The sequence below is a fragment of the Leptidea sinapis genome, chromosome 5 (assembly GCF_905404315.1).
Source record: "Leptidea sinapis chromosome 5, ilLepSina1.1, whole genome shotgun sequence".
In the NCBI taxonomy this organism is placed as follows: domain Eukaryota; kingdom Metazoa; phylum Arthropoda; class Insecta; order Lepidoptera; family Pieridae; genus Leptidea; species Leptidea sinapis.
This window is the reverse complement of record NC_066269.1, coordinates 13,366,682-13,629,713: the sequence shown is the minus strand read 5'-3', so window position 1 is coordinate 13,629,713 and position 263,032 is coordinate 13,366,682. Positions and strand designations below refer to the sequence as shown.

The following is a 263,032-nucleotide window of genomic DNA, read 5'->3' as shown; positions in this document are numbered from 1 at the left end:
TTTTCAAGAATCCTGAGGGGCACTGTATTGTGGTGTGCAGGACGTATCAATTATCATCAGCTGAACTTCCTGCTCGTCTCGCCCCTTATTCTTCCATTTGAAGAAAACCCAAATTTCAAATAAGTGACCACTTGAAGATGTTATCGTCGAGTTTGATTCTTTCAATGTAGTGACATTTTCACATTTATATTTGCAAGCTAATTTTAAAACATGTAGAATTAAGTTACAGAAGCGAATAATATGTGATTTTTTTTTAATGAAAATAAGGGACAAGACGAGCAGGACGTTCATCTGATGGTAATTGATACGCCCTGACCAGTACAATGCAGTGCCGCTCAGGATTATTGAGACCCCCAAAAATTCTGAAAGGCACTACAACTGCGCTCGTCACCTTGAGACAAGATGTTAAGTCTCATTTGCCCAGTAATTTCACTAGCTACGGCGCCCTTCAGACTTAAACACAGTAATGCTTACACATTACTGCTTCACGGCAAAAATAGGCGCCGTTGTGGCACCCATAATCTAGCCGGCATCCTGTGCAAAGGAGCCTCCCACTGGTAAACTGTGATGGGCGAACCTTCTTCTAACCAGTAAATGAGCCAATTACACAAAAGTGTAAAGAAATTTTTGTCCAATTTTCCCAAATATTTATTTTTTTCCCAGTAATGCTTGTTATTTTAATAGCTTTAGTTTTTTTTTGTTTCGTATAGTAGTTTACGCATTCCGAATTGTGATATATGGTTAATAATGAAGATAAAATGTATTTACTACCACAATATCTGCTGAATTGCGACGCGGCATCGCTTCGATGTGAATAACATGTAATTTATTGATGTCTTTCCGTACAGGCGTTTAATTTCGTATATTCACATTTCTTGCACTGTGTTTGATGATATAATTACGTACTTCTTTTATAGTGCCTGCTACATATCATTTTAAATTATAAATTAATTTTTAACAATATTTTTCTACAATCGGTTTATAGTTAAGATTAAAATGTTTTATTCTTAGGTCCTAACGTTAATATTTATGTATAGCTTACATTACTTAGCTAGCTTACTTAGCTTAATAATACTTCAAGCCGGCCCACATTCTAGCGCTCTACAAAGCGCAGGTCCGGCCACACATGGAATAATGCTGTCATCTGTGGTCTGGCGCACCCCAGTATCAGCTCATTTGACCGCGTGCAAAGTAAACCATCTCAAAATGTCGGTGACCTAGCGAAGAGTCTGTGAACGGCTGGATCACTTGGCATTGCGTAGAGACTTCGCTTTATTGTGTGTCTTCTACCGCATTTATCACGGGGAGTGTTCCGAAGAGCTGTTTCACCTGATTCTCGCCACCGAATTTCATCTTCGCACGACACGCCACAATTTAGGATATCATCTCCACCATCTGGATGTGTGGCGGTCCTCCAAAGTGCGGTTTTCAAGGAACTTTCTTCCACTTACTACAAAGCTGTGGAATGAGCTTCCTTGTGCGGTTTTTCCGGGACGATACGACATGAGTACCTTTAAAAAAAAAGGCGTACACCTTCCTTAAAGGCCGGCAACGCTCTTGTGACTCCTCTGGTGTTGCAAGAGAGCGGCGGTGATCACTTAACACCAGGTAACCTATGGGTTACCGAGCGATATGGGGTAACGGGCGTATGGGCTCGTTTGTCCTCATTTTCTATACAATAAAAAATAGCTAAAATGTAAGGTAGGTAGGCCTGCCCATTACAATGCAGTGCCGCTCAGGATTCTTGAAAAACCCCATAAATTCTGAGCGGCTCCACAACTGCGATGGTCACCTTGAGATATAAGATGTTAAGTCTCATTTGCCCATTAATTTCACCTTCAGACCGGTCCCTTCAGACCGAAACACAGTAATGTTTACACATTACTGCTTCACGGCAGAAATAGGCGCCGTTGTGGTACCCTTAATCTAGGCGGCATCCTGCGCAAAGGAGCCTATGAAAATTCTAAACAAATGTTATGTTTTTAAAGTGATAACCCTCACTTCTAGGATTAATACACAAATAAAATTTGAAAAACAAAACTTTATGAACAATGTGGGATTCGAACCCACGACCTCCGGCGTTCCGTGCTGGTGCTCTAACCAACTGAGAGAGCCACAACCTGAGAGTTGAACAAAGCAAACAGAATTTTATAACGAGGCGGTACTCGAACGGTTAGCTCAGTTGGTTAGAGCATCGGCACGGAACGCCGGAGGTCGTGGGTTCGAATCCCGCATCGTTCATAAAGTTTTGTTTTTCAAATTTTATTTGTGTATATCAATTTCATTTTTCGCATATCTAAAGATTAGTTTTAGAGCGATCACTTATCCGATGCCACAATAGTATATTATACAAAACTACCCCTTGTATGAAGCCACATGGAATATTTCATAACCGGCTGTTGTACGCAGAAGCTGTCACAAACAGACGTCACGGCCGTCATAAAATGAATTCGTCATTAAAAGTGAACAATAAACTTAAAATAAATCCACGCTGTAATTGTCGTGCCTATCTGCAGCAATAAAAGGGTTATTTCACGCACCAAGAAACCAACGTAGAAGATAATAGTTAACGATATTATAACTGTAGATAGGTATGTACTTTTTAAATAGTTTGCTAAAAGTAGAATAGAGGGCGCTTATTTAAATATTTATTACTATTATAATATTATTTTTATTATTATAATATTAATCCTGAAATATCTATAGGAATAAAAAGAAAAGTCTACAACACGTATATATTCCTATGTCTAACATATGGATGTCAAACTTGGGCTCTAACAGACCAAATGTGCCAAAACTCCATGGAAAGGAGCGTAATTGGAGTTAGGAGATGAGACAAAGTAAAGTTAAAAAATATTAACAGTTAGACAAAATTCAAAAACGCACACAAGATGTGTCAAAGGCAAAAGTAGAAATGGACTGGACACATTCTGAGGGAAAAGAAAGAGAAATGGACAAAAACCTTAACAGAATGGTATCCAAGAGACGGGAAACGAAGGAAAGGTAGACGGATTAGAAGGTGGGAGGATGATTTTAAAAGGATAGCAGGACCGGACTGGATGAGAGTAGCCAGAGACCGAATAAAGTGGAAATCCTTAGAGGAGGCCTTTGTCGAGAGACATATTACTAGTTAAGCTAATTTAAGTTTTATTTATAAGAAAAATTAAGTAACTAGTAATAATAAAGGCTATTTTATTTTTATTATTATTATACTAGCTGACCCGACAGACTCTGTTCTGTCAATAGACAAAAAAGCTGAAATGGATATAGTTAGTCATCCTTTATAGATAGTCATATGCCATCGCAGAGTTTTATGTAAACCTGTATAATACATAATTTCACCATACATTATTTTGTTATATCTCAAAGGGTGTCGACAGCGCAGAAAACGTCGAAAAAAATTGACTTTAGAACTAACCTCTATTTTAAGCAAATAACGCAACGCACACAAACAGAAATCGCGAGTGTAAGACGTACCTTATCACGTACACTTAACTAAAACTCCTGGCCTGTTTTTATCGGTTGTCTAACAGCAAGAGACTCTATCTAGTCGTATAAATTATATACGGGGATATACATGCAAAAAAATTAACACCTTCGGTGTTAGAAATCGATTGAAAAGAGCGATCAAGCGAGGGCGCTGTCAAATTTTCAGCTGTATATTGTTCTTTATGAGACATATTGGATATGACGGTCATAAAAAGCGTCGCTACTCGTAGATATTTCAAAATGTCATTTTGATGTTTTAAATAAAATGTTCCCTGAAAGCATTTCTAATAACTGAATCAAACAAAACAAAGAAACCACAGAACTCAGTTATGGCGTTGGCGCTTAGCATAAACAAGTTATGTACATGACGATCGATTTCCACCGTATATAAAGCTTTGCAACCACTGCAAGCAATTGCTGTCTTTAAAATCAAGCTATATTTTTAAAGACGTAATAATTACAATGAAAATAAAACTGGTGTATAAACTAAGATGAGATTGAGAAATTAAAATAAAATAAAAATTAAATAAACTTATGCTATTAGCAGTGGTGTGGGCTTAGATAATTAATACGTCTAGATAGAGCCTCTTGCTGCTAGACAACCGATGAAACCAGGCCAGGTTTATTACTTTAGTGTGCCTGACCAGCTAAGTGTGACACTCGCGATTTGTATGTCACCTGTGTTAGCGTGCGTGCTTTGCTCAAAATAGAGTTATCTTAGTATTTTTCCATCAGTAAACATTATTATAAAGGAGTTGTGACTCTTGTAATTTTAATAAGTTTGTTAAAAATGATTTTTCTAAAACTAGACTGTCAGCAGAAGATATTATAATATAAGGAATAGACAAAAATAAAATGGCATTTTCAGGGTAGGTAGTGATTATGGCCAATTTAATATAGAAGAGTTATCAAGGAAGCCATCTTCATGGAAAAAAACATGTAAATTTTTTCCATTCTAGCTGGAGTTCACTTTGATCTTACGCATCCACTTACGGAATGTTAATATCTTTATGCGAAGAAAAGTTTGTAGTTAGGAGGTTTAACATAGTGAAAGCCTACATAGAAAGTGCAGAAAGCTAAAACAAATTATTAGATTAAATAATTCAGTAATGTCCAATGAACAGCAGATAGTGAAATTCAATATCAATAGATTAAAATTGTAATTTTCGTCTACTATTGTCTAATGCTCGAATAAGTTGAAATGGACTAGAACTAATAAAGGAAGCAACGTGAAGTTCCAATATCCTTTAACTGTGACGTAATCGATTATCGTTAAGATGCGATGGTTTTAATAAAAATAAAAAAAAGGCAAACACTGTTCACCACACAACCTCTTCATTGGAAACTATGAAACATCGCATATGTCTGTTACCTTGTTTGAATTTTTACACGCCATGTAATATCTAAAATCAAGAAAGAAATATTTTTTTGATAGATATGACATAATATATTATGGATTGGCGCGGACGTTTTGGAAAGATTTGGCATTAGTCCTTTTCCAATCTAATATTATGTTATTTTTTAAAGTGATAACCCTCACTTCTGGGATTAAATTTGAAAACAAAATTTATGAACGGTGTGGGACTCGAACCCGCGACCTCTCGTGTTCAGTTACAGATAACCTGTAAGGTAGATCCTGTAGATGAAGCCACAGCCTTACCTCACTCGAACGTTTGGCTCAGAGGAAGAGCGCTCGCACGCAATGCAAGAAGTCGCGGATCGCTCATATATTTTGTTTGAAAATTTAATTTTCGTAATCTAATAATTCTAATATTACTATGAGTTCTATCTTATAGCTTGCAGTGGCGAACCTTCTTTACCGCATTGAAAAGGACATCAAAGTAGAAAGGCAAATACAAACAGAAAATATGTAAATTTTAATGCAACGATGGTAAGATCAAAGTCCGCGCCCGCCTTATGTTTCTCGCCCCAGAGTTGTTCTCATATTTCTCTTTGAGATCTGCTCGATAATGTACAATTATAATATCTTATCATGTAATATATTACCAGCATCCTTTTATGGTGTGAAATGCTAAAACTGTTCTCAATCCAGTTCTTTATTGCAGGGTCTGATCGAAACTCTCTGAAGCGTTTTAATTGTTTGAATAATATTTCGAAATCTAAAATTCTCGTGTCACAGTGTTTGTCACCAAACTCCTCAGAAGGGGCTTTACCGATCTTTACGATTTTTATGAAAATTTATTGAAGTAGGCGTTTACTTTGCGGAAATCCATAATTATACAAATTTTTGAGTTTTCTTTAGTGTTAATTCCGCCAATATTTGTCTTAAAACAATTCGACACGTGTTTCGCCTTTACACGAGGCATCCTCAGGACGTGTTGTCTCGTGTAGAGGCGAAACACGTGTCAAATTGTTTAAAGACAAATATTGACGGAATTAACACTAAAGAAAACACAAATCATTTGATATTTTTATGAATAATCGCTTAAATTTTATTGCTTGTGGTGGCGACGTGGAACGGGTCGTTCCCTTCCATAAAATATGGTTTAAGGAGGCGATGGCTAGCCCATGCGTCATGCTCGTGAACGGGCGGCTCTCATGATTTTAAAATTAAAGTAATTATATTTTTATAATTATTCGCAAAATACCTTTATTTATTTGCGGTGTGTGTGTATTGAAGTATCTACTGTACTCAATAACTCTTGTTTTTACTTATTAATTTACATTTTTTTTACTTAGTCGTGTTAGGCGTTGAGTATTTGACGTTTGACTATTTTTTGTTGCATCACTTTACATATTACACTGTAACTGAAATGATTTGTAAAATTGTAATGAGTTTCTTGTCACCTCTTCTTCTTATTAAAGCTCAACCCTTTCCGAAGTGGCGGTGGATTTAAAAAGAAAAAGAAAACTTTCAACATTCATAAGTGTCATTTCCGTGACCTAAATAAAGTGATTTTTATTTTAGCTATAAGTTACTATATGGCAATACATCGTTTGCCGTATCAACTTGTAATAATAATATAAAACTCGCTGGACAGCGAAGTGAAACCAAGGAAAGATTGGTGGGGTTTGGTGATGTGTTGGATGTAAGAAAGTATATACATATATATTGAAATTAAAGAAACTGTAATATACTTATTAATAAGGCAAGTGTGGAAGAATTGGGAAAGGACATACCAGGATTAGATAAGAGAGGAATGGAAGCGATGCTGTTTCAAGAGTACTCAGGATAATAGAGAGAGTTTTCACGCGAGTGACTTCTTGCAAGGGAAGTATATCTGGTCCGTCTCGAATGCCCCATAAGACAGGCGTGGTTGTACCTAGTATGTACTACTATATTATATGTATATAAGTAAAATCTTGATGATTCGCTTGGTTTACTTATTATAATTAGAAATCTGCCCTGTTAAGCCATATTTTCACTTGTAAACAAGGGAGGCTTTCTTGCATAGGATGCGCGGCTACATTACCTACCACGACGGCGCCTTTTTTTGCCATGAAGCATTAATGTGTAGGCATTATTGTATTTTGGTCTGAAGGGTGCCCTACAAGTGAAATTACTGGGAAAATGAGACTTAACATCACCTCGAGCGATATCTGTCCTATATATGTTGTCCTATAGAAGTACCTACTTATGAATTACAATATTTTTGCGTAAAGGTATAAACAGGTGCTTAAAATTTTAAACCAAATCCTCAACACAAATATACATAATCAGAGATAATATAATTGAAATTTACCTGACAAAATCACAGACCTTCGCCTTAACTAACCAAGCTATATAGATTTCGAATCGGGTAAAATTCATTTAAACAAGACAAGCCTTAACATAAAAATATATAGAAAACTTGAAATAAAGCCGATTATAAAATAAATTACAGTGTAATTTAATGATAACCATAAGATATACGCTTTAAGTATTACTTAATGATTATAAATCTTCCGTATCTGTAAACTATTTTTGACTTGCGAAAATAAGTACACCCAAGCGTAATTTATTCGTTTTTAACTTTATTTATAGTCTTTCCAGTTCAGATTGTATCAAGGAATTCATCATGAGCTCAGTGTCAACGCGTTTTTATTATAGTACAATACAAAGAATATAAAATAAATTTGAACAACTTGTATAATTTGTCGTGCACTTTTTTATCAGTTAATGTGAGCATATATGTATATGTCGCAGGTGTATTGTCAATGTCGACATTACAACTTCACTATTGATGTAATAATTTGACAGTAGATTGTCAATCAATGGCGATGAATAGCATGAGAAATGACAAAAAAATTTTTAGACATGTTTTAAGGAAAGGCAGAACAAAACTTTGAGATTTAACTATTAATATGCCAAACTTGAAGCATTCTTATAATTTATCGACACACTCATGATTGTGGTCATCAATAATTATAATTAGGTCACAGCACTATCGCATTCTTGAAACTCGCGCATTATCTGTACGATGGTTTCCTATGGAACCTTCCTGTCGTGCACTTAACCAGTTTTCTTCGAGTTTTTTTGCGTTTTACGTCTTTTGATATTCATCAGACTGAGCTCAATAATTAACAAGAACATAATATTCAAGGATCGCGTGCTATATGAACATGCAAGAAAATGTAAATTTGCTCATAACACTACATTTTTTAATTTAAAAGTTTACGAAAGTTATAATATAATGTTATAAAGATTTAAAAAAAATATGATGGGCCAATTATTGATTCAATTAGGTTGAAAACAACACTTTTTAATATTAGAGATATATCATGTCTTTAATAAATGCTCTATCACATCCTAAAAGGAAAATTTTGGTGAAAAAAGATGCCAAGAAAATTACCACTCTTTTAAATATTTTTGAAGTTATACTCTTTAGGCGCGTTATGAAAAAATGATGAGAGTGAAATTTTAAGATGCGCGCAAGTGACGCAATGTAAAATTTTGTGACGTTTGCGACATTCGTTATTTTTGACGTGACAACGTCTTATAATTCGATAGAGCCGGCTGCACGCACGAAAAAACATGACTCATGCGGCGTTACCTCGCTCTGAGGCGTTCCATGTAAGGCTTGAAGTGCAAGCGAGAGCGCGGAACGAGCGACAAAGAAGCACAATCGGCCTTTGCGTTCGGCAGCGTTCGACATCGGAATAACACAGATTGTAAGAAATTAAATATTACACATGTTTAAAAGTTGTAAAACAATTGCTCAACGCACATTTATACTTGTAAAAACTATTAAATAGTAAAAAAAATTGACATAATTGTATTTATGCGTACAAATAAATCTAACTTGATCAATTTCATTGTGATTTCCAATTACCTCCTTCTCTATATACATACAAATCTATTAAACAAATGAAATTAAAATTTTCTTTTGAAAAATGCTACCATTCCATCAGTATTTTCTTAAGACGTTGTCACGTTCAACTATCGTCAGTAAACCGACTTTACAGACAACCAATTTTTTTTTAGGTTTATTATTTGGACAGGAAAAGGGTTAAGGCTCATACAGCCGTATTCGTTATTTAATAATCAATTGTCAAAGCATTTTGATCTTTGTAAGGTTTTAACAATATTGTTCGGTCTACAAACGTAGAATAGCACGAGGAATAAATAATTTTAAAGATTTTTGCTTTGTTACGCTAAAGAAGTATAACTTCTTGCGTGCATACATAAGTACCTACACACACATTTTTTTATAACTTTCAACATTTGACATTTTATTTATACAACGTTTACAAAATGATACAAAAAAAATACTAAAAACGTTTCGACTTATAAGAAAACAGTTTTCCAAATCTATAGGTAAATCTGACCGTTTATTTCGGCTCATCTCCAAAATGGCTATTTCGATTTTGACAGCAATTTAACTGGCTTATAAATCTAACTTATACTATAAGGAGAAACACAGCCTACTTTTTTGAGAATAATTTAGAGTTTGGCGATGATGCGGAAGAAATTGTTAACAAAATTCGATTCAACAGTAAATAAAGCAACAAAACAAAAGCGACTGAATTCGCGTGCAGCTTGTAAGCAATAATCAAACATCAAATACATCATACAAAGTTACAATCAACTAACTGCTACCACAAAGTTCACGACTTGTAGGGCCCTTTTCAATCACTGCTTCAGAGCACAAGTTTGTTACAAACTTTGCTTATACCGGCGAAAGTAATTGCGTTGTAACTACCTTAGTATAATCTATGGATAGTTGAGATTAAGTATCCCAAATTTAACTAGCTATAATATTAAGATTATTTACTTAGAGTTAGAATGGAGTAAGAGTTTTTGTTGTGTCTGAGCTGATATCATATCTAGATAGTCCGTTACCAACACGAAATTGGCTGCTAGAAAGAGACAAAGCTACTTAAAGAATACAGGCCGGCCATATGTGCCAATTTTTAACCGTCCGCGTCTTTAAGTGTCCAGGTGGCGGACAACGCTCCTGTGATTCCTCTGGTGCCACAGAGTGTGAGTGGGAGTGGTTGCCTTACCATCAGGTCACCGGAAAGCTTGAATAATTATTATTTAAATTATGTCAAATGTATATTATTCTATATAAATTATCAAATATATCGACATGTATATCATATAATGCTGGGTCCACATAGACCGAACGAAGGCGAAGGAAAGGCAACGTAACAGAAAGGGGAAATATAGAGTAGGTCTAAGGTGGTTCCGAGGTTTTTAAATAATTATTTTAATGCTGCAATACCAAAACGAACTGTAGGTACATAATATTTTTAAAAGATAATGTAAAATATTACCATTTTACTTTTCTAAGTATTAACTCTAATCGGCTATCCATATTTAGGTAGGATATTGAAGATAGCCTGAACTAATTCTCAGTTCAGTGGTGAACCAAAAGTAACCAAGAAGCCTCGAAAGCATTTTTACCGGCTATTGTATTCTTTTTGTATCTTTTTCTTGAGGTTAATGTTTGATATCTGCTACCATAACTATTATCTTTCCCAAAACCGATTTATCACTCATAAACCGTACAAAATTATAAAGAATTCATATATATTATGAGAGTATTATAAAAATTTGATTGTTAAGTTTACGACCAGTAAATCAAGTGGGGGAGCCACAAACTTGGTTGTATATGGTCCACCGTTTTTAATGACCAATAAACGTCGGTTCCGTTCAAAGATGTTGCAATAATTCGGCGTTGTATTTTATTAGAATGCAAAATTAAGTGTGAAGGACGATAAACTGACAGGAGGCAGAAAACGAAATCAATTTTAGCGTAACACTAATTAACTAATAACTCAAACAACCGTATTCTAAAATTTGTGGCTTGTCCCAACTTTATCTGGTTGAAATTTTAACAGTAAAAAAACCTACTATGATTGCCAACTGTTAAGAGAACTCTGAAACTACTGTAAAGTGTCCTGTGAAGCGTGAGTCGGTCGTGCTCAGGATTATGTACAGGATATATTATATTTTGATAGATTTTTTGAAGTAATAACTACATAAGGGAGGGTAAACTGCTTCGTTACGTAACGCGATACTTCCGTCAGAAAAAATCAATTGAAACAATTTTTAAACGTTATAATTTAATGGGTTTAAAAAAATTTTTCAAATTGCTCAGTAATATTTTTTGAAAATCTCCTAGTAGATTTATTTATTACATTTTTGTAATAAGTAATAAATAAAAGATTTTAGAAATTTTCTGACGTTTGCGACATTCGTTATTTTTTTTTTGGTTTCTACGTCCATTATTAGGACCGGCAAAGGGTTCAAGCCCATACAGCCATATTCCTTAATATTCAATAATTAATTATTGTCAAAGCCATATTTGCAAGATGGCTTTGACAATGACATGAAATGACATACGATGTAAAAATTTTGTTGCTTATTATAAGCTACCATAAGCCAATTGTTACTGTTATAGGATTTAATAATGATACTTATAATGTAGATACTAACACAAAATTCTAGTGTATGTATTCAAGAATTGTACTCCATAAACAAACATATCATAAACTTTCTCCGAAACACGCTGCATCTTATGGTAGTGTTGTTCCGATCGACCGAAGATAAAAAAAGCGCCCATTTATTAGTATAAGATTTAAATTCGTCGAGAGTATGTTTAATTAATTTCAATCGATAATAGACAGGTTGTATGTTAGGGTAGAGTTGGCAACATTGCTGGGGCGCAGGGCGACTGGGGTCCCGATGTCATCACAGCGATTAATTAGTGTAAAATGAGCACCACGCCGATGCTCATTTTCAATTACAGCAATCCAAAATGAAACTTCATTACTGAGCGGCCGAAGGGTAAATCTATTCGGTAATTACTTTATACCTGGTGGTCGAGTCATATACGTGGCTATGTGCGGTGAAAGAAAACATTGTGATAAAGCTTACACCACACCTGCGAAGAAAACCAAAATGAGTTTCTTGCTACTTCTGCTCATTAGCTCAACTAAAAAAAATAAATTGATTTTGATTTCATTTGAAAAGCTGTGTGTGAAGTTCAAAAGGGCTTAACTTAAGCACCATTTTTACGCAAAATAGTTCCCAAGCCTAAGCTGCTAAAACCAGCCCGTAAATAGTTTCCTAGTTGTTTATCGATCAACGGTTTGCGGATTCGGATTCGGATTCGATGCCCCATGCTCGACGGTTATTGATTGAATGAAATTATAATCGTTCAGCTGTTTTTTTTATGGAAGAGGAGTACAATCAAGCGTAGGGTCATCTAATGCTAAGTGATCACCGCTGCGCACATTCTCTTGCATACATACATACATATAATCACGCCTCTTTCCCGTAGGGGTAGGCAGAGACGACTTCTTCCCACTTGCTACGATCCTTACATGCTTATTTCGCTTTGTCCACTTTCATTATTCCCTTCATACATTCTCTTCGGATTAGGGTACTCTCGACCTGGCCTTTTTTCAAGACGTCCCTGATTTGGTCTCGAAACGTCCGCCTAGCTCTACCCCTTCCAACAGTTTCATTCACTTTATACACTTATTTCGTCAATCGTTCTTCATTATTCGCTCGACATGGCCAAACCATCTCAGCATATCTCCATGTCTTGCAACACCAGAGAAATCACAGGAGTGTTGCCGGACTTATAGAACGGTGTAGATCCCTACGCGTTTTTTTTAAATAAGTAATAGGTAAGTAGGTGATCACCGCCGCCCACATTCTCTTGCAACACCAAAGATTTCCTTGATACCGCACTGGCACCCAGGCTGGAGCCTGGCGTTCCTAAACATCCAGGCCATCTGGAGATGGAGGGGATGATATCCTAAGTTTTGGCGTGTCGTGTGAAGTTTTAAGCTGTGGGAGGATCCTTTGCACAGGATGCCGGCTAGACTATGGGTACCACAACGGCGCCTATTTCTGCCGTGAAGCAGTAATGTGTAAGCATTACTGTGTTTCGGTCTGAAGGGCGCCGTATCTAGTGAAATTATTGAGCAAGTGAGACTAGACAACTTATGTCTCAAGGTGACGAGTGTAGTTGTAGTGCCGCTCAGAATTATTGGGTTTTTCAATAATCCTGTGCGGCACTGCATTGTAATGGACAGGGCGTATCAATTACCAACAGCTGAACGTCCTGCCCGTCTCCTCCTTTATTTTCATTAAAAAAAGCTGTTCCGAACACTTTCCGTGATACATGCGGTAGTTACAATGCGGTACAATTATCTATTGTACTTTAACTGAGAGATTGCTTTCAAAACAACACCATCGTAAAAGCTCGTAACACCAACCCAAGAGGCCAACCACGCTTAGTTTGTGATTTCTCCGGCGTGGCAGGAAAGTATGGGGTGCCGTGATCATTTACCATTAGATGAGCCGTACGGTCGTTTGTCCTTCTGTGTGTGTGTTTACAAAATTCAAGTACTGATTTAAAATAATTTCGTAATATTTAAAACTCCACCACCCATTCCACTCTTAGGGTTGGTACTCTTACATTATATTTTTTCAAATGACAACCCTTGAAAAATACTCTTGATAAGTATATAAATATAGTAATATCTCACAAGATCGCAGAAAATGTTCAAAACAAATGTATTACGAAATTCAAAAGAGTTTCTAAAAAAACGTTTGTGTGGTACAGTTTACATAACATAAATGACTTGCTTAATAAGCAAATTAAAAATTTACTGTACGATATTACATTGTATCCATATTTTTATGAGAAAAGAAAGAAATCAGCTTAGTTCCTTGCGCCCGTTCTTCTCAGGTCTGCTCTCAGGCATACTTTTTTCGAATAGGTGGTAATTTTTACCTTAACTGAACTTCAAATAAGTGATATAATTTCTATTTTGTATAAAAATGTTTAATTTTAATAATAAAGTAACCGTGATTTGAGTATAAACTTAGTTTCACCGATATTTTAACATACCTATAAGATAAAATTATATTAAGAAGAATATTGCTTCGAATACAACTTGAACAAATCATCAATTCTCTAATGATATTTAGATTTTCTGTGGACTTATTTTTTCATCTCGCTTAAAACTGTTAGGGAAGTAATAAATCTTATTTTAATTGAACTTCAAGTTTCAACGGATCTGATATATTAGACGATAGTGTCAATAGCCCAATAGGATGTTTTATATTAGGATTTAAACGAGTCACGAAGATTATTAGTCATACAATCTTGGACACAAAAAAATTGTAACTTCATAGTGAATGTTTAGAATACAATTAAGTAGTTATTTATATTGTTTTTTAGTATTATGAATAGCATCAAATGACTTCAAACTTCTTCAGCCGCGTTGGGCACATTTTGGTAGGGGAAAATCATATGGATTCGCGTCAACGACATGCTCATGACTGGCGCAAGAGATAACTAAAAAATTTGATAGTAAATATATATAGTTCTAGACACTATTTGGATGGGTGAAATCTCGCGAGTTCGCGTCACCGAAAAGCTTATATCTGTAGCTATACAACTGACGTATTGTGCAACATTAGTGCTGTGTATATCTTATAAGTGAAATTTAATTGATTTAGTGAAAAGTTCAATGTGTACATACTGTAATGTTTGATTAGTATATTATTTAAAATAAATTGTAATTGATAATTTAATTGTTTTTAAGCATTATGAATTTTCAAATTAGAATTTTGAAATTTGATGATAGTACTTTGTACATTCTCCGCGCCTTTGGGCCCCATGGGGCAAGTGTCTCGACACCAAACGGTACAAAGATGTTAGACTCACTGAGACCGACATATTTGCGATGTTTGCTGTCTTCGTTTTTCTTTACTGTTTTCTTTTCTTCTTCTTTTCTTTAATATTAATAAAAAATAATGCATTATCTATTTATTAATATTATGCGTACCTATACATTAAAAAAATAAATCTAATTCGTGTCTTAACTGTATTTACGCTGCAGAATACTCAATTCAAGTCATCAGAGGAAAACAATAACGCACTAGGCCGTTTTGTTAAGCACGCATGGAAAAGTCTTCTTTGTAGAGCAATATATTAAAATAGTTATAGAAGTCGTCCCAATACATAATCTGCGATCAAGTATGCTTTGTCACTGTCTTAGTTGCTGTGAAAAGAGACAAAATAAACTTCACCATTTATTACGTATTAAAATGCTTTCCAGATTAAAGCGCTTATTACACTTCACTGAATTCAGTCGTCAGAATTCAGTCGCTACTGAATTTAGACACGTATAATCGCATTGAGCAATCTAGCATCCTAAATTTAGAAATGAGGATGGTTTCTGACTGACTGAATCATTTAAAAATTAGAAACGCATTTAGGAAGGTGTAATAGCATTAAGTTACTGATTTTTGTCGCTCGTCACTCTTCGTTCGTGGATGACGTAATTATGTTTAGTTTGCCCGAATAATAGTAATAGTCCAACAAGTTTCAGGGATAATTTTTGTCAGCAGGCGTTGGTATATTGATATGAATTTTCTTTTGCAATAAATCTTGGTTTTACGACAAATTGTAGCTGATTCAGTAACTAAATTTAGGACAGAGTGATCAGAAGCTTCTAATTGATATGTTGCATCTGAAATTAGATGACTAAATTCAGTAAAGTGTAATAAGTGCTTAAGGCCTTAAGAACGACACTAGAGAAACGCCACACATCCAGATGACAGGGTTTGTAATTGATTTTATTTCTTTCTTGCACACATTCACCGATCAATCAATGTTCTCAATACAAAACAAATAAAAATCTCGTTACGGTCGTCTAGCCGAGCGCAGTCTGTGTACATCTGGCACCGCATTAGTATGTTGATGAGCCAATCACGATCGCTATCAGGAAAACTGATTTATGTTCACACCCTGTCGCACCAGGGCTGTCAACAATACGTTTTTTAATATTCTATTAGCGAGGAAGTCCACTACTTAATGCTTCGACAGTTTTCCTTTAAACGAGCAATTCTTGTATACATGTATAATCTGAATCTAGGAAACTGCTCCAACGATTTTCATAAAATTTAGTATACAGGGGATTTCGGGGGCGGTTAATCGATCTAGCTTGTAAAATATATTTTTATCCGTGTTTTACGACCCCGGTTCGAATCCAGATATCCTATTAGTTATTTTTTGTTCCAGTTTTGTACATTCTTAAAAATCCGAGCAAGGCTCGGTCGTCCTTCTTTAACGTGCTACCGTCTGTGATGAAGCGAAGGTGTTTTGGCAGGTTCTTAGTTTTTGTTTTAACGTTTTTGGATGGGTCTTGAATGGTTGCTAGTTACTGGATTTTATCGAATTTTATCAATATTTTAGTGAGTCTACCTTGGTCTAACTTCTATTTTCTTTATTCAGGTGATTAGAACTGTTAATAAAAACATTGATACGTTATTGAGGTAGGTACACCCAATCCTCGCTACTGAAGAAGAATAGGCCACACACTGATCTTAGTTATTTATATGTGATTTACGAGCAGAGGCATACCGCTACTACCGCCGTTTTTGCCGTATCAATTACACGGGGCTCCCGGGCTACGGGGGCCCCCGACGTTAGTAAGCAAAAATTAATAAAATAAAAAATAAAAGCCGAAAAAAGGCAAGAAGTATAAAAGGAAGTATGTAAAGGAATGTATATTTAATTTGATTGTTTGTAAACATTTTGGAAAAAGTGACACATAGATAATTATGATGATTAGATATTTCTTTTAATTTAATTGCAAACATTTTTTTTCTTTTCTTTACCCTTCAAAAGGGGCCCAAGCAAATTTTTATACGGGGCCCCACCAAGGCACAAGCTCAATCGATATTGTACGATTGGTTCTATTTAATTACGAAAGTCTGAATTATTTGTCATCACGACACGGCTACTGTGATCAAACTTGGCTCCTAACTAGGAAACTCCTCAACGGTAAACAGCGCAAACATTTCAATAAGCCACAAAGATATATCCCCAAAAATTATATAAAAGTAATTGAAAAAATAATATTTTATTAGACAATTTATAAAAGCTTGTAACTTAGAAGGTCCTAATATTATTATTTAAGGCGTTACAAGGATGAAATACTTTTTTTTAATAAAAGTCTGTTATTATTTTATTTATTTTTATACAGTCGTCTAAAAGAGAGAATAATTGGTCATATAATATAATAATATCATTGTTTTGGCCTTGGAGCAGATTCTATACCAAGCTTAAATAATCCCTAAAATAATGAGATGATACTTGTATGTATGATACTTATGAGATTATACTATAAAAGCCTACAGACTACTAATAAGAGGACAAATACAGAGCATACGAGTCACCTATGCTATCCTACTAATATCATCCCTTTCGTGGCGTGCGTCCGTGCAGAATCGGATATCACTATGCCAACTTAATGTCTGACAGGCTTGCCCTGCATGTTTCAGTATGACAACTCGATGATAATTGAATTAGCAGACGCCTCTGTTTATGACATGATTATTCTCATATTAAAAATTTTATTGAGATAAAACCTTTTGTTGCGAATACAACGGGCAAACGGCAATGACTGTATTGAACAACCCTGAATTATGCAAAAATACCTAGAGTTGTAAATTTGACAGTGCGCCGAAAGGTAAGCCTGTCGGCAATGCAGCTGCGGTCACCACGTCGATGTAATTGATAGGACAGATGATATTAATGACCCGTAGGGCAACGCGTGCTCGGTATTTATGGTATGATCCCACAAAATATGCATACATTTCAAACGTTGAAATTGTTTTCATTGCTCTATTAAGATAACTTCCCAAGCGAATTTCGGCGTAAAGTTCGTAGATTTATCATATGCATTAACGGCCGTTTTCAATAAACTATCTACCCATAGTTTAACTTACGGATACATTGCTGTCACAATTTAATGACATGATCTATCCATAGTTATGTCCAATACTATCTGTTAATAGGTTATTGAAATGTAAGTAAGCGTAAAGGGGTGATTTGTTTACCTCTAGTAAGTTAAACTAAGTTTAGATAGGTTATTGAAAACGGCCGTTAATGATGCTGAACTTAGATCATTTATGCGTCTAGATAGACTATGACAGCCAATGACAGCTGTGAAAACGTCGAAAAAGTTGAGTTTAGAGCCAACCTCTATTTTGAGCAATGCACGCACACTAGCACAAAGTGTCATACAAATCGCGAGTGAAAGACGTAGCTTGTCACGCACACTCAACTAATATTCCTGGCCTATTTTTAACGGTTGTCTAACAGCAAGAGACTCTATCTAGACGTATAAATTATCAGCTAAAATGCTGAATATAAAAAGTGTCACCCGCAAGAGAAATCCAATAATTCATGATTATGTTGTTGATGGCGATGTTCTAGATCGTGTGAATGCGATAAGAGACTTGGGCGTCATCTCTCATTCGGATTTATGCTCCAAAAACCGTTATGGTTATTTTTGTTCTAAGGAAAATAAGATGTTATACTTTGTTGGCATTTATAAAGGAATACTCCCGGATATTATTATACACTAGCGTAGTTAGCAGTATCCTATAAATTATTTATAAAATAAACTAGTTTACATTCCATTATTTTATTTTGTTTAACTTAAATTTGCGCAGTTGACATGTCTACTGCTGGTGAATGTTCAATGCTGTGTAGTGCACTTTTAAATGGATCTCCGGAACACTATAAGTATTTTATAATTAGTTTTATCCTGTTTTCTGTTATTGAACTCGACATTTTTTAAATAAATGTTTTTCATTACATTCAGTATCTGAATTCTGAAATTAAAAATCCACATAATAATGCGCTACGTTCAGAATATTTGATGAGCAAATTATTAAAGTATGACGTAGGTATGTATTGTATGTTTGTAAACAAATTATTATTATTGTAGTTTCATATTTCAGAACAAGTTATTGTAAATAACAGTTCATATAAATAGAAAAATGGAGAGGATTTAAACGCGCACAAAGCACATTTAATCTAAAATCTAAATAATCTAAACTTCTGACAACAAATTGAAAATGATTATTATAGCGTATCAGCGCCATCTCTTGCATCGCTTGCAATTTACTTGAACGTCTTTACTCAACTTATACCAGAAAGTCATTTTCTTTGAAACAGCTATTCTCCACTAGATGGAGCTACTTTTAAATTGTAATGTAAAACATTAGGTACGCTTCCGTCATAAAATACAGGTAAATACTTACGTAACTTCCGTAAGTTATAATATTATGATTAACATGTCTTATTATGTATTAGAACTAATAAAAAATGATTTTTCTCATATCGTTAACACTTAAGTGGTTCTGTCGCATTGGTTCATTTAATAAAAGTTGCAAAGTTATTACTTTCATTCTTCAAAAAATTATTCAATGTACTTACAGTTTTTACCGCAGGATAGATAATGTCTTTTACCTATTCTGTGGTTTTTGTACTAGGTTTATTCGCAGGTATAACTTTATACCAAGTCTATTTGTTAGGCCGTGGGTATCAAAGGCCGTTGGTATTAATAAAGTTACAACATTTTTATTTATTAGATTTCTTCGGTTACCCGATACATGAAGAATATTGCTATCAGCAATAATATATTATAAACATCTGATAGATTTTAGTGTTGAAAATGAAGATGTCACACATTTCAATGCAAATATGGGCTCAAAGAAAATACTTATATTATTATGTTATTTTATTACATAATTTATATCTCTACATAGAGTCTCTTGCTGCTAGACCACCGATGAAAGGCCAGGTTTATATTTTTGCATTTTGCAGGCAATTTGCATATCAATCATCAATTTGTGTGAGTGTGAGAGACTTGCTCAAAATAGAGGTTAACAGTCCACCTAAATTTTTTTCGGCTTTTTCACAGCTGTGACATTATCTATCTAGACGTATTAATGATCTCAGGTTATAACACGTATTCAAATAAAGTTTTAAGTGTAATTTAAATTTAATACAACACGTTATTATTGAAGTGAAGTGGAGACCGAAATGATGGTGGTAAAAGTAACTAAGGTACTAACACTTTGTAAGTTATAGCGACCTGCCACGTCAATTGCGAAACTTCTCAAAAGTTGTTGCGAGTCGAGCGGTTTATAAGGAAGCTCTTTGTGAACAAGATGGCTCATCTAGATAAGTGGGGACGGCTTTCACGCTGAATTTCCACACAATGCGACAACACTTTTTTGAAATATGACCAACATGAATATTGCCAGGTACATTTTATACGGAAAGAGATATTGACAAAATAGTTTTAACATGTTTCAAATAGGTTTGGCTTCATTTCCTTTTCTCATGGCCTACCATGGAAGGAAATGAACTTTGACTTAACTATAATTTAACTACAACAACTTCATTAATGCAACTGCAGTCTGCAAAGAGGATGTAAATACAACGTAATAAGAGGCGGGACTGCCTAAGTAAAAATGTAAATTTAGTTTAGTATGAAACGTGCAGTCATTTGACATATGTTTGAAATATGTAGTAGTACCTAATTATAGTACGGCGATTGGCGACGAAGTATAATCCGGCGAAGTTTGAAAGCGAACAGTTGCCAACGTAGTAGATTTCGGCTGTCTCCTTTTGTTACATGATTAAAGCCATCATCTGTCAATGACTGCCCGTTTCATACAATCGAGTGAATCGTTTTTTTCTTAGAGAGTTTCGCTAACCTGACAGTCTGCAAAAAAATTCACGGATGTTCGTGGACAAATAGCTACCGAATTAAGCCAGAAACATTTTTTTATTTGTCCAATTAAGACTCTATATTAAACTTGTTGACCATTTTAACCCATAATCTTTCAAAATTCTTTAATTTTAGAAGTAGCCATTTTAATTTTATTTATTTAAAAGGCATTATAATTTAATATAAAGTTTTAATCCTTTAAATTTGTAATGTGGAAAACTCGCGTTATTCAAAGAAAAAACATTATGATATTAAATAAAATACATTTAGATTTTTTGATGTTTATGGCTACCGGTAATAGTAGGTACCTTTGACAACAATCTACAATGATCATTTTAAATTAGCCATCTTGTTATTTGAGATACAGCTGAAGACGGAAGTAATATCGTATTTGAGTAAACAGCATTTACATAACCGTTTCATAATTGCCATTTTTTTTTATGGAATAGGAGGACAAACTAGCGTACGGGTCACCTGGTGTTAAGTGATCACCGCCGCCCACATTCTCTTGCAACACCAGAGGAATCATAAGAGCGTTGCCGGCCTTTAAGGAAGGTGTACTCGCTTTTTTTGAAGGTACCCATGTCGTATCGTCCCGGAAACACCGCACAAGGAAGCTCATTCCACAACTTTGTAGTACGAGAGAGAAAGCTCCTCCTCCCGCACTGTGGAGGACCACCACACATCCAGATGGTAGGGATGATATCCTAACTTGTGGCGTGTCGTGCGAAGGTAGAATTCGGCGGCAGGAATCAGGTTAAACAGCTCTTCGGAACATTCCCCGTGATAAATGCGGTAGAAGACACACAATGAAGCGACGCCAAGAGATCCAGCCGTTCACAGAGCACTGAGTCTCCGACAATTCGAGCTACTCTACGTTGCACGTGGTCAAATGGATCGAGCAGATACTGGGGTGCGCCAGACCAGAGATGACAGCAATACTCCATGTGTGGCCAGACCTGCGCTTTGTAGAGCGCTAGAATGTGGGCCGGCTTGAAGTATTGCCGTGCTCTATTGATGACGCCCAGCTTCTTCGAAGCCAATTTGGCTTTGCCCTCCAGATGGCCACGGAATTGGCAATCGCTCGAGATTTCGAGACCCAGTATTCCGATACTAGGCGCGGCTTTAAGAGAAGTGTTCTCGAAGAGCGGTAATACGACTTAGGTAAACTTGAGTCTTCTGGGAGTTAAATTGGACAAGGTTCAATTTACTCCATTCCGCGATCTTCTCGAGAGAGGACTCGATAAAAGACACAAGTTTCTCCCGACACTGGTCGACGATTTCCCGAGAGAGACCTGCATGGCCCGTGTATACGGCATCACCAGTGCTGTCGTCTGCATAACAATGTATGTTGGAGGTGTTCAACATATCATTGATATGCAGAAGAAACAGCGTAGGAGATAGCACACAGCCTTGGGGCACTCCAGCATTCACGGGCTTCGGGTTCGAGCAATATCCGTCGACAACAACCTGTATGCTACGCCCAGTGAGGAAGCTGGAGGTCCACTTGCACAAGCTCTCGGGAAGCCCAAATGATGGAAGTTTTGAGAGGAGCGCCTTGTGCCATACACGATCAAAGGCCTTCGCTATATCCAGACTAACTGCCAGGCCTTCCCCCTTGCTTTCAATAGCCGCTGCCCATCTATGTGTTAGGTATACCAGAAGATCACCTGCCGACCGACCATGGCGAAAGACGTACTGTCGGTTGTTGACTTCGCACGGGCGATTTGCCGCTTAAAAAATCTGGAGGCACGGTTATATTTCTTCTTACGAACTTTGCAGTTCGGATCCTTTGTGGCCAGCGCCGCAACCCAAGTTCGATACGCCTGTTTTTTGCAGTCAGATGCTGCTTTAACTGACGCATTGAACCAGGGCTGTGATCTGCCACCGATTGGTACTACAGAGCTTGGTATAAAAATCTCCATGCCCTGCAGTATCACATCGGCTACTGCAACAGTGCAGGCACTAGGATCATCCGAAGGGAAACAAACCTTGCCCCAAGGGTAGGATGCAAAAAAGGAACGCATCCTATCCCAATCTGCTGACTTGTAGTGCCAAACGCGGCGGGTCGCTGGTGGTCTGCGACGTTGGCGTCGGATAGGCACTACTCTCCTGACCAGGCAATGGTCCGACCATTGCCTGAGAGGGGCGTCGACAAAGACCTGGTAACCATCGGGATGTGAAGTCAGCAGAAGATCTAATAAGGACGGCATGTGGCTATCCACATCCGGGAGCCGCGTTGGCGACTCAACCAATTGGGACAGACCATACGCCAATGCAAAATTATGCACAGATCGCCCTGTGTAGTCTGTGGTACGTGATCCAAGCCATTCGGCATTGTGCCCGTTGAAATCACCCAAGACTACGATTTCAGCGGAGGGGATCTGTGCAAGCACATCGTCAATTGCCGCTTGAACGCAGCCCATGAGATGATCGGTTTCTGCGTTACCACTATGGGACCTGTAGACACACGCATAGATACGGACGCGGTCCTCTAAATCTACGCTGAGCCAGAGAGTAGACAGGTCCCTACCCTCAAAATTGCCGAGACGGCGACAGCAGATATCCTCCCTAACGTACACACATACCCCGATATGAGGCAAAAAATTGTGCTCAATTTTGTACCAAGGGGTTCGTTTAATATGACGTATCGCTAGGTCGAGATATCTGCGTCTCCGTAAGGAAACAAGGCCAGCTGCACCGTCTCAATGTGGTGGTGGACGGCGTTTAAATAGGAGTGAATTCCCCTGATATTGCAAAAGTCCACGTTGATCGTGGAGCGGGGTGCCGTGGTGTTACTGCCTCGTTTGTCCTCGGTCATGCGCGGTTCTGTGCCCACCCCAGAATACGAAAGGCAGCCCGAGCGATAGTACTCGGGGAGGGATTCTCCGGCTCTGGTAGAGCCGGTACCGTCCTGGGGTAATATCTTTTTACGGACACTTGTCTAATTTTATAAGTATTAAAATGGATATAGTATGTTATCCTTAAGAGATATAGATGGCATATAGACATGTGCCATCGCGAACTTTTCTGTAGAACTATAAAAGATACACAATTCCATCGTACATTATTCTGTTATATTTCAAAGGCTTTAGACGGTGTTTTCGTTGAAAGCTACATAGCGGCCAATTTTTTTCCAATATCTTCAACAAATATCGTTAGTGTATAAAAAAATTATTCAAAAACTTAACAATTTACATACTAAAACCTTCCTCCAGAACTACGCTATCTATTACTGAAAACAGCATGAAAATCGGTGCATTAGTTTTTGAGTTTATCGCGAACAGACAGACAGACAGACGCGGCGGAGGACTTTGTTTTATAATTTATACAATACAATATTAATATACCAATGGAATAAGGTTACCTGTGTTACCAAGCATGAAATGTTGTTTTTTCATTCTTCCTAAAGAGGAGCTATGAAAACTGCGTAACACTATCATGGATTATGACAATGTTATTACGTAGACAGAACTTAAGTATAATGACTTAAGGCATTTTCTGACTTATTCATTAACTAAGGGTTTACTGTCACATTTGTCGAAGAAACCCATGACTGACAAAATTTTAACAGTGCAATAGGATGCTTCCTGCATTATAAATACGATTTATGCTTTATTGTCGAATACATGGTAAGTATCAGCAAACTCTACTCCCAATCTGGTGATGTCTGTATTTGATGATGTACCTATTGCAAGCAATAGTATTCTGTTTTATCTGTCAGATAATTCTAGCACTTTTTCACGCATTTCAACTGTCTTAGGAACACTCATAAAATGTTTATAATATTATGTGTGCTTGAATAATTGAATCAATTATACATCGCGATGCAACAACTAGGTATTGCTTCATTGTTAGTAAATGATAATTTATGTTGTTATAATGGATTAAAACTAACTTCTCATTTTATTTATAACCAAAATTTTTGGATGATAGATTTAAAAATATACTCCCGAAAATGACACCTTCAGCGCTCTTATGACTCATGCCAGAATTTGTCGAGTCAACATCTCCTGAGGACACCTCGTATAGAAGTGAAACTCCTGTCAAATTTACACTCAGTAAAAATCTCACCATTTGGATGATTATAGATTTCCGCAAAATAACGCCTAATTGAATAAAAAGCAAATTAATAATATTTGTTTATAACTCCATTAGAGAGGAAACTCATTTTTAAATTTCAAATTGTTCAGATAATCATCTCAAACATTTATTATATATAAACCCTTTGGCATTTATCCAATTTTAGGTTTACCTGTGAGCTAGTGGTGAACTCGTCAGTCGGAGGCTCTCGAGCAAACCTCTCGAACTTGAAGCTGTTGGAGCGGTAGAGTTCGTTGTCGTCGCGAGAGCGCCGACCCCGGCAAAACCGCCGCGCAAGTGAAGTGTGCCTGTCGAATTTATCATTGCAGTTTATGTCTGACAAGCGACGCCATCTTATGTTCCTAATCATTTTTAACATTTTAATGACCTTTCATTATTGCATAAATACACCAAACCGAGAATTGCCTCAGAATTTTGTAGGATTATTCTATCGCGATTATTACTTATTTGTTTTACTCGTATTTAATTGTATTACACAATTACGAATTTATCATTGCACTTTATGTCCGATCTGTCTAACGACGCCATTTTATGTTCTTAATCATTCTTAAAATTTTAATAACCTGTTATTATTGTATAATTACACCAAACCGAGAATTTTGTTGTATTATTCTATTGCGATTATTATTTGTTTGTTATTGGTATAAAAATTAGTACGAAATCTTTTTTAAAAGTTAATAAAGCACGAATCGTCAGCAAATCTTATTATATGCCAGATTTTTAAATATATCTATTCTACCTTATACCTATTAGTGGTTTGTGTTAAATAGTTTTATATTAAAATTGTTATTGTAGTCATTATTATTACATTTTGGTATAAATACCAAAATCTAACTATTAGTTAACCATTATGCAAATTTTCCAAATATTAACTCTGTACATGTTAAGACGTTTTTCTGGGGTGAGACAGCGGCAGAAATCTGTCGAACTATTCCATTAAACTACTGAAAACATAACCTATAAATAAGCCCCGTCTTTACCCGCATCGATTTTGGTTAGGTTAAGATTGGTAATTGAGAGCTGAAATCAATATTTTTAGCTTTTGATTTTTTTCTTGGAACCCTACCAAAAAAAATACTCCTTATAAATAAATCTATCTGTAGTGAAAATACCATCAAAATCGGTTCAGCAATTTCAGTGATGAGTCGGAAATAATAGCATAATATCAGATGGATAAAAAAAACATTCAATCATGGTCTTATAAACTAGAGTTAACGATGATTTCAGCTAATTCGAACGAAGCACGTTTATTGTAGATAAACTGTTCACTGGCGCGTATTATTAAAATTAACGTTAGTCTTTATTGTGAATCAGTTTTAAGAAACAACTATTACGAGGATTTATCACAGTAATCACTGAAAATCTTATTCAAAACCGGTTAAGGCATTTTTGAGATTATACTGCAAAAACGTACAGTCAAATAGACACAAATCCTATAGCCTTTATTTTCGACTTGCTTACGTATGTAGCAAGTGTATATATTTTTAAAGCAATATTTAATGTACAGGACGGCACGCACGTTTTTATTATTATAATTATTATTGTGTACATAATATAAATTGATTATTGAAACGTACATTATACGTGAATATAATATTCCTACTCTGTAATCCAGTCCAGAATAAAAGTTCCGACATGTCCTTTCTATAAATGTATCCACTCCCCAATAGATGGCGTAATGTGTATAAATATGAGTATTTCATTCATCGAGCTAAAGTATATAAAATGTATATGAAAAGTCCCATAAAATATTCTGAAAGTTGATATTTGTGATTGCTATAAATATTTCATATTTATTTGTTTATTATAGTAAGATCCTGAAAACCAAGATTATTGTATGCAACAAGTATATAATAGGAAAAAATATTCTGTACACTTCAGCTGTAAAATATAATACCTAGTAACTGCTAATACCTTTATCTGTTAACTGTAGTGATCATTACGATTTTTATCAATTAATTGGTCTTATTATTTGCATGATGACAAAAATCCAAGCCATTCTATCTATACTTAATTTCAGTTTACTTGCACTTTTTCGATGAAAATAGGTATGCTACCTGGCTTATATTATTACAGTACAAGATTTCGCGAACTGTTCCTAACTACAAAAAATGTATTGGTTAAAATTTAATTTATAATAACAGCTATCCATTGTCGGTTGGGAAATGACCCAAAATAATTCACGGTGACAACATCCCCTTGTCTTGTATTCTTCCTTGACATTAATTGTGAAAGTTTTGATCACGACGATCTAAATCATAAAATCTCTTTAACACATCTTGTGTTTGAATTATTATTATGTGTTTTATGCAAACCAATAAGTGTTATGGAATGAGAAGTAAGCTCCTACTTTTGGAATGCAGTTGCTTGTAATTCTACTGTGATTTTCTTACACGTTAAGCCTATGGGGCTCCTGTGTAATCACATAATTTATGATGCTGTCGACCTCCTACGTTTTATCTGGATGGGGCCTTACACTTTACAGTATTCAGTAAGTATAATGATCGTACTACATACGTACTATATGATCATGATACTCATATGAACAAAGACTTATTTGTGGTGGATATTTAACGATATTCCAATGTAATGGGATGTTATTCCTTCTTCTATTAGCTCAGTAGATCATAAGACGAGTATTATTTGTATTGTTATGGTTTCCAGAAATGGATGTGAAAGTTTTTTACCCAAGTAAAGAGTTAGATACATAGTTAGTAATCTAAAGAAAGGAAGTACTAATTACCGTGAATCACTAGAATGTAATGGCCATTGAATACCGAATATCTTCAACTTTGAGGGCGGTCGCCGTTTCTGTTCTGTGCGAGTGTTCTCTTCAAGCGGTGGAGTCTGGTGACGACCACCGGAAGAGGCCCTGGTGCCACTTCGTCGACGACGTCGACGTCGCCTCTCGACGAGGATAAAATTATCGCCGTTTCGTATTATGTACGACGAACGGAGCGTTGACTTTTCCTCCCCTTGTCGCTGACGAATCAAATCAGCTGTTCGCAGCGTATGGATATTCTGGTACTCGGCTTCAGGCGGCCCCGCAGGCGTCACTTCCTGTCTACTAGTCCCACTTCCATCCCTTTTCTTTCGGGAGGAATGGAGACCGACCCGACGCCAAACTTTTTCCATGAATTCGTATTTCCTGTCATCCCATTATATTTGGTCACAGCCACACAGCTCAACACAAAATGAAGACATAAACAATTGGTGACACTGAAACGTGACAAAGTTCATGAATGAACTGGCTATCAAACCGTCTGAAACGATCACATGAACATCATTCACCACACAATTACACAGTTCAATGTATCGTTAGGCACACATTTTCATTGTTCCACACATACGAAACTTCACCAGATCAATCGTTGATTGACAGAGCATCTTTTTGCCGAGTCACAAGTATCAGGGCGTTATTTATTAATCATTTTAACAGAACGTACTAGGTTAGTGGTATGAGGGGAGAGAATAACTTGTGTTTTTTGACATCGCAGTCGCTAAGGTCCCGTCCTTAGACAGGGCGCGGGTGCATGATTCACGCATGCGCGAACCCTTACACTTCACCCCTCGCTCTAACAAAGTTCCAAAATGGCGGATTTCAAATCCCCCTTTCCGTTATTGAATATCTAATTTTATGCTACTTATATTCATACCGGTTGTGCTAGTATTATTAAATCTTGAAGGGACGAACTGGGACTATTTATTTCGAGTGCCCATTGTTTTGATATCGCTGCAACATCAATTTTTTGTCTTTTTTTAACCCTCATTAATTCCGTATCGAGTTTCCTTTCTCCGTATTTATTCATATTGAACGATCCGTTTTTACCTTGTTCAGCCTAAACTATAATAGGTAGTTGACTTTATAATGCTTTCGTTGAGATATTAATGGTTGTAATAAATAACTATAGTGAGCAACTAAATGTCATTGGTAGTATTATTGCAGGTTTTATTTTGTAAGGAAATATTTTATGACAAAGTATCCTTGAATTGAGAAAGTTATTGAAAATATAGGCTGTTAGTAGCCATATACCAAAGAATATTGATCACTTCCGTACGTAGCCAATCAATGCAATACACCCAGAGTTGCAACATTATCATTGTGCGGAAAGGTGCAGATCACGAATCATCAATTGAACTCATCAACAAATGAGCGTGGGTGTCACCTAAACGTGGTGCATTTTTTTCTTTTTGTATCTAAAAAACATCAAAACTGATTGAGTATAACATTTTGTTTTATCCTGGTGAACCTGATTAGGATAAGAGCCTAAGGGAAGGAGGCTCCCTTGCATAGGATGCCGGCTAGATTATGGGTACCACAACGGCGCCTATTTCTGCTGTGAAGCAATAACATGTAAACATTACTGTGTTTCGGTCTGAATGGAGGAGTAGCTAGTGTAATTACTGGGCAAATGAGACTTAACATCTTATGTCTAAAGGTGACGAGCGCAATTGTAGTGCCACTCATGATTTTTGGCGATTTTCAAGAAACCTGAGCAGCACTGCATTGTAATGGGCAGGGCATATATTACCATTAGCTGACCATCCTGCTCGTCTCGTCCCTTATTTTCATAAAAAAATGACACCAGTCCTTGATACGTATTCAAATAAGTTAGAAATTTTGAAGGTTGTGAAGATTACTTAGGTACGTTGTAAGATTCCGTTTCATAGACTGATTTGGGCGAACATATATATATTTATATATAACAATTTTTCAATTTGTGCTCGGTGAGTGTGTGTATATATATGTGAATTGTAAAAATGAATACTAAGACCTAAGAAGGAGCTTTTAACCCTCAAAGCTAAACTATTACACGGCACATAGAGTTTATTCGTTCATCTTGAATTGAATAAAATCAAATCAAATTTTTTCATGAAATCAGTAATGTTTCTTCTAGCATATATACTACTACTAATATTATGAATGTGAATGCTTGTTACGGTTTTACGCAGGATTTTATACCGGAAAATTCCATGGTTCCCGAGGGATTTATGAAAAACAGAAATTCACGTTAATGAGCTATAACTAAACTTAGTATGTTCAGTTTGTCATAGCAATCTTCCTCGAAATAAGTTTCACATAATATGTTGAGAACGGGAGCGAAAACAGGAACTGCACCTGGAACCTATTCCTTCATGTCCTAACATGAGATAATCTTCAATAGCAAACTTGCTTATTATTTTTAAAAACCCCTTATCTACGCAGACGAAGTCGTGGGCATCAGCTAGTAATTAATATATTGTATGTATTGTGAGGGAAGGGTTAGGATTTTATTTATTTGTACTTGTATTTAATAAAGTAAAGTAGATTATTGAATGAATGTCTGCAGCATATACGTCATGGATGCTTGTATATCGTTTGTTGTCTACAATCCCTAAGCCTTCACTTAAACGTGCGTATGCATAATTCACTCATCCTTTGTACTTCTGGTGTTTTATATTACTTGAGGCTTTACAGGAATGTCCTTCTATCGTATTGTATTAGTATAGATAAATACACGTATGTGTTCATTAATCTATATCGTGTGGCAGTTTGGGGATTAAAATAATTATAAAGCAAAATTTAAAAAAAACAACCGACTTCAAAAAAGCTATTCCAACACAATAGATAGTATAATATGTACTAAAAAGTATAAAAGTAATTGCGTATTTTTATACAATGTAATTAGTTAATCTAATTCTAGTTACGATTATTGTAATTTTTGGAATCGATGTCCACTGCAAACAGAACCACACGGGAAGCACCAGCTTTCAAACAAAAAAATGGTATGTGCGTGTAATCTTTACGTGCGATTGAAGTAAAGCTTAATAATAATTAACTTTAGGATAACAGATACATAAATATATTATATTAAATTTACATTAATTTAAGCCTTGACTGGTCCGTTACTTAGCACTAACGTATTACTGAATAGCTAGGAGCATTGTTAGAGCAATTCTCTTTTTGGAATCGATGACGATTTAACTTCATCTTTTGAGCAAAGTTGGCATTTTCTCTAACTAAAATAAAAAAAAATGCCTTTTTTAATATAATTAGGCCATTCGTTTTTTCTTATTTATTGACGAAAGAGTAAAATCCTAGGATTTCACCATTTTATTTTACTGACATATTTTCACTCATAATTAGTGAGATTATATTAATTTTACAAAGAACGATATAGAGTTAATTATATTGATATTATTCATTAAAAAATAAACACTTAGGTATACATTTTACAGATCAAGTCATTGTCAGGTTCTTGATTTTCTCTATTATTCTTAGTTATTGATGAAAGAGTAAAATTTTCCTGGGATTCCGCCATTTATTATATTGTTTTTTTATATTTTATTTATATTCATTAATACCATTTGAACGTTTTAAAATTTTCACTCATCAAATAAAGTACTTAATTGAAAATAAGAAATTGAAGGTTAGACCCATACAACGATCTATCCTGCGCGGCCCTCAATCCTCATCCAATTTATTCCGACAACCTTGACCAGATCAGCGGTACATCGTTTCGGGGGCTACCAACAGTCAACACTGGGTCTTCCGGTACGTGGTCGCTTTTCGAGGACTTTGCTGAAACCTGCTTTAAAAAGTAGAAAATATTTATTAAATATGTTGGTTTATTATAATTTAAATAATTATAACTTTATTATTTCATGTGCATTAAACACTACGACTTCCGGTAAGTGGTCGCTCTTCGTGGACTTTGCTGAAACACGCTTAAAAAGTAGAAATATTAAATACCTATGTTTTATTTTATTATAATTTAAATAATCATATGCTTATCATTTATAGCTTGTGTAATGAAAATATTGTTTTGTCATAGATGCGTAGGTATTCAAGTAGGTAGGTATCTCGAAGTTATTGAAGTGGATGAATATCACTTTCAAAGATTCCGTTGCTATTTTGCTTCGTCTGTATGTTTAGATACAAAACATTCGAAGATATTTTATTAAAGGCGTTATAAATAAAACACAAAAAGACCATTTATTATGTAGGTAGTATCTATAAGACTGCGTTTCGTTGGTTAGTCTACTCGACACAAGATGGCTCTAGTAGTATTTAATCAAATCTATCATGGTGTAAATAACGTAGCTAGTACCTATGTATATATATAAGATTTATTTAAATATACTTTTTACGTTTACTTTCTTTTTTACGAATGAACTTACAGCACTAAATAACTATAAAAAACAAATAACTAGAGACCAATTACAAGTTCATACAAATATTCAAATATAGAAGTTTTTTTTTATGGAATAGGAGGACAAACGGGCGTACGGGTCACCTGTTGTTAAGTGATCACCGCCGCCCACAATCTCTTGCAACACCAGAGGAATCACAGGAGCGTTGCCGGCCTTTAAGGAAGGTGTACGCGCTTTTTTTGAAGGTACCCATGTCGTATCGTCCCGGAAACACCGCACAAGGAAGCTCATTCCACAGCTTTGTAGTACGAGAGAGAAAGCTCCTTGAAAACCGCACTGTGAAGGACCACCACACATCCAGATTGTGGGGATGATATCCTAACTTGTGGCGTGTCGTGCGAAGGTGGAATTCGGCGGCAGGAATCAGGTTAAACAGCTCTTCGGAACACTCCCCGTGATAAATGCGGTAGAAGACACACAATGAAGCGACGTCTCTACCCAACGCCATGTGATCCAGCCGTTCACAGAGCACTGGGACCCCGACAATTCGAGCTGCTCTGCGTTGCACGCGGATCAAATGGATCGAGCTGATACTGGGGTGCGCCAGACCAGAGATGACAGCAATACTCCATGTGTGGCCGGACCTGCGCTTTGTAGAGCGCTAGTATGTGGGCCGGCTTGAAGTATTGCCGTGCTCTATTAATGACGCCCAGTTTCTTTGAAGCCAATTTGGCTTTGCCTTCCAGATGACCACGAAATTGGCAATCGCTCGAGATTTCGAGACCCAGTATTCCTATACTAGGCGAGGCTTTGAGGGAAGTGTTGTCGAAGAGCGGTGATACGACAAATGAGGTTTTTTTAGTGGTAAACGCGCAAACTTCAGTCTTCTGGGGGTTAAATTGGACAATTTTCCCCATTCCGCGACCGTCTCAAGAGAGGACTCGATAGAAGACACAAGTTTCTCCCGGCACTGGTCGACGATTTCCCGAGAGAGACCTGCATGGCCCGTGTATACGGCATCACCAGTGCTGTCATCCGCATAGCAATTAATGTTGGAGGTGTCCAACATATCATTGATATGCAGAAGAAACAGCGTGGGAGACAGCACACAGCCATGGGGCACTCCAGCATTCACGGGCTTCGGGTTCGAGCAATATCCGTCGACAACGACCTGTATGCTGTGCCCAGTGAGGAAGCTGGAGGTTCTCTTGCACAAGCTCTCGAGAAGCCCAAATTATGGAAGTTTGGAGAGGAGCGTCTTGTGCCATACACGATCAAAGGCCTTCGCTATATCCAGGCTAACTGCCAGGCCTTCCCCCTTGCTTTCAATAGCCGCAGCCCATCTATGTGTTAGGTATACCAGAAGATCACCTGCCGACCGACCATGGCGAAACCCGTATTGTCGGTCGTTGATCAACTGGTGACCCTCTAGGTATACCAAGAGCTGACGGCTAATTATGCTCTCCATGATTTTGGAGAGCAGGGAGGTAATAGCAATAGGCCTGTAGTTTGCCGGATCCGAACTGTCTCCTTTTTTTTGGATCGGATGGACAAGGGCTGACTTCTATGAGTCAGGGACTACGCCTTTAGAATTAGAGTGCCGGAATAAACGCGTTAGCACCGGCGTCAACTCAGGGGCACACGTTCTAAGCACGATTGGAGAAATGCCATCCGGCCCGCTCGACTTCCTGACGTCCAACGAAAACTGAGCTCGCCTAACAGTTTTCTGTCTGAACTGTACTTCAGGCATAGAGCTCTGACACCGCGGGATGGTCGGCGGTGTTTTTCCGTTGTCGTCAAGAGTCGAGTTGGAGGCGAAAAGAGTGCACAAGAGATCGGCTTTCTGTTTTACCGTATGGGCCAGGGTGTCAGTCCTCATGCGCAACGGCGGCATGGACGGCTGGCTGAAGTTACCAAGAGCAGCTTTCGACAACGACCAGAACTTGCGTGTTCCGGTCGGGTAACTGGAAAGCTGCTCGCCGATTTTGACGACGTGTTCTGACTTTGTACGGGCGATTTGCCGCTTAAAAAATCTGGAGGCACGGTTGTATTTCCTCTAAAGAACTATGGAGTTCGGATCCTTTGTGCCCAGCGCCGCAACCCAAGCTCGATACGTCTGTTTTTTGCAGTCAGATGCTGCTGTAACTTACGAATCGAACCAGGGCTGTGATCTGCCACCGATGGGTACTACAGAGTTTGATATAAAAATATCCATACCCTGTAGTATTACATCGGCTACTGCAACGGCGCAGGCACTAGGATCATCCGAAGGGAAACAAACCCTGCCCCAAGGGTAGGATGCAAAAAAGGAACGCATCCTATCCCAATCTGCTGACTTGTAGTGCTATACGCGGCGGGTCGCTGGTGGTCTGCGACGTTGGCGTCGGATAGGCACTACACTCCTGACCAGGCAATGGTCGGACGTTCTGAGCGGGGCGTCGACAAAGACCTAGTAACCATCGGGATGTGTAGTCAGCAGAAGATCCAATAAGGACGGCATGTGGCTATCCACATCCGGGAGCCGCGTTGGCGACTCAACCAATTGGGACAGACCATACGCCAATGCAAAATTATGCACAGATCGCCCTGCGTCTGTGGTACGTGATCCAAGCCATTCGGCATTGTGCCCGTTCAAATCACCCAAGACTACGATTTCAGCGGAAGGGATCTGCGCAAGCACGTCGTCAATTGCCGCTTGAACGCAGCCCATGAGATGATCGGTTTCTGCGTTACCACTATGGGACCTGTAGACACACGCATAGATACGGACGCGGTCCTCTAAATCTACGCGGAGCCACAGAGTGGACAGGTCCCTACCCTCAAAATTGCCGAGACGGCGACAGCAGATATCCTCCCTAACGTACACACATACCCCGGCATCAGGCAAAAAATTCTGCTCAATTTTGTACCCGGGGTACGTTAAATATGACGTATCGCTAGGTCAAGATATCTGCGTCTCCGTAAGGAAACACAAGGCCGGCTGCGCCGTCTCAAGGTGGTGGTGGACGGCGTTTAAGTTGGAGTGAATTCCCCTGATGTTACAAAAGTCCACATTAAATGTGGAGCGGGGTGCCGTGGTGTTACTGCCTCGTTTGTCCTTGGTCATGCGCGGTACTGTGCCCTCCCCAGAATACGAGGGGCAGCCCGAGCGCGAATGCTTGGGGAGGGATTCTCCGGCTTTTCAGGAGCCGGTACCCTCCTGGGGTAATTTATCTTTATATACCGCTCTCATATTTTTTGTTAGGGGGAAGGGGGGGGGGGGAATTGGCCTCCGGTCCTCGACACTAACCTATGCGAAACATAGCGGCACTAGGACGCTACTTCACGCCGGTATTCTGTGCGACTGTGGTAATTAACCCGTACGAGTCTGGCCCGATTGAGCTGACGTCAAAAGACGGCAGCGTGACTCTCCCACTTCTAAAAAGCCCTTAGTCGCCTCTTACGACACCCATGGGCCTGGGACTCCCCTATTCTTTTTAAATTGGTAAATCAAAGAATAATAGTTATAAGATTATGTAATCTAGAACAGACAGCAGCTCCAAATCGCCATGATACAAAACTTATTACCTAAGTGAACTACCTACTTACTTATGTACCTACTCTAGAAAATAATTAATTTTGGTGATAATATGTGTTTGGAAGGAAAAGGTTGTACCTAGTTGTGGTAAGGCGCCGTGGGTGCCGTTGATGATTGATTGATTAGGTATTAAAAAAACTAATTGAGCTAATAGTTCGACTATGACGTTACTATTATGAATTGCAACTAGGTAGGAAATATTAGCTACTTCTTTTCTTAGTTGCAAGGGCTGTAAGTGTGGTCACCAGCAAGTGCAATCTTATGATTCATATTGGAGATCGATTTAAATTTTTCCTTTATCAGCCCAGCCGCGAAATGTACCTAAATATTTATTATTATTTAATTTCATGAGTTATTGGGTACGCAACAATATATTAGAAATTCATTTTACAGGTGAAACTTCTTTAGGCGTTCAAAGCACTTTATTTTATTTATTTATATAAGCAAAGCTTTTTATTAATATTGAAATATGTATTGGAACTTTCTTCAAAAATTAAAAATTTTTTTTGGAATGACGCTCATGGATCTTAAAAATTACTTATGTTAATAAAAGTCGTTTGGAAAAGGTTGAGCTTGAGAAGAAGCCGCATGTAACTGATTGCCTCTTTTAAAATCAACATTTACAACTTCAGCATAGTGTAGTGAGGTAATAAACTTAATTAAACCTACACTTCAGATTTTAAGTATTACCCTTAGATATTTTATACTTCTAGATAGACTGTGACAGCTGTAAACATGTCGAAAGATAGCAGAGACCTGTTAGCCTCTATTTTTAGCAAACACACGCACACTACAACAGTAACTGGCGTATCGCGAGTGTAAGATGTAGCTGTCACACTAATTTAGAGTTATACCTTAAGTAATAAACCTGGACTGTTATCATGTGTTGACTGAGGCTCTATCTAGACTCCAGAGGTATAATGTATCTAAGAATAACTATGTACCTCACAGCTTTGACTGAGATTTTTATGAGATAAAATCCTCACACAATTAGAAGTCCATGTCAAATTTCATGCCTTATTCATTCCCAACATTGATTTCCGGCTTTCTACTCCTACTCAATGCATACACATTTTTGGCGTTTGTCAACATAAGTGATTATAAGGCTTTTAAGAAGGACTTAAATTGTTTATAAGCTCTTTCCTTTTTGATCACCAAGTCACATAATAAATATGAAAATAAAAATCCTATTAATTTGTATACTCCCTGTAATAAGCAAATATATTTCCAACAATAATAAATATACATTGTAACGTTAATTTCCACATTAGACATGTTAAATATTTATAAATGGAATAGCAGTGTTATTTTGTTAAAATAGTAAATCACTGAAGCAGTCAATAATTCACAAAAATTGTAATCTAAATCCGAGAGAGACATACTTTGCTATGATCAACATTTTGTTTATTGTTACTATTCATTTCATCAAACAGAATGACACTGAGGAATTTTATTACATCACAACATAACAATGATTCTCCTTCCTTACAAACATTGTATTACAAATTATTATAACTTTTGTTTTCTGTATTTTATAATATTAAATGACAAAATAATTCAGGCCATTTTCAATAAATCTCTAGTTACGGATACATTTCTGTCACCATTTAATGACAAGATCTTATCTATCCATAGTTATGTCCAGTATAGTTATAGTCCAATGCTTTATGTCAATAGGTTATTGAAATGTAAGTAAGTGTAAAAAGATAGATTTGTCTCACCTTTATTAAGTTAAAGTAAGGATAGATAGATTATTGAAAACGGCCGTTAATGATTATCGATTCTGACAGAATAATAATGTCCTTATTTCATTAATGACAAGCTGCAATAAAAATAAAATACTTGATGACTAAAATGCTTAACATTATTTATATTGTAAATAACTATGTATGCTGAGCTTTTATAGACAATATCTTATTTTTTCATAATCTAGAACAATGACAGATACGTGTGTGTTAACACTGTACCTTGATATAATCTTATAGGGTGGGTCTACAACAGAATCCGCAGTAGGAAGAATAGAATAGAAGTTATGACCTATGTACCTGCATCTCGTGCCATTAAATAAATTAAAAAATAAATGTATAATCATGTAATGGCATATTTGTAACCTAAAACTATTTAATGGGAGCATTTTTCATAGATTTTGTAACAACTGGGTTCCCTGTTACTTTGCTTACAAGCTTATTGCTTTGCCATACAGCAAATAAAACATCATTTGTTTTCAAATCTACCTGTAACTTCTCCCACACTTTCTTTTTGGGATTGAGTACCTCATCAGGATCTCCAGTCTCGTAACCTTCAATTACTATCCTTTCCCCTGGCTGGCTGTCTTTTGGTGGTAATAACGGTTCAACTTGTTTAGGGTCATCAATAGATGCACATAAGACCATGCCTTTAGATTCTATTCCCCGCATCTTTGCTGCTTTTAAATTGCACAAAACAACCACATCTCTATTCTGCATTTCTTCAATTGGAACAAAGTTAACTAAACCTGAGACAATTGTTCTAGGTTCCCCTTCACCTAAATCTATTTTCTCTACATACAGAGAATCTGCATCTGGGTGTCTAGACACTTCAATAATCTTACCCACTCTTATGTCTAATCTGGATGGTACTGCTTCATCAGAGCTGGCAGCATTACTCTTCACTTTAGAAGGTAATGGATAAGCTTTCTTAGCAAGCTCTTGTAGCTTAGGGTCTTTAAATATTTCCTGAATGGGTGCTAATAATTTGTTAATAGCTTGTTCAACTGATGCCTTGAGGTCTCCAGGATGTATTTCTTCTTTCGCAAAAGCATTTTCTAGATCTTCAAATTTCGTGAATTCAACATTTCCACCGTGATCATCTGCTCTAATAATCTTAAATGTTTCACCTTCCTTCATTAATGAAAATATTACATGTTTTGTAAATGAGAGGACTCCATTATCAGTGATATTTCCGGGCTCGCAGAATGCTTTTTTCAGTTTCTTCTTAACATTGCTGGGATTGTCAAGCAAATCAATTTTACTGTCTTCTTCAGAGGCTGACATCTTCCCCCCTGTCAAACCAGGAACCATAGGATTCATCAAATGAATCCTCTTAGCATAATTCAATTGCGGTAAATATTTTTCAGACATAGTGAAAATTTTTCTCTGATCAACACCACCAAATTGTGCATCTACTTTCAAATATTCCTCATCCAAGGCTTGAAGACATGGATACAGTAGACCACTAAGCAATGGGTGATCTACCTGTTTGACTACTTCAGCTCCAGCTTTTTTTGCATCATGCTCTGTGATAACAGATGACATACGGTAGACATCTAATGTATACTCTTTGCTTAATTGATACTCAGTACCTCTAACAAATTTAAGTTTCTCTAATGGTACTCCAATTGAAGTCAGCATAGCTTTGATAGCAGATTCATAATATTGTGTGCGTAGTGCAAGAAGCTCCCATGGGGCTTTCATATTATCTAAATACGCATGTAAATCAGCAAATAATATTGTTACTTCACAGCCTGCTTTCAAGAAATCAGCTATTTTAGACATGGGTACGAAATATGCTACATGGGGTCTACCAGTTGTTGCTGTTCCCCAATAAATCTTTAAATCTCTTTGCTTCAAAATTTCTGTCAATTTTTCGTCACCTAAAACTTCTTGCAGGTTACGAGTTACCAAGTATTTTTTCTCTTCCCAACTCATCCTGTCTTTAATAGTACTAACCTAGCCCTGTAAATTAGAAAGTAAGAATGAGGTTATGCCTTAGGTTATAATACAAAACAAATGATATTTGTATAAAGAAGCTCACTTGAGTATCCCGGAATAAATATAAATTGTTTTATAGTTTTGAATACGAATCTAATTTAAAAGTACACGTAAAATTGGTATTTTTAACTGGTAAAATACAAAATCCCGAAATTTTAAATCTATCTACAACTTGTACTGTAATCTTTAATAAATTGACACGTCCAAACTTCAAGTAGTCAAAAATCTGACAGTGACACATGACACGTAAACAGTAAACATGTACGATACGGAGGATTTAATTTTTTTTGTGCCATAAAATATAAATCTAAAAAATTAAATTATTAAAATATTTTATATTTTTTTATTATATAAATATATAATAATGTAATATTACTTTATTGTTGGATATTTTCGACCAATATGATTGTGTAACGTTAAAAAAATTATTGCTTTTGTCGTTATACATTGTAGTTTTCGTCCTTTTAGTAGTTAGGTAAGGTACGGTAGTAAAATATTTGCAAAATTAAATAAGAAGGAACCCATAAATCAAAATTCAAGTAATTAGTGCGAGCCCTCCGGCTATCAACAAACCGTTGATTTTTACTTATCAACTTGCACATTATCATTTAATATTGATAATTCGTTTAAAACCACAAGTAAAAGTTACTAACTATTTTATTCTAGATAAAAAAGCCATAATTTAACTAAGTGATAGTCAGAAAATGTTTCTTTATTTAGGAATTATATGTCCTAAAATCAATAATATCGCAGAAATAGTTTGAACTAAAGTCAGTGTAAACCTATGGTGTTCACTATTATTTGAAAAAAATAACATTCGAACGATATTTAAATTTGCCGCTACTTCATAGTGAATGCTCAAGTTTCTTGTCAAAAGCGCCATTGCGCATGACAGTCAGTGCGGCCTTGCAGACTGAAGAGCGCTGCCAACAAAGGCCGAGTCGATGGGGTTACAAAAAATTGTTAATTTGACCATATAAAACCCTTTTGTTATTGTATTTATAATTTTAAATAGGTTGTGAATCTGTGATTACGTTAAGAAATGAGTGAATGATATGAATCGTGGCGGCTAGCAAAGGAGTCAGCTGGTCCATAGTGCGAATAGTGAATAAGAAATGGCGGCCTTGCCAGCAGGTGTTCAGTATGCATTATCATCAGAGTCTAGTTATAAAGAAAACAAGGAACTAGTGTTTGTGAAATTAACGGATTCAGCACTAAAGGCTATAGAAGACTTCATTAGAAATAATAGGGTAAGTACCTTCGCCATATTGTTACTACCAAAACAGGCCAACAATGTCAGAGGCGCCATACTTATATTACAAGTAATCAAAATGAAAGTGTAAAAGATAATATTTTTGCAGTGAAACTATTGCTTTATATTATAAACTATACATTACTTTGAAAATGAATAAAGTTAGCTCCGCGACTAATATGTTCTCTACTATGTCACGCCACGTCAACATGTAGAAATTTTGCTCTGTTATTTTCACAGATTTACATTTTCACATCTATATTTAGAGACTTCTAAATTAAAATTGTTATAGAAATTTGTCTTACTAACACATTTTTATGACTAGGTATGAATTGATACTAGTTTTGAAGAAATTTATTGTGTCATTCCTGCGAAAATGATTGGTTATTTGATTTGATATGTTGCCTACGAAATTTAACAATTATTACAAAATTATACTATAATAATGTAATTCACTAGGATTTTACTGATTTACCCTGAGAATATAATCATTATCAAAAACTTTGTGGCAAAATATCAGGCTTCACACCACAGTATTGATAAAGATAAAATTAAACTAAAACTTACTATTATTAATTGTGGTCAGTACACCATTGTTTAGTTCATAATTACATAACATACTATATTTTACATTAAATTAAATACATTTTTCTGTAGAATGCAGACATATTTTCTGATAAATCAAATCCTGATCTTATATTATAGTGGGCCTGTGATTATGCTTGAGGTATTTCACCATTACCGTTAAGTATGTATAATTTTTAAGAAAATAATTTTTTATCAATTTTTAATGCAATAATAAGTAATATGATATACAGGGTTATTGGTAATTCAACATATTCCAGTGAGGTGATAGGGGTGGCAATTCGAAATAATTTCACCCCATATGCATTATGCAAAGGTGAATCAATTTTGAGTTAACATAAAAATGTATTTAAAAAAAATGTATCCATTAAATATTTGTTCAGATTTTTAAAAACTATTGAACACTGTTTTTTTTTAATATTATAAAACAATAATCAGTCCAAATTTATAAACATGATGATAAATAATATTATTTAAGAGATTTATTGTACAATAAAATGTTAAAACATAGCTGTTTTCTTAGCTCTCCAACAATGCATAACAACTAGGAACTTATTTCAAAGAAACTGAAAAAAAAAATACAAAAGAAGCAGCAATTTGTTTTCGAAGTAAACTTAAGGTGCAATACCCAATATAAATTAAAAAAAACATTACAAATTTAAAATAAAATTGAGAACATGTAACAGTTTATTAGTAATAATAAATACCTAACAATTTAGACATTTTGTAAGTTAGCCTTAATTAAAGTTCTTGCTTCTTGAAGAGACTTCTCCTATTGCATACACAAGGTCACATTCTTTTTCATAGTTGTGACTTAACTACCAACTGTCAATGTAAATTCAAAAAGCCTTTATAACTGCCAATAATAACACATGTACATCATGCAAATATCAAAAACATACCTAAGTCTTGATACTTTAGATGTAATGGGCACATCTTTTGTATTATATAAGCGTTATGATTGCAGAGTAGTCTATCTAATAATAATGAGATTGATGAACCGATAATATACAATTCAATATATAGTTTTAATTTACATATTTGCTGAACCCTGGTGCTAAAAAATTCATTATTTTTATCGATAGGGTGTTAGCAATTAGGAGTTGACAAAGTTATTGCTCTAAAAGTTGATGGCGATTTGCCCAAAGTGCTGAGAATGTATAATAATTTTTTACTAGAGTTGACTCTGGTGCTAACATATTAATACTCACATTCAAAAGGTTTAGTCCCAGTCTCATGGAAATTGACCTGTGTCCTTTTAATCACTTCTACCAAAAAGTGACAACTTGGATCCAGCTTATTGCAGACCTAATGCTTGATATATCTCCTATTAACAGCTTAGTGCTATGTCCTCATTTTTCATAAAAACATCACCGAGGATGACCCATGAAACATTTGGCAAAACATACAATGTATGAATTGAAAAGTAAGACAAAATTGTAATCTGTAAGTTATTGAAAGATGCACATTATATTATCTAGGTAGTTGTTATTACATAATTTCCATCATTTTTTGACTATCAATATGAAATTGTTTTATGAGGTTCATGTAACATCCTTAATCATGCTTAGAAATAAACAGTAGGTAAAAAAAAATCAGATGGTTAAACTATGCTGTCTTTTCATGAGCTTTATGTAGTAGGGTATTGTAATTATAATGATATAAATATATAATTTATATAACAATCATATGTCTACATTAAAACACTAGTGAAAAATAAAGAACTATAGTAGCAGTTTCTGTATTGAAATATTTTCTTTTTCTACATTTTAACTAATGTGTATAAAAATAAACAGTAATTAAACATCTAATAATCTTTATATTAATATCAGGATTTATAGTGACTCGTTTGTGGTTAACTATGTGTTAATCTCAGAAATACTGCACATATTCTGAAAATTTTTCAACTTTCCATTTTTCCCATTTCTACCACATTTATTGATAGGCTGAGGCAGCTAGAATTAAGAAAATGAGTGCCCAATACCAGAAAAGTGTTAAACTCATGTGTAACATATATAATGTCTGCAAAATCTGGTCTGACTAGTAACATTATTAAAAGATTAAAGATCTTGCGAAAGGACAATAATTAAGTGTGGTAAAATTCTGAGTAGTACACCAAAAAAGTTCAGGTGAAATTATACTCAGAATCATAGTGGAGAACATTTTACAGCAGAAATGGATTCACGATGAGAGACAACAGTAAAAAAATTGTCAAAAATCTTGACAGGATAGCATCCATAAGATAGATAATGAAAAGGATAGACATGTCATGAGATAAGAAAACTAGTGCTTTTTGGACAATAACAGAAAAAGAGATAAGAATACGGAACATGCTAGAGGATGCCTGAAAAACATTTTATAATTGACTGTACTGTTCTGCAAGTTTAATTTGAAACCATTTTCTTCATCATCACCATCCCATCATCTGCACTCAGATTTGTTGACCCGTTATATATTATCACTTATTGGTCCTAAAGAATTCTTAAGAGAAAATTTAAAGATATAAACATTTTGACTGTTGCATCTCAATATATTCTTGATAATGTTCTAAATGTTCATAAGCACTTTAAAGAATTTACTTGAAACTGTGACAATCATAATGTTAACATGAGGAACAAACATAAACTTGTTAAGTGAATACTCTCTCGTCTTTTGATGGGTGATGTATATGCTTTTACATGATCCTAGAAAATGTACAAAACAAATGTGTTGCGAAAATAAATGATTAGTGTACAATATTTAATTGTGGTCCATGTTTTTGTTTAAAAAAAAGCCCGCAGAGTTTCTTGCACCCGTTCTTCTCAGGTCTGAGGCAGTCTATTTTAAATTGGTGTTAGTTTTTGATGTTCAATACGTGATTTTAAATCCTATTTTGAATGGAAACATTTGAATTGCATCAGGGCATAATTCTTCTTATTCAACATTGTCAGTTTGAGTCCTTGATGCCCTTACAAACTCTGTTGGGCCTTCATAGCCAAGAAAGGTGCCACACCTTTTCTAGCGGAGCACACTGCATTCCATCAGGATGTAGCATGGTGTTTCATCACTTTCGCGTGAAAAATATGTCGACGACGACTAATAAAAAGACGAACAGGATGTTCGGCTGATGGTAATTGATACGCCCTACCTATCAGTGGCGCTCAAGATTCTTGAAAAACCCAAAAATTCTGAGTGGCACAAGAATTGCGCTCGTCACCTTGATACATAAGATGTTAAGTCTCATTTGCCCAGTAATTTCACTAGCTACTGCGCCCTTCAGACCGAAACACAGTAATGTTTAAACATTACTACTTTACGGCAGAAATAGGCGCCGTTGTGGTACCCATAATCTAAACGGTTTCCTGTGCAAAGGAGCCTCCCACTGGTAAAATGGTGTATTTCAAGTATTAAACATTATATACATGTCTTTGGTATAGGTAAATCGAGGCATTCTTAGATAAATATTCTCAGAGACACAGACGTTCTATAAAACGTAAATGTCGGCACGTGTTCAACGAACAGTTTCGCAAAGCCTGGTATATTAGGTAAGCGAATCTGGCACACCATCGAAATAATAATTATTGTTCTGAATTGGTGAAAGTATTTGACGTGGCAATAAAAAGAAGTACTAATAACAAATTGCCTATTACTTAATTACTATGTTTTTAAAGCCACATTTTACTAATAGCGCATAATTATTACGTTGTATATTTTTAAATGACCTTAAAATGATGTCTAAGTCATATTAATTATCGTTTTGATTTCCTTACGTCTAAGGGCGTTTATTTCCAGAATTATTTGACAGATAATATTATGTCTCAACTAACTTGGAACCGGTTTTAAATTTAACCGTTATTACCGGTTAAAATAGGTTTCTATCTATTATTTCGTTCTGAGTGTAAACTTTATGGCAGTTGTTTTACGGTCTCCAGGCTTTGGTCCCAACATTAATTGCTATACTTCTTAGTGGTTTATCCTAATTTTTACGATAAAACTAACAACAGATATTATTGCGATAAAGAAAATTAACAATATAAATAGGTACGGTTTCGATGGTCATGTCAACTGTTCGCAGCCAAGACATGGCAATGGATGCCAGAGGAGATGGGGATAATATCAATCTAAACTTGACAGCAGAAGGAATCTGTGTGGGCTTTTAACCATTTTGCTTTTACCGTTGTTACAAATGCTTGCTCTTCATTAGTCTTGTTCATTGTAATGAAATTACTTAGCAAAATACTCATTTGTACCATAGTATTGGAAACTATATAATAATTATATATGAAAGGATTGGTATGGTACAGCATTTTTAATACTTGGGCTATTTTGTTTCTCCTAATGGGTAGCAAGTATACCGTAAAAATTGTACGTAGAAATGATATTTAATTATAATGAAAAATATTAAGGTTAATGTTCAGCTTTGATTTTCGATATCTCTGCAGTCGCTAGTTTTGAACAAAATGATGAAGATCTTATTTTTAAATTTGACTAAGTAGTTACTTTTATCGAAAACGACAAAATAATCAAAAGGATTATTAAGAAAATAGAAAATAGTCTTATTAAATACCTTGAAGCAGGGTTTGATAAAATTTAAATGTTTAACCCAGTAGTTTGAGAGGTGATAGCTCTTATTCTACCTTATGGACGGTTTTTTGCTGAAAGTCTAAAAATGGGTTCACACGAAGCGATTTTAGCTGATCCAACTGCTAAATCGCGCCTGAACAGACAATCTGAACATGAAACCATGAAACCTTTATCGCCTAAACTAACTTGTCAATTTCAATTTAGGTATTTCTTTTAGTATTTTATATATTAGAAAAACTCAATCCTCTGATAAGCTTATTCCCTCAGAAGCAAAATAGATGCTCCCAATGTTCGATTCTCTTAAAACTTTTGTTCCTTAAGGCGATACTAAATGCCGGCGACCTTGAGCGATATGAGTTCACGGCTCCTATGTAACAAAGCCAATATTTTCAAAATTCTTGGGTCGAAAATGTAACCTTTTAACAGGCGCAAACTGCTTAATTGCTTACAATCCTCATTATTGACTACTAATCTGAATAAATGTACCTACATAAAAAAGTAAAATCTATAAGAACAACTTTTATGATAGTAGTATACTAAACAAATGCATGATGCCGAGAAAAAACTTGTTTTACTGCAAAGAAAACTGGTAGTTCATAAAAGCTCTGGCGTTCTAACTTTAACCAACAATAAGCATTAGCAACCTACAAGTAAGACTTAAGGGAATGTGTAACAGGATAAAGCTGTGTTCATAGTTCCAAATCCTATATTTTCACCACAAAACTTGTCTAAAAACACCTTGTTTGCATGTTTTCTGTTTACCCTTCGCCTTAACTAAAATAGCTCCTTGTGAACTCGTTATAAAATCCGTGCAGTCGTATAGGTATGGTAGATAATGTAACGTCTGTAATCATCATTACAAAATCGAGTAGCAACTTAACCCAAAAGTTTGCAAATAAGGTGCGGAAGTTGGGATTTATGTACTTAAAAATCACCTTGTCATAAAACCTTTAAAATAACCCAAGCAAGAACATATACGGCGACGGCAGATGTGACAATCGTTGTTGGCCAAATAAAATCAATCCGCGGGATTTGTGTAAAAAAATTACCAACACAAGTCTCTCCGAGCTGGTTCACCACCTGACATTTCTTGTCCAGTGCACGTGTTGTAACGATATGCCGTACCGTGTTGCGTTAGGGGTTGGCTTGGACCGTATGAAACTATTCCTTATTGTTCAAGCATTAAAAGTGAAAGTCCTACATTCTATGCCTCTAAGCTCGAACGGTTCGAAGCCCGGATTTTTTTGTTACCGTTTTGTGTACGTGCCACCTGGACTTTTTTCCTGCCCATAACGTCCATTCAAAATTATTGTGAATCACTTATGTTGCCTCGCTGTTCTATGTGCTGCCCTTTCTGCATTCAATTTTTGAGCTGTTACTTCAATTATATCACATTTAAGTTTAAGAGTATATTTAGTGATTACATTAGTCAGATTAAATATTGAGAGAGTGCTAGGGAGTGATACCAGTGGGAGGCTCCTTTGCACAGGATGCCGGCTAGATTATGGGTACCACAACGGCGCCTATTTTTGCCGTGAAGCAGTAATGTGTAAGCATTATTGTGTTTCGGTCTGAAGGGCGCCGTAGCTAGTGAAATTACTGGGCAAATGAGACTTAACATCTTATGTAAGGTGACGAGCGCAGTTTTAGTACCGCTCAGAATTTTTGGGATTTTTCAAGAATCCTGAGCGTCACTGCATTGTAATGGGCAGGGCATCAATTACCATGAGCTGAACGTCCTGCTCGTCTCGTCCCTTATTTTCATAAACAAAAAATGAGGCAACCTTTTTTCGTGTTGCATCTAATACAACGAAAATAAATAAAATAGTATAAGATTTTAAATAATTTTAGTGAATTTTCACTATGACACTGAGGAAAATATGTACCAATTGCAACCTCTTCCTTAAAAATAGAAATGCGAGTGTTTAGTGTGCTTAGACTTTACTTATTGAATTCTTAGATAATTTATACGTCTATATATCGTGCCTCTTGCGGCTAGACAACCTATGAAAACAGGCCAGGTTTATTACTTTAGTGTGCGTGACAAGCTACGTCTTACACTCGCGATTTGTATGTAACTTTGTGTAAGTGTGCATTGCTCAAAATAGGGTTTAACTGTCAACCTCAATTCTTTTCGACGTTTTCACAGCTGTCACAGTTTATCTAGACGTATAAATGATATAAGATTGCAATGTATTTAATTTAAAACTGAGTGATTCCATAGAATAAATCTAAAGCTTTTAGTAATAAAAGAACTGAATAACCTAGTTTAGAGTAACATAAATATCTACCCCATATTCTTTTATATTACTTAGAATCAAATCCAAATTCATCATTAAATGTGTTTTAATTTAAACTCAATAATTTGACTGTAATTATTCTTTATGCAGATGAGTTTTTTATTTGTATATTGATGACTTTTTTTTAGTATAATTCTTACCCTGAGTACCCAATTGGTAGAATTTTTCCGTCACGTAAAAAAATTTTATTTTAATCGTATTGGTTGTAAAAATTAAAATAAATTCAATAGAACGAATTGTTCGTGCTTTAATTAAATTTAACTAAAATAATGAGTTATAGTAGTAATTTGATTTCAACTGTAAATTTAAGGGATATGTGATGTTTTATACAAAATGTAAACTTTAAATCGACTATAGTCACTATACCTTCATATGTATTTGTACAGTCAAACTTAAAAAATTCGTTATGTATCATATAGGTATACCTACTAGTTGACCCGACAGACGTTGTTCTGTATATAATGAATAAAATTATGTTTTTTTTTATTAATTTGTCAATATCATAACATCAAGAATTATTTCGTAAAATATGCTCCCTGTTGTTGTAATGAAATTGTTTCACTGCAGAACTGTCAAACCGTGCGTCAATAAATTCTCTCATAGAAATTATGTATGGACACATCAAAGGAAAAACAAATTTGTTGTTTTTATTTAATTTAGCAGCATTTTTCACTATTTCCACAAATAATTCAAGACCAAAATTAGCCAAATCGGTCCAGCCGTTCTCGAGTTTTAGCGAGACTAACGAACAGCATTTCATTTTTATATATATAGATATAATAGGGACTTAAATTACTAACAAAACTCATTCAAAAAGGGATTCATTGCAATTAGAGATTAATATGAAGTATAAAACCAAAAGCAAATAAAAACATTTGTAAAAATATTGGAATCAACTTTCTGACCTGCATGTAGCAGTTTAGAATTAGTTGTGAAGAGAAAACTACAAAAAAATATTGAAGTTTGTAATGTATCGTTCTCTAGTTTCACAGTAGCAGAAAGAACGTTAACAATGAATTAATTGTATTTTAATTAAATCCATTTGTGGCATGAGCTTCAAAAAAAATGCGTACACCTTTCTAAGGCTAAAATATATATTTTTTTATTATTATAATAAGGGGCTAACGAGTGTTGAACGTTCTGTTCAGCTGATGGGAATTGATACGGTAATTGATACTCCAGGATTCTTGAAAAAACCCAAAAATTCTGAGCGTCACTACAATTGCGCTCGTCACCTTGCAGACATAAGATGTTAAGTCTCATTTGTCCAATTCACTAGCTACGGCGCCCTTCAGACCGATACACAGTAATGCTTATACATTACTGCTTTACGGCAGAAATAGGCGCCGTTGTGGTACCCATAATCTAGCCGACATCCTGTCCAAAGGAGCCTCCCTGGTAAAGTATAAAGCGTAGGTATTTCGACATTGCTCAGACTTTACTTACTTAAAACTTAAGTAAGTGACTTGAGTGTACATTTAGCATAACTTTTGATTTCGTTTTTATAGTCATTTGGCAGGTGAAAATATGCTGAGCTTAAGCTAAGACAGCGGTTTATCACCTAAATTTTACGTTAGCCTACCAACCTACGCTTTATATATCTCAGCCAAAAAGGCCGGCAACACTCCTGTGATTCCTCTAGTGTTGCAAGATAATGCTCGCTCGCTTTAACTCCTTTACCATGAATAAAAAAAATATAGCTATATTATGACTTTTAGGTTTCTGCACTTATTCATTTAAACAGATATAAGTTTAGCCATTGAATAACTAATAATTTCCTATTTGCCATATATATATAATTTAGTATATTTTATTAAAAAGAGCGCAAAAAAAGAATGCTGGGAGAGTTTCTTGAGCCGCTTCTTCCCTCTCGGAGCGCCATTGCACATGTATATTTCGCACATATTAGAAATGACATCAAAATGAATTCTAAAGGAATCAATTTTGAGAAAATAAATGCCTTTTGTGCCTTTTAATTATATATATGTAAGATGTAACCATAAGGTTTATAATGTTTAACAGTCAGCATGTGGGATAAAATGGGGGACATCCGTGAAGGAATCGTAATAGTTTATATTACTTGCGTATACGTTTAGTCAGGCAAGGGTCGCGCGGGGTCGTCGCACCCTCCTCGTTTACCAAATCTTACCACCTGGTTCGACGCCTTAGCAGATGTTCATAAATTATACATTGTTTTTAAAATAGCACTCATTGTCATTTGTCGTGAGGCGACATCCCGTCTTTAACCAGGTTGTAGGACTCGAACCCGTGACCTCTCGCGTTCGTGTGAGTGCTTTTCCACTGAGCCAACCGTTCGAGTTACGTATTGTTGATAAATCTTGTATGTCTTGTTCAACTCTCAGGTTGTAGCTTCATCTATAGGATCTACTTTACAGTTGATAACCTGCTCAACTCCATTATTTGCATATCAGGTAATTGACTTGAGATGTCGCTCTTGAAAAATCTAAACAATATGTTATTTTAAATAAAATTAAATTAAAATAGGTTATCAACTGTTGTTGATCCTGTAGATGAAGCCACAACCTGAGAGTTGAATACGACATATACAAGATTTATCAACGATACGTCACTCAAACAGTAGGCATAGTGGGAGAGCACTCGCAGAGAACGCGAAAAGTCACGGGTTCGAGTCCCGTCCCTTTTATAAATTTTGTTTATAAAATTAATTTGTGTTATTAATCCCAGAAGTGATGGTTATCACTTAAAATAAATAACAAATTGTTAATATAGGTTGTTGCAATAAATAATAATATGTCCCTACATAAAATATGTAAATGCCCTGAAATGCAAATTACTATTGCAAATCGAAATGCAAATCTACATTACTATTTCTGTGACATACCCCAAGTTCGTACATGGCTAAAAGTTTATTTAAAGAATATTTTGAATTGTTGGGCCGCGAAAGTGTAATATGCAAACAAACATTCACAATCAATGCCTATTCTTGTATAATTAACGGTATTTATCATTTTGACCCAAAACTATTTTTAAATGTCATATTAATTCGTGTGTGTGTCATTCAATATCGATATTGAGATACTTATATGCTTACATAGTTTGATACCACCTGGCTTGATAAGCTTAATCAAACTCTGAAGAAAACACTTTGTTGGTCTCTTCCAATGCTGTAAGCGGAAAGATACTGTCAAAGCTTCCGAATTATTCTTATTTAATCAAATCACTTATAAAGTATTAAAGACATGTTTCTAGACAGTGTGTATGATTACATATATATTGGGCCAGTCAAATCAAGCTCAGGATACCTGCATTTTTCCTTGCCTGACTAATGGCTGGTGATGGTGATACTTGGACTCTAATCAAGGCATTGAGAAAAAACTTGCCATAACACAAACAGTAATGGAGAGGAATATGACCGGTTATAAAGTACAGGATAAGATTAGAAACACTGACCTAAGGAAAATTAGAAGATAAGTGGAGATGGCAGGACACAGGTGCGAGATGTAGGCAAATGGAGCAAAAGAGTCACAGAATGTATACCAACTAAAGAAAGAAGAGTTACCGAAAACAGACAAGAGTGAAAATCATTGGAGGCTGCCTTTGCGAACCAGCACACCAAACTAAGCAGACATTTTATAGCTAATAGCTTTACATTCTTAGTTATTCAAATATTATTTTTTTTTTTTTTAATATGGAATCAGAATCAAATTATATTTCGGTTGTTAACAAACATAACCATATTAATTTAAAAATTTACTTTAAAAATAACCTTCTTCCTGCAACTGCATACAGTAAGGCCGCAATATGCTGTGATACACTACACTGTTTAAGAATTATGATGGTGGAAAACAAAAAAAAGAAACACTAGATAAGAATCAGCAATAAACTGGTGTGTTGGTTATTATTTTGATCATTTTTGATACATATTATTTGAAAATATAGAAGATTATTACTGAAGAATATAATATTAGAAGGAAGCCTTAACAAACATTTTCTTGACGGGAATGATAAATGATTTATTGATGGATGATACTAAGGTTGCTTACTTTTATTTGATTTCATAGGAGGTTAATAAGGTCATTTATTTTATACTTTTAAAAAGGTATTTCTTTGTACTTTTTGTTAATATATTCACAGTAACTAGTTGACTTTTTTGGTTATGATAATGGGTTTGCATAATATTACATGACTATTTTAGCATACTCTATTAGTGTTATAGATTTTGGAGTATGACTACATGATCTAGAGTATAATAATCTATTTTAAAGTATGATTGCCAACCCTAGATGATACCTACCTCTGTCACGGCTGAACTCTCCAAGAGGACGGATGATGTACATAAGACAATGTGCACATAACACAATAGAAAATTAAAATAACAATTATTTTACTACAACTAAAGTTAAGATATTCATTCGATTTCCAAGTAGTCTGAATAACTATCTAGAATTCAAAGATAAATAATGCTTGTTGATTGTAATATTGGAGGAATTTGGAATTGGAATTTACCAGTGGGATCCTATATCTGTCGTTAAGCAGTAATGTGTAAGTATTATTGTCGTTCGGTCTGAATGGCGCCGTAGCTAGTGAAATTACTAGGCAAACGAGACCTGACATCTTATGTCTCAAGGAGACGAGCGCAATTGTGTTGCCGATGAGTATTTTTGGGATTTTCAAAAATCCTGAGTAGTCATCCATCAGATGAACAGATGTACGTCCTGTTCTTTTGTTGTGTGCAAAAGGTTACTATAACATAAATGACCTTCTTAATGATACCACAGATTGGGAATGGAGCGACCGCTCTCAGGCTTTTATAATAAGTTTAATTGTACAATGTTACTTTGTAAATGTAATTTTTGATGGAAAAAAAAACCCGGTGAGTTTGTTGCGCCCATTCTTCTCAGGCCTGAGGCATTCATTTTGGAATTGGTTTTTTGACTTTCAATAAGTAATTTCACATCCTATTTTGAATAAAAATATTTGAATTTGAGTTCGTCTCGTCACTTATTGCCATAAAAAAATACAAAGATGATTATGAAAGATACCTTTAGGAACCTTTTGTTTTGTCTTAGTCTCGATTCTTTAGTTGAATTTTCAAAAGTTAAAGACATTCTAACTGAATACGTTACATTGATAAGAAGAATAAATAACTAGATTAAACAATCGACATTGAATTTGATTAAAAATTTAATAAGTGGCACAATAATATGCTAGAGGCGAGGACGACGGCTTTTAATATGTACCGTGCTGCGTATGGTACCGTTTGCAGGCAGATAGATATGCCGACGTTTTTGACAATATTCTACATTCCTTACCGCCGGCCTCTATGGTAGCACATTAAAGTGTTGGTCTCATTGCCGTTATCTCCGCGCCTTAAACGGTCGACAGAAAAAACGCTTGAATGGTTGAATCACTTCCAGCCTCACAATGTCTATTAGCTAGAGACTCTTTTGTACCTGATCTGTGTTACTAATAAACGCGCAGTAATTCCAAATTTAAAACTTTTTGGCTTTATCTTACCTTTGTTACTACAGAATTACATGACAGGGAGAAGTAATTTTAAACTGAATATGTTTAAACTTTACATATTAGAGTTAAACTGTCTCTAAACTCTTATTTATCGCCTCGCGTATTTTCTTGTTCAAAATTTCAATAAGTAAATATTATATTTACTCATAAAAAATATCAGTACAGAATTAAATGTAAAGAGAATGAATGACTTTAGATGTACTACACAATTTATTGACCGAATGAGAATGATACTGATGGGAGTGGTTGAGCTAGTAGTAATTACATGTCACGAACAGATCGGGCATGTACTGTGTATAAATAAGAAGGCTTGTATGAAATAAATGACTTACAATGTAGAAGCGCATAGAAAAAGTAAGAAAAAGCGTGCGAGAGAGTAGAACATCTCTTACGGAGAAACAGCAAGTTACTGAAACTGATTGATAAATCGTAATTAATCAGCGATGCTTGGTAGTAGTTTCTTACCCCCTTATTCATAATAGTCTGCTAACTTAAAGCATTGCTAATTCTCACTCTGTCTTCTTCTATTGACCTAAGTCAGAATGAGAAAAAACACTCCTTAGCGGCTGTTTTAAGTTAGCGGACCATTATGAATAAGGGGGTTAGTATTTTGAATATTACAGCACTAGCTAACGTACACATTTACGAGACAAAATTGGTTACTCATTAACGTCCTGTCTAACCTAGTCTCTCTACTAAGTCTATGGTAGATTAAGTAGCCCTTCCATAAATAATAAGAATTTGTGTCCGTTATTTATGCTGATATTTGATGTTAATATGGGAAAATATGCGAAATTGAAATGGTAGTGAGCTGGCCATGTCGCCCGCAAGCATGGCTCGTGGTGCAATGCAGTGATTGAATGGAGACCGTGGGGTGAGAAACGCCCGAGAGGAAGACCGTAGATGCGTTGGTACGACGCGTCGCGACGATATCAAAAGACTGGCGAGAACAAAGACGTGGTTGGAAACTGCTCAAGACCAGAAGAGTTGGTATAAGCTGAAGGAGAGGCCTACACCTTAGAGATTGAAAACGGCTAAAGAAGAAAGAAGAAGTGAAAATAAAATAATGGGAACCTTATTAAATTGCTTAAAATGTAAAAAAGTGTAGAAGCTTAACGAAATATATAATTCCAAATTATAGAGCTTCCGTTTGGTATTGCGTATTGTAGTGCTCATTTTCAATAAAACCTTGTTACTAATAGTGTAAATCTGTTTTCGTCGTCTTCTATACGATCATGTGAATGTGTGTCGACTTTGGGCTGTTACGAACAACGGTTTCGGGTGCCGCCTTCTCGATTTAACACTGTTATCTTATTGAACTACCTTACGGATAGCTGACCCCTCTGACAACTATTTGTTGATTTATGACAAATCGTATGCTGGGTTTTGGCGTAGCAGGTTTGCTTCCCTAAGACCCACCTACCTTAGATCCCTAAAATTATTTTGGCGCAAAAAGTCGCGAATAAAATAAATTTCGAATGTATGTTTATATACAGTCGTGAAAAATCGAGTGTATCTTATATATTGACACACTTTTACACAAATTATCTTGCCCCAAACTAGGCAGTCTGTACTATGGAATCAAGACAACGATATATTTAATACAATATACTTACTTAAACATACATAAATACTTATAAACATCCATGACTCAGAAACAAACATTCATATTCATCATATAAATGATTGCACCTACCGGTATTCGAACCCGGGACCTCTAGCTCAGTAGGCAGGGTCACTAACCACTGGGCTGTAGGGGTCGTCGTTGACTTTCATAACATTGAGTGTGATTAAAGTAGTGATTTTTAATCGGCTTTTCAGATCTATCGCATTTGTTAATATATGAAAAAAAATTCAAATTTCAACTCAAGCGAGATCGGTCAGTTCTTACGAAAGCTTTCTCTCCTGCTCAGAAGCGAGATTTGTACCTGCGATAAAACATTGATTTCACGGAAGACCCTCGAACCATTTGACCACCCCCAACTAGCCATTTATCACCATTAGTTTGATGCATGGATAGTAATCCTTACTTCTCTAATAATTATTATGAAAAAGTTTTCTATGCTGTTGTCTATGCTGCTTGCTGATAGTCTTATCCATCAAATTATTATAATAATTGATGACAGATGAAACTCCATTTTTATGAAAATCAGGGACGAGACGAGCAGGCCGTCAGCTCATGGTAATTAATACGCCCTGCCCATTATTGTAATGCTGTGCCGCTCAGGATTATAGAAAAATCCAATAATTCTGAGAGGCACTACAACAGCGCTCGTTACCTTGAGACATAAGATGTCAAGTCTCATTTGCCCAGTAATTTCACTAGCTACGGCGCCACAGTAATGCTTACAAATTACTTCACGGGAGAAATAGGCGCCTCTGTGGTACTCATAATCTAGCCGGCATCCTGTGCAAAGGAGCCTCCCACTGGTATATATATATACACTGTTTATTTAGTACGTTAAGTTACAAAAATCACATTTACAAGTCATTCGAATAGATTTAGGTAAGACATTATATTACAGTCATCTTAAATATTGCATGGCCGCAGATGCATGGAAAAAATTCTCTTCCGAATTTATTATTTTTCTAAATTATCCAATTTTTTTTTATTCATTAATGCTTTCTCGTTTTTGATCTTAATGGTCGCCTGATGCTCAAAATGGCCAACGTCGATTGTAATTTTCGCCTGTTTCACTCTCATTTGATATCGATTTGTTACATTTTACGATTATATCAGGGTCAAAGTAAACACTCTTTCTGCGGACATTGAAAGGTTACCAGCAGCCACTTAGTAGGTATTCCCGATAAGGTCATTTGATCGTGTATTTTATTAATATTGCCTCACTTATAAATCGTAGCACTACAAAATGAAGGTTGCAACATTGTATTTTTTACTGATAAATATTAACAGACTGTATCTATCTGGTGTTTTGAAATTATATTAATAATAAAATATTTTTTAAGAACAAGTAGAGGTTTACTTGACAACACTTAAGACTTAACACACATACGACTCTTTTGATTTGAAATTTTAGATTAGAATTTGCAAATTCCTATTCTGAATATATGTATTCTAGGATGGCAGTAATGCATCAATGTTATTAAACAATTTTGTTTTGGCATATACCATTTTTATTTATTTTACCACAAGGTTCTCTTAAATAGTTGTCTGCTTAAAAAGTAAGTACTTATGTGATTTTACGGCCGTTCCCAATATACTATCTAAAAATAGGGATAATTTACTACCTTCTGTCAGCAATTAGCTGTCAATAATCTGAAGCTGTCCCAATATACCCGATAAGTTATTCTTATCGCCTTATATTGGGACGCGTGAATTGCAATTTCCATACAAACTTCTATCGCTGGTAAGCTATACGTCATCCCATCCGTCGATAAATTTATTGGGACAGAAAAGTCAACGATAGTTACGATTTTTATCTCAAGTAAAAGATAGACTGAATATTGGGAACGGCCGTTAGCAGATTCTATTACAAACAATAATTCTTATTTAACCCACAACACACAGTTAATTCTTGCAACTTTTCAAAATTTTTTTTACTCTGCCACATTATTAAAATTAATTACGGATGAGGTAATTGGCAGTTGTTAATCACTAACGATATACTTATTTATTATATTGAATTAGTTTTCATTATAATTGAAATTGCTTTATAAACTACTTACGACCTTGCCAAGCCGACCGGTTTGGCATTCGCGACTGGTTTCTTGTGAATTGTTTTTAAGTTCAACATATTTTCATATATAATATACCTACATACAGGCAAAATCCATTCTCTGACATTTTCGAGATAACGTTAAACGAGACTGGGCACAAGCCAGTAGCTATTGATTATCTTGCACTATCCTTAGCCAAGTTCACAGCTTGTTTATTGGTCTATTTTAGATTTTATTATGTAATACATTTAACTAGGTTCTTCTATTCTTCGATGCCTTTGTACTACCGATACTGTTAGCTAAGTAATACATATTATTTATCGATATCTGACGACCTGTATAGCCGAGTGGTTAGCGATCCTACCTACTAAGCTAGAGGTCCCGGGTTCGAATCCCGGTTAGGTACAAGCATTTATATGATGAATATAGATGTTTGTTTCCGAGTAATGGATGTTTAAATGTATTTATGTATGTTTATATGTATTTATGTATGTTTAAGTAAGTATATTGTATTAAATATATGATTGTCTTGTAACCCATAACACAGGTTATATACGCTCAACTTGGGGCAAGATAATTTGTGTAAAAAGTGTGTCAATATTATATTATTATATTATATCTTTACTCTATTGTGTTTTTTTATGACAATAAGGGACGATACGACCAGGACGTTCACAATTGTGCTCGTCTCCTTGAGACATAAGATTTTAAGTATCATTTGCCCAGTAATTTCACTAGCTACGACACCCTTCGCACCGAAACACGGTAATGCTTACACATTATTGCTTCACGGTAGAAATAGGCGCCGTTGTGGTACCCATAGTCTAGCCGGCATCCTGTGCAAAAGAGCCTCTCACTGGTGTGTGCATTCAACTCCATTTTTAATCTTTTTCGGGGAGCGAATGTGTCGCTATTTTGTCTCTTCCTCTCCTGACTACTAAGCTTCGGGTGCCAGTCATCAAACGATTACCGAAAATCAAGATCACAAACCATATTAGGGAGGAGGGGATGGCTGAAAAACAGCGCTACATGGAAACATAAATCCATGATTCCATGTGAGGTGAAGCTGAGCCTTCACCTTTACCTCACAAACGTTTTTTAACAATTCTTTTGAATAACGTAATACTTTTGTTTTGAACATTTTCTGGGATCTTGTTGTAAAAGCATATACATCGCCCCACAAAAGACTTACTAACTCGACTAAGCCGAGTAGTAGGCATCATCAGTTTATGTCTGTTCCTGGTGTTAACATTATGGTTATGACAGTTTCTGGCAAATTCACTTATGTGCCTATGAACATACATTACATTATCAAGAATATATTGAGAAGCAACAGTCAAGATGTTAATTTCTTTGAATTTTGCTCTCAATGATTCTCTAGGTTATAAATAGCGCGAATAGCCCTCTTCTGCAGCACAAATATTGTATTAATATCGGCAGCGTTGCCCCATAGCAATATACCATAGAACATAATACTATGGAAATAACTAAAGTATACTAGTCTAATATATATAGAATAGATATGTATTATTATTGCCATTGTAACAATAAATAAACCAAGATGGCGAATTCCAATATGGCCGCCATCAAAATTAAAACACAACTTTTTTTTTACAAAACATTTAAAAAGTACAAAGTGTTCGATGTAACAGAACCTTTAGTGTGGATAGGAATCGTTCTTTCTTTTAGAGCTAGAACACAATCCACGTTGAATTATTTGCATGACATACAATAAATAATTTATTATTATTATATTCCGGGTCATCCCCACCGCAAGTCGAACATCTAGCTCGGTTAAGCAAGTAAAGCAATTTTTAAGTTTTACATCATCGCCGCGGTGCAGCCTAGTTATGTTTCTGGCGTTCGACCATCGTCCGTTGTGCAATTCCTACTTGCCGACACTTACTCGTACATTGTGGCCAATCAGACTTGTTTTACAACTTGTTTGACTTCTAAGTCTTTTAGCTGTAGCGCTGTTTTTTGATGTTATTGTTTGCGCATCGTTAAAATTCTTTCCAATGGCCACAATTATGTAATTGTTTGTTTACAGTAGGAACAGCTTATGGCTCTTTCATGCAAGCCCTTGTTCTTGGTACTGTTATTCTGTCCCCTTTTTTAGGGATGTACCTAACCTAACTGACCGATCGTAGAATGTTCGCCTAGGTGCGATTTTTCTTAACATTGTTGTTCTATATACGAGGGCTGCACTAAAAGTATCGGGAATGGAATATTTCCACTGTTGCTGTCATATTAAAATCTTTTTAATTCAAATCATCACCTGAAGAAGCTGTGGACGCCTACAAAGCGGCCATTTTGGAGACCGCAACTTCCGAATGGTTGCTTCAATGATTGGTTCGTATGGAAAAACGTGTCAAATTTCGCGGAGAATACTTCGAAAAGCAATAAATACATTTTTAAATAGGAATGTTGTGTAACTTGCTTGATTCCCGAAATTTTCAGTGCCCCCATAAATTATAATACGCCTCCTCTCCATTTTTATCAGTATTAGAAACCTTAGTAATTTGAAAAGTGTGTATATTTAAACCGATCCCATTTAGCTAATTCGTGATATGTATTGTTAGACATAATATCAGTCATAAAGCTGAATTATTTATTATATTAAGGAGTTTAGTTGACAACCTGTATAGCCGAGTGGTTAACGATCCTACCTGCTAAGCTAGAGGTCCCGGGTTCGAATCCCGGTAGGTGCAAGCATTTATATGATGAATATAGATGTTTGTTTCCGAGTCATGGATGTTTAAATGTATTTATGTATGTTTAAGTAAATATATCATTGTCTTGTAACCCATAACACAGGCTATATATGCTTAACTTGGGGCAAGATAATTTGTGTAAAAAGTGTGTCAATATTATTATTACTATTATAAGGGTCAATATATAATTATAATATTATATAAGTGCATATTTCGCTGAAATAAAAAGATGCTTACATTACCAATTACTTTAATCATTTAATCTTCAGGCAAGTAAAACTATTCTAGTCTGAAAGTCATACTTTCTACCGGATAGAATGCCTATGATTAGACATGTTTTCATACCGCGGCTATTAAAGTAAAAAGGCTAAATACAGTTAACGGACGATAATAAAATTCTTTACTAGTGGGATACTTATTGCACAGAATGCCGAATAGATACCCATACAGTACTCCATAGCCACGCCTTTTTTTCTGCCTTCAAGCAGTACCTAGTGTGCAGGCACTATTGTATCGGTTTGAATGGCAAAGCTAAACTAGTGAAACTTATGAGCTTATAAAACTTAACATTATGTTTCTCAAAGAACATTAGGAGCAGTTATTGCTGTTATCGTCATATTTTTCTCATAAAAATATGAAAAAAAAAAAAACAACTCCATCCGGCTAATCAGCAAATATTCATCCATCATATTAATTGACCTGACTCCTGTCGCCGTATTCCAACTTCGTACGACAGGCCACAAATCTGGATGTAGGATGTAAAGGAACTTTCTTTAAAGGGCCTTCAAAAACAGCGCGTATACCTTTGTAAAAGGCTGGCAACGCGTCTGTGATTCTTCTGGTGTTTCAAGATAATGTAGGTGGCTGTGATCACAACATCAGGTGACCCGTACGCTCGTTTGCCCTGCTCTTCCGTGAAAAATAACCCCTAATACTAAATTTAATTGACTTAAAATTGTATAGATAAACAATTTGCTTTGGTAATTCCGTATTGTAGTCTTACATAAGACGAATACTCTTTCAATCGTGAGTGTCGACTACTAAAAGGATGTCAATACAAAATATTATGATTCACGTTTCATGCAGAAGCGCACTCCGTAAATGTGGAGTCAATTTATCGTAAATTACTTATCAGTTTGAGAAAATTCTATGACGCAATGTTACGTCATTGTGTGTTTACTGGTTGGGTTTTCAGACGTAGCTTATATTGGCAATGCCTTGTTGCGTTTGTATATTGTTTAATTACATAGAAATGCATGCAATAATAATAATATTTTCCTAATGGATGATAAAATTCCCCCGAGGGTTTTTACTATTCGTTCTCTTTATAAACTAAGCCATTGATTTCTGTGTTGTGTTTCCTTTATTGAGATTATGTTTGTTTGTTCCAGGACAAATTGGCAAAACCTAAAATACAGTTCCTACCCGGAAATGAGGGGGTAAGTTTTTTTCTTTCAGAGTATATTTTTTATTTCGGACTCACTCTTGCCTAAAGTGAGCAGCAATTTCATTATAAGTACAACACGGACTGAATTACATTTTACCTAAAAATTATACTTTTAATATTAAATACTACGGTATTTAGTCGTTTCGAATATAATTTATTGATATTATTGTAGCTATTAACATCACGTACATATCCGACAGGCTTACATAATTTAATGACCTTATCAAATAAGTTGTTTGGAAATTTGTTATTGGGAAACAAATACAATTACGAATGACGTGACTTCAAATATTTCTATTGGAGATGTTGCCGTACTCTTTGTAATCTAAATGTTGCCGCAACGTAGGCGGAGTTACGTACACTATGGTTCGCTAAGTAAACGTTATTTATTTGTATGTTCGCACTAAGCCGTAACAAACTCATATTCTGAAATGATGTGTCATCATTTGGCCAAATTCCCCATTTCTCTCCTAAATTTTCTCCTTTTTGAATCACCTATAGAATCGTAGTCTCACCTGTTCGAAAAAGTAGTTGAAAACAAGTAAAGCTCTATTAATTAGGCTATGAATATGCTGGAATGATACCCTATATTGATTTGTGCAAATCTTTGATTTCGTAGTTACTGGTAATTTGATAGAATAGCTATGGACGTCCGCGTTGTGGGCCTTGACTCGCCTCTGGCGTACCAGTTAATGCTTGCGGCACTCGATACGCTTGCGAAATTATATGATGACCCACTTTACCGATTTCGTTTTGCTGCCTGTCGCTGCAACCGCTCATAGTCTGCAGATACTTTTTTGTCTAGGATTTCGATAACTCAATTAGCTTCAACTTGTACCAAATGAAATTTGCGAGGATATTATAGCATAAGTAGTTCTTTAGCGACTTCACTGGTTTCGACCTCTTGTGTTTCTCAATGTGTTAACGAAAAACTATCTAATTCTGTATTGTTAGCAAGGTATAATAAGGCGATAATCCCAAAGCAATGTTACGTCTGGCTCTCGGCGCCGTCGACCGGTTTAGTTGCCACCGTCGCTCGCTCTCCGGTTTGACGTGATCCTCTCTTGTTGCTTCTCGCTACTTGTCCACTGTCCATATCTTAATAACATGCAAATGACCACCGACAAACCGTTCAATTGAAAACATTATATTATATTTCAATCGGACAATACAACACGCTCGTTACAATGCAATTCGGCACATCTGAGCAACATCCTTGACTTTGTTACGTGCGAAAAAGTCCCGAGAACGTATGTGAGATAATATTTCCGCGAACCACTTTACCATCATATTATCGTTCCTCGAATATCTTAGTATCGCGCGTTGGGTCCGCGCTGCTGGCATATATCCAACTTGCACATAATAACCACAATTCAATGAGTCGCGAGGACCAGAATAGTAAATAAGATACGAGTGGAAAGTGTAAAAATAGCAACGATTCCAGTCGCTAGCGGCGTGCGATTGCACCTCCCAGGTGCGTTGGTCGTTGTCCCCACTGAACGACCTGGGATCCTGCTGTCCTTATAAAGTTAACACCCCGTTCACCTGAGTTCCTTGCACTTGAGATTTTTAGGTCATCAATGTTTTCAGTTATTCCAGATCGGATGGATTTTTTCTTTTATGCATAACGTTTCAGCTACTTTGCAAATGTCTCGATTAATTTCAGAATAAGAATGATTTTAATGAATGCGTGTTGTCACAATCGGTTATTGGCTCCCGATGTACAACAACAAAGTTTATTGTTTTCGTTTTACAATCGTATACGATGCGCGCAGGCGATTATGTCCCGTTTTGCATTATCCGGCACATTGATTGTGCATTTTTAGTTCTTGCAGCCGTTATGAATCACAACGATCTTGTAGTCCAGTGAACCCGACGGTGCTGAGTGCGGTCCTGTACTAGGTGTAATTGGTATTAGTTTGAATACAATTTGATCCACTCGGGTCGATGTCCTGCGTTCTCGCTTTATTTACACCAATACTTTGCGGACCCGTTATTGTGAACCTTGAGAACAGGATCCGTTTTCGTGATACACGCGAAACGTGGTTACACAAGTTAACAGTAAGCCGCATTATTTTTCGGCTTTCTTATCTAATTGCTCGTTAGAACACAAGATAACATTGCATTTGGACTGTTTTGTTTGTTGGATATTCAAGAGAGTTAGTTGCTTGCTTGGTAGTCAGTATTTAGAATATGAAAGATATACTAAATATTGTAGTTTATCTACCTACGTATTATTGATGCAGAATCACTATTAAATATTGAACTCTGCTTCAAGGTAGGTAGCAAAACTACGTCGCGTTTTCGATATGAACAAAGGTGGCTTGAGTAAGTATATCTGATTATAATGGGCACCGAAACAGCCACGTGATCAAACAATGGTGTTTACATTTGCCACAAGGACAACCATTGACTGACCAGCCATAGCAGACCCTTTGTTGTATGATTCTACTTAGGTTAGGCATGTCAAGATATTTTAAACGGCTGAGTTTTTATTAGCGGAAGCTAATTGCGGCTTTCGTTAACCTTAACATTTAACAAATCAGTAATCAGCCAATCTCAAACACTATGAAGTGAAATACGACTTGTGTGGATAAGGCGAAATAGTGTTTTCTATGTTTATGACAGCCATTAACAGTATCAACCCTTCAGTTTGGACTCATTTGAAGCCTGAATATTCCTTTTTATGGTACCGTTCCACAAGGGTAACCATCGGGTACCCTATTACTTTACCTCCGCTATAAGCCTGTCTGTTAGCGGGATGTATTATTATTGCAGCTCTATAATAAAATATAAATAGGCGCCGTTGTGGTTCCCATAATGTAGCCGGCATCCCGTGCAAAGCTTAAGCTAAGACAGACCAATGCACAAATCAAGTTCCAGTTTTATCACACTCAGCAAAATTTTACGTAAGTAAAGCCTGAATAAAGTCTTAAGTACGCTCTCTATATCTCAGCCTAAGATAGGTGCGTTTAAAATGCAAACACTACGGAAATGCACAACTGCGATTTTGTGAATTAATTACCGGCCTCGTTTGAGAGAGGTGACGCTCGTATATCGACGTTATTTTGTCGTTTCTTTTATGTCGACCAGCGGTCATTGTAACGTAGTGTACATTTAAAATAAACGCATTTAAGTGTGATGGTTAAGAATTATTCATTATTGTATTGTTTCAGTAGAGCGAACTCGTTTCAAAATAGGTATTTAGAATATCGGTTTCGTAAACATCAGGAAAAATTAAGCTGGCTACCGAAATGAATTCAAGACATTTTAAAGTCCAGCGGCCTTACAAATAAACTAGGTATACATTTATACCTGAGAATAAACCAAGAATATGTTTATTCTCATTTATAATATTTATACCGAGTTTATTTGTATGGCCGCAGATGTTTCGCAAATAAGAATTAAAAATGCATTAATTTTGAAATCGAATACTTTGGAAACAAGTCAAACGCTGTGAGGAAGTCACTTTTGCGCTCTGTTAATTAGAGATTAATGTTGTCTTTGTTAGTTTACGGAACCCTTACAGTGTGTAATATATTTATGCCCTAAACTGAAGAAGGAACGAAGTGTCCGCTAGCTGTCCGACCAATGAGCATTCAATGCGCGCAATTAGTCTGTTGACTGAATTGTTTGCATTGCGAATAGGAAAGGCTCCTTTGCACAGGTTGCTGGATATATGAGGGTACCACAAAGGCGACTTTTTCTGCCGTGAAGCAGTAATGTATAAGCATTATTGTGTTTCGGTCTGAACGGCGCTGTAGCTAGTAAAATTACTGGGAAAATGAGACTTAAGATCTTATGTCTCAAGGTGACGAGCACAATTGTAGTTCCGCTCAGAATTTTTTGGGTTTTTCAAGAATCTTGAACGACACTGCATTTTAATGGGTGTAGGATGTATCAATTACCATCAGCTGAACGTCCTGCTCGTCTCGTCCCTTACTGTAAAAAAAATAAAGAAGGTATGAGGCGTCCACTTTGTTATAAGGTGACACGTAAGAGCTGTTCTTGATGTAATTGTAATTTCTGCTGTGTTGTCATGACCATATGACCCAGGAGCCTTCATAATATTGATTGTAAAAGTAACTCGTTACTGACACTGATAAGGACACCAAAATGTTGTAATTTCAATATTCATTACTTCATAAAGAATGTAAAATAAAATGATTGTTATTGCAATGTGTTATTTATAACATTTTGTTATTACGAGTTATATACTTGTTACTTAACTGATAACGTTATTGCTTTTATTTGGTACTAGCCGGTCCCGGGGCGAATTTTAAAAGGAAATAAATTAATGAAAGAACGTTGGAATTCGAAAAATAAAGTTAAGTTAAATTCCGCATCGAATAGTGGTAGTTTCATGTCGATACGATCAGTGGTTTAGGTGTGAAAGAGTCTCAAACAAAGACCATTTTCATTATATATATTTGGTATGAGTTAGTGATTGGGTGTACATTCGACGCAACCGTCATGTAGTCAAGTGATCTTCTTTGTTTTTAATCTCTATAAACACCATTTGTTTTCAAAGTGGTGGTAGTAGCAACGATAGAATTTATAATATTTAATATCGAAAAACAACTTATATATTTAATGACTTTAACAGTGAATATTGGAGAGATATTATGTACAGAAAATCGCACTTTGAATAGATTTACGTTTGTCTAAAAGTTGCTCTTTGCCGCGTCAAGATTTGTTTATATTTGTAGTATTTTCTTTGATTAACGGGAGTGTTACAAATTTAAATAAAATTCTTTTCAAAAGTATTAAAACGCGTGTAATTTTGTTTATATTATCCTATTATCTATGGGCTCACTAGAAAGAGTAGGGTGTACCTACTCCATGTCCATTTCTAGTCGAATGAATAGGTGTGCTTGTCGATAATGTATTTTTGCTATCCCTAGCGTACTCATAGTTTATGGCACCGCGACTACTTTACGATTGTTAACCGACGAAACGAAATTCTCTCACTTTGCAAAACGTAGCAGAGTAGATATATTGTATAGTTTGTTCGAATTGCATTTAGTACTAAGCAATCTGTATTAAACTATAATTTTGTATTATACACAGCATTGTTGATGCTTTTATTAGTTCTCATTTCATTTGATGCGATTCGATGTTTCTCAATACATTGCAAGTCTATTGGATTTCGTAATTATAGTATCGAGTTAAGTATAGAAAGTACGCCAATGTACATAGATGTCATTATTATATTGCATGATTTAAATTTTTGGAGAGTATATAGGTAGGTACCTAAGTGAGTTGTGAAATTTTCCAAGCGTAGGTAAGCGAAGTATAGCGCTAACGATACTGCTATCAGGTGTCTTAATATTTTTATATATGTCTTTAGGCCAACGTACCTTATTTTGGGGGTATTGAATTATATAAATGTTATGAGTTATCTTAAGTGTTAGTTCCACTTAGATTGGTTAGTCTCCAAATTACAGTGTACCTCCCCGCATGGCCTCATCATCATCATCATCAGCCGGAAGACGTCCACTGCTGGACAAAGGCCACCACAAAGATTTCCACGACGATCGGTCCTGCGCTGCCCTCGTCCAACGTATTCCAGCGATCTTGATCAGATCGTCGGTCTAGCATGCCTAGTTAGCAGTGATACGCGACTCCACCGAAGAATCGCTCCCCGAATGACCGGATTAATGGGTAACTTAAAACAGGAACCAAGTCGACCAAGTTTTGTCCACACACTTACGCCTTTGTCTCGTCGGGAAGGCAGAAATAACATAACGCCACTTGCTTCTATCCTTACAAATCTCACCTCTACTCTTTTCATACATGCTCGCTGTTCCGGGTGCTTCGGACCTTTCCTTTTTTCAAAACGTCCCAGTTTGGCCGACGACATCTCCCGCGACCGTCTTGCCCACACACACTTGCCTTGTATATTTGATTAGTCATTCTTTCTTAACTTATTCGCTCCACATATTTACCATTACCACGAGAAATACTCAGAAGCTGTTCACTCGCTGAACTCTTGAATGAGAGTTTAGTTAAGTTCACTGTCGGATAGTTATGGATCTCCACGAAAGAAAGTTGTATTTCATATTATTAACCTCACCTCGCTGAATTTTTTTGCGGTCTTAAACACATCCGTTTTCTTTATAAAAGCAGTGGTATAGTCGTCATTAACATGGAGCGGTTCTACGTCCTAAGTGCAAGTGAGCGAGCACTTCTTTTGTACATACACTGTCGGGGCTCTGGTATTTGGCCAAGAAAGTAAACATTTTAGTTTATTAGGCATATCATAAGATTTAAGTTTGAAGTAGGTATTTATACACCTACAAAATGTTATGTTTCTCGCAGTCATATGGTATAGTTATGGCGTCGGGAGCGGCGGAACCGTTCCAATTTCCTCGTAGTTAATTGTCGCGGTATGCGGACGAGTGTCGTCTTATTGGGATTGCGGCGAGTACGTGCGGCTGTGTTCACTTTCACTTCACACCGGGCGCGGCGGCCGCGACACCAAACCACGCACAGTAGCCGACAACCAGCTACTTGTGACAGATACTTAGCACCGACCTGACAACCTGTGCGTCTTTCATACAACATAAGTTCCTCCTAGTAGTAGCATTCGTATTTTCAGTGTTCGTCCGGTGTGCTACAACAAAAGTTTTTATCTCCAGTTTGCACCTTAAAAAAGAGTGTGTACAAATTTTTCAAAATGACTGTAACTTTCTCTTCCCAATCCATACAAAATACAAACAGTTACATTAAATATATTGCATAGATAAAGGCTATAGGGGATTCTATTACCTTTAAATACGACCAATCGCTCAAACTGATTGCCCAACGTAGGAGAAATACTTTCGTAAAAAATTCGCCATACGCGACCTACCAAACTTTCACTTTTATGCCGTCAAATGAAATCATCGGACACAATGGTACCAACTTGACAAGTATGATACTTGTTTTTTTTTATAAGTTAGATTCGCGGCCTTACCCGTCGACCTTTCGGCAGAACGCGGCGATGGCCACAACAGTAGTACCAGTACCCAACACTAACAATTCCGACCGTTTGATATTTACACTTACCTTGAAGCTGTTCGCATTGGATTTTGCAAGTATCGTACGGGCATGGCGTGATCGATTCTGAATTTAACATTAATATGACTGTGGCATAGCGAAATGGTAAAATGTATGCAATAAATTATAATTGAAATACAACAACGATTACTCGTTTTACTTCACATACTTAGTTTAGTAGTTGCTTATTTTTATTTTGGTGTTATAAATTCATTTGTAATTTGAAATATGCATAATATTGGAAATGCACCTTACGAAATAATATCATTATGCAAATGATTAAGTACTTGTTTAAAAATATTTCAACATAAATAAAACGTACATTTTATTTTCATTCCAAAGTAATAATTTTGAACATTACTAAACATTTTAAGTCAGCAGTCATAAATTTTTATATAAGGTAGGTACTAATGCGTATTATGTATTTGTTTAGTAGATATGTTTTATACCATACTTTAACATGTAGATATGGTATTAAAAATACCTATTATGTCTTTGTTTAAGAGTTCTTACTGTAAAGTAGTAAATAAGAAGAGGCAAATAAAGGTATTTCTTTTATTTTGTCGTCTGACGCCAATTTTATAGATAAAATGTCAAAAACTCAAGTCAATATACGGAGATCGTCCGAGGGCATATATTGCCGGGTTGAAAGAACCAAAAACACACAAAATACTGCAACAGCAGTCTTTTGCAGTTTAAAGTGACACTGAAGATTCGCCTACAACTCTTACCAATATTATTATATTTAATGTCATAATTTAGTATCAGAAATTTGCTTGCTTTAGAACAACAAATTAATAGACAGCGCCTCGGCTTGTGGAAAATCTAACGTTGTCTTTCCTTAAACGAAGGGAAAGTTTGCGTTCATCTCCAGCTTACCTGATCCAAAGGAAGTCATCATCATTTTGTTGTAATGTTTCAGTGGCCGGTGCTATGTCGTAAACAACTCACACAATAATTTTAACTGGATATGGTTTTGTTTTGAATAAACCGTCTAGGTGCATTGATAAGAATAGTAATGGCACTATTCAGAGTATAAGAGGGATTTTTTTACAACTTGTTATATGTCTACTTTGTCCATAACTAAAATTTAAAAAGGGATTTAGTTTACATATATTTTTACCTATTATTCCAAAGAATTTAGGTTTTTTTGCGCCTAAAAAAATAGTATCGTACCGGCTTTATTATTCCATTAATTCTTATTGAGATCTTAATTTGTCGAGGAATCACTGACCTGAAGATGCAGGTTAAACTAGTTTCGAAGTTAAGGGTACACCCCCTTTTTGTTAATACTGCAAAACCATTTTAGAATTTTATTACAATAACAAAATTACCAGTGTAGTTTATAATAAACTTAGGTTAGTTTTGCAATACAAGTTATATGTAGTGAGTGTGAAAAAATCTAAATAAAGTTTTTTTATTGTTTTTGTAACTGTTAGATTAATGGCATAAAAATTGGGTCATAAGCCTCTTGTACAGTATTCTGCAATTTGATTGACGTAAAGAACACGTCACAGAATAGAGATAAACTCAGCCTTTATATAATAATAATAATATCTGTTTATTTTTCTTCACAAAAGATCTTAAATAAATACAGTAAACACATAAGTGTTATATTTTTAACAGTTGGTATTTGTCTGAAGTCGGTATACCGTGTATTACAGACACAGGTGTACTAGAAAGAAAGAAATAAATATGAATCCGCAAAATTAAATTAGCTAGTATAAAAGGACCTACGATGTGAATACTTTGTGGTGTTATAATAAAATCTATACCAATAGTAGCCACTGGTAGCCACTCGACATCACCGATAATGTGCTGTTTACTTTCGATTGATGCGACAAAAACATTTCTCTTTACAATCACGAATACAATGTCACATTGACTGTTATATTTCTTAGTTTACAATGTTATTGCGAAAACATTCGATAAAACAATTATTGTACTTGGTCAATTTGATTGATTTAACACAAATTTTTTGTTCATTATATTGTGGAATGCTATTCTGTTTCTTAATAAAAATGGGGCCTTTCCCTTATTATTATTGCAATCACAGTAATGGGACGTAGCATTGATATAGTCAAAAATCATTATACATTTCATAGTTAATCATAAATAATTATCCTCTTTTGTCCAATCGTCAAGAAATAATTTAAAATATCCCATTTCCTTGCTCTTTATAATTAAAAAAAGCTGACCCGGCAAAGTTGTCTTGCCGTATAAATTATTAAGTTATCGACAGTTTTTTCTCCGACTTTGCTAATCCGACTACCACAAAAGGTATTTCGGGTTACAATAAAGTCTATGACACTCACACAAAACGTGGCTTTGTATTGATAAAAAAAATTTCAAAATCGGTATAGTAGATTTAGAGATTACCCCCTACAACCTCACAAACTTTACCTCTTTATAATTTGAAGAAAGATAATACAAAACAGTTGAAAACCGATAACATTGTGCCTGCTTATTACTATTCCGGGCGAAATTAGCATCGATAATTCTAATAGACAAAGTGCATACCGTAGAGACCTAGTCACATTACGAAAGCTCGCAATGGTGCCGATAGTAAATTACTCTCGGCTTACGTAACTCAGGTAAAAGTTACCGCTCGCTCGGAGCTCTAGACTGAACTTCAGTTGCTAAGTTAAAATTAAATAACAAAACTGCATTCACATTCACGTCTCAAATTGATTACGCGATCGTCGAGCCTACATCCACGGATGTGATTATTAATCGTAAATGATGGATTCATTCGTTTCACTAAATCTATTATAGTGCGTGCGTGTCTCTACTTAGCCTTCACCTAAAAACGTGTTCAGGTCGAAATTAACACGACCAACAAATGTGACTCGTATCAACTATGCTAACGGTGCTTCTGCTAATGTCGAAGACACTTAACTTAGTAAGGAGTTGTCTGACTAAACTAAACATGCAAATATAATGATAAAACAAGGAAAAATTAACAAATGTACCTGCGAATATAGTTGCGGAAAACGTTTTTTTATATTAGAGGGGAAAACCTAATGAAAAGAGCAAGAAAACCAGCCGCCCATGCACATCTGCAATACCCGAGGTCAAGCAATATGTAGGTATTTTTAAACGTCACCACAGAAAAAACTCCAGCAAACATGAATTTACAAGAATAATTATTATAAGAATCAGAGGCTTTGGAAGTATATATCAAGAAGGACTACAATCAACCAGTCATAGTACCTACGTAGTCGTACATTCATGTACGTTATTGACTTTAATCTCAAAAATTTTTAGGTATATATTAAGCACAATATTTCAAATTGTTTGATACGGAGGGTTTCAAATTACTAGATAATTTTAGACCTCATTTAATATTTCCATTTCCTACCATAACTAATAAACATACTCATAAAAACCCATCTATCTAGTTCACAATTGTTTTCGCCTAGCTGATCGCTTCTGCCGGTCGCTCCGTAACACCCGTTATACAACAAAATCTTATTAGTAGTGGAGACTTAACGGTTACGTGGCACCTATACCACACCCGCGTGGTCAATTTCCTATAGCGCATAATTATTGCTGCACGTATTTTTTCATTGTTCATCTAACTGGCCGTTTTAGATAGCCATTATAACGCGATATCTCGTTCGTGATAGGCTCAGCAACTGTAATTATAACCATGAAAGCCAACCAACGAAGCATTATTTTTTTACGTTAGAATTAGAGCAGCATTTAGGATAGCAGGGACGATTTTGCTGGGAGGTGTTCAGTTCACAAGGGAAGTTAAGATTTGCTCGCTTTTAATTTTGCATATGCAATACAGGACTTTGGATATGTTATACCGACTTTTCATCTATGCTCTATCAATTTTATCTACCCAAAAGAAGCCAAATCTAGATTGACTAAAATAACACGATACTTATGTTGAATATTCGCAAGTGTTAAATATGCTTTGTGAAAGTGAAATTACAGCTCTAGGTAAATTGGGTTAACGGTGACGACAAGTTTGAATATTACTTTGGCAAATAATATGTGCAAAACTTTCATTCATAGTGGAAACTTATATGTTTCTGGATTTACCAATCCTTCGTTCACATGTTATATTTGGACTGCAGTTGTTATAATTAATGAGATCCCTTGATTAAATTTATGTTAGGTTCACTGAGGAAATTTCCGTTTTAAATTTTGTTATGAGTTTCATTAAACAAGTCTTCTTAGCATTTTATGTTTCAACTTTGGTTCACATCCGCTAAGAGACAGATGATACAATACAGAGGCGTGGCTGTGGCTTCCGAAATGTATCGATTAGCCTTCCTAGCACAGGCTTATTTTGCACTCGATTTGTCTGCTTTATTGAGTGTGCAACAGATGTTGTTTTATTTTATAGACTACTGAAAGATTTTGTTGGTATGCTCCCTTTTCATTGCAATAAATTAAGCCACGCTGCTTATTGAAATGTATTTTGGAACATGATACGAGTGATGTCAATCGTACTCAACAGCGTAATTTGTCATGCTATCTAGAATCTATAATAATACAATAGTGCTCATACAGACATCTGTTTGTGCGAACTTGGATGAAGAGGAGGCGTGGTCAACGTCACGCCGCACCGGCGCCTCTTCTACTGGATTGTTCTAGATACAATTTCACACCCATCTTCTTTAAGTTTACACATAATCGCGAATACGGTGTGATTAAAACATTAAAACTCTCATATCAGTGTCTCGAGATAATTTTAATAATTATTTACAACTGATAAAACATCGAATGTCGTGGAACATTAATTTATAAGTGCATTTATGTTGTAGATACTCGCCAACAACATGATTATTTGCGGTCGTGTTGATATCAGTCGCATTGAATAGAAAACTGTTTTTGATATGCAGTTATTTTATTTTATCTGGTATATTTCACTGATTTCATAATTAATTAATTTTGTTTAGCATAATTAAGCGTGATCTTCGACAAAAATTCTTCGCAGCCGATCTCGACACTCACGAGTTTCGCACCTTGATCTAAATACGAACGACATTGTCTCGATCGGGCGACATAACATCTCTAATGTTATGTTTCAATCTTATTATACGTTTTAATTAGTACAAATCTTATACACATTCGGAGCAGGTCGCAGCCGTGGTAAAGAAGAAACAAAGGAACGTGTACATTGCCTGTTTCATTGTTTAGTCAATTTCCTAATAACGTTGTGACATATTTTCATTTAAATTCTAAAGTTCTATTCATATATTACTCAATTTGATAATTTATAAGCAGAGGTGTGTTCGACGTCAGTCATTTACAATTTTAGTAACATGCAGTAAAAGTAAAAATATAGGTCATCCGGTAACGCAATAGGTTCTTGTTTGTTTGTTGTTTGGTAAAAGTAAATGTTGGCAATTAGTGCACAATGACGTCGCCGCCGATCTCGTGCTGAGACGAGACAGGCCCGCCGCCTTTTACTTGGTATTGTTTTTGATATTTTGCTAATTCTCATACGACTTGCACACTCGTTTCTTCATTTCTGTAATTAAAATTTCTATTGTTGACACGTCTTGGCATGAACTCTTTTGTCGTTCTATTGTATTGTATGAAGTGTTCAGAAGGATGTTTGTAGGTAGTTAATTACCTGTCTGTGCCCGTTTCTGGTTTTCATGCGAAATTCGATTCTACGATAAAAACAGATTGCACCTTAATACTTGGTGCTAAAGGTAATTGTTCTGAATAATCATCCGCATTAACAGAGTGGCGGACATTTATCGGTTGCGCTAGTTGTCCACGTGATCTCTGTCAGTGGTCGGAGCTTGTATCGCCAGAGCTATAGCTTGTATCGATGGAGCTATCGGAGTTAGGTAACCATTGGAAAGAGCTTCATTACCTAGAGGTTTCAATACAGCCTCGCGACTTAAGGCCGTGTTCGAAGTCACGTCGCGTCGGTGAGAGGCGGCCCTCCTCCGTAGGAAGGTCGCGGCTTGATATCGCCAAGAGAACGGCTCTAGCAACTGAATCCTTACAAAGGCAAGTCAAGTTTGACATTTAGAAGTATTTTTTATATATTCTGTGCCGGAATGCCTATCGTAATTGCTCTTTAAATATTTTTCTAGATGATATTTGTAGGTAGACCAAACATTTCTATCTGTATTCATGTGGCAACTTAGCAATCAGCTAAGCCTTCGAAGTAAGATTATTCCAGGTATGAACTTTGTTCAGATTATGAAAAAGATTAAATGAAGCTAGGACGATAATAAGCATCACTTATTCTATCGATTTCTGTTGTAATGTTCTTCAATGAAATGCAGTTTCGCCTTAAATCAATTTACCGTAACACAGATATATTATTAAATTAATTGTACTTTTTGGCAAATATTTGAATTAAATTACAGGAAGTGATAACCTCACATTAAAGAGTTAAGCATTAGTAATCTAATCAGCGTTCACTCGCAAGACAATTAACATGAGTATAGTTCATTCACCGCAATGGAAAATACTGTTGACAAGCCAATTTGTTGGCAGTGCAGATATTTTTTTATGCAAGTGTAATAAGGCGATTAACAAAGAAAATGCAACGTAATTAAGTTTGTCGACGAGCGTGAGCGAATTCCGTGGATCAGTAGTTTAACAGTAATTGAAGCTAGTCGTAAAGAGAAGCCATAACATTTGAGCACGATGTTTTGACATGGTTTGTCTGCGTACGTGAACAATAATTGTAATGAGACTAATATGTTTCTCTCAATTCGGTAATACACTGGCTTTGTATTCGCATGTAACATGGAATTTATTATTACATTTAAATCGTATTACCTCACCAGCGATTGCGAGAGGGCCGCATCGTCCATTAGAAAGTCTGTGGATATGCAAATAGTATAGTAGAAACCTCACGAATAACTGGCCACTCACTTCGACTCTACATGTGTCTGCGATGAAAGTGACGGCTACCGTTAGTAATTGTGTTATAACAATTTCATTCGCGTTTTAAAACCTCGCATTAGCTGGTGCTAAATATACAGGAGAGATGTCGATTGTTGAGTGGGTGATTTGCCGGCGGTTCGATCGCCTATGCGAAATTTTTGAATCGAAAACACCTTCCTTAAGCAACTTTTGTTGTTTATCTAAAAACGGTATCGGATGTTTTATATACATTTGTTTACTTGTAATGACTTTATTCTCTCACGATCGATCCTACTCTTGTCCTGAGGCTCGTATTACGTCTACTCGTAAAATTTCTTTTTGGTGTCGTCGATGTTGCAAAATCGTTGAACACTCTAACGTTTTCATTTGCCTAGTCTAATTTCATGTTATTATCACAATTGACGAAAAAGTGAACGCCGTTTGGACACATAGTTACATAAGCTGATTATCTAATGGCAACAATTATGTTTTTATTAAACTGGCCACGTTACGTAATACTGAAATGAAGAGCGATGCAATGCGTACATAACATAGCTCTGTTTTGCTAATAAACCTGTTAATTGAAACATTTTTGTCTTTGTCAAACAGTCTTTGAAAAGTTATTAATTTTATACGTATTTATCCACCCCCAAGGGTAACAATATGAGAAGGCGAATTGGTAAATTGATACCGTAACGAATTCAAAATTGCGTTTACGATAATGAGAACTGTTAATGATACTTTAAAGTGAAGTCGTGAGCAAAGAGAGTGTGCTGATCAGAATTAAATATTGTATTACACAATCCAATGACGGCCAGCTAAAAATAATCAACCTGCGTCAACGACAGATAAACCGACGTTTTCTCTTTGTCTCCAAGTACCTCGCCCACTGTGAAGGTCACCGTGTAAAAAAAAATAAGTATACAATTTCGGTCATATACCGACATATACCTCATGTATACTAATAATTTAAAGCAAATATAAAACAAGATAATAAGAACTGGTAAGCAATTAACGTGGTGCCGATCACAAGTCGCCTGCGTGGATTTCCCGCTACGATGCGTGTTGAGGAGAACTATTTATTATCATTATTTGTTGATGTAAAATCGTATCGCGGCTAAGCAATAATGAACTCTAAAATCATAGCATTTGTGGCTTATTTACATTAAGCGACCTGTACCACCTCCACAACGTTACGTCAATAAGACACAACACGTTAACTGGCTAGGCTGGGGCGAACGGCTGCTTGTTTTACGTCCGGGTCTGAACGATATTCTATACATTATTACATTTACATTCACTTCTAGATTAAAATATAGCAGACTAGAGAATGCACACCATTAGCCATGTATATGGTTAGACGGAAAGTTGCACCGTGATAAAATAAGACTGAAATAAATTGCAGATATTATGTACATAACAAGTAAGATCAGCTCTCGGTCGAGTGAACGGAACCGGTTGCAACGGCCTCTCACTTCGCAACTTTGCTTGGGCCACTCGCCGCGGTCGCTTACTGTGAAATTAGGTAACCAACAAAAGCCACGGTCGTCGCGCACGATACAATAAAATACAATAAAGAAATCCTTTGTATGATCACAACGATGCCATATTGAAATTATTGTCTACGGTGTGGGAGTGGCGCAATTGTAACTGATGTAACAATCGCTTGTAACCGTATCTATAGCTACGTCGCGGACAAGTAAATAACAGACAAGGAGTTCGAAAATGCCTTGAGAAACGGATGATGTATTTCCTCGTATTTTCCGGCACGAACGGAGCGTACACTCAGCGACCTTCGCTAAAAGACAAACAATGAAACTAACGACCTTGACATGATACTATTTGCAACAACTGCATTGCTCTCCTTACCCACAAATATTTCTATGCATATGAGGTGTTGTTATGATGTTAATGGGCATGCCTCGTTAGAACAGTACGACAAATGGAACAATGAGAGGTGTAGTGGATACACTGATGTAGCTGGCGAGACGGCTGTTCACCGAATGCCGAAGTAATCTATCGCTACGCGCTCTTTATATCAGCCAACTGTAGGTACGGCAGAGAAAGCCGCGCCCCGCACTGCCCCGCGATGCCCCCGCTCGCGTCATGAGTAGCGGGTTTTTTCCTCATCACACTATAATTGTGTACCATATCAAGCATATCTATATGTCACCGTCACACTATGCTTATCGTGTGTTGCTTGGATTCTGACTTCTCAATTTTATTGACATAATAGGCTAAATAGAGTCGAATAAATACTCAATAAACAGTACAATAAGTATTAAATTAGTATATCAGAGAAAAGTTATCCCAACAAAGTTTATAGGATATCAATTTCCATCAAACGATCCTCTTAAATCTTATAAACCTAAACACGTAAAAATATTTCCTGGCTTGATTTGAGGTACGTTGATGATATTTAATTGGAATGAATATTTGGGTGTGCCACTAATGCTCCTATTAGTGGTGACCACAAATCTTCCGAACGCGTTGCACTTGTTAATAAGCTGATTGCTATGCACACACAGTGGGGAATAGCACCAGTGGCGACCCTAATTATTATACTCGGGGCCAGTTTGAAGGTTCACGTTTGGTCACTTCAACCTGATTGAGATGCGTTGCTAGGTCGAGACTGTCCCATTTAGGTCATATTTTTCTATGCAAATGTACATTGAACTCAAGTTGATCAACATCCATTGAACGGTGTTCAATAAAGCGATGCTCAAAATATAAGTTATTGTTCTTTAAAACTTATATTTATCCTACGTGTAGTATTTTCTATAATCTGGTAAAGTATCTTGATATATCCAGTGTCCATTTGCATTCAATATCTTTTCATTAAACAATGAAGTATGATGAGCAAAAGATTCGCACGAAGTGTTCAGGAAATTTCGACTCGGTGAAACAAGTTTCATTAATTGATGACTCGTGAAGCCGTAGAGTGTTCTAGAATCTTCTTCGATTGCAACATTCAGTCGATTTTTAACAATTACGTTATGAAAGGATTTCAACCTCTCGAAAATTAATTGGTTGCTTTTCAACTAATTAGTTTTGTGCTTGAATTTAGGTCTATTTAACAGTTTCAGCACTTTATTAATCGTCGCGTGTTTGTTCGGTGAAACGGTACGTCGGTTACTTGTATTCTTAAACAGTCACGACTTTGCCATTCCTGGCGATGAAAGTCGTTCACTGCTAATACCACTGGCATAATACGCACAACTCATCCGAGGTGTAAGCCTACCTGCCCCCTATGTCCTCTATTTGGACGTAACCGCTTTTTGTTGTGAGAGTATGATTTTATCGATTGCAGGTGCAAAATGACAACAATGGATTTGTTCACACACAATCTGTTTGGTCTGACGTTGTGTGTTATTCAGTTGAAATTCATAATTTTTGCTATTTAATATTTATCGAATTGCGTGACTGAGTTATAGTTGTATAATATACTTTTATCCTTTAAGTATATTATCTTATCACGTGCGTTGATAACAATTTTGGCTAAACAAATCGTCATAATACATAATTTCTGTCTATATTTGTAACTTCTGAGCCTTTCTTTCCGCCATCGCGGACGAAGGAAATGTAAACCCATATTGACAAAGAGAAAGCAGATCTTCTAGGCAACCTCTTAGCGCAGTAAAAAGTCTCTCGGATGTATGGTGGTCAAAGTATTATAACTGAACATTCTCTTAAATTTTTATTGTAAAAGCTTGATGGCACTTCTCTAATTCACTAAATTACAAATGTAAGCTAGTGGGCCTTTACGGAAATACGGATAACCTATTTTATGAAATTATTTTTTTCCAATTGCTTACGTTACAATTAGGGGAAACCCCTTCCTTTAATACCAATTATCGTCTAAAATCCTTTTGATTTTGCACAATCAGGGATTTATCTGATTATACATTATTTGCATAGAAAAATAAATAAATGGCTTTTAACTGACATTACTTTTTTTTTGCATCGAGTTCCTCCGTTTATGTTGAAGTTCAAAATGTTGCACACATTCTTTTTAAATTTTTAGTTAGGTACCTTATTTATGGATAATATATAGGTTTAAATTGTTAAATGTTTGAAGTCGGTATGAGGCCAAGAAATAATAGACTAGATTTCTTAAAATTAAAATTGTAAATAAGACACACATTAAAATTGTTTTGTTGCATACTTTCCAGAAAATCTCAATTCCGGCTCCATCCAGTGGAAATGGATCATCGTCGGGGGAGTCCACATTTCACTTTAGCATCAACAGCAATGCTGAAATGGAAGGTCCACAGGTAACGACCACTGCTCTGATTTTTTTTAGATATATGCTCAGATTATTATAAAAATTAATGCAGTATTCACTAATAGCAAAGTACCTGATGAAAATATTCAAAATTGATAATTTTGTATGGATGAGTTTGTATAACTGTTCTGTTGCCACTTCATTTCACAATAACAACACAAATTTCGAATAGTTATTTACCTTATTTATGAACATTTACAAAGGCTTTAGACAAATTCACCAGCTAATTTTTAAAAGTGGAATGAATAAAAGTTGACGATTTGTATATATAATATTACTGTCCCAAATAGATATTAACAGCGAATGAAAAAATTGGTAATTGAATCTTCAGTTTCAAATTATATGTCACTGTTATTGATGTCTTGCTTAGAAACGTGATTTGTTTTTGTCACTTCACGTTGAACATATTATGCTAATCGTTTATGCGTACTTCGTCATGGAATATTTTTACATATTTTAACGTAAGTATTCTAAATTCTACTTGTTGATTAATTAAAAGGCATAAAATTTATTTTCTCAAAATTAATTCGTTTGAGTTATTTTAAATGTCAGTTCAAACACTACCACTGCTTTGGAAAAAAATGGCACTCTGAGAGAAAAGAAACGAACGAAAATATTTTGTGGTACAGTAAGACCTTTGCCCAGTTTCACATGTAGTCTTCTTTATGATCTCGGTTTTTTGAAGATCGTTTCCTCTTAGGAGTTAACGGCTTCGAAAATATATAAGTGTTGAAAATGATTATTAGGTAAAATGATGCAGCAAATTATATATTTACATGGGCTTTGCAAATGACGGCAGCTGTGAATTGCCAATGATCCAAGTATTTCTAAGTAAGACCATAATATAACATCAGTAACAACTGTCTATTATATATTATGTATTCAGTGAATGAAAAAAAAATAACTGAAAAGATATGCCAGTACCAATAGAATATCAAATATATTTTATTATATATATATAGAAAATCTATCCTTATTGTTCTGATATATTTTCGATTAAAAGGCATGGCCAATGAGTTTCTGTATGTTTTTCTTATGGGCTTTTCTTTTCTGTAGTTTCACTAAATTACTTGAAAACATGTTCCGACGATCCAAACTGCTAAACACTTACCCATACCCTTATTGTGCGACGTTTATTCCAACCTTCCTCAACTCCCCTCAACCTAGGTCAAGAAACTTGATATAATCATAGTAGAAAATCCCCCTCATGCGATTGAACTCGCTCGAAGTTGATTCGAGGAAGTTTCTTCCTCATCTTATCACATGGAGACTTTGCCGAAGTGTTGTTCCCTTTTATGTTTTTCCTGACTCCTCATAACTCATTCCACCCACCGATATCCATCATCGCATCCACGGCACAAACTAAAATCTCATCATCATCATCTAGATGCGTTTCTCTACAGTGCGATTTTGAAGTAACTTTCTTTGACGTACAACCAAACTGTGGACTAACATTCCTTGCGGTGTTTCTGGGTCAATACGACAGTTAAACCTTCAAAAAGAAAACTTTAAATCTTATGTGAAAGGTTGAAAATGCTCCTTTGATCCCTCTGGTGTTGCATGAGAATGCGTTTTCATCCTATTCCATAAAAATTTGAAGGTAGGTAGTAGGTACTTCTATGAATATGGGTGTAGGGATGTTCAATGGTACAAGACACATTTTCTTTAGCAGGTTCCAAAAAATGTTCAATTTACCTGATGTTTTAAGAGCGATTGAACGGTTGCAGGGTTCGTTCGAGTGCGTGCGCGGCGGGAGTATTGGCGGCGGCGCCGCGAGGCGTCTTGAGTCGTGCGGGCCGTTGCCGCGACGTATGCGCGTGCACGCTAACGACGACTCGTACGAGGCAACCAGGGATCGCATGTCGCGGACCATCGCGGCGGAACAGAGCAAATGGTACGCCTCTTTGACTAGTTGCAATATTGAACTCGCAAAAGAGTAGCTGTCACTTTATAGCATGAGCATATACACTGGTATTGTAGTGGTCAGTTAGCCCGGTCCTACATTGGAAGCGGAATTTCAACGACGGTCTGGTCCGGACTAAACAAAAAAAAACATTGACGCGCCGTGTCCCCTCCTAGACTGGAGACAGTGCTCGCTCCGGGGAGGGGAAACAAGTCTGAACTGGTCTAGTCCAGACTCAAGACAATATCGACACCTTTCCTAGTCGAAAATTCACACAGTACTGACTCTGGATTCTAACTGGTTCGTCCTGTCTAGGTGCAGTGTAGGAGCGTCTAGTCTGGACTGGTCTGGTCTGGCCGGGTCGAGCCTGCTGGTCAGGCCGACTCCAATATAGGACCGGCCTAAATTGGACGTTTTTGTTTCTATTTGGACTATTTATTTTTGTATAGTCATATAAAATATCGTAATATACTAATTGTGGGGTGTTGTGGTTGCCGTACAGATTAATTTATATATGGTTCAAAATTAAACGAATTGGTTTATTGAACTAAGTCTAAATGAGAAAACTGTTAAATGGTTATGAGCTTATATATGTGGAATGATGGCACGCGCCAGCGCAATCGCTGACTACAATACAATATTTATATATTCCTTCAAAAGAAGTTGCAAATTTTTAGCCCACTTTCAGCCTACAATGTCAAAAAGCGATCATAACTGGCTGCTGGTTTAGGTTGTGTTCGGTAGGGCCAAAGGGTTATATGCGCTTTGCAACTGAACGATCGTTGGCACGTTGCTCATACTGATCTTTGCAACTGTAGCTGTTCTGCATAATATCTTATTAAGTGATGATTTCAACGTTAATTGAGAGTTCATTCTAAGTAAAATGATAATTTTGACGGCAGTTGTGGTTTTTAATTGGTATTAGCCCGCCAACGTGATTATTGGTCACGATTAATTTAGTATTGATAAGGTCATTGCATTGTCAGTGCTAGGTATTTTAAGACAAGCTGTACAAGCAAGAATAATAAAAAAATAAGCTTGTTTAAAATTCTATCAAACTAAAATCATTACTTTATCTTCAATTCGTCAAAGGTTGTAGAATAATATAATGAATAACCTTGTAGATTGAGATGATGCAATGTAAATGTATCTAAAGCCGGAAATATACAATGTCACCTGATTTTATTAAGTAATTATGCAATGGACTTTGGAAGTGGATATCTATTTGTCTAGATATTTTATCAATTAAAAGTTTTTTAACTTTATATAAAAACATATTTTTTACCTGTTTTATGCGCTTATAACGCTTTCATTGATTGTGTACTTAGATAAGATTGAAGTTATAATAAAATTATTAAAATATGATTTCCTTATTTCAGCACTCGCGTCATTAAACCCAACCAGACAGATATAGGTAGAAGAGTAAAACTACGGAATACACACCCTATGTTCACAAATGGGCCTGCTTCTCTTGCGGACCGGACGGAGCGGGCGGAACGACCAGAGAGACAGGAGCGGACTGAGCGACCGGACCGTCCCGAGCGCCCGGACCGCGCCGAGCGACCGGACCGCCCCGAAAGACAGGAACGTCCTGAAAGACCGGAACGGCCCGAAAGACCTGAACGGTCCGAAAGACCGGAACGGCCCGAAAAACCTGAACGGCCCGAAAGAGCGGACCGACCGGACCGGATAGAACGGCCCGCTGTTGTTCCTCCCGTGGTCAGACCACAGCCGCAACAGCAACCGCAACCGCATTCTAACCAGCAGCAAAGGCCTCCCTCTAACCCTGACCTATCGAGGCGGCCCATCAAGTTAGTATTAATTTTTCCACATTTAATTTCTTAAATAACCTGAGTAATTATTGTCCTCTTTCCGAAGACGTTCATTCTAGTTCTTATCAAAATATCAGAAAACTTATTGCTCTTACTAAGATATACGAGGAGTGAACTAATATAGGTACGCGTAATTTACGACGTATTTAGATTCATTTAGATTAATTCAATTTCTCACTACAAATTCGAGAAGCATTCTCATACGCATTATCATTCCCATGGCATCTATTTACATTCCCCAGCACTGTGAAAATATTTTGCGGCGTTGTTTTCAGGATAAAGGCCCTCAAAAAGCTTTACCTAGTACCTCCTGTTACCGTCTCGAGGGATTAGAGCTACATGCTACATGTTTTTGACCCCTCAGGTTTAGATTTCCCTAGAAATCGGTATATAGAGCGTGGCCACATACAAATAACGTCCACAAACGAAAGCTAGCTAAATATGTCCCTTATTTCACTGGCCTAGAAAGATATACTCTTTCGTTCCATAGCTTTCTTTTGTCGTCGTTTGTTTTATATAGATAGGTTATCGACATGGCAACACCGTGGAAAATCATTCAAAAAAGTCTATGATCGCAACAAAATATTGTGATAAAATTACAATATTGTGTTGTTTTGCTTTTGAAATACTTATCAGTTATCGATTTACTGCTCAGAAGTGAGTGATAAATGATAAGATGATTTAAATAACGTCGAGGAATGAAAATGTACAATGTTAACTATGTGTATTATCCCCATTTTCCCCCAGGCAGAGAATCCATTCACCAAGCTCCTGATATAGTGAAGATTTTCGTACAATTTCTTTATCCTGGCTCCTTAAATACACGTATCTGATCTTGGATGGTGTGGCTATAGCGAGACCACGTAAATAAGTCTTCGCGCGGCATAGAAGTGCGCGGTATGACGACAGAGGGGAATGAGATAGGAGCGGGCGGCAGGTGGATTAATTTGCGTAACTAATGAACTGAGCTATATCATACCCCTTCACCCCTCTACCGCAGGGGCGAGGAGTTCTTTATGTGGTTTGCCTATAGACTTATACATCAATCTGTTCCACCGTATTCATGATAAACTTTCAAATTTCGTGGTCATATTGTACGTGGTGATAGGCTCAGCTTCGTGAATGATATTGTATCGTTATCGCAACCGGTCTGATAATTTGCGGCTCAGGAACGATGTCGAGCGTCGAACGATATGCAAATGTTAACTTGCTAACTAAATGGATTAGGTAGTAAATGTATACTGGAAACTCGATTCAGACATCTATATTATCTCAACTACTACTCGTTACTTGTCATCTACTTTTAAAAGAATTGTATTCTAGTGGAATTGTTCGGGTATTCCAATATAAAAGCTTTTAGTAGTATAATTATTGTGATACATTAATATTATTGATTCAATAATTAAAGTCTCAAATTGTTGTGTCTTGTCGCATTAAATAGATTTACTTAATAGACTTACTAAGACTAGGTGTATAAAAGAAACCTTTGGTGAATTAAAAGATGACTTAAATGTGAAACTGTGATGGACAAAAAATTAATTAAATTATATAATTTATTGATACACAACTTAACTAGGAATTATTTACGGCAAGTTTTTATTAAACAGACTATTTCTTACGACATCTTTTATGCTTTGCTTATGCAAGAAATACAAATTTAAAAAAATACAAAATTTACGGCATTTTTTTTAATATGGGGAAAAGGAGATGAAGTAATAGTCTATTTAATTACTTAACTGTTAAAAGCATCAGGAGTATAAGAACATTCTTTCGCAACCAGTTAAATAACATGTCCCGCAGTAAGCTGATTGTAAAACACAATTGCTTTGAATATTTTCCTATACAGGCTTCAATACAATCCCCGACTTAGCAAGTGATTAGTGTTTACTGAGTCATGCGTAGTCAAGGCTTCGCAGAAATAATTGTACGTCGAAACGCGGCTCAAGGTGATAAAACAAAGTTACCTCGTGAAATTGTATTGGCCGTTGATGAAATTATAGCCGACCTTGTCAAGACAAGCGTTGCATAAAAAATAAGAAATAAAGACCACAAACTGTAGGTATATTATTATTTTCTTGAAAGCGATTCCCAAGTATATTTTATTTGCGTCTCGTGCCAGATTATGGCGAGACAACACGTCCTGACGATGCCTCGTGTAGAGGCGAAACACGTGTCGAATTGTTTTAAAAAACAAATATTGGCGGAATTAACACTAAAGAAAACTTAAATTATTTCTATTTATATATTATTTGATAAAATAACTTTGATGATAAATGATTTATTAGTTGGAAGCCACATTTGCTTCGTCATTTTACGAAGATCGGGGGATCTTACTTTATCTTGGGGTAGCAACCCTTATGGTTACGTCACGTGTAAAGGCAACTTACTGGCGAATGAAGAACACAAGCGAAGGGTTTCGTCGTACATGATGGAACACTATGTACTTTTTGAATACTTTAGTAAAACAAACGTAATATTTTCTAAATGTTTTTTTATTATTATAGTTTTATGAGACACAATAGGCAGACAACCGACTGACAGCGAAAGCTTTTTAATAAACACACACACACACACACATACACTTGCAAGGGTAATTAGAACACTTTTTTTTCTAATATTACATTTTATAAAAAAAAGATAGCTTAAGTAGGTAATCGGGGAGCAACAATACATCCACTCCCGCTCAACACCTTAGGGAGGAGGGGGTGGCTGAAAAGCAGCGCTGCATGGAAACATAAATCCATGATTCCATGTCAGGTGAAGCTGAGCCTTTTCCTTTTAAAAGCCTTTTGTTTCATCGCGTATCCTAATTGTTCATTTTATATTGATGATGATTTGTATGGCAATAAAGAATTTATTATTATTATTAATAGGTTTCCCGTTGGTTACTTTTCGGCTACCGAAACCTACCTATATTATAATAATGTAACATTTGCAATGTTTTCGAGTCGCATTAATTCCCTTCCCTTCGATCAAAAAAATTTTTCACGTCAAAATTATTAAAACCAATTTTGATAAATTTTAGTATGTAGGTAATTTCTATTTTGTCCCTCACAATCTGTGAAAGATATCCGTACTCCACGTGTAACTAAAATCTAATTTTAATCGTTAATTTTTTCCTGTTTCAGAGAAAGACTTATACAATTATTAGCCCTGAAACCCTATAAGAAGCCAGAACTTTACGCCAGACTCAACAGTGGTAAGTTTTGGTCGTGAAACACATTTAGTGTTCCACATTGGCGTACGAACTGACGCGTCTTTCTAACTTTCAGAGGGCTTAAAAGACAAGGAACGTATTATGGTGAACAAGATTCTGCCAGAGATTGGCACGCTCAAAGACAATTGTTACCACTTACGTAGGCACGTGTGGAACGACGTCAACGAAGACTGGTCGTTCTACTCCGAGGAAGAGAAACGTATGCTCAAGAGGTGAGAGAGTTTGTTTTTTTAATAAAAACTATTTTTGGTTTTGTATCTACCGTTCTCATTTGACTATTCTGGATATCCAGACCAGTCAGACATTGAGATTGTAGAAGCTACCTCTGCTGATTGTCTGAATATTGCAATTGCTTGATCCGATTCATCCTTAACCGTAGTTTAATTTGTTCTGATGTCGAAGTATCTGACTGACGTTGTACAGTAGATGATGAAGATAATTCGATCTAGATTACATCTGGAGGTGGTTCTGCAGCTACTTAGGGCAAAGCAATTGAAAAAACTTCTAGGCTGTACAGATGTCGGCTTAAAGTCAAGTTCAACTATCAATGTCATTTATATGTATACTAAAATAACACTGACACTGCAAAACTACACTTTTTAAGTTTTTTTTTTTTTTTTTGAAAACTGTAGAAGTTAGAGATTTTAAATAAAAAAGGTTTTATAGCAATTTATATCAGGTTCCTTTGAAACACAGTGGAAACAATATAAAGATCCTCTCAGGTATAAGTATACCTGGGTCTGCCATAAGATCTTGTTAGATGGTTTAGAAAAAAAGGTGTATAATATTTTCTACAATATTATTTTATCTATGACTGAATAACGGTAAATTATAGCAACAATGAAATATATTCTTACCGTCTTTCTAAATGAAAAGCGTTCTTTTGAGATATCAATTTAAATTTGGTAAGAAAACAATTTGGGAAGTCATTGCTTGCCACATAATAAGAGTTGTTAGAGATAAAAATAAGTAGAATTTTATGTAGAAACCCTTATCAAATTAATGATTTCATAATATTTGCAGACCTCAGCACGATAAATTAGTTAGTGTATAATATTTCCTCTTTACTAAAGTGTTTCATAACACTGTAATTCACAGAACATTGTAATGTTTTGCAACACTAACTTTATACTATAAAATCGAATGTTAGTTTGTTTGATATGTTTTTACGTCTTAATTACTGATTCAATCATAATAAAATTCTGCATACACATTGTCAGGGGTACTGATACAAAGGATTAAGGGTACATTTTACCCCAAAACCTAAACGTTCCAGAGACCAATTATATTTTAACGTGAAAGTAGTTGTGGGTACAAAACAGGTTGAATGAACACAATTATAAACGTATTATAAGTATTTTACTCAAGACTAAAATTGGGGTCGGTATTAGTATCTTTCATATATTCTTTTTATGGAATGGAGGACAAACGAGCGTACGGGTCTCCTAGTGTTAAGTGATCACCGCCGCCCACATTCCCTTGCAACACCAGAGGAATCACAGGAGCGTTACCGACCTTTAATCAAGGTGTACGCGCGTTTTTTTTAAAAGTATCCATGTCGTATCGTCCCGGAAACAAGGAAGCCCATTCCACAGCTTTGTAGTACGTTGAAGAAAGCTCCTTGAAAACCGCATTGTGGGGGACCGCTACACATCCAGATGGTGAGGATGGTATTTAGGTACGTGATTGAAAATAAGAAGTTTGTATTTTGACAGGCGGAAACCTCAAAACTTAACTCCACCGCTGAGTAGCGATTCGGCGAACTCGCTGTCGCCGCGGGCGTCCCCGGGGGCGGGCAAGCGGGCGGGGGGTGCCGCGGGGGAGGAGGCGCCCGCGGGCAAGAAGCAGCGGATATCACACTACCGGAGACCGTCGCCGCCCTCCTCCGGGTACGCCACCACCTCCTCGGGGGAGCGGCACGCGTCCGACAACGAGGACGACCGGACGAGTGAGTACAGCACGAGCACGGGCCACACTCTGAGACGAGCCGGACGTTCAACTGGTTGCTTGAGACATAAGATGTTAAGTCTCATTTGAAATTACTGGACTTTCACTAGATACCCCTTCAGACGAAACACAGTAATGCTTACATATTACTGCTTCACGGCAGAAATTGGCGCCGTTGTGGTACCCATAATCTAGCCGGAATCCTGTGCAAAAATTGGTAAAAAACATTGACACTGGTTCATCATCATCATCAGCCGGAAGACGTCCACTGCTGGACAAAGACCTCCCCCATAGATCTACACGACGATCGGTCCTGCGCTGCCCTCATCCAACGTATTCCGGCGATTTTGATCAAATCGTCGGTCCATCTTGTGGGGGGCCTACCAACACTGCGACTTCCCAGTGCCGGATTAGCCATATAGCAAGTGTAGCAATTGCTACGGGCCCCACTCATCTGAGCATAATTTTTTGAGAGAAACCTATTAAGATATTGAATTTCTTGATGTGGCAAAAACTTAAAATATTACAACTTTTCCTACTGAGACAACACACGCCGGACACTCGGTAACTGAATATTTCCAGATACCAAGATCTTTCGTTCCTATTATAAAAATTGAACCATGCGCTAGTAAGTTGTATTTCGAATCAAAATATTTTTGACGTGCATAGATTTTGATAACTTTACTAACTTAAGATCGATTCAGATATGTTAAAAATCGAGATACCAGCGGCTAGGGCATATAGTTGCTAGGTTTCTATAGCTATGTGAAGTACCTACTTTCAACTATCATATTATGGCGACACATGACCTTCTCAGGTTGGCGATAGAGATCGATCTCTATTTCCTCTCAACAAAATATACTCTATGAACCCTCCACTACACACAAATAGAATGGTAAATTGCATCATGTGTTCGCAATTCTGCTATGGCCATTCAGTATGACGCATGGTGTAAGTTTTATTATCTATAAGATACATAGCATAATGGGTTTGGGCAGTTCCAGGTTTGAATCCTGGCAGGGCAAAACAATGCATTATGAATATTAACGATTGTTTCCGAGTAATTAATGTTAAATGGACGACCTGTATAGCCGAGTAGTTACCGATCCTACCTACTAAACTAGAGGTCCCGAGTTCGAATCCCCCGAATTTATATGATGAATATGGATGTTTGTTTCCGAGTCATGAATGTTTATATGTATGTTTTAGTTACTTACTAAAACATACATATAAACATTAAATATATTGTTGTCTTGCAACCCATAACACAGGCTGTATCCCTAATTTGGGGCAAGATAAATTGTGTAAGAGTGTGTTAATATTATTATTATATGTGAGTATTTTCTATTAAAAAATATATTGTTATCTGACACCCATTGTACAGGTTATGTGTTATTATATTGTACAAATGATTAAACATTGATTTTTTTCACAGGTAAAAAGGACAACGGTTACACCCTTAACTTCACAACTGTAAAGGATATCTGCCCGAGTCCAGTGAAAGCGAATGGCTTTAGTAGAAGTAGTCCTCCAGTAGTAGAGCAAGCTAGTATCACAGGTACTGATTTTGTTACTCATAGGTATTACTCCAAAATTATTAATCATATGATATTACTGCTGGGAGAGATATTGCGCCGCTTCTTTCTCAGAGCGCCATTTGTTTCCGAAGCGGTAGTAGTATCTAGTATATTAGAAATGACATCAAAAAGAATTCTAAAGGAATCAATTTTGAGAAAATAAATGCCTTTTATGCCTTTTTATCTTCTAGTATCTTGTTTAAAAAAAATATTATTGTTGTTGGAATTTAAAAATTATTTCTTAATATTACGACACCTTTATGTATTTAATAATGTATAATTATTAAATTCAAGTATATTCAAAAGATAATTTGAAACGATGTAGAAAATGTGAAACTCATTATTAATTCATTTTTCAGTTAAAGACATCACAAATACAGAACCCTTAGAAAATACAGCTTTAACGTCTGTGCCTGAAGAAAATACGACTGAATTGGTAGATATTGAAAGGTATGTTATTATATGGATAATAATTTATTTGATTAATGCGAGTGTTACTAATTTTATATGTTGATACGCCGGACATAGACATATTGACCAAATAGACTGACATTTCTAGCATTCAAATGATATCGACCATGGAATGGTCTATATAATTCTAAATATATATTTTATTAGAACTGTTTTTCCGAGTTAATGTTAACTAAAATTAAACAAGAAATATGAGAGTCAAGGGTTTTTATTACACGAAATATTTTGATAAAGTGGTGCCACAACCACTGACCTCTACTATATACCACTGGACTGGCGGCTGTCAAAATGCTTTTGTGCCTGTTTGATGTTCGCCAATTTAGCGCTGTTGGCCATGTAGCGAGAGTCTGCGGTACTAAAACTAGTGATGACAACCTCAGCAATCATCGATAGATGGTGGGAAACTAGATATTTACAAAAAAAAATGTATACTTTATGACGTTGGTTTTTGAAGTATAAATATCACGGAATACGAACGAAATCAATTCAAAATGTAAAAATACTTCAGAGTATTGTACGTTCCTTCGCATTTCGCAACCATTTGTATTATACGTCAAAATTAGTTCTGTGGACGCTCGCGAGTGGCGCTTCAAATAGGCACAAAAATTTGCTGTCAAACATATCGAACAGCCTGTCCAGTGGTATTTTATACAGGTCAGTGGCCACAACCCATGTCAATAATATCATAAACCCGGACTAGCGCAATATATGTTCGCTCCATTATAATCTTTCTTTTATCGCATCTATTAAGCATAAAATCGATGAAGTACCACCGAAAATACAACAGCACCTATTTAATAAGCATATAGGTATGCAAAATACCTATTTGAGAAAGTAAAACCTGCTAGAACCAAACTTATATTGTTTCATTCCGTCAAACAAACAAGACGCCATTCTGTTGAGTTTAACCGCATCCGAGTCAAGTAAGTTCGGATGTCGTCGTCAAAACGCTCAGGGTCGACGATTATTCATCAGATATCATCATCAGCCGGAAGTCGTCCACTGTTGGACAAAGGCCTCCCCCAAAGATTTCCACGGCGATCGGTCCTGCGCTGCCCTCATCCAACGTATTCCGGCGATCTTGTCCAGATCGTCGGTCCATCTTGTGAGGGCTTACCAACATTGCGTCTTCCGGTACGTGGTCGCCATTCGAAGACTTTACTGCCCCAACAGCCTCTGTCCGTGGAAGTATGTGCCCTGCCCACTGCCACTTCAGTATCTCAACGAGCGTACTTATCGCCGCTTTAATATTGGGATACAATTTCAGACAATACCCGCCGATAACGTGTTCGAGCGTCCGTCGCGCGTACAAGAACGAGTTCGCGACTCTGTACACGGAGTACCGGGCGCTGTACGCTCGCGTCGCGCAGGTCGCCTCACTCTTCACGCAGCTTGAACAGCAACTTAAGCGGGCCGAGCCGAAGTCGCCGCAACATCGGGTAACTGACACGTGCTGCTAATATTTATTAGTTATTTATGCAACTGTTGTGTAATGAAGGGTATTAAAACACGAATGTGGAATAGTATCACATGAGTGTTTTAACTGTATCTACACGCATAATATGAATCCTCTATAAAAGATTCTGAAACAGTTAGCTTACTGCTAACATTTAAAAAGCCAGCCCTAGTAACCATTACATCATCCAAACGTGTGTTGTAATGTTGTACTGAATTTCATTACAACACTCGTTTGTTTTTTTTTTTGTTTGAGAATTTAAAGCATGGGTGTATATAAAATAAATTTTCAACGCACTTGCTCGTAAAGTGATCCTGGTTAAGTCGATCGGACTACAATAAACCGGCCTATAACACACACGTGCATAATAATATTACACACTACAGGTACACATACAGGGTGGACTAAAAGTCCGTTTACATTGAATCGGTTGCCGCGTCTAGCAGCGGCGGCGGAGGGGGGTGGAAGGGTTACGCATTGCAAGAGCGGCCAATGGGAATTTAGTAGCATGGCGTCGTTTAGCGGTAGTCAACGTGCATTTTGTGAACGCGAGTACTATCGAAACAACGATTCTGCGACCTCAGCTCAACGAAAGGTTTGCAATCATTACAAGATACGACACAAAAAACAAACTCCATCAGGTGTGTTAATTAAAAAATGGGTGCTCAAGTTTGAGAAGACGGGTTCAACAATGGATTTACGTCGATCTGGCCGGCCTAGAACGTCGAGGGACCCCGAAAACGTGGAGCGAGTAAAATCGTCTGTTCGTGACCAACCTGGACTATCAACTCGATAGCGGGCTGCTGTCCTTAACGTGCCAAGATAATGATGTATTAAACCGCATTCTCAAGAAAGATTTAAGTCTACATTCCTATAAAATCCAAATGGTGCAGGAATTAAGGCCTCAACACCATGCCACTAGGTTGCAGTTTGCGAACGAAATGGTAGAGCGATTCACCAGTTTTACAAACATGTTTTTCTCAACAAGGCACACTTCCACCTAAATGGGCATGTTAATAGACAAAATTGTCGTTATTGGAGTGACACTATGTCATGGTGATCAAAAACCCCTGCATTCCAGCCAACCAACCCAGTAACTCTTGATGAATTAAAGGATCGTATTCGCACATAAATCCAAAACATCTCAACAGAAACATGTAAAGCTGTCATCGAAAATTTCCGCTCTAGATTGCAGCAATGCCAGAATAATGAGGGATTGCATATGGATGATATGATTTTTAAGAAATAAATTCCCCTTTTGTTTACTATCGAAAACAATAAACAATTTTGATCTACTGTAATTAGTTTTTTTTTAATCATCATTCCAATTATAAACGGACTTTTGGTCCACCCTGTAGAATTCTCCCTACCCAAGTTAGTAACTGCAGATTATATGAGAGAAAACAGTATTTTCAATTAAACCGCGTACTACAAATTTTTCTTGTTACAACAAAGTGTTTTATCCTGTTAAAAATCCATTTACATATTTGGAACAAATAAATGTATCCCTTATTAAGACGAAAAACATTTCGTTCATAGCTAACAAACGTTATTCACGATATTACAGTGTCTCACAAGCAGATAATGCTTCTAAAAATATGTCATACTATATACACCATTTATTGAAGTAGGCGTTACTTTGCGGAAATCCACGAGACTCGTGCCAGATTTTGGCGAGACCCGTCACGTCCCGAGGATGCCCCGTGTAGAGGCGAAATACGTGTCGAATTGTTTAAAGACAAATATTGGCGGAATATAATAATGAAAACTCAAATAATTTATATATATATATACAGCATGTTTATGTCGCACTGTTCAAAAGGCTTTAATCGTGGCAAATTGTTTCAGACCATAGAGCAGCGTATCGTAGAGGAGTACCAGCGCGTGCGCAACGACGCGTCGTACCAGCGCGAGAGGCGGCGAGTCAACTACCTGCACCGCAAGCTCAACCACATCAAGCGGATGGTGCTGCAGTACGATCGACTGGTGAGTCTTTATGTTTTCTCATCCATCACTCTTCTCGCCCTGTGCTTCCCCAGAGTATAAAAATAATAGGGAAGTCCCAGGCCCACGGGTGTCATAAGAGGTGACTTGGGACATTTACCAGCGGGTGGCTTCTTCGCACAGGATGCCACCTAAAATATGGGTACCAAAACGGCGCCTGCCGTGAAGCAGTAATGTGTAAACATTACTGTGTTCCGGTCTGAAGGGTGCCGTAGCTAGTGAAATTACTGGGCAAATGAGACTTAACACCTTATGTCTCAAGGTGATGAGCGGCACTGCATTGTTATAGGCAGGATGTATCACTTACCATCAGCTGAATGTCCTGCTCGACTTGTTCCTTATTGTCACTTAAAAAAAAACATAAATCCTAATGTTTTCAGTTCGTTAAAGTCAGAAGAATTTATTAATAATTATTCAAACATCAAGTAATCTTAAAGTTACATTCTACCTATTACCACCGCTACAAAAGGTTGATATGTAACGAGAGGAAGTGCCGAGAAACTCTTTGCCACTCAAATCGAATAGAGGTTCTTTTACTTCAGGATTTAACAAAAAAACATATTATGTGTACTTAATCTATATGCAATTTGATGCAACAAAATCACAAGAATGCTTCCAATGATGTTGAAAAAAAAAAAACAAACATCAATCTTCACACTGTTAATAAATTATAGAACATTATGTTCATTTTTAATATCTGTGCCGACTTAATGTTAAATTGTATCAATTGTAGGAATATATAAATCACAATCAACCAACCACAAGTAACCAACCATCTCTTGAAATTAAATCTAGCATAATATATATATGCATATAAAATATTACGATAGTTGCTACTAACAAATTTGTTGATGTTCTGTTAATCAAAGTACATTGATATTGGTATTAGATTTGTTAATATTATAGTAGTCTTAATCATGCACAGTGACAGTGATTGTAAGTATATGCTATGAGCAGTTTTAAATTCGCGATAGATTCAAGAAAAATATTAAAATTAGTACAGTAATGTCAATCAACATCATATTATGTTATTAACAACCAAATCACTGATAAAACCGACACCGATCCCAACATTGTCTAAAAGTCTAGTCTTACTAAAGGCAAGAATGTACAAAGTACTATCTACGCCTCTCAATAGAGCTATTGGAAACCCAAGCGCTGGAAGCTATTTCCGTCAACGGATCAGCCTAGCTATCCAATGTGGCAACACTACCAGTATTCTTGTTTTTTTTTAAGTGAAAATAAGGGACAAGACGATCAAGACGTTCTGCACATACGGCTTTTCCATTACAATGCAGTGCCGCTCAAGATTATTGTAAAACCCAAAAATTCTGCGTGGCACTGCAATTGCGCTCGTCAACTTGAGACATAAGATGTGTTAAGTCTCATTTGCCCATTAATTTCACTAGCTACGGCGCCCTTCAGACCGAAACGCAGTAATGCTTACACATTACTGTTGTGTTGTTAACCATAATCTAGCCAGCATCCTGTGCAAAGGAGCCTCCCACTGGTACACTTCCCGGTAATGATAGTTTTAATTTAATGTAATAACTGTATTGTAAATATAATTATAAGATTTGTTTAGTCTTACTTCAATATAATTTATAGCTCTAGTTGGGTCTTTTATCAGTCTGTAAGGTAATTGTAACAATAGACTTAATCATATCTTAATATGTGTTTTTGCTTATTTCCTGTTCCGGATTTCATACTATTGAACATTCATAATAATAATTGATAAGCATAAAGTCCACAATACTCTTCAATGCTAACTATTGTATGTATATCCCAAGGCTAGCCGTCAATGTGTTCATATGTTTTAATTTTCAAGTCTCTTACACATGTAAAGGAGTATGCGGACTTGCCAGTGAGTACATTTGCTAGTTTTTGTAGGTAGTACCTCCCTGTAGTTGCACGTTAAGTACTTGTCTATCCCTAGAATTATATATTTGTAGGAAAATTGCCAATGTAATCTACTCTGATTGTTTGCAAAATGGAGACGAGAAATACATTGTCAAAAGAATATTGTAATATGTATAATTATTTTAGGTGAAGCAAAATAAAAGACAACGTAAACGCAAAAACAATCAGTCGAAGACAGCTTTTTTATGTGTCTGAAGCAATAATGGCGTCTCCATTCTATTTTGGCTGACAGCACATATTGTGCAGGGCCATAACAGAAAAAACAACTCAGTTAGTAGCACCGACTCTCGTTGTGTTCCATTCTTTACGCTTCGTCTAAGGTCGATTCGACGAAAAAAGCAATGGAGCTAGAGAAATAGTATATGTTGTGCGACGAGTGAAAGAGAAAGAAGATCTATATCATTTGACGTTGTTCTTGTTATACTGATATACATACTCCATGAAGTTTATAATAACATTGTTTTCATAATTTGATTCAATTCAATGAAATTTTACTATCAGAAACTTAATCTAATATATAAAATTCTCGTGTCATGGTGTTAAACTTTGAACTCTTGCGAAATGGCTTGACCGATTCTCATGAAATTTTGAGTGCATATTGGGTAGGTCTGAGAATCGGACAACATGTATTTTTCATCCCCCTAATTGTTAAGGGTGGTCCACACGATATTTTTTACATTTTTTTTAATTTGTTTGATTATGAGTCAGCATTAAAAAATACTTTTCATCCCCCTAATTGTTAAGGGTGGTCCACACGATTTTTTTTACATTTTTTTTAATTTGTTTGATTATGAGTCAGCATTAAAAAATACATACAACTTCAAATTTTCACCCATCTACGATCAACAGTTACGTTTGTATCGCGATTTTAATATCGGCAATACAACGTTTGCTGGGTCAGCTAGTTTTGTATATTATTTAAATAAATATATAAAAATATCCTATTTGAGGGAGAAATAAATTTAAAAAACGAAGGCAGGTTCCTGCACATGAATAAATAAACTCTTGTTTAAATAGACAATGACTGAGTCAATACAGATTTATGTCCCTGAAAGTGAATAAGTAAATAATAGTGTTCTTTTAATCACCATTGACATGTTTTGTTTGTAAGCATATATTATTTGATCGGGTTTAATATATTGTCATAAATTATATAATCTGTTATCATCAATACTAGTAATTAATATTTTTAACGTTCTTACAATGGTTGTGTTGATAATGACTGCTATTTTGTGCGAAGATGTTTAGAATTATTTTAGCATTCGGCGTGCTTTACGAACACATTACTTATGTTTTCTTTAGATCTTGGCAATCGTGTAAGGTTATTGGTGACTACTATTATTAAAGGCTTAGTAGATATATTATATAAAAGCCCTTTCGTCTATTTTTGCCACAGATACATAAAAAATGTGTTCTTTGTTGACTGAATTATTATAATCACACTCGGAGTGTCATATCAAACGGCACCATATTTACCAGAATGAACATGATTCCTTACGAGATCGAAAGCGTGGGTTGGGTTTAATTTGATTATATTCACATGTTATATACTTATCGGTGATCCCTCACGCCATGAGGTGATTTTTCATATTCTAAGATAGAAAGATTTTTATTAATCCCAATTTATTATATTCGGGGCGACAATTTTTCATCTTCAAAGGGATTAAACTTTTAGATTAATCCTTCACTCGGCAGCCTAAGAATTATATTATTTAGAAGGAATAACATAAGTGTAATATTGTATGAATATTTGTTTATTACATGCAATCAAATCCTGGAGAGATTCTAGCGCCGTTTCTTGCCAGCCATTTTGTTTTCGAAGTAGTGGTAGCTAAAATTAAAAATAATTCTTAAGAAATCAATACGAGAAACCAGCGAGACGAAATAAAGAATGTAAACAAGCGGACCGTTACTGAGTTACATTGCGTGCGATAGCGAGCGATTATTATCTCTGTCCTTATCTCTCGTACGCAGTAATGGCGACAGCTGTCGTTGCGTGTTTCATGGTACAGGAAAGCAGTCAGTACCTCAGCTGTCAATATTTGGTCCGCCATTTTGTGAAAGTTCATTTCTCTTCGATTGCGTTCTAAATGATACTATTTCTTCGATTTCGTATTTACTCTTAGTTTTGTTGTTGATTTTTGGTGTTATTGTGAGTAGTTGTTCATTTTAATTATGGAGTCACAGCCTGGCAGCTCTAGACAACGATATCGATACCACCCGCATCACGTTGACGTCTGGAATTCCACAACCGCGCGTTTCGAAAGAAATTTTTTGCCTCACACAGCCACTTCGTGGAATTAATTACCGGTTGCGGTTTTCCCGAACTGATTCGAATTAGGGACTTTCAAGAAAAGAGCATACTCCTACCTTAAAGGCCGGCAACGCATCTCTTGACAACTGATGTTGCGGATGTCAGTGGGCGCTTGCCTGTCCACCCCATCCCGTGAGCCTCTTGCCCGTTTGCCCCCTCTTATATAAAATAAAATCGATGGAAATGTTTTGAACCCCTGAAACTGGCCTTACTATAGAATGTTAACGTGTTGTTTGTTGTAGCGTAACCTGAAGCCGGAGCGCGTGGCCGCGGCGAGCACGACGCAGGCGTACTGACACACGGGCGCCGCGCCCGTCCGCTGCCTCTAGTACCGGAGCTACCACCCGCCGTCACCACAGCGACCAGTATTTAGTACGTGTATATACCGGTCACGTGCCGGCAGCGCACCGCACCGGCACCGCACCGCGAGCTGACCGGAGCCGCACTTGTAAATGATTCCTATCGATGCTGCCTTAACCGACTAAGTAATTGTATGTACGTGACCAAATCTCGTGATGATCTTAACGGTTTACTGTATAATATGATATTTGTTATAGATGAGACGTCGTTCTATGTTATGTTGAACAGTTCTTCCATTGTTTTACGGTGATTCGTGACACACGAGGTATCGAGCTATCGACTATACCGGATTTGAGGGCCCATAACGAATTTTATGAAACGTTTATATGAAACTTAGCTTAATTGTAATATAACATATTTTCAGACATTAATTATTGTATTTAATATATATCGGACGTTTATTTTTCCAATTATATGTTTCTACTTAGACGCGAAAGTAGGAATGTACAAATGCGTAGCGTTTGCTCTTGACCTATTCAATTGCAAACAATTTATCAAAACTTACAAACATTATTTTTTCGGTTATCTCATTTGATTTTTATATAGTGTAAATAATGAAAGTACTATATTTAATATGATTAATTAAGTACATTTTAGTCCAATAGTTATTTGTTCGTCCACATTTGATTCCATTAAAAAATATTGCCGTCTAGTTGTTATGTCCAAAAGTGTCTGCTCCATTTCTTTTTTATTATTGATCCATGTCCATGCGATATACAGGTGTCTCGTTTCGTCATTACGTGTGTGAAGGAGATACTGATATTTTCTTGATCGGTGAATGATTCTGTATTGGATACTCTACGGATGCATTTGACGAAATTAAAAATTATATGTCAATTTGTGTGACAGCATGCCTTCGAGAACAATTATATTACGCATATATTATCGTTTACACGAGCTCGTCCCTTGCGCTTAATCCATCCAAAACAAAATGGAAGTCTTGCCCCACTCGCTTGTATATAGTACGTTATTGAAAATGTTCTCGTTAAATTTTACTATGGGTAGTGTAATATGTTTTCTTCCTTTTATTTTCTATTGAATAAAATAGTTAATATATTTATTCCGCGGCGGTTGCGTGACGCGGTCGTGTCGGTTTGTATATATAGACGGCTTAAATAATGAATGTCACAAAGGATTGAAGAGATTGCGACGCTCAGAACGACTGCTTCGCTGGTACACAATCGCTGGCTCGTGGTTAACGTAATAATCTATATATATATATAAATTAATTGCTGTTCGTTAGTCTCGCTAAAACTCGAGAACGGCTGGACCGATTTGGCAAATTTTGGTCTTGAATTATTCGTGGAAGTCCAGAGAAGGTTTGAAAGGTGAATAAAAATGAAAATGCTGGGAATTAAATAAAAACGACAATTTTGTTTTTCCTTTGATGGGGACACATGAATCGTCGTTCAGAAATCGAATTGAAAGAATAGTTTAAAATGAATAACTTACTAGAATTTATATCTTTCTAACTTTCTCAGGAGGTAAAAAATAAACTTAAATTTATATACAGAACAACGTCTGTCGGGTCAGCTAGTTTACAATAAAACAAGGAAATCATCACAATTATGTGGGGCTATAGTTGTCAACTGTCAATGTCACCTGATCAAGCAAGCAAAGTTGTGTTAATTCATCACAAATTTAACAGTCAACTGTAAGTGTCTAGAGCATTAATCACACCTAATATACCACAAATATTAATGTATGGTATGATTTCAAAAAAATTACATTTAAAATGTGCACCATGAGCCAATAGCCGTGTATCTTAAATTTGTGTTTGGCGGGACGGCACTATGCAATAGTGATGCGCCAACACGCCTTAGTATTTATTCAGCACAATGTGATAATATATCGATTTAATAATAATTAACATAATATGGCACAGCGATTGAGCGTCGTATATCACGATGGGTAACTTTGCATCCCATGAAAGTATTATTCGGAGACGCGACCGCAGATCGTAGCCGCCCTTAAGTGGTCATAGAAGTTTGCCAAATTATGAATAATAATAACATTTTACATAATTAATTAGTTTTTAATTGCTTTAACGTCTCGATGTTAGCAACAGCCGGCCAGTGTTGGACATCCACTAGGTTTAAGGTTATCAAGTCCTTTCTTATAACCCTCCAAGTCACAATAAATTCATAGTTATTTTAGACGTTTTGGGTCGATAATCCTCTCTGAGAACGTTGGTCGAATATGTTTTACTGGTATTATTAATCATCTAGATTATAAACAGTATGTCCCGATAGCTAACAATTAGTATTACTACAATACAGTTAAATCTTGAATATACTGGAATGAATTTAAATATTATATTATGTGTTCTCTCTAAATTGAATAACAAAGACCCAAACTTAGATATGCCGTCTCTGCGTACTTTGTCCTATTTCTAACGTCCATATTTGAAAATGATTTAGCATTAAGTGATCATTAATTTTATCTTTTAAAATGTCTTTGAAAAAATTTCACACGAAAATCAATCTAACTATTTGTAATAACATTGTGTCGTTTGATTAAAAGAAATTGCCAATGAAGCCATCTATGACTGTCCGCTAATAATTGTTAAATCGTTCAAGCATAATATTTATAAAGCCGCGAGTAAACAATATTCTATGATTTCATATTAACGAATATAATTTGTTATATTATACGTATGAGTATATATTTATGGATAGGCTAATGGGAGCATAAGGTAAGAATATGGAACGTTGTTAATCATTTTTGATTTTGTCAATTATTGTGTCAGATGCCGATTCATTTTCGCGCTTATTAGAACTAAAGGTGGAACATATTCGTGTTGCAATCCAAGTACTAACTCTATAAATACTATCCCCCTTATTCATAATGGCCCGATAACTTTAAACAGCCGCTTAGCAGTGTTTTTTCTCATTCTGACTTAGGTCAATAGAAGAAGACGGAGTGAGAATTAGCAATGCTTTAAGTTAGCAGACTATTATGAATAAGGGGGTATAACTATTGGCACACTACAATGGCTATCAAAAAATATATAATCGCTGTTAAATGAAAATCTTTATAGTGAAATCTGTAAAATGTTTATAGTGAAGTGTAAGATCAATTAGTTTAATATAAAAAAGATGACCATAAAACATCAACAAAAGAAACTTCAGCAAAAAATATATTTCGAAATGGCCGTCATATATCGCCACAAGTAATTTTACTTATAGTCTTGATTCATACTAAGATGCCGAAGATTTATAAACAAGTAATCAACATATACAATGCTTTTGCGGGTATTTTTATTACCTTTACATTTTTAAATTACTTTTAATAGAAATTACTAAAGCTTGTTGGGCATACGTACTTCTTTTATATTTGCTGATATCAAATTATGAATCCATATGTTAATTGATTGTTGATTTTCATTTTAGATTGTTTAATACAGACAATAATTTATCACATAGTGTAAATAGGTCACAGATACTCCCGTAGTGGATATAGTTTAGCTGTATATAGTTTTTTTTGCTTTTAGTTCTAATAATGCCATTGTGTAAGTGTCAATTGTTTTTTAAATGTAAATTATAACCCGGACGTATTCACCATTTCACATTTTGTAAGTGTATGTTAATTGCTCATTCATACATTTATTGTTTTATTTTTCTAATTTACTCATTAAAATGCTCAATGTTTTACAATGCTATGATATTAGGTAATTATTACTATCGTTTTGGCATTAATTTGTTAAGATTCACTATTTACTGTTCTATCCCTAAAGTCAATTCGTTCAAGCTGTCATTCTTTGCATACTATCATCAATAATAGCATCACATTCTATCAACAATATTGTTTATAAAACTAATTTCTCGGCAAACAAAACACCGTTTTGAATGTTATTGTTACCAGTAGTTTAAGCAGTGTCGTTTGTTTTATTGTATGAATAGATATTTTAGTATGTTTTACACAATATGAAGGTGTCCTCTTGTTTTGTCTTGTTGTCTATGTGGTAATAACTTGCATTCCATTTCGCGTCAAGCTGCACCAACACTTATCTTGATTTATTACAATAATATACACACATTGTTATCTGTGGAAGTAACTGAATCGATAACTTATTTACTGATTTATTATGCCCTATTTTATTTTTCAATAATGTAATTTGCATGTCCTTATATCGTAAGCCTAAAAACAAATACTATCTATCTTCTGTTTCTTATCTCCTTAAAATGTGTTGTGCTATGATCCCCGGATCAGTCTGTCAGAACATCTGCGTGACGTCAGCAAAGAGTCGTACAGTCAGTATCTTATAATTGAATTTATTTCACATAATTTATAAATCGTCAATTAAAATGTTAAACTCGTTTTTTGTCAGTGTATTTATCTAAAATATCAATTATTATCAATGTGTATTTGTACATTTTTCCAACTTGCAATCTAAAAAAGTTTATTTACATCCTTATTATGTATATTTTAAAAATTTTACCAGTTTCCGCACGGCTATTGTTTATTATCCTACTCATTTTAATGCATATGTGGCAATAACAAAAAAAACATACCTTAGGCGTATAAATATTAGTCCCACGCTTACAGTTTTGCAAACGGTACTGATTTTTTGCCGTGTCTGTCTCCACCTGACGTCACAAAGGCTGGCCTGTCCCTCTATCAATTTGCGGGGACTAAACTACAACGGATCTTTTTAATCAAATACTTCACAATCGATTCTTTACTTGCTGTTTACGAAATGTGTACTATTATTCTAAAAAATTCAATCGTGTGGTGTTGGCGGTACAGATCGTTTTTAACTATCGTTATGTTTTAAATTATGATTAGTAACATGGAGACGTACATAATATATACAGACAACTTGCGAATTTTTCTACGACTACCCGCAATAGAGCTAAGAAGAGCGAAGAGGTAATGGTGTGTTACAATCATATAAAGGAATAGATGATGTATTTGTATTTTGTCACGTTTGTACCGTTTGGATATCTCAATGAATTAATAATAATTATAATAATCCACTGTACAGAGCAGGCAATACTTTAGGGTATAGAGAGAATGTCATGTTATATTCATACATAGTTATATGTAAGCTACTGATCTGTGACGTGTACGTTATCTGCCGCATGACAAATACGCCACCTGTTTTGATTTCTCTAACGTTAGTCATATATCCTCCTAATGTTTTAAATCAATCGTTGATATAGTCAATCTGGTTGTGTTAACCCCATATTATATTATTACAATGAAATGTGGCCTATACGAATATTTTATTTATTATTGTGTACATTATGTATGTATGTATAAAAAGTATGTGGCATTTTTGTTATGTGCATGCGTTTTTTTTATCTAAGCTGATATTATATCGGTGTGAGAGCGGGCGAGGCGTAAATATCATTAAATCACACGGATGTATTGTTTAGGAGTAGATCATTGAGTTTGCGTATTCTGATCAAACGTTGTTGTAAATTTGGTGTACAGAGATATAAATGGTGCGCGGCTGACGGCGGTCGTTGTCTGCGGACACGGTGGCAAAGGTGACGAACAATTAGTGGTGTCGATGTAAATAGAGTGCGAGTGAGACGGTGATCACCTCGTCACCTCGCCACCTCGTCGGCCGCGCCGGAACAATGCTGCGATATTCCTTGTGCCCCTTGAAATGATCGTGCGTTATATGAGTCAAGATGTACAGACGACGGGTAGTGTTATTGTGTATAGAGGTATACAAGCTCGGGTCAGGCGAAACGGCTCGGGCGACGACGACTAGCTATGGATCCTGACATCGGCTCACGTTAATTAGCTTTTAAATATTTCATCAAATAATAAAATACACAAAAAAAAGCGATATAAAAAAATTATCGACCAAAATGCTGGTTGGTTTTTCTTTTTTTTTAAATTATTAAAATGTAAAAAATTAGGTTTATATACAAAATATAGGTACAATTTATGAATTATACTTTTCTTTTTCGGCATTTCGTACGACACTGGAGGGGACTCGAGCAATCGATCGTAGGCACGAGCTGCCGCCGCCTTTGCTCGCGTGACCTCCATTGTTCCATCATTTGTTTCGCAAACTGTCTAATTGTATAATATAATTTTGTTAAGGCAGGGTAATGCAGAAATGAGAAGAGGTACTTTTTTATTTTTGAATAGATTGAATTGTTTGAATGTATAAATTGAGTTGATTTAATCCATTCAATGGAATTTGAATTGTTATGAAAGGAACAAGTTTGTTGATTTTTTTTTAATTTTCGGTTACATTTGAGGCAGCGATTAGTTAATTAGAATTTCTAGTTACCACGCAAGCAATAGTCAGATATAGGCTCTCTTTGGCATTGCCCTTCATTTGTTCGGCATCAGACCAGTAGTATGTTGCGGAGTCAGTATTAAGATCATGAAACACATGAGCTAAAGGGAGGTTGTGAAGAGTATTGTTATAAAAGGTACCTATTCAAAATCTGGATACAGACTAACTAAAAGATGTTGCTACAATTTGCATTATGCCATCTTCATTTTATTTTGTTTAAAGGGATCAGTGCCAAACTTTCTCCTTGTTTAGCTCAAAACGATGCAAATGTTAGCACGCTTGATAAACAGCCGAGTTAAGTATTTAGTTAGTCTGCCATTTGTGAATATTTTGTTTTGATAGTAATATGTAAATCTTTTATAATATATTTGTTTACAATAAATAAATGACAACATATAAATAAATGAAATTGTATTTTCCATTTAAACTGAAGAAAAAAAATATAAAAAGAATAATATGCAATGATTTCGGCTGTTTTATTACAAACATAGAATAAGTACCCACATTTTATTTTCATTTTATCAGCAGGGCTGCCTTTCATGAGTCCATGACTAAGTACAAGGCGTACTCTCCACCTGGATCTGTCAGCATTTTTTGATGAGTAAGTTGTCAGCATGATGAGTAACGGCCGTTTCCAACAGTCTATCTCCTACTGGAGATAAAAATCGTAACTATCTTTGACTTTTCTGTCCCGATAAACTTATCGGTAGACGCTATCTGTCAATGGGACGACATATAGCTTACCAGCGATAGAAGTTTGTATGGAAATTGCAATTCACGCGTCACTCGTGACGCAATATCTCGATATTGGGACAGCTAATTACTGATAGTAGAAGGTAGTAATTTATCTCTAGCTGTAGATGGTATATTAGGAACGGCCGTCAGTGACCCTAAGCCCTACAAAAAAAAGTTAAATTCTATTTTGCTAACCTTACTTCCTAGAACCGTCGTTCAAGTCAGGATGTCAAGGTGATGGATTTATAGATGCTTCATATGATAATTTAAGAAAATAGAAATATATTTTTTAATACAGTTGCTCAAAAAGTTACGTAAGCGTTCGGGATGTGGGCAATAGCCCACAACACACTAACACATAGCCCATAACATATATGTAATAACATACTCGAGCTTTTTCTTTACCTTTTCCGAACTCGTGCGTTCTCTTTCTCAACTCTCAAAATAATGTCTATGAAAAAGAAAAAAACAACCACAAAGTTTTTACAAAAAAAATTTAGAAGAAGCAAATATTTCTAAAATTTGATACAATGAGTAAGTTACCCAGAATGGGTGAAGAAAACAAAAAAAATCTCTGCTTATATTCTTTTACTATTGGCGCCATTTTCCAAAAATTTTCTTTGAGAGTTTAGTTGTTTGATGCACAAAATGAATAATTTCGACGATATCTGAATAACGGTTATCTGAATTAACACCACCGGAACTCAGTATAATTGCATAAAATTCTTTGGAGAACAATTTACCGGAAAAGTCAAAAAGTCGCTACATATCTACATATGAAGAATTGATTGCGTGGAGAGAAGAGAAAAATGCAAATAGATTTTCAGAAAATGTTATGTTGGCATACTTCTTCGAGCTTGTACCTTACACGTTCGCAAAGCTACGACGGCGTATGCGACCTGGAAAAATTTAAAAATCGCTTACGAGGACTAGGGTATCAACAACAGATGCAGACTAGGCTGGTGAGCCTTAAACTTGATATATTTAATTCGATAACTGAATATGTAACAGAGATAATGCGAGTAGCTAATTAACTCTCAGATATGGGTAAAGAAATTGATGACGAATTATTAGCAGCACTGATGCTACAGGGGTTACCGAAGGAGTATACACCCATGAGGTTGGCGTTAAGGAATACCAGCACGGAGCTAACAACTGATTTTATAAAAACTAAATTGCTGCAACTAGTTGGCACCAAAGTTTGCGCAATCCAGGGTGTTGCAGGCCCAAGTTCGGCACTTACTACTACTAAATATCATAAGAAGTTTGTTCAGAGGAATAAGCAAAAGAAGACGGTGAAGTGCTTTATCTGCGAGGGACCGCATAAAGCCTGTGATTGTCCACATAATCCTCAGCAGTCGAATACCAGTCATGGCGACGGCGACGGCACTGAGCGCAGCGAAACAAGAGAAATCTCCTCTCGACGAATGGATTCTAGATTCTGGAGCATCAGCACATATAAGCTATAGAAAGTACTAGATGAGCGATTTTGTAAAGAATGACAAGAAGGTGGAAGTATGCTGTGTAAATGGTGGTAAAGTATATGGAGAAGGTTTTGGTAATGTAGAGAATGTTGCGCTTGACGTCAAGTCAAGTCAGTGTCAAGACTGTCATGTATGTACCAGATCTTGCTTCTAACTTGAGAGAACTGACAACGGCGGTGAATACCTCAACGCGAGAGTCGGTGCATTGCTGAAGGACCATGAAATTAAGCATGAATTAACAATTACTTTTACGCCCGAACAAAACGGAGTAGCCGAACGTGTGAATTGAAAATGAACAGGAAGCTGGAATACCTACTCGGTACTGGGCAGAGGCGACCAATACCGCAGTCTACTTGAAGGATAGGAGCCCAACTTTAGCTGTAAGAGAGATGACGCCAAAAGAGGCATGGACAGGACAAAAATCGGTTTATTTATTTATCGGTTCTTAGTCATCTCAAACTGTTCGGATGTAAGGCGTACCTACATGCACTTTCCAGATCAGAAGGGAACAAAATGGGATCCGAAAAGTTTGGAGATGATCTCCATAATTTTTCATAGGTGACAAACAAAAAAAATGTAATGACAGCAAGAATTCTTTTTAACTATGAATTTACAAGTGATAGTAATGATACTGCACTGGCACTGCATTGTAATGGGCAGGGCGGATCAATTGGAGGAGAACGCCTTGTTAATCTTGTCAATGTTTCTCATGCAAAAGGTAGAAAATATTCACAGCTATAATCGAAAACGCGATTTATTTCCTTAAAACCTATATTATGTACTTCAATGAAAGAAAAATTCGTTTACATTGTACATACATTCATTCATGTGCAAATTCCAATCTTTGTAAAACATTTTTCATGAATAGACCGCAATTAAGCCAATCGGGCGTATTCAGTGTTTCTTCATTTCTCACACGATTTGCTTTGCCCGCCACGACGCTCGCAACCTTAAAGGCCGGAACGCATTAACGCGGCGCTGCGCAGCGCTGCACTGCGCGGCATTAAGCGTCAAAATATTATTTCAACCAATTTGTATGGAACATGTCGCACCAGAGCGGCGCTGCACTGCGCGTCGCGGCAGAGTTGCCTCCGAGAGAATATTTTGACGCGCAGTGCAGCGACGCTCAGTGCGACACAGCAGGCGGCTCGTCGCTTCAGTATGCATACTGTTAATTGTTAATTTGATAGAATTTTGTCTTATAATTTAATTAATTTCAATAACTAAATAAAAATAATTTGATTATTAATTTTATTAGTTTAATTTAATAAATTAATAATTTTATTGTATTCATTTATATTGGATGCATACCATTACAAACTAATTTATTTTGTATATTCCAGCCATTGTAATGTAATACTCTATTGATTGAAAAGAGTGGCCGTTGTGTTTCTTCATTCTTGTATGTTCTTTTCAAGAGCTCTACTTTTTCCGAAACATTATGGTAGATTCAGTACTTTAAAAGAAATATTTATAGTGACGATTGAAAAGCGCTGAGTTTAAGCCTAATTGAAAAAAGATTTTTTGACTTTGAAATCTTTTTTTTTCTCATTCGTTAATAGGTTCTTCTTCTGCACACAATAAAGAAATAATGACCTAATCCTCGTCACTATCGCTCATCTTGTAATGTTGCTCGCACGCAAACTGAATAGACCGACCATTGCCTGGTCAGGGGGCCTACTCCTAAAATCGATATTCGATACATCGTGGCATTAGTCGTGTCGAATCCTACTCTTAGTTACATCGTATTCAATGTCGAAACGATGATTGAACGAACGAAACATTATTCGATATTATCGGTCCTAACCCTACTATTAATTGAAAATGTCAGAGACGAATATTCGAATTTCACAATTAATCAAACGTCACTTTTACGATAATCTCAACGACACCTTCTAGGCTGTCGATGCTAATATCGTTTCAAGTTGTATAGATATATTTGCCATAGAATATACATACTTAATAAATATTATTGAAATAATTATATGTGAATTACTATTCAACAGGATTTTTTTACTACTAAGTCATTTAAGTCATTTTGTTGATCGTTAATGCGTAGAAATAATGCAAATGGCTGCCTGAGAAATAGGAAGTCGACGAGAAGGGTTGAGTTACTTTTTTTACATTTTACTATCCTCGAGTTTTGCATTATTTATTCAATTTTAAATGGTTATATTATATTCATTACATATTTTTTTAACATTTACATTATGTGTTAATGATACCCAATCAAATCAACCAAAAAATCAAAATCAAATCAAAAATTTATTTATTTAGCATTTTAGTAAATAGTATTTGAAGGACTTCCCTTTTAAGTTCGCAGAACCTGTGTTAGGGAAGACCGCTCTTTCCAACGGATAAGAATGCTTACACATTTAACAAAAACATAAATTATACTTAAATAAACCAATCTTAGGTATAAAATAAACAAATTAAAAATTGTTTCAATATTGAAGGTAGATTAATATTTGCGTGGCTCACACTAAACTTGTAAATAATATACCTACACAAAACACTTGTCATCGTCTCAAGAATGTGCGACCACTGTAACTATGAATTAAGGTAATTTGTAGTTTTACGAATATTTATATAATAGTAAAATGTTTAAAGTACGATATTTAGATAACAAGCAAATTACAGCAAGCGAAATTTAATTATCTATTCATATAATATACTATACTATAATTACAACAAAATTAATTATTAATTTTGTGTATATTTAAGATTTTATTTGCGGTATTGTATAATTTAGTAGCCTGTGCATTAAATTGTTTAGACACAAATTTAGTTTTAGTAAATTTACATTTAACTACTGTATTTTTTTTTACGTTTATTGAAAATCAAAGGATCTATAGATTTACTTATGTGTATTTTAGTATGCATTGCAATATATATAATTTTCTTACGGATAAAAGGTCCGCATCTTCATATAATTTTGTGGTATCATACAGACGATTTTTGCTTAGCATATATTTAATTATTGCTCTCTGTGCTCGTTCTATGCTTAAAAATTGAGTTTTAAAAGTACCTTCCCAGATTCTTATACAATATAGAAGGATAGATTGTATCAGAGATGTATATATATACTTAATAAGTTTGATATCACAGACGTTACGTAGGCGTTTGAATATCCAGATCCAGTTTGTGGCATGGTCCTTAACTATGTTTTGACTTTTGACACTTAACAGCGACGTAGCACAGATAATGTTTAGGTTTGAACATATTTCATTCATACTAAATCGTAAAAAAATCAAAATATTAGTCTATGGTAACGATAAACGATGAGGAATTCGAACATTTCTTAGAGTGGGGTAGTTGCGATATATTCGAAGTATTAACGTATCGTTCCGAATGTATCGTTGTCGATTTTGCGAGTAGTTTGGCACTACAAGTCAGCAGATTGGGATAGGATGCGTTCCTTTTTTGCATCCTACCGTTGGGGCAAGGTTCGTTTCCCTTCGGATGATCCTAGTGCCTGCGCCGTTGCAGTAGCCGATGTGATACTGCAGGGCATGGATATTTTTATACCAAGCTCTGTAGTACCGATCGGTGGCAGATCACAGCCCTGGTTCGATGCGTCAGTTAAAGCAGCATCTGACTGCAAAAAACAGGCGTATCGAACTTGGGTTACGGCGCTGGGCACAAAGGATCCGAACTGCAAAGTTCTTAAGAGGAAATATAACCGTGCCTCCAGATTTTTTAAGCGGCAAATCGCCTGTGAGAAGTCTAAGCACATTGTCAAAATCGGCGAGCAGCTTTCCAGTTACCCGACCGGAACACGCAAGTTCTGGTCGTTGTCGAAAGCTTCTCTTGGTAACTTCAACCAGCCGTCCATGCCGCCGTTGCACATGAGGAATGACACCCTGGCCCATACGGCAAAAGAGAAAGCCGAGCTCCCGCGGTGTCAGAGCTCTATGCCTGAAGTACAGTTCAGACAGAAAACTGTTAGGCGAGCTCTGTTTTCGTTGGACGTCAGGAAGTCGAGCGGACCGGATGGCATTTCTCCAAACGTGCTTAGAACGTGTGCCCCTGAGTTGACGCCGGTGCTAACGCGTTTATTCCGGCACGCTTATTCCAAAGGCGTAGTCCCTGACTCATGGAAGTCAGCCCTTGTCCATCCGATCCAAAAAAAAGGAGACAGTTCGGATCCGGCGAACTACAGGCCTATTGCTATCACCTCCCTGCTCTCCAAAATCATGGAGAGCATAATTAGCCGCCAGCTTTTAGTATACCTAGAGGGTCACCAGTTGATCAACGACCGACAGTACGGCTTTCGCCATGGACGGTCGGCAGGTGATCTTCTGGTATACCTAACACATAGATGGGCGGCGGCTATTGAAAGCAAGGGGGAAGGTCTGGCAGTTAGCCTGGATATAGCGAAGGCCTTTGATCGTGTATGGCACAAGGCGCTCTTCTCAAAACTTCCATCATTTGGGCTTCCCGAGACCTTGTGCAAGTGGCCCTCCAGCTTCCTCCTCCATCCTGTAATGCGTTTCGGCCTTAAATGTAATTTCATGGAATAATGTTATAATCTAAATATACTGGAAATACTATTACAAAGTTGACTATAATAAAACAATTAAAAAAACTATGCATTTTTTTTAAATTTACGAGTGTTCCGGATCTTATATATAATACTTTGATCAGCACTTACTATTAATATATTATTGTGTATTTACCATCTTGTTTTGTAGGTTTTTCAGCCTATGTGAATACTAAATATAACATAGTTAGATTTTAAGTTCTCGTGTAATTGAATTGTAATAATTGTTTATGAGAATAAATACCTTAACCATAACCTATACATATTATATACTGTGTTCTGCTTAATTACTATATAATTATAAAAAACTATTTATTTATTGCTCCAATAAGATGAGTATCAGTACATTTTCTTAATCACTTACATACATATTATATCTATATTTTAGGTCACCACGTACACAAAAAAATAATAATTGAGGAGTTTCAATTTATTTTCTTTTGTCAAGATCAATATTTTTTCTAACTAAATAATGAATATGTAATGAATATAATATAACCATTTAAAATTGAATAAATAATGCAAAACTCGAGGATAATAAAATGTAAAAAAAAGTAACTCAACCCTTTTCGTCGACTTCCTATTTCTCAGGCAGCCACTTGCATTATTTCTACGCATAAACGATCAACAAAATGACTTAAATGACTAAGTAGTAACAAAATCCTGTTGAATAGTAAATCACATATAATTATTTCAATAATATTTATTAAGTATGTATTAAAGTAGTAAGTATTCTATGGCAAATATATCTATACAACTTGAAACGATATTAGCATCGACAGCCTAGAAGGTGTCGTTGAGATTATCGTAAAAGTGACGTTTGATTAATTGTGAAATTCGAATATTCGTCTCTGACATTTTCAATTAAGAGTAGGGTTAGGACCGATAATATCGAATAATGTTTCGTTCGTTCAATCATCGTTTCGACATTGAATACGATGTAACTAAGAGTAGGATTCGACACGACTAATGCCACGATGTATCGAATATCGATTTTAGGAGTAGGCCCCCTGACCAGGCAATGGTCGGTCTATTCAGTTTGCGTGCGAGCAACATTACAAGATGAGCGATAGTGACGAGGATTAGGTCATTATTTCTTTATTGTGTGCAGAAGAAGAACCTATTAACGAATGAGAAAAAAAAAAGATTTCAAGGTCAAAAAATCTTTTTTCAATTAGGCTTAAACTCAGCGCTTTTCAATCGTCACTATAAATATTTCTTTTAAAGTACTGAATCTACCATAATGTTTCGGAAAAAGTAGAGCTCTTGAAAAGAACATACAAGAATGAAGAAACACAACGGCCACTCTTTTCAATCAATAGAGTATTACATTACAATGGCTGGAATATACAAAATAAATTAGTTTGTAATGGTATGCATCCAATATAAATGAATACAATAAAATTATTAATTTATTAAATTAAACTAATAAAATTAATAATCAAATTATTTTTATTTAGTTATTGAAATTAATTAAATTATAAGACAAAATTCTATCAAATTAACAATTAACAGTATGCATACTGAAGCGACGAGCCGCCTGCTGTGTCGCACTGAGCGTCGCTGCACTGCGCGTCAAAATATTCTCTCGGAGGCAACTCTGCCGCGACGCGCAGTGCAGCGCCGCTCTGGTGCGACATGTTCCATACAAATTGGTTGAAATAATATTTTGACGCTTAATGCCGCGCAGTGCAGCGCTGCGCAGCGCCGCGTTAATGCATTCCGTTAATAATAAATTACGTGCGATCTGAGGTCGGGAAGTGGAAAGGGGGGGGGAGTGATTTAGGGTAATAATAATAAAACATTATTTAGTTAGAAAAAATATTGATCTTGACAAGAGAAAATAAATTGAGGAGTTTAACAACGATATTTTTTTCTACAGTACTCAATATAAATTATACTAAGGCACTATTTTAAATATAGATTAATGAATGACTAGCTGATGCCCCGCGACTTTGTCCGCGTACACACAGGACTCAGCACGAAGTAGCGGCATTTCAATTAAGTTTTTAAACAAAAGAACACTTCTGACATAATATGCTCTCGCCATACATTTTGTAATCAATGATGTGTTCTTCAAAGTCGTAGTACATTTTTTTTTCTTAAAGTATAATATAGCCAAAGTCACCCGGGGATAATTTAGCTTCCCAGCAGTGAAATAATTTTATAAATAGGTTGAATAGTTTCGGAGCCTATTCTATGCAAACAAGCAAACAATCAAATTTTTGCTCTTTTTAATATTAGTATACATAAGTGGCAGCAATATAGCTTTTGCATAAAAAATCATAATATTATCGTATCTGTTCATTACATAATTAGTGATGCGAAGCTAAAAAATTTGTTTTAAAATTATTTGGATGTCTGTTCATGGACAATGCAATCAGAAACTGGTACACCTCCTAGTAATATAAGAGTTAACACTTTAAATATATTTATTTATTCCAATTTCAGAATCCAATCAAGTACGCTCAATCAATCAGTCACAATTCAAGTAAAAAACATAGTATATACGCACAAAATCTTAGCTAGTTCTTAGTTAGGGTCACCTGGAAATTGTCCAGCATTGTGATTTATTGTAAGAGTTCTATTAACATCGACCGGCGATCAATATGACGAGAGGAGGACCTGCATACAGCCTAAATCTTTATGTTAGATATATATTATACGTATAAAAATTTCGTGTCCGTTGTTTGCGATGAACTCCTAAGTTACTCAACAGATTGTAATAATTTTTTTCTAACTGTGAGCAGTTTGATCCAACTTGAGAGATAAGATACTTTTTTATTTCGATTCGTGACCCTTATTATTTTTTATTTCAAATTTTAATTCTGTATGAATATTTCTATGATATCAATTTTGGCGCACAGAGTCAAGTTTGACTGTTCTGCTGCCAAGAACAAGTAAAAAACTAAGAAGTTAAAAATGCAATAATATTTTTAATTGTTGAACTTCTGTAAAATATAGATTTAATAATCAATCAACAAAATAAATAAAAATTTAATAATAAGGCATTTGTTAGGTGAAGCCAAGCAAAGTGCTAGTATAGTGTAGGCTTTTATTATATAATATGATATTTATTCTTTCTAATTTCAATTCTGTATGAATATTTTTATGAGATAATTTTTGGGGCACAGTTAGATTGATCTGCTGTCTCTTCGTTCAAAAGTTACTCTATGGACTTCATTCCATTCCAAGAAAGAACAGGTAAAAATTAAAAACTAAAAAGTTAAAAACTCAATAATTATTAATTTATTATAATTGTTTATCTTCTATAAAGTATAATTGAATTATTAATGGTGATGATGAATCAACAAAATAAATTAAATTCTAAAAACAATTTGTTTAGGTAAGGCCAAGTAAAGTAAGTTGTAAGTGCTAGTACAGATATTCAGATAGTGTTAGCTTTGACATTTATTTGTAACTAGCTGACCCGACAGACGTTGTTCTGTTGTATAATAAATATAATATTGTTTTTAAAGGAATCTGTCAATAATATATCATAACATCAAAAATTACTTCGTAAGATATGCACCCTGCTGTCGTAATGAAATTGTTTCACAGCAGAACTGTCAAACCGTCAATAAATTCTCTCATAGAAATTATGTATGGACACATCAAAGGAAAATCAAATTTGTTGTTTTTATTTAATTTAGCAGCAGGTGGAATCCTACTTAGTTCAAAAATATCGAAAAATTTGATTCTATTTATAGGCAATAAATATATATAGCGCGCTCTAACCTTTCATATCAGCTTCAATTAGCGCCATCTTCTGTTGAATAGAAGCAAGATTGTCTGTTTATTTTCAATCACAAATTTTTCTGTTATGAATGGTACACCTGCCATGAAATCAACGTCTAATAAATATATCAACATTTATTAAGGTACTATTTTTTTATTAGCCTAAGGGACCCCTGGCTGGGCAAAGGCCTCCCCTGTATCACTCCATGTTTTTACCCGTACCGAGGCACCCAATGCGTGACGACCTGTGCCCATTGGTCTGTGTGCGTCCCACATACATACCCAGTCCAGATCCACATTAGCCTGGTGGTTTTATCTCCCACATCAGAAATGTCAGTGCTGGAGCGCAGTTCCGTATTTACTAATTAAATGCACAATAAAAATAATATTTGATTTTTTTGTTTATTTTAAATCTGTTTTTTATCTGGCGATGATGAAACTAGTGATCCAGCTGTATACTGTCTCATTTAATTTTATTTAAAAATATTTTTATGTAACTCATCACAATAAAATTATTGTATAATAAATTAATCTTAGCGTGATGTTAATTAATTTTAATATTATGAATTAGGATTAGGTATATAAGTAAAATGTATATGCAGCTAGCGCGTATGTCACAATAATGATATATTTATTATTATTTATAGACTTACAATATAATATCGTATAGACAAACAAAGCGTGCGAGGGAGAGGAACATCTTTTATGGTTTTTTTTTATGAAAATTATAAGGGAGGAGACGAGCAAGACGTTCAGTTCATAGTATTTGATACGCCCATTACAATGCAGTGCCGCTCAGGATACTTGAAAAACCCAAAAATTCTGAGCGGCACTACAATGGCGCCCGTCACCTTGAGACATAAGATGTTAAGTCTCATTTGCCGAGTAATTACACTAGCTACGGCGCCCTTCAGACTGAAACACAGTAATCTTTACACATAACTGCTTCACGGTAGACATAGGCGCCGTTGTGGTACCCATAGTCTTGCTGGCATCCTGTGCTAGACTATGAGTATCAAGATACAGAAGGTTAGCGAATTAAGCGTGACTGTAACAGAATTTGATTGAGAAGTCGTCGTGAACAGTCAGCCACTAGCTAACGCACACATTCACATATCAAAATTGGTGACGCATTCTCGGGCTGCCAGTTCTTCTATACGCTAGTATGTTCTAAGTCCTTGGATATTTCAATAACAGCGTACAGCTGAGCCGAGGTTCTTGCCATTTTGGAGAATCCCCCTTTGCTGTTCTATAAAAATACAGCTTGCAGCAATGTTTGATATTGGTATTAAGTTTAAATTATGGAGTGTAAAAGTTATGTGAGTTGTTGTATAAACATTATTTACCAAATGGTAAACCGAACGCTTTTTTTTAGAGGAGGTAAATACTTTTACGTATTGAAAACCCCGAAACGGGGCCCATATGTCGGCCTCGACCCAAATACCCTATCCACTAAAAACCTCCTCTATGCTGTCAGCTCTGAAGGCTTTTACAGCGACATAGGACGTGTGCCTTGGAGGTTGCAAAAACTACGCAACAACAGTCGCGGGGCGTCTCCTAAGGAGGCTCGAACCTCGGACGGGCTGTGGGAAGGAGAGAGAATGAAGAAGAAGATAAAATTATTAAGATGAAAACATGAGAAGAAACACTCGCTGGCGAGTGCGGTGATGTATTGTGTAATGTATGTAAGTTTTTTTTTCTGAGGGGACAAACAAACTATAAGTTTACTGCAGTGCTAATGTAATTGTTTGTCCGAGGTAGACGTAGGTACTCGTCAACAATTTCGAGAATACAGTTCCCAATTGTTATGGGAGTAGGTGCGACATGGACATTTGACATGATCTTCGTCTTATCCATGTTCATTTTCAGACTTACTCCTTGGGAAGCTGTATTGAGGCCATCGAGCATATGACTTAAGTCTTCCATGGTCTCTGCCATGATAACGATATCGCCTTCGAATCGAAGGTGGCTGATGTATTCGCTGTTGATGTTGATGTCCAGTCCGTTCCAGTCCAGAAGCTTAAAGACATCTTCTAACGCAGCGGTGAACAGCTTGGGCGATATGACATCGCCTTGTCTGATTTCCCGCTGCAGTCGAATAGGCTTCGAGATCTGATCCTGGAGACGGACTGACATGCTGGCGTTTCTATACAAACACTTCAACGCTTCGATATATCGGTAATCAATGTGGCACCTCTGGAGAGACTGAAGCACCGCCCAGGTTTCGATCGAATCAAAGGCTTTCTCATGGTCCACGCCAAGCATAGTGGCTGTTTATACTTTATATATGTGGTCTATGGTGCTGAAGCCTTTTCGGAATCCGGCTTGTTCGGCAGGCTGGAAGTCATCGAGCCTGCGCACGAGACGATTCGTGATAACCCTAGAAAACAGCTTATATACATGGCTCAGAAGTGATATGGGCCTATAGTTCTACAAAAGCATTTTATCGCCCTTTTTGAAGAACAGCACCACTATACTTCTGTGCCATGCTTGCGGCGTTTTGCCCTCGAGGATGACGGAATTGAATAGTTTCTGGAGGGTCTTAAGTACGGGGGTACCACCAGGTCTCAGAAGCTCAGCTGTAATTCCATCATTACCCGACGCCTTGTTGTTTGTACGCTGTTTTAGGATACAAATCTCGTACAGGCTGACGTCTGGGATATCTTCGGTATAGTGTCGGGTTAATTTGGCTCTTAGGTCTTCAGCCTTGTTGGTAACAGGTGTCCGTGCGGACGTGTATAACTTCTCAACTTCCCTCAAAAGTTCGAGTTTAGACGAAACGACCTAGCCGTCACCCGTCTTTAGCTGTGTCAGTTGGCTCTGCCCAATAGACAAATCTCGTGCGAATAATCATCAATCTATTATATCAATACTTGTGAAATATTAAGATTATTATACGGCCATATTTGCTACCAACAATCAATATAAAATCAATTTTAATTAAACCGTCAGAACATATGGGAGACGAACACGCTGCCGTCTTATGACGTCAGCAGGAACGGGCCAGACTCGTCCAGGTTAATTACCACATTCGCACAGAATACCAGCGTGAAGTAGCGACCTAGTGCCGCTATGTTTTGCATATGTTAATGTTGAGAACCGAAGCCCATCACCCCCACCCGTAACCTAGAATATGTCAGCGGTACTCAAAGAGATTTTACCCGCCTCTGGTAGAGCCATAGCAAAAGACCCATAATCTATCCGGCATCATGTGCATCGGATCGCCTTCCGCTGGTATATAATAATTCATATCTCTTTTCGAGCGATTATTCATTAGTTACTTAGAAATTAAATTTGATTTTATGGTTGCATGCAGAATTCGTGCAGTGAAGTATCTACAGTGAAGATAAGTGGAATACGTCTGCACTGCCACAACACTGCACTGCACTTGCATGACTCAAATGCAAGCGTAGTAGCTGTAGTTATTTATTAGCATTGCCCTTCTGACCTAACAACTAGAGGTAAAATAACTTTGAACGCACGGTACCATCGTCTAAATTGATTTATGACCCACTTTGCTAATAATTCTTTTAAAACCATAAAAACAGTTAGGTATTCTTCCCTATTGTGTTGCTGTGTGTGTGTGTGTGTTGAATCAAAGTACTCTGTGATATGAATAAAAATGCGTTATTACTGATCAATGATCAATGCATTATGCAATTGGACCCTTTGTTATCTCTGCACCAGATATGTTAAATTATGATATTTATTATTTTTATGATAGATAAAGCGGTTATGTTTAAATGAATGAATTTTAATGAATTTAGTCCATAATCCTAATTCTTTTAGAAAAATCATTTCACTCTCTTCAACAGAAGGTCACGTAGTTCCCAATCATTCTTCTGGCTTAATTTCTGGTAACATGTGGGCCTGGATACATGCTGGAAGTGTAAGCGAACTTGTTGAATTTTTTGTATATATTTTTAATTATTATACTAAACTCATCATAACGCTATGAACTATGTCGATTCGTTTGGAACGTGAAGAAGTGCCAGCATTCTCCTATGATCAAGAAAACTGTTGGGTGCATATTCCCAGAATTGTCTCAAATTGCTTTGCCCAGCATGAAATTGAATTTACTCTTATTCCATGGCCGACAAAGTCCCCAGATCTTAATATAATTAATCAATTTGTGGGGTGAGATGGTTCAAATATGGGATGTTGGGACAACAGAAACTAAGGAGAGAACTAAAGAAGCAATTGAGCTGCTGGCTGTATATAATATTTTTCGCCATTCCTAGTGCTTGGCGATCAACAAAAACTCTTTTTTTTTGGAACGGAACCTCATGGCCTCGGGATCAGTATTTATTAAAATATAAAAAATAACAAAGGATCACCACTTCAGTATTATTGCGATAACACGAGCGCTATAACGAATCTGTTATCATTTCATTAGACACTGACCGTTTATGATAAATAGATTGTGTGAATTTCCACAAAAAGATGGTAAAACAATAATTGGTAGACTGTCACTGTGCTGTTAGTGTCTAATGAAATGATAATAGTTACTTAGGATATGTATGTTAAAGCGAATCTCAACCTACTTGTTTATTATGACTATAGGAAAATGGTAAGTCACGATTCAAATAATATGTTGATAGTACATACAGATCCATCCCTAGTCTGTGGTACATATAAACTGGCAGCCATGTTTTGTTATCAAAACTGTAATCGTTATGGCCTTATTTCAATGACGTTCTATACATAATATCATTCCCAGTCTGATAACGGAACGGCAAAAGTGTGCTGAAAGACAATGTAAGCACACTTTTCTACTTAGTCGTGTGTCAGCTGTGTGTCAATCAACAAACCTAAGAGTGCTATAAAAAGTGCTTAAATAATACATTAACGACTCAAAAAACAATGGTATGACTTATCATCAGTAAGGTTATTTCATTTATATAAGATTGATATGCAAAAAGCGTAAGTAATTTAATAAAATTAATATTTTTCATTAAATATGGTATTATTATTGACAAGCCCCCAGAGAAGATCCGCTTGTCAGAATGGGACAGATGAAAGGACACAGTCAGAAATGAAAACATTAGAGTCGCTCTTTTCAACCAACTTCAAAAAAGGAGGAGATTCTCAATTCATCGGTATGTTTGTTACCTCAGAAGTTTCGACTAGGTGAACCGATTTTGATAATTATTTTTAATTATATTTGAAATCTGGTGCTTCACGTGTGGTCCCATTGTAATTTGGTCCAAATCTGACATTGGTAACCATGAGAAAACATAAAAGTCTTAAGGCTATAAATATGTGCGCAACAAATCTACGAATAACTCAATATCGCGCCAACTGATTTCGTTAACTCTTTTTTGATTGGAAAGGATATACTTCAAAGGTAATTTGGTGATAGTTTGGTTAGGTTCTGCTTATGAGATCCATGACAAAGTAACGAAACTCTTCAATTCTTAGGAGCAAATAAATGATACTAGGCCGAATCTTTTAAATGCTATCCGGATATTTGAGTCACCTACCATAACGTCATTATGGTCAACTAATTGTCGTGTGATGATCAATGGAACTCCTTAATGACTTACATTAAGGGTGCGATCTGTGGCAGAACTGTCTGTAAAAATATTGCAATTTGCTTACGTCATTGCTGCACTGCAAAAATTAGTAGATCTTCACAAATTTTGACGAATTATTAGTTAGTGTACTTCAGATTCACTAAAAATCGAAATATATAAATAAAATTTACAAAATATCAACCGACTTCAAAGATACTATTCCAAAACAATAGAAATAATATGCACTAAAAAGTATAAAAATAATTGTTTTGTATGAGGTGCATTGTCTATGTGTATAGAACTTCATTGCCTTTTCAGATATCAAAATTCAGATCCATAGCTTGACTACTCATTGTTCTTGATATAATTTTCCTCTAGTTGGTTGGCCTTATGGCCAATACCAATTAACCAGGCCATAAACTCAAAAAAAAAATCCTTTTTTTTGGGTTTATTAAATTTCAAGAAAAAGAGCCCGAAAGTTGTATAAGAAAGGCGCCAAAATTTTAATTGCATTTGTAAAATAATATTTTATTTGTATATTTTGTATATTTCTTTCTAAATATATCATATATTTTGTAAATAGTTACAAGATAATAAGTGTATAGTGTAAATTGAAAATGGGAGGTGTTAAAAAGCGGAAAAAAGACCCTCCTGATGGACCGCTACTAGAAAACTCTTCGGATTCTGATGAAGATTTAATCACAAAATACAAAGTCTATGAGGTTCCAGGATACACCAGATAGTACCCGGAAAATAGCCAGAAATCGGAATATATCGTATTTTTATCACATTCAGACGAAAGAAAATCATTTGCTGACAAAGATAGGCTAGCCATTTCCCATGCCATTCGCAAGCATTGCATCACTGGAATCCTGCACCTAAAATCCATCAACAGATACAAAATAGGAATTACATTCGATCTATCAAATAATGCCAATGTATTTCTACGGAACAAAAAATTATTAGAAGAGATTGACCTAAAAGCCACAATTCCAGCAATTGACACCGAGGTGACCGGCGTGCTCACCTCCGTCCCCATGGACCTATCAAACAAGAGAATATCTGCTCTTATTGGCAGCTCAAGGAATATAATACAAGTTAGGCGTTTCATGCGTCGTGTAAGGAGAGAGGACGGTGCGGCCTCGTACCAGCCCACTCAGACCGTCGCTGTGACGTTCGCATCAACAGAGTTACCTCAGTATGTATACCTTGACTCTTGGAGACACGAGGTAAGCGTTTACGTTCCTCCAGTGAAACAATGTCTGCATTGCCTGAAGTTTGGTCACATCGCTAAGTATTGTAGGAATGCAGAGGTATGTTCCATATGTGCACAAAATCACAATTTTAAAATGTGTAAAGAAGACAGTAAAAATGCCAAATGTGCGAACTGTGGTGGAAATCATATCGCCATTTCAAATACATGCCCGCAGAAAAAATATTAAGATAGAAGAAAATAAAATTAAGTCAAAAGCTACTAAATATTTAGATTTATTCCATGAAAATTCGTTCCCTCAATTAACTATGCGTAATATAGGAACACAAATTCAAAATTTAACAAAATCAGATTTTTTCATGAACATTTTAACAAACACTATCACAAAAATTGTATTGAATCAAAAAGACAATACAATAAATTCATCATCCATTAAAGAAATTCTTCAACAAACATTCAGAAACAGTACTTCTACTTCTAATAATGGATCTTCTTAATATTATGCAGTGGAATGCTCAGAGCATTATCAGTAATAAACTGCATCTAACACAATATCTTTATGATCATAATATACATGTAGCAATAATATCAGAAACTTGGTTATCACCTGATAAACAATTTAATATCAAAGGATATCAAATAGAAAGAAACAACATTCGTAACAAACACAATGGCGTAGCTATTTTAATTCATAATTGTATAGATTACAGAAAAATACATACATATTCTGATAATTCCCTGCAAAACATCTGTGTTAGAATTACTTTAAATAAAAGAGAATTAAGTATTGTAAGTTTTTATTGTCCTACAAATTGTACACCATCCTTTGATAAACATAAATTCCAATCTTTATTTAGAATCAGTGCCTGAACCCATGATATTTGCTGGTGACTTCAATGCTCATCACACATCATGGGGATGTTATTCTGTTAATTCGAGAGGTAGAGATATTTTGGAGATTGTTGATGATAATAATCTGGTTTTACTTAATAGCGGTGAAGTGACTACAGTTGGTTCTTTGTCATGGCGTCCAAATGCTCTTGATTTAACTTTGGTTTCTCCATCATTGGCTCTATTGTGTGATTGGTCTGTGCATAACGATTCACTTGGCAGCTATCATCTTCCTGTAATTGTTGAAGTTTTTGTAAATAATAATGTAAATAATGATTTACCAAACAATAATTGTAACATATGACTACCCATTTACCCAAATTTTTAAATGGAAGATTGGAAAATATATGAACAAAATGTAGATGTAGAATTGTCTAAGTTACAGGGTCAAAGTTTTACTCCATTGGAGGCTTATGATGTATTTTGTAAAATCCTTCTTTCTGCAATTGATAAGTCTCTACCAAATCATAATTTGTTTATTTCTTCGCCTTCTAGTAATAATCCCAACAGGAAGTTGGCTAAGAAGCCTGCTCTCCCCTGGTGGAATAAAAAATGTTTAGAAGCTGTTCAAAAATCTAAGTCTGCATACCTTAATTTTAAGAATAATCCATTAGATGAAACATTTATAGAGTTTAAAAGATTACAAGCTTTTAAAAAACTTACTTTGAAAACAGAGAGATTGAATAGTTGGGTTGAATTGTGTAATTCCTTTAACAGGTGTACTCCTCTGTCAAGAATCTGGAATTATATGCGGAAATTTAATAAGACATATACTTCTAATAATAATGGTGATAGTTGGGTTCAAGATTTTCTGCGGAAGTATACTCAAGACTATGTACATAATAATTCAATTTTTTCCTCTGTCAGTAATACAAATTCTGTAAATAGCTTTTTAATCAAACCCTTTTCAATAGAAGAGTTAATGTCTGCTATATATTCTAGGAAGGATAGTGCTTTTGGTTTTGATGGTATTCCTTACATTATGTTGAAAAAGATTAGCAAAAAGGGGTTACACTTTTTTCATGAAATATTAAATAATCTGTGGTTAAACAATGATATACCCCATTCATGGAAATCTGATTGTCTAATACCCATATTAAAACCAGATAAAACTCGGTCAAATCCAGATTCTTATCATCCTATTGCATTGACATCATGTGTTGGCAAAATTTTTGAGCAACTAATAAAACAAAGATTGGAATTTTATGTAGAACAAAATGGTATTTTACCTGCTAATCAATTTGGTTTTCGAAGAGGAACATCGGCTCGTGAAAGTATCTGTCAGTTACAGCTTGATATCCAAAATAGTCTAAATAATAAGAATTTTTTGATGTTTGTCTTCTTTGATGTTGCTAGTGCTTTTAATAGTGTGAATATAGATATACTTTGCTCTGAATTGCTTTATGTTGGAATTCCAAACAAAATAATAAACTGGATTCATAAATTCTTGACTGAAAGGGAAGTTTATGTTAAGTTTAATGGTCAATTATATGGTCTAAGGTTTGCATCTGTTGGAGTTTGCCAAGGAGGGATACTCTCTCCATTAATTTTTATCTTGTATATCCGACGTTTAAATCAGATTTTGGGTTCAGAAGTCAAAAATCTCCAATTTGCCGATGACTTGGTTGTCTATTCATCTAATATTACTAACATTCTTAACAAGTCCTTGGAGGGTCTGTATACATACTTTACTTATTTGAATCTAGATATCAGTGCATTAAAATGTAAATTGATAGTTTTTGGAAAGGCAAGTAATTTTATTCCTTCTGTAAATTACAATAAAGTTTCTATTCCTGTTTCTCAAGAAGCTAAGTTTTTAGGTGTAACTTTTACCAACAAATTATCTTGGAGAAAATACATAGAATTAATAAGTTCCAGAGCTAATAAAGCATTTAATGTCCTAAAATCTTTATGTGCAACATCTTGGGGAGCTGATCCCAAAATTTTGTTGCTTCTGTATAAATCTTTGATCCGTAGTCATTTTGAATATGGTTTTCTCTGTTTTGCTAATAATACTAGGTTGGTAGATATCTTAAATAAAATACAAAATAAAAGCTTGAGACTCATTACAGGTGCATTTAAAAGTACTCCTATCAATGTGATGCAAGTAGAGTGTAAACTTCCTCCATTAACTATAAGATTCTCTTACTTAAAAGAAAGATTCTTATTAAAGCTGTTTAGTAAGAATAATAACCACCTGTTTTCAAACATGAAACTTTGTAATCCACCATCAATTCACAATCCTATTTATATACTACAGGGCTTTCCTCAATATTTAAGTTTTCTTGAAACTCTACAAATTCATCATTCACCTCTTCTTCCATGCTATCTGAGTAGCTTCAACAGTAAATTTCCAGCTATGAATGTGATAATTGATCATAGCTTATCTTCAAAAGAAGATGTATATTGTAAGTTTTCTGAGTTTTATGATCATAGATTCCTTTACACTGATGGGTCTAAAACTGAGTCTGCAGTCTCATTTGCTATTTTTGATGGTTTATTAAATTCTGGTATAGGATATAAAATAAATTCAAATGCAAGTATATTCACAGCTGAGGCTGTAGCTATCCTTGCAGCCTTGAAACACATAAAGCATAAAAATAATGGGTGTTGTGAATGGCTAATAGTCGGTGATAGCATGAGTGTTCTTGAAAATCTAAAAAATAACAAGTTTAATGCTAACACTAATTATTTTATTTATTTAATTAAAGAGTCTTGGCTGGATCTATTAACTGTGCATAATATTAAGGTTTTATTTATGTGGGTTCCATCACATGTTGGTGTATTAGGAAATGAGAAGGTTGACTTCTTAGCCAGGAATATAACAAATAATTCAATAAATATCCCTGACTCTAGTAGTCATCTCAATATATCTATACCATATACAGATGTAGCCCCTCTTTTAAAAATAAGGTTAATTAACATATGGAAAAGGCATTGGAATCATACAGTCCAAATTGAAAACAAAGGTTTATGGTATGCTGCACATAATGTTCCTATTGGAACTACGCCTTGGTTTTGTAAAGGTATTACTTACGAAATATATAATAGAAAGTTTTACACCATTCTTTCACGGCTTCGTTTTGGACACTGTCGTTTAAATTATCACCTCTTTCGTCTCAAAATGGTACCAGGTCCACATTGTGATCACTGTAACTCCCAAGCAGAGCAAACTCTGTGCCACTTATTCTTCGATTGCTCATCCTTTGACATTCAGCGCCTTGTGTTAATGGATGAGCTAATTGAAATATATGGTAATCCTGATTTGGTACCGCGCTCCATCCAGGCTCTGATTGTAAATAGTTCGACATATAAACCTTTGTTTAAATTTATTATTAATACAGTTGGACAAATTTAGCTTGTACATAAATTATATTTCATGTAATAATTATAATATTAAATTTAAGATTTTATATAATAAGTTATATTAAGTTTGTATATTTTTTTATGCTGTATCATTATATTTTTTGATCTATGATATTTTTAATGTAACTTTAATGTACAATAATTGTTCAGAATGTTCAGCAAAGAGTATAATAATATATAGGGAAAAGAGAGCCCTCTCTACGCATTATGAGCTGTCTATTTGAAAACTAGCGCCATCTGAAGATTGGCCCCGAAAATAACTATAATATAATATTAGCTCGAAATTATGAAATTCATTTTTAATGTTGTGACGCAATTAAATAACTAACTCTACTTTTTAATGCAATATTTGCAATTTTTTACCATGTTGAAATTGCGCGTAGAGTTAGTTATTTAATTTTGCCACAACATAGAACATAAAGGATAGGATTTAGTAGTGTTGGTATTTGAAAATTTAGTAATTGAAATTATTGGGTGAGAGAAATAAAAAGCAATGTTTCCATATTACTTTTTATTTTTATAATGTTTATGTTTATCATAATATTGTTGGGGAGCTGTTTTTGTTTCGTCTTCACCCACATAATATGTTAATTTTCCGAACAAAATTCGATTGATCAATCTGCACCACCTTTTAACCTTGCTTTGAAAGATTGTCCTTTTTTTCGCAAGCGCGATATTTCTGCTTGAAGATGCTTGATCTTTGTGCACTGTGGAGCCATTAGATCTGTGAAAGAATGTTTAATTTACAAATTGTATAGTATAATATATGTATTATATGGTATTAAATAAATGAACAATATGAAAAGGGATTTAGTCTTAAAGTCTATATATATAAAAAAGAATTGCTGTTTGTTAGTCTTGCTAAAACTTGAGAATGACTGGATCGATTTGGCTAATTTCAGTCTTGAATATTTTTGGAAGTCAACTAAAGGTTTTTATAAGAAGAAGAATTTAATATGTACAGCACGACGTCTGTCGGGTCAGCTAGTAATGAATAAAAATATATTCAAAATTTCATTCCCACACGGACATTAGCTGTTCTCAATCCTATCAGGTACCAATGCAACCTTCATCAAAAAAGACATTTGGCTCAATAGTCTTATGTCATGTCATGCATTAATCTGCAGTTATAAAATTACTGTCACATTTATGGTTAATCTTTGTTAAATAAAGACCTTTCGAATTTCTTATTATGTTTAATTTCTTATGAGTGTTGTAATATTACATAAAAGCACGCCATTGTCAGGTGTGCTACTCCCTAACTTTGACTCACATTCTACAAAATAAATGATGGGCCATTACAAGAATCTTGCTGATTTTTGTCCCCAGCTCCGGGACTATGAGGGAACTACTTTGCCCACCAAGACAAAAGATCATAAACTATGCCAAATTTCATACAAATTTATTCAGAACTTTTTGAATAAAAAAGTATAAAAACAATATTTTCAAAAGAAATCAGAATTAATACCTTTTCCAGCTGTTCCTTTAGGCTTGCTAATAAAACTATAATTATGTTCCAGCATCAAGCACCTTGCTGAAGTAAATTGTTGAGATGCATCTGAAATTGGAAATAATACTGATGTAGTTTGTTGCCCACTTTGTCGGAGTGAATTTTAACTATACTTTTCAAATCATTTCAATCAGACGATAATGGAGAAAAATAAAAATAAAACCAAAAATCAAATCATAATGAAGTAGCACTCAGAAAATATAGAACCAGGGCAGCATTTCTTAAGAGTCTAGAGCTCAAATTAAATCACAAGTTGAAATAAGCTGTAAAACAAAACCATTATAGAAAAAATGACATACCTACACTACTCACAAAATTTAAAATCACATTTTTTTTTATGGTTTAGTTGTGTATAATAGATAGAAATATATAATATTATATATTATTTTGGTATGTGTTCAAAACAAAATATAATAATTAATTTATATATTTATTATTATTCATAATAGCCAACAAATTGAAAAAAATATGTGAATTTTACCTGCAGCTACAGGTAGGAATGTTGTTGAAGTTGATGCTTTTTCTAAAATAAAGTTTCTCACATATGGCTCTGTAAAAATTAAACATAATAATAGATTAATGATTATTTATTATTTGTATGCCACAGAGAACCGGAGAACTTATGTAAATGAAATGAAATTATGAAGACTAAATTATATGAAAACATGACATTAAGACCAAGATCAAATGTGGGATTTTCAATCAATAACATTTTATGGGCCCAAGATTTTAAAATTACAACCAAGAAATACATCAAAATTTTGTATGTGTATGTCCATAAATATCAATAATTTTAAGAAAAAACATAAAAGACATGGGATTAAAAGCAGAACAAAATCAAATTGTCAATGCCCATTTCTAGGCTAAATTTTGACAGATTTTTATCAGCAAGCCTTTATATTCTTTCTGAATATATTATTCGAAATAGGATATAATATCACTTACAGAAAGTCAATACTACATATTGGAAAAAGTATACCTCAGACCTGAGAAGTAAGGGCATAAGATACTCAGCGGGCTTAATTTTTTGCATAAAAATACGGTAACAATGTTAAATCATACAATAAAATTTATTATTTAATACCCTGAGGGTGGCCGCTCCATGCCATTTCTGTGGTATCATTAAGAATGTCACTTATGTTATAGTAGTAACCTTTACGACATTGTAAATAAGTTTTAAAAATTATTTACCTGAACAGTCTTGCTGTATTATTGTAGGCAGTAAATGTTGTGTGGATGAATCTTGTCCTAAGATTACTTGACTCTGTAGTTGTCCTGAAAAATAATGTGAATATGTAAAGATTATGTTTCATTATTAAATGATTATCATTGATAATGAACCAGTTTCAGCTAGAAATGGAACCATTGAATTTTGTAATCACAACTGTGTAAGAAAATCAGGTGTTTCCAGAATGATACAATATACCTTCAAAAAAACCATCAACTCAACAAAGAATCTTAGTGGTGTGACTAAATCTGACAGAATAAGGAATAGAATCGAATATTAACTCAATATGTTTTAAATTAGGGGACTTACCAGGCAGATGAAGCATCGGAACTGCCAATGTGCTTAGCCGTTGATTACGATTTCTGTGTCTGCCAGAAAAGTGTATATCACAAATTCTCTTCTTCTTATAACATTCAAAATCAGATGTTTAAGGGTTTCCACCAACAAGAATGACCCAAGTTTTAAACTGCTCAGGAAATTTGACAGCATCTGGGAAATGATGCATTGGAATCTCTGAAAATAATAAATAACATTATTAAATAAATTGAGTGAACCATTAGATAAATTGTGATAACCTAGTGTTATGACCATTGGGCTAGTATTAGATTTTGGACTCATATATTGACTTTTCTCTTGATAAAAATAGTGTCAGAAGCCAGCACAGTTGTCAATTATTATTAAACCATATAAGTTAGGGAAAGTCTGAAGTCTGACATAAGGGGATTGGAGTTTAATCTTTGGGGCAAAATACAGAAAACCGGTATGTTTATAATAGTTTTAACCATGATTGCAAATTCAATCTACGGACCGGTAGTAGAACCTGAGAGTAGAACAAACCTTATATGATACTTTATTTATCACAAGATTAGTCAATAAACTATACTGTTAAGATTTAAGAGAATATTTTACTTACCACGGAGCGCACAATCGAAAGCACAACGTCTCGGCATTACACCAAAGTTCATAAATTCCACAAACAAAAGTGTCCCTATCACATAAAGTAGAAATTCACAGAATGTGGAGATTTTTGGAGTGAATTCGCAACAGCAAGGCGGAGGAAAACAAGGCTCGACTCGACGCACTTACACTTTGATTTCAATACCAAAAATATGCAAAATGGAAAACACGAGAGTAGCCGCCATTTTATGACCAGTGGGCAGGTTTCAAAGCGAGTGACAGCTGACAAAGCTTTAATTTTGGGGCCAACTATCAGATGGCACTACAGTTTTCTGAAAACATCTCTATAGGGCGACTGTCCCACCCCTGATGTTCAGGTTAGTTTCTGTCAGTGTTGACAAATGCTAAAGGATATGACTATCGGATTTGACTTATAGCATTATATTATGGCTATTCCAAAATGACTAATGAAAAACACGTATTTAAGATATTTCTTAAATTTAGTAATTATACTAATGAAATTAGTACCTAACGGACTATACTGAAATAATACTGATGACTTAAACTAATCTATTTACTTATGTAAAATAATACTAATGACTTAAAACTAATCTATTTCACCTATGTAATATAAAACTGATGACTAGGCAGCATGGTCTCTGATCTTAGCCTGTTCTTTGTGGAACGAATAAAAAAAAAATCTATTCTAATTTCTAAAGATTGGATTCATTGGATTGATAGGTATATACGCTAAAAATTTTACTTTATTGAGTTTGAGACAAGTCTCATCGCAAGTGAATTTCTACTTAGTATCACATTTGGTGGGCCGTCAGATTATATTTCTATGGTATTGACTATTGGCGGAAATACAACATGATTCATTTTAAGGACGGGAAAAATAAAACTTCGGCCTTAACCACAAGATGGGCCCAAATGTCCAAACAAGAACAAATTATAGAGAAGAAGAAGATGGAGATCCAGGCAAAGTTGGAAGCCCAAAAGCAAGCTGCTTTATTAGCAGCTCAGGCAAAACTCACCAAGTATGTGTATCTTTGCGTACCTATTACTTTTCCTGCACTATTTATTCACACGACTTAGTTTCAACAATAAATTTAAAAATGAATTGATTTAAGTAAGTCAACATATTGTTATTGATAATAATAATTATTATAGGCCAATTGACAAAGAAGACTCTAATTCTGCAAATATTTTTTCGAATGATGGCAGCTTTATGAGCCAGTACAAATCTCTTCTTGAAAAACAAAAGAGGGAACGAGAGGAGAAAGAACTTAAGGAAAAAATGGAGGCACATGAAGCTGAAATTAAAACTAAGAATAAAGAGAGACATGAACTTGCCTCGACAGAAGATCAACATTATCAGTCAATTGAAACACAAAGTCCAAACGAAAAAAGACCAAGGTATTATTTTTATGTATAATTAATTGAATGGCATACATAACTTTGTAATTATTATAATACAGTAGAAATTTGCTTAAACAATATCTGAGGACCTAGGTGGGGTGATTCTTTAGGACCTAGGTGGCATTGATATTGGAAGCATTGTCCCATAGCAATATACCCATATATATTATATAATACTATAAAATAACTACAGTAAACTAGTTGCGCTGTATCTAGATAGGTTAATTTTCTAATCTTTTTAACTGCATATGCTGCAAAACTAAGTCTATTACCCAATCCTTCAAAATGTTATTTGGAATCCAGAGTAAGCCAAGAAATATTGAAATATAACACTTGCAACACATTTTTGACATTTGGTATGGTAAATTTTATATATTTACTAGCTGACCCAGCAACATTGTGTTGCCGATATTAAAATCGCGATACAAAAGTAACTGTTGATCGTAGATGGATGAAAATTTGAAGTTGTATGTATTTTTAATGCTGACTCATAATCAAATAAATTAAAAAAAAACATCATAAAAATAAAAAATAAATGGCGTGGGCCACCCTTAACATTAAGGGGGATGAAAAATAGATGTCCGTTTCTCAGACCTACCCAATATGCACTCAAAATTTCATGAGAATCGGTCAAGCCGTTTCGAAGGAGTTTAACTACAAACACCGCAACATGAGAATTTTATAAATTTGATTTTTGTTGCTATTTAACATTTTGTTATTAGTGCTAAACCAGTACACTTATCATCCTCAAAATTATCAATTCTCAAACTTGTCATAAAGAGTTTTTTTTTCCTATAGATGAATTTTGGTTTGAGAGTAGGAATATAAAAAAATATAAAAAAAAATTATTGAAGTAGGCATTACTTTGCGGAAATCCATAATTTTACAAATGATTTAAGTTTTCTTTAGTGTTAATTGTTAAAAAAATCTTAAAAAAATTTTGGCGAGACAACATGTCCTGAGGATGCCTTGTGTAGAGGCAAAACACATGTCGAATTGCTTAAAAACAAATATTGGCGGAATTAACACTAAAGGAAACTTAAATCATTTGTAAAAGTAGGAATATACTCAATGCTATTTAATTTTCTAATATTTCAATAATAATGTCAGACCATTGTACTGTGACAGATTTATCTAGTCAACCTACTAAAATTATTCAAAACACTGTATTTCCTGTAGTAGTAGGTCATTCAGTAATCAGTGTTTGAATGTCTGTCTTCTATATTTTTTTCCATTCATGTGACTCATGAAATCTTGGGTATCAAAATATTATGGGAAATGTTCCAGTGCATAATAAAAATTGTTACATAATCACTATTAATTTTTTATAACATGCGACAAGATGTTGAGACTATAACACAATGTGAAATAGCAACATATTAATTATTGTACTATAACTATGAGCCTTTGGAGATGTGGCTGGACTTGGCTAGTTACTATTATAATAATATTTGTCAATATTATATGCCAAATTATAAATATGTGTGTTTTCAGAGATAGACAAAGAAGATGGACGGATAGAGGCAAGAATTTATCCCACAGCCCATCTACACCAGTAATAGAAGACCGAATAAAAATGGTGGACAATAAAAATATTCCTTCACTTATGCAAGTCCCAGTCATGCCTCCTGATCCACCAACTCCACCTTCAAATTTTAATCAGTGGATTCATGATGACCATGACCAATCACTTGACTCAAAGGATAGCAATCCCAATGATGATAGTCCAGATTCTAATTTACCATCACATGGTCCTATGGTTCCATTAGGTTTTGGTCCGATGGGACCCAGGTCAATGGGTCCTGGTCCGATGGGTCCTGGTCCAATGGGTCCTGGTCCAATGGGTTCTGGTCCAATGGGTCCTGGTCCAATGGGCCCTATGGGCCCTGGTCCAATGGGTCCTGGTCCTATGGGGCTTAGACCAATGGGACCTGGCCCTATGGGGCCTAGACCAATGGGACCTGGCCCTATGGGGCAACGGCCATTGGGACCTGGTCCAATGATGGGACCTGGTGGTCCAATGCCACCTTTTATGGGTGGTCCACCCAACTTTCAGATGCCTCCTAATTTTATGGGTCCTAATAACCAAGGGCCTAATGGTGCCAGTGGACCGCAAGGACCAAGAGGGTTTGGTCCAATGCCTCCGAATATGTGTGGACCGGGTCCTAATGGACCAATGCCGCCATTTTTCCCACCATTCCCAAATCCGCAAATGATGAGGCCAAATGGTCCCCCCAATCCTAATGACGGCAACATGCCATTTAGGGGTTCTAGACCCCCGTTTGGCCCTAATGGTCCTAATTTTGGTTCAAATGGCAATCATCCTCCAATGAGCGCACCTCCAAATATACCATTTATGCCTCCAAATTCAATGCAAACAATGTCCGAATCACAAAAAACTGATACTGGTATCATGCCACAACCTGAAACAATGAAAATTCATAATTTACCACCCCCAATGCAAGTGAATACTATACCTAAACCTAATGACATGGATTTGGCCAATGTAGCACAATCAAATTCATCACAAGGTGAGAAATATTTTAAAAAACATATTTTTTTGTGTCTCTTTATTAAGAGACACAAAAAAATATCTTATATTATAATCTTATTAGATTTCAGAAATATTCGCTTTTTAGTATATAGTTACTTTATCTGTTAACAATATTAACTTGATTCATCTAAATGTAATGAGTTATTATCTTGTTAATTGGCAAATTAATATACATATTTGATTAAATATATTTTATTTAAACCTTGTGCCAATTCTACAAAGAATTGTATATGAAATACTACTACTATACACTGTATACAGTCAAATTAAATCCGGACCATCTGGATGTGTGATTTTCATCCATAGTGCAATTAAAAAGGAAGTTTCTTCCAAAGCAACCAAATTGTAGAATGACCTTTCCAGTTTATTATGACATGTGTACATTCCAAAAAAGCATTATTATGATTTCTCTGGTGCTGTAAGCATGGATAGCTGGTCACTTACCTTATCAAATTAACCTCGGCTTCATTTGTTCCATTCTTTAAAAATGTACAACTAAAAGCATTTATTAAATATAAGGATTCACTGGTGTGCAATTCATGAAAAAGGAATCTTAAAATTTCTCGCCATTGTTAAATTATTTGTCCGAAGTAAGATATTTTGGACTGTTCATTGTAATTGCATAATATCAATGTGGGTTTGTTATTTTCGTAATTGGGGCCCATAGAGCTTGTGTTGATTCGTGGTGTGCAGTTTTCTCTGCAGATCGGATGCCGCCTTCAGTCCAGCGTGCAGCTTTCGAGGTGGCCAACAACGGAGACCACTGGGAAAATGTCCTGAAATCTATGCACTCCCAAGATCAAAATTTGTGGTAATGCCACTATAAGACAGCCTTGTTCTAACTGGAGGAAACATGCTGTATTCATTTTATATTATTATTCAGAAACACGAACTAAGCATTTCTGTTGTTCATTTATTTAATTTTCATAATATTTATAACAGAACTGCTTAGAACACTGTTTTTAGGTTAACATTCATAATGCATAAATTTTTGTTCTCAGTAACAACATGCTTATTGTCTGAGGATTTTTTAGGTTTCTGCATAATACTAATTCGAAAGAGTACAAGGCATTCATTGATCTTGTACAGCAAATGCGCAATGATGGTGTTGGAAACAAAAACTCTGAAGTTAAACCGGAAGATAAATATGAACCAGAATTTAGTTTGGAGGATGATGATAGCAATGATACAAAACATTATAGACAAGGGAACAGAGACAGGTAGGACAAAAAATATTATTAGATAAACTATTGTCTAATTAAATATCTCCAAGTTTTATATGTGGGTAACACTGAAAATGTTTAGAACTGGCCAGTTAGGAACATTGCTAATGAAAACTTTTTTTTGAATTTCAATTTTAGAACTCTTTGGTAACCTAATGTAGTATATTGCATTCATTTGTCATTTGTTTTTGTGAATTGGCGACAAATCTAATTCTCTTGGTACACGTTAAAATGAACCTTACTCGAGAAAATACCTCGAAGCAGGATCCTCCTTCACCACGAAGATGCTTCAGCGCACTGCGCAATACGGACTGTTGAATATTTTACTATGGCAGGTGTCGAGATAATGAGACATCCGCCATACAGTCCTGACCTGGCGCCCTGAGACTTTTATTTATTCCCAAGAACTAAAGATAAAATTCGAGGTATTCGCTTTACGAGCCCTGAAGATGCGGCGAAAGCGTACGAAAATGCCATAGAGGAGACGCCTAAGTAAGAATGGGCCCACTGCTTTTATCAGGGTTCCATCGAATGCGACGATGTGTAGAGAGGAACGGAGATTACTTCGAAAAACAATAAAAGTATTGGCAACTTTCTACATTAAGTCGTTTTTCATTTTCCAAATATTTTCTGTGTTACCTAGGTACAATATGATATGTTTGATGGGTTAGACAGCTTGAGCATGATATTGTTGTCAGCATTTGTATACAAACCCCCACTAAGTATATGAGTTTCTTTTTGTAGATAGTTGTAGTGTTAGTTGCCACACTTTGCGATTACGCCTGTGATATCTAGTTGGAGCTCAGCAGAGACCCATCCTTAATCTAACATTATTTGTCTTACTACCTGACCTGGCAAACTTTGTTTTGCCATATAAATTATATATGTAAACCTTCCTTAGCCTTCAACGAATCTATTACAAAAGATTTCATTGAGATCGGTTGAATAGTTTACTAGTTATTAGGGAACATACAAACATACATTCTCTTTTATATATATATATAGATTAAGCCTTATTTATTATAAGTACTGATTACAAGTGGCCAGTTCTGAAAACTATCACTGTCACGCCTTTTTTCCTTTACAAATTTTATTTGAAAAAAAATCAGTAATTTAAAAAATAAAAAACCCGACTGCGTTTCTGTGTAATTTGAAAGTGAAAAAACTCTTAAAAAAATTCTAGTCATACCTGATTGCACTTAACTTTGTAAGTTAACTATGTAGCAGTCGGAACCCATTCTAGAAATGTTGGCTTAGTGAATTAAACGAACATACCTACCTATAGTACATTTCAGATCACTCTTATCTACTGACTAGATGGCTAACATTACAAACATATATATACTCGAAAAACATAACCCTCCTTCTGGCGCAGTTGGGTAATAAGGGTTAGGTACTTATATTGATTGCAAAGTTAATTTAAAACTATTTTAATTAAATACTCTTTAAATACAGCTTTCAGGATTCAAAACAAGGTTTTGGTTACATAGCCAATATAAAGAGTGAGTACACAAGTTCTCAGAGTGATGAAGACAATGAAGTTAAGAGAGAACGAAGGAAGAGGAAGAAGTCAAGATGGGGTGATGACCCACCAGTTACAAATATCAAACCACCCGGTGTGCTTGCAGAATTGCCTCCACCATTGCCAGGTATATTTCCAGAATTTACTGCAGATTTGTTGTTTATTGAGCATTCAAAATAAAAGACTTGATCAGTGTCGAATTATTAATGCTGCCGGGCGACAATGATCATCTTTCACCAAGCGCCTTATGCTGGTTATACAAATAAAATGTGATCAGCAACTTGTCATTCATCTTGTTAAATGTTTTTCTTGTGGTTAAAGTCTTGGTTGGTTGTGCTCCTCTCAAAACTTCCATCATGATCACTTGGCGTTCCGTAGAGACGTCGCTTCATTGTGTGTCTTCTACCGCATTTATCACGGGGAGTGTTACGAAGAGCTGCTTAACCTGATTCCTACCGCCGAATTCGACCTTCGCACGACACGCCACAAGTTAGGATCATCCTCACCATGGATTTGTGACGGTCCTCCGCACAGTGCGGTTTTCAAGGAGCTTTCTTCCACGTACTACAAAGCTGTGGAATGAGCTTCCTTGTGCGGTGTTTCCGGGACTATACGACATGGGTACCTTCAAAAAAAGCGCGTACACCTTCCTTAAAGGCCGGCAACGCTCCTGTGATTCCTCTGGTGTTGCAAGAGATTGTGGGCGGCGGTGATCACTTAACAACAGGTGACCCGTACGCTCGTTTGTCCTCCTAGTCCATAAAAAATGGTCGTATCCAATATGTCTATAATATGTATTACACGACCACATTATCCTTGGACGTCGCTGGAACGTGAAGCCCCCTTCCGTTCCCCTTTCACCCCCTCGCGCTCCTCCTCTTGTGTCAGTACGGTTTGCAGTGTCATTAACGTTAGGTACATGTCGTGATAAAAGGCATAAAAGGCATTTATTTTCTCAAAAATCGATTCCTTTAGAATTCTTTTTGATGTCATTTCTAATAACTACTAGATACTACTACCGCTTCGGAAACAAATGGAGAGTCTGAGAGAGAAGAAGCGGCGCAAGAAACTCTCCCAGCATTCTTTTTTTGCGCGCGTTTCAATAAATATATACAATATTGTACAGTCATTTCTATCGCTATAAAATAATCACAATCTAGTCCCAGGCTTTCCTATCATTTAGATATTCTGCAGTGGAGTAATAGGATTTCCGACAGAGCCATTTTTTTATTACACATTTAAATTTATTTATAGATAATTTCGTGCATTCACTGCTTTGTTTTTGAAGTTATCATTGTTACGTTTTGACTTTTGTTATTAATAGTTTCTGTTATTCTGTTTCACTGTAATAGTACTGCCAGAAAAATAAATACTTTTTTACTTAAACCCAGATTCTTTCATTGATTTTTCATCATTATAATAATAATAATCAGCAACACAACACAATACCTTCACATCAATCTATAACACTGAAAGAATAAATCGTTTGTATTTTATTAATAATAATATCCTGGTGATGCTTGTTTTGCACACCGTAAAAGAGAGACAATGTGACGTAATCGACGTCAAGTCCAGAGATAATGTAACCGGGGTAGTATGTCCATATAACGAACGACCGCCAAAGAAATCTAGAGAAAGAAAGTTCGCCGATTTACTTTTACAAACAATGACGTTCTATACATATAGACAATGCACCTCATACAAAAACAAAGCCGAAATATGGCACATACCACAAATGTCACCATAATAAGCGTCGACTGCTATGTCTATTCATTTCTGCGTTTACTCCAGTTGCTTAAAATATTATTGGTCAATAGGCAGCAATGTAAACACTATTTCAATTTCAGCTGCATATTTTGAATTTAGAACCCGATTTGGACAGTGACATCAGTGGAGTAGCAGTTAGGCCTTTTTTTAAAACCTTTTCCTTCCTGTTCCTGTGGGGTTCCTGTAAGTTTTACATTCGTCAGTCTGTCTCTATTTTCCGATCAAGATTTGTTCAGATGGAGGTTTTTTTCGTTTTTAATAAAAAATCACACCCATATTATAAAGGGGAGAAGTTTGTATGTTTTGGCTTCTGTTTATATTTGTAACTTCTTTACGTTCTAAAGGGATTTGGATTTAATAAGTTAAGGTAACCTATAATGAGAGACACTAATACTCAAATATAATATTTTTATTTACATAAAATAATTAGTTAAACTGGTTACATATTAAGTTCCTTGAATTAAATAAAATTTGTCTTTTAGACTTAGATATCTTTTCCAGGGTATCTTTTTGGTATATGTAGTGTAAGCGGACAACAACAAATATTAGTATGACAGCTTTTGTCAAATTTTAAATGTGGTTAAATCCAAAAAACTTAAATCCTTTAGTGGACAAATATAAAAATATGCTTATCACATATCTCTCTTGCTACCAACTGCCGCCAATTCTCTTCCATTGTCACGTGTACGGGAACACTGAAATTATTATTATTATTGAATATTATCTTTTACATATTTGCGATGAAAATAAATATCAATTCTCAGTCGGTGAAATAGCACGTAAATATAACGGGTAAATAGCACTAGTATGTAATTGTTCACGTATTGTAAGCCGTTCACATTAGACAAAATACAATATTGCTAATAATTATTCACTAGGCTTTTAAAAAAAATTAACAAAAATCTCCAAAAATAACAATAATCGTTACTAGAATTAGATTTATTAGTTAGATTGTATAAAATTACGCAATTATTTTTTTAGCCCAAATGCTATGACACAAAAAATTTCAATAAAAAAAGAATTATCAACATCGGTTCACCCAGTCGAAAGTTCTGAGGTAACAAACATAAAAAAAAAACATACCGACGAATTGAGAACGTCTTCCTTTTTTGAAGTCGGTTAAAAAGAGCGACTCTATTGTTTTCATTTCTGACTGTGTCCTTTCATCTGTCCTATTCTGACAAGCGGGTCTTGTCTGGGGACATGTCAATAATATTGTACCATGTTTAATGAAAAAATATACGTTTTATTAAATTACTTCCGCTATTTGCATATCAAACTTATATAAATAAAATAACCGTACCGATGATAAGTTACACCATCTTTTTTTTGAGTCATTAATGTATTATTTAAGAACTTTTTATAGCACACTTAAGCTTGTTCATTGACACACAGTTGACACACGACTAAAGAGAAAAGTACGTTGTCTTTAAGCACACTTTTGCCGTTTCGTTATCATAATGCGAATGATATGTCCATATGTATAGAACGTCATTGCTTACAAACCAAAAAACGAATGTCAACTATAGCGAGTGAACGACCGGTGGACGTTACATCGAATGGGCATGTCACCTAAGTAGGCATGGGTAAAGATATAGATGTAACGTAAAAATCGATGATGTTATTTTTTAATTTCGATATGTGGGTTTTTTTTTTTCAGAATATAAAATCGAATCTTATTCGTATTCTTTAAGAACTCAATTATTACTAATAATCTATACGATTATAGTTATTTTTGGAGTCGGTGTCAGCAAAGTAGGTTTATAATTACATACATAGGTGAGATGTGCTTGAGTCGCACGCATGACGTGAGGAGGCGAGAGCGAACACCGATTCCAAAAATAACAATAATCGTAACTAGAATTCGATTAATTAATTAGTTTGTATAAAAATACGCAATTAGTTATTTTTGTACTTTGTTTGTAGTCCATATCGTATTCATTGTTTTTTATAGTGTTTTTGAAGTCGGTTGTTTTTTGTTATTTAATATTAAACACGTACCTATATTATAGGCGCAAAATTAGCTAAAATAGATGGAGAAGGACTCAAGCTGACAACGGTGAATAAGAATAATCCTGCCCTCATGCAATATGCGATGACCAATTACGGGACAACGAACCTAAGTGCTGAGGACTGGAAGAAGTGTGAAGATAATTTCAAATTGAACTTGCTGTATCAGGTGTGTAGTGCCTTATCTCCAAAAAATCTCAAAGTACTTATTACTTTGCGCGTTTTTTTCATAGAATTGTTTGTTGTTCGTTTTACTAGTGGGATTATGAGCTATTTTGCACAGGATGTCGGCTAGATAATGGGTATTACAACGGCGCCTATTTCTGCCGTGAAGCAGTAATGTGTAAACATTACTGTTTTTGTGTTTCGGTCTGAAGGGCGCCGTAGCTCGTGAAATTACTAGGCAAATGAGACTTAACATCTTATGTCTCAAGGTGACGAGCGCATTTGCAGTGCCGCTCAGAATTTTTGGCTTTTTCAATAATCCTGAGCGGCACTGAATTGTAATGCACAGGGCCTATCAATTACGATCAGCTAAACGCCTTGCTCGTCTCGTCCCTTATTTTTATTAAAAAATAATTGTAGTTTGAGCCTTATCCATGAACATTCTAATATTTATTTTGCAACCATTGCGTGGTTACAGGACATGTTAAAGAAAAGGGAGCAAGTGGAAAAGTTAGCGGCAGCAGGACGGCACAAGTATGAATATGATAGTGACGAGGACACCTCCGAAGGCACATGGGAGCATAGGTGAGAAATGCCAGCTTGGAAAGGGGGTGGTTATGGATTAACAAAAAATATGAGAAATCTTTAACATGAAAAACTTTACCATTTTACAGGTTGCGTGCAAAGGAAATGAACGCGACAGAACGCTGGGCTGATGAGTTGACTAAGCAAGCGGCTGGCAAGCATCACATCGGGGACTTCTTACCTCCTGAGGAACTTAAAAAGTGTGTTAATTCTCTGTATTTTTACTGGTGCTACATTTTTACACTCGCATGATTCCAACTGAGTACTTATAACGGATTTAGTTATCTGCCCGAAGATTATGTGGTATGATGTGTCATCCAGTACCATGTCAACAGCTCGACCGCTTGGCGTTGCACAAAGACATTGCTTCAAGCTGTTTGACCTATTTTTTCCCATTAAATATGACAAATGCACCACACCCGATAATTAAGGTAAACCTCACCTGAAATTCCACCTCTCAGATTAAGGCCCGGTATACACCAAAGTGGAGAGGAGAGGAGATGTATTTTGATAACCAATCAGATTTCGTTATTTCCACATCTCTCCGCTTGATCCATTACCACCGAACCTAAGCTGTCTCATTTGTATGTACAATTTTGTGCCGCGTCCAGCAAACGAGCGATCAAGCGGCTTATCTCCTCTCGGTTCCTCTCCTCTTTGATGGAAACAACCTGACAGCTTCGCGGCTCATCTCCTCTCGTCTCCACTCCTCTTTGGTGGAAACCACCTGACAGTTTCGCGGCTCATCTCCTCTCGTCTCCTCTCCTCTTTGGTGGAAACAACCTGACAGCTTCGCGACTCATCTCCTCTCCTCTTTGGTGGAAACAACCTGACAGCTTCGCGGCTCATCTCCTCTCGTCTCCTCTCCTCTTTGGTGGAAACAACCTGCCAGCTTCGCGGCTCATCTCTCTCGTCTCCTCTCCTCTTTAAGTTTCGTTTCCCAAATAACATCGGATAATCATCAGATGACTGCGGATTCATACAAATATACCATACAAATAAAACTAAGATCCTTAATAGTCTAGATAAACTTTGACAGCTTTGAAGCTTGTCATGCACAAATCAGTTGCCTGGCCTGTTTTAATCGGTTGTCAAGCAGCTAGAGACTATCTAGAGATATAAGTTATCTTACACATAAAACATGTGTATAAATACAAAATGGGGAACTACACATCCTGATTATGTCAATTTTTTTTAAATAGAATTTAATTTGACAGAAAATATTTTTTTTAATTGCTAGGTTTATGGAGAACTATTCGGCAGTGAAGAGTGGGAAAGAGCCAGACTTGAGCGACTACAAGGAGTACAAATTGAAAGAAGATAATCTTGGTATGTTGGCTTTTTCTATTTATAGAGTGAGTGACTTAAAAAAGTGATGTAAAAAGTTATGAGATGATGTTCAAATGATGAATTGGGGAACATAGGTTTTTAAATACATTTGTTCAGTTAATCTACATTTATCTTTTTTTTATGGAAGAGGAGGACAAACCAGCGTATTCCTTTTTATATTATACGTTAAGAAATGACCATTACGTCTCTTATAGTTTGGAAGTCCTAAATCATCTTTTAAAAGTACGCAACATGTTTCTAGGTGGTATCTTCATTTCCCGAGATAAAATCTTTTGCTTTCGGACAGGATTTCTTCGAATTCTTTCCCTTACTGCTTTGAAAATCCTTTTCGTACGAACACTACGTGAATGACCAGATCTTATTCTCTCACAAACAGAGACATTCTCATTGTACCTAGCCCGGTACACAAACATTTTACCAATACCAAGCGTATGTAGAGTTTTAAAAATTGCATTAGTCTCAATACCTACTTACACAAAGGTGTAATGCAATCACAGCGATTCGATTCTCTTTATCACCCCACTCCATTTTAATATCGCCAAATATTGTACAATGTGTTGGCGCCAAAATGAGAAAACTCAATGAACAATCATATAAAATGACAGATTCCGAATTGAAATGTAATATTTTGTTTATTTTTAATTGTACAGAGGCCAGACTAAGTATTTTCTACAGATAAAAGCAAACAGTCAAGCAGGGTCGTCTGGCAACCAAATGAAAAACCTGATAACAATTGAGTATTTTTCTGAAAACAAGCAATAACGGAAACATATTAAAGTGCGTGCAGTGTCGAGTTTCAAGTGCCGATACGGACAGGTTAATGTATCTGCTTTATTTTTACAGGGTTCCAGATGTTGCAGAAGCTGGGGTGGAGTGAAGGGCAAGGTTTAGGTGCTGAAGGGACCGGAATTGTTGATCCCATAAATAAGTAAGCGAAATGACGTTTATTACTTTTCTTTATAATTTCGTGAAGCATCTGCATCTATATTTTTGTATATACTTATCTATATATTGAAAATGATTTTTGTTTGAGGCTCAATCACGCCTAAACCACTGATCGTATCGACAGGAATCTACCACCATGCGATGCGAAATTTATCCTAGATGGTTTATGGCTACATATATAGATACTGTAAATAAACTGGATAAGTCATGGATAACATCTGTTAGATCATCTTATAACCTTAAAATAGTTCCACATTCAAATAATTAGTGTTGGTATTAGTTAGTTATTTGATTTTGTTATTACAACAGAGGGAATATGCCGGTAGCAAACCTGGGCTTGGGAGCAGCCAGTGGTGACATGGTCTCATCACAGGATGATGAGTTCGACGCCTACAGGAAGAGAATGATGCTGGCCTACCGCTTCCGACCCAACCCACTGGTATTTGTTTTATATTGATGACATCTGTGAGATCATTGTCTGTTATTGCATTAATTAAATCCAGCATCTGTTTCTTATTTGATAGTAGAGTATGTAGCCATCAAAAACATAAAAAGCGGCCAAGTGCGAGTCGGTCTCGCCCATGAAGGGTTCCGTAGCAGCAAGTAACAGAATATTAAAGTTGGGGACACATTTTACCACTTTGGAAGTGTCTGTCGCGCAAAATATTCAGTTTAGAAAAAAAATTGTATTAGAAACCTCAATATCATTTTTGAAGACCTATCCATAGATAAACCAACACATATGGGTTTGATGAAAAAATAATTTTGAGTTCCATTTCTAAGTATTTAACCCCCAAAATTTATTGATTTTTTTCTATTTTTGTGTATAAACCTTAATGCGGTTGACAGAATACATCTACTTACCAAGTTTCAACACTATAGTTCTTATAGTTTCGGAAAAAAAGTGGCTGTGACATACGGACGAACAGACAGACAGACATGACGAATCTATAAGGGTTCAGTTTTTCGCCATTTGACTACGGAACCCTAAAAACCAAGTCTCGCAACTCAGTTCTTCTGCCGTAAAACGTTCTGAGATCCATGTAATAACAAGTCGGTCAATTTTATTTAGTCTCTACTTAAGTGGACCTTCTGTCATCTGTTCCGACATACGAGCAAATCCATGAGTTTGCTCGTGTGTCGTTCACTTCCATAAATGTTATTATTTAACTAACTCCTCAATTAAACAGTCTACTAGTCAGTTTATTGTCTACCGGATAGAGATACAGGATACCGGATAGATTAAGAGTACCACAGCGGTGCCTATTGCTGCTTTGAAGCAGTAATGTGTAAGCATTATTGTGTTTCAGTCTGAAGGGCGCCGTAGCTTGTGAAGTTACTTGGCAAATGAGACTTGACGTCTTATGGATGGACGAGCGCAATTGTAATGCCGCTCAGAATTTTTGGGTTTTTCAAGTATCCTGCACTGCATTGTAATGGGCAGGCAATTTCCATCAGCCGTACGTCCTGCTCGTCTCGTTCCTTATTGTTATAAAAAACACTAACGCATTGAACTTTCTTCTCTTTCAGAACAATCCTCGGCGGCCGTACTATTGAATTCCTTCATTATTTAAATACATACTTTTTAATGGCACATAATTTTATATAGTAAATATACTAGAAACACATTTTTTTTAAGTTGATTTGTTTTAGTGTTAAATATTTTGATTACGTATGAAAAAAATGTACGTGAATGTTACAGTAAGAATTATTAGGTATTTTATGTATTGCACTTTTCTTTATCCTAATGTATAAACACGGACGAGTAAAAAAATAAGGACTCCGTGTCACTTACATAACAGTGAGGCACCAAAACAAGCCGGTAAACGTGTAAATACATAGCCCCACGCACAAATACACTAATACAAGCCGATCGGCCGCCATTATGAGATTTGCCATCGTCTTGTGACAGATCATTTTGCGTCGCAGTAAAATATTATAAAAATGCCGTCGTGCGCTGCGAAAAATTGTAAAAACGATACTATAATAGTATTTGTATCCACAAATATGATTATTTAAGGTAGAAAAAATTGTGTAACTGGTATACCCCGTGACCACACACACACTAGCATAAAGGTGCTTCACTTGCTAATATCACGGCGCGGAGTCCTTCTTTTCTTACTAGTCCGTGTGTATAAACAGATAGATAGATTATATAATGTAGATTCCAATAACCCGCTTTTTGTTTGTTATTAAATAATATTGCTATTTTACCGTCTAAAATTTAAGTATCTAAGGCTGAGATCTACAGAGCGTAAGTAAAATAAACCTGGTTGTAATCTTAGCATAATCTTTGATTTTGTTTTTATAGACATTTGACAGCTGAAATTAGGCTGAGCTTAAACTAAAACAGCCCAATGCAGAAGTCATGTTCGCCTTTTATGACACTCAGCAAAGTTTTACTTAAGTAAAGTCTGAGCAAAGTAGGCTCTATAGATCCCAGTTTTAGTGACGGGTGATGTGCGGTATTATGTTCGGGTTGTTTTAATGTACACTACGCCTTAGATGGCTTTTGATGCGTTTTAAATAAGATCGCAATTTAACACATAGTTTAGTTAACCCATAGCTTTCATGCTTCTGTTAAAATCATTTTCACGCCACCCGTATCTAAGAAACTATTATTACATAATATACTTATTCTTTTTGCATTTTTTTTATTTTTTAAATAATTATATCCGTTTTTTATTATCTGTTGAAGCTTTAATGAAACTAGCACATATATCATACATTTCAATAAAAACTATTGTAAAACATATCTATCCGATGTTTGGGATGAGCAAAAAACATGAGTGTAAAAAATTACATACAGGATTTTCAAATATCACGCCTATTGCAATCAATTTAAGTCTATTATTGCTTAACCATTGACACGCTTTTTTTTCGTTACGTAACCATTGAGTAGACAGTTGACACTTCAAGTAACGCTAAGTTGTCAAAATTACAATTGAAATGTGTCTTCTACAAAAACTTCCATTGTGTATTTTATTATGTACTTAGTCGTAATTTTCTTTATTGTAATTACTATTATTAAAGAGTTTAAATAATTTTGATTTTCATTTTATCCAGTGACTTGCAGGTTCACTCCTCGCTATATACCGCTATGTTCTATAGCTATATACCGGGTATAAATAGACAACCTCTGAATGCCGAAGGCTACCCGTAGATAACTGAATCATAATCTATAGCTATTGGCATTTTAGTAAGAAAGTTCTATAATTGAGAAAATTATTTTTTTTTGTAAACTTTGAGCCATCATTGTAATGCAATGTACAGTACCGACGTAATAAGGGTCAATGACACTTGTACAACGTTATTCTAATGCTGTCAGCTGTTGCGACGAAATACATTTCTGCTTTTTGGTTTTTATAAATTTAGAGACTAAAGATAATTAGAAAATTATTATTTAAGAAATACATTGCATTTGCATTTTTATTGAAATATAAGTCGCGCTACAATTCATTTTTTTTCAGGATGTACTTGTTTCGCATCCCTTAATATACAGTGTGTTTTTTTGTGTTGTGTGGGACAGTATGGGGAAATCCTTAAGTATAAGAGATACAGGGAAACTGTCTCAGGAAACATTAGGAACTCTTTTGTGAAAAAAAAATTGGTAAAGTCAAAATTTTGGTCAAGTGTGAGTTGTCCCTAAAAATGATTAATTTTGATAAAATTTTTTTTTGACGCCCATCTACTCCGTTTCATGAGGAGATCATTTTATTGTATGGGAAGAAAAAAATCGGGACAGCAGAAGTTAGGTAACTTTAATAAAATAATTTTACATTAAAGTAAATGTTCAAAGTGGCCTCCCTCTTGTCGAATGCAGGCACGAGCGCGTTTCAGAACACCTCTGGTAGCTTTAGACAAGGCGTTGTGATGTATGTTGTTCAAATGATAATGCACTGCGTCTTTTAACTCTTGTACCGAGTTGTAAGTATCTGCATAAATTCGACCTTTATGGTACCCCCAAATGAAAAAATCCAACGGTGTTAAATCGGGTGAACGTGGTGGCCATTTAATAGGGCCATTTGTGCCCATCCAGCGATCAAGAAAATGTTCATTTAAAAACTCTTTAGTAGCGATACTATTGTGGGCAGGGGCGCCGTCTTGTTGGTAGATTATATTATTCAAATTATTTAATGGAATTGCCATATCTACTAAATCCACAGCCATGTTTAATATTTCCTGATATTTTTGACTATTCAATGTTCCATAGTAAATTTTAATGGCATCTTTGCAATGGTGTGCAATATTATTATCTAATATTGCACATCAACAATTAAAGGAAAAACGGACCTGGTTATGGGTTGCCGTAGTTCGGAAGGGGTTTGTACGTGCCCAAAAATGATTATTTTTTCTATTGTACATGCCATTGTTTGAAAAATTGCATTCATCTGTCCAAATAATCCGGCTTGGAAAAGACGGGTTTCTAATCGAGCATGCTACAAACCACTGGCAAAATGCTAATCTCCGGTCAGTGTCTCCTGGAAGCAATGCTTGTACAAGATGACCTTCTATGTGACACTTGTACTTGTAAGCCTTCAATACCTTTCGTACTGTAGATCTATGCACACCGATATTGTTAGCAGCTTCCCTCAATGAGGCTTTTGGGTAGGCTTCAAAATATCCTAAGATTGCGATAGTTGTAAATTCATTTATTACTGTGGCTCGTCTCTTCCGTTTTAGTGTAAAACAGCCTCCCTTTCTTAAATTTTTCACCAGTTTGTCAAAAATTTTGCGGTTCGGTTGATCGCGGTCCGGATAACGTTCCCGATACCACTGTAACGCATTCACAGAGCTACGATAATTTACAAAATACGCTTCAATTACATTTACTTTATGCGAGTTTGATAATTCCATGACGAAAACTTAACATAATGTTAACTTTAAACAATGAAATATCAAGTAAAATACTGTTTGTTTCAAGAAGTTCCAAATTTAATTTTTTTTTTTTTTTTTTTTATTAGATTTGTAAGGTAAGGTGCGGGCGTAAGAATACCTTAAAGTATTTTAATCCTTTTTAAACCAAATAAAGTGTTTCAAATTCAAATGTGAAACTGGTATAGGCAATATTTTTTTTAATAAAAACCTTGCAGTGGGCAGTGGTAGGCAATTTACACGGGTTGTAATAATGAAAACGATTTTCTTAAATTTGACTAATTTCTGCTATCCCGATTTTTTTCTTCCGATACAATAAAATGATCCCCTCATGAAACTGAGTAGATGTGCGTCAAAAAAAATTCATTAAAATTAATCATTTTTAGGGACAACTCACACTTGACCAAAATTTTGACTACACCAATTTTTTTTTCACAAAATAATACCTAATGTTTCCTAAGACAGTTTCCCTGTATCTCTTATACTTTAGGATTTCCCCATACTGTCCCACTTAAAAAAAACACACTGTATATGTTATAAGTAAGTAATACATAAATCACGCTTCAAAGCTCCTTGAAAACCACACTGTGGAGGACCGCCACACATCCAGATGGTGGGGATGATATCGTAACTTGTGGCGTGTCGTGCGAAGGTGGAGTGTGGCGGCAGGAATCAGGTGAAGCAGCTCTTCGGAGTAATGAATGCGGTAGAAGACACACAATCAAGCGACGTCTCTACGCAACGCCGAGTGATCCAGCCGTTCACAGAGCTCTGGTTCCCCGACAATTCGAGCTGCTCAGCGTTGCACGCGATCAAATGCATCGTACTGATGCTTTGACTGAGCAGGTGCGCCGGACCAGAGATGACAGCAATACTCCATATGTGGCCGGACCTGCGCTTTGTAGAGCGCTAGAATGTGGGCCGGCTTGAAGTATTGCCGTGCTCTATTTATGACAACGAGCTTCTTCGAAGCCAATATGGCTGTGCCCTCCAGATGACTGCGAAATTGGCAATCGCTCGAGATTTGGAGACCCAGTATTCCGACACGATAAGGGAAGAGCGGAGATACGACAAATGAGAGTTGTTAGCCCAGTGGAAATAATTAAAAACTTTCAGATCTTTAGAAATGAAAAAAAAAATGCTGATATATGGGGCATATCTGTAAAAATATTAAGTTCAGGTATTGACATCAAATAACTAAGTATATCTAGCACTGTTTTTAATAGCTGTACCTATTGAACATGGCGTGTTTTCTGACCTTCTGAAAAATAGTAAAATTACATCAACATTTAAATCGGGACTTACTTCTGACGCAAATAACTATCGCCCTATTTCGGTGTTACCATTAGAAAATTTTTTGAAAAACATATTTTAAGCTAAACGCTAACTCACTTTAACACTTTTAAGTAACTTCATATAAAACAATTTGGCTTTACTAGGGGACGCTCGACTACAGATGCAGGCGTTGATCTCATCAGGAATATTTTTGAGGCCTGGGACGAATCACAGAATGCACTTGGTGTTTTCTGTGATTTATCTAAGGCTTTTAATTGTGTAAACTACGTCACTATGGTATGAGAGGATCTGCGCTCGATATTCTGATCTCATATTTAAATAAGAGGATTCAGAGAGTGGATGTGTATGGCAGGAGACATCCTGGGACTCCTCTCGTATATGGGGGTACCACAAGGGTCTATTCTTGGACCCTTCCTCTTCCTAATTTATTTTTTATTTAATATATTACACTTACCGCGCCAAATGTCTAAAATGTAGAGACGAATATTTTATTAAACGGAGAGGTGGTAAAACCAGTGGAATTTGCTGTATTTCTTGGCATTACTCTTTATTCCCAATTGCAATGGGGATATATTGAAGGATTGGCGAATAGGCTTAGTTCTGCAGCATATGCAGTTAAAAAATTAGTCAGTTAACTGACATAAATACGGAGCGACTAGTATACTTCAGTTCAAAGAGTATCTTCAGTTATTTTCATAGTATTATTTCGTATGGTACATTGTTATGGTGCAGTGCGTAATACCATCTTTGTGCTGCTGAAGAGGGCTATTCGCGCGATTTATAACCTACGTCCTAAAGAATCATCAAGAGAAAAATTTAAAGAACTAAAATTTTTTGCTGTTGCTTCTCAATATATTCTTGATAATGTTCCATGTGTTCATAAGGAGGAATCACATTGAGGAATTTGCTAGAAACTGTGACAATCATAATGTTAACACTAGGAACAAACATAAATTTGTTATGCCTACTACTCGGTTAAGTCGAGTTAGTACCTAAGTCTTTTATTGGGTGATGTATATGCTTTAATATGATTCTAGAAAATGTACAAATGTGTTACGAAATTAAAAATAATTATTAAAAAATTCAGGCTCTTTAATTATAAATGTATATGTATATGATCCCAGCAAATGTACAAAACAAATGTGTTACGATTTACGAAACTTAAAACAATTGTTAAAAAACGTTTGTGTGGGAAAGGTTACTATGTAGAAAAAAAACACAAGGTGGTATTGTTTGCGGATGACACTTCACTTATATTCAAAGTGAAACGAAGCCAAGTTTTGTATGACGAAGTAAACAATGCTCTATCTGACATCGTGTACTGGTTTAGCGCCAATAACTTATTGTTAAATAATCATAAAACCAAATATATTAAATTCACCGCGCCAAATGTCAAAAATGTAGATGCGAATATTTTAATAAATGGAGAGGTGATAAAACCAGTGGAATCTGCTATATTTCTTGGCATTACTCTTGATTCCAAATTGCAGTGGGGTCCCCATATTGAAGGATTGGCGAATAGGCTTAGTTCTGCAGCATATGCGGTTAAGAAAATTAATCGGTTAACTGACATAGATACGGCGAGATTAGTATACTTTAGTTATTTTCATAGTATTATGTCCTATGGTATATTGTTATGGGGCAGTGCGGCCGATATTAATACTATCTTTGTGCTGCAAAAGAGGGCTATTCGCGCGATTTATAATATACGAATTATATAGTTATCTAGTAATTTAATGCTCGAGCACAGCTGAGAGGCGGTGTATGTAAAGGGGGAATGTATTTGCTAGTACATGAACTAGGTCGACTCAAAACAGTGCAATACTAACAAAGTAATAGTCAAATATACTGACGGGTTGAGAAACGTCATTAAATTTCGGCGCCGTGAAGTGCAGTTGGCGCTTTTCGACCTTACTTTGTAAATCTTCCCAGGGCAGAGTGAAGTAGTGAGAGCTGAATGACCTCCCATACACCGAATTCCTTGTTGAGCCAAATGGCGTGATCTATATAGTGTGCGGAGGCAATTAATTTGGTCATTGAATGAGCCAGTTCTATCCACATCCAGGGCTCTATAATCTACAGGACGGATTCGAGTGCTGCCGGTGTATGAGAATCAATGTAGAGACTTCACAATAAGCCATTTACGATCCCATAGCCGTAATCAAACGCAAACAAATAGGTGCAGTAAATATGCCGGGATATAACATACAAAAACATGCATTTCAAATTGTATCTTGAATTATTTAAACTTAATTTTTTTGAGTTTAGGTACTTGAATGTGTACTCTACCATGAAACCCATTTTATCGTCGACTTAAAAGTGGCTCCTGTTATGTTCTTGTTTAGTGTACTCGTGTGAAGAAAACGTGTGTTGTGATTCAGTGGGTAAGTACTGGCTGTTGAAAAGAGGAAAAAATTAGTGGAGGAATTGTCAGATTTAATCATTCTAAATCATTATTAGTTAACTAACACGGGTGAAACTAAAAACAGTACGATATGGACAAGTACAGCTACGAATACAAATCCTGAAAAAAAACTCAAATATTCTCCAAATCGTGACGAAGTTGAATCCGTCGAACAATTATTGGATACAAATTCAATGTTTTTACAATTAACTGCGAAAAAATCTTATTGTTGATGAAATCGTGTGTTTTTATCGTGTGTTACATATTCTTTGCCTGATTCAAGAAATCACCGTTTGCGTAACGCTCTCGTCACGTATTCATCAGCTTACTCCCCAAGTCAAGCGTGCGTAAAGAAATTTTACTTCAAAAATAGATTAAGTATAAAATGGTACAAATTTCTCTTTACTGGTGCTTTATAAAATATTCATTAAAGATTTTAATAAACTCCGAAACCATGTCGTATATGAGCCTCACGTAGACAATTTAGTCTGTCCTTAGTATTTTTAAATATGTATATCAAAGTAGGAAATAATATTATGTGAACTTAGACCCATGAGATCAGCATTCTTGTATTATTAAATAACTGCTTACATAATTAATATTAAAATCTCGATCCGGAATGCGGCACATTTATTACAATATATTATAATCGTTAATGAAAACTACGAGCTAATTTAAAGCAATTTTTTAACGTTCATTCATGTTTACTCCATGAAATCTCCAACATCGTAAACAGGTACAAAACGCGTGCGTTAACATCTTGCACTAATTTTAGATACCGTGACAAATTATTTTCAACGAGGTAGTTGTAGTGTATTCTGTCGTATGATCAACATGTTAGTGTAGATATGTAAACACGGAACACGTTAATCATATTTAGGGATTTTAGAGATTCTTTTTCGGTTATTGGTTTGTTTTAATAGTGACAATGAGGGGGAAGTTTCTTCGTAAAAGTGCAAGTTATCAAGAGTGTCACGTGAGCTCTGGATCTAGTGATGTGTCTACGTCATCAAACTCGTCGACGAATTCCGACACGCCGCTGAGAAAGTATGTTATTATATCAGTTATTATTTACAATTAGGTAGCTACATTATTTTTTTTTCGGTTATTTAATAAATTGTTTAATTAGATCGAATTTATCACACATTTTTAAGCAATGACTTCTTTACTATCAATATTGATATAATTTTGAAGTGAAAATTGAATGATATTGAGCCGTCACGTTGCCTATTTCATAATTTTTACGCTCCTTAAAAAATCAGCTCTTTAATCAACTTTATAGTTCATTTTTAAATTGATCTTATTTTATATAATAACTATGTATAGTACATAATTCTTTCATTTTGTTTTTACGATCCTATATAATATAATAGATATATATTCTAAGAAATCGTCAATATCTAAGCACCTAGAAAGCTGAAAAGTAGTCTTTTCAGCTTTCTAGGTGCTTAGATATATAATAATCAAGCCGCTTTAGAACCATCTAAAGCGGCTTGATTCTTTGACGTTGCGTAGAGATGTGAGTTCTCTGTGCATATTCTACCGCATTTATCACCGGGTGTGCTCAGAGGAGCTGTTCGGGTTGATACCAGAAGCCGAATTAAACCACCGGACATAACATCAAACTGCTAAATTCTTACGGCATCATGTTGACATCTTGCATTCTACAAACGCGCGTTTTGCGAAAAATTTCTTGCCTCGCACAGCTACTTTGTGGAATCAATTTCAAGGTGCTGTTTTCCCGAAACCGGTACGACCTAGAGCCCTTAAAATTATACAAATTAGAGCATACTCCCTCCTAAAAGTAACGCCACCACGCATCTCTTGACCCGTGCTGTTGTGGATGCCGTTTTTTTATGACATTAAGGGACGAGACGAGCAGGACGTTCAGCTAATGGTAATTGATACGCCCTGTCCATTACCTACAATGCAGTGCCGCTCAGTATTCGTGAAAAGCCCAAAAATTCTGAGTGTTTCCCACTGGTGTCAAACGCCCTTAGGCGCCTCTTACAACACCCTTGAGCCTGGGACTTCACTATTCTTTTTATACCGCAGGGAAGCACAGGTCCGTTTACCCCCTCTTATCTTCTTAATATATGTATATAAATTACGGGACACGTTGGTTGTCCGCGATGGACGCATTACTTCATGGAGTGCAGTTTGGTCTAACTTGAGAGATTTTTTTTGTATGTACATATTTTCTATGAGAGAATATAGTGACGTACGGTTTGACAGTTCCGCTGTGAAACAATTTCATTATAACAACAGGGAGCATTTTTAACGAAGTAATTCTTGATGTTTTGGGCATATTCCTATAAAACAGTCGGGTCAGCTAGTATACTTATAAAATCGAATACGGTCGATGGTTTTTTGACTAAAATAATATGTAGGTATGTTAAATAGATTTAACCGCCTTCTTCGGTCCGCTGTGAGCCGGCAGTGGTCTCACTTCAGAAAACAAACGCGGCTGAAAACCAGAGGACGCTCCGTGTCTGACGCAGGCCTATGTATTGTTGAACATGGTAAGATGAAAATACTTACTAAATGTAATTAATGGACATATTCAACGATTTGTATGAACCAAATAGACCAGTGGTTACCGATCCTGCCTATTGAGCTAGAGGTCCCGGGTTCGAATTCCGGTAGGTACAAACATTTATACATATGATTAATATGTATGTTTCCGAGTCATGGATGTTTATAAATGTGTGTTTAAGTAAGTATATTGTATTAAACATCGTTGGCTTGTGCGAATGGAACAGGCTATGCCTAACTTTGGGTAAAAGTGTGTCAATATTATTATTATTATTATTAAGGATTTACCTGGTTTTATATCACACGATTTTAATTTTACACCAGTGTAGAAAATTTATTGAAGTTACTTTGCGGAAATCCATAATTATCCAAATGTTTTGAAGTTTCTTTAGTGTTAATTCCGCCAATATTTGTCTTTAAGCAATTGTTTTTGTTCGTTGTAACAATTTCGCTTGAATGTGTTAAAGCAACAAGAAATAATAAAACACAAAGCTAACATGTTTACATTGTGGAATGAACGAACAAATTTGGTCCCTTCACCATTGTTACGTATGTAACGTATCTTCCGGGGGTAATACGTCACAACAGCCGACCAATCACAGCACGTCATTTCGTGGGACAAGGATGTAAAAGAGCGGTTTCCGGCTCATTTAATTCACAAAGGGGTGCACCCCCACCCCCACCCGATGGCCTGGGAATATTTATGCTCAGCGCAAGAAACCTGATTCAGGGGGCAAATAAGCCCCGAAAATCACGTGTGTGAAAAAAAGAATTAATTCAATCTCGTGCCAGAGTTTGGCGAGTCAATCTATCCTGAGGATGCCTCGTGTAGAGGCGAAACACGTGTCGAATTGTTTAAAGACAAATATTGGCGGAATTAACACTAAAGAAAACTCAAAAAATAATAATCAAAATCGTAGGCATTCCATATCACATCAGGCAGTATTTTAGCAGCAGAACTAACTGTGCCCATCTATGTGCATGAAGCCAGCGCAGTAGTACCACTCCTCGCAGTATCTGTCACTAAATGCTATAACATTCTTTTGTGTTCTAAGAGTGTGAATGTTTATATTATTAAAGGCACATTGCATCTTAAAGTTTTATCTTGTGATAGACACAATAAACCATGATAAACTCATATCGCGGTACGCTATTATATAGATATTTAATTAATTCTGTAGGTAGTGCAGTAATTCAAACGATACTAGCTCTGTTTGTCTCAAGCAAAATTTACTTATCTATGATTATTATATTGTCATGAATCACCACCAGAGATATAATGCACGATAAATATTATAAGCAAAAATCTTTTCCAATGTAAACAAATAAAACTGAAAACAAAATTCTATGAACGATGCAGGACTGTGAGCGCTCTTTCTAACTGAGCCAACCGTTCGAGTGGCGTATCGTTGATAAAACTTGTATGTTTTGTTCAACTCGCAGGTTGTGGCTTCATCTCCAGGATCTACGTCATTACAGTTTATAACCTGCTCAACCCCAATATTTGCATATTACGTAATCGCACGGAACGCTAGGGGTCGCGGGTTCGAGTCCCGCATCGTTCATGAAATTTTGTTTCAGTTTTATTTGTGTAATTAATCTCAGAAGTGATATTTATCACTTAAAACATAGCAAATTGTTTAGTTTTCCAATTTATACATATTTTCTTTGTTTCTAGAGCTGAAATTCGAGGGAGCTAATGAAAGGCCTTCGCTACAGAATTTCTGGAAGATTCCGGTGATACCATCTGTATCGTTAACGTAAGAAATAATTATACTTTTATCAATCGAATTTTAATTATTATTTTATGTTTGTCGTTGAAACCGTATACATGATTTGATTCTAGTTTGGTCCTATTTTAATGTCAAATTCCACGGATTTGATACGTTTTTTTGGTAAGGAGGACAAATGGGCGTCTGTACTGATAAAAAGTGACCACCCACATTATCTTGAAAGACCAGAGGAATCACAGGAGCCGGACTTTTTGAGAGGTGTATGCGCTTTTTTTGAAGGTACCAATGTCGTATCTGGAAACACCGCACAAGGAAGCTCATTCCACAGCTTAGTTGTATATGGAAGAAAGTTCCTTGAAAACCGCACTGTGGATGAACACCACACATCCAGATGGTGGGAATGATATCCGAATGTGGCGTGTCGTGTGGTGGCAGGAATCAGGTCAGACAGCTGTTTGGAACACTCCCCGTGATAAATGCGATAGAAGACACACAATGAAGTGACGTCTCTAAGCAAGTGATGTAGCCGTTCACAGAGCAGAGGGTCCCTAACAAATGTGAAACTAATATGATAACAATATAGAAACGTTGGTGATAAAAAAAAAAGTTATTTTGGCATTATTAATAACAAATCAAACCATAGAAATCAGACAGGTGAAGTAGAACCGATGAAGAAGAGAACAAAATGGCACCAAGACTTCTTCTATACATAATGATAAGAACTTCAAGAAGTATGTTATAGTTTTTTAATGAAAATAAGGGACGAGACGAGCAGGAGGTTCAGCTTGGTAAGTGATACGCCCTGCCCATTAGAATGCAGTGCCGCTCAGGATTCTTAAAAAACCCAAAAATTCTGAGCGGCACTACAATTGCGCTCGTCACCTTGAGACGTAAGATGTTAAGTCTCATTTGCCCAGTAATTTCACTAGCTACGCCGCCCTTCAGACCGAAACACAGTAATTCTTACACATTACTGCTTCGAGGCAGAAATAGGCGCCGTTGTGGTACTCATAATCAAGCCAGCATCCTGTGCAAAGGAGCCACCCACTATTCAGGATTGACACAAATTAATGCCCGTTATCTCTGCAAACTACGAGTACATCTCTGGAAAGTAGGCTTACTTATCTAATTGTGTTTTACAACGTATGTTGAGCGCTCATAACAGGCGTAACACCCACTAGTAATATTGATCTGACCTCAGCCTTGGCCGACAGATAAGATTCTGTTCAACATTAAATTATAATGAAGCTACCTTGAACTTTGTTCAATATATTACTCCGAAATTCTAAGCAGAATACTAAGGCTGACATCGTACTTAGACATTGCTCAGACATTACTCAAGTAAAAATAACCTGAGTGTAAGCTTAGCATCTTAGATAATTTAAACGTCATTATAGAGTCTCTTGTTCTAACAGCAAGAGACTACGGATAAAAACAGGCCAGAAATATTAGTTTAGTGTGCGTGACAAGCTACGTCTTACACTTGTGATTTGAATGACACTTTGTGTTAGTGTGCAGATTTTGCCTTGAGGCCGATGAAACCCCTCTTCATATCCTCTGCAATTGCGTCGCACTAATTCATAAGCGTAACACTATCCTTGGCGACTATTCCCTACTCAGATGCCGTTTGCAATACTCATGTCAAGAAGATACTGCGGTTTGTAAACGCGGCAGGGCTAATAATAGAAAATAATAGAGGCTAGTTCTAAAGTAATTTTTTTTCGATGTTTTCACACCTGTGATAGTCTATCTAGATTCTAGACGTTTAAATTATGTAAGCTTAGTAAAGTCTTTGACAGCTGCATTTATGCTGTGCTTAAGCTAAGACAGCCCAATGGAAAAGTCAGTCTGCGTTTTATCATACTCAGCTTAATTTTACGCGAGTAAAGCCTTAAGTACGCTCTATATGTCTCAGCCTTGCAGCCAATTTGTTATGGGATTTTATAACTAACTGTAATTGACGAAAGAAAGTATATTACATCATTATAAACTAAAAATGCAACTGGAACTGAGAACCAAAGTCATTGACATAGCCCCTATGATTGCTAAGCTGAAGTGGCAGTGGGTAGGACACATTGTTGGACAGACATATGGCCGGTGGGGCAGTAAAATCTACGTATGGCGACCGGAAGATGCAGTGTTGGTAGGCAGCAGTGTTCGTGGAGATCTTTGGGAGAGGCCTTTGTCCAGCATGAATGCAACTGGGACCTGGCGGCAAGATTCTGGCAACTTCAATGTCCGGCGTCACATGGATCTGGACAAACTCTAGCGTTTGCTAGAATAGGCATTGTGCCGTTTTGAATGTAATACCGTAATACGTAAAAGCATTCTGTAATAATTTCAGATCTTGACTTAAGTAAAAACTAATTAACTCCCCGGCACTGGCGAACGATAAGTTGTTTAGAATTATGTGTTTGTTAATGTAGAGTGTCTCTACTATTTTATAGACTTAGCTATTTACTTTGACTCTCAATATATTTGAAGCTTATTAAAAACCCCTGAAACTTTAGAGATATTCTCCATAATGTATGTTTTTGATGAGCTGCCAATGTTTTGGCGCTGTGGAAATCACCATGATCACGAAATGTGATGTTAAAGCCGATATTATGGGGATGTTCTGTAAGTCTAATTGTAGGTACAGCTTACCAAAAATATAACAATTTTAATGCTATGCGCGGGTGTTGACATTTGGTACCTACCTATAATCAAGAATGATATACCTACAACGTTTAGTTTTGATTTTTACTTTTAGATTCGGTGGTTAATATGGGTTCTCTACTATCCGTGTCTCTGAAACTATTTGCCTGACTAAAGAATATGTTATAGTACAAGTGCCGGACTTATCTTAGATTCGGCGGTTTTAACCTTTAGCTTTTTTAAGTAGGTATCTATATAGTTACATCCCACTATGTGATAGCACGTTTTGTCTGGTTTTTACTTCTCATTCGATATGTATGTCATCTCAATTACTAAATTCTCACTTTTGTTCTTATCTTGTGCACAATCATAAATCAAAGCTGTTCACATAATGTCTAATTCGAATGACAGCACGGGCTATGCCTACATTGCCGAAACATAATTTTAAATCAATCATTCTTGCCGCCTTATCATTCAAATAAAATTTTACTTTTTCATGGAAAAGGAGGAGAAACGAGCGTACCTGGGTCACCTGATGTTAAGTCATCACCGCCATCTACATTCTATTGCAACACCAGAGCTTTTTTTGTAGGTACCTATGTCGTATTGTCCCGCAATAATCGCACAAAAAAACTCATTCCACAGATTAGTGGTACGTGGAAGAAAGTTCCTTGAAAACCGCACTGTTGAGCAACCCCACACATCCAGATGGTCGGGATGATATCCTAATTTGTGGCGTGTTGTCCGAAGGTGAAATTCGACGGCAGGAAGCACCTGAAACAGCTCTTCGGAACACTCCCCGTAATAAATGCGATAGAAGACACTTAATGAAGCGATCACCACAATTTCATTTTCCAATCAGAACCAAACTAATTTCTATGGAGCTAGAATATTTTTTGAGAATATTATAAATTACCTACATACTACACTCTTTACGCCGACAAAATTTCCCGCCATTTTCATTCCACATATGATTTCAATCAATAATATGCGCAATGCACCACTGCGCATAGTTCCCAGTTTGCTAAAAGATACAAAGTAATCTAGTTTCTATATTCATGTAGCTAGTGTCTCCATTGCAATAATATGTGCAAGACTCAGATGGTTTCCATGATTAGTCAGGGATAGACCCAGTTTGGTTGTGCGGTGTGATGTGAACGGGAAATATCTAAGCAACGACTTTCAATATGTTTTACAATCATGACTAAATTCGGTGTATTCGTCGCAAATTTTTAACATAGCTGTACCTAGTGAAATAAAAGTGATTAAGGTTGAGGGTCATGTGGAAAATTAATATCCTTACTAACTCTAAAAATAAATAATTAACTCTAACAGCATAACAAAAATTAGGTAATTTAATTAAATATATACTTTCCTGTTTTCATCAGGAAAATTAGTAAGATTTATATTTCGTGGATATTATATTTATATATCCTATTACTTGTCATTTTATTAATTAATTAAGGCCAATTTTATATTAAAGCCTTTTTATATGTTGTTTTTTTTTCTAATAACTTAATCTGAATTCGTCATTCTGCGTTAAATATTCTATAATATTTTTTCATAATTTAATCTGAAAATTATAAAGTCTATCTGAAATAATTATACATTAGTGTCACATAACTTTTTGATTTAATTAATTGCAATGTAGTGAATAGATCTTTAAATCAGTTCTTACTTATTAAAAGGCGATGAAATATTTAAAATAGTTCTGTTATAATTCTCTAGCCTCGTCCTTCCTATTGAGTTAGCAGGGTTTATATTGTAATCCAATCAAGTTGTAAGTTATCACCTGATTCAATAAGTTCTCTATGCTTGTGGATGTAAACCAAGCAATACACAATATGTGTTTAGTGAGGACTGAGCAAACACTAGCTGAAACAAATTTAAGAAGCAATTAAAATTACGCTGTATTCGATGACAGCGGTAATTGTGAATTAAAAGTGTATATTAAGTATCAAGTCATTAGTCGGTTGAAGAGAATATTTCGGTGAGTATATGTTGATTATTTATTAACATGGTTAGTCATGATTAGTATTTATTTAAAATGCTTTTAAGTTTATCTTAGTTGCTCTAGGTCTAAGGCTATGATCTATAAAGCCTAGGTACTAAGACTTTTCTCAGGTAAAAGGTTTTCTCTTTACTTACGCATAGCAGGGACGTGCATATCATATAGGCAATCAGTCAGTGTAACCTCGTTATGAACCTAAATAAATATAGCACTAAAGTGTTAAAGTTAATTTACGGGGAATTGTCGGGGACCCAGTGCTCTGTTAACGGCTGGATCACTTGGCGTTGCGTAGAGACTTCATTGTGTGTCTTCTACCGCATTTATCACGGGAGTGTTCCGAAGAGCTGTTTAACCTGATTCCTGCCACCGAATTCCACCGTCGCACGACACGCCACAAGTTACGATATCATCCCCACCATCTGGATGTGTGGCGGTCCTCCACAGTGCGGTTTTCAAGGAGCTTTCTTCCACGTACTACAAAGCTGTGGAATGAACTTCCTTGTACGGTGTTTCCGGGACGATACGACATGGGGACCTTCAAAAAAAGCGCGTACACTTTCCTTAAAGGCCGGCAACAATCCTGTGATTCCTCTGGTATTGCAAGAGATTGTGGGCGGTGGTGATGACTTAACAACAGGTGCCCGTACGCTCGTTTGTCCTCCTATTCCATAAAAAAAATTTACTACCTACGGTAGGCAGTATACAGATTGCATATACGAAGCAAGCAGCGTTTCATACAACTTATGTCGTACTGTCGGACTCAAGCGCCTAGTTACCAATGCAGACCATTACCTTGCTAGAAAACCAATGCAGGCCCCTGAGCCTATAGATACTTTCGTATTATAAACTTAGCTGAGTGTAATGAAACGCGGACTTGACTTTTGCATTGGGCTGTCTTAGCTGTCAAATGACTATAAAAACGAAATTAAAGATTATGCTAGGCTTATACTGAGTTGAGTTTTACGTAAGTAAAGTCTGAGCAAATTCTAAGTATGCTGTATAGATCTCAGCATTTCCTGTTGTAATATAAAAGCAGTCATAATAAAATAAAACTATAATTTTAAATATTAAATTATAGAGTTATTTAGTATTTTTTTAAACTTTTACCAGTGGGAGGCTCCTTTGTACAGGATGCAGTAATGTGTAAACATTACTGTGTTTCGGTCTGAAGGGCACCGTAGCTAGTGAAATTACTGGGAAAATGAGACTTAACAACTTATATCTCAAGGTGACAAGCGCAATTGTAGTGCCACTCAGAATTTTTGGGTTTTCAAGAATCCTGAGTGGCACTGCATTGTAATGGGCAAGGCGTACCAATTTCCATCAGCTGAACGTCCTACTCGTCTTGTCCCTTATTTTCATAAAAAAAACTAAGAAGCAGGATGTGAGAAACGTCGTAAGGAAATCTCCTAGAGCTCTTACGCCATTTCTTCTCTCTCAGAGCGCCAATCATTTCCGACGATAATTCAATTGAGTTCTCAAAATATGTAGACGGATACTCGAAACTGGACCGATAGTTCCTTTACTTTTAAATAACAATAAATTGGTCAGGTTGTGCGTAAAAACTTTCTTTTTCCTGTCCAGAAAGATATCACAAGTTTAATTTTTTCAACATTCGCCTAAACCAGGTTGCGGATTGGGCCGGTGATATCTAAATGGATCTGCTATCTTGTAGAAACTTTACTGTCCTGTTTAATTCACTCCGGGTAACTTCAGTAGCACTTCTGCACTGAACGCTGGTCGCCTGGTCTAACGATAACGAAGCAAATAATATATTTCGCAACTTTTTGTCTATACCTTATAATGCAAAAGTTTTATCTTATATCCCGATTATAATATGCTATAGTTTTATTCTAAGGGCTTGACGTTCCCACCTTAAATTTGTGATCAGATAATCGGTATTATAAGCAGTCTGTTCCAAGTGTAGACAGCTGGAACAAACTGTATAACCCAGAGGACAGCTAATGACTATCTATATATTCGCAATGCAAAATGAGGTGAAATTTGTGTACTTCTGTGGATTTTTAGATCTGTTCCTACTGCCTAATGTGGTAGCTGAAGGCGGTCACTCTTTAAAGCGGTTATAATGTCGATGGTAGCGTAGTTCATGTAAATAAAACTAGAACTGTTTTTTTTATTTTATTTTTATGGAATAGGAGGACAAACGAGCGTACAGGTCACCTGTTGTTAAGTGATCACCGCCGCCCACAATCTCTTGCAACACCAGAGGAATCACAGGAGCGTTGTCGGCCTTTGAGGAAGGTGTACGCGCTTTTTTTGAAGGTACCCATGTCGTATCGTCCCGGAAACATCGCACAAGGAAGTTCATTCCACAGCTTTGTAGTACGTGGAAGAAAGCTCCTTGAGAACCGCACTGTGGAGGATTGGCACACATCCAGATGGTGGGGATGATATCCTAACTTATGGCGTGTCGTGCGAAGGTGGAATTCTAACTGTTATTGTAGGTGCATTATCCGTCTGGATTAATACAATTATTAGGCGACCTAATCAGCAATGTCTTCCAGGTCTCTTATAGGGGTTGGTGATTTTATTTAGAATAACTTGACAAGGCTATAAATTAACTATTGTTTATCTTTATATATATACGTACTGATATACGTACCTACGCACGTAAGAGGAGAAAAAAATTGATTTTATGACTAAAATAAAAAGATAAAATTCTTTAGTAGACCTGGCAGTAACTTTTTTATTTATTTGCATTGCAGCGATTGGAATTCGCGATAATTTACATGATGTTAAATAGTAATAATACACACACCACCAAATTTTAAACTGTGTTCTAAGATTTCTATAATGAAACATTCTTACCCTGATCGAACAAAGTATTCTAATGCAATTCATGGTATGCATCACGTTACCCTTAATCGCAGATTTACAAAATAGGATTACATTTGCATTCTGTAACCGCTACCTGCCAGAAAATAAGCCTTTCAAGTGCATGGGTTTTCTTTTTTATAGTTTATACAGAAATAGACTGCACAACCCTATAATATAACAACTACTTACGTGCGTACTACTTTATGTAACGAAAGTAGCTGTCTTAAACGAAATAGTAAAACAGCAAGCATAAAGTTTAGCATTTGGATTACTGGGGTACATCCAGCAAAATATAGTAACTTTTTTTAATGATTAAGCTTAAAATACCTAAAAAAAGTAAATGGCTCAGTTACCTTTATGTTATATGTTTATAATATTTTACAAAAACCTGGAGAATAAGGCTTCACGAGAACTTCCCCTAAAGAAGTAGAGATTTTTCTCAAGAAACTTTTGCCCAACCCAGCCACATATGTGGAATCATCTGCAGTATTACCGAGCCGTTCCACTAATGGTCCTTAAATATTGCATTTTCCCTTAAGAGGTGGTAAGTATCCCTTGACCTCTGGTATTTGGGATGAGGATGTGCTGCTGGTTTTTCTATTATTATATTATATAGAGCCACTTACTCATTTGACCCCTCAAATATAAAAAAGGCAGAGATTATGGACTTCTACATACTATAATTGACCATATGGACTATTATATGACATAATATCTTTCTGGCGTCTTCTACTCGCACCAAGATTTTCATATAGGCTATTTAATTCCTGGGTCTATTGAACAGGCCCTATTTTATCTACGCCTCCGACCTGATCGCAATCTGTACGCCTAGGTTTACGTTTCTTAACACTTACTTAGATTACTTATCACCTACATTAGCTCTACAATTTGTGCAGGCAATCTACTTTTATCCATCCTCTATACGCGACCTTCGTATACCTATATATAAATCTCGTGTCCTGATGTTTTTTTCCAGTGAACTCGTAAACTAATGAACGGCTTCTAATGGGGATTATTGCATAGAGGGTAGTTAAGTCCAACTTGAGAGATAGGGTAGTTTTTATTTCGATTTGGACCCATAATTATTTTTACCTACAATATTTTATGAAATATTATTGACAAATTCATAAAAAGAAGTATTTTATTTATAATGTACAGAACAACGTCTGTCGGGTCAGCTAGTACATTATATTTATGCTTAACTTTATTGGCTTAGGGTATAATTGTATTAATATTTATTGGCATATTATCTTATAACAAAATTAGTTTAGAAAACAAATTATTTCTAGGTAAAACGGCATGGAGTGAAAGAAGTTCATTTAACATCTAGTTACCCACCAATAACTCCTGCTTGCAGCTATTTGAGAGCTTAATAATGCCCAGGTACTCATGTTTGGAATGCTTTTATTAATGTTGGGATATTAGTACATGGTTTATGGCTTATGTAGACATGCTTATCAGTAATGTGAGTTTTGCTTACACACCTTTTTTTCTATAAAATTATCGAACGGTCGTAATCACAAACAACTTTCGACTTCACAATAGTTAAGAATTGCTTTTTTTATTATTTCAGCCAATTTTTTTTACTCAGTTTCTATTATTTAAATTCAACCAAGTTAGCGTGTAGTGATTCTTCTGCAAAATGGTTTTTATCTATTTTAATTTTCTAGAGGCATTTGCCTGATGTTATTGCTTTGTCCGTGTATATTAAATCTTATTTTACAGTATTATACATTACCTACCTATCATTTGCATTTATATGTATAGAACCTTGACGTATGCAAATATTTTTCAATATTTTCGGTAGCTACGACGATATCTTTTATTAACAAACACGCTTTATGCCTTTATCAAAATATTACAAGGTAAGTAAAAAATAAATAACGTAACGTTTACATAATAATTATAATCTATATTCATAATAATATTATACGTATATTGCCAGTAGGGCCAGTATTTTGTCAGTTTAGTTGAGCGTGGTGATTTGATCACAGGAAAGATTCATAAAGTGAGGCTGGAACGTAGGTACCAATCCCTTACGACCCCTGCATTATTGCTGAATGGTGGCTTTTATCCCGTGAAAAATAATTTTATTTCAAGTCCTGTCAACTTGAGCATTTTCTTCCTATCAGATTATGAAAACCTTGCTTTAAAATTTATTTCATATAAACATAATTTTTAAGTCTCTTGTACAAGTAGATTAGCAGATAGATTCGAGATCGCCTGGGTATATTTCGTTTACATGGTAATGACCAATATTTTCAACAAAACAGTGCTTAAGAAATAATATTAATTCGTCAGCAAAAATGCTAGTTCAATTTATTGCAGAAATACAATGCAATAAGAGAGCACTTACCTTTTCTTGGGATGGGTATAAAATGTTAAATTCGCGTCAGGGCACGTGACGTGATCATAAATTCGTATGACAGTCGTTGAAGTTATGGATGAAAGTTGATTTTTCTGAGAGAAAATGTAAAATAATGGTAATAATTATGTGGTGTTTATTTTGTTATATAATATGAATTGTCATTTTTGTGTACGATAGCGCAATAAATGCATATTGTATTTAGCCACATAATTGTTAACTTTTATACTGATAAATAAAGCAATTATTGCAAAATTATTCCCTAACCATTGCAAAATATTCAAAAATGGACAATATCATCGGCTCACATATTATTGCACTAAATAAATGATGACGTTTCGGGCCAATTCATCATAATATGAATATTAAGATATTCGCTGTCGCAGGTTGGCGGGAGGGTCAAAGAGCAGTCCTTGTGTGGAGGAGAGCGACGGAAGTGACGTTGACCCACCACGCCGACACCATCTTCAAGTGCCGTCTACTGTATATCGGGGACAGTATGTAGCATGATTTAATTAAAAAACAAATATTTTGCCAAATTCGAAATCAAATCAAAATCTTTTTTTTCATGTTGATCACGGAAATGACACTTATGAATGTCAAATTCTTTTTTTCCTTTTTAAATCTACCGCCACATAGGAAAAGGTTGAGCTTTAATGAGAAAAAGTGGCAAGAAAGTCATTGCGACTCTTTTAAATCAACATTTACAGCTTAATCTTTTTAAATATCATTTCAACTACAGTATAATATTATTTACATAATCTTTACAATGATGCAACAAAAATACTCAAACGTCAAATAGTTACTCCTTGCCTTACACGAGTAAGTCTGTAGGTAAGGTACTTAGGTATTCTACGGTCTGAGCTTCAAGCATTACCTAAACGTTAGGTACCAACCGAAATATGTTTTTTTCTGCTGTACCCAAGTGACATAATAATGCCTTAATGGGAATAAAGTTCACTTTTATCGAAAGCTGGACCTTTCGATTAAAGTGAACTTTATTCCTTTATTTATTATAGAGGTTAACTAATGGCTACATATTCTAGATTGAGCACAATACTAGAGTTTTTAGAGGACCTACGGTTACCAACCCTATAAACCCTGAAGACAGCATAATTCAATGTGCCTTTACAAGACTAAACTTTCTAAAAAACTTAATTATGTACTTATGTAAATTAGTTTCATATTGAAAATTTATGAACTGTGATTATTATTCACAATCTTTCCTCGATCATTAATTGTTTACGTATTTTATTTTATGACCTGGTAGGCTAAGATAAAATAATAAATATTCATTTATGAACTGTGATCAATTATTCACAATATTTGTTTGAATTTTAGTTTAAGACCTCGTAGGCTAAGGTAAAATACCAATTAATTTACCTACCTACCTGTTATCAAAGTCATAATGCAAGCATATAATGCAATTTAATGCTTTATTCACGATTACCTATCGATATATTGACAAGAATAAACACGAAAATAATAAAACAGAGTTTATCGTATTGTGTTAATAATTCAATAGAACTAAAATTATTATTCTGCGTACAATAAAATTTCGGTATTGTTATGAATTAGGTACCTATTATTTTATTTAACTATATAAAATATGGACGCTAGTCATTTATTGTGTCGATCGTGAATCGTGATTGATCACATCTTTGTGATTCGATCACAACCTGTACACGAGTGATCGAATCATAGATCTCTAAAAGCACCTGATCATATCATATACTCGATTATCAAACAGGTGACAAAATAGTCCAAATTGGACTTTATGCTCAATCTTTTATCATAACTTTGTACGTACCTAATTGTTTGCTCATATATTCCATTGAATCGTGCATTCATTCAATTGCACGCAAAATGATTGCACGCCGTAAGTCTTAACCACAGGCCCCCGGACACAGATCAAATCAAAGAGGAGTAGTACCGTATAGGTATATAATTATAGAATAATGAGAAATTACTGGGCTATTGAGACAAATTGAATAGGTAGTAGGTACCTAGTCTCAGGTGAGCTTAGAATTTTCGGATATAAGTATCAATGATAACTAACGATAAGATAGACTGAGAATAGATTTCGATTATTTTATTATTTCTTCTTTATTCGTCATATTTAAAAATTACCGTACTTAATTAGTGGGAGACGTTCTTGTATTTCTCGGAGCGTCATTCGATTCCATTCCATCACAAGAAAAAATTGTTTAGGAAAATTTGTGCAGCGGACTTCGCGTTGAACTAAACATCATGTGAATTTATTGCTCGTCTCGTAATTTCATAACAAAATGGTTATCTCATAGTAAAGTTGTAGTAAATTGTTAAATAAAAGACTATTTTCTATGACAAGTTGCTTGTAGCAATTTTAAACTAGTAGGTAGTAAACTATAATTATCTAAATTCACGATAAGTACGACAAAGATTCTTATTTGCACAGCGTTTATATCTCTTCGTAAATAAGAAGCGATAAGAATGAAATAACTTTAGTATGCCGTCGACAATCCTCTGATTTATTCGTATAGTGAATAATATGTGTTAGTTTTAAACGAAGTTCGTGGTGAGGATGAATGATGACAGTATCGCTCGGCCGAAGGTTAAACTGCGATGGGTATTGAGACGAGATAGTCTACCTATTGTTACGTTAAGGAAAGCTTGGCTGAAGAGTCGGCAGAGCGCATCCCCATTATCACCGTTTGGATGGAGGCGCCGGTAATACCTACATTGTTCTAATGGAATTCAATAGGTTGATGTAACTACTGGCCCAGTGAAGCGTACTTTTTCCTTGTTTTAAATATCCATAGTTATAAGCGTATAATATATTGTGTGTTGCCAGTGTTGCCAGTGATGACTTACGGTACGCAGGCGTCGCTAACTATGGGCCTGATGAGAAAGTTCATCGCCGCTCAGAGGGCAATGGAGAGAACTATGCTAGGAGTTTCCTTGCAAGATCGAATCAGAAATGAGGAGATCCGTAGGAGAGCCAAAGTTACTGACATAGCCCAAATGATTGCAATACTGAAGTGGCAGAGAGCAAGCCACATAGTTAGATGGCCGTTGGGGCAGTAAAGTCCACGTTCGTCGTGGAGATCTTTAGGAAGGCTTTTGTCTAGCAGTGGACATCTTCCGGCTGATATGATAATGATGATGAGTTATACGCAGTTAACATCATTTAAGTAGCACAAATATGTTATTTTAGTGTTGGTGTACTGCAAAAATAAATTGTGATTATTCCTACTTTAAATCTTACATCTCTTCTTTCCATTAAAAATATGAAGATTTTCATGATGATTCGTAGCAGAACCTAGTATAGGAAAATATCTACTAGGTAGTTACTCTAATAGCTACACCGTCATAAAAGTAAAATAGGTATATTACTATAATGATGGATTACTGTATAAATAATAACATTAAAACATAATAAAATACCTAAACTTATAAAATATAAATCACGCTGCGACCGTCAAATTATTTAAAAAAAAGTGTGTGCGTGTAATCTTTACGGGCGATTGAAGTAAAACTTAATAATAATTAACTTTAAGAATAATTAACAGACGTATTAATATATTACATTAAATTTACCAACTAAGCACTCACGTATTACTGAAGAGCTAGGAGCATTGTTAGATTTTATCCTATTTTTTTTTCTCGGAAAAGCTGACGATATAACTTCATCTTTTGAGCAAAGTTGGCATTGTCTCTACCTAAAATAAAAAAATGCCTACATTAATATATAATATAATTAATATTATTTTATCAAGTGAGATTTTATATATTTTACAAAGAGTGATATAATGTTTTATTTTGATATTATTATTCATCAGCATATAAACACTTACACTTTTTACAGATCAGGTCAGAATCAGGTTCTTGATTTTCTCTTTTATTCTTATTTATTGATGAAAGAGCAAAATGTTCCTGGGATTCCACCATTTTATTTGACTAATTATTATTTTCATTATATATTCTATTTATAATTCAGTAATACCATTGGCAAATTTTAAAATTTTCACTCATTAATAAAATAATTGATAATAAGAAATTGAAGGTTATATTATTATTAGCACATATCAATGTGACGTTGTTATTGAATATTAACAAACATGGCTGTATGGCCTCAAACTCTTTGCCTATCCTAGTAACGGAAACGAAAAACAAAAACCGAGACCAAATTAACAAAAGTCAGAAAAATTCTGAAATCTTTTATATTATTTATAGCAATAGTAGTTAAAAATAAACAATAAAAACACTTGGAGATTTAAAAAAAATATTACTGATCCATTTGAAATATTTTTTAAAACCATTAAATTATAAAGTCCTGAAAATCTATCCTAGTAACGGAAACGAAAAACAAAAACCGAGACCAAATTAACAAAAGTCAGAAAAATTCTGAAAACTTTTATATTATTTATAGCAATAGTAGTTATAAATAAACAATAAAAACACTTGGAGATTTAAAAAAAATATTACTGATCGATTTGAAATATTTTTTAAAACCATTAAATCATAAAGTCTTAAAAAATTCTTTATTTATTTATTAAAGCACACCACATCATATTCAATACAATTTCCTTAGTCTTATGTTACAATTAGTAGTTCTAAAGTATAGGACAATTATGGTGAACATAAAGATTACAAAAATTACTCCCTAATTACTTCTGAAAAATTGAGCTAATACTATCGCTACAATAAAAACAAAATAAAAAATGAAAGTTCAAATTATAAAATTAACTTATTAATTAAAATAATGGAGACGAAAAAAAAAGAAAAACTAAGTTTTTAACAACACTTTCTTTAAATCTGACCAGCCCACTACCTAATATATCAAGTTCTGAATTGGTATCGTTTAACTTATTGTACTCGCGAAGAATTTTTTTAATTGACTTTTGTACTGAGCGTTACTTCCATCAGAAAAAAATTCTGAGTTCCCCCAAGTCACGCCTAAGGAAGTTTTACTTCAATATAAAAGCAAATAAGTATATCATTATGTATAGAAACTTTGGCGAAAAATTATATTTGTATACTTATCTTATAATGTGGAATTGCCTACCTATCTCATACCCTTTTTTATACAAATTTGACACTTGAAACTGTCCGTCATCAATAAAATATAATAATAACTATAATGTTATATTATTTAACGCAAATTATAACTTAACGCCCAGGAAAGCGTCTGGGGTGAAAACGCTAGCGCCGGTGCTACCAGCAGGCGTTTTCGGTTTTCCAAATTCATATGAATATTTATTCAACGTTCATATGGCGAAGGAAAATATCTCGTAGAAACCTACTCACACCTATAAATAAATTATACAGTTGAGTGTAAAATTGAACAACTGGCACTTACAAGGCCTTGAACAGGGTCTTAGGCGTACAGTAAACAACGAGTTGCGCAAAATAGCATGTGGGTAGCTACCTACCAACCTATCTTACCGCCCAGTGCAATTGACAAAGCTATCTAAGAAAACTGCGCGAGAAAAACTAGCCTCATTGCATTTCCGCTCTTGACTAAATATTCATAAATTCAAAATAGTGATAAAAAAATATTATTAATTACTAACCAAAAGTAGGAAACTGGCGTTTTTTATGTCCTGGGAGTTTTATTTTTACCATATTTAAAAGAGCGCTAGTGTCCGCAAAGTGACAGAGGTTAGACCTTATATTAACACAAAATATTGACACACGTTAATTTGTATCCATATGTCTCGTAGATAATTAATCCAAGCACCCTTGTAAAAGATATCTAGCATTTATAATATAATAAATAATAAGCTGGTTCGCCCGTTTAGACTATTGACGTATTATTAGTAAGAGTAATTGTCTGAATACTTTCAAGATTTTGTGTTTTTATTCAGAAATCTCTATTATATAAGTAATAGAATAGTTTAGAGTTATCGATGGTAGTCGATCGAATGACATGCAAAAGTAGTCATTGCTTCAATCATGATATAGACAAGGATTATTAAGCTCAGAAAGAAAATCTAAACATCTGTTATGAAATCAGGAGATATACAGTAATTGTAAGCTATTGATAAATGTTATGCATCGAATTCTAAATAGGAGTTGAAATTGCATTATTTCGCTCGTAACCCTGTGATTCCATTATAAGACTGCTGCACAATCTGGTAGGTCTAGAGTCGGCAAAATATTGCTCAAAGTTAAATTGCAAAATATAACCGTGCGTTCAATAAACAATTTTCAATCAAACCTTGGGTAATAATATAATTATCTGAGTAAGCTAAGTACAGTGTTTTGCGTTAGCAAGTGGTATAATATTCAAAATTCTTAGGAGCTCATGAGCTAAGCGAGGCTGACGGACTGACCGTTTACGACTTGTTATTCAGAAACGGTAACAGCTCGGAGCAATATTATGGTAAAAAAGACTTTAAATTCGCTTTCCTTTTCTATACTATCTTAGCTGTATCTCTGTTAGATGAGAGAAACGTACACATTTCTTTTGCACGCTTTGTTGACGCCAGTTTAATGTATTTAATGTCAATGCTGTCACCAATAGCACAGATAGTCGACGATCATTGAGTTTATTTAGTCTATCGTTCGCAATAATTGACTACTCACTAGTCACTATTCAGTACTCACTACCTTTATTATTTATACTCTTTGGCTTTGCTCAGGCGCACAGAACACTATTAACTCTAACAAGCTCAGACGTCAACACCTGTTTCGGTGTACGGCCGTGTCGGGCTTAGAGCGAAAAGTTTATTTTTAAAAGTTGTTTGTTCAGTGTCAGTTTTGGCGCCCTTTTCTGTTTTATTAAACAATTATATTTAATCAAAATTTCACAACGATTCAACATTTTAAGTGCCTCACAATTTATGTTGATCATTATATTATTTCATAAACAGTTTGAACTCAATTTCGCTAGTAGATTGTAGAACCGTCATAAGTAAACAATAAATGCAAGCTTCCGACTTGAGACTTATGTTGTGTTTGCAATACCTAAGCTGAAAGCTCGCAAAAAAATGCAGAAGATAAGCAGGTCCTCGTTTTGAACGCTGAAATGTAGTGAAGTGCAAAATAAATATGGATATTGCAAAATTATTTACATAAATGAGTGAAAATCCAAGTGAAAATATGCTTTGTTTTGTACAAGGTTTTGGAGATCAAGATAACGGGCTTAGTAAAATTCGAAGTTCTGATGCCGAAAAATTACAATTCAATTCGAACCTAAAGAGAAACGAACGAGTCCAACGTTTCTGTTCAGTAAATGAGAACAATATCGAAGCGGTTGGTCAAAGAGGCGCCGAGTTTGGAAGACCAATACTCAATACGGGCAGGTCTTTCAGACAGTCCTCACGGGATAGATTTCTCAAAAACTTTCCTGACGTGAAAAGAACTTTTAGTGATCGATTTTCAGCCTTCACAGAAGCTGGGAAGAAACCTCCAAAGGGTTTTTTAGATATTCGGAAAACATGGTAATTATTATTATTATTATTATTATTTCATAGTTATAGGTGTATTATATAATATATTATAGATTATATATATGAACAAATTTATTAGTGTGCTGACTTAATAGTTTGTGACACACAAATACATTGCTTACTACAAAAAATATATCCTGTTTAAACATAAATAGAATATGAGATATCATCTGCCTTTTACTTATAAACAATCTGTATTTTATACCAAAAATATTTCGCAAAGTAGACGCCCCAGAGCACAGTAAGTTAATGTAATATATTAAAATTCCAAATTCCAGCTCCAAAACTGATGGAAACTAAATTACATCAATAATTTAAATAATGTAATAATCAGTCATTACATTTACCCACTAAGATATATCTTGAATTTATCAACATAATATTATTCATTTATACTCTTTAATATTTTGAAGGGTTCCAATAATATACCTACTTGTATGTACACTATAATCTTTTGAAATATTATATTAATTATACATAAATAATATATCACTTTGACAATATGATTAATAATTTCATGTCAGTAACTGAAAAAAACTACTGAATTTGACTTCAAACTTTGACAATTGCCAACACCTGTCACTATTTGCTAGCTTCTTAATTATCATTACTTTTAAAAAGGTTAAATCCCTTCCACAGAAGCCACTAGACAGAATAGAATAGAAAAAGGTGAAATTATCTTGGAAGTCTCATTGAAACTGAGTCACCTTGCACAGAGAGTGTTCCTAAATAAAGTAAAAGGATGATGGAACTGTCTATAATTATCTAAGATTATGATGAAATATTATGGTGACAATGTTATATCATTGGTATCTTAGAATAATAAATTCTAAGATTGGTATAATATGATATATTGCACATGTAAAACATAAGAACCTGGGTCACCAAACTATGTTTGGTATTAACTTAACTTAAAACTTAAACTTAACTAAAAAATTTCATATTACCAGAGATGAAACTAGTTCTCTTTTTTGCCCTTAAAACCCCCTTCTTGTAATATTGCATCCTAATTCACAAAGCCTATTCTGTAAAATTATCCATATCAGTAGAACCTCTTCCAAGTTACTTACGTTAAATATATATGTAATATTGTTATATATATACCAGAATTGCAAATTTAAATATTGTATTAATTTATTTAATATCACATACTTTTAGTCCAAAGGTCTACAGTCCAAAGGTCTATTAAAAAAAATAAAAAAAAAATATACTTAATATTTTATAATTCAATACACAATACACACAGTTTTTCAAAATTATTAGTTTTTTTAAACTTAATATATTTTTTTATAAATCAGATTATAAATTCTGTTATTATTGTAAAAAAAAAACCCCACACCAATAATCAATGTAGTAGAATAATAAGTTAAATTATATTTAAGTTGTTGTATGTACATGTTTAATTCGGTCTCAATGTCCTTATTCGAAAAACCGGTGCTATCTTTAATTGATCTACCAATTAACCCCAAGCCTGGATTGCCAATAATTGTCAATTTACATTTAAAGCACAACTGGTTCAAAACCTCAAGCTTGAGTGATGTTAGTGACCCTTCTCGATTGAAATATTTGAATATTAAATTATAAAAATAACTTTACCATCTTAATATAAGATATTTAGCATCTTACATGCATCAGAAAAATCATAATAACCTTTTCTTTGATATTTAAATGCTAATATGCCCATTATATCACATTTATTTTATTTATAAGTTTCTTATTAATACTTTAATGCCCACCATCAAATTATTATTGTAATTAATCATTGTTCACATCCCTCTGTTGTCATTTTATTCACAAGGTAGTTTCAAACTAATTTGCCCAACGGTTTTCAACTGTAGTTTCTCATATATATAATAATAATAATAATATTGACATACTCTTACACAAATTATCTTGCCCCAAACTAGGCATAGCCTGTACTATGGGTACAAGACAACAATATATTTAATACAATATACTTACTTAAACATACATAAATACATATAAACATCCATGACTCGGTAACAAACATCCATATTAATCATATAAATGATTGCACCTACCGGGATTCGAACCCGGGACCTCTAGCTTAGTAGTCAGGGTCACTAACCATTCGGCTATATGGGTCATCAAATATAGAGCTTCTCTCTTTTTTTTTATTAAAGAGCCCCCCTCTTTCCACAAATGACAGTATGGGAATCTGGTGTAAAGTGATCATTACCACCCTCATTATCTTGCAACACCAGAGGAATCACAAATCAGGAGTGTTTTGCCGGCCTTTAGGAAGGTGTACACACTTTTTTAGTAGGTACCCATGTCATATGGTCACGGAAATACTACACAAGGAGGCTCATTCCACAGCTTGGTTGTATGTGGAAGAATGTTCTTTGAAAACTGCACTGTGGAGGAATGCCACACATCTAGATGGTGGGATAATTCTAATGTCATAATAATATGTAATGCTATGGTATGTGCCTAACTATAATTATATATTCAAATATTTTTATTCAAAATAGGATTCAAAATCACTTATTGAACGTCAAAAACTACCACCCGTTCAAAAGAGACTGCGTCAAACCTGAGAAGAATGGGCACAAGAAACTCAGCGGGCTTTTTTTATATAAAAATATGGATTACAATGTGATATTGTACAATAAACATTTATAATTAAAGAGCCTGAGGGTGTTCACTTTATTCCCAGTCCGTAGTGTCATTAAGAAAATTGTTTATGCTATAGTAACTTTTCCCTCACAAACATTTTTTAACTATTTTTTTTAAATTTCGTAACACATTTGTTTTGTACATTTTCTGGGATCATATTGTAGAAGCATATACATTGCCCAACAAAAGACTCACTAACTCAACCCAACTGAGTAGTTGGCATAACAAGTTTATGTTTGTTCCTGTTAACATTATGAATGTCACACTTTCTAGAAAATTCCTCAATGTGCTTATGTACATACAGAGCATAAATTATTAAGTTCTAATGGTGGTGTTATTGGTACCATGATTATATCCTTATCCATATAAATGGTTTGATTATTATGGTTTGTAAATTCCACTTATATTATTCGGATCGAGCTTTTCATATTAAAGTTTTATAGGTATAAAAATTCTCTAATCACGGATTAAACAAATTGTCCTACTTTTGACATTATACGTACAAATTTTCATACTAATGTTAAATTTAAGTTAAAAAATGTTTAAAATGTTAAATATTAAGTATTTTTTTATATTTAAAAACTATTGACATGTGGACGACGTCACCGGCAGCAGCTAGTATTACATGTAGGTATATGTCAAGGTCCAAATCAAATTGTCTAAGCAGTTCCTTAATTTGATACAATTATCGACAACGGACCTTGTCAATTAATTGGATTTAAATACACTTAAGGTTTCAGTTAGCGTTACAAGTGAAATATATATATGTAGGTTAATACCATTCTAATCAATTATACTTATGATTTTTTTTGTATCTTATTAAGATCCACCATAAAGTACCTAATAATAATGAGTTGTTTATATTACCTGTTAATTTTTGGTATGAATTTGTTTTAAAGAATAAATAAAAACTAAGTATAAAAAAACCAACTTCAAAAACTGAAAAGTATCAAATAACTAAAAATTTAATTTATTACACCTCTTATGAAAACCTAATACCTTTAATATTTATAAATTACTATTATTTATATGTGCTACCTATTGATAGTTTTTAAGTTGGTGCCAAGCCCTAAACAAAATAAAACTTAATATTATGAACAGCTTACTTACTGTAATTATTAAGGTTGTTTGGCCACGCGTGTCTGTCCGCTTGGGTTGTTTTTTTCTAGACGAAGCTATCCCGCTCAAAGTCACGCGTGGCGAGTGTAGGTACCTACTATTACATTTATTTTGGCACCGACTTCAAAGCTAATATATTATTTAATATATTACTTGTATAATGGTAATTTATTAATATTAAAGGTAAAGTTTTTCATAAGAGGTGTAATAAATTAAATTTTTAGTTATTTGATACTTTTCAGTTTTTGAAGTCGGTTTTTTTAAACGTAGTTTTTATTTATTTTATATTTTTTAGTGTTTTATGGGATCAAATGGCATCTATTTCGCGTCGAACTAAAGAAGAAAAACGTAAATCGGATCATAAATCTCAGAGTAATCGGTGTACATACATAAAAAGAAATAGCTATCGAATTGAGAACCTCCTCCTTTTTAAGTTGGTTAAAAAGATTCAAATATATACACAGTTTTTGGTGGGATTGAGTCGTCATTCAAGATAAACTAAATAGGAGTGAACTTGTTTTAAGGTCAACATGTTTTCTGTAGATTTTATCACGAGTTGAAGTTGCAATACAACCTACATATTATTAAAGATACTATGTTATATATAATATATTGTGGTTTAAAGTATGATTTGACCGTTTATTTAGAACTTTTTTAAAGTAAAATTTATTTATGACTTTACCCTTAGATCATTAATGTGTCTAGATAGACTGACACCGCTGTGGAAACGCCGAAAATAATCGAGGTTAACAGTTACCCTCTATTTTGAGCATTGCACGCACACTAACACAAAGTGACATACAAATCGCTAGTGTAAGACGTAACTTTTCACGCGCACTAAATTAAAAAAACCTGTCCTGTTTTAATCGGTTGTCTAGCAGTAAGAGGCTCTATCTAGACGTATAATAATAATATTGAATAATTATAATATTGACACACTTTTACACAAAGTATCTTGCCGCAAACTAGGCACAGCCTGTACTATGGGTACAAGACAACGATATATTTAATACAATATACTTACTTAAACATACATGAATACATACAAACATCCATGACTCGGAAACAAACATACATCAAATCAATGATTGCACCTACCGGGATTCAAACCCGGGATCTCTAGCTTAGTAGTCAGTTTCAGTAACCATTCGGCTATATCGGTCGTCAACGTATAAATTATCTAAGAATTTACCCTTATTATCTGTACATTTCTGCCATCTCGTGTCTTTAATAGTAGTCATTTGGATACAGCCTGGGGAGTACGGAGGTTGTCGTGGGGTATCTAAATGAAGAAGTAGAATTAAAATGGTTTCTCAAGCCGTGTGACGAGTTAATATGGTTGAGATTGACTGACGACTCGGGTCTCACTGTAAGTTTTGCAATCAGTAATCGTTTCAAGGTTCTGTTTAATACACATCTGTATTTATTGCTTGACTGGATCTCAGGAAGCTGTAGTGAATTACACCAAGAAGTGACCAGCTCCATCCATAAAGCTCCCTCCCATTCATCCCTTGAGCTCGTCATGTTCTGTCAGTTAACAGTCAAAAGTCAAGAAGGATTTGTTTTGATCTAAAGTAGTCGATACACCAAAACGGCAATTTCAAAGTTATACTATATTATGTGGTTTCCCAGTCCAGAGCCACCAGACTTACCAGTGGGAGGCTCCTTTGAACAGGATGCCGGCTAGATTATGAATACCACAACGGCGCCTATCTCTGCCGTGAAGCAATAATGTGTAAGCATTGTTGTCTTTCGGTCTGAAGGGCGCCGTAGCTAGTGAAATTACTGGGAAATGAGACTTAATATAACATCTTGTGTCTCAAGGTGACGAGCGCAAATGTAGTGCCGCTCAGAATTTTTGGGTATTACAAGAATCCTGAGCGGCACTGCAGTGTAATAGGCAGGGCGTATCAATTACCATCAGCTGAACGTCCTGCTAGTCTCGTCCCTTATTTAAAAAAAATAGCAAATGACTCTGGACATGCCTCTCACTAGTCCATACTAAGGAAACAATAGTTTATTGTTCACCATAGTTGCGTTAGTAAGCGATTATATAAGATTACTAAATAAATTAAATAAAGATCAAGATAGCGACCCCAAAAAGGCCGGCAAGCATTACATGTTTGTTTCACAAAAGTATTTAAAAATACATAAGCTGAGTGTCAAGAAAGTGTCGAGAAAATAATCAATAATACTTACAAAATATTAGTGTATCATTCAAATTTATTTTATCACCTTCAAAATATGCTCCTGCAGAATCGATTAACTTACGCCAACGAATAATCCAATCATGAAAACATTGAACTGAGTTTCGTTGACTTCTTTAATTCTCCTTTATATGTTCTACCGATTAAACACGGGTGACATGAAGTGGTAATTTGAGTTTAAGAAATAAAAAGAAGTCTTCTGGAGCCTTATCTGGTGAATAAGCGAGTTGCTCGATGGTATTTGTTAAGTTACGGGACAAAAATTCGTGCACAATGAAGGCCTATTCTAAGGCGCATTGTCGCGCAAAATCCAAGAATTTTCTTTCCACAAATCTTCCCATTTTCGTAGACTATGCTCTCTTAAACGCCGCATAACGCTCAATGTATATACTATAAAGCCTAAAGACCTACCTGAATGAACACCGAGTGCCCAATAACCGTATCCCCAATAAAACACGACTGATCGATTTTGGAGTGTTTTTTTCGGTTTCAGTTCAGAGGCGCTACTCCGAAGATTGTTGTCTATTTCGTATGTCTCGTATACCTACGTCTCGTCACTAGTAACATTGTATAATCTCTTATTACGACGTTATTCACTTAATTGTATTAACTTTTTTTAACCTTTGACTTATGACCTTTGATTCGTAGGACACTTCTAGTGATATGACGTTTAAGATACGAAAATTAAAAAGAGACAACTCAAGAAAATAATTAACATAAGGAAATAATCATCAAATACTGAATTGAGTTTAGTTTTCGTCGTGAACTCTCTTTTATATCTTCAACCGAATGAAAACGGGTGCCATGAAGTGGTAATTGGAGCCATATCTGGTGAATAAGCGTGTTGATTGATGGTATTTGTTGGTTTTTTCTTCAAAAATTCGTTCACAATGATGGCCTTGTGCGAAGGCAATGGAGGCCAAATTGGCAAAATCTAAGGATTTTCTTTCCATGACTCTTGTCTTTTTCGTCGAAGATGCGCTCTTAAACGCCTCATAACGCTCAAATAATGCACTTTTTTCCCGTCTCACCTACCGGAAAGAATTCCGAGTGCCCAACAACGCAGTATTCAAGGAAAACATGACTGACTTATCGGATTTGGAGTGTTTTTTTCGGTAGATCACTTAAGGCGCTACTCCGAATTTTGTTGTCTAGTTTGTACGTCTCGTCACTAGTAAAAATGTTGTACAATCTCTTATTACGTTTTTTGCTTAACATCCATATGACTTGAGCATGTTTTATGTCTATACGACACCTTTCTAAAGGGCAACGCTTCTATGATTCTTCTAGTGTTTAAAGAGAATATGAGCGGCCGTGATCCACTGACCCATACGCTCGTTTCTTCTCCACCTCCATAAATTTAATTTATCATAGTATTATGAAAATAGGTATTACCAGCTCGCGTATTGTAACCGGATTGATAATTGCCACTTTATTTTGTCCATGACGTGAGGTAGACGAATTGGTAAAGTAGTCTCATTAACACACACCCACATGCATCGTGTATCTGATCGTTTGACCATTTTTACAGTCTGCCTATGAAAATATTTTTCAAATGTGTATATATTTAATGATTTAATATATATATATATATATATATATATATATATATATATATATATATATATGTATCACAATATGCAATCAATTGTCAATATGTAAATTTCTCATCAAAAGCAGTTCCCACCCTTCCGCAGTTCCTTCCCTCCAGTTCCCTTAATGGTTCGCCTAGTATCCGGAATACGTCTCGAAATCTCGAGCGATTGCCAATTCCGCGGTCATCTGGAAGGCAAACTCAAATTGGCTTCCAAGAAGCTGCGGTTTTAAATAGAGCACGGTAATACTTCAAGCCACTTTCTAGCGGTCTATAAAGCGCAGGTCTGTTCATATAATATGGAGAATCATTTCTGATCTGGCGTACGCCAGTTTCACTGCGTCTGACCGCGTGCAACGCAGAGCTGATTGAATTGTCGGTGCTCTGTGAACGGCTAGATGCGTTACGTCGAATTCCATCTTCGCACGATACATCACAATTTTCGCTATCATATCCAGCCTCTGGATGTGTGGCGTTGCTCCACAGAACGGTTTTCAAGCGACTTTCTTCCACGTACAACCAAACTGTGGAATGAGCTTCCTTGTGCGGTGTTTACGGGACGATACGATATGAGTACCTTCAAAAAAAGCACGTATACCTTTCTAAATATCTGGCAGCGCTCCTGTGAATCCTTTGGTGTTGCAAGATAATGTGCAAAGGTGGTGATTACTTAACATCAGATGACCTGTCCGCTTATTTGTCCTCCTCTTTCATAAAAGCTCTTCCTCAGAGCGCCATTTGCTTCTGAAGGTTGAAGTGACATCAAAAAGTATTCTAAAGGAACCAATTTTGAGAAAATAAATGCCTTTTTTGCCTTTTACCAGTAGTTGAATAATCATAATATTAAGACAATCTGTTTAGTAGTTTATTTCTGAAGGTGGCATGTGTATAATTTAAAATGGCACCCAACCGAAACGTGACTTAGATAATGAGTAGTTCCATCAAGGTCATCATACTTGAACATCACTAAATCCCTGTTAAATTAAACATACATCCAGTTTGTTTTTGGTCCTATAAGTCCTCTGTCCAATTTAAATATTCAACATAACATTCGCTTCCTATTTTAGAAGTAAGATGTCTATTTCGTGTACATAGAGCTTGGCACTCGGCCATGTTGTGAGAGTTTTATATTCGTTATAAGTTCATTATTTTTGTCATGTTATTTTAAAACATTTTGGCTTATTGGTTTTATGTTTGTTCGCAGTTCCAGTTATTTTTCGTTGTTTGTAAATATATTTTAAATGCTTTTTACATTCTGAATTTTGGAGTATTATTTTGTAGCAGCGTTCGCTGATAGTGAATTTAACAATAGGGGCATCAATCGACCTAAACTCAAACATACCGATTATACATAAAAAATCTTCATATAAATTGAACTAGGCGTTTCGGAGTTGTTTAGTGACAAACACAGTGACAAGATAATTTTATACACCTAGTCTTGCCATAAATACTGAAACAAAGAAAAAAAAATCTATTGAAAATAACATTTATTAGTTTTACACTGTGTTAGTTTAATACATAAATATAAAACAATTTGAAATATAAAAAGCTTATTCGAAGTGGTTTCTCCATTGGCTGCAATACAGTCCTTTGAACGTTGAGGCCAGTTATCAATAGAAGCACGCACTCTTTCCATGGGAAAATTCTTCACTGCCAATCGTAAGGATTGTTTCAGGGACTCCAAATTATCAGGGCGTTTAGAGCCAGTCGTACTCTCTTAGACTGACCATAACTTATAATCCAGTGGATTAAGATCGGGACTAGACGACGGCCAGTCTTCAGCTCTAATGAAGTCCGAAACGTTCGTTTCCAACCATGGCAGCGTAGACCGAGCTTTATGACCCAGTGCCGAGTCTTGCTGGAAGAACCATTCTTGGTTATTGAACTTGGTGTTGTTAAGGGCTTCACTACCTTCTCAAGAATAGTATCCTTGATACACTTGTGCCGATGTCATCACCATCGAACCACCAAACCATCACTGAAGTCGGATATTGCCCATGTTGTACTGTGTTGACTAATTGGGAAGCTTCCTTAGAGCTTTGAGCATAAATAAATACGGTCATTTTGTTTATTAAAATGTTGCTCAGTTGTAAAAATTTTCTCATCCGTAAACAAATTTTTTCTGTGACCTCCCTTTGCGTACCGCTTCAGTAGTTGTTTCGATTTTACCACCATTTTCTTAAAGTATCAGTTAAGAAATGACAAGTACGTCTCTTAAAGGCTGCAAGTCATCTTTTAAAAAACGCGACGTGGTTCTAGGTGCTATCTCCTTCTCCCGAGATATAATCTTTTGCTTTCGGACAGGATTTCTTCTAATTCTTTCCCTTACTGCTTTGACCACCTTTTTCGTCCGAACACTACGTGTACGGCCAGATCTTTTTCTGTCAAAAACAGAAGAGGTCTCATTGTACCTATTAATAGCCCGGTATACAAACATTTTACTAATACCAAGCGTATGGAGTGTTTTAAAAATTGGCTCCATACCTACTTTGTGTAATGCAATCACAGCAATTTGGTTCTCCTTATCACCCCACTCCATTTTAATATTGTACAATGTATTGGCGCCAAAATGAGAAAACTCAATGAACAATCATATAAAAATGACAGATTCTAAATTCAAATGTTATTTCCAGACTAAGTGTTGTTAGATAGCATAGGTATAACAACATTCAGTTGATGTTAATTATCCGTGACCTTTGTTTAACACTGAAGTCTGATTTTGTTTAAGAAAATATATTTATGCATGCGGAAAAATCTGTTTAATACAACCGGTTTATACGTCAATTGTCTACAGCGATTATGCGGTTTTTATGTTTGACGCACACCGTACCTCAGCTAAATTACTGCTTCTCTTCACAGGCGTGATACTTTGTAAAAAATATCCACATTATATTTTTTTTTATGGAATAGGAAGACAAACGAGCGTACGGGTCACCTGGTCTTAAGTGATCACCGCCGCCCACATTCTCTTGCAACACCAGAGGAATCACAAGAGCGTTGCCGGCCTTTAAGGAAGGTGTACGCGCTTTTTTTGAAGGTACTCATGTCGTATCGTCCCGGAAACACCGCACAAGGAAGCTCATTCCACAGCTTTGTAGTACGTGGGACAAATCTCCTTGAAAACCGCACTGAGGAGGATATTATGATTATTAAATATTTTAATCTATCGACTTCAAGAATCAATGCGTCCCAAAATCTAAAGATAAGTAAAGATATGTAGTTAGAAAAGATCAGACATTTTATTACGAGACAACGACATTTCTTCATGAACAGCTTTCATCACATCTATGAATAATTGGAAACTTATTGATTCGTTAAATACATCATGTTCTGATTGTTCTCTAGCGTTTGTTTTACAAATAGATTTCGCTCGGAAATTAATATTTTCCGAATGCGAACATAGTCTTGTATCCATCGGTAATAGTCCAGTCATTATAGCAAGTTCACCACGGAATTCGAGATACCCAGCTGTAAGTCTGTAAATACTTGTATATTGACACCCCAAAAGTTGTCTCAAAAAAGACTTACGGCTGGGTATCTCGAATTCCGTGATTCTTACCTAATTTAAGCTTATATGACTGGACTATAGGCCCGGGTTACATATAGGCGTGTTTAAGTTGACAGAATGCGGTTGCTTGCATACACAATTTAGGCATTTCCATTTTCTTTTATGACAGAAAGGGACAAGACGAGCAGGACGTTCAGCTGATGGTAATTGATACGCCCTGCCCATAACAATGCAGTATCGCTCAGGATTTTTGAGAAACCCAAAAATTCTGAGCATTAAAATTGCAGTCGTCACCTTGAGATATAAGATGTTGTCTTATTTGCCCAGTAATTTCCAATTAGACCAATGCTTTATGTCGATAGGTTATTGAAATGTAAGTAAGCGTAAAAGGATAGATTTGTCTACCTCTAATAAGTTAAACTAAGGATAGATAGGTTATTGAAAACGGCCGTAGATAGACTATTATGACATGCTATCGTCAGTGAAAACATCGATAAAAATTGTATTTAGAACTAACCTCTATTTTGAGCAATTCACGCACACTAACACAGTGTCATACAAATCGTGAGTGTAAGACGTAGCCTGTCACGCACACTAAACTAATATTCCTGACCTCTTTTTATCGGTTATCTAATAGCAAGATACTCTATCTACACGTATAACATATCTAAGAGATAAACAGTTGCTTTGGAACACTAACCATAGTTATAAATCTAGAACAAGCCAAATGCATTATTCTTCATTAGTTAAGTCCAGCAAGAATAAATCGGTATTTATAAATAGTATTGCATATTGATTAAACGGTGACCGGTGAAACGAAACACATGTCGACTTCACAAGCAGTCGACGTGTTTAGTGGAATAGGAGGTGTCAGGTGGGAATACTTGGCAGATTGAATTATGTCGCCATATTAAGGATTATTTTTGGCACAAGAGATCACAAGATCATAATAATTTTTGTTTTTAGAGCTGACTGCTGAATTTTCTCTAGATAGACTTGTGGGGTCTATTCGCATGACACTGCGCGTCAGATCTTAGATTATCAATTTATTTATTTATTAAGGCAACTATCAAATTACACTGTTTATATACACTCTTAATTTAAATAAACCTAAGCCATATATCATTTGTACGTAGACGTATCTAGAGATAGACTGTGACAGCTATGAAAACGTCGAAAAATTTTGATGTCGACAGTTAACCTCTATTAAATATGGGTTTAATATGATATAGCAAACAGAATAGATATAAAGCGTCGGTGACGCAATAGGTTGAATCGTTGACTCTCACCATGGAGTCTTCGGTTCGATTCTCGCCCATCACATACCAATGTGTTTCTGGTTTTCGAATTCATATCTATGTTTGTTCGACTCTTCATAAGGTCAGCAATGATCTTGTGATTCCTCTGGTGTTACAAGAGAGGGAGGGAGAGAGTTTCAATGGACTGCGGTGATCACTTACCATCAGACCAGTGACCCGTATGCTCAATTGTTCTCTTCAGGGGCGTGCATACCGTATAGGCAATTAGGCAGTGCCTACCTCGCTATGAACCTAAATAAATATAACACAGTGTTAATATTAATTTAGTTTAATTTTGTTCCGTTATTTTATGACCAAACTTCTATTTAACACACACTCATTAAAGTTTTTCTTACGGTAGATACTAAACACCTACGGGTAGCAATCTTTTCATATTCCAAACCTCAACTACGACTAGTTATATCCACTGTGCCTACCTTACTAAAAAACCAATGCATGCCCCTGCTCCTCTTCCATAAAAAAAACAACTTCCATCATCAAGAATTTCGACATCAAAAAGAATTTTCAAGGAATTATTTGAATAAAATTACTTTTGCTTAATTGCACGGGAAGTAGTAAGCTCGCAAACTTTGCTTGTCTATTTGATAGATTCAGAACAAAATAAAACAGTGTAAATTACAAATTTATAATTTAAATTAAATACATTCTTGACATCTGAGTGGGATCTAATTATATTCTTCCTCCGATATAATCTCCACCCGTCTATAACTAGAATTATTATAAACACAATTTAATTTAAAAAAAATCACAAAAGCACTTGTTATTAATATAGGTTCAATACCTTTTATAACTTGTTTTTCACCATGCATGAGGAATTGGTGGCACTTCTTTGTAATATCTGAAAATAAAATACTATTAAATATATATAAATGTTATTTAGATATACCCACATTTATTGGTTCAGTGGTATAAGTTTCTATTGAGCAATTTCACTTTTCTTGATGTTTCGAATCGTGTTTGAATGGGACAGTGGTCGGCAAAGTGCAGCTCTGGCACAATAGCAGCTTTGAAATACAATTGCTGGATTCAAAAAACAAGGAGGAATGGTGCTCTAAATTCGAACGTCTTTGTGTTGAATCGGAAATATCGGAGACGGAAAAATGTGATCCTAGTTCACAACACAAGTGGTCTGCTTAAAAAAAAGTTCGCTTTTGCTGTTCTTTCCCTTTTCCGTTCTACATAATATATATGCGAACAATATTTTTCATGCATGAACATTATCAAGAGTAAACTGAGAAGTTGTCTTATTGACGAGAACTTGAATCATGCTTACATAACATTAAAAACAATAACATACAAACCTGACTTACTCACACTTTCCATGGAGATGAAAGCAAATTTAGTTTTATTAAGTAAGTAACTACTTATTTAGTGTAATAAAAAATTACTAAACGAGCAGATTTGGCTCCCAATTTTTTTTTGTTATAATGTTCATAATTGTCTCTGGCTTATAAGTTTGCCGACCACTGGAATGGGACAACGTTTAAGAATACTCGATGTATTTGCATTAATACGTCCTATAACGCTTTTGGGCAATAAATAATGGGAGTAAATTACTCTCATCCGGAAATCAGCTGTGATCGATGTCTGAATACATATGTATGTTTATTGGACGGCCTTACTGTGAAGTAAAACTTTCGTGAGGAGACCTACATACAGTCCGTATTGTTGCACAAGTATTTTCTTTGATTAACGCGAGTTTTACACATTTAAATAAAACAATTGTGAAGGATTAAAACGTGTGTAATTGTAACTAAGTTTTTACATTTTTTTTGATTTTGATTTTTGCGTAAAAGTTGCATTATTCTCGATCTCGTTTTCAGGGGGACGAGATATAGAAAGGTCTTGAAACGTCGGGTTAACTACTACCAGTGGGAGGCTCCTTTGCACAGGATGCCGGCTAGATTATGGGCACCACAACGGCGCCTAATTCTGTCATGAAGCAGTAATGTGTAAGCATTACTGTGTATCGGTCTGAAGGGCGCAGTAGCTAGTGAAATTACTGGGCAAATTTTCAATAATTCTGAGCGGCACTGCATTGTAATGGGCAGGGCGTATCAATTACCATCAGCTGAACGTCCTGCTCGTCTCGTTCCTTATTTACATAAAAAAACAACTAAAGTAATAATAAAAATGTAACTCTTTTTCAATTGTCATTATTTCTTGTTAGACGAAAAAGTAATATATTTTTTTTTTTTGTAGTGAAATCTAGTGGTTGTTAGAGCAGAGTTCGGCGAACTATTCTAACAAGTTGAATCAGGACCAGATTATAGGATACTTATCCTATTCTGCTGCAGCGATTCTATACGAGCTTTCATGGTCTCAAATGCAAGGCAGCCGAATAAAATTCGAATCAGCTAACGTTTAATAAATTTAAAGAACTTGATTTTCAGTTTTATCAGATTATATATTCAATTAAATAAGTTCATTATAAAGATATCGTTGAAAAAACGCTTTATAATTAGAATATATTGTCATTGAATATAAAACATGTTAAACTTTATAATTTTCTTACTACTTCTATTATCCATTAGTGAATATCAGTTATTATTTTTAGTATGTGTTAATAACTTGATATTCCTGGAAATAAATAAATAAATAAAAACGTTTTTAAACCCATTCCAAAAGATAAAACCCAGATAATTTATACATTAGCCCCCTTATTCATAATAGTCTGCTAACTTAAAGCATTGCTAATTCTCACACTGTCTTCTTCTATTGACCTATGTCAGAATGAGAAAAAACACTCCTAAGCGGCAGTTTAAAGTTAGCGGACCATTATGAATAAGGGGGTAGTTATATAACTAGGTATATACCTACATACATACAGATTAGTTACTCATGTGGTATTAGTGAATGCATTATTTAAAAGGTTTTTTTAAATAATAATATTGACACACTCTTGCACAAATTATCTTGCCCGAAACTAGGCATAGCCTGTACTATGGTTGCAAGTCAACGATATATTTATAAGTACTTAAAGATACATAAATATATATAAACATCCATGACTCGAAAACAAACATTAATATTCATCATATAAATGTCTACACCTACCGGGATTCGAACCCGGGACCTCTACCTCAGTAGGCAGGGTCAATAACCACTGGGCTATAGGGGTCGTCGTCTTTATATTAACCATGGAGCTGGACTTATTGTGATCTATATTACATGCAACTATAATCATATATATGTCATGTGTTCTCTTCCTAATAACAATCCATCAAGTTGTTTACCTAGCCATGTAATATCCCGGATCTAACAAAAATTCCACGCACTTAGCTCAGCCTTGAGACGTGTTGCGATGTAATAATAAATATTGCAATAATAAACATCGATAATAGAGTTTATGTTTCGCTTTATGTGTTTGCTGCTCGGTACCATGTTGAAGAAAAATAGCAGCCCCAGCATCTGGATGTGTGGCGGTCCTCCACAGTGCGGTTTTCAAGGAGCTTGCTTCCATGTACAGCAAAGCTGTGGAATGAGCTTCCTTATGCGGTATTTCCAGGACGATATGACATGGGTACCGTTCAAAAAAACGCGTACACCACGCTTAAAGGCCGGCAACACTCCTGTGATTCCTTTGGTATTGCAAGAGAATGTGGGCGGCGTTGATCACATAATACCAGCTGTCCCGTACGCTCGTTTTTCCATAAAAAAATCAGCAATTGTCTCACTTGCCTAAGCTTGATATTTTACATACTCATCTATCTCTAGTTGCCGACTAAGTTATCAATTTTTGAGGGAGAGGAAATTCAGTACTAAATAATTAGGAGGTAAATAACACTTAAGGCGCGGACTAGGACTTAGTATTGTAAACACTTACAACCAATAGTACAATTTTTGTATTGATCATGTGGCTAAGCTGCGAATGAAATTGAAATATGAAATTTTACTGGATTTCTTTTGTTTATCCAAAACATACATATAAAATTGAATAATTGTTCGGTTTTTGTTTTGAAAAATACTAATTCTATTAAATTCATTATAAAAAGAATATTGTTATCGCTGAAATTCAGAGATCTTTAACTCCAAAGTTTATTTTTGGGAAGTAACTTCCAAATTTTTTATTGGATATTTCAAATTATATATAAATATTCTATTTGGTACAAATTTTTCTTTAAGTCCTTCTTTTTCTAATCTATTTTTTGCGTCGGAATATTTTCATTACGTTATGTTGTAATCGACTCTCTAACAAACCATTGTTGTGGATATTGAGGTAAGACCGCGCCTCAAATAGAAAAATAACGGCGATGGGGAAAACCGGTCTAAACTGGATTATTTAACAGAACCTTTATAATAAACTTAAGTAACCAGAGGTATGTTATGTGATGTGTTAAACAAAAAATAAAAAAAGATTTCTATGCATGATTTTTTCGGGCCCAGTTTGTTGCACACCATAGGGCTAAAAGTGAAAATAAATTTGATCAACCACATATCATTCATTCAATCATCAACCCTATATCATGTATATTACCTATAGTATAGGTGATGCCTTGGTGGATAAGTTGATCCCACATCTAGTGATAGTATACAATAATCCATTACCAGCGTTATAATAAGAGATGAAACGGATAATGGTTTCGCCGGATATTCGTCTAGCTTCCTAGCTTCAGTCAGCGTTTCCGAGAAAAAAAAAATTAGGAAAACGGTTGACAACCCTGCAACTTCCCGATAATTCCATACCTAACCGCTCTCCGAGCTCAAAGAGTTAGCTGTTCTGTTTTTGAGATGTTTATAAAAGAACTCAGAACATGCATTTGATCACATAATAAATTTCAAAGTTATTTGAAAAAATCATTCAGAAAATATTGCGTTACACAGCGCGATCAGTTTGATTTGAATATAGGCGCGGTGAAGGAGATCCAAGATGAAACTAGATCCAACTTCACACGTGAAGATCATGACACTTTTTGGGACTGTTTCAATGAAGTGGCAAAGGATATTAATAGTAGTGATCTTCGCGATCAAGACTATCAAAATCCAATTGCTAAGGAGATTGACTTTTTCTTAAAGAGATTTCGAATCGATAGCCATCACGACCCATACATTTGGTGGTCAGTTAATTTGAGTCGATATCCGCAGTTTTCATTGTTTGCTAGAAGTTATCTTTTAGCACCCAGTAGCGTTTACAGCGAAAGGTTATTTTCAGTAGCTGGTCTGGTATACGAAGCCAAGCGCAGTCGCCTCTTACCACCAACAAATGCGGTTTTTGCTAATCATTCACCACAATTTGCCACTTGTTAATTTTGGGTATGTACTAAACTATTAAAAAAACAAATATTTTTGCAATTATAAAAATAAACAGTGTCCATAACTTATTGTAGTATAATTTGCCTTATGTAAAAAAATTATCATTTTTTGAATTTTACTATCCGGATTCCGACCGGATACTGCAAACAAGGCAAGATACTGGATAGTTAACGAATATTCGTTTCATCTCTAGTTGTAAGTGCATTGACAAAATAAATAAAAGCATTGTAAAGATTTTTAGGCAGTGTTTTTATCGCTACTTTTAAAAGAGGTCTAGGGCAGCGTTTAACCTAAATACATCAGCGCCTTACATAGGTTTAAGACGGTGGGCGACTTGCCAAATGCAACATAACTGCAATACTTATGTGTCGTGGGCATATTATTTAAATAAGACTTACTAATACAATACATGAATGAGTTACGTAACATATTAATCACAAAAAATGAAACTGTCTAGATAAAGGTCAGAGGTTTCGAATTGATTGTATTTCTGCAGTGACAGACTAACGGCCGTTCCCAATTCCCCTTGTTAACAAAAAAAAAACAAAAGCTAAATGTAAAGGCAATTACTCAAAGTTATTTAAAATTTGTAATATGCTACCAATAAAAAGCACAAAAACCTATTAGCCTTAAATATCCATGACTCTCAAGATCATAGCCCGTCCTTAATTAGTCATAATCATGGCACCCGTTCGATGACATCAGGCAACCTTGAAGTACCTAGAGTAAACAATTACTTTGGTGATAGAACTTTAAAAAAAAGAGTACCATATCTGCTTAATAGTTTGCCAGAGGACATCCGACGGGAACCAAACAAAAATAAATTAAAAAAACTATTGAATCAATATTTATTGTTGCAGTAACTACGCAAACTAACTATTTGTAAAATACGCTTTAAGATTTATTTTATGAGACTCGCTCGATCCTGTAGACAAACTGTGTAAACAATTTTACAGGACTTTGTATTATTTTAAGAAGAAACTGCATGTTTATAATAAATAAATATTCAGTCTATCTCCGGTTGTGGCTTACTTGAGATAAAAATCGTAAGGTACGTTGACTTTTCTGTCCCAATAAAATCGACGGTAACTCACCTTGTCCGTACACGCTGTATGTCAATGGGAGGACGTATAGCTTACCAGCGATAGAAGTTTCTATGGAAATTGCAATTCACGCGTCCCAATATAATGCGATAAGAATGACTTATCGGGTGATCTTATTGGGACAGCTTCAGATTATTGACAGCTAATTACTGACAGTAGAAGGTAGTAATTTATCTCTATCTGTAAATAGTAATATACTTGGAACGGAACGGACGTAAAAACCAAACCTATGATTTGAGATAGTTTAGTTTATGTGTCTGTTCGATGGAATTCTTCTCTACTTTATTTTTTCTACGAAAATCTGCAAATACTTACTGGTAATTAATTATTCGATTTTTTTTATATATTTTGGTAGGGTTCAATAGCACGAGAGCTTTATTTAAACGTTCGTAAAAAATCAAATGAAATAATATATCGGCACTCGAATATTTATAAATATATATTACGCGTTATAACTCGAGACTTAACGGTTGATATATATTTAGATATTATTGCATTACAAGGTTTGTCAAGGTTTAAACGTTGTCCTTTTTTTGCATACGAATGGGACTTATCATATTGATGGTAGTTTCACCGGCAGATGGGTAACTCGCATATTTAAGAGTAACTGATGCTACTTTTGTGTTAGGACTAGGACTATCTGCATATCCAACATCAACCCGTGTTTAAGGCACATGTGTTCTGTAGAGCTCCTATATTTTTGACGTAAAACTTCTTTACCCGCGACGAAGAGGTAAGTGGACGACAATGCAACGGAAGTCGGTTACGGCAAGATGGCGTCACGTATCTGTACCATCCGGTTTTGGTTTCTTCCGTAATTATTAGGACAGGCAACGGGTTCGAGTCCATACAGCCATATTCGTTTTTATATACAATTACAACGTCCTATTGATATGTGGTAATTAATAATCTCTGTTAATCTGTGTTTATTAATATTAAGTTTTACTTCAATCGCGCGTAAAGATTACACGCACACACTATTTTATAATCCGTAGAAGAGATTAATAAACAGATTACGGCAGGTGTTCACAAATGCAGGCCATTTTTACTTAATAAGAATGTAGATCCAATCTTGTTTTATGATGATTAATATAGAAATAGCATTGCTGCATGCGGTGTTCAAACTGTGACCACAATTATTACTTGTTGTTGCGTATTTATGCATTATTACAACATTGTAAAGCAATAAAGTGTATGTACACAGTACAAGACTGCATATATGCAGTTTTCATCACATATTTATTGCCTAGCGGCGTAATGATTGTGTTCCACTTTGAAGAGCGTGGGTGCTGATGTATTTACAGACATAGGGGACATTCCATCTTTAAGAGGACTAGATGATATGAACACTGAAGCTCTTTTTAATTTTGTATTGTTTCATGGTCAAAAAAGTCCGAATGTCTCTTTATTTTAATTTCTTATATCGAAGCTAGCTCCATTCTGGATAACTATTTTGGAATAACATTACGTCAGCCGGAAGACATCCACTGCTGGACAATGGCCTCCCCCAAAGATTTCCACAATCAGTCCTGCGCTGCCGTCGTCTAACGTATTCCAGCGCTCTTGACCAAATCTTCGGTTCATCTTGTTTGGGGGGCCAACCAACAGTGCGTCATCGTTTGTGGTAGCGTTGCTGCACTCGGAGATTTTTAGCACCCCCTTATGTGGCTGGCCCCGTCGCTTATGTGGCTGCTACCGTGGTCACTACGAGCGGGGCCGCCGGGGAGTGGGGCCGGGACCTTATTTTGTCTGTCATGTTTGAGGGGTTTTTGCCATATTCACCACGCTTGGCAGGCGGGTTGGCGATTGCAGTTGATGGTGTGCTCTTAACGAAAGATACTGCTGCCCATCCTCCGTTGATTGTATCCCTTAGTTTAGACACTTAATCATCATTATTTAAAAAAATAACCATTTCTAATAATCATTAAACAAATAAAATCTACAAAATTCACCAGATATGAAATGAAATAGCATTTTTGTTTTGCCTTTGAATCGTCTAAATCTCAGGCTGGAGGACGGAGTGTCGTGGTATAGGTCGTTTTGTGCAGCCTAGCGATACTCTGTAAGATAAAAGTGATTCACTCGATTGTATGAAACGTGCAGTCGTTGATAGATTCACAGATGGCTATATTCTTGTATAAAACGGATTTAGCCGAAATCCCACTACGTTTTAAGGAACTGTTCGCTTTTAACGTAGCCGGATTATATTTCGTCGCCATACTGTAATTACTATTTCAAACTTATGTCAAAACACTGCACGTTTAATACTAAATTTAAATTTTTGCTTAGGCAGTCCCGTCACTTATTACGTAGTATTTACATCTTCTTTGCTTTTGTGATGCGTTACAAATTAGATCATATTGTCATTGTTGTAGCCGGTTGATTAACATTTGCTCGTTTCGGTCAGTTAATCCATCTCTTTTTACGAAGTAGAAAATATAAAGATTATCTGCTTGTATACCACCGAATTCTATAATTTCTAAGCATGGATGCATTGCGTGTTGCAGTTGTCAAAGGGTGGGTATTATTAACTTAATCACCATGCTCTCTTGTACTGTGTCTCGCTTACCTCACGAAACTGCCCAGCGGAGAAAACGCCCTCTCATTTAATGGAACCAGTAGAGGCGACATTTTCAAGCCCTGAGGCATTTTTATGTAATATTTGACGCTGCTCGGAATGAGTATGCCTGAAACATAAATCGTGTTTTTATTTTTGAATAAGTACCGAATAAGTAATAGTTTAAAAACTAAAAAACACGCTTTTTATAGAAAACTGAACTTAAAAAAAACGATAGATAAAATGATATAAATTCACAAAAATTTAATAATTTTATCAAACTAATGTATTGTCATCGGTCCTCGATTAATCTACGAAGTTTGAACGAAATCTGGCCGTTAAAAGTAGATCAAAATCGCGTCCAAATGAGTCGGTTACAAACAAACATACATACAGGTGAAGATAATAAAAAGCGTGTAAAAAAATGAGTATTTTGTCAGCCGTTGACTGCACTTAAAAATGCCTTTTTTTATAAAACTAGCGGTAGAATAAAGCATCTATACTATCAACCTCTTACCCAAAAGAAGTGTCTTGTAAGTCCGGCAACGCTCCTGTGATTCTTCTGGTGATGCAAGAGAATGTGGGCGGCGGTGATCACTTAACACCAGGTGACCCGTACGCTCGTTTGTCCTCCTTTTCCATAAAAAAGTTTTACGTATGTATCCGTGTAGTATTTTTTTATCTCCATGCCGATATGAATGAGATGGTTCTTAGCTAAACAATTAATTCGTCGTGGGTATTCTTTTAATTAAAAATTTATAGTATTCAAAGTCGCGCACAATCATATGTTTTAAGACAATTTTCTCCTTTACAATTCTTTTTAAATTCAATTTATTCTTGTAAAATTAGAAGAAACTGTAAACAAGGAACTAAAATCTTACCATTAGCATTGTATCGATACTTTCTCAACAGTGACTGCATGCTAGGGTTGTGAATATTCGATAGAATTATCAAGGTGCACGGCTGGGAAGTAAACAATATAAGTACAATATTAAATCACATTCGTTTCGTACAAAACAGGCCATTGTAAACTATGGAGAAGATTCAAGAAGGCTACCTACAGGTTTGAGGCTACATTGGCATGTAAATCGGGTTCATACTTGCAGCCGAATTCCACCACCGAACATTACGACAAAATGCAAGATTCATCTACATCATGTTGGGCATTTTAAAACTTCAAGAAATTTCCTGTCTCGTACATCCACTTTTTGGAGTCAATTACCGGCTGGTTTCCTAAACCGATGTAACTTAGGGATCTTCAATAATATACCATGCTACCTTAAAGACCGGCAACTCATCTCTTGATCCCATGGTTTTGCGGATGTTCATGGGTGGGAACTTCACAACTACCCATCATGTGACAATATTGCCAGGTTGCCCCTTCTTAAATAAAAAATAAATTATCAATACACATCCTGAAATATGGGGCAAGCTATCCAAACTATCTATTCAAAATCTTAGATCATTTATACATCTAGATACTATAAAAACGTTAGAAAAAATGAGGTTGATTGTTAACCTCTATTTTGAGCAATGATGAAAACTATGAAAATAAGGGCCGAGACGAGACGAGCAAGATGTTCAGCTGATGGTAATAATTACAATGCAATGCCGTTCAAGATTCCGGAACAAGATTTAAAATTACTAAAATTCTACAAAATATAATTTGATACGAATAGTAAAATACTGAAAACTAAAATATCCACAGAAGAATACATGTCAAGGCGAAAGTAACAATATATTTTGATGGAACGGTATAAACTAGTAACACTATCAAATGAGAATACAAAATGTTTTCTTACGCAATATTTGAACATTGCGAGGTTAAGAATTATAACAAAATATTATTCATTATATTGAGCTTAGGTCATTTAAATACGTCTAGAAAGAGGCTCTTGCTGTTAGACAACCGATAAAAACAGGCCAGAATTACTACTGTACTGTGCGTGACAAGCTACGTCTTACACTCGCGATTTGTATCTCACTTACCAGTGAGGCTCCTTTGCACCGGATGCCGGCTAGATTATGGGTACCACAACGACGCCTATTTCTGCCGTGAAGCAGTTATGTTTAAGCATTACGTGTTCCGGCCTGAAGGGCGCCGTAGCTAGTGAAATTACTGGGCAAATGAGACTTAACATCTTGTCTCAAGGTGACGAGCGCAGTTGTAGTGCCGCTCAGAATTTTTGGGGGTTTCAAGAATCCTGAGCGGCACTGCATTGTAATGGGCAGGGGGTATCAATTACCATCAGCTGAACGTCCTGCTCGTCTTGTCCCTTATTTTCATTAAAAAAAGGCATGATCTGTTTGCGGTTCCGCAGATGCACAGTCCGCTATAACCTCAACGCTCTCTTGAGTGCAAACCCTGAGTGTGACTTGTTTGCGGATGAATGGACGGGAATAATGTCAGAATGCATTAATAACATTTTTTATTTAATTAATGTTATTGGTGTAAACCTTATTAATTAAATTAATAAATAATGGTCATGATCATCGTAATGGTCACTAATCATACGAATAGAAGAGAGTAATGGCGCGGTGATACTACAGAAGCCTTTTCGGCCTTTCGAAGGTTCCCAATTCCCGTTTCGTATCCTCTTCAAACGACAGCGCAAGGATGTTCTTTTAATAATTCGGTTGTGGGTACAAGAAAGTTCCATGGAAACTGTGACGTAAGATAATGAATACATATTGACGTTTAACCCCCTTATTCATAATAGTCTGCTAACTTAAAGCATTGCTTATTCTCACTCTGTCTTCTTGTATTGAATTAAGTCAGAACGAGAAAAAACACTCCTTAGCGGCTGTTTAAAGTTAGCGGATCATTATGAAAAAGGGGGTAAGTTTGTAGCATATGGTGCAGTGAATCAGTTCAAACAGCTCTTCGGAACAATCATCGTGAGATGTAAAAAAAGTCTACACACACACTTATGTGTATGCACGCAAGAAGTTATAATTCTTTGGCCTAACGAAGCAAAAATCATTAAAATGATTTATTCCTCGTGCTATTATACGTTTTTTGAAAGAACAATTTTGTAATAATCTTGCAAAGATGGCGTGGACAATTAAATAATGAATACGGCTGTATGCGCTTAAACCCTTTGCCTGTCCTAATAATCGACGAAAAAAATAACTTATGACGCAAACGTCAGAAAATTTTAAGAACCAACTTCAACGCATCTTAAAATTTCACTCTCATAATCTTTTCATAAATTAATTCAAATAAAAGTCATTCTTATGGATCTACTCGCTTAGCTCTATTTACCTGTTTATCTTTTTCTTCAAGTTCCGCTTCGAATGAGTTATCTTGTTCGTCGGCATGTTTGAATTCTGACAGTTTCTCTCGCGAACCGCTATCGATGTTTGCAGTGTCCGACAACGCGACTGGGTCTTGGTCAATGAATGGCGTTTCCGTTTCGTAGTTCAATCGTATTATACGCTGTTTAAATTGACAAAGAACATTGTACTCGATTGGAAGTTTAGTAGTTTCCGATAATTATCACGTAATAATAAATGATTCGTAATGGCATTTTGTTGTGAAATCACCATTGTAAAAAATAGTCGTAGTTACTATTTAAAGCTAAAGATAGTAAAACTTTAGACAATGTATGTATATAATAAATACTATTTAAATAATTTGTCAGCCGGAAGACGTCCACTGCTGGACAAAGGCCTCTCTCAGAGATTTCCACGACGATCGGTCCTTCGCTGCCCTCATCCAACGTATTCCGGCGATATTGACCAGATCGTCGATCATGCCTACCAACACTGCGTCTTCCGGTACGTGGTCGCCATTCAAGGACTTGCCGACTGCAGCAACGGCCATCTGTCCGTCGAACTAAGCCCTGCCCACTGCCACTTCAGTTTCAAAATCATTTGGACGATGTCGGTAACTTTGGTTCTCCTACGGATCTCCTCATTTCTGATTTGATCTTGTAGGGAAACTCCGAGCATAGCCCTCTCACGCCCTCTGAGCGACCATTATGACGATAATGATGAAATGAATTAATTATTGCTTGCTCCAACCATTTCACCTATAAGAAAGATGTATTAGCAATAAATATGAAATAGTACAAGTAGTTCAGATTGAATTCTGAAAGTATAAGAAAAAGGAAATAAAACAAAAGCTCTTCTTAACAGCTAAATGTTGCAAATAACTACCACTTTTACCTTACAAATAACAACTACTATTTTAGCTTCAATTATTAGCAAAGTTTAACAGAACATGTGGCACGTCATCGTCACACATTGTTGAGACTAGCTCGAGTATGCCCACTTGGGCGTAGTATTAGTTGCCGCACTTAGCGGAGACCAATCCTTAATCTAAGTTTTAAGGATTGTTTTGTTACGCCTAAGAAGTAGTTATACTTCTTTGCGTGCGTACATAGGCACTCACACACTTATTTTTGTAGATTTATTTATTATTTCTTTTTGCCAATTTATTTACCATAACAAAATACAGTGACTTACGTTCTCAACCAGCAGAATCTTGACGAGAAGTACCACTGAAATTCCATTTAACGACCGCATTGTAGAGCGTTCGAAACTGTTTCCTGCACTGAAATGAATCCACGCGTCCAATAACTTATCTATTTTATAAACAATCGTGTCCAATAATTTTAAAACAGTTTTACAAAACAACCGCGCTGTTTAAAAACGTTTCGTTTTACGAAATTTAACTAAAAACTCATTCATTCTTGAAAAGGTCATAGTCCTTGTAAGTTCTTGACTTGGTTTGTGTGCAATTATTTGAGTTATAGTGCGAATCTTGCTTGGTTAGTACTTATTAATGTTTTATTAACAAAGTTTCTAGTTTATTTTGTTCTTTCTGTATCTTTATTCGTTTTTTAGAGGCTGTGGTTAGTAGATGCTTTAAAGTTTAAAGCATAGCTTCTCAACCTTATTTCGCTCACTTTGAGAATATATTTTTTTCTAGAGTATTTTCGTGTATTTTTTGCCTTTTTAGACTATTTTTTAATCTACCCACGCCCCATCTGCTCCATCTCAATGCCCCCTAATTTTCTCTAGGTCTTCTACTGACCCCCCTGAAAGCCCTCAAGGGGGCGTTATCGCCCACGTTGAAAACCTATGGTTAAAGGAACCCAGCTCGCTCTCAATACAGTTTAAAAATCTTTTAATTGCACTCTTTAACTCGATATAATTGTTTATAGTAATGTATTTTACTGTCTCTATTGAAAATAGTCTTACTGATTTAAAACTTAGTAGTGAAATAAGTACTCGTATATAACTTGGTCATCATTTATATAATATTGATAAGAACCAAAATATATAATTATGGTGTTTCATTTCCGTAGTGCCGCTCTCAAGACACTCAAACACGCACATATAACTAAAAATTGACAGGCCCAAGCCTCTGTCTTAGTTAGGGGCAGTCCATGTTTACCAGTGGGCGGCTCCTTTGCACTGGATGCCGGCTAGATTATGGGTACCACAACGGTGCCTTTTTCTACCGTGAAGCACTAATGTGTACCGGTAAATTATTGTGTACCGGTCTAAAGGGCGCCGTAGCTAGTGAAATTACTGGGCAAATGAGACTTAACATCTTATGTCTCAAGGTAACGAGCGCAATTGTAGTGCCGTTAATAATATTTGGGTTTCTCAAGAATCCTGAGCGGCACTGCATTGTAATGGGAAGGGCGTGTCAATTACCATCACTTGAAAGTCCGGCTCGTCTCGTCCCTTATTTTCATAAAAAAAAAGAACAAACATAATAAATAATCATGGTGTTTCTTTTCCGTGGTGCGGTTCTCAAGACACTCAAACACGCAGATACAACCAAATATTAGCAAGACCATGCTTTCCATGCCTAATAGATCTTATTTATAGGCCGCTCATGTTTTTGTGATACCTCTGGTGTTATGTGAGAGTTATTTACCCATCACGTGACGTCATGGGTAATTCACTATCTGGGTCACCGAGCTCAGCTGTATGGTGTATACAATCGATCTACATAAAATTTCTTGATCTAAACAGTTTTTACAGCCTTAAGCGAAAAAAGAGAGACCTGAAAGACGACGAGGGCGAGAAAACTCGATAATTCGAAAAAATCCACGACTAGTTTTAAATCAAAATCCAGTGGGAGGCTCTTTTGCACAAGATGCCGGTTAGATTATGGGTACCACAACGGCGCCTATTTCTGCCGTGAGGCAGTAATGTGTCAGCATTACTGTGTTTCGGCCTGAAGGGCGCCGTAGCTAGTGAAATTATTGGGCTAGTGAGTGACTTATATCTCCAAGGTGACGAGTGCAGTTTTAGTGCCGCTCATAGTTTTTGGGGTTTTTCAAGAATCCTGAGCGGCACTGTATTGGTATGTAATACAGTGCCGCTCAGGATTCAGGAGTCACTCAGGAGTGCCCGTTAGGGCAGGGCGTACCAATTACTATCACCTGAAAGTCCTGCTCGTCTCGTCCCTTATTGCCAAAACAAAAGCAAAATCTTTTGAGTCACTTTCGAGATAAATCTTAATATACATAAATCCAGTGTAATGATGTTTGTTTCTAGTGAACTCCTAAACTAACGAACGGATTTTAATGTGGATTACTTCGTGGAGTGCAGTTCAGTCCAACTTGAGAGAAAGGATAGTTCTTATTTCGACTAAGGACCCATAATTATTGTAATTTTCAATATTTGTTTTGTATAGAGATATTTTCTATGAGAGAATTTATTGACGCAAGGTTTAACAGTTCTGCTGTGAAACAATTTCATTATAACAACAGGGAGAATATCTTACGAATACTTGATGTTATGAAATATTATTGGAAAATTCATAAAATACAATATTTTATTTATTATACAGTACAGAACACCGTCTGTCGGGTCAGCTAGTGAAATATAGGTACCTAGTCTTGTCATAAACACTAAAAACAAATAAAAATAACTCTATTGCAAATAACATTTATTACTTTAACAGCGTGTTAGTTAATACATAAATATAAAACAATTTAAAATATAAAAAGTTTATTCGAGTGGTCTCCATTGGCTACAATACAGTCCTTTAAACGTTGAGGCCAGTTATCAATAGAAGCAAGCACTCGTTCCATGGGAAAATTCTTCACTGCCAATCGTATGGATTGTTTTAGGGACTCCAAATTATCATGGCGTTTAGAGAAAGCCGTAGTCTCTAAAACTGACCATAAATCATAATCCAGCGGATTAAGATCAGGTCTAGATGGCCAGTCTTCAGCTCTGATGAAGTCCGAAGCGTTTGATCCAACCAAGACTGCGTAGACCGAGCTTTATGACCCGGCCGCGGCGCCGAGTCTTCCTGGAAGGACCATTCTTGGTTGGTTTGGGTTTTAAAAATTGGATTTGGCTCCATGCGTACTTTGTGTAATTTATTTATTCGGTTCTCTTTATAACCCCCACTCCATTTTAATATCGCAAAATATTGTGCAGTGTTTTGGCGCCAAAATGAGAAAATCTCAATGAACAAGCATATAAAAACGACAGAATCCAAATTCAAATGTAATGTTTTGTTTACTTTTAATTGTAACAGTATTTATGGCCAGACTTAGTATAATATGCACCTATAGCAATACTAACAATAATTGCTCGTTAAAGTATACGATAAAACAAACAGCAAATTTAGAAATGATGTATTTAGAACTAGAAAACCGGTTTGGCTTGTCATACTTGTATTTACTATCAAATTCGTACATTTATAACACAGTGTGTTGGGACGTGTATTACTTTTTCGTGTTTATCGGTGACAGTGCAGATATCGTTTTATTTGGAGCACCAATAACAAATTTGCAACTAGTTTTTGCTGTAGTAGTAGATATAACACTAGCTGTTACCCGTGAATCGAATACTAATAAAATAATAACCGTTTTAGTTGGTGTTCCGATGCTGCTATGTACATATGTATATACAAAGGAATCATATATACGAGTGGGAGGCTCCTTTGCACAGGATGCCGGCTAGATTATGGGTATCACAACGGCGGCTATTTCCGCCGTGAATCAGTAATGTGTAAGCATTACTGTGTTTCGGTCTGAAGGGCGCCGTAGCTAGTGAAATTACTGGGCAAATGAGACTTAACATCTTATGTCTCAAGCTGACAAGCGCAGTTGTAGTGCCGCACAGAATTTGGATTTTGTAAGAATCCTCAGTAGCACTGCATTGTAATGGGCAGGGCGTATCAATTACCATCAGCTGAACGTCCTCCTCGTTTTGTCCTTTAATGTCATAAAAAATATATCATATCTTTATCGTCAATTCAGCGTTCGTAAGAAACGTTTTCGTTTGCCGTTATTCTTCTTACTTTGCAAATCCGACTACTATGAAAAAATCTTCATTTTCACAAATAATGTGACTTTATTGGTAACAGAATCTCTAATATATAAAATTCTCGTGTCATGGTGTTAAACATTGAACTCCTCCGAAACGGCCGGCGGCATGACCGATGCTCATGAAATTTCGAGTGCATATTGGGTAGGTCTGAGAATCGGACAACATCTATTTTTCATCCCCCTAAGGGTGTTGATGTCCTGTTAAGGGTGGTCCACACGAATTTTTTTTTAAATTTTTTTGACATTTTTGTTAAATTTGTTTGATTATGAGTCAGCATAAAAAATACATACAACTTCAAATTTTCACCCACCTACAATCAACAGTTACTTTTGTATCGCGATTTTAATATCGGCAATACAACGTTTGCTGGGTCAGCTAGTATATATATATATATATAGAAGTATAGATTTAGTTCACTGTACTAAGAGAATTATTGCGAGTACATTTGTATAAACAAGACAGACCGCTTGCCCCGATTACCCGTTTACTTTAATGTTCTCCACAGTTTAATGGGCCAGTTTTGTGGTCTTGCAGCACGTACGTTTTAACACTACAATAATATATTTCAATTTAAATATGTAAGCGTTCGAATAGATTTGTATTCAATATATAAGTCAGCGTGGAATCTGTCTTGGCTTGTAAAAATAAGATAAAACACAACATAAATTTGTTTGATCGTTAGTATGATAATTTAAACCCTAAGATCATTTATACGTCTAGATATTTTGTGGCAACTGTAAAAACGTCGAAAAAAATTGAGGTTGACTGTTAACCTCTATTTTGAGCAATGCACGCACACTATCACAATGTGATATACAAATCGCGAGTGTAAGACGTAGTTAGTTACGCATACTAAAACGTAATAAACCTGGCCTGTTTTCATCGGTTGTTTATACTTAAATTGACTTTTATCAGTGGGAGGCTCCTTTGAATAGGATGTCGGCTAGATTATGGCTACCACAACGGCGCCTATTTCTACTGTGAAGTAGTAATGTGTAAACATTATTGTGTATCGGTCTGAAGGGCGCCGTAGCTAGTGAAATTGCTGGGCAAATGAGACTTAACATCTTATGTCTCAAGGAGACAAGCGCAATTGTAGTGCCGCTCAGAATTTTTGGACTTAGCAAGAATCCTGAGCTGCACTGCGTTGTAATCGGCAAGGCGTATCAATTATCATCGACTGAACGTCCTGCCCGTCTCGTCCCTTATTTTCTTTAAAAAAAACTATCAATAAGAGGCTCTATCTAGAAGTATTAATTATCTAAGTTTAAACCATTGTTTTGTTGTTTGTTAATTCGGCACGTTGTAGACTGGAATCGATAATGATCTGCGAAGTTGAAGCCACAACCAATTATTCTATTGTAGGTACCTCTATAATCTCTAATAGCAATCTGTGTATCAAAATGGATTCCCGCATTGTATAACTCATTCTTAAAACTATGGAGTGAATAGGTTTTTTGCTTTTTAATAATTATTTACTTTGTTAAATTAACCGCCGTTCCCAATATACTATGTACAGATAGAGATAAATTACTACTTTCTACTGTCATTAATTAGTTGTCAATAATCTGAAGTCATTCTTATCGCCTTATATTGGGACGCGTGAATTGCAATTTCTATACAAACTTCTATCGCTGGTAAGCTATACGTCGTCCCATTGACAGACAGCGTGTACCGATAAGGTGAGTTACCGTCGATAAGTTTATTGGGAGATAAAAGTCAACGATAGTTACGATTTTTATTCTAAGTAATAGATAGACTGAATATTGGGAACGGCCATTAAATCTCAGAAAACTGTATATTTATAAAGTTATTCGAATTTTAAACTCTTTGTCACTACAGAATTACATGACAGGGAGATGTAATTTTAAACTTGGAGTAACTTTATATTGCGTTTATTTATAAGTCAGTACGCGTTTCAAATTAAATGGTGAATTGTTAGGAACAAACTAAATTCTAGGTATGTAATACACTGCCTAATATTCTTGAAACGTCTGAAAAAACTGTTTGTTTTGTCTTACAATCGAAAGCTGTTATATAGTTTTGGTGAGCTGTCTAAAACCCAGTTTTTCCACTTTAGTTGTCGGGAAAACAGTTATTAATAAGATTATACTTTTATATCACAAACTAGCTGACTCGGCAAACGTTGTTTTGCCATATAAAGTATAATTCACGCGATAGTTTTATAAGCAATAAAATATTGCCTATATTATAGCCTGTACATCATTTTGTTCTATTGTCAATAGTTTTTGCAGCGCACGCAAAAATAGGTTTTCGATTTTACACCTTGTGTTACAAAATAGCAATTTTATTACGAATCCCTAATTTTGAAAAAAAAAAACATACTATACCCTTCTACAACACACTTCTACACACAAAAACATAACCTTCCTCGATAAATGGACTACCCAACACTGAAAGAATCATTCAAATCGGACCAGTAGTACCAGAGATTAGCGCGTTCAAACAAACAAACAAACAAACACTGCAGCTTTATAATATTAGTATAGATAACAACACGTCTGGATTGGTTTGGTTGGGGAAAACCACGACGAAAATTGAATTTATTTTTATGATTACGTTAAGAACCGGATATATCTTTTTGTTGTTCAGCCTAGGCTGGTTGTTACTTGTTATTAAACTTTAAACGATAACAGAACTCAGAATATTAAATATCATAGTTTTACACATCACGTGAGTAGAAAAGGACTAAGGGTACCTACATACAGTATATCTCCCGATTTTTTTTGCCAAAAAAACGCGATAACGCAAAAAAGTGGAATCAGCGTATATAGCCTATTTCGCAATCGGGCGTTTTTTATTTTTTTGTACATTGACTTTTTGTCCTGTCAATGTGTAATAATTTTTTTTACACATATTTACGTGAAATTATTTTTTTGTATGGATTAACATGAATTCGACTACGTTATTAAAGCAGTAAAATAATATCTACTGCTTTAATAACTGTTTCATATATTTATATAATAATTATTAATTATTTAAATTGAAAATACCCCCTTTTGTGTCTTACGATAAGTGGCATTCAGAAAACATGAAAAATCGTTAAGCACTGTACATTTTTTAATGGAAATATTAATCTTATCTCACTGCATTGATTTTTAATTCTATTTCTACACTGCATTTACGTGATGACATTTTAATGTAAAAGATATCAGAGTCGCATGGCCAAAACGTATCTCAGTAGAACATTAAGATAATGTAAATATAATGTTCACATAACTAAGATACCAAGAAAACCCATAATTATGTCAATTAGCTGTCAATAATTCTTGTTTGTCAAATATTGACTTTGGTACACACGCCATATCACAAAATTTAATTGACTTTGATACACAAATATAAAAAAATCGCCCAATCACGTCTTAGTACTCCAAACGCAAACACTCACAAACATACCTACACTATAAAAACGTAGAATTTGTGTCAGTAAGTTTTGAAACATTTATCTATCACGAAATTTCATAAAAAAATGTAATTGAAGAAAGACTACAGATTTACATAGTAGTTTAGACTAAACTAATACTAACACAGTGATACAAAGCAAAAATGACGATAATTGAAGGTACAGTGTAATTAAAATGTGTTCATAACCTTATATTAATAAGGGTGCTTGCCACATTAAAGTTATACCCACTGATTAGTAAACTACGTCTGGTAAATGTCGGTGTATGGTTACGATGTGCGTTGTATACTTGTGAACACTATTATCAATTAAAATTAATGACTCGTATTGCCGTTAGTGTTGCAAAATGTTATGAAATCTCTTAACTCGTGTTTTTTTTTTTTGAACAAGAAAACAAATGATTCTATATTAACATTGCTAGTTTCTACTGCTTGATAACGCATAATTAGGATGATTAACTCCACCTGGTGCTATTAAATGAAGATTAATTAAAGATTATTGCTTCCCAGATATCTGATTTTATTTCTGGCGTTTTTACTAAAATCTTTTATTTCATTGGGGTCAACAAACTGGTTATATATTAAAATTAGTTTTTTTTGCAAAAGTAAAACCTTAAGTAATTTTCCCGTCGTTCTCTGAACTGAAGCTTATAAAAGGCTTGTTTATAAGTTTCATAAAGCAGTATTAGAATGTGATAATCGAGGAAAATATGTAATTCGACGTTATAACATGTGACGTCTGGGTGGAACCCAAAAATATTGAATTTTAGGGTATTTTGCTTGAAGAAATGGTCTTAATGAGCATATTGTTTCAGGTCGACCGGGAATTTCCCCACGGGTGCGGGTGGCGGGGCCGGGGCGGCCCGTTCTGCCCCCGCCACCCCGCTGCAGATTGAGCCCCACGCGAGGAGCTCCAAGCATGACAAGTAAGTCACATTTTTATAAACAAAACGAGCTTGTAACTCCGACTGCTTAAACTTTTAAAAACTGGGTCCAAAAAAACAACAATCTCTAAGTATTTGCGCATATACCAGTGGAACGCTCCTTTGCACAGGATGCCGGCTAGATTATGGGTACCACAACGGCACCCATTTCTGCCGTGAAGCAATAATGTGTGAGCATTACTGTATTTCAGTTTGAAGGTCGAAGTGGCTAGTGAAATTACTGGGCAAATGAGACCTAACATCTTATGTTAGTTGTTTAATTCTTGGGTTTTTCATGAATCTTGAGCGGCACTGCATTGTAATGGGCAGGGCGTTAAAACTACACTGAACGTCCTGCTCGTCTTGTCCCTTATTGTCACAAAAAAAATTACATCCAAATAAAAATCCACCATAAAAGCTCTATGTACCCACACAGTACACGAATATAATATAAATACACGGAAATCTCAGGTGATATTTCCGTATATTGATATATATTGTTATTTTAAAACTGTACGCATATTCAAAACGAAAACTGGAAATAATAAATTGGCTTAATTTTGTATTGAAATGTTATAAAACATGTTAACGGCAATAATTTAAATGATTGTTATTGTACTTCGGGCTTCGTTAAGTATCATTATTACCAAAATTAACTGTACAAGCCCGGCTTATCTGTAAAAGTCCGCAGTTTTATTAGTGATTACAAGTGTAATAAACATTCGCAACGTACACTAATCAGTTTTGCTGTAACCGCGATATAACATAAACGCGTACGTATGCAAAATATTTAATTTTGCGTCATATGTCTATGATATGTTAGTAAAAATTCAACAATATGTTTACGAAGTGGAGTTTGGCGCCTTTGTATGAAAACGACGAGAATCAAAGTTGGATACGGCTTCTAAAATACACATGTGACGAATTAAGGTAATCTAAAGTTAACAATGACAGCTAATAATTTGATAAGCGTTCGTATGGAACAAGGGTTAATATGTATACTTTAGTTTTATTTTTATTTTTATGGAATAGGAGGACAAACGAGCGTACGGGTCACCTGGTGTTAAGTGATCACCGCCGCCCACATTCTCTTGCAACACCAAAGGAATCACAAGAGCGTTGCCGGCCTTTAAGGAAGGTGTACGGGCTTTTTTAAGGTACCCATGTCGTATCGTCCTGGAAACACCGCACAAGGAAGCTCATTCCACAGCTTTGTAGTACGTGGAAGAAAGCTCCTTGAAAACCGCACTGTGAAGGACCGCCACACATCCAGATGGTGGCGATGATATCCTAACTTGTAGCGTGTCGTGCGAAGGTGGAATTCGGCGGCAGGAATCAGGTTAAACGGCTCTTCGGAACACTCCCCGTGATAAATGCAGTAGAAGACACACAATGAAGCGACGTCTCTTCGCAACGCCAAGTGCTATTTTTCATAGTATTATGTCCTATGGTATATTGTTATGGGGCAGTGCAGACGATATTAATACAATTTTTGTGCTGCAGAAGAGGGCTATTCGCGCTATTTATAAAAGTCCTAAATAATCATTACGAGAAAATTTAAAGAAATAAATATTTTGAGTGTTGCTTCTCAATATATTCTTGATAATGTTCTATATGCTCATAAGCACATTGAGGAATTTGCTAGAAACTGTGACAATTATAATGTTAACACGAGGAACAAACATAAACTTGTTATGCCTACTACTAGGTTAAGTCGAGTTAGTAAGTTTTTTGTTGGGAGATGTATATGCTTCTACAATATCATCCCAGAAAATGTACAAAACAAATGTGTTACGAAATTTATAAGAATTGTTAAAATACGTTTGTGTGTGAAACGTTACTAAGCATAAATGATTTTTGTCATGACACCACATACTGGGAATGAAGCGAACACCCTCAGCCTCTTTAATTATAAACGTTAATTGTACGATATCACATTATTATCCATATTTTTATATAAAAAACAGCCCGCTGAGTTTCTTGCGCCCGTTCTTTTCAGGTCTGAGGTAGTCTATTTTGAATGGGTTGTACTTGTTGTTCAATAAGTCATTTTGAATCCTATTTATAGGAGACTAGCTGACCCGGCAAACGTTGTTTTGCCATATAAAGTATAATTCACGCGATAGTTTTATAAGTAATAAAATATTGCCTATATTATAGCCTGTACATCATTTTGTTCTATTGTCAATAGTTTTTGCAGCGCACGCAAAAATAGGTTTTCGATTTTACACCTTGTGTTACAAAATAGCAATTTTATTACGGATCCCTAATTTTGAAAAAAAAAAAATAGCCAATAGCCTTCCTCGATAAATGGACTACCCAACACTGAAAGAATCATTCAGTAGTACCAGAGATTAGCGCGTTCAAACAAACAAACACTGCAGCTTTAGAATATTACATAGTATAGATTATTAAATGTTAAGAATGTTTATTAATATAATTTCAAGTTGTAACTTCAATTCCCCGACCACAGAAATAAATCGATTCGAAATTTATTAATTATTAATATCATTTATTAATCTATTTGTTGTGTAAAATTTGTAAAATTGGCTGTAAGTTTCCCAAATAAAATAAAAAAAGAAATTGAACGTTTATTGAATGACCAGGCAACTGGTAACTTTTACATTATTCTGACGATAAAAAAAATATTATATAAAAGTTATAATCGTTTTTTCCATTCAAATGTGCGTGTAAACCAGTGGGAGGCTCCTTTGCACAGGTCGCCGGCTATATTAGGGTATCACAACGGCGCCTATTTCTGCCGTGAAGCTGTAATGTGTAAGCATTACTGTGTTTCGGTCTGAGGGGCACCGTAGCTAGTAAAATTACTGGGCAAATGAGACTTAACATCTCATATCTGAAGGTGATGAGCGCAATTGTAGTGTCGCTAAACATGTTTGGGTTTCTCAAGAATCCTGAGCGGCACTGCATTGTTATGAGCAGCACGTATTAATTACCATCAGCTGAGCGTACTGCTCGTCTCGTCCCTTACTGTCATCAAAAAAAAGTCTTACTGACAGTTATCGGTAGGACTCTCAACCGTTGGCCCTATTAGTACAATGTCATTACGGTTGGTATTTATTGAAACGGTTTTCAAATAGGCTTAGTAAATATTGCTGGAGGTTCCAAAAACTATCCATTTTTATTAGGGACCGGGGAATAGTGAAAGTTGTTGTTTTTTGTTATTATTCGTAAGTACGAGATCTTTTTACCATTTACGACTTCCATAACTTTCACTGAAAATAAACAATTGCTTTAAAGAATTATAACCAAATTCACTAACTTGTTACTGTAGATGAATCATAAAGTTAGGCGATTTTATCAGCTAAGTGCCAAACATATCGCTAACTGGTTTTGCATACAGCACTCTATGTCTGGAAACTAACTTAATTCTCACAAATAACCTAATGATCGTAACTAATATATAAAGCATTGATTTAACTAAGTAAATCCAGCTTTATCTAAGTATTATTATCAGATGAGATACCGCCATAAAGGGCTAATGGTGCTGATTATCATCAGGTGTTATATCGGATCTTTTTTATAGATAGGGATAAGAAAGCGTATGTTTTTATTTTTTAATATTAAATTTTGTTTTTCACGGAACATACAGTCTTTAACAAATGATACCCATAATCTAGCCGGCTTCCTGTGCAAAAGAGCCTCCCACTGGTAAGACCTCTGAAGATACAAGTTTGTCGCTTACTCTTATAAAAATCTTCGTAGTTCAGAACTTCAAGGTACTCATTTCCATCTATTTCGCCATGTCTAAGAACGTTTATACTGCCAATTTGTATTAACACATAACTATAACTATCATACTATAACACGTTTTGATCGCGATGCTAGTCTATTTGTCTCTATTTGTTCAATCAGCGAGCATTATGCTCGTCACTCGTGTTCTAGCCTGCCCTCGATATGCAATGAGATATGATACCATGGTATGGTTGTATGTAATATGCACACCAGACCCCTAAACTAATACTCATTTCATGTGAATAATATTCAAATGCGGCTTAAAAGTATCTACTCGGGGTAGATAAGATATTCTAAGGTATAATGGTAAAGGGAGCTTCTCTTTCCGCAATTAAACCACTCAGTTGGGTTCATTTTGAGTGCAGTATTGGACAGTTAGTCCAACCATCCCAGCTCTTCCAGAAGGTCAGAACACTCCTTGGGTTTTCGCAGACTTCTTGATAATGTAATAAAATCTAACAAAAATGTTTCTCGTCTATTTCACACATTATCGGCTGCCTTAAATTAATTTCTTAAACAAATTAAAAAAAATAACACTTAGTACTGCACCGAGTACGCACTTAGATTTTTCACCATAAAAATTATAGCAAACCATTTGCGCACTATCATTATTAAATAATGTTAATTTGAGATCGCTCAAGCGCTTTTTTGAATACAGAAAGGCGTACCAACAGCCATAAATTTTTAAATGTCATTAGCCCGTGATAAAACCAATATTGACCACAAATTTGGACAAAGAATTAAAATTAAATAATGAATAGATAAGTGCCACGTTAGTTATAGTTCTGGCACTGAATATGTTATCAGTAGTGAAGTGGTTAGGTACGGGTCGGTTGGAGATATCGTATCTTCGCGTGCGAATTGAATTCTGTGGTCTGTCGGCTATCAGATACCGTTGTGAGCGCGCTGAATGAGGGTACAGGTGATTCGTTTCACTCACTGTCACACCACCTCTCACTCGCTCTTATTGTTTATACTAGAGATGGGAATACTGTGCACAGAGTATCGACAAATCATTCAACACTCGATAGAAAATAGGAGACAACAATCATAAATTATTATTGATTTCCAACCTTAAACAATCTTGACAGTTACTGATAGCATGGCTTTTCTTAATCTTTCAAGTGGCATCAATCGGGGCTTATTTTGGATGTTCACAAATGTTAAAGTAAAGTTTATGAATAGGTATTTGATAGCACTCCTGAAGAAGAAGATAAAAAATTTTGAACGGAATTGGCTTAAACTCTCCTAGCAACAATATACCAACAAATAGAGGACTTCTGACAAAAATCACTTCTCCCATCGACTTACTGTAGACAATTACAAATATATGATTAGATATTCGCAATAAAAAAAATCAGTCAACCATCTGAGGTGAAGGGGCTCGGCGTTCTGAATGCTCATTGGTCAGGTAATAATAATTACGACAAGCAATCGCTATTGGCCAGTTTGTATTTCTGTAATATGTATTATCCTTATGTGGTATTTCAAAGCGTTCGTCCTTCATTAGGCGTCTATAAAATATTATTCGAATAAACTTAATTTTAATTTCCAATTTAGAATATTTCACGCCCTAGCCGAGCTAAAAACCTACGATTTGGCCCATCACTAGTTTGCATTAATTAAATATCGAGTCCAACGCAGATTCAGTTCGGTATCGTCGCGGGCCGCGGTCGACACGCAATTCCAATCTCCAATCATCGTCCATGAACCGGGGTCGACATAAACGATACCCTCAACAAAAAACAGTCAGCTTCGATAATAATTCGCAAGGCCTCGTACCTATCTTATCGAGTGCTACGATAAATTACCGCTCATTCGATTCACAATCAACATGTGCATACATAGCGGCCATAAACAGTTGTGCTTCCGACCGCGACCCGCACTGCCGCTGTTTTATGAAACCGGTCTGTAGAAATATTTAGAAAGAACGCGTTCACTTTCATTACGGCGAAATGACAGTGTTGTGTATGGAATATGGAGTTCAGTGCACGCGGACGAATATCGACTAAAAAATCTACAAGTGAACGATATTAAATACGGTGTGATAAAATGTTTACTCAACTTCGGTTTGTTATTGTATAAACGATGAAAGTTTGAGTGGAAAGATACGAACGGTGATTTGAAAGATCACCTAATTCATTCAGTAGCGCTATCTTATCACAATTAACAGTTCAGCGAGTTGTTGTAATAAAATAGTTTGATGTGCGAGATTGGTTAAGAAGTCGCCTTATCGTGTTCAAACGAGCGATTAATTACTGCCAGTGCCATTGGCATGCAGTAGTATAAGGAAATTGACATGTAAATGTTGCGTGAAATGGTGGATAACGTGAGTTTTGAGTACTCAGATGATTCGAGTGTCGAAGGAGGCTACAAGAGCCGAGGAAGTAGTGGGTATGTTATATTATCGATAATACATATTATTATATCATACCTCTCAACCATCAGATCATACGTATATAAATTGAGTATTTAAATAAAATATCAGAGTTAAAAATATGCTTTTTTGCTAATATTAATTAAAAATAACTTTCGTACGTTTTGTACTAATCTTTATCTTACTAAGCCTTTTGTTATTTGCAAGTAAACATATTATGTATTTAGAAAAAAGTACCTATTATAATGAATTAGTATATATTTTGTTAAATATGTAGATAGTAATTTCTTATATAAAATTAAGTTAGTGAACATCATATAGGCTGCCAGAGTACAGCTTATATGATGTTAACATTATGCTGAAGAGAGACCTAAAAATTCAATATCATTAAAATATGCTTAAGGTGGCGCAAATGGATTCATTTGTGTTGACATTTTAGTACTGCTTTTGAATAAGGCATATTTTTGTCCTTGACCATATTTTATACGATTCATTTACATTATACACTTTATACAATTGTCACGAGTAAATTTCCTCAGATAATATGATGTTGCCAAAGGTAGAAAGTAATAATATGTCCTAATGAAAATGAAAACGTTTATTAAGCTCAACATTGATTGACAATTCGCTTAAGTTCAGTCATACACTTAATTTCATAATAATTAATAAATAATATCAAACAAATCAAATAAAATTAAAAAACATCAAACAATTAAAATCACATAAAATTTTGTATGAAACGGCGTGCTGGGGTTATTAAATACTCTTTGATCGGATCTCTTTTGTCATTCTTGGCATACCTTAGTCTCTTTGCTTAGTACAAATTGCGTTTACGTGGCTGTATAGCCATAAATACGTTGGCCTGTCGGCAAAGATGATAAAAAAAAATTGGCGGCAACCTTGAAAATTCGTCTTGATTTGTTATTTACATACCTACTTAATAAATATAAATTTAATGATAATTAAAATGAGTTCCAATGGTTCAGAGAGTGAAATGGAGATTGATTATACTCCACCAGATTTAAGATCAGAACCCAAATTGGCAATGGAAAACCTGCTTCCAGCGAAGTCAAAGGTAAATTAAATTTAAGGTGACACTAAATGCCAGCGACCTTGAGCGGTATGAGTTCACGGCTGCCGGCCCGCCATTTATGTAACAAAGCCAATATTTTCAAAATTCTTGGGTGGAAAACAGTTTATATGCTTACAATCCTCGTTATTCACTACTAATCTGAATAAATGAACCTACACAAAACAAAAAAGCGTCACGCCATGCCAAAAAACTTGTTTAACTTCAAAGAAAAGTAGTAGTTCAAAAAGGCTCGGCAGTGTTAACTATAACCAACAGCATGCATTAGCAACCTACAAATAAGACTTAAAGATATGTGTAACAGGATTAAGTAGTGTTCATAGCTCGAAATGCTATACTTTCACCACAAAACTTGTCTAAAAACACCATGTTTTCGTGTTGTCTGCTTACTCTTCGCCTTAATGTATAATATTATAAAAAGGATTTATTTCCCCGCATTCCTTTGAGAAAAGCACTATATATGCGTTGGCGGGAATTGGCAATTGCCTGTCTCGTATTTAGCCTTTCGCCTTCAAACTCATACTCGACCTGCAATTGCCTATTTCCCGGCCTTTGCAATAATGTACTATTTTGTGAAGGCTAAAACTACTTTAAGGACTCTGGTATGTAATCATTAAACACATTACTTTAAAACTTAAAAAGAAAATATTTGTCGTGTTGACGCGGCTATGGCGAGACAATCATAAGTGCGAAAAGGACAACTGTAGACATTACATTAAAAATTAAACCCACGATTTTTCGAATTCGATTATGAAACTCAAAAAAGACTTAGTTCTCGGCAATTTTTTCCTCGAATTTCGGAAACTGAAATGGCAAGAAAGTATTCTGTTTTTTTTATGATAATAAGTGACGACACGAGCAGGACGTTCAGCTGATGGTAAATGTTAAGCCTGTAAAATTCTGAGCGGTACTACAATTGCGCTTGTCATCTTGAGACATAAGATAAGTCTCATTTGCCCACTAATTTCACTAGCTACGGCGCCCTTCAGACCGAAACACAGTAATGCTTACACATTGCTGCTTCTCGGCAGAAATAGGCGCCGTTGTGGTTCCTATGATCTAGAGTCTAGACGGCATCCTGTGCTAAGTAGCCTCTCACTGGTATATCTATGTCGGATTGTTTTGATTTTCTCTTTTTGTTGTCGTATTTTTAAAGTAGGCCTAGTTTTGCGGCCTATAGGCCTTATACTTATATATAAGTACGCCGCTTTAAGCACTTTCTGTTGTTATCTTACACTTACAAAAACAATAAAAAAAAAGCAAAACAGTGAGACGCAGATTATCTTATTTCTAATTCTTCTGCTAATTTTAATCGAGGGTTAAAAAACAAGGAGAATAAAGTCGAGAACGTTTGTAAGGAAAAATAGCCACTAATGTTTCCTCTTAATATAATGTGTTGCATGTCTATTGTCTATACCCTTAACATCGAGAAAATGGTGTATTTTTAGATTATCTACAAACTAATAGAACCGTATGAGTAAAACACTTGACTTCTACTATATACGAGTACCACTGGACTGGCGGCTGTCAAAGTGCTTTTGTGCCTGTCCAGTGGTTTTTATACAGGTCAGTGCAGTAAAACATTAGGACAGTGTCAAAAATTCCACATAAACAGAAAAGCATTAATTCTTTCTTTTCCTGACCCCGCGGTACTCCCTCTTTGACACTACCAATTTAATTTTTAAAAAACTTTGTAAACATATTTATTCGATGAAAAAAAAGCCCGCTGAGTTTGTTGCGCCCATTCTTTTCAGGTCTGAGGCATTCATTTTGGAATGGGTGGTAGTTTTTGACTTTCAATAAGTGATGTCACATCCTATTTTGAATAAAAATATTTGTATTTGAAAAAAATAAAACAGCATGTAGTATTTATGTCGTTATTACTAAGCTCAATTGTTTTGAAAATTAAAAATTTGTGGTGTATATTATGATTTGCACCATGACGTAAATTATAACAAGAGATGACATTTTGGTGAATTTATACAATATCCACTATATTTTTTTACCTCTTTAAATTATTATTTTAATTATCCGTTTGCTAATTATATCTGCAAAATACATATATTCTTAAAAATAGTGCAGCAATACAACTGACCGAAAATGAAGCATGGTAAAGGAGCTAGTCTAATTCCACGAACCGTATTAAATATTATATGCGTAAACAAGTGTGTTGGAAATTTTAAATAGCAATGGGCAATAGCCTGATACAGTGCAAAACATCATTTCTCGGAGGCCAAATTAATTTGGGTCACTGAGCTTACATTATAATTAATAATTTGTTTGACGTTTAATATGTGTTATGTACACGGTACTTTAGATGACAGACTAACTGCAAACAGAACTCTATGAGAAAGTATAGGTAGTAATACGATAGTATTGAAATATACACATTTTTTTTAATAAATTAGAAGGAGGAACAGTAATGGTTAATATGCAAATTAATGAAAAATTTAAAGTCATGTATGTATTTTTTTTTAAATGAAAATAAGGGACCAGACGAGCAGGACGTTCAGCCGATGGTAATTGATACGTCCCGCCCATAACAATGCAGTGCCGGTCAGGATTCTTGAAAAAACCCCAAAAAATTCTGAGCGGCACTACAACTGCGCTTGTCACCTTGAGACAAGATGTTAAGTGTCATTTGCCTAGTAACTCTAGCTACGGCGCCCTTCAGACCGAAACACAGACCGGCAGAAATAGGTGCCGCTGTGGTGCCCATAATTTAGCCGGCATCCTGTGCAAAGGTGCCTCTCACTGGTAAAAACTGGTGGTATACTTCCTTATATTATCTTCTCTCTCTGGAGTCGGTCGCCCATGTCTGAGGATCGTGGTCAGTATTATGGTTGTATCTGTAGCGGATGATCTGCCTCCACCGGATTTTCTCCAGCGCGTCTCTAACAACCGTGGAGAATTTTAATGACAAGTCTTTAATTTGATCAGTCGATCTTGTTGGAGAACGACCGCGCGATCCTTTCGGTATTTCCAACCACAATTATTTTTTCCAAGCTTACGTCGCCTCTGCGCATTGTGTGCACCTTTCAAATATGCTTCTATAATCATTTGGAACCGCGCGGTTTTCAGACTTTAACATGCATATATAAATGATGTAAAGAGGTTTCAAGTTTACTCCAATGAAACAGTCAATGTTAATTAGATTAATTCTAGTCGTATCCAAATTAAAATTATAATAAAAGGCAGTTGTGGTTCTACGGTGAATAATAATAATAATAATAAATTATTTATTTCGATCAACAAAGGATCATAATGTGTTAGTAACAAGGTATCTTAAAACCTAGTGTTAGTACAAGATATCTTATAATCTAAACCTTCCTAATGTATCGGTAATAAACGATGTTATGTCTTGTAATAAACGATCCCATCAAAAATGAAAATGGGGCCAAGGTTAATATAAATAATATGTTTTGAATATAAAATTGAGGTCTTAATGGGTGCCAAGTTCTGTTTCTCAAACTTATCTATACTAATATTATAAAGAGGAAAGATTTGATTCTTTGTTTGTTTGCACTGAATAGGCTCCGCAACTACTGAACCGATTTGAATTATTCTTTCACTGTTGGGTAGCTACATTATCCCCGGGTGTTATAGGCTATATTACAATTTCAAAAAATTAGGGATCCCTACTAAAAGTCTAGTAATGTAACCCAAGGTGTTAAAATACGTACGCGAACGACGTCGCTGGGTATCGGCTAGTTAATTATAAAGAACATACAAAATTCTAAATTAAATTTATAACACACATTGTTTTTTTTTTCTTCTACAACAATGTTGCTATTTATAAATACAATCTATTAACGTATGAAATTTAAATAGTTCATATTATTCATCATATTATTTACACAAAGCAGATAACTGAAAAAAGTATATTTACTATTTATAAGTAAATCAAATTTTAATAAGAGAACAGTATTTTTACCTTACAATATTATAAGTAGTAAATGTCGTATGATCAAAAAAGAGTATTCTATAAAAAAAATGGAAGCTGACATCGTCAGCTGTGGAATTGGAATCAACGATCTTAACTGTTGATATCCTCGATGGTCGTATGTCAATTGCAATTGCAACACAGAGGAAAATGAAACTCGTGTGATGAGACTAATTGAAGAAAACTAAGACCTATCGAGTTACACTAGAATTGTAATTGAACTGTATTTAAAACTTAAAGCATTCGGTTTTACTATGAAGCTTTTTCTCGCTGAATGTCTTATGAACACTAGCACGTCTATAATATATCAGAATTCGTAAAAAATAGTACATTACGATACAAGTGCGCAAAGTAGGTCGTTCCCGCACGAGCGAAGCGAGTGCAGGATGACCTACGTGCGCACGAGTATAGTATACTATTTTTCCTATTAAATTGCGCAAAGTTCGACAACTATAACTATTTTCAAACATTCTCGCACGCTCTTGTCAACGTGTGGGACAGAAGTACTTTGCGAACACAAATGCATGCGCAAAATCGAACTTTGCGCACGATAATAGGAAAATTATGTTATTGAAGTTCATATAAACTGATACACTTTTGTATTATTAGTTTTTTTTTTATGGAAAAGTAGGACATACGAGTGTACGGATCATCTGGTGTTAAGTGATCACAGCCGCCCATATTCTCTTGCAACACCAGAGGAATCTCGGGAGTGTTGCCGGCTTTTAAGGTACGCGCTTTTTTTGAAGGTACCCATGTCGTATCGTCCCGGAAACACCGCACATTCCTTGTGCGGTGTTTCCGGACGCTTATACCACAGCTTTGTAGTACGTGGCAGAAAGCTCCTTGAAAACCGCACTGTGAAGGACCACCAAAAATTCTCGCGCAAATGAGTCGATTAAAAACAAACATACATACAGGTGAAGCTAATAAAAAGCGTGTAATAAAAAGGAAAACCATTTACATATATCAATAAAACATCTATTTTAAACTGAGAGTCTTGTTTTAACGGATGTCGATAAATGGATTTATTATTAATCTGAAACAATAATTATTCATGTGTATATATTTTCATAATTTCTTTGTGTATATTTTTGAGTCTGCTGTTACCGACTCAAAACTTTTAATCTCTTTTAGAGTTTTGAAGATGAGGGAGTAGACGAGAAGGACTTTCAGCTGATGGTAATTGATACGCGCTGCCCATTACAATGCAGTGCCGTTCAGGATTCTTGTAAAACCCAAACATTCTGAGCGTGACTGCTACTGCGCTCGTCACCTTGAGGCATAAGATGTTAAGTCTCATTTGCCCAATGCTGATTGTTCTCCCATAGTTGCCTGCACTGTAATACTAATTCAGTCTTCCAGTAATTGCGTCATTTTCTGAAACTTTCTCTGATGTTTAAAATATTGTTCAAACACGGTTGTAACAACTACATTAAATGTGTTAAATGCTATAATTATCACATAATTAACATTATACGCTCTATTACCAGCTCGGGTTAATTATTGTTGTTTTAAATGAAACAGGAATTTTGATATAAGTAATATGATGTAATCCTTTACAAAAAGGCCGAATTCATTTCTGAGGGAAAAAATCGTGAGTGCACTGACTGTTTCCAGTTTTTCAAAGGTATTATTAATAATACGTATATTATTGAAATGCAGGTATAATATATTTTTGGACCCTATGCTGTGTTAATTTTTTTAATTGAATGGCTTCATCTAGCATTTTTGATCAATCATTTGCCAGAATTTTTGGTCGACGCATACTAATTTTGAGGGTCTGATGTATGTTCAGACGGACTGAAATGCCTAAAATGTGACGGAGTTTTATAGATAATAAAATTATCACACACACCAGTAGACTCCTTTGAACAAGTGACTCCGGTGAACCAATGGGCTCCTTTACACAGGATGCCGGCTAGATTATGGGTCACAACGGCGGCGCCTATTTCTGCCGTGAAGCAGTAATGTGTAAACATTATTGTGTTTCGGTAAGAAGGACGCCGTAGCCAGTGAAATTACTGGCCAAATGAGACTTAACATCTTATGTCTTATGGTGACGAGCGCAATTATAGTGCCGTTAAGAATTTTTGGGTTTTTCCAGAATGGACAGGGCGCATCATTTACCATGGGCTGATCGTCCTGCTCATCTCGTCCCTTATTTTCATTAAAAAAACACTGAGACGGACCAAAAAATAAACCAAATTCATTATTTTCAGCTCAGATAAAACCCGCAATCTGTGGACAACTTGCGTATCGAACGTTTTTGACAGGCAGTCTTTATTTATTCGATTACTAAGTGGGTCAATGCTTATTTTGGAAGCACCACCGAATCCTATTATGTGGCGTCGCACTCCTATTGGCCATGATGCTTTACTGTTAACTGCATAACAGTTCTATTAAATATGTCAAGTTAAAATTCACCAACTTGAGTCGAATCAACGGCACTCATGGTTAATGTATTATCATCTCACATTTATATAAGACCTTACTGTTATAGGAATAAGGTCTTTTTTATGATTTTCGTTGTCAACCCTGAGTTGATATTCTTCGATATAAGCTTGCGTTGCTCCTGTTTTTCATCAGTTTCCTCGGCGTCCTGGTTATCAATACAAGCTTTAGTGATAATGGGATTTTTGATTTTAAAAAAGTGAGTATCTACTATCTATATTCTGTTATCTATATTGTTATTGTCCTGTGCACCTAACTCCAATTCTAAATCTAGAGTGAGATTTATATTGACCTTCGTATGTAATATTATCAAGAAGTATACAGTCCAAGCAGAAAAATCGTTTATAATATGCTGACTATTTACGTTATTACTTCATATAGGTGCGTTAAAATACCGATGAGATAATTATTATAAACGAAATCTTATGTACCTACTGTACTCCAGGAGACAATTACTAAAATTTTAAAGTAGTCAAACTTGTTTCATCTGGTATAGAATCAGCATTGGTATTACTCTCAATGATTATTCTGTATTTTGTAAGAGCATTTTGAAAAATATATTGTTGATAATATACAGGTAAAATTTTAAGCCTAATGTCTTATTTTTAATTTAATTTTTTATTATTTTGTTCTACCGCCTCTTTATATTCCTCTGGTGTTGCATGGCCGACCGATGAATTTTAATTATTAGATTTTCTATTTACAAAGATTTCAATGAATTTTACTTTATTTATTTATTAGGTACTGCCACATAACACACACTTTTACATTTGTATTATTAATATTATTACAGTATTTGTTTTTTTCTGGTACCTGTAACAATTATGGCGGTAAGCACTAATCAGTTAAGCACATATAGTTTTTATAGAAATATATATATGGTAGATTACCCCAAACTAATATACACTGATTCTTAGTATAGATACACTTGTATAGTCTGATTCATATAAATATTTTACTTCGTTGAAAATACTCTTATAATAATTCCTAATTTTTATCTTGAAATCAGCTCTACACATTTTTTATTGTTTCAAGCCATTGACGTTTTATAAACAACTCACAATAGCCTATTAAAATGTCGTCAAAAATATCCGAGTGGCGTTGTGTATACGTATTAACTTTTAACATTAACAGATAATTATTATACAGATAACATTAAAACATTCACTCAAATAAACACCTTATTTCGTGGCAGTAATGTTCAAAGTCTTTTTATTGCATACGATAAAGAGACGTCGGTCTCTTTTGCTCATTTCGTTGGCGATTTATTTTGTTTTAGCAATTGAATGTAATTATTTAGCAAAATGTTTAAATACCCTCAATGGTATATAATTTTGTAAATTTAAAGGGACACTTACCTGTAATAGGACACTCCATCCTTTTTAAGTTTCGATGTGCTGTTATTTGGACAGTTTTTTTACGGAACACTTTTGTGATTGCGTGGCGTTATATTCAGAGCGCGGTCAAAACACAACTAAACGAAAACTCTGCCTAATAGACGCGTAGGCAGAGTTTTTTGCGCGGGATTGTGAGTCTAGTTTTTTTGCGACAATGGCTTGAAAGAATAAAAAACGCTAGAGTTGGTTCTATAAATGAGTGTAACTTACTACAGTGACAACTCACTAAAAGGCATTTATTTTCTTAAAATTGATTCCTTTAGAATTCTTTTTGATGTCATTTCTAATATACGAGATACTACTACCGCTTCGGAAACAAATGGCGCTCTGAGAAAGAAGAAGCGGCGCAAGAAATTCTCACAGCATTCTTTTTTTGCGCTCTTTTTAGTATATATACTATGCTGACAATTATAGGCGTTTTATTTTAGATGATCATGTCATTGGCGCGAACTTATAAAGTTATCCACTATCGAATATAAATGACATAACTTGAACAGAGTAACATTTTGAGAATTACTATTATGCCTGTTTGTTCTGCGATATTGTTAACATATGCTTATTTCTGATATCCTCTCATTCACCAGCCTTTTATCAGCTACCAGCTATATACGAGTATTAGATACAAATATGATCAAGCTTTGATATCTGATATATCACAGATAATATTGTAACTCTTATTGATATAAAATATAAATGCGATATTAATATAAATCAGTAACATTGAGAGCGTTGATCGATGATTTAGCTGTCAAATAAGCTATATACCTTGCAAATTATTACAATGAGGTGCTCCACGATGATTAACTACATATTGTGATATTGTGTAGAATGAAATGTGGTCTCTCGGACTATATCTATGTTCAGTTGCGTTTGTGCTTGTAGTGTGAAACTCAATATTATTAAACGAAGAACTATGGTGTTACAAACGGCGGCGCCATTCCCTGCGAAGTAATTTTACTACAAACATTTTATCACAAATTTTCTCTTTAATCCATTTTCTCTGCTTCGATCGTCGTATTCGAAGTTATTTAAAATATAAATGCTATCATTGTTTTTGTATGTTTAAGTTTTCATTATAATTGTTATAATAGTTTGTAGAATTTTTCTATTTGATTTCATTTTTAGTAATACATTTATTTGCAAAGATTGATCCTTATTAGTCCAATAATACAGGATTTTTTTTTTTGAAAAATCTTTCGGATCTATTTCCGTCAAAATTCCAAAAAAGTTTAAGAAACTAAATATGCAGTTATTGGTTTCTAATAAATCGATGGCATGACTCCTTTGACGACTTTCCTCTAAGTCTCGTAGTTTCCGACTTGGCCATCACTGCCCTTCTCAAAAAACCACCTGTATACTCACAAATTACTAGCGCATAGACGAAAGAAGCGGTAAAAAGAGAAGAAGATCTCTAACAGATATACAGCAAGACAGAAAACAGTGTAACCGATTTTGATTGGCAAGTCGTAAACATTCAGCCACGCTTGGCATTTATAGCTGCTTACCCCCTTATTCATAATGGTCCGCTAACTTTAAACAGCCGCTTAGGAGTGTTTTTTCTCATTCTGACTTAGGTCGATAGAAGAAGACAGAGTGAGAATTAGCAATGCTTTAAGTTAGCAGACTATTATGAATAACACACATTGACAAATGAAAATTGGTCACGCACTACTTAAAAATAGCGCCGATTTTAAAAATTACGAGTATGTGTATGTAATGTACCCAAAAATTGTTGGTGTGCTAAATTGATGTTCTATTGAGTGTTGCAAAATTATTTTTTGGGTGTAGAAAAGGTTTCAGTACTTATTTCTTAATTACTTAAGGGCCATTAAATACTTAGGGAGTATTTCTGGAAGGACAGGGATCAAAAGCTTTGTCACATGATAAAGTGTTAAATATTAAAACTCAAAAGTTACATGTAAAGCAAAATTTAAAGAATTACTAACTCTATCCTATTTGATTTGAGGCTTTTGTAGGCTTAGGTCGTCAGTGAGCGACCGCTCGCTTCCCAATCTATAGGAAAAATTGAGAAGTAGCTATATTTATTTAAATCTATATTTCTATATCTATATCTAATTTAATATATATATAAATCCAGTGTCCTGATGTTTGTTACCAACGAACTCCTAAACTAATGATGTATATTTTGTATGGACGTATTTTCTATGAGAGAATTTATTGACAGTTCTGCTGTGACATAATTTTATTTGGTATTTTAACAACAGGGAGCAATATTATTTTACGAAATAATTCTTGATGTTAGTCTATGTTATGTAATATTACTGATAAATTCACATAAAACAGTATCTCAAATAATATAATAAAAAAAAATGTAGGGTTTCACAAGTGTGTCCATATCTGACGGGGCCGGCGGGAGTTGGTCAAAACACCATAAAGTGGTTTGACGTATTTTATGGATGGCCCCTTATACTTCTAAAACAAAATGTCTGCCGTCGTCTTTATTTGGTATCTTGTTTGTTATACTAATATTATTTTATGACAACCTACGTATTACACTCGCGATTTGTATAACACTTTGTGTTAGTGAGCGTGAATTGCTCAAAATAGAGGGTAGTTCTAAACTCATTTTTTTTGACGTTTTCACAGCTGTCATAGTCTATCTAGACGTATATATGATCTATATTTATTCCAACTCAAAAATAAAGGAGAGTCAAAGTATAATTAAAATAGTCATCATAAAAAGCCTTGTAATGATAGTTAAACTGTTTCATCTTCATAATTTAAATGTTCACCAAGACCAGTGGAATATTTCTGCTTCACAATTGCAAGCATTTATTATTTTTCGATTGCTCTGTTAAGTACTATGTAAGCTTCACTGCGTGAATTACACAGTAACTTACTATGAGTGTGAAACTAGATGGCGCTGTATTATTAAGATGCTATTTTCTAAACACACTTTAAATATTTTTAGCCGTTACATAGGTTAGTTGTATTTTTTGAAATTAATATATTTCAAAAAATACAACGACGCATTTCCGGGAGCTCAAAAAGCTACTCGGCCACACACCTAACGGACGCCCGTTTGGCAAAGGCGTCCGCTTCATCCCCAAGTCGGACCAGGAGTTCCGCCACATCCAGCGCTACCTCACGCAGCTGGAAAGTGTCGCTGGAATCTCCTGGTTCTGCTACTCGCTCCCCGCGGAGAGGAGCGCTAAGGTAGCAATACGGGGCCTGCCGGCAAACACAGAGCCGGCACAAGTGGACGCGGAGCTGCGTGAGCTCGGATACGTCCCGGAGCACGTGCGCGCGATCCCCGCGCGCCCAGGCAGACCGGGATGTCTGATGTTCGTGCAACTCCAGCGTACGCCAAATCTCATCCCGGGTATATATGAGGTGCACGAGCTCCTCTGTATGCCCGGGATCACCATCGAGGCGTGGCGCGGCAGAAAGGGACCAGCGCAGTGCCATCGCTGCCAGCAGTTTCGGCACTCCTCGCACAACTGCCACCGGCCCATTGCCTGTGTGCGGTGTGGGGACAACCATCCTGCACGAGAGTGCCAGCGCCCCAGGGAGGACCCGCCGACGTGCGCCAACTACGGTGGCGCGCACACGGCAAACAACGCAAACTGCCCGGTGTTCCGCAAAGAGACGCGCAAACGCCGGGCGGGCACCATCGCACGCACCGCCTCAACAGCGCGCGCGTATCCTCCCACTGCCCACGCATTAGAGGCCGACGCGCCCGGCTCGCTCATGGCTGCCGCTAACCAGCCACGGCAACCGGTTAAACGCCGACGCAAACGCGGGAAACGCGCTCAAGCGCGCCAAGGCGCCCTACCTGCCGCACCACCTACTGCGACACGCGCTGCTGCGTCCGCCGCACTGCAGCCTACCGAGCGCAGTACGAAATCGTCCAAGCCCACCGTGGTCGCCGCCCCCGCAGGGGGGACGAAGGCGAAGCGAGTGACGCCGCTGGACCCGCGACTCACCAAAGTTATCAGCACATTGAATCATGTGCTGATGGCCATCCAGGAGCAGCGTGACCCTATTCCGCTGATCCTGGGTTGCATCACGGAGCTCTGCACCTTTTATGGCTGAGCTCCGCATCGTGTTTTGGAACGCCGACGGGCTTTCATCACAAAAAGCCCGTCTCTTCAAGACTTTGCTTTCTCAGCGTCGAGTGGACATCGGCCTGATCAGCGAGACTCACCTCAGACCGGTAGACAAGTTGAAGGTTTCCGGATACTACGTCTACCGGGAGTACCACGCCTCGCCGATCGGGACTGCTTACAGGGGATTAGCAGTCTTGGTCCGTCGGAACGTCATTCACCAACTGCTGCCAGTACCTCAACTGCAGACGTCGTATGCCCTAGGCGTGGAGATCTGCATCGAACACCAGCCCACCCGTGTGTTCGCTTTCTACAAGCCGCCGCAGAACCGACTCGCAGTGGCTGATGTCCACACCTTGTTGGACTCGCTGCTGCCCACGATTGTCGCGGGCGACTTCAACGCGAAACACACGGCGTGGAACTCCAATATCGTGAGCCCAGATGGCAGACGCCTCCTGGACGACGCAGATCGCCACGGTTACCAGGTGCTAGGACCAGAGGTCCCGACGCACTACCCGTACTGTGCAGCCCACATGCCAGACGTCCTTGACATAGCCGTCACGTGCGGCCTAGCTGCCGCACCGTCATAAGACGTTCTGGATGACCACCTCATCTCCGACCACCAAGCAGTCCTTTTGACGCTGAAGACAACCCCGATGACGACATCGCTGCCTTCTCCGAAGCATCGCCAGGACTGGCGAATCTTCGCCGAACACATGGCCGAACATTCGCCATCCTTTAGAGTAGAGAGCCCTGCAGACGTTGATCGACTCGCCACGGACCTCAGTGCAACAGCGTCCAATGCGCTTCGAGAGTCCAGACTCGACGCTGCATCTACTCGTAGACAACCCCAGCTCCCTGCCTACATACAAGCGATGATCGAGGAGAAGAATAAGCTGCGAAGGCAATGGCAAAACCTGCGGTGCCCGACCATGAAGACGCGGCTGAACGCTCTGGCTGCCAAGATCTCAGACGCACTGGAGACAGTTGCAGACGAATCCTGGCACTCCGCCATTGAGCGAGCCGGTGACGACTGGTCTGGCATGCACCGCCTATGCCGCCAACTCTCCGGGAAGCCCTCCCCGATTAGACCCCTCATGGCCAGTGACGGAACCCCACGTTACCGAGCTGAGGATCGAGCGGAGATATTTGCGGACTACCTGGAGACGCAGTTTACACCCAACCCGACCGCAGATGTGCAGCACGTAGAGACCATCGAGCGACATGTGAAGAACTACTTCGAGTCGCCGATAGTACCGACAGAAGACCCCGTCGTGTTCTCCCCCGGACAAGTCCAAAGGATGATTCGGCGAACTAGACTGCGCAAAGCACCCGGCCCTGATCGAGTCACCAACGAAGCCCTGCGTCACCTACCTCCGCGAGCAATCGCGACTCTGACGCGGCTCTTCAACGGAATCCTCCGTACCGGGCACTTTCCATCATCGTGGAAGCTCGGCCGAGTCATCCTGATTCCCAAGCAAGGCAAGAACATCATGCTGCCTGGGAGTTACCGTCCCATCACTCTTCTATCCACCACCTCGAAAGTCTTCGAGAAGCTACTGTTGCTGCACATCACGCCGCATCTTCAGCCACGCGACGAACAGTTCGGTTTCCGTGCCGAACACTCCACCACTTTACAAGTGACGAGGGTACTGCACCATCTCGCTACCGCCTTCAACAAGCAAGAGCAGTCTGTTGCAGTATTCCTCGATATGGAGAAGGCGTTCGATCGCGTCTGGCACGCCGGCCTCGTGTACAAGCTGTCCTCGTCTACTACTACCCGCCGAGTAGTTAAGACTGTGGCCACCTTTTTGGAAGACAGACGTTTTCAAGTGGCGGTTGAAGACGCTCTGTCCACGGAGCGCCCCATCCGAGCTGGTGTGCCCCAGGGAAGCTGCCTGTCGCCCGTCTGCTACAGCAGATACACGGACGACATTCCAGTCGCCGACGGCGCCATTTTAGCGCTGTATGCTGACGACGCGGCGTTCATTACCACCTCGCTGAATGCCCCGCATGCAGCGAGCACTGGACGCGATTCCCACCTGGCTGAAGGACTGGAGACTCAAGGTCAATGTGGCGAAGACTCAGGCGATTTCCATCGGGCGGGCGCGCCTATTGCCGCCCCCGGTGTCACTCATGGGCGAGACCGTCGTATGGTCCCCGAAGGCCAAATACCTCGGCGTGACCATCGACAGGATACTCTCGATGCGGCCCCATGTTAAGAACGTGGTTGCCCAGACGCGCGCCGCACGGAACGTTCTCCGACCCGTGCTGGCGTCCCACCTGCCTCTCCGTACGAAGTTGTGCGTATACAAGGCGTACGTTCGCACGCGACTCACCTACGCTGCCCCCGCCTGGTTTGCGCTGACAAGCGAGATGGGTCGCAAGTCGTTGCGAGTGCAGCAGTCGCTGACGCTCCGCACCATCTCCGGAGCACCACGCTTCGTACGAAATCAGGTCATCTCCAGAGACCTGCGCATGGAGAGCCTGGACGACTTCGTTCGTCGCCTGAGCACCTCTATGTTCGCGCGCGCCGATGGAGCGCGATCCCAGTATTTGCGTGGCATCGCGCCATACCATCGACGACCGCCGGACGGAAGAGGACTACCACGTGACCTAGTCTCCTAGGACACGACTGCTTCCTCGCCGCTGGCTGATGGGCGCTCACCGGTACACTACCGGCGGGCTCGACCTCGCTGAGCGGCGGGCGCAAGCTAACCACGGACCTACAAACCGGCTGCAGTCCGCAGATCGCTCGCGACACTACGCGGGCTTGATCGCACTGTAGCAAGATACCACCGGACATGACACCACGGACCAACCGGTCCCACCCAGTGCCCCGTCTGTAGTTGCAGGCGGCGTTTATACTACTGAAAGGGGCCATCGCCCCGAACAGTTACCCCGAGGCCCGTAAGGACCTACGCGGAAGACCCACCAGCAATTAATATATTCGCTCAGTGAACAGTTGTCTTTATGTGTGAGTGCATTAGTTGGGAAGTATACATACTCCTTAACTATATCTGCTGTTCGTATCTGAGTTCTAAAGGTATTCCCGAAACATTGATTTATTTATTTGGATTAAGGTCTACCAGCAGTTATTACGATAAAACTTATAAAAAAGCAACAAAACTGTACATCACTATTACTTATTGTATAACATATTATATGCAAACAGCATATGTATACTATTTACCGTCCCTAGCTAAAAGTTATAGTACTTTCTAGATCATTAATTATTTATATTTATTATTAATTAATTCAATTGTGTTATAATAAATCTTCTTTTTTTTTTGTGCAAAATTATATGGCCTAAAAAGCATTGCTACTTCAATGTCGCCAAAAACGCACAGTTTCTTTGACAACAGACAACTCTTGGTTATAAACATATAAAAGTACCTAGGTTCATAAAAATATTTGGTAATACGTAGAATATAAATAATATAACATACGTAATGTTTATATCATTAGATTAAACATTTTAATGTCAATTTAAGAAAGAAAACTTATTAATATAGTTTGCCAAGACGCTGCTGGGTATTTTCTGTAATTTTCACATTTCCCGCGTTGGCTGGGGTGTACCTTTGCCATTCCTTGAAGGATACATAGATCCACTTACCAGAGATTAGTTTGTTTACAATACCGATAGCTCGGCTAATCCGTTGGCCGAAATAGCTGCTAGCATTTCGGCTTATTGTTATAATACAATAAAGTTAAAGCTAAATTGGTACGATTTCCACATAAAAATAACGACTTTGAATCCTACAGTACATCGATCAAATGTAAAAAAAATATGACTTTTGATCGATATGTGTAGGTACATTTACTTTCTTTGGTTGGCACTGCAAGTGATTTTATTGATTTTGGTGCAGGCAAGCTGTGAAGCCTTTTTCGGGGTCGGCGCCGTCGGTGCAGGTCGCTGGTCTCCCCGACTCAGGGGACGCCACGGAGTGCAAACATCCCAGCAAGTCGAGACAGAAGAAGTTCCAGAGACACTTTCCGCAGGTCGGCCCGGAGGAACGAGTACTCAATTGTAAGCATTTTTATGTTAATTTAGCCATTAATTAACGTAGAACTAATTGTTCCTATGGAATGTACAGATATCGCGCGAGTTGAATGCTATGTGTAGGTGTCTGAGGCAAAGAGGGGGAGCATCTCCCCCCCGCAGTTTGCACGCCTCGCCTCGCGCGTCTGCAGTGTAGTGATGTGCTGTACTTGTCGATTATCGTACGCTTACCTTGTTATAGTGTTATTTTTTTGATTTTAATAATGACTGATCCGAGTCCGTCAGGTTTCATTACAAAAGAAACGAGTTTTTGAAATTATACTTCTTTAGGCGCGTTATGAAAAAGATATGAGAGCGAAATTATAAGATGAGCGAGCATCACTGTAACACAAAAGTAACAGGGTGTAGTTGGTTCCTAAAATTTTCTTACGTTTGCGATATTCGTTTTTTTTGGGTTATTCGTCCATTATTAGGATAGGCAAAAATTCAAGCCCGTACAGCCGTATTCGTTATTTAATAATTAATTGTCAAAGCCATCGTTGCAAGATTTTTACAATATTGTTCTTTCTATAAACGTAGAATTTAAGGATTTTTGCTTTGTTAGGCCAAATAAGTATAACTTCATAATAAAGTTTTTATCATCGCCACGCACGAGAAATGGCGAAAAATGTTTTACACATATTGTGTGTTTAAGAAAGGCAGAACAAAAATTGGAAATTTAATTATTAAGTTAAAATGGTAAACTTAAAGCATTGTTTAAATTTATCGTCACACTTATGATTGTGGTCATCATTAGGTCACAGCACTATCGCATTCCTGAGCTCTGCATTCAACTCGTGCGTTATCTGTAGATCTTTTTTACAAGCAGACATGAGAGGAAATACGAACTATATTTCTCCAAAAGAGCACATCTCCATTCTTAAAGTTGTATTGTGTACTTCCAAATTATCTGACATAATATTATACTAGCTGACCCGACAGACGTTGTTCTGTATATAATAAATAAAATAATGTTTTTATATGAATTTGTCAATAATATATCATAACATCAAAAATTACTTCGCAAGATATGCACCCTGCTGTCGTAATGAAATTGTTTCACAGCAGAACTGTCAAACCGTGCGTCAATAAATTCTCTCATAGAAATGTATGGACACATCAAAGGAAAAACAAATTTGTTGTTTTTATTTAATTTAGCAGGATTTTCCTATTTATTCACCTTTTAAACCTTCCCTGGGCTTCCACAAATAATTCAAGACCAAAATTAGCCACATCGGTCCAGCCGTTTTCGAGTTTTAGCGAGACTTACGAACAGTAATTCATTTTTATATATATAGATAGATTATAGTTTTAATTAAAATACAGTAAGTAGGTCGAAATTATAAAGCCATTGTTGATAAGCAAATAATATATATTATAGTAAGTGTCTTTCTTTTTTGCTTCGCTTGTTGTTATAACAATAATTATTTAGTAGTAATATAAAAGTGGGTTATGTAGTTTCTGATAACCTAACCTAACCTAACCTAACCTAACCTAACCTAACCTAACCTAACCTAACCTAACCTAACCTAACCTAACCTAACCTAACCTAACCTAACCTAACCTAACCTAACCTAACCTAACCTAACCTAACCTAACCTAACCTAACCTAACCTAACCTAACCTAACCTAACCTAACCTAACCTAACCTAACCTAACCTAACCTAACCTAACCTAACCTAACCTAACCTAACCTAACCTAACCTAACCTAACCTAACCTAACCTAACCTAACCTAACCTAACCTAACCTAACCTAACCTAACCTAACCTAACCTAACCTAACCTAACCTAACCTAACCTAACCTAACCTAACCTAACCTAACCTAACCTAACCTAACCTAACCTAACCTAACCTAACCTACTCTAACAGTTAATTTAAAACTTATGACTGCAGAATTATTTTCTGCATACTAAATTTATCAGATAAGGCCCTCGTTGAGCATAACAAGCAAACAATCAGACGAGCAAGGCGTTCAACTGATGGTAATTGATACGCCCTGCCCATTACAATGCAGTGCCGCTCAGCATTATTACTCAAAAATTCTGAGCAGCTCTACAATTGCGCTCGTCACATAAGATGTTAAGTCTCATTTGCCCAGGAATTTCACTAGCTACGGCGCCCTTCAGACCGAAACACAGTAATGTTTACAAATTATTTCTTCACGGCAGAAATAGGCGCCGTTATGTTACCCATAAACCTAGCCGGCATCGTGGGCAAACGAGCCTGGCTCTGGTAAATATTCAATATTATAGGCGTAACATTAGACTTTTTCAGATGAATTCTAAAACAACATACAAACGTAGCGGTAACGCCGGACAATCATTAGTGAGATAAGTACAACTACAGCTCCGACTAAAAATCATGAGTTGAAGACCCGAAAATCAGGATTTCGTTCTCGCCAATATTGCTTCTCCAAAAATAATCTATCGTAACGAAATTTTAGTTACTGAATAGAAAGGAAATATTCTGTGTAGGACTGTGTCTTGTTTTTTTAGCCTATTGATTTCGGATTTGTATATTAGGCCTTTTATATGATTCAGACGTTTTTAGCACTTTTTGAGGTACTCTAGCACTTACAAAAACAAAAATAAAAAAGTAGAACATGGAGATTGAAGACACAGTTAATAATGATTTTATTCTTATTTCAAAATCAGTATAATTCAGGGTTTAAAAAAGCCAAGCAGCGTGTCGAGAACGTAACGTTTCGAGTCCGTTAATGTTTCCTCGTTAGCTATTTCAACAATTTTAAATTCTTATTTTATTATATTTCAAATTATTTACATATGACTTAATAATTAATAACGCTATTTATATAAATAATAATAAAATAAAACTTAAATAATCTAACAAAATTATTCTTATTGAATTAAAAATTGTTTAAGGCTAAATGGAAACTGATCTAGTACACGAGTTAAATATACTGTTGATGGCGCCACTAAGTGTTTTTTTTATGATAATAAGAGACGAGACGAGCAGGTCATTCAGCTGATGGTAATTGATACGCTCTGCCCATTACAATGCAGCGCCGCTCAGGATTCTTGGATAACCCAAAACTCTGAGCGGCACTACAATTACGCTCGTCACCTTGAGATATAAGGTGTTAAGTATCATTTAATCAGTAATTTCACTAGCTACGGCGCCCTTCCTCCGAAACACAATAATGCTAACACATTATTGCTTCACAGCTGAAATAGGCGCTATTGTGGTACCCATAATCTAGCCGGCATCCTGTGCAAACTAGCCTCCCACTGGTAAATAACTTAAAGTGTGTAAAATAATTATCGTGGTTTTGAATTTTGAAGTTTATCTCTAGTTTTCAGATTCGCTAATGATTGGTTTCCCTGCTAAATCCTATCTGTATAGCGCCTAAGGTCTGTCGAATAATAATTAACATTAAGTTCACGTAACCATCCATAAGTATTAGTGAGTATATGTTTGATGTCAAATTTAGTAAGCTTCAAAAGCGCCTATCATTGATGAGCATATTATTGTTAACAAGGTTTTTGGTATTCAAGTAGTGTTCCAAATAATCCTGTATTTCCTTCAACATCCTAGGTATATGAAATCAGTATTAGGTTGATTCCATTATTGTTTATTGTTTTGTAATGTTTTCTAACTTTTTAATTAACAAGACGTTTTTCCAACTATTTTTAGTCCAAAAATATCTTCTAGGTTTATGTGATGCGTGAAACGAATTCGGGTAAAGCACGCAATTAAGATTATAAGTGGGAGGCTCCTTTGCACAAGATGCCGGCTAGATTATGGGTACCACAACGGCGCCTATTTATGCCGTGAAGCAGTAATGTGTAAACATTACTGTGTTTCGGTCTGGAGGGTGCCGTAGCTAGTGAAATTACTGGGAAAATGAGACTTAACATCTTATGTCTCAATGTGACAAGCGCAATTGTAGTGGCGCTCAAAATTATTGGGTTTTTCAACAGTCCCGAGCACTGCTTTGTAAAAGGCAGGGCGTTTCAATTATCATCAGCTCAACGTCCTTCTTGTCTCGTCTCTTAATTTCATAAAAAATAAGTCTTGAAAACACAGCCTTCACGTATGACTTAACGGACAGTACACGAAACCAGTAGCCCAGCCCTATTCTCATAATTCGCGAGAATAGGATCGAAGCGACCTTATGTCAAAAAGTAAATTTTCATATTCTTGTAACACAAATCACGCTTCGGTTCCGATTGTGCTGAAGTTACATTCCGATTTAGGGAAATCGTATGATGCGTATTCTCTTATCAAAATCGTCAATTATTGTTTTAAGCGAATTCACCAAAATATTGAAGTTTGGTTGACTTGAAAACTTAAAACATCATATTATACAGCATGGATAAAACCCTTTTAATAATAGTAGAAATATTATGTATTTGGTAGAGCAACATTAGAAGCTTCGAGCGAGCATGTCGTTCGAATGTCGTTGACAGGCGGCTCCCGGCAACAGACTTCAAAAAAAAAACTTTTCTAAAACTATAGATATAATATGCTCCAAAAATTAAAAAAAACATTGCGTATTTTTATACAATCTATTTTTATTTTTGGAATCGGTTTCCTCTGGCCGCGGCCTCACTCTCGCCCTGTCACGTTGCGCGTGCGACACAAGCACATCTCACCTACAGCGATGTATATAGTTACAAACCTACCTTAGCTGACAGATAGCACCAACTTTCAAATAAAAAAAATTATCAAAATCGGTTCACCGAGCCGAAAGTTCTGAGGTAACAAACATAAAAAGGAACATACCGACGAATTGAGAACCTCCTCCTTTTTTGAAGTCGGGTTATGATAGGAGAATACTAAAAAAAAACGAAATGTTTTTGAAATTAAGTGAATAACACCGCAAGTTGTTTGATAAATGGTCATATAATCTAACTTCTATCTATATATATAAAAATGAATTGCTGTTCGTTAGTCTCGCTAAAACTCGAGAACGGCTGGACCAATTTGGCTAATTTTGGTCTTGAATTATTTGTGGAAGTCCAGAGAAGGTTTAAAAGGTGAATAAATAGGATAATGCCGCTAAATTAAATTAAAACAACAAATTTGTTTTTCCTTTGATGTGTCCATACATAATTTCTATGAGAGAATTTATTGACGCACGGTTTGACAGTTCTGCTGTGAAATTGATGAAACAATTTCATTACGACAGCAGGGTGCATATTTTACGAAGTAATTTTTGATGTTATGATATATTATTGAGAAATTCATATAAAAACATTATTTTATTTATTATATACAGAACAACGTCTGTCGGGTCAGCTAGTAAGTGTTATAAAGTAGGAGTCCAATCATTGCTAAAGATGTTCGTCAAATGTATCAATTAAATCGGCCTCTGATATCAAGTTTTATTCATACAAATTGGGACAGCTTTAATAATTCCATCTCATTTATAACAGTTCTCCAGTTTTCGTTAATTAATAGGTCATTGCACCGTCGCTAATTATGTTACGTCTATTTTGGTCACGATACAGAGTTGAAATTAACCCATATTTCACTCGGACTGTTCTTTATTTTTTTTTTATATTATGACATAGCTTTTGTATTACGTAGGTACTTGTTACAAAAAAAATAACTTTCTGGGTAATAAAATAAATAATTTAAACAAAACAGATTGATATGCCAGTTATATCAGTGGCTCCTTTGTACAGAATGCCCGCTTGATTATAGGTACCACAACGGCGCCTATTTCTGCCGTGAAGCAGTAATGTGTAAACATTATTGTGTTTCGGTCTGTAGGGCGCCGTAGCTAGTGAAATTACTGGGCAAATGAGACTTAACACCTTATGTCTCAAGGTGACGAGCGCAGTTGTAGTGCCGTTCAGAGTTTTTGGGTTATGCAATAATTATGAAAGCACTGCATTGTAATGAGCATGGCGTATCAATTACCATCAGCTGAACGTCCTGCTCATCTCGTTCCTTATTCAGAAAAAAAATACTTTTATTAAACTCAGACTTATTATTACAGTATTGAAGATTACGTAAACGATATTACAATATGGAATTGAAAAGCATTATAGTTGTTTTTTTATGGATTTTATTGTTCAACCTTTTAAAAATATGTGCATGTTTAAACTTTTGTGTAATTAATTTCTATCTGAATTGTATTTTTAGTGATTGACGTTGACGAGCAATCTTTTGACTTTATGTCAATAAAATATTTTTGACTTTGACATTAATAATATCACTTAGATTACAATATTACTTAGGTTATAATATTACTAAGATTAGAATTATTAAGTAGATTAGCATTACATATTTATATTCTACTAATCTTAAAATTGTTTCCAATAAAGGCTTATTCATTCATTCATTCATTCTTTTAGTGATCCAACATCCTCACTTTCGGCTTCGGTTAGTTATGACCACTGTCGATTTCTTAATAAATCCTTTCACTTCTAGTGAAGCAATATTAAGATTGTCTGTATATCATTATCTAGGTTCTATTGCCAATTGATAACTAATATTTTTATACAAATGAATTGAGTTTTCTTGTCTTTAAACAATTCGTCAAGTCTCGTGCCAGATTTTGGCGAGACAACGTCCTGAGGATGCCTCGTGTAGAGGCGAAACACGTGTCGAATTGTTTAAAGACAAATATTGGCGGAATTAACACTAAAGAAAACTCAAATCATTTGTATAATTATGGATTTCCGCAAAGTAACGCCTACTTCAATAATTTAACTAATATTTTAACTTTAACGTAGCTAAATAATAATAACCAAAATAACATGTAGGTAAAAAATAACACAATTCTGTTCTCCTGTTATAAACAGGGGCGCTTTTTTGTTGTAAATTTTATTTTACTGTATTCGACAAACCAACAATATTTATGCACAAATGTAAAAATATCAACAAGGAGGCTTAAAACGAAAAGACACATAGCAAAAATATCAATAACTGGAATGTACAAAAGATTTAGAGATATACAGATTATTTAAAGTAGTATTTAACAAAAATAATAGTAATATCTACAAATTAGCTCCCATACGCAGGGAGTCAATGACATTATGACGAAAGCAGGTTGATGTGGAATTAAATAAATTTAATAATTATAATGAATGAAATAAAAAAAAATCTGACAAATTTAAAGATTGTCAGCAGTCGAATCTATGTGTTGAATTCAATGACGTTCTATACATATAGACACAGGTCGTATAAAAACAAGGCCGAAATCTAATATAATAAGCAACGACTCATTTATCTATACACAATTTACTTAAATTTAAGTACAAATATAAACTCATTCGGATTTTACCGTGTACTACACTCGTCGCATGTTATAAATAACTAAGAGAAAACTAAGAATACACTATATGACATAATATCAGTACTTCAAACTAATTACAATATGACTTCAAAGCGTTAATAACATGAAACACTTATTCTAATTTTTACAAACTTATTATATAAAATTACAAACAAACAAACCTTTCTTACCGCATACTTATTTACAAGTACCCTTCAATTCACTTACGTTTGTGTATTATTGTTCTCTGTTGAGGGTAAGGTAGTTTTATTACGACATATACAGGATGTTTCATACTTATCTATTTATTATGTAATTATCAAGATAATATTTTTTTAATTTCACTTTTATATTTTTTATTGTTATCTCCTGTTTTAAAGATGTAGGAAGTTTATTTATTAGAAATGTACCTTGTAATTTAGTTTATTTCTACCATAGCCATTAAAAAATCTATCTTTACTCGAGTTATTTAAAATATTCTTAATAAATAAGCGGCAATGTAAAACATTTATTCTGTTCTGGTTACAAATGTTGAATTGAGAACCCGATTCGATTACGATTAAGTAGAAAAGTGTGCTTACTTTAAGGCGACACTAAATGCCAGCGACCTTGAGCGATATTAGTTCACGGCTGCCGGCCCGCCATCTATGTAACAAAGCCAATATTTTCAAAATTCTTGCGTAGAAAACAGTTTATATGCTTACAATCCTCGTTATTCACTACTAATCTGAATAAATGAACCTACACAAAAAAGTACAAGCTATAAAAAATAAGTTTTCTGAGAGAAGTACCAAAAAATGCGTCACGCCATGCCAAAAAACTTGTTTAACTTCATTTCTTTGAAGTTAAACAAGTGGTAGTTCAAAAAAGTTAGGCAGTGTTAACTATAACCAACAGCAAGCATTAGCAACCTACAAATAAGACTTAAGGATATGTGTAACAAGATTAAGTAGTGTTCATAGCTTAAAATGCTATACTTTCACCACAAAACTTGTCTAAAAACACAATTTTTGCGTGTTTTCTGCTTACTCTTCGCCTTAAGTACACTTGCAGTTCCGCTATCAGACTACAAATGATATGTGTATTACAATCATTGATTCGTAGCTTATGTTGCTTTGACACTTCGTTGTTAAAAATATCAAGGTGTTATAGTTCGATTAAGGATTGGTCTCCGCTGCGCTCCAACTAAATACCGCAGGCGTAGTCGCAAAGTGCAAATCAAATCAAAATCAGTTTATTCACGTAGGTCACGGAAATGACACTTATGAATGTCAAAAAAAAGAATTCTTATTGAATCTACCGCTACTTCGTAAAGGGTTGAGCTAATGAGAAGAAGTAGCAAGAAACTCATTGCCACTCTTTGTTGTGCGGCAACTAATACTACGCCCAAGTGGGCGTACTCGAGCTAGTCTTGAACAATTTGTGACGGTGACATGCTCTGTTAAACTTTGTATATAATTGAAACTAAAATTGCCGGGTTGCTAAGTAAAACTTTGTAAATATTAATACTACAAGAAATAAGAAAGACACTGGGGTCACATAATATCATCAGAAAGTATTTTGTATTTTATTAATTTCAATGTAAAATAACACGAAGCGTATGTTATAAAATTTGAAAGATGGGTTTGAGTGTCAAGACGCCACGCACACACGCATCCAATAGTTGCCGCAATAAAAAACCTATTGTTCTTAAGTAGTGCGGTATCTAGTTGGAGCGCAGTCGAGACCAATCCTTAATCTATGGTGTTACGCAATTAAATCCAGCTTGAACGACCTGTACGTTTTACTTTATAAGCTTAGGATATAAAATATTGTGGATCGGCAACACATTTCATAATTTAAAATATATTAATGGAGTATTTAGTGTAATATTTTCATGAGATACTCAAGAGTGTAATAGGTACATAGACAAGGAATTGTGCGATTTTTTTTGATAAAGTTACATGTTTATAAACTAATTTTAATTTAACTAACACGCCACAAGTTAGGATATCATCCCCACCATCTGGATGTGTGGTTGTCCTCTACAGTGCGGTTTTCAAGGAGCTTACTCCCTCGTACTACAAAGCTGTGGAATGAGCTTCCTTGTGCGGTGTTTCTGGGACGATACGACATGGGTACCTTCAAAAAAAGCGCGTACACCTTACTTAAAGGCCGGCAACGCTCTTTTGATTCCTCTGGTGTTGCAAGAGAATGTGGGCGGCGGTGATCACTTAACACCAGGTGACCCGTACGCTCGTTTGTCCTCCTATTCCTTAAAAAATAATTAATTAATAATTTAAGCTTATACTTATGATAATTTACGTATCAAACTTTTTATGGAATAAGGCGACTAGCATACGCATCACCTGGTGTTAAGTGATCACCGCCGCCCACATTCTCTTGCAACACCATAGGAATTACACTCCACGCCTATTCCCGTCCAGATTTTAAATGTCTAGCATCACTTCGCCACGTCATCGGCGTACCAAATCTTTGTTTAAACAGCTGTAATGTTTAATACGTACATATTTATTTAAATACAACAGCTATTTCCAACACAGCCGCTATGATAATATAAGTGGTTACATAAACGCTAGTTAAAATATATAAAACACAATTATTTATATCCGTTTCTATAATTACAGCTATTTTTTATGTAAATAAGGGACGAGACGAGCAGGACGTTGAGCTGATGGTTATTGATACGCCCTGTCCAATACAATGCGGTGCTGCTTAGATGTCAAGTCTAATTAGCCCAGTAATTTCACTAGCTACGACGCCCTTCAGACCGCAACACAGTAATGTTTTCACATTACTGCATCGCGGCAGAAATAGGCGCCGCTGTGGTACCAATAATCTTACCGGCATCCTGTGCAAAGGAGCTCCCACTGTATTTAAAGAGTAACATGGTATAAAAGAGCCAAATAGGCGAACTTATAGTCACTATAGATAAGGGGCGTGCATATCATATTATAGGCAATTGGGCAGTGCGTACCTCGTTATGAACTTAATAAATATAGTGTTAAATTTAATTTAGTTTAATTTGGTTCAGTTATTTTATAACCTAACTTCTATTGAACCCCCACTCATAATATTTCCAAAATACCTACGGTAAACAATCTCCAGGCTCAACTACAACTAGTTAGATCTACAGTGCCTACCTTGCTAGAAAACCAATGCACGCCCCTGCTATAGATGCCTTTCTGTGCGATTATACTTTTGCTGAATAAGGCCGAAAACCCTTTTAAATCCCCGTAAAATAACAATTTGTTTTGTAAACCTTTAGCTTTAGATATACTTAGCATTGGCTGAACTACGATAAAAATAAGGATAAATATCTTTTCATCTTTCATAATCGGAAAGTAATGTTGTTTTGATCTCATTATTGGGTGGAAAATGCTGCTTCCCTCCGTAGAGAGGGAAAAACTCATACAAATTACTTCCCACCTAAGGACCGGAATGAACTTTGAAAATAGAACTGTTGTCAGCTGTGAAGAGTTTTATGTAAAAACAAACTAATTAAAAAATATGCTGCGGCCATGTGACTTTCTAAACAGCCAGTGTGAACATAGCGTAAACTTCTTTGAGCGGAATAAGCCGCAACAATTACGCGGTGAATTCCATATTTAAAATTTAAAAAGTCGACATAAATTGTCTTAATTTGACAACTAATTTTAAATAGGTACTACTAATACTATTATATATTATCAATAAATAGTTTAGATAAACCACTACTTTTATCTTCCTCATATTCGAAATGAAAAGTAAAGTGCTTAACACGGGTAAAAGAATCAATTCCTACTCGGACTATAGCCTAAATAGGTACCTCGGGAATTGATTCTTTCGACCCTAGGTTAACAATCTACTATTTCTTATCATCTTTCTTTTTGGCTTACTTGTGTAAGGCATTGACTATTTGACGTTTGAGTATTTTTGTTGCATCACTTTACACCTACATATTGTTGGTAATTGAAATGATTTGTAAAACGATGAAAATGTAAATGTTGATTTAAAAGAGTGGCATAGAGTTTCTTGCCACTTCTTCTCATTAGCTCAACCCTTTACGAAGTGGCGGTAAATTCAATAATGAAAAATAGTTCCTTGGCGTTCATAAGTGCGATTAATTGAATTATTTTCGGTGACCTACATGAATAAAGTAATTTTGATTTGATCAAGCGCGTCACATGTCGGCGCTACTTAGTTATGCTAAATACCGTAAGCCACTGCAGAGGGGCTAGTTGGCAGGCGTGACTCTGAATATGACGTCGGTGGATTAAACAAAATACAAATGAACGTGTGGCCATATTATGTGTGTATATATCTTAATATATATAAATCTCGTGTCACAATGTTTCTCCTCAATGGACTCCTAAACTAATGAACGGATTTCAATGGGGATTACTTCATGGAGTGCAGTTTAGTCCAACTTAAGAGATAGGATAGTTTTTATTTCGATTTGGGACCCATAATTATTTTTATTTCCAATATTTGTTTTGTTTGGACATATTTTCTGTGAGAGTATTTTTGACGCGCGGTTTGACAGTTCTGCTGTGAAACAATTTCATTATAACAACAAGGAGCATATTATTATGTTACAATGAAAAATTATTGAAAAATTCATCAAAAACGGTATTTTATTTATTATGTACAGAACAACGTCTGTCTGGTCAGCTAGTAATTATATATAAATTACGTGACACGTTGTTTGTCCGCGATGGACTCCTAAACTAATGAACGGATTTTAATGGGGATTACTTCATGGAGTGCAGTTTGGTCCAACTTGAGAGATAGGATAGTTTTTATTTCGATTTGGGACCCATAAATATTTTTATTTTCAATATTTGTTTTGTATGGACATATTTTCTATCACAGAGTATTTAGTGACGCACGGTTTGACAGTTCCGCTGTGAAACAATTTAATTAAAACAACAGGGAGCATTTTTTACGAAATAATTCTTAATGTTTTGAAATATTATTGGCAAATTCCTATAAAACAGTATTGTTTTTTATTATCTACAGAACAACGTCTGTCGGGTCAGCTAGTGTATATATATATATCATATTTTGAAATATTTAAACTAAAATCTGAAATAAGAAAAATGCACAGAATAAGATAAACACACACGCACACACACGCACAAACACACACACACACACACACACACACACACACACACACACAAAACAAAACATTACAGGAACAGTTTGACCGTCTATAGTAAATTTTTACTGTCGCTGTAAGATTGCCAAATGAAAAAATAATTAAAAGCTAATTTTCATTCACTCATTCAATATGGTGTGTATTAATTGTTTTTTTTTTTTTTCTGTTTCAGATTACTCTTGCGCCCTGGTTGGCGATCTACTTCTGCAGGGTCATTTGTATATTACGAAAAATTACTTCGCGTTTTATTCCAATGTTTTCGGGTATGTTACTAAGGTAAGATTTTTTGGATTAATCAGTTATATCTATCTGACTTAGGCCCGCATTCCTATTATCCGTTATCAAGAGACAGTGGGAGACTCCTTTGCACAGGATGCCGGCTAGATTCTAGGTACCACAACGGCGCCTATTTCTGCCGTGAAGCAGTTACGTGTAAACATTACTGTGCTTCGGTCTGAAGGGCGCCGGAGCTAGTGAAATTACTGGGCAAATGATACTTGATAACTTATGTCTCAAGTGGACGAGCGCAGTTGTAGTGCCGCTCAGAATTTTTGGGTTTTTCTTTTTTCCTAAACGGCAATGCATTGTAATGGGCAGGGCGTATCAATTACCACCAACTGTACGTCCTGCTCGTCTCGTCCCCTATTTACGTAAAAATAAATGACAAAGACAATATCCACTTGATCGCGGATTAAGTATTGAAACACCTTCTGAAATACGGAATAATTTGCATACAGACAGACACACAAATTATTATTAAGTACCCAAGGCATCCAAAATCCAAAATAAATGCTACTTACTGGTTTACGTTTAGTACATTAAGGAAAAAAAGGACAAACAATGATCACCGCCGCCTACATTCTCTTGCAACACCAGAGGAATCACAGGAGCGTTGCCGGTGTACGCGATTTTTTTGAAGGTACATTTGGAAATATTCAGTTGCTCTATATGTAACCAATATTTTATTGGTTAGTTACGTTAATTGTCAAGGTTTCGTTTCATAAACCAGTTTAGTACGTTTTTTTCTGTTGCTCTGACAAATGCCAGCCAGTTTCAATTTAAGTGTTATTTAATAAACGTTTTAACAACTCAGGACATAACGAGTGTACGTTTAAAGCTAGGTATAGCGAAACTCTATAAGAAAAAACTACTAATTTGCTACTGTACTCAATAACTTTTGTATTAATTTACATTTACTTTTTTGTCTTACTCGTGTAAGACATTGACTATTTGACGTTTGAGTGTGTCTGTTGCATCATTTTACATATTATATTGTACCTAATTGAAATGATTTTGTAAATCTTGATATAAAAGAGTGGCAATGAGTTTCTTGCTACTTCTTCTCATTGGCTCAACTCTTTACGAAGTAGCGGTAGATTCAATAGGAAAAATATTTTTTTGACATACATAAGTGTCATTTCCGTGACCTACGTGAATAAACTGATTTTGATTTGATTTAAAAAGTGATTGTATGAAAAACGTGCAGTCATTGATAGATTGACACTGACATTGTGTGACTAATATCTACTTATTATTATTATTATTGTGTGACTAGTACCTATAATTTATATGACTATGCTTTTAAATTGTATCTAGTAATTTGACATATTTTAATATATATAAATTACGTGACACGTTGTTTGTTTGCGATGGACTCCCTAAACTAATGAACGGATTTTAATGGGGATTACTTCATGGAGTGCAGTTAAGGCCAACTTGAGAGATAGGATAGTTTTTATTTGGATTTGGGACCCATAATTATTTTTATTTTCAATATTTATTTGTATGGACATATTTTCTATGAGAGAATTTAGTGACGCACGGTTTGACAGTTCCTCTGTGAAACAATTTCATTATCACAACAGGGAGCATTTCTTACGAAATAATTGTGAAAAAATGTAAATGTTTAGAAATATTATTGGCAAATTCCTATCCTATCTATTTCTATAAAACAATATTTTTTTTATTATCTACAGAACAACGTCTGTCGGGGCAGCTAGTATTATATATATATATATATACTAGCTGACCCAGCAAACGTTGTATTGCCGATATTAAAATCGCGATACAAAAGTAACTGTTGATCGTAGATGGGTGAAAATTTGAAGTTGTATGTATTTTTTAATGCTGACTCATAATTAAAATTAAAAAAAAAATGGCGTGGACACCCCTTTAGGGGGACCCCACCACATTTAGGGGGATAAAAATAGATGTTGTCCGATTCTCAGAGCTACCCAATATGCATTAAAAATTTCATGAGAATCGGTCAAGCCGTTTCGAAGGTGTTTAACTACAAACACTGCGACATGAGAATTTTATATATTAGATTTTTATGGACAACTACACTAGCGCATTAGGTTCACCCTGTAATGTTTGTGTAAAATTGAAATTATAATAAAAAAATAAACAAAATTGGCAGGTGACGGCTATAATCTTGTAAAAAACGGAGATAGCCGAAATCCACTACTTTTACGGCCGTTTTCAATAACGTATCTCTAGTTACGGATAGATGCTATCACCGTTTAATGACAAGATCTTCTCTATCCATAGTTATGTCTAATATAGTTATATTATTAGTTATAGTCCAATGCTAAGTGCGGATAGGTTATTGAAATGTAAGTAAGCGTAAAAGGATAGATTTGTCCAACTCTAGTAAGTTAAACTAAGGATAGATAGCTTGTTGAAAACAGCTGTAAAGCAACTGTTTGCTTTGAAACTTAGCCGAATTATACTTCGTTGCCATCATATTGTAATTACTATTTCAAACTTATGTCAAATCACTGCACGTTTCATACTAATATAAATTTCCCTTTATCCTTAGGCAGCCTTATCCCGCCTTTTATTTCGTAGTATTTCCATCCTCTTTGGTAGGTACTATCGTCTCATAACCGATAATAAATGTAAATTTTAAAATTATTCCATTCCAAGACTTGACATAGACAATGTAGATTAGAATAATGCGGGTAAAGTAATGAGAAATTAATTCTATTTTTTTTTTATAAAATATTTTATATATAAATATATTTTTTTATTAAATATAATAATTTATTTTATATTACCGATACATTATGTTAATCATGGGATATTTAGTGAGGTTAGGCATTACCACTTGAGTGTTTTGAAAGAATATTAAAAGGCATAAAAGTCATTTATTTTCTCAAAATTGATTCCTTTAGAATTCTTTTTGATGTCATCTCTAATAACTACTAGATACTACTACCGCTTCGGAAACAAATGGCGCTCTGAGAGAGAAGAGAAGAAGTATTTTTACATTTTAATCTATTATTAATAATAATTAGAGAACCTCCATGTATTGCCCTACTACAAAACGAACTGACTACTTTATGTTCTCTAAAACTAAACTGGAGCTAATGACTCTTACGCCAATGTTCTGTTATACATAATATATCTATATTACAGCAGCTCAAAAACAGTTCAATTTATAATTCCTTACTTGAGCTACCTTGTATATTCTGGTGAACAATATTTATGAGCTTTATATTATGATTATCCCTAGCAGTAACATTTATATTTGGTGAATGTTGCCTAATTTTGTATGATATTGCAAGAGTTGTCCTCCCTTGTCAAATAACTTAATTTAAATTAATTGAAGAAAAAAGGGACGAGACGAGCTATATTAAATTCTTATTCTAAAGAGGTGTTGCGAAAGAGCAATAATCGTCTATTTTCTTAAATAATTATAACACTTTAACTTTTTATTGTTCTATATTTCAAAACTTAATTATAGGTGAACGTGTTAGTCATATTTGGGTCACATCAATTCATAAATGTACCTAACTAAAAAATTTCAACATAATCTGTGCAATAGATTCGAAACAAGTTTGCTGTGACAGACGGAGAGACGTGTAAACCGGTAAGAGTTCTGTGTTTTTTCACTCGGTCGTATCAAACCTTTAAAAGGTTGTAAGTACGAGAATAAATAATACTGAAAAAAAAAATAAAAAACACGCATTTATGCAAAACTAAATTAAAAAGTAGTAAATAATTTTTAATTAACAAAAACTACCAACAGTGTGATGATGTAACAAAAAAAATTTATTGTATCAATCCCATAGACTTATGATACACTAGTGGGAGGCTCCTTTGCACAGGATGCCGGCTAGATTATAGGTACCACAACGGCGCCTATTTCTGCCGTGAAGCAGTAATGTGTAACCATTACTGTGTTTCGGTTCGAAGGGCGCCGTAGCGTATAATTAAAGTAATATAATTTATACTGGGCACATCTTATGTCTCAAGGTGACGAGCGCAGTTGTAGTGCCGTTCAGAATTTTTGAATTTTTTCAAGAATCCTCAGCGGCACTGCATTGTAATGGGCAGGGCGTATCAATTACCATCAGCTGAACGTCCTGCTCGTCTCGTCCCTTATTTTCATAAAAAAAAATCTCTAGCTAAAGAGAAACAAGAGCATTATTAATGTTACCTATTTTGATTAACATGTCGTAAACAGTCTGCCACGCTTGACATTAGCTCCTTAGTATTTCGAATATTAAACTACTAGCTTCCGGGCTGTCAGGTCGTCTGTACTCTAGGGTGAAAATCGTGTCCGAACACAAAGTAGATAGATCCAAACACAAAATAGATACCCACAGGTTAAACTATAAAACATATTGTAAACTATAGCTGTGGATATGTTCCAGTTGCTGATACCAACGTCGTCCGTAGTCCGCATCACAAAGGAGAAGGTGGCTCGCATCATCCCCAATGCAGTGGGCGTGTGCACCAAAGACGAGCGCCATGTTTTCGGCTCGCTGCTGTCCCGGGACTCCACCTACAAGCTTATGACACTCGTGTGGAAGGCTGCCAGGGTGTCTGAGCTGGCTGTGCCTAAACCACAGGTTGGTACTTTTATTTAAGAGTATTAGAACTAATTAATAGATTATCCATCTGATGTTAAGTGGCTTCAAATACCCATCCATAACAGGTATAGTAAAATGTTCGAATCCCTGCGTGCTCATCATCATCATCAGTCGAAAGACGTCCACTGCTGGATTAAAACCTCCCCCAAAGATTTCGACGACGATCGATCTTGCGCTGCCCTCATCCAACGTATTCCGGCGATCTTGACCATCTTGTGGGGGGCCTACCAACACTGCGTCTTCCGGTACGTGGTCGCCATTTGAGGACTTTTCTGCCCCACCGGCTATCTGCCCGTCGAACTATGTGCCCTGCCCACAGCCACTTCAATTTTGGATATCATTTGGGCTATGTCGGTGGCTCTGGTTCGCCTGTGGATCTCCTCATTTCTGATTCGATCTCGCAGGGACACTCCGAGCATAGCCCTCTCCATTGCCCTCTGAGCGACAATGAGCTTTCTCATAAGGCCCATAGTTAGTGACCACGTCTGCGTACCGTAAGTCATCACTGGCAACACACACTGGTTGAAAACCTTCGTCTTCGTTTTCAGTAAGGCAGTAATGTAATGTAATTAATACTCAAAGACCGAATCTTAAATGTTATATTACAGGCGAATACAGACCACAGAAAAGAACATAAATATGAGTTGAGTGCCGGCATTTTATTTAAGGCATAAAAAAGAAATAAAGGCATTTATTTTCTCAAAATTGATTCCTTTAGAATTCTTTTTGATGTCATTTCTAATATACTAGATACTACTACCGCTTCGGAACAAATGGCGCTCTGAGAGGGAAGAAGCGGCGCAAGAAACTCTCCCAGCACTTTTTTAAGCTTTTCTTAATCAAATATGCAATATTGTATTGCCACTGCTATTGCTATAAAATAATAATAATAATCTAATCCCAGGCTGTCGGATCACTAAGATATTCAGCTGTGGAGTAGAAGATTTACGACAGAGCCATGTTTTTTTATAAAACAATTAAATTTATTTTTATAGATTAATGCCTGAACAGTGGCTGGGACTTTATTATAAAAGTGTAAACATTAACCCTTAAAGCTATGTATTATGAAGCCTACTAGAATAAGTTAGAAGCAATCCCTTATTTCTAGTGTTATAATAATGAAAATCACTATTAAGAGCAATAAGGTGACGTTTTTATTATTATATTAAATTGACATAAATGTACTGACAATGAACAGTCATAATATCTATAATAAATCATGATAGTCAATCAAATTGACGGTATGACTTAACTGATTTAATGGTTATAAGGTTGCGGTTTAGTGAAACGGCTAGAGTGTAATACCTGCATTATCCGCACTTTGTATTAAGTATTGCCTATTTGTGGCTAACTTGAATCAGTCACGATATACCAATGATTTAATATATTTACACCTGTTCTTGCCTTACCACAAAATATAATTACTAACGTATAATGTTTTCAATGGTAAAGTTTTAGTATTTTTTTTAAATATTTTGATTTCTGTCACTTAAGGCGACACTAAATGCCAGCGACCTTGAGCGATATTAGTTCACGGCTGCCGGCCCGCCATCTATGTAACAAAGCCAATATTTTCAAAATTCTTGCTTGGAAAACAGTTTATATGCTTACAATCATCGTTAGTCACTACTAATCTGAATAAATGAACCAACACAAAAAAGTACAAGCTATAAGAATAACTTTTCTGAGAGAAGTACCAAAAAAATGCGTCACGCCATGCCAAAAAACTTGTTTAACTTCAAAGAAAAGTGGTAGTTCAAAAAGGCTCGGCAATGTTAACTATAACCAACAGTAAGCATTACAAATAAGACTTAAGGATATGTGTAACAGGATTAAGTAGTGTTCATAGCTCGAAATTCTATACTTTCACCACAAAACTTGTCTAAAAACACCATGTTTGCGTGTTTTCCGCTTACTCTTCGCCTTAATGGTAGGTAATTGATAATACCCAGGTTAGATCTCAGAAAAGTTGATCCATCAATAAATACATTCGTAATAGGTATAATTTTTATGAAATACGAGGGCAAATGATCCAGCTCACACCGTTAATATTGTTTTTTATTTATAGCCATAATTAAGTAAGGTAAGGGCTACTTATGAGCCTTTTTTATGAAAATAAGGGACGAGGTGAGCACGATGATAGTAATTGATACGCCTCGCCCATTTCTATGCAGTGCCGCTCAAGATTCTTGAAAATCCCAAAAATTCTTAGCGGCACTACAATTGCGCTGGTCACCTTTAGCCATAAAATGTTAAGTCTCATTTGCCCAGTAATTTCACTTGCTACAAAGAAACACAGTAACGCTTACACATTACTGCTTCACGGCAGAAATAGGCGCCGTTGTCGTACCCATAATCTAGCCGGCATTTTGTGCAAAGGAGCCTCCCACTGGCGCCTCCACAAGTATTACGATGGTATTTAATTGCCGCGCTCCATACTACCTTGCAATATCAGAAAAAAAATCGCATTTCTTATGGTTTATAGGAAAATTTTGGGAAAGGAAAAATGCAAAAACGAACTCGCATTACTTTTAATATTATTTAGGATATGTTTTTTTGCTTGTTTGCTAGTTGTTCTTAGGATATGATAGATATTAGTTACGATTATACAATAAAGTGGCTAATAACTCCATTGTGTTACCATATCCATGATAGTATTATTTTCAATGGAATAGTAGATTGTTAACCTAGGGTCGAAAGAATCAATTCCCGAGGTAATTTAGACTATAGTCCGAGTAGGAATTGATTCTTTTACCCGTGTTCACACTTTACTTTTCATTTCGAATATGACGAAAATAAAACAAGTTGTTTATCTAAACGATTTATTGATAATATATCATAATATTAGTAGTACCGTTTTAAAATTAATTGTCAAATTACGACAATTTCTTTTTAAATTTTAAATATTGAACTCACCGCGTAATTGTTGCGGCTTATTCCGCTCAAAGAAGTTCACACTGGCTGTTTAGAAATTCACATGGCCGCAGCTTTTTTTAATTACTTTTTTTTTACATAAAACTCTTCACAGCTGAAAGCAGTTCTATTTTCGAATTTCATTCCGGCCCTTAGGTGGGAAGTAATTTGTATGAGTTTTTCCCTCTCCATGGAGGGAAGCAGCATTTTCCACCCAATAATCAGATCAAGACAACATTACTTTCCGAGTATGAGAAATTAAAAAGTATTTCAATTGCTCAGTCTGATTGTAAATTCTTAAGAGGGAACGGTTCATTCTATTGTTATCTCAGCATGAATGTATTTGTGATACCGTAACGAATCTATGATATATAATATATGACGTCACAAACGGTCACGTTTCATTCTATTCCCATTCGTTTGTTTAATTTTTCAACTTGTGTCAGCTCAGCAATCTATTGTTTCTCTATTTCAATAAACGACTTATAATAAAATATTTTTACAGTTTAATGAATGAAATCAAGGATTGCTTTCAGTATTAACTATAATTACCATTCAATTATTATTTATATTATCTCTAGTCTGTTTATTTCTGTTACAACTTACATTTCTTCTAACAACAAGATTACAAATATTTTGCCTTTGCCATAGCAAATTCTGTTATGGTATTTACATAATTATTACTTTTGGTGTGTGACTTAAATCTTTCCATCGTTTAGTATTGATTGAATTCTTTGCTTTAAAGATTGACTTTTTTTTTCAACAATAAACTTGATATGGATGTGAAATGAATTGAATGTATTGGCGCGATTTATAATAAAATTTCTCCTTGCTTTTTGTTTCTCTTAGCTTTCCTAATCTAATGGCGTGATTTATTTTTAAACTTCTTGATTTGTATCTCTCCTCTGGCTTTCCTAATCTGAGTAGGCACCTTCACTTGACCTGGCCCCTTTTCCGTGCATCCTCCTGATGGGAAAGTACGCCTAAGTTGACCTTTTCCACTACGTTCATCCACACTGGATCTATATGTTTGTGTAGTCAATCCTATATATATACAATGGAGACAATATATATATAGCTGATGGTAATTGATACGTACTGCCTATTCCAATGCAGTGCCGCTCAGGATTTTTGAAAAATCCAAAAACTCTGAGCGGCACTACAATTGTAACAATTGTAACCTCCGCGCTCGTCACCTTGAGACAAAAGATATTTGCCCAGTAATTCCACTAGCTACACCGCCCTTCCCACTCAAATACAGTAATGTTTACACATTACTGCTTCACGGCAGACATTACCAATCTCTACTTTACCAAAGCTAAAGAGCAAAAGAGATAACTATAACTAATAATAAGAGATAATTCAAGGTTACACTTGGCAGCAAATTTTTTTTATTAGTAAGTAGTTAGTGCTCCAAAAATCATTGATATATTTTGGATAAAATGTTACAGGATATTCCCGTGTCGGAGGTGGAAGTATCAGAGTACTCTCCAGAAGACGACAGCAGTTCCGGAGGAGCCGACCACGTGGATTCTGTCAAACCTGTACGAGTCGAGCCAGAAGCAATCATATCAACATGTAAGTTCTGCATTATTGATTACTTACAGACATGGGCCAGTGGGAGGCTCCTTTGCACAGGATGCCGGCTGGATTATGGGTACCACAACGGCGCCTGTTTGTGCCGTGAAGCAGTAACGTGTAAGTATTATTGTGTTTCGGTCTGAAGGGCGCCGTAGCTAGTGAAATTACTGGGCAAATGAACTTAACATCTTGTCACAAGGTGACAAGCGCAAGAGTAGTGGCACTCAGAATTTTTGTGTTTTTCAAGAATCCTGAGCGGCACTGCATTGTAATGGGCAGGATGTATCAATTACTATTAGCTGAACGTCCTGCTCGTCTAAGGTGCATGGTAATGGTATAAGGCACATAATTTAAATGGTAGTTTGATTTTGGCGTTCATAATTTAATTTTCAGTGATTTAAATTTTTTTTAACAAAAAACAACCGACTTCAAATCCACTATTCCAAAACAATAGATATATTATGCACTAAAAAGTATAAAAATAATTAGGTATTTTTACACAATCTAATTAATTAATCTAATTCTATTTACGATTATGTTTATTTTGGGATCGGTGTCCTTCCGCAGCGACCCGCTCTCGCCTCCTCACGACTCAAGCACATCTCACCTATTCCGACACCAAAAATTACAATCGTAACTAGAATTAGATTGTATAAAAATACGCAATTATTTTTATACTTTTTAGTGCATATTATATCTATTGTTTTGGAATAGTGTTTTTGAAGGCGGTTGTTTTTTTTTGTTAATTTGTTTGAATTTTTTGATTTTTAGTGAATTTGTAGTACACTAACTTACAGTTTGTCTAAATATATGTAAATATACTAAATCTATCAATGCAACAATGAACGTAAGCGCTTTGCAATTTGATTACAGACAGTTAGAAATTCTGTCACAGATCGCACCCTTACTGTAAGTCGTTAAGGAGTCCCATTGATCATCATATTCGACTACGACAGCATAAAAAGATTCAGCGGAGTATCGTTAATTTGCTCCTAAGAATTGAAGACTACCGTTAGTTTGTCATGGATTCCGTAATCAGAACCTAACCAAACTCTCACCAGACTATCTTTAAAGAATATCCATTCCAATAAAAATCCAATAAGAATCATCGAAATCGGTTGGCGCTATATTGAGTAATTCGTAAATTTATCATCCACATACGTATAGCAAATTTAAGACTTTATGGTTTTCTCATGGATGCCATTGTCAGATCTGGACCAAATTACAATGGGACCACACGGGAAGCACCAGCTTTCAAATAAAAAAAGAAAAAGTTTCACCCACTCGAAAGTTTTGAGGTAACAAACATAAAAAAACATACTGACGAATTCAGAACCTCTTTCTTTTTAAGTCGGTTAAAAACCTGTTTTGAATAAGAGCCTGCTCGATCATTGTATTATTATTAGTCAGACGGTGAATCATCAAGGCAATGAACATTTATAAATACTTGATTGCTAAAATGATTGATAGTGTGGTTACCGCCTTTACGATAGTATAGATAAGATATATTATTGTGACTTGTTCGTCTATTTATTGGTGATATGAGTGGTTACGACCAATGTATTAGAGACAATACATAAATAATTAATCTAACGACCCATACAGCCGAATGGTTAGTGACCCTGACTACTAAGCTAGAGGTCCCGGGTTCGAATCCCGGTAGGTGCAAACATTTATATGATGAATATGGATGTTTGTTTCCGAGTCATGGATGTTTTTATGTATGTTTAATTAAGTATATTGTATTAAATATATCGTTGTCTTGTACCCATATTAACTATAGGCTATGCCTAGTTTACTTCGTCATATAAAACTTGGCTTCGTTTCACTTTGAATATAAGTGAAGTGTCATCCGCAAACTATATCAACTTGTGTTTTTTTTCTAAAAGGTTAGGTAGATCCTTTATATAAATTAGGAAGAGGAAGGGTCCAAGAATAGACCCTTGTGGTACCCCCATACCGAGAGGAGTCCCAGGAGATCCTGCCATTCACCTCGACCCTCTGAATCCTATTATTTAAATATGAGATCAGAAGATCGAGTGCAGATCCTCTTATACCATAGTGGCATAGCTTCCTGACCAGCGTTGAATGTTGTTGTCAGCATTCCACAACCCCGCGTTTTGCAAGAAATTTCTTGCCTCGCACAGCCACTTTGTGAAATCAATTACCGGCTGCGGTTTTCCTAAACCGATACGACTCAGGGACCTTCAAGAAAGGAGCATACTCCCACCTTAAGGACCGGCAACGCATCTCTTGACATCTGTTGTTGCGGATGTCCATGGGCGGATGCCTCACCTCTCCCCATCCCGTGAGCTCCTTGTCCGTTTGCCCCCTCCTATATAAAAAAAAATATAACCATTAGAACAACATAATATAACAGATCCAAGATGGCAAATTCTAAAAGGTCGGCCATGTAATTTTTTAATAATAATGTTTGAAAAAAGCGCAGTGTAATGTCTCGTACTGGACTCTGAATACTGGACTCGTACGGAACTGTTCATATCACTCGCACTTGATCGGTTTTGAGTTTCGAGCGCTCGAATTCAAAGAGTTCGTGGATGATTAAGTTGGTTGACTTTTATATTTAATAATATGAAAGTAATACAAGGAATGTGTAATATTTAGATAATTTATAATTGAGTTTAGAGTAAACCTCTATTTTGTCATAACAAATCGCGAGTTTAGGCGTAGCTTGTAACGCACACTAAACTAATAAACCTGTTTCCATCGGTTGTCTAACAGCAACCAGTGGGCTGTGGCTCAGTCTGTGAACAGATACCACAACAACGCCTACTTCTGCCGTGAAGCAGTATTGTGTAAACATTACTGTGTTTCGTTCTGTAGGGCGCCGTAGCTAGTGGAATTATTGGGCAAATGAGACTTAACATCTTATGTCTCAAGGTGACGAGCGCAATTTTAGTGCCGCTCAGAATTTTTGGGGTTTTCAAGAATCCTGAGCGGCACTGCATTGCGTACCAATTACCATCAGCTGAACGTCCTGCTTGTCTCTGGCCTTATTTTCATCAAAAAAAGCCAAGAGCCTTATTAGACGTATAAAAATGATGTAAGGTTTAAAAAAAATTTCAGCAAACGCGACAGTGATCCAGCCCGCGTTGTTAACTGGCAGCGTGGCTCAGAGGCGGCACGAGACCCCTCGCTGGCACTGGCTGATCGCATGTCTGGTCCTGATGCTGGCCACCTCGGCGCTCTACCTCACGTACCAGCTGAGCTGCCTCAACGATATCCACGTGAGTACTGCACATTCTACAAGGCAACGCTCCTGTGTGCGTTGCGAGAGAATGCGGGCTGCGGTGATCACTTAACATCAGGTGACGCTTAACCCATACGCTCTTTTGTACTCCCATTCTATAAATAATACTACACGCCAGGACTGTCTTGCGCTTTTTTTTGTCCAAGTGCGCTACTTGTTTCCGCTGCGGTGGTAATATAAGATATGCTGTGATTATTTCTCGACCAATGAGCATTCAGTTCTCGCGCCTGCCCACCTCTGTTGACTGATGATCTATGTGACTTTTTATTATATTGCTCGGTCGACGACTGCCGCGTCACTGTCCCACAGATTAAAGCTGCATATTTACAAGCACACGAACACAGCGCCCCGCGCCTTGATGACTTGAAGTATCTAAATCTATATTGTACACCCCACTATACTGGGTTTCCCATAATAGACTACCCATTTTATATTATAAATAAATTCCCTACGAGATAATAGGTGTTGTTCTCTGTGGGATTATTTTCTGTACTCTATGGGATTTTAGTAAATTTTTAATCAAGTAGGTGATTGTCACAAATAAAATTTGCTTCTTCGGTTATTAGGATTTTATTATAGGCGACTGTGAATTACTCCTTGATGTAAATACGAAAATTCTTGACAAAATGCTAACCTTGCTTGCTAAGGTGCTGTGCCATTTGGTATTTATAGGGATGAAATTTTAAATCCCTTTGAGGAATTCGATCTAAGCTTCCCTTCGCTTATTAGGATTTTATTATAGGCGACTGTGAATTACTCCTTGATGTAAATACGAAAATTCTTGACAAAATGCTAACCTTGCTTGCTAAGGTGCTGTGCCATTTGGTATTTATAGGGATGAAATTTTAAATCCCTTTGAGGAATTCGATCTAAGCTTCCCTTCGATATTCCTAAGATAGGGATTTGTCGATTTGCGCCTTCTTCTCTCTCAGAGCGCCATTCGTTTCCGAAACGGTAGTAGTATCTAGAACATTAGAAATGACATCAAAGAGAATTCTAAAGGAATCAATTTTGAGAGAATAAATGCCTTTTCATAATTGCCAGTCTTTTAAGTCTGGCAGACTTTTTAGGACTTCTCCTACGCGCATGACCCCTATTGTTGTTATTAAACTGACGCCGGAATGCACGCACAACATCTTCTATCGAATTGTTTCCTATGTAAGTTTCTACACAAAATACACGTTGTTGCACTGAGTAATCTATTAGGGACTACGCGCACTTATTCAGCTCCTTTCAGCTTTTGTCCATAGAAAACAACAATTTTGTATGGTGTACGCTTCGATTCAGTTTTTCGCGTCCATTCTGCTTTCGCGACAAACCAGCATAAAATGAGGATATATGTGTTTTTATTATGCGAATGCTATAGAGATCATTCGGCGCTGTTCGCCGTCGAATGCGGCGGAACAGCTCTTTACAGGGATGGTTCGCGACTCCTTGTTGCGACCGGTATTGTTCCTGCATTGATTTGACGTAAACATTATGCACGCAAAGATTAAAGAGTGCAGACGTGATTTAAAGTTCCTTACGCGGCTGATAGAAGCAGAGCTGTATAAGTGTGACCAAAATTGTTCAGCGAAACGCGAATGGAGCTGAATAAGTGCGCGTAGTCCCTTATGGGGAACCCAGCATGTGTGCTAAAATACGTGGCGATCAGATCAGATATTTCCACTGATAATTTTTAGTTCTAACTCGGATCTTTTTCTATCTTTTCCTTGTCATTATCACGCACTCTAAGCACCCTAAGACATGAGTTTATATGAGAGTGGTATCGGCAGGATGTACCATCGCTATCTTCGTTGTCGGGAGAGGACGTGGTTCGGTGGCGTGCGCGACTTCACGGTCGAGCCGCCGCTGAGCTTCATGCCTTCCTGTCTACCAACCTGATGCTGCTAGCCAAGGTAATCCATACCTAAATATAATTATATCAGCTGATGGTAACTGTTGCGCCTGCCGCTATGATAATATTCGATTATGAATGTCAGCTTGACGTGTTTCAAATCAAATCATCTTTATTTGCAAGATAAGGTGATAATAAGATGTTGTTGGCTTATAATTAACACGTGCTCTTATCCTAACCTATAAGGCATGCAAACTTATAGTGGAATACATAGTCTGTTCACGTTTTAATTTCTGTAACAATTATAATATACTGTACTATACTAAAAAAAGATATACATCCCAAGCAAACTTAAATTAACATCAATCATAGAATAGTTATTATTTCATAGGATTATTCATTTTAATTTATAATATAATGTCATTAGCTACACAATGATATTGAGTTCAGTCGAAGTTAATTTTTATTATTTACTATTTTATCGTCAAGAAAATCTTTTCATGAGTAGTATGTTTTTTTTATTATATAAGATTTGAGTGAGTTTTTAAAGTAGAATATATTTTCGCGCTTAATATTGTCAGGTAACTTAATGTTAATTGTTGGTCCCGTGGTTTACAAGCGCTACGAACGTCATGAACTGTCATTTGACATTTTAAGCTCAAGATATATGATTGATTAGATAAGATATCCCAATTAATTATAACATTTATTTAACGACTTACTTTGTTAGTACTGTTTTATATAATTACTAGCTGACCCAGCAAACGTTGTATTGCCGATATTAAAATCGCGATACAAAAGTAACTGTTGATCGTAGATAGGTGAAAATTTGAAGTTGTATGTATTTTTTAATGCTGACTCATAATCAAACAAATTTTAAAAAGTGTCAAAAATTTTTTCGTGTGGACCACCTTTAACATTTACGGGGATGAAATCGATATTGTCCGATTCCCAGACCTACCCAATATGCACTCAAAATTTCATGAGAATCGGTCAAGCCGTTTCGGAGGAGTTCAATGTTTAACACCATGACACGAGAATTTTATTTATTAGATAACTATAATTTTAGAAATAACTATAATAGCATATTGATCTTTGGTTAACTTGATTCGTGTAAGTTAGTTGGCACTAGAGTAGTACCAACTAGCAGTTGGTAGCATAATCACTGTGACGGTCGTACGGTATAAGCTAGAGCGCTCAGTTCGAGAGAATACTACACATTGTGAATTGTTATCTAAGGTAATAGTTATTAGTGAAAAGTGTAAAATACAGATATTTCAATTTAAAGTTCGTTTAAATTACCAACCCCTTCTACATGAATAATCTAAGATTTAAACGTTATTTATTGTATTTCAGGTTCGACAATCACTAGAAGCCCTCTCGGGCGTCATATTGACGGACATGGCTGACGGCGACGGTGGCGCCACCGTACCTAACGATACCAAACTCAGCTAACGACGCTTGTAATGCTGTGAGACTCAGTGAAATCCAGTGTTACTCGTGATATTGTAATCAGTCAAACTTTCGACAGGTTATCTATTGTTTAGCGAAATTGTATGATTGTGAACGAGTGATATGTGTGAAAATAGTTTCATTGTAAGTTATGTTTAATTTTAATTAGCTTTTGTATGCAGTTACTGTGATCCATGATTTTTTTTGTATCGTGCTAGCTACTAGTAAGGAATATGTTTCCAAGAAACAAAATAGAAGTAGTTTTTAGTTCTTTGTCTTATTAATAATGTCCGCGCTTATTAGAAACCTTTTTAAGTTTTTTTTTGTAAGTGTTAACTCATATTCAATATAAAAAGACTATAATCATAATATGCTTCGGTTTATATTCATCTATGACATAAGAATTATTTTTTTACTAGCATATTGCCAAAGATTGTATTACATTTATTGCTAAAGGTTGTGGCTCGCAATCATAAGAACGGAGAGTGGTATTGCCGATATCACGCGCTCTCTCACACTTATGAGACGTCGATGTAAAATATTTGCATGCGGTTTTTTTTTTAATTAACGCGGGTACGATACTGAAATCACAATAGAGTTAACCAGTGTATACATTAGACAGTCATTAACATCAAGTAATAATCAAATGATATTATAACCTCTTATTAGATTCATAATTGATTTATAAAGTTGACACAATACAGTGATTTTATTAACTCAGTTATAAAAGCAGATTATCCAAAAAGGAATCAACCTTCACCCATCCGTTTAACAAATTAAAAGTGTTTTATATCAAACTAGCTGATCCACAAGACGCTGTTCTGTCAAAAAAAAAAAAAAAATGTATTTACTATGTCATCCATATGTCATCGCGGACTTTTCTGGAGACCTATTTATGATACACAATTCCATCATACAGTATTTTATTATATCTCAAAGGGCTTAGACAGTGTTTTTGTTGAAAGCTCCCCGATGGTTTACTTTTTCCGACAACACCAACAAACAAATACCGTTCATATATATACAAAAACTTTCCTCAAGAAGCACGCTATCTATAGGTGAAAACAGTATGACTATCGGTGCTGTAATGTTTGAGTTTTACGCGAACAGACAGACACGGCGGTGGACTTTGTTTAATTATGTGTACTGATTTACTATGTTCAAAAATATTTCACAAGTGTCTGTGTCTAGAGCCTCCAGAAAATTCTGTCAAGACTAATTATTGATACTAAGTAATTAAAAATGTTATAATAATTATTTTATTCTTAACAAATTACATTCTATAATGTGTGAACCCTTCTATTATAACTTTTCAATCTATTTCTAATCTATTATTGTGGGATTATAGTGACATCATAACATATAATTTTTTCTCTACTTTTTCCTTCTATATTTTATTTAATTGTTGTTACATATTACTTTATTTTAAATAATTTTCTATTATATTAAATATTAGGCGAAACTTTTCTCACTTCAAGTGATCATCTGTCTCTTCGATTGTTTCTTATTTGAACATTTAAATTTTCCATTTATATTATGTAACAATGAGATTTTATATACAAAAAAGATCTTGTTGCTAACTAATGAACATGCATATGTTAGTTTAACTATTAGATTAGCAGGTAGTAGGCAGTAGTCAGATTGGGAAGCTTAAATCTGTTTTGAATTCCGCATGCATTTTTAACTAATTAAAGCCTTGGCATAATCTTTTCAGAGTTACCACTTTCGATATACTTGTTATTTTTTTTTTTATATAAAACACCTTTCACCTAATAAATGGGTGATGGTTGCTTCCTATATAGATATATTATTGTGCAACAGAGTCCAAAAGCATGTATCAAATGTATAGCAGGATACTTACTACTGTTTTCCACTTATTGATTATTGAGATACTTATTACCTAATCAAAGGGTATTTTTCAAGTTCACTTCTAAATAGGGAGTAATAGTAATAGCTTGAAAGGTTGACAATTTTGTAACTCTTTGGTTATGGCACAAGAACTAAGTGCTAACAAAATTATAATAATAGTTTAAAAAATCTAAAAAAATACGCTTTTATAGAAAATCCCACAAAAAAATAGAAAATAAATCTTAATAAATTTGAATTAAAAATAGTCTAAAAAAACTGATATTATTGTAAAAAAAAGTGTGGGGTGCATGGTATCAATAGTTATAAATATTTTATGAACAGATATGAGTAGAAGGGTTATTTTGATAATATCCTGAATTTTGATTCTGATTTCTATGAAAGCGTATTTTTTTAGTTTTTTAAGCTATTATTTTTTTTTGTTTTTCATTTTTTTTTTGTCATATTGAATTGTCATCGGCCCCTTAATAAGTATGGAAAAGTTCGAGGGGGTCATAATCATGTTGAAAGATTCCCTTACATACTAAACATACGTATGAACTTATAAAATAGAAAGGGCAAAATGAAGATGTACCCTGATTATATGGTGTAATTTTAAATATTGTTGTCATAGTTAGGTAACAGTGTAACAAAACACAGGTCTAGCCATGTTTAAATTATTGTTTTTGTAATTCAGTTAATTTTTGTAAACAGTATATGTCTATCTATAATCATAATATGTTTTAGATTCAATACTGGATAAGGTTTGGGAAAACCAAATTTTTTAAACAAATAATAACTTAAATTTCAATGATCAAGTAACTAAAACACTTCTTAATCATTGTACTAATAGAGACAATCAATTTAACAAAACTATTAAAACATTATGGGCTCTGGTGTTAGCATGTAATTGTGAATACATTTCAAAATGGTATATTTCAGTATGTGTTCTAAATAACATGGAATAAAAAAATGGTAACAATTCTAGTCAATAGTGAATACAATTTAAAACTGTTGTAGAGTTAGCAAAAAAACCAAAAGATTTCGCCTGCAATTCTGCTATTCATTTGACCAAATGTCTCATTAATTTAATACTGATTTTGTTGCACACATTACAGCCGCGACGCCATTTTGGATTCCTTTCTCTTTTGTCTCTGCTTTTGCTTTATTTCCATAAATTACCTAAACAGTATATACTTAATGCCTTTTTAAAATAATCATTCAATCTAATTCAGTCTGGTAACTGTAGATAGTTTGAATCTAAAATAAATAATTATTAACGACCAAATTAGTCAGGTAATAGCAAAATTATATTCATTTTAAATTTTAATGAACTAGAATTAAAAATTAAATTAACAACTTACTCATGGCATACGATTGTTTAACATAAAATGTTATTATTACTACAATACTGATATCAATGTATAGTTAAATGTAGAGTAACCTAATAAATTAATTGTTATTTATTCAAGTATAGATATTTGTTATTTAATCGTAAGAAGATTGTGTAAAAGCTTATAATAGATAATCAAACTAGGAAAACATTCTCAAACAAAGTATATATATATATATATATATATATATATATATATACTAACGTCAATGACACGAGGTAAAGAATGTAAACCAAACAGACTGTTACTGAGTTACTTTATACTAAGTAAACTGTCATAAATACTGCTGATTCGGACTCTTTCGACAAATCATATTAGTCTAATACAGACGACAAATTAGGGATTTCAAAAATTGTATATAATTTATTCTAATAAAAATGTTATGAAGCCCTGAAATTTAGTTAACATTCTTTATCTTGTCTCAGTGGCATTACTTCCCAGTATAATATATTGAATTTATTTTGTTTTGTTCACTGTTGTTGTAATTTGAAGATTAGCCCATATTGTTTTGGCTGAATTATATAATCGTACATCCCACTTAAACTGTTCATGTTCGATGTAACATTCTACAGGCGGGCTTATGTTATTGAAATAGTACAGCTAGGTATAAGTGACACTCAATTGACAGTTTCTACTCTTGCCCCACATCTAAGCTACATTAAACTCATATTTTTAACAATATTTCCCTCTCAATGTTACATTAAGAGTGTTAAAGTAATTGTTTCGACCTGTGACCCATATCTTAGTCACATTAAACTGATTATATTGTCATAATAAAATAATATAAAGCAGGTACATGAATCAATCCGTTGCCCTCAATACCTTTATACCCATATACCAGTGGATATGTACATTACTAATTGTATACTTGTACCAAAGTATTATGTGAATAATTTTCTTGCCACTTGGGTGTAGTCAAATTTGTATTTTGGTCATTTTATTAACTTTATGAATTAATTGTGTAATCTACTTATAATTTTGTAAATTGTAACATATGCAAATATTAAATTGAATATAAAAATATATGAA

The 263,032-nt window shown here is 35.7% G+C and overlaps 4 protein-coding genes and 1 long non-coding RNA gene across 12 annotated transcripts; 3 read left to right on the top strand and 2 right to left on the bottom strand.

Annotated features, from left to right (window-relative positions):
- Nucleotides 1–36,504: 36,504 nt before the first annotated feature.
- LOC126980148 (tyrosine--tRNA ligase, cytoplasmic) lies at nt 36,505–39,252 on the bottom strand. The gene is made up of 2 exons (XM_050829730.1): nt 39,107–39,252; nt 36,505–39,027 (listed from the first exon to the last, which is right to left on the bottom strand). Exon 2 carries the CDS (start codon nt 38,998–39,000, stop codon nt 37,432–37,434), a length of 1,569 nt encoding a protein of 522 aa, XP_050685687.1. The 5' UTR covers nt 39,001–39,027; nt 39,107–39,252; the 3' UTR covers nt 36,505–37,431.
- Nucleotides 39,253–39,958: 706 nt separating this feature from the next.
- Nucleotides 39,959–105,022, top strand: LOC126980144 (RNA polymerase II elongation factor Ell). Of its 2 annotated transcripts, XM_050829725.1 has the most exons (14): nt 39,959–40,313; nt 61,055–61,102; nt 79,179–79,280; nt 81,019–81,185; nt 82,574–82,812; nt 82,849–83,005; nt 86,155–86,225; nt 86,299–86,455; nt 87,959–88,191; nt 89,626–89,748; nt 90,127–90,217; nt 91,506–91,677; nt 93,543–93,680; nt 98,175–105,022. In XM_050829725.1, exons 1-14 carry the CDS (start codon nt 40,179–40,181, stop codon nt 98,226–98,228), a joined length of 1,887 nt encoding a protein of 628 aa, XP_050685682.1. In that variant the 5' UTR covers nt 39,959–40,178; the 3' UTR covers nt 98,229–105,022. The 2 variants fall into 2 exon arrangements, with proteins under 2 accessions (XP_050685682.1, XP_050685681.1); XM_050829724.1 differs by having other exon boundaries at nt 82,574–83,005.
- A 21,527-nt stretch (nt 105,023–126,549) lies between these two features.
- Nucleotides 126,550–130,033, bottom strand: LOC126980164 (uncharacterized). The gene is made up of 6 exons (XR_007732963.1): nt 129,695–130,033; nt 129,091–129,294; nt 128,745–128,828; nt 128,035–128,103; nt 127,512–127,601; nt 126,550–126,767 (listed from the first exon to the last, which is right to left on the bottom strand). It is a non-coding gene; the product is annotated as an uncharacterized LOC126980164 (long non-coding RNA).
- A 238-nt stretch (nt 130,034–130,271) lies between these two features.
- On the top strand, nt 130,272–146,265 carry LOC126980141 (SURP and G-patch domain-containing protein 1-like). 3 transcript variants are annotated; one of them, XM_050829718.1, is made up of 13 exons: nt 130,296–130,718; nt 130,852–131,097; nt 132,595–133,631; nt 134,348–134,465; nt 134,689–134,874; nt 136,333–136,526; nt 140,179–140,345; nt 140,820–140,926; nt 141,016–141,126; nt 142,167–142,255; nt 143,120–143,204; nt 143,531–143,660; nt 144,752–146,265. In XM_050829718.1, exons 1-13 carry the CDS (start codon nt 130,552–130,554, stop codon nt 144,776–144,778), a joined length of 2,664 nt encoding a protein of 887 aa, XP_050685675.1. In that variant the 5' UTR covers nt 130,296–130,551; the 3' UTR covers nt 144,779–146,265. The 3 variants fall into 3 exon arrangements, with proteins under 3 accessions (XP_050685676.1, XP_050685675.1, XP_050685677.1); XM_050829720.1 differs by lacking the exons at nt 130,296–130,718; nt 130,852–131,097; nt 134,348–134,465 and having other exon boundaries at nt 133,483–133,631; XM_050829719.1 differs by lacking the exons at nt 134,348–134,465; nt 140,179–140,345; nt 140,820–140,926; ... (3 more) ...; nt 143,531–143,660; nt 144,752–146,265 and having other exon boundaries at nt 130,272–130,718; nt 136,333–136,510.
- A 6,349-nt stretch (nt 146,266–152,614) lies between these two features.
- Nucleotides 152,615–262,182, top strand: LOC126980151 (GRAM domain-containing protein 2A-like). 5 transcript variants are annotated; one of them, XM_050829735.1, is made up of 12 exons: nt 152,615–152,843; nt 154,200–154,318; nt 156,010–156,091; nt 166,302–166,412; nt 207,203–207,313; nt 230,264–230,424; nt 243,003–243,106; nt 247,492–247,689; nt 252,075–252,201; nt 255,292–255,452; nt 257,251–257,373; nt 258,669–262,182. In XM_050829735.1, the coding sequence occupies exons 1-12, from the start codon at nt 152,725–152,727 to the stop codon at nt 258,765–258,767; spliced, it is 1,515 nt and encodes a 504-aa protein (XP_050685692.1). In that variant the 5' UTR covers nt 152,615–152,724; the 3' UTR covers nt 258,768–262,182. The 5 variants fall into 5 exon arrangements, with proteins under 5 accessions (XP_050685692.1, XP_050685694.1, XP_050685693.1 ...); XM_050829737.1 differs by lacking the exons at nt 152,615–152,843; nt 154,200–154,318; nt 156,010–156,091 and adding exons at nt 159,800–160,051; nt 160,456–160,691; nt 164,840–164,933; XM_050829736.1 differs by lacking the exons at nt 152,615–152,843; nt 154,200–154,318; nt 156,010–156,091; nt 166,302–166,412 and adding an exon at nt 172,186–173,342.
- Nucleotides 262,183–263,032: the final 850 nt, after the last annotated feature.

What these genes read in the sequence shown, in the direction of transcription:
- LOC126980148 (XM_050829730.1), bottom strand. Translation starts at nt 39,000, where the DNA reads ATGAGTTGGGAAGAGAAAAAATACTTGGTAACTCGTAACCTGCAAGAA.
- LOC126980144 (XM_050829724.1), top strand. Translation starts at nt 40,179, where the DNA reads ATGGCGGCCTTGCCAGCAGGTGTTCAGTATGCATTATCATCAGAGTCT. An exon ending in CTGAAATGGAAGGTCCACAG is followed by an intron (nt 79,281 to 81,018) that starts GTAACGACCACT and finishes GAACGGTTGCAG; the next exon opens with GGTTCGTTCGAGTGCGTGCG. An exon ending in CAACGAGGACGACCGGACGA is followed by an intron (nt 88,192 to 89,625) that starts GTGAGTACAGCA and finishes TTTTTTTCACAG; the next exon opens with GTAAAAAGGACAACGGTTAC.
- LOC126980141 (XM_050829718.1), top strand. Translation starts at nt 130,552, where the DNA reads ATGATTCATTTTAAGGACGGGAAAAATAAAACTTCGGCCTTAACCACA. An exon ending in TCCCAAGATCAAAATTTGTG is followed by an intron (nt 134,466 to 134,688) that starts GTAATGCCACTA and finishes AGGATTTTTTAG; the next exon opens with GTTTCTGCATAATACTAATT. An exon ending in AGACAAGGGAACAGAGACAG is followed by an intron (nt 134,875 to 136,332) that starts GTAGGACAAAAA and finishes CTTTAAATACAG; the next exon opens with CTTTCAGGATTCAAAACAAG.
- LOC126980151 (XM_050829735.1), top strand. Translation starts at nt 152,725, where the DNA reads ATGAGGGGGAAGTTTCTTCGTAAAAGTGCAAGTTATCAAGAGTGTCAC. An exon ending in TCTACTGTATATCGGGGACA is followed by an intron (nt 166,413 to 207,202) that starts GTATGTAGCATG and finishes ATATTGTTTCAG; the next exon opens with GTCGACCGGGAATTTCCCCA. An exon ending in ACCTGATGCTGCTAGCCAAG is followed by an intron (nt 257,374 to 258,668) that starts GTAATCCATACC and finishes ATTGTATTTCAG; the next exon opens with GTTCGACAATCACTAGAAGC.